We start from the raw sequence: 249409 nt of genomic DNA on the forward strand, positions 1-249409 counted from the left end.
TTTGAAAATGCAGTTCAAGAGTGGAGCTCTGATTTGGAACAAAGTGTAAGATGTTGCAGGAGTCATATTAGATATGGTTCACAAACTATACGAAAATTCAAATCAATACATTCTTATTTTAAAATGTAACTAGTTATGGTTTAAAAGAAACAAACACAAACACACATCCCCACACATGATGTCCCTTCTCTCTTTCCAGGTCCAGTCCAAACCAGACAAGAAACCCGGCACACCTCCACCAGCCCCTGCTCCTACCCTGGCCACAACCACCCCCACGCCACGTTCACCCAGCCCTCCTCCAGCTCCGGTGATAGTCACCCCGCCTCCCCCTGCCATCAACATTCCCAGGTTCTACTATCCCCGTGGGCTCCCTGCCCCAGGCCCGCCTGCCAACCACGACACGGCCATCACTGCCATTGAGACGGCCTTCACCGAGTTTGAAGAGGAGAAGGCCGACATATATGAAATGGGCAAGATTGCAAAGGTCAGCAAAAGGTTTAAAAACAGACATTATAATGTTTAGCATTCTAGAAACACCAATAATGTTAATAATGAACCTGCTTTTAAGTTTAATTAAAGCTAAAAAAATTTAAAAAATCAGCATCAACATCTACTTACATTACCATGTGAGATTAACATCAATCTTTTCATGTTTCATCCTGTAGCCCCCCCTGCTTTCCTCCATAAATGTTTACACAAAGGTTTTCTTTGCTCCAGAAATCCACACACACACAGTGGCCTGGGTGATGCAACGCTGTTTTCATGCCGCCGTTCCTTTCTAAACAGTGTAAACAACGATTCTAGGAAACAAACACTGTGGTGGAATACAGTACACAATTGTTCTTCAGGGTCTGTTAATGGTGCTGTTTCTTGTGTTTCTGTGCAGGCATGCGGATGTCCACTTTACTGGAAGGCCCCCATGTTCTATGCAGCAGGTGGCGAGAGGACAGGCTTTGTCTCTGTTCACTCCTTCATTGCAACCTGGAGGAAGTAAGACAGACATCATGTACATCTGACTCCTGGTTTATTATTGCGTTATCTGTCATCAGGTTGTGATATGAGCTCTATCCTCTACTCTCCTCTCCTCTCCTCTCCTGCAGGTTGTTGCACAGTTGCCATGACGATGCATCAAGGTTCATTTACCTGCTTGCTAAACCTGGCTGCAACTACCTGGAGCAGGAGGACTTCATTCCTCTTCTGCAGGTAAATGTCTTATCGACATCGATCAATCCAGATACAGTCAACAAGCTCTGTGTGGTCCTCTGCAGATTTCCCTCAGACTTGTCTAAATTATGTTTGTTTTGTTTTTTTTCTCGTCTTCCTGTTTGTGCTTGTCTGATTAGGACATAGTGGATACACACCCTGGGCTCACATTTCTGAAGGATGCACCAGAATTCCATTCCCGCTATATCACAACGGTAAATGGCGTGAAAAAATCATCTGTCCTTTTTCATATATATTTTCCTTTATATATATATAAGATCAGCTTCTTTTCTGCAAAGTAGGCTGTAATGGATCCACAGCTGCTTCTCTATTATCCAAGTATAAATAAAAAAAACAAACAGTATTACATAAGAGTGAAGCAAAAAAAGAAAAGGCAAGCTACTAAACATCAGACAGTGTTATACATTATTAATGTTGTCCCAGTAGTCACACTTACAGTGAAGGTCACGGGTACAATAGAGACAAGTATTAATTATACCTCATATTACAACAAAAAGATCAAACATTATATTGAAAAAGTACAAAAAAACTATAGAATATTATATATAGTATTTTAATACAAAATCAGTTTGGATTAGGTTAACAATTAATGATAGAATTTCTTTAAAGGAGCAATTGTAGGTTTTGCTATCGCTACATAGCCAGCATCAGTATTAACAGCCATTTACTCACCAGTTTGGAGGAAATGTTGCAAGCTCAGCATCAAACTTCATTCCTCTACTAGTGGTGGAAAGTAACTAAAGTACTGTAAAGTACTTGATGTACTTTAAGTTTTCTTAAATGTCTCCATTTCATGCCACTTCTATATAGTATTTACTGTGCACTAGACTTTATATTGTATCTTTTACTCCACTACTTATATTTAGAGCTTTAGCAAGGTGTTGCTTTATAAATCATACAATTGATCGGGTTTTAAAATATGATGATGAAGATTAAACCGTCCAACAAGAATAAAACTGTTAATATAAGACCTGGTTACAGAGACAAAACATGTTAATGCATCAACAATAATAGGCTACTAATGAAATATAATGACATACAGTAAGGGATTATTAATAAGTAGTTTTACTTTGATACAGTGAATAGTCAAAACCATCACTATGAGATCAGTATTTAATATCAGTAACCTGTCAGAATTTAGTTCTTCCGTGCACATCTACTAACTTTAGCAGCAGTGTGTGTGTGTGTGTGTGTGTGTGTGTGTGTGTGTGTGTGTGTGTGTGTGTGTGTGTGTGTGTGTGTGTGTGTGTGTGTGTGTGGACCAGTATAGCTGCAACACGTGCTACACAAGTTGAGGATTCGCTGCGTAGAAGTGCATAGATGCGGAGGAGGCCATGCTCTGGCGCGTCACAGTGCAGTGACATCACGGAAACACTGATGCCCCATGCAGCCCGCTGCAGCAGAGGCCTCGGCCCTTCACATGTCCATATTAAGACACTTCCTTCAGTTTAGACCAGCTGACCCGCTACTGTATGAGACATTAGTAGCCCTGGGAGGTCCATGTACCAGGAAATGGGTGCTAATCCGTTCTTTACTAAGCCTAAGTGTTGTGTTTCAGGGACAGGGACTGCGGAACCTCTTGTTTCCATTGTATGCTTAAGACCGGTCTCACTTAGATTATGAATGAGGACAAACGTATCAGTTGTGGATGCATTGTTGGTCGGTCTCCCTCTTGGAAAGACGAGGAACACATTTAATAAATCTGGATGACAGGGCTTGACTGGATTCCATGTGAGATTTATGCTATTTTCATTAGACTGAAAGCAGAGTCCAGCCAGTCTGACGGCTTCAGTTTCAGACGTTGCCTTCTGATTCCCTTTTTAGATTCCCATTAGCTAAAACCAACTGAACCAAACCAACTAAAACACTGACATCTTTCAAATGAACTCTGCCAAGTGCATCAGCACATAGCCGCACCAATTCGGGACCTAAATTCTAAATATTTAAAGATTTTATCTATTATGATCTTTCATGCAATTCTATGATAACTACATGTACATCTATAACTTTTAGCAGCTAAAAACCCTAAGTTTAGTCCAAGAGTGGGTGACATCATTGTTATGCTCTCTTTTGTTGTGTAATTGTGCTGATTCTACTTTGTCATCCCAGGTGATCCAACGGATATACTACGTGGTGAATCGCTCATGGACAGGTCGTATCACCATGATGGAGCTGCGCAGAAGCAACTTCCTGCAGACCCTTGCCCTGCTGGAGGAGGAGGACGACATCAACCAGATCACTGACTACTTCTCGTACGAGCACTTCTACGTCATCTACTGCAAGTTCTGGGAGCTGGACACTGACCATGACCTCTACATTGACCCCAAAGACCTGGGGAGATACAACGACCATGGTAAGAACAACTTGAGCCGAAGACTTATTTCCCCCAGCTGAAATACATTCATTCCAGATGAGTGGGGAGTCTATCCTACAAAAATCTAACTTTTATCAAAAAAAGAAATCAGGCCTTAAGGGGAAAAAATGTATTATCTCAAAATCAAAACTGTAAAATTAATGGTGGATGACATGACCTTTTATGGGTTGGATTTCCAGTAAAGACCCAGAATCAGAAGCAGACAAGCTTTGGAATTGGCACATTCATTTGCCTATTTTCCATTTGTTGGGCCCCCACGAGCTGGTGCAAAAAACAACAGCCGTTTGTCCTCGACTCAGCACTTTTTAATGCCGTCTGATGTGAAATGAATTAAACCGTTAACTGAATTACATGACCGCTCAGCCAAGATGTGATTCCCGGACTCAGTTACTTACGCAAAAGAGCGTGCTGTATGCGAAATGCTTTGCAACACTACCCATTTGTTTCTGTGCTTTTGAACTGAAATCACATTTGCTTATTTTGCTCATTCTCTCCTCTGACAGCATCCTCAAACAGAATCATTGAGAGATTGTTTTCAGGGGCCGTCACTCGGTAAGTGGAAACACACACGTAAACAAACGCAGAGGAGCTGATTATTTTCTACCATAATGGCAGGGCTGCATGTGACTGGCTCTGTCTCTCTTGTTTCCAGGGGTAATGCGGTGCAGAGAGAAGGCAGGATGAGCTATGCTGAGTTTGTCTGGTTCCTCATATCTGAGGAAGACAAGAAAAACCACACAAGGTAACAGTCGCTTGGTTCTGTGTGACCATTTGACCATTTTTATACTTTTTTTTTTTTTTTGCATTTGCATTTATTTGACATCCTAGCCGTACGACCGTTTTCAGCTGCACATCCGCTTCAGTTCATGAGAGATCGTGTCTGTGTTTGTCATTTGTCTCTCTTTAGTATTGAGTACTGGTTCCGGTGCATGGACGTAGATGGCGATGGCGTCCTGTCCATGTTTGAGTTGGAGTTTTTCTATGAGGAACAGTGTGAGAGGATGGAGAGGATGGGCATCGAACCTCTGCCCTTCCAGGATTTGCTCTGCCAGATGCTTGACCTGGTGAAACCTGAGAGCACAGGTTGGTGCCGCCACTCTCTCCCCCTTGGTTTTTCTCCCCTTTATTTCATGCTATCTGTTGTTTCTCGCTCCCTACCATATTCCTTTTTTAAATTTTTTTTAAGCCAGCTACCTGAACTTTTCACATGCATGTGTTTGTGTATGTGCTTGTTTTCTTCAGGTAAGATAACCCTGGGTGATCTCAAGCGCTGCCGGATGGCCCACATATTCTTTGACACCTTCTTCAACCTGGAGAAATACCTGGACCATGAACAGAGAGACCCATTTGCTGTGCAAAAGGTGTGTATCTGCATCTTGTGTGTGTGTGTGTGTGTGTGTGTGTGTGTGTGCGTGCGTGCGTGCGTGCGTGCGTGCGTGCGTGTGTGTGTGTGTGTGTGAGATAATCAGCCATACTGGCAAATCGAAGAGGAATTGTTACATACATGCAACATATATATTATTATATATTTAAATTTAAGTGTTTCCTTGCAGACTATGTTGGAGATATAATAACAATAATACTACAACTAACTGACTGTATACACACTGTGTGTTCATTTTAAAGCCGAAGAGTTGATGCCACTTTTCAGCGTTACGATAATGGATGCCAGTGTTCATGAATAAAATCAGTGTCAGTTTTGAAACTGGAAAACGATTTGGTTTTGATGATGATGAAACAATGACTATTTACTCAACACAAAATTCCTTCATTAGCATTAGAACAATGGGACACTGGTTTTTGGTACCCAGAAGTATGAGAGCCTCCTCCTCACTTCCAGATGTTAGACTTTTACTAGATCTGTTCCTTATTCATTGTGTTTTGTAAAGAAATGGTCTTGCTTTTGCATGTTTTTGTCAGTGCCTCATGTTTGTGCTGTGCTCGTGATACTGCAGGACATTGATAGCGAAGGTCCGGAGCCATCTGACTGGGATAAATATGCCTCAGAGGAGTATGAGATACTGGTGGCAGAAGAGACTGCAAATGAACAGCTACATGAAGGGTAAGACACACACACACACACACACACACACACACACACACGTGCGTATGTGCTTTTCCCGGTATTGAAATATAATTGATCTTAATGAGATGAGAAGATGAGAAAATAAAGGAATAAGGTGTATGCAGCAACAACCAGTTCTACTATGTGTGTTTGTCCCCAGGTCATTTGACGATGACTACGAATCCGAGGAGCTTCAAGTCCCTGGAGAGATTGGGAATAAAATGGAAAAACTGGTCATATCAGACCTGTCGGCATAAAACTCCTTCCCTGGAGTTCCTGGGCCTTTCATCCTGGAAAACAGATGGGAACCAAGTGATAGAGAGTTATTTATCAAAAAAAAAAAATGCATGGATGTAAAGACAGAGGGAGAAAATGATTCTGGCGTCTGTCTTACAATGACTGGAGTCTCCTCAGAACGGACTCATCGGTTTTTGTGTGTGTGACCGTGAACCAGTACTGTTGTGTCTGGTATAAAAAAAGAAAAAATAAGAAAAGAAAATGCATCTGTATTCGTACAGAAAACTTTGTCACTGCCTCCAGCTTTTCACTCCATCGGAGAGAACAAAGCCAGCGATGGAGGGAGAAGTGCTCAATAAGCTCTAAAAGGAATCAAGAAAAAAAACAAAAACTTCACTGTAAAATAATGTATTTGCCATTGTGAATTCTCTACTGACAATCCTGCCACAAGACAATCACCTGCATTTTCAGTTGCCTCTGTGCTAAAGGCGACAGGTAGACTGTCAGTTACACAAGTAGACTCACAGAAATAGATAATGAAAGTGATAGGCATTACCATTGAAAACCCGCAGTCACAATAGTCACAATATCACATACAGATAGACACTGCCGTCAGAAACCCGCTGCCCTGTGCAGCCCGTCACTGTGTTTCTTGTAAAGGAAGTTCTTAAACCTCTAGTCCCTTCAGGGAGGAATCATGCAACAGGTTGGGTGGTTGTAACAGCACCTCTCTGTGGCCACTCTGTGCTACTGCACGGCACTGCTGTCACGCACGGTGCATTAATGGCCGGCCAACTTTTTCCAAGAGGGAGTTCAGCTCACTGCACAGCCTGAGCAGCTCTATTCTTAGAGCGGCATTATCAGCGCTCCACCTCTGGACTCCCTTTGCAATCATTTCTAAACCCCCTGGAAAAAAAAAAAAAAGTTTCTGACTACAAGGACTGTAATGCTCCAGCCAGCGAGGTCACAGTGAGGGATATGCACGTTGACAAACATATCAAACTCTCTGGTAGAGTTGCCCACACATTTCCACCTGTCACATTTGTAATGATATATGCACATAAGAACTGTGAGTTGTTCCTGTCAGTCTCATGCATTTATCCACCGCATCCCACTGTCTGCTTCTCACGTCCTTGTTGATTGTGTACAGGACCTGGTAATTACTTTGATTTGTTCTTGTCATTTATGCCAAAAATCATTGTTATATACCATTTGTTTCTGCAGCTTTCTAATGTCCATTCTCCCTGTAACACACGTACCAAACACACCATTAAGGATGCCTCTTAAAGGGTCAGTACATCCAAATTATGAAGAACCACTAGTGGTGAGTTTTTGTTATGGTTCCCAAGTTGTGATATATCTGTCCCTGAGGGTTCAGCCTCCATCCTGTTACAATGGAAGTGAATGAAATTGGTAGCGGCCGCCACAACGTAGGGAATTACCTTAACATTTAAGAGCAACCTCTCTGAAACGGTTGTCCCTGCTACTCAAAACAAACCACAGGACACACTGTGAGCAGCTTCCATCGGAACTACTTTCTATTGAGGAAATAGTCCTGATATTAAGGTTCGTGGAGAGTAACAGGACATTGTGTCTGGCAAGACACGATGCTGTTATTTCTGCAATCTCTTTTTTTTCATGCTTTGAGCACCACAGATGAAATTCCATTCACTCCTATTGCACTGAGGTGGAGGCAGGAATCTCAGACATGAATATCTTCAAACCTGGGGAAATATAACCCAAACTATTTACACAGGTCGATAACACAAAGTTTGATTTTGTCTGTCAATTTGTGTGAACTGATCCTTTAACTCCATTATTTACTGTGCTGCACTCATAGGGACAGGTGCATGTGTGTGTACACTGCCCTTACTGTAATAGCTAGGAGCATGTGTTTGCTTATACATCACTGATTGAGGAGTGTGTTTTAGGAGCGTGTGATATGTAGCTCTCAGTTTAGGGCTGTTTATATGTCGTAGTCGTTGCCATGGGGATGGTGTTCCTGTGGTCTGTTTGTATGTGTACACAGACACACTTATACACACACCACACTATAGTTGCTGTTGAAAGGGAGAGAGAGAGAGAGCCAGTGGATGCTGTAAGGCCTTCAGGACCTTGAGTTTCCCCGTTCTGCTCTACAGCCATTGTAAATGTGCCTGACTGTGTATTAAACTATATTATTATTATAATAGTAGTAATAATAAGCCATTATAGATATAACGGCTGTGATTTTTGATGTATTTTGATGGTTTGTATTGCTGTGCCACTGTGTGGCTCGGGACAGGGGGGTAAATTATGTTAGATGTGTGTATGTTTGTGTGTTTAGATGCACAGTCAATTTGAATGGAGGAGGTGGAATCCTCTGGAGGACTGATCTGAAGCTCCGACCATCTGACAATCACAAAACCATGAGACACACGTCGTACCGAAAGTGGAAACCTCTGAGACTGATGTTTCACTTCTGTGGTCACACACACACACACTCACTCACACACTCACCCAGACAGTATTTAAAATGAACTGTAAAGGCGATGGGACGTCTCCGGTTGATAACTTTTTCTGGCTCTATGCAAAGTGTCCTGGTGCTCACACACGCAGCATCAGGCAAGGAAAGAAGCCATGTGGGACTTCTACTTTGAAATTATATCTCTACCATGAGAGGTAGAGAAAAGACTTTTATTTTGATGTACTTCCTCTGTGCAGAGGACACTCGAGTAGGCTGAGATGAGATGCAAATCAAATGATTATTGTATTGGCATGGTTTTCTTTTTGTCTGTCCATCACTTTTCTTTCTTTCTTTCTTTCTTTCTTCCTTTCTTTATTTCTTTCTTTCTTTCTTCCTTTCTTTCTTTCTTTCTTTCTCTTTGTCCCGTCCCTGTCATTTGTTGCTTTTGTCTGAAGTTTAAATAAAGATGTTTCAAGAATATTAATCCTCCTTGAAGATTCTTTACGGTTACCTGCACACACCCTCCTCTTGCCCCTCAGACGCACACATCTCTCTCTCACACACATATGTGCGTCATCATTCCCTCCTTGTGTACACACTGTATAGTGTAAGTGTGTTTGTCCGCACTGGTGCTTACTACAGTAGACTTTATTGTCTTTGAACCAGCTGAGTGTCCTGTCTGGGGTTATGACCTTTTTACCTGGCAGCTGCTTTTGTGACAATTCTGCTGTTTTGGTACATGTAATGAAAATATTTGTTGTATTTTTTTTTTCGTACCATGCTTTATCTGCTTTTTTTTAAACAGCTGAGGTTTGTTTTCTCTTCAAGTGCAGGAAATGAGTTGATGCAAGTTTAGCTGATTGAGGGTTCTCACACCAGCATGGCTTGGGCTGTGACTGGCTTACATGACGTAAGCAGCTCTGTACTGAATCACTGTGACTGGCGTCACTGTTGTCATGACAAACATGGGCCAGAACAGGAAGTCTCTGGTGAGTGTGGCACACTGTTGTTTGTTCTTTTGGCAGAAAACCCATTCAGGAGATTCCCAAGCTAACCACAACCAATGATCCCGAGGTGACTGAGAATCTCTCAGTCACGGGATTTTACCTTGTTTTGTAGATGTCATAGTCTATTGCATGTTCATGTACACAATTCAACTCTGTGACTTTCCAGACTCTCTGCTGTCCCAGCTGGGGAACGTACCAATACTGGTTGCAACACCGGTCCGCTAATGTGCTACTATACAGTATGAACACTCTCATCTCTGTCGGCCTACACCTTCTCCATCCTGCTTACACTGACATCAATGCTACACTATGTTGGCCTGGGTCTCTTTACTACTACTTCTACCTTGGAGCTGTTGCCACTGGATACTTCTCCCGTGCTGCTTCCTACCAGTAATCTTACTGGGCAGGCACCATCTGGCATTACTAACCTTTTCACTAGTGCCATGTTCTTCATCCTCTCCCTTTTCTTCCTCACTGCCCTCACCACACAGCTACCAAACACATGGCACGGTGACCACAGAGCACCTAGAGTAAGAGTTGTGTTTTTAAATCACTAATATTATTTCAAATGAGGAGCTGAAACCTTTTCAAACATTTGTCTGAAATAACTAATACCTGATCCAAAAATAAAGGCTTTTCGATCCTCAGTCCTCATGTGTCAAAATTCAACTTATATGTAAAAGTACATAAGGTTGTGATCATCTATGTTTTTGAAGCTCGGACTGATAAATATCAGGTACGAGTTTGTATTGGGATGAAACCATCACATGTCCTGGTTCCCATGCTTATACTTAACATCAATGTGTTTATGTGGCAGTTAAAAAAACAAAAAACAAAAATACCTCGTACATCCTTCGTAAGGATGTAATTCACGGCAAATCAAAGGTGAAGTTTGGCAGCAGTTTCTGTTGGGGTTTATTGTTCTGAAAGCAATGATTGTCCTGAGAATGGTGTAATAGTTGGCATGCCACCTTGTTGTGATTTGTACATGAGCAATTTGCCTCCCATCGAAGGTCAGAGTTGACTGGTCATTGTTTGAAATGGCACTCCGCTTGTTTTCCACAAATGTCAAGGACAAAGCGATTAGCCAACCAGATCCCTGTCCCACCGCCTTGAGTCACCGACATTCCACTGTCCCGATTGACAACACCCACCACCCAATGGTGGTGTGACCCGGCCAGCGCGTGATGTCACACGATGTGATGTCATGACTGGAAGGTGTTTTGTAAGTAGGAACACATGACACGATCGCCAGCGTTAGAACAAACACAGATCCCCCCCCCCCCCCGAACACGGAGCTTTAGATAAAAACGCTGACTGGAAACCCCCCCCGGAAAATAGTGAGGAAAACAACTGGAACCAATTTATCTTATCAAAGAGAGAAAAGCAGCGACAGCACAGAGCGATGTGCTTGGGCACTGAAGGGTCTTGAATTAGGTGGAGTTTCTTATTTGTTCCAGACATACCAGTGATACCAGAAACATGAGCTTCGGATAAAGCTGCGTGGAAAAAGTCCTGAAAAGCAAGAGGAAGCAACTGGAAGCAATTCATCTTATCAAAGCGAGACAGAGAGATGTGCTTGGGCACAGAGGGATTTAGAATCAGGTGTCCTGCTTGTTCCAGACATACCACAGATACCAGATATATGCCAAATAAAATACCAAATATTTAAAGTGACTATGTGCAGACTGTTTAGCCATGCCAGAGGTGTGGCTGTAGAGACGCCAGTGTTGGTCAGCTGGTCGGTCAGTTCGCGGCTTCGGTCCAGACCGAAATAACTAGTGGATGGATTGCCATGAAATTTTGTACAGACATGCATGGTACTCAGAGGATGAATTCTACTTACTTTTGGTTATCCCCTGACTTTGCTTCTATTGCTACCATGGGGTTCAAATTTTGTGTTTGGAGTGAAACATCTCAACAACCATTAAATGGATTGTCATGGAATTTAATACAGATATCCAAGTTCCCAAGATGATGAATCCCATGACACTGCTGACCTTTGCTCCACCGCCACATCAAAGATTTCACTTATTTATATAATGTACAGACATTCATTGTCCCCAGAGGATAAATCTCTGAAGTGACTTAGGTGGTCTTTTTCAGCAGCAACATGAGGTTAACATTTTTTAAGTATTGGTTGAATAAACTTTGATGCAGAAATTAATGTTCACTTGAATTGCGAGACCTTCCATATCCCCCTCTGTTTTCATCTAGCACCATCATCAGGTTAAAAAAAATTCAATTTTGCTTCCCCAAAGAAAAACACCTCTAAACGTCAGCCTGTTAGCATCATAACCTTAGTATTTAACTCTCAGCGTCACTGTGCATGTGCGGCCTCACAAAGCTGCTAGCATGGCTGTAGCCTCCTAGTCTTGTTAGGTGATCACAGCATCTTTTTCAAATTATTCTGTGACGGCAACACGAGGAAATGAAACGATCGTGGTGAAAACATCCAATACATTTATCCCACTCTTCTCAGTCTCCTCTCAGGTCTGCATGTGGTCCAGCGCTGCCTATATATTTTCTTCCTTCTTACTACCACTGGAGGGCACCAGAGTCAGACAATTTCAACTCTTACATATGTAGCTTTAATCAATAATAACATTATACAAATACAACATTAATATACTATAACAATATTATGACCTTTTCATTTACAGCACATTACAAAACACGCCAAACAAGGTTTTGATGCCAAAGAAGAGTTCCACCCGGAGAATTTTGTTACATTTCATGTTTATTTGTTTTCATTTTTATTCTAACATTGCAGTTTGTCTTGTGTACTATGTCAGCACATAAGCACGCCGCGAAAAAAAGTATATGTTCCGCATAATTTTCAACTTGTTTGTGATTTAAATTGGAATAGAATGTGTGTAATGTAATGTAACAAAATGTAAAGCAGATTACTAATGTAATATAATTAAACTGTAAACTGTTTTTATTGTAATAAGTGATAGAATCACAGCAGATTATTACATCCCAGATCCCTTCCATCTTATATTCCTGTCTTTTTCCACACACACAGGCTCCTATCTATTCCAATGAAATGCACAATTCAGACCATGCACATACGAACACACACACACACACACATACACACACACACAAACACACACACACACACACACACAAACATTACAGAAAATAGGTGAAGTGTTTGATGGTCCCACCAGCTGTCTTGCAGAACCTAAGGAAAAAAGAGAAAAAGAGGGTTGGGGAGGGGGTAGAGAGAGGTTGACAAACAGACAGAGACAAGGAGAGAGAGAGAAAGAGAAAAGGGAGGCATGTCTGCTCTTGTAGGTGTGCACAGAGCTTTGGGTTGACTCCTTTGAACTCATGATGAGCCAAATTCCATCCCCACATCTATGGGCGGAAGTACCTCACATGCACAAACACACATACACACATACACACATACACACACACACACACACACACACACACACACACACAACACACACACACACACAACCACACACACACACACACACACACAACCACACACACACACAACCACACATGCACGCACCATCATGTTCCATCAACCTTTTCTCCACTGCCAGACGCCCGTTATCATCCGTCACCTGGTGCCCCAGAGCAGCGTTTCATTCCACTTTCTAGTGAACATATGCACGCACACGCCCTCTGTAGACACAACATACACACACGTAACTGCATGCACAAATACACACATTCATGTAAGAGTGGAGCGGGGGAGGGAGGGAAAGGGGGGGGACATAATTAACATCTAGAAAACCACACTTTTCCCGCTTTCTCTTCTCTGCCTTCTCTCTGCTATAAGAATATAGAGTACATGCTATCATATGGCTGGACGTATTCCACTTACTTCAAAGACCTCTGGTGAACTGAGTGTGCATGATTACAGGGAGGGCTTGCTTTAAAGAGCCTGAGAGAGAGAGCGAGAGAGAGAAATCTGAGCATGAGAGACACAGAGACATAGGGAGAGAGAAAGCAGCTGGGTTGGTGGTAAACATCTGGTGGTTGTGGAGGCCTGGCCCTGACATACAGGGGGAAATAGCTGCATCGCTGTTCCAAGATCTGCTCCCTCCAGTCTTTCCTCATCCACCCTCCCCTCCACAGATCTAATCTAATGTGACTGGCTGTCTGTAAAGGTCTAATATGTCACTCAAGGTTGCCCCACTTTGGCTTTGTTCACAGGTTTGTCCAACTCTGCAGGGTTATTTAAAATTCACACTCTGACGGTCCACCACTCCCACATGCACACTTTCCACTGGACAAAATCGAGCTAACATCTTCGTGATATTCAGTTACAGCCCCTTTGTTGCACAATTCACTTTTCACTTGGTTAAAAGTTTCTTAGCCCTTCCCTAACCCATCTGCTTCTCTTTATCTACATCTACACAATACATAATTAACACATATCACACAGTGGAGATCAATATGGGACAAAGTCATAAATATAGATGAATCTTGTTAGTGTTCACAAGAAATGGCTTTATAAATCAGAGTTTAAAGCGAGTATAAACAAGGCATCTTTAAACTGGTGGGAAAAACTGCAACTTTGAATTGGATATTCACATTTGATCCAAAGCTACTGATGAGTTTTGTCAACTATAAATATCGTGTTGAGCGGATTCTCTGTTGTTGTTTATATCCACTTGATGGCCCATACACACACACACAGCTGTATTTTGGCTATAATGTGGAAGAAAATTTCATTTTCAAGAACATTCCTACAAACATGAACATGAACTCCCAGCGTATGTTGTCCATTTAGGGTATATACATTTTTTTTTTTATAATGGGTGAAATTTAGTAGGATTAAAAAGATTGTTAAAGGGTTTAAAACACAAGAGTAATGTAAAACCTGGTTAAATACAATGGGGGTTTGCATGCTCAGCGTCTGTGATTGGTGTAATAACAATCTTTATGGTAATTTCGGTATTTCTTATGTTCATCAAATGTGCAGGTCCAGTTTTTGGCAAAACAAGGGTTAGCATATTATTGCAAGATTTCACAAGATTTAACTGTGATATTTCACAATTAAGAACGCTATGATTACTTCACATGCTTTAACTGTACTATTTCACAATATAATACTGTATCCATTTGCAGCTATATGGTGAAACAATTGAACAGCTAATAACTTCATAAATAGTAGAATAGTGGGAATATTCAGTGGAAGTGAAGCTAACATCTCATTAGCGATAAGAGATGCTGAGGCCAGCAGATCCGTACATTTGGTCCAGTGACAAAGCCAAGCTTCACTTTGCATCTATCACACACAATAGACTACAGGGTAAACTGGCACCGATTTTGCTATATAATACCGCAGTAACTGTTCCTTTAATGTCTCCAGTTGTGCTATAGGCCAGTGAGGGCAGTGTTGCAAATCAATAAGCAGGACTGCTTTATGGCACTATTGGATTTTTTGGATCAATGTGATGAAGTAGCTTAACTTGTTAGGGATTTAATTAACTGGATTAGCCAAAAATCAGCCATTAACATTTGGTAAAAAAAAAAAAAAAGTTTCTCAACTGGAATTCCATCTGTAATGATGAATTAATGGAGACTGTTGTTGGTGACAGGTTAAAAAAAGACTCAGTTCTGATGTTAAACTGAAAACGGCATAAATATCTGTGTAGTTTTCCCCTCTGTGCTGAACATGGTATTGGAAAAGAAAAATGAATTCAAAGATAATTCAAAGAGCAAGAAAATGTAATATGTCACAGTAAAAATCTTTATCATAAAATGAAAGCACATATATTATAGGAGAAGATCCTCTCCCCAGAGTATATATGGCACCGACTGCGAGGTAGCTTCCAGATGCAACCACGTGTATGTGGAAGACAATGATAAACAAAGAAGAAAGTGGATTAAATAATAATTGATTAGACAATTAAACCTTATTGAATACATATCATAAATGAGAAGTGGAGTGAACCCAGTTTTCTCCTGTGGTATTATGCACTGTTTCTGCAGTTAGGGGGCTCCACAGTCTGTGTGTGCCCTCTGCATACTGTACCAGAGTTGTATTCTTGGTGTGAGAGCATGATTTTTTCTGCCTGCCATATCAGCCGCCCCTTGAGGATGATTAGTGTTTATTGAATTGAATGGAATTGAATTTAATTCCTTACAGGCACACTGTCCTGGTCCAGGGCCATTCTTTTACTGGCTTAGAATTACACCAGTGGCTGTTTTCTTAGCGCACTTGCAGGAATGTGTATGTGTGTGTGTGTGTGTGTGTGTGTGTGTGTGTGTGTGTGTATGCCAGCAGAGAAAAATCTAGAACTCAGGGGCAATGAGTGTATTTGGCTGAGTCTACTTGCTTGAAACTACAGCAAAGAAAGAGGTCGATTACTTGTTGGAGACAAACAAGTACATAACGGACGGAAGCCCTGTTGTTCATTTAACTGCTTGTTCTTGTACTGTCTGCACATGTTCCTTATGCAGCTTGCAGTTATGTCGATGTAATATAAAACTAAAAAGTAAGCAACAACTAAATGGACTAAATGCTTTGTCATGTCTACTGAAGGATTCCTCACATTTTTCTGTCTGGGAGCTTAAATTTGAGAAATTCAGTTCTGGCACTGGCTCTCACTGACTTTAATGAGGAACTTACCGTGCAGTGAATGATTCACTTTTATATATAGGCTATTTTCTGTTGACTGGAATTCAACTCTTAGTAGTCATCAGTCCCAGACCGTGAATGCATCCAATCTCTTATGAAGTGGCAAAAAAGAATTCTCTGCATGTTGAATATTTCTAAATTATATGGCATCTGATCTGTAATTTTACTCCTATTTCAAATTTAGAATGCACTTGAAATCATCTTAGGAAAAGTATAGTTGGTCCTTCCAACAAATGTTGGCTATGTGGGTTTTTAATGCAGCTATTCAAATTATGTGTTTGGCAGCGTCTGCATTAATGTCTCAACACGCCCAAATAATCTCCCCCACAGATAAAACTACTCTGTATATACATGTAGCTGTGCTGTCATGCACCCAGAGGAGGGAAGCTGAATGGATATACAGCTACATGGCCAGATGCAATCTAGTATTTGTATTATCTCTTGTCCTGAAGAGTAAACATGAGGTTGTGTGGTTCTTTTCAACACATATGTGCACCAAATTCACCACTGATTTCACTGATTATTTTTTATCTTGATTACATACATAAGGTCATGCTGTTATTTTTTTTTATTTTTTAAGCACCAGTGTTGGACTTGTAACCCTTGGACCCGTCAGCTGAGGGATGCCAGGTTTCAGTGCAGCCAATAGAGGGACTTTGATCTGTTGTCTAAGTTGTTTTTGAGGTGCTTTGACTTGCTATAGACAGAAATTTAGCATTTGTTATGTCTGTAGGAAACAATTTTATTGATGATTGGTGGTGATTATTCACAATTATTATTATTTATTTGTTTTGATTATTATTATTATTATAAAGTTCTTTTTCTATATAATATTGACATTTATTTTTTTGGTTTTTGAGAATGGATACGAAGGGGCCAGTGCAGCCTAGGTGACACAGGACACTGCTGCAGGATGAAGATATCCTGTGTCATCATGAAAGATAAAATAAACCAGCCTCAACTGGATTCAGCTTTGCTTTTATTTGCAGAAGAGTTCCCCTTCAGGAGAGATATTCCAAGGACACAACAACTGCTATGTAATACCTGAAGCTACATTTATCATTTTTCTAAATAAACAAACAAACATATTCTATATGTATAATTTTTGGTGATGGTTGGGACTCTTTTTCTGTGCACCTTAGTTTTTACCTTATCGTCAGTGGCCTGCACCCAGACAATAAAATGTTAACATAGCGTGTTATGTAATAGACCTACTCATTGTTGTGTCGTGTTGTAAGCACGCGAAGTCGTTCTGAAATCACTGTCAACAACTGTGTTAATTGCCTCTGTCACAAAGGTGAGGGCGCAGCTGCTCTCTCACTGTTTTGGCTTTTTCAGTGCGCACCGTGGATTACGGTAAAAAAAAAAAAAAAGGAAAAAAAGGAGGCGGGCTCTAACCTCCATGTGCGTCGCGTTTTGATTGACATGGCGGAGTCTCCCAGAACGCGTTGCGCCGCGCCAGCAGACAGGCAAGACCCGACCCTGGGAATAAAAAAACGCGCAGCCCCGTCTGTTTGAAGATTATTTTATTGCAGCGAGGTGAGTTCTTTTACACTTCTTTCACGGTACCAACCAGTCCGCGAAGTAACGGGAGCGGAGACCGAAGGAGTCGATGTTGGAAAAAAGTTTTAGAAGTGCGTGTCTGTCTGTGTGTATGTGTGCTGTGTGTGAGTGTGTGTGAGTGTGTGTGTGTGTGTGAGTTTGGAGAGCTGAGCGCTGACGCCGGCAGTCTGGGCCACTTGGCCAGCGCAAAGGAAAAAGGAAAACTGCTTCACCGCTGCGGAGGGGGGTGAATCGAAACTTTTTGGGCAAATTCTCCCGTTCATTTTGAAACAACAAGGAAAAGGCAAAGCAGCGGGGACTGTCGCCTTATAGTCTTTCACAGCAGTCGAGTCACTGTGTCGGGCTGTGCGTTTTGGAGCCTGCCTCTTTTGTGGTCCCGATTTCTCAGCTTTCACGAAAGAATGTGTTTTTGTCTCCGAGGACTTCAGATGGAGTGAGTGCGCAACAGGAGAAAACCTTCTCTCTTTGGCTTATTTCTGCAACAAATTGCGGCTGTTGCGCTGCGACCTGCATTGTTGAAATAGTCGCTTGTGTTGTAGCTGCTCAAAATCAGGAAATGAGCACTTTTATAGCTGGAAAATAACTTGGAAATGGAAGATGCTGAGGCAGTCAGATTTGACAGAGAGGGTGGTTGCGAAATCATTGAATTGACACTATAGAGGGCTTCTAATGCGTTGAGTAGCTGCTGTGAGGCGTTCAAGGTGCTGTGTTATAGCGACTTTATGTAGAGGTTGTGTGCGGCTGCAGAATGCAGGAAAAGGGCTTTGGAGAAAGAGGAAAAAAAAAATCTCAACTCCAGCATATCCTAGCATTCCTTCCAGCCAGTGTGTCTACCTCTCTCTCTCTCCCTCTCTCTCTCTCTCCCCCTCTCCCTCTCTCCCTCTCTCTCTCTCAGAAACGACTACGTGTCTGTTTGTGCAGGGAAGACAGACAAATCTCTCTCAGCCTCTCTCTGTCTCTCTCTCTCTCTCTCTCTCTCTCTCTCTCAGCCTCTCTCTGATGCAGACGTGGAAATCAAACATTGGTCTCCAGCTTGAAACGATCGATTATCAGCCTTCCACGTACCTCCATTTAAACAAAACAAAACAAAAAATAGACGAAAAAAAGGCAAATACTTGTATTAAACTCTGTCTTTTTGTGAAGTCATCAGGCAGAGGGCAGGAGGGATGTGTGGCAGAAAGAGGTTGGACATTTTAAGATGCAAAAGATGACTTGTGCCTCCTTTTTTTAAACAGTTAATGACAGGACTGAGTGGTTAATTGTCATGCTGTCATGCATAAGTGGTGGAGGGGGAGGGGGGGGGTATAATTGGGGCTATGATTTGGGAATCGAACCCCCCCTCCTCTTCATGCTGTGGGCTCTGGATCCAGTGGGCACGTTGGAGAATATAGGCTAGGGGAAAAAATAACCTAACACACATACACACACACACACACACACACACACACACGCACACATGCGCGCGCGCACACGCATACACACAGCTTTACTTTTTCAAGGGGAGAGAGAAGGAGAAATCCGATCCCAAATAGATGACGTCAGATGACATTCCTTTGGTGAAAGGCTGATGTGGCCATGCAATTTTTTTTCTGTGAAAAACTGATATCCGGCTTTTTTTGGGGGGGGGGGTCTAGTGGGTTGGGGGTTGAAGGGATCGGCTACCAGCTGAAAAGGTGTGTTTATGGTTGTAAAGGAATTCTCCCTGTGGTGCATGAATGGGCAATTTATTTTGTTGCCACAAGTCAGGGGCATCAAAAAGTCTTAGCATCAAGCTTCTTTTTTTTTTTTTTTTGAAGGCCGTGAACAGTCCTGTGACACTTATGCATTTTAACATAACTTCTTGGGTTGAAAGGAGGCGATTTGCTCCTCTGAAATTTCACATTTCTAAATCTGACCCTTCAGTCATCAGTTACTTAACAGGTAAGATAGGATTTCAGATTCGGGGAAGCCCTGCTCTGCAGCCCCCAGGACGTTTTTTCTTTCTTTGGTTTCAGCCAAGGATATTAATCAAGGCCTGCAGCTCATATCAAGCTATAACTGTTACATGTGAAACAAATGCTGAAGCTACTGTAGGATTTTGCACAAAGTTATGGCAAAATGAAGGATCAGGATAAAATGAGAGAGGTAAGCTGCAGGTCGAACCACCTGAGTCGTCGGAAGGTCCAGGTGCTGAGCTGAAGCCATATTTTCAAAGCAAAAAAAAAAAAGGGGGGGGGTTTGCATGGGTTAAGCACTACACCCATATCCTCCTTAACACAAGCGGAATGAGGTTTATATCACTGAGCACTGTTCTCTGTAAGTTAAGCCTCTTTGGCTTTAGCGTTTATACACTATAAGAATGTAAACAAAGCTCACAGGCCTGCGTTTGAAAAGTTACGAAAGCCCCCCTTGTGTTGAGCTTGTATTTAGAGCAGATTCAATTAAAACAAGTTTGGATGAATTATTGTTTCAGCATTTTTAAATGACAGTCTTTGAGTTTTTACATTAAAAAAATAAAAAAATAAATCAAAATGTATATCTGTGTTGTGGCTGTGTGGAGAGCCAAGAATGTGCTAGAGATTATACAACTGCATAATGTAAGCAGGGATTTGCACTCAAACTGATGCAATTGCAAGCAAGTGATTTTTGCCCTCCCCCCTAGTTCTGGGTTGTCATCTATAAAATGTGTGTATGTATTTATTTTTTTTAATTGAATACACTTTATTTTATTATGTAAGGGAAGAAAAAGAACAGTGTTTAGACTGGGGTCAGGTTGAAGGAGGGAAACCATTGTTGCTTTCTCCCTTTCACATGAACAGGCAAAAGGGGTTGAGTAACACTTTATGTAAGTTAACGACCTGTGTTCTGTAACCACCACAGCTTTGTCACACAGGTACAACCCACCCGCTTGTCTCGGTCAGTTCGATGGTGCGTCATCGCCTCTGCTTGGGGGTAACTGTGACTTTCCAGCCGCTTTGTTTGATCCCACTTAATCAGTTTGTCAGTTTGTTTTATTCCAGTGAAGTGCTTGAACGAGGGCAGAATTAATGAGGACCAGGAAGTCAAAATATGTCACTTGAAAGTCAATTTATTGGGCTTTGCTTTTGGCAGACAGAGTTGCCCTGATTTGGCACAATAACACTTGCTGCTGTCGACTCCCCCGGCAGGCAGACACTAAGAATGACACGCGGTTACCAGAGTTCGATGGACTGACTGTGTTTTATTGTTAAGTGTTATATGGTTTGCCTCTAATACTCTGAGAGAAGTTATTCTAAGCGCAATGAGGAAGTTGTTCCCGTGTTTCATGAGGACTCGTGATGCCAAGAGCATCTGTCTCAATGTAACCTCAGGCCCAATCTGGGTTCTCCGCTTCCCACCTGCACCGGCTCCGCTGTTGGTCCAATAAAACCCTCAGGTACGCCCGGTCGAAATGGGGTCAGGGAAGGGTGCGGGATGATGCTAGCCATTGTGTGTGTGTGTGTGTGTGGTGTGTGTGTGTGTGTGTGTTGTGTGTGTGTGTGTGTGTGTGTGTGTGTGTTGTGTGTGTGTGTGTGTGTGTGTGTGTGTGTGTGTGTTGTGTGTGTGTGTGTGTGTGTGTGTGTGTGTGTGGTGTGTGTGTGTGTGTTGTGTGTGTGTGTGTGTGTGTGTGTGTGTGTGTGTGTGTGTGTTGTGTGTGTGTGTGTGGTTGTGTGTGTGTGTGTGTGTGTGTGTGTGTGTGTGTGTGTGTGTGTGGTGTGTGTGTGTGTGTGTGTGTGTGTGGTGTGTGTGTGTGTGTGTGTGTGTGTGTGTGTGTGTGTGTGTGTGTGTGTGTGTGTGTGTGTGTGTGTGTGTGTTGTGTGTGTGTGTGTGTGTGTGTGTGTGTGTGTGTGTGTGTGTGTGTGTGTGTGTGTGTGTGTGTGTGACTGGTAACCTAGAACATGTTATCCGAGGGGTAGTGTTAGTGTTACTGAACACTGCTTGTGTATCACGAAGAGAAGCTGGAGCAACTATAGGGTTACACAGACAAGACAATGCAGACCTGGAAACTGTGTGTGTGTGTGTGTGTGAGCGAGCATGTGAAAGAGGCGAAGAACAACAGGACAGCTTTCAGATGAACCACCTCCAGCCATTTGTGCTCTGTTACGTTGGTTTTCCAGGAGCTGGAGCTCGTTTAACTGTGCTGATCTGATGCCTTAATGCTGGGTAGAGCTACAGCTGCTGTTGCCAAACCCGTGCACATTGATTTTTGGAAGGACATTGATGTGATTGATGGGTCTGAGAGAAGAAAAAAAAAACATATACCGTTAATTGGTTGGTCATTTGCAATCAGGCAAAATTCACTTTTGGGGATAGGCTCAAGACACACACTCTTTTTATGCCAGTATTAGAGCCGAAATGACTATTTGTATTTAGTCGGCAACTATTTTCCAAACTGATTGAGTAATTTTCAAATTCTTTTCTTTATTTTTTCATAGTTTGTTTAGTTGGCATCACCTAAGGCTGCATTTTTGTTGTTGTTTTCTACATTTTATAGATCAAACAAGTGATTGATTAAACCTGAAAATAATCCTCAGATCAGTGGATAATGAAAATAATTGTTGGTTGCAGTGCTAGTCAGTATAGGACAGCGGCGATTTAGCTGTTGAAACAGGTGCATAAGAACTGGAAGCTTTAGAAAATAAAAACATGAAATATCTTTGGCCTGTGCAATTTTTTTTGCTATGCCTGCAAATAATCAGCCATAATTGCTGTTTATGTATACTGATCCTGACTGTTCAAAATGCTGCAGTAGTCCCATATTCGGAATATTTCCCCCGCATTAATTTGGTCAGCCTCTGCTATGTGCAGCGCTGCAGCTATGTCTGCAGTTCATATAAAGTCTGCGATCACTCGCACCATCTGTTTCTCCAAATGCAACAGGTGTGCTTCCCAGAAAGATTGCTGCCTTTGCTGTCACTGTAGCCAAGGTGCGGTTTGGTCAAGTTTTGCCTGTGACGATGGTTTTTTTTTTTTTTTTTTTTTTTTTTTTTTTTCTTCCTTTCCTTTCCTCCTTGGCGGGTTGCTATGCGAGGAGGCGTTCCTCTGCTGTGAGGTCAAGGGGCCGACACCTGGAGTGCAGGAGGGAGAATTTCTGCGGTTTCTCTTCCTCTTGTCTCCCTGGCCTCTCGTGTCCTGATGATGCGCGGTGGACGTGCACGCGGGTTCTCCCTGCGGTGGAGGAGGCTGCTGTGTTTGCCTTGAAAAGGCTCTGTGCTGCGGCTGCTTTGACATATGATGGAGTGCAGGGCAGCTCTAGAGGGTACACCAACCTGAACTCGCATTACCCCACGTTTTATTTACATTAAAAACAGATGGAGGGCCGAGAAAAATCAATGTAATTCACTGTTAGGGCCACAATGGTTGTTTTCATTATTGATTTATTAGTTAGAAAAATGCCCTTTTGTAATTTCCCAGTTATTTGATCTGACCAACAGATAGATATTCGGCTCATTTTCAGATGTGTGAAAAATGACTGAACAGATGAAGCAGTTGTCAAAATAGCTGCTGATTAAGATTCTGTCAATCAACTAATCAATTAAAGAACTAATTGTTTTGGTGCAGTGTTTCCTCCCGTTTGTATTTGTCAGTGCATTTTTACATGTCATGATGACGCTGCTATGCTGACCTGCTGTAAATAAGACTGAGCTTTTTTTTTCACCCCACTTAACATGCACAAAGTGGATTGTGCAGACTTTTCTGGACCTCACTCAGACGGTGACACAGCATATATAAGTTGCAGTAATGGTATGGAGTGGTTGGAGGGCGTTGCAGAGTGATTGTGTGCAGGTTTGGTTGAAGATCTTGGTTTGCTTGGACAGGGATTTAGGCCAGACGGGGTTTAGTCTACATATCGCTGCACTATATGCAAACAAATACATGTAGGTGCAAAATCTGATTACAAAACAAAACAACTTTCTATCCGATCTCGTGACAGCAGCTGATTATCTGCTGCCCGATGCTTTCGCTTTCCGTTTCCCAGCTTTTTCCTGCGTGCTCTCTCTCGCCCTCTCCCTCCCTCCCTCCCTCCCTCCCTCCCTCTCTCTGTCTCTTGCTCTCGCTTCTCTCCAATATGAACGGTGGCTTTTTGTTGAAGTATCCCAGCATCTCATGTTTGCTTGGCACAGAGCTGTAATGTTTACCCTCCTCCTCTCTTTCTTTCTGCCCCCTTCCCTCCCCTTTCCTCCCTCCTTCCATGCCTCTCTCATTCTCCAGAGCCCCGTCTCCCCCGTTTTTTTTTTTTTTGTCTCCCTTGATAATTTCCTGCATTGTTGACAGTTGATTTAGAAGAAGATAAAAGAAGCCTTTCAACCTCTCTGCTCCCTGTCTCCCTCCTCCCTTCTCCTTTCCTCTCCTCTCCTCTCCTCTCCTCTCCTCTCCTCTCCTCTCCTCTCCTCATTTACAGTAGAGTTTTAAAGTAATGTGTGTGTCAAAAACACATCAGTTTTGGATCTGGTTTTACAACTTTCAGTATAAAACAAAGAGATATGACATTTGGAGAAATTAGAAGCCGACTGTCGTTGCTGGAATTCAATCTAAAACATCCCATGGAAGGTCACTGAAGTTCTCAGCTATCTGAAGCTTTTTGCAAAAAAAAAAAAAAAAATTAGTAACTTTAAGGGCATGATTCAATTTCAAGTACCTCTATTGCTTGCTTGTACCTAAAAATGATTTGCAGTAGGGCTGCGGCCGATAATTATTTCTATCACTGATTAATCTGTAAATTCTTTTTTTGATTGGTCAATTAATCAATTAGACAAAATTTCATAAATTTGCGAGAAAATGTGCATCACGAGGCCAAACTTCAAATTCTCTGCTTTGTCTGACTCTGACTCTGATATGGTATTTGCATAGCATCTTGGAATGAAACTCTGCAAAGCAAAGCAAAGCAATATTATTTAGCATGCTTCATATGCAGTGGCCAATCAAGGAGCTGCAGTGGATCAAAATAAGAAGATTAATCATTGAAAATGAATAAATTTCAAATGTAGAAAATAAATTTAAGCTGAAATTATTAGTCTGTTAAGACTAGACAAATTGATATTGAAGCTAATTGTCAGTTGCAACAGATAGTAAAACCGAAATTGGGACAAAATTTCAAGTCTAGATTTAATGGGAAGCCAGAGTTAGAGAGTACCTAAGATCATCCAGTGTAGCTTTGATGCATTTGAATACACAACGATGCAATGTGCAGCTTCACCAAAAAACTGTCACTTCCCCGGCTGGTGATCTGAGTCTTCGCTCATCACTCGGTGTCATTTGGAAAGAGTCCTGACAGCAGCTGCCCGGCTGCAGCAGAGACGACAGCGAGGAGGAAGAGAGCAGATGATGAAGTAAAATGATTATGACAAAGCGATAAGATGCCTGGAATCCAGAAATTAGGCCGTCAACTCCTCATCAGTTGGTGACTTTTTGTGGATGCTCGCGTGCAAGAAAAGATGGAGTGATTCAGATGAGTTGAGGTGCAGCGCTCGGTCACCCTGCAGGGGGGGGGGTGTATCATCCATAGAAATAGCTTGTTGAAGAGCTGCCCACTGGTGTGTGTGCGTGCCCGTGTGTGTGTGTGTTTGCGTGGTCAGCTGGCCAAAGGAGATCAAGCGTGCACCTGTACACACACATAGCTCCAACTTCACACACATGCACGAAACACACACTCACACAGCGTTAACTTTACGTGCCTGCATTAGCATGCCAGGCGTGTTGGTGTTGCTAGTTGGCAGGCCCATGGAAAGTTCCGCCAGTCGTTAATGGCTGTTTTTATGCCTGACTGTGAGCGTTTTGACTGTGTATCTCAAGTGTCTGGAGTCTGCTGTGGGTTGGGGTTTGTGTGTGTGTGTGTTTATGTGTGTGTGTGTGTGTGTGTGTGTGTTGGACTAAGGGAACTGAATCTGTTACTGGTTACATTTCTGATTATTAACATGGCTGGAACTGGTACGCTGACACAATTTCAAGTATGCTTATTTTCTGCGTGTGTGTGAGTGTGAGACCATCTGTATTCATGTGTATGTACAGTGTGTGTGTGTGAGACACACTGTCACAAGTCGGCAGGTATGCAGGGCCAGAGTTGAGGGTTCTGCTCCAGGAGGAAGTAGGTGTTTTTTAATGCAAAGCCACATGTTTTATTGCTTTTCCTAGTTAAACCACCCCCCCCCCCCCACCCACCCCCCTCCACGGCATGCAGACACACTTCGACCCCTCCCTCCCCTCATCTCTCCCCGTCTTCTCCCACCCATCCCGGCTCCACATAGCTGTCATTTCTCGTTCTTGTTCTTTTGTCACTTACTGGAAAGTTCTGGAGCAGTTTGAGGTAGTTTTTGAAAACTTTGTCACCCACATTGAAATTATTATCCTATTCTATAAGGACGAGGACAAACGCAGCCACTAAAACAAACTCTGTTTTGTTGTTGAGTACAAAACTAAATAAAATAGTGATCGATAGCAGCTCATAAATGTTACCTTTCAACCAGATCGAACAGTATTTCACATGCTGCTTGTTCAATGTACGATTTCATGCTTGCACAATCGGCCGACTCTGTAACAGTCATTACAGGTTCATGACAATACCTGTATTGTATGATTGGCTGCACCAGCTTCCATACTTGTCTTTGCAGGCATCATTTATTTTTTGGAAAAGTTTAATTTACTTTGGAAAGACTTTGCAAAAACCTCATTTTACAGATTGAACATGGTGTGGACATGGTCCCATATTTGCCTTCACTTCTTCCCTCCTTGCCCTCAAGCCGGACCCCCCACAAATCACTAAAACATCCCAAACACACATACACATGCACACAAGCAGGCAGGCATGAACACACAAAACCAAACTCACACACCCACATCCCTGAACTAGTGTGTGAAATCCTGAGGCTGATTGAGGAGGAGGAATGTGACCTTGTGACCCCAGGGCTGTGGGGAGGGGTGTTATAAATGTGTGTGTGTGTGTGTGTGTGTGTGTGTGTGTGTGTGTTTGATGTTGGGGAACAAGTGATTGTATATACACTTTCCATTGGCTTGCTATTCCCAGCATTGTCCTCTCTCATTTTTCAGACCACTTCAGTTCCTTCTTCTAGTGGATTAAACTCTGCTGCCCGCTCTCTAGACTCACACTCTCTCTCTCTCTCTCACACACACACACACACACACACACACACACACACACACACACACACACACATTCATAAACACATGTAGGAGTCACTTGTAGAGTTAAGCATGGAAAGAACCATTCATTCATTATTTGCCTGCTCTGTTGTGCATATGAAGGCTGTGCGTGTGTGTGTGAGAGAGAGAGAGAGAGCGAGAAAGAGTGTGTGTGTGTGCACTTCTCAGACTCAGTTGTTGTCTTGTCTGTGAGAGAAGAGACAGGTTTCTCATGTAGGTGTGACTAAATAGTCTTTCTCTCCCAGCACACACACACACACACACACACACACACACACACACACCACCCACTGAGCAAGCTTTTTCATGGCCCATAAAACTGATGATCTGAATGTCTCTTGGTGGTTTGTCTGCGTCCATGTGCTCGTCCATCCGAGAATGTGAGTTTGTGCATCCGTCTGTATCTTAGTGTGTGTGTGTGTGTGTGTGTGTGTGTGTGTGTGTGTGTGTGTGTGAGAGAGAAGGGGGAGTAGAATTCACTTCTTGACTTGGCATAGCTGTCTTAATTAAGACTCATGGCATGCAGCCCTGATGGAGCTCGGCATTAGTGGCAGAGACGTGCTGTGTGTGCAGGCCTGGACGGCAGCAGGTCCACTGGCAGTGAATGTGGGCTTATTGTCTGGACTCTGTGGTTGTCCTCCTTCACTCCTCTTTACTAGCTGCTTGTAATGTAGAGCTGATTATGGCGATTGTAGGTCATTGCATTGAAATGCAGGGTAATGCAGAGGGCTCAGGGCTAGAGAGAGACGGCAGACTTCAACAACAGAGGTAAAACTACAAAAAGGGACTTTGAACATCTGTAAAAAATAAAGACCTGTCACACATTTGTATATGCTGCAAATCCACAATATAAACTGTGATTTGTAAAACATGTTTTTTTCTTAGTTAGTTGCCCAGCAATATGTTAGAACCTTTTCTAACCTTTCTCTGGATTAGTGCCACTGAAAAACTTGTAATGTAACTGTAAAATGAACGAGGAGGGAAATACGTGCATACCGCAGCATTCTCGATGAATCATTGTATCATTTGCTGGGTAAGATATCAGTAAAGAGCACATCATCAGATCCAGCCTCCAAAAATATCCAATTTACTGTAATGTAACACAAAGAAAGAAATTTTTCTCAATCACTGTGTGAAAGTCTTTGTTTTTTATTTTCTCAATCTCTTCTGTGATTTAAGGTCACAAAGGTGCTAAATGTAACAATTCCCCAAATAACTAACTTTGTCAGTTCTATCTGTCTGTCTGAACACACAAACAGAACTGTTCTACACACACACACACACACACACACACACACACACACACACACACACACACACACACACTGGTGCAAGCTTGGGTTTTGGGGTTTGACTCCAGGGACCCATTAGCTGAGATGTTTATTGTGGATTGTACAGTTAAAGCTCAGTGTGACCATAAGCCAAATCACACACTAAATTTGCTGAATATGCATGTGAAATTGTTCTTCACGAGGAACTATACAACGCGTAAACTTCAGTTCTGTGGTGTTTCGGTGTGGAGTCTGGGCTCATCTATAAGTTTACTGGCAGGCATCGCAAGACTGAGTATATTGTCCGCTGCCTGCCAGGGTATACGATGTGTTGTGTGTATGTGTGTTTATGTGTGTGTGTGTGCATGCTTGTTTTTGTGTATTGGAGTTCAAGCATGCCTGTGCACCCAACTGGTGTATGTTTATGTGGGTGTTTTGCGCGCCTGTGTCTGTGTGCCGATGTGCGCACTGAGGAGGAAGTGGCTGTGTTTGTTTAAACTAAGCACGCTCAGCCATGTGGGACAATTTAGCGGGAATGAGACCCCCTACACCCCCTTACACCCCCCCACACCCCCCACCCCTCGAACCCGCACCTCTCTACTCCCCCACCCTACCCCAAAACCTTCTGAATGGGCGGCTGTCTTTTGAAAGCTGAGGGGTTGTTTGGGAAGTATGGCCAATGGTGTGGGGGGGGGGAGGATTGAGGGCAAAGGGAGTGCTGAGACAGGTTAAAGCTGGAAGTTGGGCCGGGGGGGGGGTGAGGGTGTAGAGGAAAAGGAGGAAGGCAGAGAGAGCGCTGGTGCGTAGAAATTAAAGTGTAACTAATGTTCATTGGCCACTAGTCCTTTCTTGTGAAAAGCATGCAACCATGAACATCATACACACACACACACACTCTTACTGCCTTGTCTGAGCCGCCGCTTGATCGGGATCCAGCTCCGCAGGCAAAGTGTCATATTTACGCTAAGGGGCTGTATTACATGGAACCAACTGCATTACACAGCATTAAAGAAAAGACTGCTAGGAGGTGGCGGATGCGACATATGGAAGAGAGATGAATGAGGATGTGGAGCTAAATGCAGAGTTGTAGCCCCTGCATAATGCCATGCTAGTATAATATTGTCATGTCTGGGATGTGAGTAAATGTCTGGTGCATAAAGCCTCCTGGATGTAGCATGTGTGAAAATGAAAAAGACGGAAAAAGAGAGAAGGTTTGAACCTGAGTCTAGTTTGCCCTGTCTTCATATCTCCATGGTGACGAGAAGAAAAAGGACTATGAAATAATAATGGATTTCTGATTCTGAAATATTAGTGTATGAATATATATAAATCAACGAATCAATCGCCCTTTCAATTTCTGTTTCCTGCCTGTCTGTCTGGCTTTGTTATGAATGGCTCGTTTACATGTGTGTCAGGTTAAAGTTCACTAGGGTTGAGTGGTGCTTTGGTTTTAAAACTTGGGCTTGCATATCATTGAATGTTATGAGTAAGAAGCCCTAGAAGTGGATGGTGTAAGTGAACTCAAGTAGCTCTGGTGATTGCTAAGCCAGCACCCAGATGGCCTGTGTGTCCGCAGCCGGCCATGCTACCCCCCCACCAGTCAGCCCAACTTAGCTTTAAGTCTGCTGGCTTGTTGAACCAGCCCCCCACCCCTGTGTGTGGCCACAGACTGAGCCTTAGAGATCCAAGGTGTTAGGGAGGGGCTTGCTGTGAGCTCTCCTCAGGCCCAGTGCTCCTCTGTGGGCTGCAGAGTGCTCAGCCCTCAGCCTCTTTGGATTTGATGGAGAAAAGTCTTAACTGTGTCGGGGCAGGAGGGAGGGAGGGAGGGATGAGAGAGGGAAAGAAGGATGATCAGGGGGTGGGGGTGGGGGGCAGGACAAAAGGAGAAGAAAAATCTGGAAGCGCTGCCGTGAAGAGGAGTGAGTCATGTTCATGTGCATGTGGGAGAATAGCCACTTCCTCTGTATTAAACACACACAAACACCAACAAAATACAGCGTGTTCCGAAGGCAGTCTGGCATACTGATGTTAATAGGGATAATGAAGATGGAGGTATTGGCAGTACCAGCCACAAATATGGCAGTGATGTTGTTGACATTGATGAGGCTGATGGAAGTAATGAAGACAATGACATCAGTTTTAATGATGATAATTAGGGTGGGGTGGGTTTTGCGTTTGCACTGGTCTATAAACTGTTTTGTTGTGCGTGTGGTCACCAGTGTGAGGAACCAGACCTCCAACATCTGTAAATCAAAGGAGCTCTCAGTTGGAGGAAAAGAGCGAGAGTCTGGCGAGTCCTGGCTGATGTAATTGGTGGAAACGTCAGTGTCTGCGAGTGGGATAAACAATATCACAAAGTCACTTCGTCTCTGTGTGTTTGACTGTTTGCGTTGCCTCTGTTTACACTCTGACTCCCACGCAAGGACTCACATTATTTCCCTTTATTATTTTCCCAGTTGTGCTTTTGTCTTTTTCTCATAGACAGGAAACTAGTTGAATTTAGATCTCCTCTCCTTTCCTCTCTTTTCCTCTCCTTTCCTCTCCTCTCCTCTCCTCTCCTTTCCTCTCCTCTCCTCTCCTCTCCTCTCCTCTCCTCTCCTCTGGAGTTACGTCGCTGCTACGTGGCTACGTGGCAAGCATCAGAGCTTCTACTGTGGGTTTACTGGCTGCTGGCCCCTTGCCCAACCATACACACACACACACACACACACACATAGCCAGCCCTCAGCCATACAGCTGCATGAGGGAGGGCTCGCTGGCAGATGCACACATCTGCTGGAGCTAGCAGTGCTTTGCTAACGCGAAGCTAACGGCTAACACAGAACTCCCATTGCAACACTGAGCTGATTGTAAGCGCTCATGCCTTCATGAATGTTTCCAACTTGCTTCGCTTGACTCTTAATTTGCTGGACTCATTCAATTTTCTCTCCCTCTATGTCTCTTTCACCCAGACACACACACACACACACACACACACACACACACACACACACACACACACACACACTGCCTGCTGTCTGTGGTATGACAGGCAGGACTAATGTTTGTTCTGGAGCAATAACACAATTAGGATTCCACACATTTCTCTCTCCACACACATTCAACCTCCGGCCCCATCGTATGCCCCCACCCCATCTCCTCCCTTCTCCTCTTTCGTCTCCCCCGTCCCTCCTGTCTTCTCTCCTTCTCCTCCTACCTTCTCTTTCGTCTTCCTCCCCTCTTTCCATCCCTACCTCCCCTGCCCTTCTCTCAGTTAACAGATTGCTGTCAATTCCACCTTGCGCAGACAGACAACAGATAATATTGATTTAATAACAAGGTTACTTTTGTCTTTCATAAAACCACAGGGCTGTGTCAGTCGTGTGTTTGTGTAGGTGTGTGTGTTTGTGTAGGTGTGTGTAGGTGCGCTTTATTCTTGGCACAGTTCTCTCTATTCGGTCCGCTGCTCTTCCGCTTAGGGTTTGATGCAGGTGATCCTCCACTATACACTAATTAACCTTTCTCTCCCACACACACACACACACACACACACACACACACACACACACACACACACACACACACACACACACACACACACACATACACACTGGCTGGAATATCTCTCCCACTGCCCCTGACCTGAGTGTAAAATAGCCATTTCCTTCTTCATTTTGTTCACAAGGAAAACTGATGCCTCACCTACTCCTCCTTCCCCCTCTTCCTCACCCACCCTTTCTCAACTTCTCTCCTCTCGGTCTCCTTTTCTTTCTCCGCACTCCCTTTACTGTCTTTCCACCTTTTCTTTCTCTCTGACCCTGTTTTTGTGTTCCTCTGTGTGTTGAGGGTGTTGTCTTGATCCTGTGTGTGTGTGTGTGTGTGTGTGTCTGTGTGCACGTTATGTAACTGTAGTCTCTCCCTGGGAATGGGCCGCTGTTTCTTTGAGCTCCGCTTTTACTTCCTCCCGCCCACTGCCCTGACAACAGCCTATGAGGGGAGCCAATGGCTTCCCATCAGCCAGTGGGAGTAGGGGAGCTGTGTTTTGACAGGGCAGTGGAATGCGAGGGAAGGCGGGGTCTTTCCAGGAAGTGGATGGCAATAGAGTCAGATCCTGGACTCTTTGGCTGAGCTACTTATTTGGCACCCTGGAAAAGATTGAAAGTCAATACACTTCTTTTGTGTGTGGAGGCAGGCTGATCAAAGCTGTTAGAGGTTTGTTTTTCAGTGTGCACAAAGGCATTCTGCTGCATTTTCGCTTGAAGTAAATGAAAGAGGGGTTTAAACAAGAAAATTCAGCATTTTGATTCATTTAAAGTCATCTAACGATTTAAAAAATGCTCAGGAGAAAGGGGGAAAGGCAGAGCGAAGGTTGACTCGAAGTCACTGGGTCATCTGTTTCTGGCCTTTGCTCCAAGAAACCAGGCCTGATGAGAGGATTGGTGGGTGGGTAGATGGATGGATGGGAGAATGACAGGGGAGAAAGGCTTTGCCCAGGGTGCTCATTTTGTGTATGCAGAGGGCAAGGGATGGAGGGGGGGTGGGGGTTTGGGGGGGAGTGCTGAGCTGGTCGTTTACCAGGCTGAGTCCTGACTTGTCTCTTCTCAGGCTGAACACAAGGATCTGCAGAATGTCCGGCATGCGGAGGAAACGGGGGAAAAAAAAAAAGAAACGCGACCAAAAAAAAAAAAAATTTAAAGTGAAAGAGGAAATCTATGAACGAAACAATCCAGAAAGAGCATTTTTATGCCGCCTAATCTTGGATTAATTAAATGCAGCATGACGGTTTTTGAGATTTCATCAGATACTGACATTAAGAGTCGGGGTGTTCCTGCATTTCTTAGGATTAACTGCACATTGTTAATAGCTCCACATCTGCCGTGAGTTATGTGCAAGATGCAACAAGGCAACGACCGCAGTACAACCTTGGAGACTCATTTGCATTCTGTAAAAGTGGAGAAATACTCATCTATGCAGGGAATGTGGGACGTGGCGATGACAAAACTTCCAAAACTGCAGCATTGTTGTGATAAAGGATAGCGGGGGCCAGAGGAATAGAAAAAGGAGAAAAAAAAAGCCTGTGGCAGTGAAGTGCAGCTTAGTTTGAGTCCCGGACTGAGCGGGGAAGTTCTCAGTTTGGGTTGTGTGTTTCTACGTGGATGCTCCTGGTTTGGCAGGTTTGCCTAGTGATGCAACAGATCAGTCCCGCACACAGACGACAAGTTCAGAGTGACAATGTGCTCGTCAGAAATTTAAGCAATGTTATCTTGTAGAGAAAGAAAATCTAGTTGTTAAGGAGACTGATGTTTCTTCCATAAATTATAGACTGATTTTGCAAGGGAATACACGGCACTGCCTTTGCAACCTTCTATATATGTGGCATTGAGGGTAAAAATGGCCTGATTTGAGAGTTTTAATAGAGGCTTGTTTAAAGTGAAATAAAAGCCAAAATCAGCATCTGGTTGATGGAGGCCTTCATTCACCATCAGATGTGGTTTCTTGAGGTGCTGGATCTCATCTGTTTGGGGGGGGCGGGAGGTGCCCTACAGGCCTCAGTTCAGGGAGTTTAGAGAGGAGCTTGTTCATACATGGTTTGCAAGTGGAACGTGTGTGTGTGTGTGTGTGTGTGTGTGCGCGCGCGCGCTCTTTATGTGTCCATTGCATTCCACTCCAACCGTTCCAAGTTCTTCTTCGTGGATGACATATCATTACCGCAATTACAGGGCAAGAAGACTGCAACCATACACACACACATACACGCACACGCACACACACAGACAGACACACTTACAGAGGCGTGCACACAGAAAGGCCCTGCACAAATATATGCACACACGTATGCAACGCAAATGCATGCAGGCAAAGAGTAGAGCTAGCTGAAATTTTGCTTCAGACACTCTGCCCCTGTCCCTCTCTTTCAGCCACCCCACCCCACCCCTCTCTCTCAAACACACACACACACACACACACACACACACACACACACACACACACACACAAACACACTGCCTGCATATGTGCAGAAAGCTGCCGACCGACGTGGGAACCCGAAGAGGTTCCATCTTTTATAAATCCCCTCTCTGTCTCTCCCAAGTGTGTGTGTGTGTGTGTGTGTGTGTGTGTGTGTGTGTGTTGTGTGTGTGTGTGTGTGTGTGTGTGTGTGTGTGTGTGTGTGTGTGTATGTATTCATGCTCCCCTCAGAGCACGCACAAGTACAGCATTCCTCTTTGCCTTCCTCTCCACCCTTTTTTCTCCCTTCCCTCCCCCCTCCCTCCTTTTTCTGCATCTCCCCCACCTCCACTCCACCTCTCTCTCTCTCTCCCTCTCTCTTTTTCTGTCCCTCTCTCTCTTTTCCTCTCCCTCTCACCCTCTCCTGGTGAAAAGGTACTCAGTCAATCTGTGTGTGTGTGTGTGTGTGTGTGTGTGTCTGAATACCTTTTGTAAAAGGAGCTGGGGTTGAATGGGAGTGGTGTTGGTGGCAGTTTCCCACCATATTTAGAAGCCACCCCCCCCAACCCCCCCCCTTTTCTCCAAACACACACACACACACACACACACACACACACTCAAATACACGCATCAGTGTGTCTGTGTGTGTATTAAATGCCAGCACAGATTAAAGTTGTCAGCTGATAAGATGGGTTTAAAAGGACTTGGATCAATCCCAGTCGTGTTTGGCATATATTGTGTTTGTGTGCGTGTGTATTTCTCTATGTGTGTGTGTGTGTGTGTGTGCGCGCGCGCATGTGTGTGCACGTGCACGTGTGTGTATGCACCAGAGTGAATAGATAGTCATTCAGTTCTGAGCACTGACACCTGAGAGCATTCCTCACTGCCTCACACACCCAGGATGAGGAAAACGATACCTACACCTCACCTATCTCTCTTTCTCTCTCTCCCTCTCTCTCCTTCTGTGTCACCACATTTACATGTACATTACAAATCACTCACACCAAGGAGATACAGCGTCATCTACGCTCTGCTCATATAGGAAACACATGTATGATGAGTGGCCTACTGAACTTTTGAATGATTGAATTAGAGATCACTGTCTCAGGTTCATGTATAGTTGTCACGGAGATCCGGGCAGTTCCATATTAATGACTTAACCACAGGATTACAGAGAAAAAACATGACTTAAGTACCATTTAAAGTTCAGTTTCACTTTCAATTCTCCTTCATGAGTTGTTTCTCTTTGCATGTTTCCCAGCTCTAATAGAAACACAAAAGTCAGGCTGTAGCAAATACAAAAAAATTTGTATTTTCATATTTGAGTTTGGGCAAAATGAGAGGAACTGATGGTGAAAGTGCAGCGGTTAGGTTCAGCACCCAGACGCAACAGTGACATTATGGATCACAACAGTAGTTTTTATATGTTGCCTGCATCTGCTTGATGTTATGTAAAAATGGCTGTCTTAGAAGCGTGTGCATGCGCAGCCAGGAAAGTTCAGTACACCAAAACTCTGCCCTAGTATTTTTGCAGCCCAATTAAAAGTAGTATGTTGGTTGCTTTTTGTGGAACAACACAAGGAACCAAAATCAGAACCAGCTTTAGGTTCCCTGAGTTCATGAAAGAGTTCTCAAGTTCCTGGAAAAGTCGGTGTGCCGGATGAAAGGGCTTAGATTTACTATCCACTGCTAGTGGATATCAGTACACTGTGTGTCTGGTTATGGTTTCAGTGCTAAACTGTCATCCAGGGCAGGAAACAGTGGTTCCTTTTGGTCTTACCACAGCTGACCAAAAGGCTACAGACTCTTGGCCTTTTGGTGACCGTATACAGTCAAGCTTCTCATGGAGTCATGTTTGTTTTAAATGAGATTTAATTCCCTGACAAGATGTTTCTCTGTTCTGTATATCAGTGTGTCATAGTTCTGCTGCAACAGCTTATTAATCTGCTATTAATGCTAATGGTAAAACAAAACAAGACAAGGGCAATTACAAAACAGTGATACAACTAAGCTGTTACAGTGAATTTACAATCAAATGCACCACATCTGGTTGAAGAATTTTCCTTTTCACACCGCTCCACCAGCAAAGACAGGATCAGGACACATTACAGTGTTTGACATTGATAGAAAAGCACTATCTTGTCAGTCTGTAACTCAGGCAGACACATTCCTCAGACGAGAAATAGCTTTTACCGACTCTTCTTTCAGATTAGGTTTATATGGCTCTCAAAGTTCAACCAGCTTTCAGTCTGAGTTTCTAGACTTTTATAGATTTCCATCATCTCCACTGGCCGTCCACTGATAATGGCACTTGAGGGGACAGCAGGATTACATCTGAAATCAATGCTTTTCTCTTTTTGTGACACATTCACTTCTAAGAAAGGCTTGTCATGGCTGTCATGCGTGAGCCCAGTATCATCCTTTCCAAAGAAGAGTGACATAAAGCTGAACTGTTTTTTGGAATAAAGCAGTTTGTAAGCAGTGGGCTGTAAAGGCTAAAAATGCTAAAGTTATTGATAGGTTTATCAGTCAGATGACTGCTGCCGAATTGTGTTGAAGGCTAAATTAAAGTACACAAACAATAGCCTGCCATATCTAAATGTGCAGAAGGTCAAAAGGCGTTACAATAATGTTAGGAACGACTCTCTTGGCCCTAAAGAGAAACTGCAGGGGAAGGCTTCAAGGCTGCTTTATTCATGGCAATGGAGGTTTTCTATCACTGTGATTGGTCAAAATACTTATTTCTATTATTGGCTCTAAATTAACAATAGACAAAGCTTTCGGAGATTGAATTGTATTCCACATATTTGAGTTCAAATTTAGCTTTTAATTTCTATATATAAACTTTTTTTTTTTTTTTTTTTTATTATGTAGTGCTAACAAAGTTTTTACCACTGCCATTAACTGCAGAGGAAAAATACAAACTAGGAGAGTCAGACATGCTGAAGTATTGATTCAGCATTACACCGCATGACAAATGCCAGGACATGACTAACTTTGATCTCCCCCAGCTGCAGGAGTTACAAAAAGCAGCAGTTAACTTGTGCAACAAAGTAGAAGAAATAAATCTGTGGTCTAATAGGCAATGTTAGCCTTACATCACCTGTGGCTTCTTTCACTGTTTTATTTTTCTTTACATCATCTATGCGATTTGAAGCAGAGGAAGTGGACATGTGATCAGTTTTCACACTGGTCTTTTCAGAGAAGATCATGAATAATTCATTCACTGGCAGAAAGAAATGGGGAAGTACAAGCTGGCAATAGCATGTAAGACCATTTGAATTTTATATGAGTATTGTTTAGTTTATTTCTGTCTGAATATGAAAAATTCAAGACCAGTTTCCAAGACCAGGTTTAGTGAGCAAAAGTGCCAGTCTCAGGAGATTTAGCCTGTTTGCAGGTTGCACAAATGTGTGTTTGTCTGTGTGTGTGTGTGTGTGTATCTGCGAATGATGGTCGGAAGAGAGAGAGAGAGAAAGAGAGAGAGAGAGAGAGGTGTGAAGCAGTCGACTGGAAGTAAGTCAGACAGTCTGTTAGGTGGTTGTGAATATCCATTATGCTTCATCAGGATGGACAAACTGGAGTCTTTGGGCGTGTGTGTGAATGATGAATAACTGTATGAGTAATGACTGTGGTGTTATGAGGTCAGAGCTGCCTCTGAATATCTAGGGCTTCTGTGTGTGTGTGTGTGTGTGTGAGAGAGAGAGTTGCATATAGGTGTGTGTTTTAGTCTATGCATCTTTTATGTTAGAGAGGCAGTTGCCATGCTTACACAGGGCTTTCTGTCTAATGACCAAGACACGCATACATGCACACGCATATATAGACACACACTCATGCTTTTTCACACACGTACACACACAAACATTCATACACCCGGACAAGTGGGTGATTGTTTTCTGGATCCAACATGGAATTTTTCAATTTAACATTTTATCCCTGCTGGGAATTGACACCTTATTCCTCCCACATTCCACTGGGGAACGGAAACCACTGAGTGTGTGTGTGTGTGTGTGTGTGTGTCTGTGTGTGTGTACGTGGTCATGTCTGAAGCTGTCAACGGCAGCATCCATCTGGTAATGATTCCACTGGAAAACAAAGGTCATTATTCATTCATTGATACATTACATTCCCAGATATGTGCATTACATCCTGTAGGAAACTTAGGCAACACACAGACAACAGCTGTACAACGGAAAGCGCATCTACATTTTCCCTACATTTTTATACTTCCGTCATGACTGAGCCTCACAAGGCAAACGGGCACAAAATCAACAAAGTAGTTAGTATGACAGTAGACAAATGGATAATCTTTCTTTTTTTTCTCTTCAAGTTGCTTCTGCACTATGCAATTTCACACATCAGTTGCTCCAAATTGCAGTGGAAGGTTAAGTGTTTAAATTTAGAGGATGCCAATGCCAAGAAATTATATAACAAGACACCAGCAAGCTGAACACAACACATTTGTCTTTATCTACAAGTTGATGTGTGATTGCTTTAAAAGAAATAGTTTGACATTCTGGGATAAAAATGGTTACTGTATTCAGTGTCTTAGATGAGAAGCTTGATAGAAATGTCGCCGCTGTCTGTTAAAATATGAAACTACAGCCAGGATAGGGTTAGCTTAGCTTAGCATTAGCAGGGGGAAACAGCTTGCTCAGCTCCGTATGAATCTGAGAAATAGTCTGACACACAACCCCTTCTAAAACTGAAACTTCTCTTTTTTCCAATTTGACTTTTGTATGCAATAAAACAATGTATTAATTAAAACAATAACAAGTTAAGTATTAATTAGTGCGATTTAACAGAAGCTCTGGGACAGATTTTGTTAGCTTTGTTTAGATGTAGCCAGGCTAGCTGTTTCTGCTAAGTACTGCTAAATTAAGGTAATCCTCAATATTTTCATCTAAATCTCAGCAAGAAACTGAAAAAGTATATTTCCCAAAATGTGTAACTATTCCTCTTTTTTTAAATCTAAAAACATGATATCTGTCTCTGACAGTGCTGACTTCCTTTGGGACCATTTCTTTGGTAGAAAAGTAGTTGCAGAGAAAAAGTGTTGACAGTGAAGTCTGTGGATTATCCAGAGTAGCGGGACACCGATTCTGGAAAGTTGTTGATGTCAATTTTTTTTAAATGTAATTTTTCAGTGCTGTGAGCACCACAAACAAAATTCCATTTACCTTAATCCCTGTTTTGGGGTGAAGGTAGAAATCTCAGTGTCAGATATCTCTGAACCTGGGCAAGCAAAACCAAAATTATCTGCGTGGCTGGATAACACTTGAGGTGGGTGACAATTTGAATTTCTTGAGGGAAGGAGGGATTATCATAAGAACACAGGGTTATTGGAAGACATGTCTAGCACCGTCCTCTTGTTCATTCATTCTCTATTTATCATATAAGCCGAGCCTTCATTTACTTATCCCAACTCTCTTCCTCCCTCCTTTCTTCTCTGTCTCGCCCTTCTCTTTTTCCTGGCAGAGCTGACAGTGGTGTTACCATCTGTCTGTGATGTGTCCTGGACGCAACTGTGTGTGTGTGTGTGTGTGTGTGTGTGTGTGTGTGTGGTGTGTGTGTGTGTGCGTGTGCGTGTGCGTGTGTCTGTGTGTGTGTCTGTGTGTGTGTGTGTGTGTGTGTTCGTCCGTTCGTTCGTTCGTTCAAGACAGGATGGCCAGGCTGAGCTGGGAATGGGGCTCAAATGGAGAAAGAAAGAGAGTTTTAGACAAAGAACAAAAATCAAGAATTAAAAGAGGAGATAGAGTCAGAAAGGCATAAAAAGACACTGAGAGTGTGTGTGTGTGTGTGTTTATGTTGAAACAATATGAGCCACAGCTGTGTGATCTACTAACCCTTTCAAAGACCTTGACAGTGCTAGAAGACGACCAGCTGAAAGAAAAGACACGCAATGACACACAGCTGTTTTCAGAGGAGCGCTTTGTGTGTGTGCACATGTGCATATTATCTGTGGATGTATGTCAGAGATGGATATCAGACAGACTTCTTTCACCAACTTAAATAAAAAAAAAAAAAGCAAATCCCCTATGCATGCTCTATGCTGTATATGTGTTCATGTGTGCACTAATAGCAGCTTTCAGCCATTAGTCAGTAACTCTAATGATTTCATACTTTGTGGCGTTGAGGTCGAAACACCTATGACATTCAGTAATCTACCTCTGGCAATGAATCTGTGTGTGTTTGTATATGTGTGCATATGTATGTGTTTGTGTGTTATCAAGGTCGTCTGAGTGTATTCCCTCAGGAGACCTCATATGTATTGCCACTGACGTAACTGTATGGGAGCTTTAGTGGTTGAATTGTGTGTTGATCTATGCGGTTTTTGCTAGAAGCACATACAGTTTAACTGTCAAAGTTCGGGTTATAAGATCTTGGTTAAAACCCTGATGAGGACCATGTAAGGCACAACACTGACACGTGTTGCTTTGTTTTTTCATATTTCCTTTGATTCTTGCTGTATAGCCAATTAGGTGAAACCATGTTATTTTCCACTTAAGATGAATGGTCTTGGTTGTTGTTTTTATTTTTTTTGTAGTTATTCCTTTTGGTTTTACTGCTATGCAAGCATAGAAACCATCTCCAGATTTAGCTCTCAGTTCCTCTCCAACAAAGAGCGCCAATACAGTTAACCAAAGAAGACCTCAAAAGACTTCCCTTTCTTGCAATGTGTTTGCATGTTTATATGGAATACTAAAGCTAATAACAGGTGCAGGTATCCCTATTCAAACTGAGACCTTATTCATCCAATTTTTCTTTTTCTTTTTTTTTTTTTAATCCTCCAAACAGGATATACACTTTAATCCCTCCTGTATTTTACATGTTCATTGTTGAAGATGAAGAGCTTTGAATTAGTCTCTCACTCTGTGTTCCTCGATCTGCCTCTTTAATGTTTTTTTTCTTTTATATTGACATGATATGACTTGATATGAAAGCTGATATGCCTGTGCAAAGCCAACATACGCAACATATTAGGAAAGCACTAATGTTAATGTGAAGCACTGGAATAAGTCTATCTTTTCTTACCTTTGTTAACTGGACCAATTATTTATATCTTTCACCCCCCCATTCCACTATGTGTTATCTGTTATTTACTATTCACCTCTTTTATTAGAGCTATATCTAGGTTTTGATCCAAGTTCATTTCCCAATTGAGAAGGAAAACCACATGAACACAGTAAACCCAATGGAGACAGACAAATTTAATAAAAACTCCTCAACAATGCAAAGAGGTTTTCACGCTCGCTTGAAGTGGAAAATTGCTTTGCCGATGATGAAACTGCACGATAAACACATGATGGAAACACGTCAGTTGGCTGGCGTAATGCAAACTAGGCATAGGCTAATGGTTCAATATTTATGGAAAATATGCTTATTTGCTTTCTTCCAGAGAGTTAGATGGTCTGTTTAATATGAAGCTACAGCCAGCAGCCAGTTAGCTTAGTATAAAAAGCAGGGGAAGATATCTAGCGTTTTTACATTTCGGGCTTTTGTACACATAAAACAAATGAGATCCAACATGCTTGTTAGTGAGCTTTAGAGGTGTTGTTTCAGACACACCTAAGCTAGCTGTCTCCCCCGGCTTCCAGCCTTTGAGCTAAGCTTACTGGCTACTAGCTCCTGCTTTATATTCACAGTTTATCCATTAAACAAATACATTAGACTTATAACCAAAACATCAAACCATTTCATCAAGGAAATAGGTTCTGAAATAAAAAATCTGTCCATCTTTAGCAAGTGTTGTACCCTTTGTAGCATCTGCATATAAGGCCATAGAAGGCCCATAGTAGCTGATAGTAAAGATCAACAGCAAGTCACTGTTCCCTTTTTACCCGTGTATGTTTTGTTTTTTACTGTACTGGAGTCCTGCTTCGAAACAGAACAGGGAAATGCACCTTATCTGGTTTCTAGTTGATGTCATTTCTTTTTATGACATTTCTGTGACCTTCACTTGAGGAAACAATTGAAATATGTCATTGTCTTTGTGTGTGTTTGTGTTTGTTTGACTGAGCAATACTTAAGTCCCCTGTTTCTTATTCTCTCTGTACTTTCCCAGGTAGGGCAGTTCAGTGAATTTCTCCATGAATGTACGTCACAATGATGATGACAGACCAGATTCCACTGGACTTGGCTCCGCCCCCCCTCCTGAACGGGGAGGTCCCTCTCATGCCTCACATGGTTAACGGTGATGCGGCACAACAGGTAAAACACTTGCTCACTCACACAGACGCGCACGCACGCATGTGTCGTCTGCCTTTCAGTTATCCTTGCAGAATAAACATGCAAATGCATCCACCTTCTTCTTTCATCATTCCTGTGCTGCCATAGACGCAAACAAACATCCAGATGCACATCAAGAATACTCATCAAACAGTCGTGCAGCCACTTGTCTTTGTTGTCATTTCGTAACAAGCCTAATGCGTGGCTGCCACAGGTAATGAACAGCTTCCAAGTGGTTACAGTAAAGCATTTGTCATTTAACAGGGACAAAAATAAACACAGATGTATACAGGGACTTATTCTTTTCTCATTCAGTCCTAGAGACATGTTTTTAAACAGCATATAACTGGCTGACTGGCTCCATTGATGGACCCCAGGCCTTAACTTGAATTGCTTTGGAAAAGGATTCCGCTGCCTCTCTGTGCCTGACTGATCTTATCAGATGCTGCAGAGCCAACTGGATCACCTTCAAAGTACAAAACCCCACCCAAGCTCTGCACAGGCAAAAGGAAGCCATCAGCGTAATTAAAAGCATCACAGTTAATTGACCTGGGTCTAATCCTGTTGTCACAGATACATTTTACACTGTGTGCTTTTGGTAGATGAGGGATGATGATGATGTTTATGTATCATCCCCGGCCTGTTCCCTCACAGCCCAGAGGAAGCATGGTGGGAGTGTTTTGGCTGCGACACATAACAGTTAGGGAGGGTTTTGGCTGTAACACACAGCAGTTAGGGAGCTCTTTTTTTGTAACACCCTGCAGTTTAAACTTGGTTCCCAGTGTCGAATCAGGAATTTAGACTCACGATTATATAGATTTAACTCAGCATATGTGTGTGTCCATGTTTGTGTGTATTGGTTTGTTTCGTGGACTGTCTTACACTGTGTGTGTTTGTTTCTTCTACCATTTCAGTGTTTGTTTGTGTGTGTGGGCACACCTCTGTGTTGAGTCTGAATACATAGTTATGTGTTTGTGTTTGTCTGCTTGCTTGTCTATCAGTTTTCCTGTCTGTCTGTCTGTGTGTGTCTGCCTACACTTGTTTATGTGTGTGTTTTATCTGTGTGTCTGTTCCTCAGATAAATACAGGTGATTGTAAGGATGCAACAGTATCTTTCTAGCATAGTTTGTGTTTAAAAAAAAAAAAAAAAAAATGATATGCGTTATGGAAGAGCCACATCTTAGCTAACTGTGAATATATAATCAATGGAATTTGTCATTGAAGGTTTCTTTCATTTTCCTTTCTGAGGAAGTGAAACTTTTCATACACCAGGACAAATTAGTATCTGAAAAAAATCCCCTATGACATAATAGAACTACTACTAGAACGTAGCCAATAGGAGGTTCTGTATTCTCTTCCATTTAGAGTATGGAATCCTGTATTGGCTACATAATGAAGGGCAACAGTGTAGCCAATAGGAGGTTTCATATTCTGTTCCATTTAGAAACTTTTATTGGCTACATTGTTTCCACTTCATTATGTTATATAGCTCACATGTGCTTTGTTGTTACTCTGTTGCCATTGTTGCAAGCTGATGAAGGTTGTCTGCCTGAAACATCTGTGGGTGATATATTTCATTTAATAAGGCAGCGATACCTCTCATGATTTTTTTTCTTGCTTCTGAGAATCCAGCAACCGTCTTCACATAATGGAGTTGATTTATTATCAACTGTTATTCCTTTATCCATGAAATCCACCCAGACTCTTCATCTAATGTTATTTTCCCAACTTTAAAAAACGTTTTATAGACAATAATTGGGCTTAAAATCCTTTGTGTAGACAAAGTGAATGCATGCCAAAGTGTTGACCTAAGTTGTGTGCACAGGACTGGATTTTAACATTGATTAAAATGTCAGTGTAATTTTGAATTAGCTGAGTTCTTACCTCTGGAACAGAACTTTGATGTCCCGGTTTCAGTTTGGCTGTGCATTAAATGCTAGAGTGCACAATTAGATTACATTAACACTGTGAACAGTAACAGCTCTGAACTGCTGCCTGAAAATGTTGAATAAATAAAAAATAATCCTCATCTAGAAAAAATCTGTTTATCAGAAGATGCTAAAATGAATGTTTGTAGCCAAGCCAAAAAGGGTGTTTGGAGAATGTCGACACAGCTTAAGTCAAATCTTCTCTCTGTTAGAGACTTGACACTTGCTTAAGTGATTTTCTTTCTTTTAATATGCTGTAAGTGTGTTTTATGCCAAATCTAGACATGGAAGATGTTATGGGTACGAAACATTTTTGTTTTTATTCCAGCTTAAGGAACATTTTGTGAGTGTATCAAACCATTGGCTGACTGGATCATAACGGCATCAGTGATCAATCAAATCATATGAAAAACATGCTACATGACTGTTTTACACGTGCCATGATCTTGGCTCATGTAGTGCTAAACGTGACACATACATATATGCAGTCATTCCACACACACCCACCCACATGGTGTGATATGGGGGTTTTCTCAGTCCTTAGGAAACATGGGTCGCCCTGTACTATGCTGGGGTTCCCATAGCAACAGCAGCCGCTGCAGCAGACAGAGCAGGAAGTGTGTGAGTGTGTGTATATGTGTGTGTGTGTGTGTCTGAGGGAGAGGAGCAGGTTAGCTCTGAGATGGGAGAGCATGCAGACACTACAGGAGGAACGCAGGATATGAGGATTTTACGACGGCACACCTGTAGAACATAGACGGGGCTGCTTGTGTGTGCATGCATGTGTGTGTGAGTAGATGCGTGCGTGTGTGTGTGTACAATGGAGGGTCACCTGTTTCATGTCTACAGCCACGTGTACACTCTCAACAATCTGTATGCGGAGAATATGACGGTAAGGTGCATGCATACTCCCCTCAGGCACGTTCAGCAGAAGCACTCAAAACGGTGTCACATGATTTGGCTTCATTTCACCTGTCTGTGTGTGTGTCTGTGTGTGTGTTTTTTTAAATGTGATGTATGCCTCTCTCCAGGTGTGTGATTTTTTTTCTGTACTGGTTTCAGTGGTTTTCTGCCAGTCAGTTTGGTTAAAGCAGAAAGGCTTTTGTTAAATCAGGGTGAGTGAGATAGCAGCACTGTCTCACCATTAGCTTATTTAACACCTCATTCACATGTGTGAACTCTCTGTGTGTCCGCCCTACTCTCATATCTGATGGTTACTGTGTGTTATATCACATCTGCAAACCTTTTGGACGTCCAGCAGAGAGTCTGTCGTGTTTTGTGATTGTTGAAAATGGATGTGTTTATGGTGTTATGCATTTTCTTCCCTTGATGCATTCTTAATTTCTGTTTTTTCTAAGTTAATCTGATCGGTGCTTTCTAATTATGTAATTTCTGTTTGTGTGTGTGTGTGTGTGTGTGTGTGTGTATGCGTGCGTGTGTGTGCGTGTTGGTATAGGTGATCCTGGTGCAGGTGAACCCGGGGGAGACATTCACCATCCGGGCAGAGGACGGCTCACTGCAATGCATCCAGGGTCAGTCCCCTCTTATATTATTATATTATCATATTAAGATGCGGCCTTGTGGCAGCACTGACGCGTATCACTGTGAGACAGAGTATTTCCCATCACTTTAATTATTTGCTGGTTGCACATACTTGACATTAGGGGTACTATCTTTCTGAAGCTTATTATGCTTTTCACTCTCTAGATAGCCAATTGGTTCCTTTTTTTTTTTCATTTCATTATAAAAGTCCAATTATGGAGACTCACTTAAGATAGAGAGCCCACACAGGGAATATTGAGCTACTTTTCTTATTGTGTGCAGATGCAGGTGAAAGCATGGCTCCTTGGAAGTGCATTTCCATTTTTTTTTTACAGAGAACAGTGGCGCATTCATGTGCCATTGTAGAGATTGGAGAAATTATGCTTTTAAATCCTTTTCATAACATCTATCATCATTGTCGATGGCCCTCTGGGTGTAGTTTTTCCAACAACGCAGCCTGGGAATGCAAAGTTCAGCAGCTGGCTTTCAAGCCTATAGGCTATAGGATGTCAGAGCTTCCTGCCAGCATTCTTTCAGCGGCATTAACACACAGCAGCAGTGTGACATCTTAAAATCTGAAATTGTGAATACTGTGTTATATGAAGCAAGTTTGAAGTCTAAAACAATCTGAAACTGTGCAAAAATAACAACACTTAAGAAAAATGCATGTTGGTTCACATTGCTGCAAAAACTCCAGAATAGTCCTTTATTGTAGTCTTTTAGGGACGCGGTCAATAATGCAGCAGTAAGGGTGAGGAAAAGGAAGTGGGGGGGGGGGGGGGGGGGGGGGGGGGGGGGGGGGGTTGCATCTAAGCGTGTTATCTCCAAATTAAGAAAGGCTAGTTGAAAGCATAGTTTGACAGATTGGGACAGAGTGGGCGGCCATGGTCTCACTTTCCGGCTGCATCTGATATCAGTACATAAAATGAGTGGAAATGTAAGCCACTTAGAGGCCCTTAAAGACAGAAAGAGGTGGCAGCGATGTGGGAATTCCCCCGACTCTTGTGGAATCACGTCTCACTTTGATGATGTCAGCAGAGTAAGCTGTTACTCAGAAACTTTGAAAGGGCGCCATTGTTTTTGTCTCAATCTCTCTCTCCCCCCTTTCTGTCTGTCTGTCTCTCTCTTCTCTCACTCTCTCTCTCACTCTTTTCTTTGCCCTCTGACTGAAGGTTTTCTTGGAGAGAGAGAGAGAGAGAGCGAGAGAGCAGTTTTGGCTCAGGCACTGACTCCCCCTTGGAAAAAAAAAAACTCTCCCACCATCCCGTACTTTATGTTATAACTAATTACAGCCCGCCTCCTTTTTTCTCTACCCGCCATGTAATTCAATTTTTCCCTGAAATCAGAGGCAGATCGCCCCTGGCAGACCTGTGGGCACAGATAATGCCAGATAGAAATGGTACATGATAGGACGGATGGATGGATGCAAAGATGTGCTGATACAGTTGACAGAGAAATTTACAGATATGGATCAGTGAGTCGTGGAAAGACGGATTAAAGACAGATGAAAGAATGGTTTCATGTCTACAGTGATTAGATAAATGGGGTACCGGACGCTGATTTGCAATAAGACACAGTGTTGACGTAGTTGGGGTCTAGTTGGCGGTTGTTTATTTGTGTGGCTGCATGCAAAATTTAGCATCGAAGGCACAGTGTGCATCTGTGTGCGCTTTCTTGGTGCCTTTTGCTACAGTTGACGACAGTTAATTGGGCGGGTGGGCTGGGGGCTTGGGGTCATGTTTGAATGCACATATTATAAATGTGGAGGGCCACACACGCGCTAACTCTTGCTCTCTCTCTCCCTCTGTCTCACTCGGGAGGAGGTCACTGGGTTTAATGAGAGGTGGAGTGTGGCAGCGTGTTTTAAAGGCGAGCTGAGTCGCTCTTTAGACAGAGACTCGGTGTGATTATTGAGACCTCAGAACGCCGTGTTTGCGCGTTTGCTTGTGTACTTGTGTGCCTGCGTGTGTGTTTGCATGGCGTACTTGTGCGCGAGTGTATGTGACAGAGAGCGAGATTACAGAGACCTCAGGGCACAACCAAGGAACCAGCTTTTATATAAAGTAACCTCTGTTTAGCTGCTGCACTGCGGTGCATGCATGCAATCACACACACACGCACACGCCAAGGCAGAACCAGCTTGGAGACGTCGATACGGCGGCCAAAAGAGATTCTTTCATATGAACCTTAAGTCTCCCCTTCTCCTCTGCTCACTTCGTTTTCTCCCTCTTTTCCTCCTCACATCTTCTCCTCCTCTTCCTGCCTCCCTCTTCTCTCCCTACCTCCTCATTTGTCTGCCTCTACCTTAAAGCAAACCTAGAGCAGAAAAGAGACTATTGTATTTGTTGGATTGATGTTAAGTGCTGCTCATTAGCCACACCACCGCTAAATGCTACTGGCTGAGTTATGTTCTTTTATTTGGACTGAAAGTTTACATAGAATTCTATTATGCTCGACAAATTCCATAATCTCTGGGCCCAAAAAATCTCTTTTTAAACCAGCAGTGTGCACATTCAAAATTTATGCTCGCTTTCAAATATAGAAAAGTTTTCAGTTATTTTCAATATTCCTCTGTTATGTCAGTGATGTACTTAAACCTGCTCTCTCTTATTTGCTGCTTTCTTCCTTGGTCTGCCGTCGTTATTTTTGCATTGTTTCTTTGCATGTTTATTTGCATTTAGAGTCTGTGTGTGTGTGTGTGTGTGTGTGTGTGTGTGTGTTTGTGTGCGTGTGTGTGTGTGTGTGTGTGTGTGTGTGTGTCTACATGTCTGTGCCCTGTTTAAACAGACTGACCTCTCGGTGCTCCAAGGGTCAGCTTCAACTAACCCCTCACCCTCCTCCCACCACAACACCACCACCACAACAACCCCGCAAACTCCCAGTCTATCCCTCTCACCGTCTCATCGTGTTGCTCTCATGTATACACCCCCCACCCCTGTCTCTCTCTCTCTCTCTCTCCCTCCCCCACCAAGACCATTCCCCTGAGCTTTTCCCACACTCACATCAAAGGACAAGACTCTAGAGGGTGTGTTAGAGCACCCTGCTCTGGAATGCGAGTGTGTTAATGTGTGCATGCCTGTGTGTGTCTATGTGTGTTTTACAGGGCTGTGTTGGTTTACTGTGTTGTTTGCCCTTTGTTGGACTTTTATGAGGGATGCTGAGGCCAGGGGGTGAAGGGCATGAAGCTGTGCCCTGCCAGGGGAGGATGTGACATCATGAGGAAGGCTTGGGTGGCAGCAGCTACACCCCTCCTGCAGTGCGCTCCCTTGTCCTTAGTTGGAGATAAACAGCACTTGATAAGTTGGTTGATAGCGGCCATACTGGAGGTCCTCAGTTCATTTTGCCCCAACATCTGTTTTCAGCTAGTGAAACGAGTCAAGTGTTTCAAATGCTACTTAAGAGGCCAGTGAAGCATCTTGGATAAGTGGCGAAACATCCTCTTAACTTAGACATACTACAAATAGAGCCGTTATGATCTGTTTGAAATGTGTGGTATGGGAGATCATTCGGTCTGGAAAAACCTATTTGAATCCTTTCTATGAGGAGCTTGCAGGTTTTGCCCTTGTTTCCTCCCTCCCAGGAGAAATGCCTGTTGGTTAGAAGATTCATTCTAAAGGCAGAGCTGTAACATATGATTTCATTTTCATTCCTCTTGTTGTTAGCATTGGAGTAGTTGTCTGTCCTCATTAACATACATGTGTTTGCGTGTGTTTATGAGTCATCGTTCCTGTGTAGATTAGAGGGAATCTTGCCTTTTATTGAAATTAAATTGGCTACAAATGTGCAGTAATTAAACCAAATCCTTTAACTGTCTTGTCCAATCAGAATTACAAACAAACAAAAACAAAAATAGTTCCTACTGGCTGATTTCTAAAAAGCTCTTTTGCCTAATTAGAAAAATAACGATATTCAGTTATTGAATTTAATTGACTGCCATGCATGCCTGATATAGTCCGTTCTCCAGGCACGCAGCTGCACATTGATGGTTTTAATCCTGCATTATTGTAGTGATATAATGGGAAATGTAGTTCTAAGTTTTGCTGCAGTCCGGTTAGCCTGGGCCATTTCTTTATTTTATTTTTGTTTTGAGAAAGAATGGTTGTGATGGACACCAGAGTGACCTCAGTGATGTGCTCTCTACACCGGCTGTGTGTACACGTTTCTTTGCTTGTGTGTCATCTGGACGGAGCAGAGTGTGAATCATGACAAGGTCTGTTTTCTGTGTGTTTTTTTTCTTTTTTTTTTCTTCAGCAGATGTGTTCCCACTCTTTGTGTTTCTCTCACTGTTACTCACTATCTCTCTGTGGGTGCATCCTAATTCTGGTATTTCATATCTCCATGCTCCCTCTGAAATCCATCAGGCCAGCTGTCGTGAGAGAGTGGCTACGCCAGAGTGCTTAAGGTGGAAGTCGGGTAGATACTTACCATTGGAAATGCATTAGAAACTAGATGCTGCATTGAAACCGTATCACCACAATACTGCAGCTTTGTCAAATTACTGACGTGGATGGAGAAATATTGTCAAGAACTCAGGTTAAATATTTTTACATTGTATTGTTTTCTTATTGATTGAATAGTTAAAGTTGGATGTGTTCTCCATGGTGCATTCTTGCTGTCGTTTTAGTAATTGTCTATTGACTTAATCTCCATATTGTGACAACCAGTAGCTGTGTATCAGTCAGACACACCAGCTGTAATGCAGGCTATTGTTATTTTCTTTAAAATGTCAAGGGCACTAAATTGTTTCTACACATTATCAAGCACTAAATATATTCAATTCATCAATTCAGAAGCAAATCATGCAAATTTTATGTCTGGTCACTAACTAACTAACGTCAATGCAGCTGATTCATGTTTCATTCCAACCCTGCATCTCTTCCTAGCTTCTTAAGTGGCAGGAACTAAGTGAGTCAGGGGAAACAAGGAGACGTTCAGGGGAATTGGGATCTACTGTGCGTTTTCTCTTTCCTCTCAGCCTCTATCTCTCCATCTCTCTTTCTTTCTCTATCTTCGTCTCACTCTGTTTGTCTCGGTTTCTCCCTGCTTCGGTGTTCGTCTCAGTTAGGTGGGCGATCCTAATATTCCTCTTGCTGGAGTCCCTGCATCACGCTGGGGCTCTCTCTCTGTTACCAGCCTTTACTGCCGGAGTGTGCACCTTTACGCTCCCGGCCCTTTGATATAAATGGAAATAGTTGGTTGAGAGAAATATGGTGGAAAGTCTCGCGGCCACACCGAGCCAGATGTCTCTTCTAAACAAGCTGGGGGAGAAGACACAAATACCCTTCTTTCAGAAAGGCTTAATTTAGAGTAGTGTGTCGGATGGTCCCGTTGCTGCTTGTAACCAGAGGGGTGAGGGGTGGGGGGTGGGGGGTGGGGGTTGTTTAGGAAGTTTCTCAAACGTGCCTTGAAATCTGAATCCCACCTGTGTGACAATCATAGTGAAATGAAAATTGCTGTGCAACGGGTAGAAGGTTGGTTGATGCCTGTATTCCAGCAGACCTGTCAGTACAAAAGATTTACACTGTGTGTGTGTTTGTGCGTGGGTGTGTGTACTGAAATGAACTGTGCAACATACTTAAGGATTATATGTAATTACCCCTCTTTTCGTAAAATTAAATGGAAGTAGATTTCTATCCATCAAATGTGTATAAAAAAAGCACGTGCAAAGTCTTTGTGTGCATGTGTGTCTGTCCCTCTGTTTGTGTATGTGTAAATGGGTGTGAGTAGACAAATTAAGGAGTGTGCTGTTATTGTTACGGCAGTTGTTTTTAGCCCCAGGCATAATGGATCCCATAAGCAATTTAGTGTGCGTTGCATATTTATGCAGTGCTTTAAACATCATCTGTGATTATATGGCCTTTTCAGACATGATTAACTTCACCTTTACGTTGCTTAATGTTGTATTCAGAGCGGCTTATCGCATCACTGTCCAATGAAAACAATGTATGTCCAAAATGACAACTTTCCATGAGCTAGAGAAACACAGGCCTGTGGTCAGCTCTGTGACAATGAATTTTTTTTTTCAAATGATCCAGTGGGCCTTTATACAGTGTTCAGATTTTACCAGGAATACTTCATCAAATTTACCAAATTTGGAAATGCAGTGTTTACACTGTGTCACTGAGAGATTTTCATAAATATGCTGTTTAACCCGAACCCTCACTACATGATTATTGTGGCCAAACAAGTTCACAGTAACAATATTATTGCGATATTCGTAGAATATAAAAAAATAAAAATAATAGTAATAATATTATCAGTCACATTCATATTAACATTTTTAATAGTGTGTTTTATCTCTTTTTTGGCGAATGCAAGTGTAGGGAGGTGGAGAGAGAGAGAGAGTCTGTCACCATAACTGTGCAGAAAGAACAATTATACTCAGCGGATAGTGAAAGGGCAACAGGAGGTGAAGTGATAAACAGGAGATCCCCACAAGGCCTAAACATCTGCCACACAACATCAGTATTTCTTTCTTTTTTTTTTTTTTTTTTTTTTTTTATAAATATCATACATATTCTTTATCTTCAATCCCGGTATGTTGCAACAGCGCTAATGCTGTTGTAGATTTCACCATCTACATCCCCGAGTACATGCTCCTAACAAGCCATCCACAGCGTGTTCAAATCTCCTATAGTACCATCATGTTTTCTGTCAGGCGAGGAAAGTCTATGACAACATACTGCTGCAACAAGTCTGAAGGCCCAGACAGTGAAGTCTCCGTCTTGTGTTCCGGAGAGAGAAGTCGACACCGTAGAACTTTTTCTCCCCTCTGTGTTTAAAATTGCTTCAAGTTGACGACTGCTGAGTCTGTATTTATGGAATATGCTTCATATTGTGCTGGAAAAAGAAAAGGGTAATGGGGTGGGTGGAGAGACACATGTCGGAGAGGGATCATATAATAGAGATGTGTATGTGTGTGTGTGTGTGTGTGTGTGTGGTTTTAGCTTGACAGGCAAGCATTGGAAGAAGGGTTTACATACAAGTTTTTATGCCCTCAAGCCAACTGTAAAACCTGATGTGTGTTGAGTGTGTTAGTCTTAAGTTTGTGTTGTGTCCCACTGGATTTGGGGAAACTGGTCACCATGGGAACGGACTCTCACTCCAGGTGGTGTGTAATGGAATGTGGTCCCTCTGGGCACAGTTTGTGTGTGTGTGTGTGTGTGTGGCATACCTGGCTTTTTCTATTTCCAGTATTTTCCACTCAAATGTTCTTTGTGTGAAACAAAAGGACAGAGAGGATTGGTGTGGTTCATTTGGCACAAAGTAGTTAAAAACTTGACGTGTTTGTGTGTGTGTGTGTGTGTGTGTGTGTGTGTGTGTGTGTGTGTGTGTGTGTGTGTGTGTGTGTGTGTGTGTGTGTGTGTGTGTGTGTGTGTGTGTGTGTGTGTGTGTGTGTGTGTGTGTGTGTGTGTGTGTGAGAGAGAGAGAGAGAGGGAGGCAAAGAGAGAGAGTTGATTGTTGTTGTATGCCCTGCCCAGTGCTCACTTATAAACTCAATGCCCTCACTCAGTAGGGCATGAGCAGGCACAAGGAGGAAGGGAGGGAGGAAGAAATTGACTGGAAATAAAATGATAGAATGAAGGAAGGTAAATAAAGGTAGAGAGGCAGAAAGAGGGATAGAGTGAGAGAATCAGACGCTGCATGTCTGGTCGTGTCTACTGCCATGCATTCCGGGCGAGGCCACTTCCTCCAATGCGATGACCCCAGCCACCCCTGCGTGGCTGACTTGGTCTGGCCTGCCAGCTCCGGGGAAGGCTGCATTCGCCGCTGGGACTGGCCCACTTAGGGCAACGCAGGGGTGGGTGGGTGGGAGGGAGGGAGGGAGAGGTGGGGTGTGGGGTGTGGGGTGAAAAGAGTGGGCAAAAACTCTCACTGGAGAATACTGCGTCTGTATGAACGACTGTGTGAAAGTGGATGTGTGTGTGTGAACAGCAGCTGTGTAGAGGCGAGTGCTTGCAGAATTTTCCAGAGATCGAGACGGCGAGAGAGAGAGAGAAAGAAAGAAAGAAAGAGAGCTTTTCCAGGGATGAAATTCTTGGCTCCCTTGAAGCTCAGGGTACAGCTGGAGCACCTCTCCCTCCCTCCACCCTTGTTCCCTCCTCCTTTCCCTCTCTTTACGACCTCTTTCACTTCCTCCCTTGCTTCCCTCTGTGTTTTTATCTTGTAGTATTTTTTTTTTTTTTGTATTTCAGTCTCACCCCCATAACTCCAACTGAAGTTTTGATGATTTGCTGGCTTTTTTTGTAAAACTAAATTAAACTTCATCATAACACTCGAGGGCCCTTTAAAAAATGTTGAATCCTCTCCACATGTTGTTCATGCTGCTTTTCAGATTCGATTCGGTTAGATTGAATGAAGCTTTATTGATCACATGGGGCTGTTGTAGCTGCAAGTGGTGATGGGATACATCAAAGAAGAGGAGGATTTCAAACAGAATAAAGCACAGGGGTCCCCCTGCACTGCTTCATAGGTTACACATGTGATTGTTTACATCATGTGTGTTTCACAGGGAAGCCCCCTCTTTTTTTTCTTTCTTTTGCTCTGATCTGATTGGATGGGCGAAAGTGTGTGTAGGTCAATGGGGTGGTCCAACCTGGGAGGTCGAGGAATGGTCGGAGGCACTGGTAGAGTTAGTTTGCCTTACAGATACTCCTCCATATTTCTCTCCTTATTGCATATACACACAAACTCCACCATATCTTCACTGTTTAAGGCTTGTCTGATCACTCAACAGCCATCACACACACACACACACACACACACACACACACACACACACACACACACACACACACACACACACACAGACACACACACAAACAGTGGAATTCAGAGTTGAGGAGTAGGGGGAAAGTCCCTGCTAATCTAGGACTTCCAGTCTTGCCTTCTTCATTTCCACTGACATTCACACAACTCTCTTCTCTTCTCTTCTTGTTCTTCTCTTCTCTTCTTTTTTTGTTCTTCTCTTCTTGTTCTTCTCTTCTCTTCTCTTCTCTTCTCGTTCTTGTTCTTCTTCTTCATCTCCCTACGCACACTTTCTCTGCTCTTTGTGGTGGACACAAACTCGGTGCTGTTCAGACTGTGACTCATCTAGCAGGAATGCCCCACATTAACATGTGGAGAGATAGACGGAGGAAAGTGAGGGGAGGATGGGAGAGGAGAAGAGGGGAGAAGAGCACAGCTGGGTACAAACATAGCAAGTTGTGCACAGAGGGGAAAAACTGAGTAAAAATGACTAAAAGCGTTGCTGTTCCTTTAGTGGGTCAAGGTTTGAGAATTAGTTTTGTCCTGAGGATTCAAGGGAGTGAGAGAAAGAGAAGGGAGCAAGGGAGGGAGAGCAGGAAATGATTATTAGACTCTGGGTTTGTTTACACACCAACAGCTGTTGCACTTCATTGCTCTCTCTCTCTTTCTCTCTTTTTTTTCTCACTCTCTCTCTCCTTCTAGACATGTACAGTTGATTAGGGAATGGATACAATGAGTCATCAGTGTCTGGACTGTGTATATGTGTGCGTGTGCATGTGCATGCTTGCACATGTATGTCAGGAGTGCGCATGCATGTTTGAACGTGCGCATGAATTGCAAGCGTGATAAGTGAAGTATGCCGCTCCATGCATTGTGTGTCGCATGGTTACCAATCCCAAAACAATTATATCTGCAAGCCCCGAGAATAGCCTCATGTGATAATACTGGAAAAGAGCTAGCAAGGGTTTGCGTGTGTGTGTGTTTGCATGTTCAGAGTTGTTATGATTTGCAGCTGCATTACTGTGTGTGTGTCCCATTTCGTTGAATGTTGTTTGTGCCAAGGTGACCATGATTTCCGACAGTCTAAACTATTCAAATGTCAGCTTGTTCCACAAGTGTGTGTGTGTGTGTGTGTGTGTGTGTGTGTGTGTGTGTGTGTGTGTGTGTGTGTGTCCAAGTCAGCATGACATCTTAAGAGGTTATGCACATATGCTCAGGTGTTAATCTGGGGTGCTCTGCTGTTTTTGAAATGTTTGTCTTGGTGTATGTGAACCTTGTACATCTGTGTCCATTTGTGTGTGTGTGTGTGTGTGTGTGTGTGTGTGTGTGTGTGTGTGTGTGTGTGTGTGTGTGTGTGTGTGTGTGTGTGTGTGTGTGTGTGTTTGTACATGTCGGGATCCTGAGAACAAAGCACGGCTGGGCTCGGTGTCCCTCCAGACGTTACGTTGCTCTCCTCTGGAGCAAACCCAGCAGCAGAAGTAGGTCGGCCGACAGCACCCCTCCTCTGGGTGGGGGAGAACCAGAGAGAGATCAGGGCTGGGTGGAGGTATAGGCTGGCACCCAGGCTACATGCTGAACACTGAACAGATCTGGGCTTGTATGCTTGAGGGCCGTTTACACTGTGATCATGGCTGGATAAGATGTAGATGTTAACATCATATTCTAAGAAGTTTAACCCTTTGAAATAAGTTGGGAAAATATATTTTTTTCCCCTAAAATGAAATTTAGGGGATTTTGGTCATTTGGAGGAAACTGTTCAAGAAAGATCTTTCTATAATTTTATAACCCGGAATGTGTTATGTTTTTTCCATAAAATGTGTGTATCATATTTGTGTTAAACACTTAAAGCACTACCGCTGTCAGGGCCAGTTGTTCCCTGTACAAAAACATACTTGAGCACATTTGAGACTCACATGGATAAATAAAGGGGTTACATAAGATAACCTGAAATGAATTTCCGAATTCAATTTTCTACTTCTTTTAAAGTTTCAAAGATGCCAAAGGTTCTTTAGGAGCGGCGCAGACCTGGAGAAACCGGCAGCTCCACTTTTGAATAGAAATCAATGAATCAATCTATCAATCAATTACACAAATGCTTCAAATAGCTGAAAACACCGTGTAGATTGTGTTTTCTCCGAAATGAATATCAAAATGACACCTGCTGTTTTGAAATGATTGATTGCACAGGAATATAATAATGTCACTGGAAACATTCAGCTGACAAAGTGTCACTTGTCACTTGTATTGACTGTATGTCAAGACGTAATGTATGCTGAATGACAAGTATATGACGTGAGCTGCAGGTTAGTCCTTTTTTTTTTTTTTTCCTTCAGTGTTAATTTTCTTCAGAGAAGCGCAGGAATCAGAAGAAGATTCTAATGGGATTTAATCCACTCGCTAACCAGGGACAGAGATCGCAACCTACTGCTACTGCCTCTGGGCAAACAACCAGAGATGGAGCTGAAGACTTAAGTGCACAAGTCTGGCAGTTCTGTTTGGCAGCAAACCTTCCCGGCCATCAGACCCCATACAGCATTTGGCTTGGAGCGGCGATTTTGCACAAACGGCGGTTGGAAACCTTTCTCCACTGTTGTTGCAAAAGGCTCATTATGTTAGTTTTTTTTTTTTTTTCCATAATCTATATGGAGGAGCGCGCTCTTAACTCGAAATATGAGCCCGAGCCAGTGGGCTGGTAAAATACAACGCTGGCTTTACAAGCCTCATAGTGTTGTTTCTTCTTCGGCTCTTTAACATACTGATGTAAGAGGGCGGTGACGTCATTATGTCATTGATAGTTTCATCATCAGGCATAACTTTCCCCTTGTTCTCTTATGATGCTGTTATGCAACCTGGAGCTTGGAGGCTAAAGGCTGAGGGCCACACTCGTCCAGAGGAATGTGCTTACACATACCTGCGCACACACACACACGTGCGCATTATGTACATACAGTAAGAATCTAATTTTTAGATATAGCAACTCTCTGTCTTATGAGTTACATTCCTCAGCAAATCAGCAGCCCACTCACATTACGGATTATAGCACAGAACACAGAGTCAGGATCGGACGTGTGTTTCTTTACGCATATGTGTGCTAGATAAACATCCACATCATCAGCTGTGTGTGTGTGTGTGTGTGTGTGTGTGTGTGTGTGTGTGTGTGTGTGTGTGTGTGTGTGTGTGTGTGTGTGTGTGTGTGTGTGTGTGTGTGTGCGCGCGCCAGTGTCTGCGTGACTCTGCAGAGTGTCAGTGAGGTTGCTGAGGGCAGGGCAACGCAGGAAGTCCTGACTTCCTCCTCCATCACTGAACCTCACCCTGCCCACGGGAAAAATGTCCGCCGGGCTTGACTCACCGGAGATGGACCAGAGGGCTCTCTAGTTTGTGTGTGTGTGTTTTTGTGCGCGTCTGTGCATGTAGCATCACATGTTTCACACCGCTCCGGGATGAGTATATACAGCACACTGTGCTATTTTAAAGTTGTCTCCCACATTTCCTGCTATGGCAGACTCTCTCTCTCTTCCCCCTCCATCTCTCTCTTTTTTTTTTAATCCTCTCTCCCTTTTTCACTACACTTCCCATCATGCTCTACATTTCGTCCCTCTCTTTCTGTGTCTCCTTTTCTCTCCCACAGCTTCTAGTAGCTATATCAGTAGACTGAAAGATCTATGGGGATTTGTTTCATTTTTATATCTTAGATATGACAATAGGCCATGCTCTCTACTGTGTTTGTGTGTGTGTGTGTGTGTGTGTGTGTGTGTGTGTGTCTGTGTGTGTCTGTGTCTGTGTCTGTGTGTGTGTGTCTGTGTGTGTGTGTGTGTGTGTGTGTGTGTGTGTGTGTGTGTGTGTGTGTATTGGCCAGGCAGTAGAGGAAGCTGTCGTGGGAGTGTCTTGCTCTTGGATCTCCGAGGACAGATAACATTACCCTGCTGATGCTTACATAACTTCCAGGCAACGCCACGTCACAACTGACCCAGACACACATAACATGCACAGATGCGTGCACAGACACACACACACACACGTTCTGGAATACAAATTCCCATCTAGATCAGACAGCTGCCTCCGTGGGGCTCTGATATAGGATATACAAAAATTGTGTGTGTCAGTTCGTGTGTGTGTGTTGTACTTTTTAAGTTTTTTTCTTCTGTCTGTTTAGTAACGCTATGTGTTTTTTGTTTTTTTTTGTCTGTGTGTTTTTGGGAAATCCATCTCAATCTAGTTGTTTTGTATGTAGGTCAGCTCACAAACAGGCTCCTTTGGTCTGACACCAACACCACACACACACATGCACACATGCTTTCCCAAGAGGGTCTGTGTTTCCTTTCAATGTGGTGACCACATGTGCAGGGCTGAAATGAGGGGAAAGAGAGAAAGTGTTTGCTTCAGTCTGATAGACTGAACACAAACTGATATACACACACACACACACACACACACACACAATAGACCTTCAATGCACACTCTCGCTGTCAGCACAGTTGATTAATAGCTGCGTGATCGACAAGTGTGCGTTTATGCTGTGTGCACAGGTTGTGTGTGCATTATTACGGATGTAAGTAATTGGGCGTGTGTGAGGCCAAGACTCTTTGTGTGTCTGAGTGTGTGTCTTGTGCTTTGGGGGCCCAGTCGCAGCTGTCTTTGACAGCTGTATCATGGGAAACATCTGATGAAACGTTGCGTCATCTCCTCTGTTTGTGAATGTGTGTGAACGTATGTATGTATGTACGCGCAGCTGTACACTTCAGCATAGTAGATTTTCATGCTCATCTTAAATTTCGCCTATATGTGTGTGTGTGGTAAAGTGTAAGGCAGGATGTTTACCATGAACCATAACATCTGTGTATAATTCAACAAAAAGTAAACTTTCTGAGGTGAGACTGTGTGTGTGTCTGTGTGTATATGTGCGTGGAGACCTTGCTATCTTCTCCGTTGCCAATAAGCTTGGGTTCATTGTGGCCCTGCATTTCCTCTTTTAACCAAATTTACTCATGTGTTTTTCTGTTTTTCACATTTCATGGGAATTTATTTTCTGATTTCAAGTTGTGACACTTTATGCTCATGACCCCCCCCCCCCGTAATTTGTCATCATTCCTAAGGTTGGCTTGGGTGCTTCAGCTGTGGCTCGCAAATAAATATGTGCACACGTCACTGACCCCCAGATGAATGCATATCTGACCACAGACCTCAGATTTATTCCGGTGACCTTTTGCAGCAGGATTGTTTTGTAGCAGACGTGGTTCTGAATAACTCTCGTGTGCTGTGCTTAAACAGATAACAGAAGTGAGTGCGAACCCTATCATTACAATAAGGCACTGAAATTTCAAGGCGATACATGCATTAACTGAACACTGGTAATCTATCGCCCCACAAACACTGATCACTACTTGTCTCAACACAAGCTGAGCCATGTGTTAGGAATTCGCTGGAAATCCTGTGGACTGAACGTGTTGTGGCTTCACATGTGAGACAGTCCAAATCAAAATACTACTTTTTCATTTGTTTTTTTAACAAGCAAAAACATATTTCAACATCGCAGAGTCTAACATCAGGCCAAAGACTCCACCAATGCCCCGTTCTGCACACACTCACCACATACCTGCTCAAGTTAACTCTGCCTACTCTTCCTCAGTATGGTGAAAATGAACTATTTATCTGGATAACCCCCTGGATGCCTCTGAAAAGGGTCAAACTACACACGCCGATGCCCCTCAGTGGCTCAGTATTAGTGCAGTGATGTCACCCCACCTGCAGGGGGTCAAAATTGATCTCTGACCCCGACCTCTCCGGCGGTCGGAAGCGGAAGAAGCAACAGGCGGAGGATGAGAAGCGGTGGAGGAGAGAGGAGGGCAGTGCAGTGGGTTAGCTCTGTTGTCTGGGATTCCAGCAGGATTAGGCAGAGGAAGTCGTGACTCTATTTGCGGTACTTAAAGGGCAAAGCGGGAGGAAAGACCAGGAGAGTGACGTTACCACAGTGTGGATGGGGGACCACACTGACTTATATGTGCACGTGCACACACGGACACAATTACAACCACTCGAACACACATGTACAACCGCCTGATTATCCTGAGCTTTTCTAAATGGCAGTCAGTCTAATACTATATGACTTTCAGCAGTGTGTGTGTGTGTGTGTGTGTGTGTGTGTGTGTGTGTGTGTGTGTGAGAGAGAGAGAGAGAAGGGTTTCAGGACAAAGAGTGTCTTGTATTTTGGGGAGGGGTTGGGGGGTAGTTGGGCCTGTTGGGTCCAGTCCTGGGGGCCAGGGATGGGAATGTTCACTGCGTGCGTGTGTGTGTGTGTGTGTGTGTGTGTTTATGTGTGTGTGTGAGCAGAGGAATGCTGCTGTTTGCTGAGTGAAGAGCACAGAGGCAGCAGAGACTGTCCAAACACACGTCTGTTTGCCAAGAGTGTGTGTGTGTGTGTGTGAGGGAGGGCAACTGAGATACTGAGAGAGAGCGTCTATTTGAGACTCTGTGAGCAAGAGGGAAAGTGTGCTATGAGCAGTGATGGAAAGAGGTTTAGAGGAGCTCTGTGTGTGTGTGTGTGTGTGTGTGTGTGTGTGTGTGTGTGTAGGGGGGTGAGTGTGTTCTCCCCATGCTGTGACCTTCTACTCAATGAGGACTTTCATATCCCTCCTAGTCTCCATGGTAGGGGAGCAGACAGGACTGAAAGAGGTCTGTCTCTTCATACCTGTGACTTACTCAGTACACACACACACACAAGCCTACACTGTGCAGACTTTGCTCAGGTTGTGTTTATGTGTGCGTGGTTGCGTGTATTTACTGTACTCTCACCTATTTGTCTGGCTGATGAGAGGTCAGGAAAGTGGGACGGATGGAAGGAAAGAGGCGATGGTTTATTGAAAGGGCGATGGAGAGAGGGAGGGAATGATTTGGGAAATAGGGAAAGGATGAACCGAGGAAGGAAGGAAGGAAGGAAGGGAGGGAGGGAGGGAGGGATTAGGTGAGTAATACGTGAAATGAAAGGAGGGAGTGAAGGATGTGAGTAATAGGTGAAGTGACAGAAAGATGGAGGCTCCTGCAGGAGGAATTCCTGAAAATGGGGACGGAAGGAAAGAGAAAGCAGGATGAAGGAGAGAAACTGGAAGGGATGAAAATAGGAGTTAAAGGGTCAGTTCACTTCAATTACAGAAGAAAAAAAAAAGAAAACCTCTTCTCAGCTATACCACTGGATGTTTTATAATTTGGGTGAAATGACCCTTTAAAGGAGGAGACCAGGTTTAAGAATTTGACTGGTTTCTACACGGACAGAAATTATTAGTGTTCCTTCATGCTTGCATGTGTTCTGAGGCAGTGAGGGCCTCTCTGTGTGTGTGTGTGTGTGTGTGTGTGTCTTGCTGTCTGTCTGTCTGTGTCTGTGTGTGTGTGCTGCGCAGCATGATTTATTCTGAGGCCAGGTCTGCCTCCAGCTGTCCCAACGGGGTCCCAATGACTTTACCAGCCGCAGACCTCCATCACAGAGAGACGGAAGAAGGGGGGGGGGGGTTTGGTTTGGGGTGGGTGGGTGCTGGGGTGGGGGGTGGGGGGTGGGGGGTGGGGTAGTTGTGGACAGCGGAAAAGTCAACATCATTATCAATCTGCTAATTCTGTTAGATTCCCTTGCTTCTCCTTCAGGGCAGAGGTTTTTCTCTCTCGGTGAGCAGGCATGTGCCTTCGTGTGTGTCGTTCATGTGTCTGTCGTGCCTGCCAGATATAAGAGGGGCTTACATTTGGATTTGCTTCTTGAGGTCGTGCAGGTGGGTTCTGATGGGAACAAAGTCTCCCTTTTTAAAGCAACTGAGGGTTATTTCATTAGTGCATCCATACAGCAGAACAACTTGTGAACAAAATATCCGAGGATAAAAGGAACTCAGATAATATTTCCGTGATATAATAAACACAGTCTTCAACCTTACTCTATTAATTAACCTTTCATTGACCCTTTGGTGTTGACATACATGTTAATTCACAGGAATAAGGGCCACTGTGTCGCCCTTCCCTTCCCTTCAGCGTGTGTGTGTGGCTGTGTTTGTATCCCTGTGTGTGTCCTGTTGATTGACATAATGTAAATGAGGATTTGCCTGGTTAAGTAAATAAATAAATCTTCCCTCCTCCCTTTTTAGGTCCTGCTGAGGTTCCCATGATGTCCCCAAATGGGTCAATCCCCCCCATCCACGTCCCCCCGGGATACATCTCACAGGTTAGTTTGTGTGTTTTCCTCGGCCTGATACTCTCAGACAGTTCTTATGCTTTTCATGTGTTAGTGTTGTGCTGGGAGTCAGACACGGAGGGAGACCAACACGAGTGTGCGACTGCATTCAATTAGCCAGTGAATGAGTCAGTTTTCTAGGGGGAAAAAAAAGGTCTCTGAAGCTGTCATGTGATCTAGTATTGACTCTTAAAATCAGATTTTTCTCATTAAAAAGTCTAAAAAACGTGTCATGATTTACCACATTGTCACAGGACAAAACTAGTTAGTATTTATTTAATTGGCTGCATACTGATGCTTGTTTCTGGAAAATTCCTGAAATTGCATCAAGGAAATGAAATCAAAATGATGTATTTACAGCCAAAAAAGGAAAAAAAAAAATTGCAAAGATGAAGCAAATTCAAGGAAGATGACTGATGGACCCTGAGCTGTTAGACTCGTACAGTGTTTATGTTAGATGAGCCACTATCACAAGTAGGTCAAGTGGGTTATTATTAAAGAATGGCGAGCATTAATGTGATGGAAGTCAGGCCATTTGTGGGGCGCTTGTCCCCATCAGACTACACAGAGAGCATGCATCAGGCATTACACTGGTCTTAGCCATTGTAGTCTAGAAAGAGAATTGTCCAAGGAAGCCTCCTCCGCCAACAGAGCGCCGAGCAGGAATGTGCTGAATTGTGGGAGTTAGGGGGTATTTGTTTCTCTCACTTTTTTTTCATATATGTGTGTGTGTGTGTTTTCTCTCACGGATGTCCTCGCAAGGGTAGAAACATGAGGATGTGAGGACTTGAACTTTGTCTTTTTAAATTTTGAATTGGCTAAACGTTATGGATTGGTTAAAGGTTAGTGGTGTGGGAGTGGGAGGTCAGTGAATCAACACAAGTCAATGGATTGTCCTCACTAGCGTAGGGTTACAAATACATCTGTGGTGTGCGTTTGGTGGTGGGATTGTGCTCCTGTGCCAATGGTAGTCAGGTCATTGGCTCAACGTAGGTGTGTGTTTGTGTTTGCGTGTGTGTCTGTGTGTATGTGTGTGTGTTAGTAGGAACTGGGCCAAGTGTGAGCGGGAAACACTGTCATTCTTACATAAACAAGCCTGATAGGGGAGACAGGCACTGGGTGGGTAGTTTTTTTTTTTTTGGGGGGGGGGGGGGGGGGCTCAGAGAAGGGATGGATGGAGAAAGAGCACTACCATGATGGAAGGTGCTGCATTGATAGATGGATTTTGCACATGTATGTGTGTGTCTGTGGTTTTAGTTTCCTCAGTGGTTTGTGCTGATGGCTGCATTGTGATCACGGCTGTTTTTGTGTGTGTGTGTGTGTGTGTGTGTGTTTGTGTTTGTAGGTCCCCTCCAGTTTGTATTATTTGGTGTGTGGGTGTGTGTGTGTAAGCTTGCCAGTAAATGTTGTGTGGGTTTGTAGGTCGGGTCCACATGTACTCATGCAGCGGGGACTTTGCCCCTGTTTTCCTGTAAACACTCTGTTTTTCCCCCGCTGCAGCAGATGAGGGGTAGATAGGGGGCCTCCCCTTCCTCTTCCTCCTCCTCCTCCTCCTCTTCTCCCCCTCTCTTGGTTTTTCTCACTCGGATTAGTTCTGTAACCCTCTTCCTCCCCTCCTGACCCTCTTTAATACTCTCGCTTCTTTCTCCCTGTCTGTCGTATTCTGGCACCGAGTCTGTCGCCTCTCAGGGTGTGTGGGGGTTTTGGGGTAGTGTTATTTAGTGTGTGTGTGTGTGTGTGTGTGTGTGTGTGTGTGTGTGTGTGTGTGTCTGTCTGTGTGTCTGTTTTGTTGTTGTTGTTAGGGACCAGCAGATGACTTCCCCTCTCTGCAGGGAGTGTGTGTTTGCTCTCTGCTTGGAATGCAGGCCTGTGAAAGTGTCTGAATAGTTGGGATGTGTGTCTCTCTGTGTGTGTGTGTGTGTGTGTGTGTGTGTGTGTGTGTGTGTGTGTGTGTGTGTGTGTGTGTCCCAGTTCTGGAATGTGAAAGTGAATACATGTATGGGATCTATGTTAATTTGAGGCAGGTCTTTGAAACTTGTTGTTATTGAAATCTGCAGACCATCTGATAACAACATTGCAACGCTTGTTTTCACAGCTTTAAGGGACAAAGCATCCTGTCAGCACAATGTCTCACTTGTTCATTAAATTGCCTGATGAATTTCTTTATTAAATATCCACCATTTGACAGACAGGGCACCTGCTCTTACAAAAAAAAAAGAAGAAAACTGGACAGCAAAATACTCTTCAGATGATTCTATTCAACTAAGATGTTTAAAATATCCGTTAAACAAAGTACACTGTAGGAATTTTAAAGGAAGAGTCTGACAATTTTGTATTAATTTTATTTATTATTATTTTTTTATTATTATTATTTATTATTTATTATATTTATTCACTTTCTTACTTAAAGTTAGATAAGAAGATTTATGCCTTGAGCAAGAAAGTGAATAAATGTATTTCAAAATGTCAAACTATTATTTTAAGGCATTGAATGCACATAAAACCCTCCATATGAGGCCTCACATGAATTGTGGGTACTTCGGTTCATTCCATTTGGAACTGTTAACTGTGATTTATTTTTTATTTTTTTATTCCTCTCACCCATTGCCTTTGTTCTCTCTCCTCTCCCACAGGTGCTGGAGGATACCACAGGGGTCCGCCGGGTGGTGGTGACCCCCCAGTCTCCAGAGTGTTACCCTCCCTCCTACTCTCCAGCCCTGTCCCCCACACACCACCTGCCCCCCTACCTGGCTCACCCTCACTTCATCCCCAACTCTCACTCTTTCTACCCCCCTGTCAGCCCAGGAGAGCTGCCCCCCCACCAGTACTACCAGCACCACCTTCCCCCGATGTATGGCGATCCAGGTACTGACATGCTGACTGGGCTTTGTGGCAACTACCAAAGAATGACAGGGTTTTTTTTTTATATGGAATTAAGAATTCAATTATAGTCCAACTTAAAAAATATGCTTTGCACAGATTTTTTTTTTTGTCTGACATTAATCTTCTCCTCTCCTCTCCTCTCCTCTCCTCTCCTCTCCTCTCCTGCAGAAATCATCCCAGTTTATGGGATGTCTAACTACATAGGCAGAGAGGAGACGTACAGTAAGCCACAGCCCAAAAAGATAAAAGAACAGAGACAATTAGAGCGACAGAATCGACTCAACTCCCCTCCCTCCACTCTCTATAAGGGCAGCCTGGGGCCAGCACACAACGGATACAGGTGACCATTGTGACGACACTCAAGAACGGGTTGCCGTCTTGATTTTTTTAAACTTATATTTTATATCTTGATAAATCCAACATTTTTTTTTTTTTTTTTTTTGATGTTGACAATGTGATCATATCATTATGTTTTGAGAGCACCATCCAAATCTGCCCACCGGGCTGTGTGTTACACGTTTACATGCTAACTTTTGAGCTGCCTGTGTAACTCTAACAGTAGCAAGAAAAACAATTGGAAAGCCTCAGTTCTGTATTTAAAAGTATGAAATATTCATAAAAAATCAACTGTTTTGGTTACTGGGGTACAAAAAAAACATGAAACAAGGTTTTTTTACAGTGTTATTTGAATTTGAAAATGAGTTATTCACGTTCACAAATGTTGATTTTACATGTTTGGATTGGAAATACCGAAAAGAAATTTAAGAGTAGTCAGTAGTAACAAGTTCTTCCCAGGACACAGATGTTTCCAACGTCAAAAAAATTGCATGAATTATTATTTTTCTTCTTCGTGAATTGACAGCAAATTCTGTTGAAATTTCATTTGTGATTCAGCAACAAATCACACGCCCCACTGCTCGGGTCAGTGGGGTCAGGGGGAGGAGTCGGCAGCCCGGGAGGGAAGAAGCCAGAGAGACGACTCCGCAGCAGTCCACGAAACAGCGAACCGGAGACACACACACAAGGTGGGACGCACAACAAACGCAGGAAAGTTGGACAGAGAGACTGGCACACACTCACGACTGCTCACAGCGGGCTTTTATGTTTTGCTTTCTAGAGAGCAGACTTTGATTTGGTTGCTTTTGACTTTTAGCATGAAACACCTCCGGTCAATAAGTCAGAACTCAGAACCCTCGCAGTTAGACACAAACCTGCGCCTCAGACACACCAACACAGAGATAAATGCGTAAGGGAAAAATCAAAGGAGCAGACTGCCATTTGCGTTCTTCTATTTTCGCTTTTAAAATCGCACTCCAAAGCCGACAGCAGACCTCCATTACTGCCGGGGCCTTTTTATTTCCCAAATAGAGGATATCTCAACGTACGACACAACCAGCTCATATCTCTTTGTGGAAGAATAACTTCTACCCTCTCTGACCTCCCTCTCTCTGTCTCTGTGTGACTGGCTTTGTCCTCTTCGATCTCAGTGCGCTCCCCCACCCCCTCCTCCCGCATTCATGCAGGTCAGGTACAGCACACCTTTCGTTCCTCTTTTTTTTTCTTTTTCTCACAGAAAGTCACTCAAAATAAAAATGAATGGATGAATGCAGCCTCACTGAGATGAAGGGATCCGTGGTGGGTGGGGGGGTGGGTGGGGGGGGTAGAGGTGGGAAGGTGGTTGGGGGGGGGTAAGAAGGGTTGTCTGGGTAACCACATAGCTGAACCTGTCCCTGAGCGCTATCGTTTTACCCTCGCTACAATACTGGCCTTGTTGGTGAAGGCTGAGCCAATGAGGGGGGGCGGGCGGGTAGGTGGGTGTTTGAGAGGGGGGGGGGGGGGGGGTTCACATACCTGTAGAGTCCTGCTTGAGATGAAGGAAACCTTTGAGCTCCGAGATATAGACACCACAGCTCAGCCTTATCGCAAAAAAAAGTGCACACGTGCAAAGACGTTAGGGCACACACACACACAAACACACACACACACACACACACACACACACACACACGCTCACTCGTGGTACTGTTCCTCTCTAATGACATGTCTCTTGACACATCAGATGTGTGTCTGAGTTATTAAAATAGAGCAGAGTATCTCATTCATGCACACACTCACATAACACACAGAGTTATCTGTAGAGGTGATGACAGAAAAAACATAGAGGGAAACATAAATTCATGTAATCCATCAATGTAACTGTCAAACTCTTTTTTTTAATTTACTGTCCTCGTAAAACTTTGCTTTAGTCCCTCACAGCATGGTGTCACATCAGAGGAATATTTCATCTGGGCCAGGTGTGTGTGTGTGTGTGTGTGTGTGTTTTTGTGTGTGGGCGCGTGTGTGTGTGTGTGTCCCAAATCCATGAAACTGGTGTGAAATTTGAGCTGAACTCAAAAGAAAGTTTGAACATTTTGGAACATTGCCATGTAGTTATGTAATTCCACTTTTGTGTTGAAAGAATTGTGTTCTATATTGAATATTGTTTGGATTTGGCCTAGATTTTTTGGGATTGTAAAGCTGTTGAAAGTCCCTAAACATAATGGGGGTGGGGTGTAGTTTAGTTTCGCTGGGTGAAAAACATTATGAGAGGTTTGTTTAATCAGTTGCTTCACCCAAATTTTCACACCTGCCTCTGGTGGTCTCTGGCCGTGCAAAGAGTTTTAGATTTATTCCCTCATATTTTGAGAGGCCTGTCTCTGAGACGTCCACTTCCATGTCGGTACATTCGAGGTGAGTGGAATTGTGTTTGTGCTGCTCACGGCATTGAAACGGACATTTCAAAAAATTCAAGTAGCAACAACTCTTTCCAGACAAAAATGTCTCAGTTACTCTGCATAATCCACATCCCGCACTGTCAGAATTTCATATCATTATAATTCAATATCTTTGGCTTTTTGACAAAATAAGAAGTCTGATGATGTTATTGAGATTAATAGGGATGTTGCTGTTGCTGCAGAAGGCCATTCATATCATTGTAGCATTCATTGCTTTGGTGTTAAAGCAGATGCATTTGCACAGTTTTTGAGAAGGATATCTAATAACCCGCAAATAAAACAGAAATATGTTTTGTTTTGGGTGAACTGGCCCTTTAAAAAGATCTCGTTGATTATATTTTATTGATTTTGGTATCATGCACAAAATGCATTTAAAACTGCACACATATACTCATAATCAGTGTGCTTGCAAGTCTGTGTATCTGCAAATGCAAAAATCACACATACAGAAGAGGCAGTGTTTGACTGCACTGCACTGGGGAGGGGGGCTGCACACCTTTTTACAGTATACACACACACACACACACACACACACACACACACACACACACACACTGCCACATGACAGAGAATCATCTTAGAGGAGTGCCAAAGGAGGATAAGTAAAGCAAGGTCGACAGCTCAGCTTATGAGTTTCACAGTTTCATGTTGCACACAGTGTCGTACTCGAACACCAATGACACACATGACGGAAAGGAACATGTCAGCATGTTGTCGGTTGTCTGTTCTGGTCTGCTAGGGTCTCAGTACTGGGGTGGAGATCAGGCCTAGTCAGCTAGATGTACCACACACACACACACACATACACACACACACACACACACACACACACACACACACACGTACAGAAACACACTCATGCACAAACACCCCGTGACTGGGCTTCCTGTAAAACAATCAGAGCATGAGGGTCCAGAGGATTGGCGGGAGGCAGGGGGAGGGGGGCAAGCAGAGAGAGGAGAGAGGAATGCAGGATTTGAAGGACAGATGAGAGAGGAGGGAGACGGATGGAAGGTTTGTAACGAAGAAAAAGAAAAAAGGGAAAAAAAAGAACCAGAACTCCTACATCACAGGGAACGGAGAGATGGAAAGACGGAGAGTTTAAGAGCAGAGTACAAACATTCCGACAAAGTTGCTGCTTGGCCCGGCGCATCCAAGTATGGTCCAACCCAGAATACCACACACACACACACACACACACACACACAGCACAGCACCGCCTACGCTTTGCCCTTGATGCCCTTGGTCTTGTTTGCGCGTGTGTGTGTGTGGCTACTGCCCTGGTGCCAGTAAGGCAGCAGGCTGACTTGGCGAGCGCAGTGACCATTCCCTAGTAAAGCCAGCTCTACAGGCCTTTTTTCCTCAGAACTGAGCTGTTTGCTGAGCAGAAACAGATGTGGGCCCCGTCCCCTCTGTTCCTCCATCTTGGCTCTGCATCATCACCACCGCAGATCCTGTCTCTCACTCAGAGAAACCGGGATTTCAGCAGAAACAGATGGACCAGCACCCTCAGCTCCTCCATCTTTGGTTCTACGTCACTGCCAAGTGCTGTGAATTCAGGAGAAACCAGATGTGTGCAGTTGCTGCTGTGTCCACCATTTTGGCTCTGTGAATGAGATATGAAGAGAATAACAGGGGTTTTAGATATTACAGTGGTCTGGTGTTGTGGTATGAGAACTGTGGAGACGTTATCTATTATGTAGAAATGAAAATTGTGTCCGACTAGCTTTCCTTTCTTCATCCTGAGAAGCATTTTAAGTCTTTCAGGAATTTCTTAAAGTTCATTTTCAGTTGCACTATCGCCTTGCCAACGAAATTAAAGGAAAACATTTCAGGTATCTTCAGTGTTGACACAGTGAATCTAAACCAAAGAAGTTACTAAAGATTTTGCCTCATTGCCAAACATAATGAAAATGTGCCAGGAGAAATGTTGTAAAACAAGGAAATCCCTTCTGGAATTTCATGTCTTAGTTCTTGGCACTTTTTTTTTTTTTTGCTTCAGAGTTGATCATATTTATTAGAAATGACTTTTCTGGCTTATTCATCCAAGAATACAAATTTATCCTCCTCAGTCCACTTTGTCATCCTTTTTCTGATCTTTGCCAGACAGTTTAAAAAACTGTGATATAAAAGTGCCAACAACAATCCCATCATCAGGATTTTAATAAGCTCAAGAACAGCATTAGCATAGAGACTTTGAGAACTTAATCAGTAATTTACCTTAACATATTTCCTGCAGAACCCTGAAAGTAAACAGCAACTGCTGTAGCCACAAATGGGGGATTACAGGATCATTTGATATGCTAAACCAATGGTGTAACTAACAGAATACCAGAATTGCCCTTTCATGCTCAGGTAACTAAAATGATGCAATCCTGCTTTGCCCAACTGAGATGGCTAACCTAGATCATGACTTTATCTCTCCCAGACTCAATTATTACAATACACTCTATTCTGGTATCAGCAGGCGTCATATCTAAAGACCGCAGCTGATTCAAAACATTGCTGCTGTGAAGCAACCACATTACACCAATCCTCACTTCCCTTCACTGGCTTCCTGTGAGTTTTGGAATTGATTTTAAGATTTACTGCTTGTTTTTAAAGCGGAGTGAGTGGTCCGGCTGCTTGAGATCCTCTGGCAGGGCCCTATTAATGGTTCCTAATTCCCAACTTGTCACCAAAGGTGACCCAGCCCTTGCTGTCTGGGCCCCTGACCTGTGAAGGTCTTAGGCAGGCAAGCTCTGTGTCCTCCTTTAAATCTCTTCTAAAATCTCACTTGTATCATATGGTTTTTTGTTAACTGATAACTATTTATTGCAATCTTTTAATGATTTTATCAATATCTTAAAATCCTGGTTCATTGTTTTGTTTTTTTTCCTTCCCTCTTTTGTTTATGCTATTTCCAGCAGCAATATTTTTGCTTTTGATAGGTGCTATAAGAATAACGTTTATACTATTATTATTATTATTATTATTATTATTATTATTCTTTTAAAGTAAATGTCAGTTTAAAACTTGGTGCCCATTCAAATTTCAGATCTCTTTTTTGCCTAATTACTGCATAATACGTATTAGTATTTTAGCCAGTGCTTGTTTTTAAAAGGTACTGAAAATGAAAGCAACACAAAAGTAATTGGCACCATTGTTTAACAAGGGACCTATAATAGATGGTTTAAGTTGTAACTAATGGTTATATTAGTGGTTAATAAATAATTTACCAGTGCCTTAAAAATCACACAAGCAAATTATGAGAACATTTTTTATGTCACTAGGTTAATAGTCCATTCGGTCATTGATAAAAGATTGATTGCCTCACTTTATAATAATTCATTAATGATCAGCCAGGTAAATGTTTAATCATTAATAAAGGGTAGCGGGTTTATCTCTATCACTTTCATTTCTAAAAATGACTTATAATAGCCCATTAAATCTGTACCTCTAAATGTTAATAAGTTGCTACAAAACAGATTGTGGTCAGGCTTTTCTCAAGAAGGTCAGAGGTCAAATGGAGGGTCTTCCTAATGAACTAAAGAGCTTTCTGACATCACCAATATTGCAGGTAAAAAGTACAAGGGCATCGAAAAACATTAGCTAAACAACAGATTCTAGGAAGACAGAGCCATCACCACTATTGGCTCTTGTATCAGTGACATGTTTTTTTCTTCACTATGACAGAGTTTCCTACTAATTAAATTGAAGTACCAATGAAGTAACAGTTTTAGAACAATGGCGGTAGTAAAAGGAGGCCTTTAAAAGCCCAGTGTCCTGTAATGTTTCAGTGATGTCATCCTCATTAGCTCGAGCGGCCTTTGACCGAGTCATGACTCAGCCCTTATATTAACATCAAACTTGTCTTCCTGCTCTTCCTGCTGTAAACGTAGTAACAGGCCTGGAAATGTGTGAGCACACACCCACCCTTCCCCAACTGTACTGTTTTGGTGTGGATCACCATGGCGATAATCTCAGGCCCCACTCCCAACAAACTCCAACTCCCTTCCCTCAAACCCAAATACGGCCATGTTTGTAGGGCAAGATGGAGGGCAGTGGGGTGGAAGAGAGAGACGAGAAGAGGGAATGTCGGCAGAAGAAAGAGATGACAGAGATAAGATGAGGGGAAAGGAGAGGAGAGAAATGAAGGACAGAAATTGGGGAATGAAAGAGCCAAAATAGGGGGATGTACAGAAAACAGAGAGAGAACAAGGGATGGCTTTACCAGCAGAGGAATGTCTTTCCCGCTGATATCATGTAACAGGACTAGCGGGATTAGAAGGGGAGGTTGTTCTCGCCAATCACAATGAGTACACCAGACGTTTCCCCATTCAGCTGAGTGAACCTTGTGATACAAGCGATAAACTCGCCACATTATCAAACTACAGCACCCGACCGCTCTGAATTAACCAGAACCGGGTTACATAATATTAAGTCTTTTTTAACTGCTTCATCATGTTAAAATTGAGTTTGTCCTAATCAAATTAAGTAATTCAATAGACGAAATGCATAAACCCTCAGACATCTGCGGCTTACTGCTCAAGTGATTTGTGCACACTTTGAAACATTTCGAGCGGATTTAAAGCTCTTACATGGAGCATTCTCAGACCCGTATTTCATTCATTTTGAGACATCATAATGCAAACAAACAAGATAAAGGTAGAAGAGAAGCTGCTACCACCTTTTTAGTTTCTTCACATTATGTCTCTGGATTTTTTGTTGGTTTATGGCACAGACCAGCTGAAGTGTTTGTTGTCCTTTTCCAAAGGCAAATGCTGGAAGCAGGAGCCCCCTTTAAGTGTAATGGTAATTTAACATCTCTCTCGTGTCTAAATAAACACCTGAGTCATTTCTGCAGAAGCAGGAATTAAATTAGAGTCCAAGCAGAATGTCTTGATATTCACTGCTTGTGTACCATAGGACGTGAGAAAATAAGCGCTATAATTCCTATAACAGTAAATGATGAAACTTGAAAATTGATTAAAGGGAAGTGGGGGCGGTCATGCCTGTGTCCACAAAGGTCTTTAATAAAAGCTTCAACTGCAAAATAAGTTTTAAAATCTAACATTGATGCTGCTGGTGGGGGAACAGAAAAGGAATATTTGCTTAAAAACATATATGTCTGAAAGAAAAATGGCAGTTTGTGCAGCAGTGTGAATGTGACCTTGGTCCGTCTTTATCTCTGTCCCTATAACTCCATCAGTCTGCTGCTGTGTCTCTCCGTTCGCCTCTTTCTTTGCCTTCCTCCATTTCTCTGCCACTGTCACTCTCCCTCTCTGCCTCTGCTGTCTGTCAGGCCTTGGATTTGTCTTCTTACTCTGCCTTCCAGTCTGCAGTCACACTCTTGAGACTTTTTGGGCTGAGCAGGGTCGGATGGGGTCAGGGTTCTGAGAAACTCATCCCCCATAATCCCTCGCTGCCTGGCCCAGGTCGCAGCGCTGTTCGCTGCACGTACACACTTACATAAACACACGTGCATCCATGCGCACACTCTTCATACTCTTCTTGGAAAAGTGGAGAGAGTTTTTGTGTCGCTTGGCAGTTGAGACTCTCGTCTCTCTCCTTAGTGAGAGGTCTGCAGTGGACAAGGTCTCTCTGTCTCTCTGTCTATGTTTACATGCACACATGAAACCAGGTTATTGAGAGAAATCAGGTTAAGGCAGGGAATTGGTTATATTGGTTATATGTGTTTATACTGCGAGTTATTTGTTTTGGTTTCACTAAAAGTTGGATTTGATTATTTTAGACACTAGGGCACAGGAATAATGTGTTACTGCCATAGACATAATTTCTGCAGTCTTTGTCATTCACACTTGGTTATACACGGCCAAGAAATCAGGTTTCTCTGCAGAAATCTAGCTGTATCTCTCAATCCCCCACCATGATTAAAGAAACTTGGTTTCTCATTTCCATAAAGTCCAATAAATCATGTTACTGGAGAGTAACCAGGTTGCTTATTTGCATGTCTGCCTCTGTCTCTATCTCCTATGTCTTATCCACTCTGTTTTGGGTTTGACTTTTGAATTTTAATTTCAATTTTTTTTTTCTTTCCTCTGCCCATTTGCTCTCCTTCTTACTCTACTCCTCCATCTCTCTGTGCCAGTCTCTCTCTCTCTTTCTCTGCCTCTCCCTCTCTAATCCCCTTTATAAACGATCAGGACTCTGGCCATGAGAACCAAACCTTCACCATGACAACCACAATTTCAGGCATGTCCCAACGACTTCTCTACTGTGTGTGTGTGTGTGTGTGTGTGTGTGTGTGTGTGTGTGTGTGTGTGTGTGTGTGTGTGTGTAGCCCAGCTGTTGAACAGATGGAATGCTCACTATGCAGCAGATGATAATAGTGTGGAATCCAAGGTCTGTGCCCCTCAATACCTCCATTTTCCTCTTTCCTCTCCTCCCTCTCTCTCTCTCTCTCTCACTCTGTCCCCACTCCTTCCTCTCATCTCCACATCTCTCTCTCTCTCTGTCCTTTTCCAGCTGAGTGTTCGTCACTTTGCTTTGTACTCCCTGATTAGAGGCTTCTAAAGATGGGTATCATATCTCACTTTGTTCCTTTAGGACGACACGCACACACCCTCTGTGCCTTTGGCCTCGTTTGTGTGTGTAGTGGGGGCTGATTGAGCGACCGCTGCCACATTTTTCACATTTTTTTTCTAGGCCTTAAAGGTCTTTTTCTGTCCCAGTGCAGACAGACTGTGTCTAAGAACCACAGGCTGTCATGCAGGAGGAATGCAACCTCCTCAATGTCAAAGTGACTCAATTTTACTGTAGCTCATTTTGCAAGTGACGCCATTAATTCTAAAGTGTGTAGGTGTGCGACATCACAAAAAGATTCTTGTAAACATGAACTTGAGGAAGACTGGGGGAGCAAGGGCGGTCGAATTAGACAGCAGAGGAAGGAATGAATCGGATAGCGTCAGAATGAGGCTCACATTGGGTATTTATATGAATGTGTGCTTCCAAGTAATCCAATGTGTTTCCCTACTTGCTTCCGTGGAAAAGAGTTGCAGTGGTGAGTTATTTCAGGTGTCCAGGGTTTTGGAAATAAAAGTCCCATTCATTTTCTATGTAGATTATACTGTAAATTGGAGTACCTCAGAGTCAGAGTCTGAGATAGCCATTAAACTCTCCCGGCTGAGTCATCGGGGTAAAAGATGAGCAGCTATGTTAGAAAATGTCTGGTACTTTGATCAATATATCATAGAGTTGAACATAGTGTTCTGTGTGTGCCTCAAACAGTGAGCTCAAGCTACAACTGATACTTTACAGAAACCTGATAAAACATTTAGCAGTTGAAGGACTAGTTTGACATTTTAATAAGTAAATTTATTTGCATTGTTAGATTATATGATTGATGCCACTCTCCTGTATGTATGCTATAAAGCTAGAGACGCCAAGCAGTTAGCTTAGCTTCGCATAAAGACCAGAAACTGGGGTCAAACAGCTGAAGCCTTTGTTGTCACTGCGAGGTTTCCCAGCTTTCAATGGACAGTCCAGGAAGTTAATGAATGAAGCATGGCGAAGAAACATAGTAGTAACGGCATGTTTCAATTGGAATTTTTTTTAACCTTGGGAGAGAGGCAGGCTAGCTGTTTCCTCCTGTCTTTATGCTTAGCTAAGGTAATCGGCTGCTTGCTGTAGCTTAATATTTAGTGTGCAGATGTGACATGGGTATTCTTCTTCTTATCTAGCTCTCAGTAACAAATGTTCAACTGTTCCTTTAAGATTCCAGATAATCCTTAATTTGCACCGCTCTGATATGTGCCTGTGAGTATCTTAATTCTTCTCCACAAACAACAGCGCTGATGCTAATGGCTAGTGTAGCATATAGGCCCACCATACCAAAGCAGCCCAAAAAACCCCCCCATGATTTCTCAAGTTGAAATAATTAAAGAAGGCCATGAAATAAACATGTAGTCTTGTTAAATTACCCAGGAGACACCTGCGACCCTATCTTGAGGGACATTGAAGGCTTAAAGAAAACTTCAGAAAATACGTTTTTGGTGGCTTGTAGTTGTACTATAACTACTACTACACTTCGATCAGTGGTGCGCACCTGCTCTACGCCCTCTGATGATGTCACATAAGGTTGTGTAATCCTTGTCTCACATCCTCCTAAGACCTCTCCTTTCTCTCTTCTTTCATCCTGCCATTTCTCCTCCTCTTTGTTGATCCCTGGCTCGCTCTTTGTCTCTCAATTTCCTTGTGTTTTTGTACCTAATCTCTTACCCAGACTCCTCTTGCCTGTCCTCTCTCTCTCTCTCTCTGCAGTCTGTCCTTCAGTGTCTCTCTTTCATCCTCTAAATCCCCTTCTTGCCTAGTTTTGGCTCGGCCTGCTGCTGCTGCTGCTCCCCCCCTCCCCAATTCCTCATTCCTCTTCTTTTCCTGCTGTCCGCTGTGCTCCCTCGCTCCGTCTGGCTGTCCTCGGTAATCAAACACAGGCGGTCAGACACAGACAGGATGTGAGGTCAGACGAGGAGAGGAAGTGAGGGTGCGTGGGCAGCACATAAACAGAAGAGAGGAGGTGAGGGACAGTGAGGACAGAAGAGAGTGTGTGTGTGTGTGTGTGTGTGTGTGTGTGTGTGTGTGCGGGCATTTGTGTGTGTGTGTGTGTGTGCGTGCGGGGGTGTGTGTGTGCGTGCGGGGGTGGGGGTGTGTGTGTGGAGTTGCACTGGGAAGAGATTACGTTTCTGTTTCAGCCGTCAGCGTCGACTCTTTGTGGTTGTTCTCTGTATTAAACACTTAAACAGCTGGACCCAACAACCACAGCGAGTCATAACACTCAGCGGTGAGGTAAAGCAGTAGTGTTTTTCAAACTTTATTATTGGTCTCCTGAAATATTAAATAAATCTCTGTCTCTGTCACAAACTGAGTTTCTGGGTTAGCCAATTTTTTTTCATAGTGTTTAAATAAGTCTCATTCGGGCTGTAGCCACTGGATTCAGTCTTGGAGGCCCCCGATTTGAGCCTAAATTAACACTAGAAAGTAAAGTGAATTGAATACCATCTACTGGATGGAATAAAATGTAATACATAAACTGTTATATGAATAACTACAATTAGTTATATGTGGTTGTGTGATTTCGAGAAGCTAGCACTGATTTGTATACAATGTAATGGCAATCTTTCACCGACCTACATTTACTCTTTCCAATAAATAAATGAATGAAAAAAGCTACAAAAACAATGATATCTTATCAGGTGTTGCCACCTCAGCAGTCAGCCCAAAAGCCAACCTGGAACTCCAGAATTTTTAACTAGTTATACTGTAATTAACATATAATAAGTAAGCAGAAGGAAAGGGGTTGAATGGAGTGCGTTGAAGATGTTACTGTATGTGTGAAATTTGCGAACTTTAATTTTTTTTAACAGTCTTGAAGTGAAGGTACATGGCTCTCTTTAATGTTTAAACATCTTTATTCCTAATTCTGTCTTTATATAAGCTACTAAATTTAAAATTTTTTTAGTTGAAGACATCCTCAAAAATCAATATTCAAACCTTAGTGCTTCTTCAGAAAAAAACAGCCCCTGTTTCTGTCAAAACAAAGAAATAACAGAATCTGATTTCTTTTCTTTTTTTTTTTTAAATTTCATAGCTCGATCGAAAAAAAACAAAACGAATTTCTCACGTTACCGATTAAAACCACAAACTTCCAGTGAAGCCGTACATCAGCCCTGGCTGTTGTTTGATTTTGAACATCTGTTGTTTGCTGAACGTGACAGCTGAAATGATGCTGTAATGGAATTCCACCTCTTCTTTTCTTAGCGGTGTAAGCTGCAGTTGACAAGTAGCTACAGGACCACAGCACTGAACGGGCCATATTCTCCTTTTTCAATCAGCTGTGATGAATGGGTGGAATAAGCTGGGTCAGCCTGTTCATGTCTGGAGCTGTGAGTCTAATTGTGCCTTTATTCCATAAAAGAGAAAAGTTCACTTTTGTCCAAATGGATGAAAGGGGGACACGTGCGGTAATGACAAGAGAGTGCACTAATGAGCCAATGTGTCTAGCAGTAATGCAGAATGTGTACTTCACCTGTTGAACTTTCCCAACACTGCCTGACCCAACACACGCACACACACACACACACACACACACACACACACACGCACTCATACACACACACACTCATACACACACACGCATACACAGTAGCTCAACTACCCTCCTCATATCACCCATCACCATTCTCCTGTAACCTAATACTGGGACTTTGGAGACACACACACACACACAAACACACACACCCACGCACACTCTCTCTCTCTTGCTCTTGCTTTTTTATTCTGTCTCTCTCTCTCTCTCTCACACACACACACACACACACACACACACACACACACACACACACACACACACACACACAGAGGTCAAGTTGAGGTTGTGCTTCCATGACATCACTGTTGCCATGACTCATAAGCGTACCCCCAGGCACAGTAAGGCCCTCTCCTCCACAGAATCTGTCAAAGGGACTTAGCCACTCACACACGCACGCACACAATCTCTCATTCATCACTTGCTCTAAGTAATACAGTGACCAAAACACATACTTTGTACACAAGTATACTGTGAGCATTGGTGTGTATATGCATGTGTTTTGTTTTTTGTGTCTTTACCACAGTAACACACTCATCAAACAGACCTCGTTTCATACATAATTTGTATTGCTGACCCTTACCCCCACGGAGACTCATGCACACACACACACACACACACCCACACACACACACACACCCACGCACGTGCACATCCTGTGTGATTTACAGTGGTCAGACTCAGATGGAGAAAGCAGGCCTCCTCTGGTCGGAAAAACCTCAACTGCGGGGATCACACAGGGGGGAAATACTTCCATTACCAACACATGTGCGCACACACACACACACACACACACACACACACACACTCACACAGTCGCCCTCATTACAACCCCGAGTGTCCACTAAATCACCTTTAGCCATGTCACATCGCTGGACCGGACCTGTGCATGGGTGTGTGCTTGTGTTTATGCCATAAGTGTATTTGTGTACATGCCCTTGCAATGGAGTAGCCCTGATCTCACACTGTCCAGAGGCTGCCCAGCAACACGTAACACAGGTAGAGCTCACATTACATGACAGCAGTTTATACTGAATGAGTGACCTTTATGACCTGCAACACACAACTATTTACACTATCGAGTGATGCTTTCATTATTTTTTAATTAATTGATTAATAATTCATTATATGAAATGTCCAAAGAAAGTGAAAAATGCCACACAGACAAATGTGACATCTTTAGATTGCTTGTTTTGTCTTTGCCCAAATTTGCAGCAGCAAAACGAGAAAAACACAAAATTACACATTTGAGAAGCTAGAACTGCAAAGGTTTTTTTTTTTGCTTGATTATATGATATATAAATATATATATGATAAAAAACGATTATCGTTGATTCATTTTCTTCTAGCGAACCCACTCATTGTTTCCACAGTGATGAACTTTTTGACTTTCATATCCAAGATATAAAATCATTTTAACAGAACAAATGTTTTTTTTTTTCTACTCCGTCATTTCATACAGTACATATACAAATGGCTTTGTATTGTGTCATGCAGAACAAGCTGCACTGTGGGTCTGCAACAGCGCTGCTAATGTCACATCATTCTGTGGATAATTGCAGGGACAATTGATTGAAAATGATACATAATAATGATTAAGATAATGTTTTCTGTGAAGTAATGACTCCAAAAAAACAGAAGAGTCACTGTGGAATATGAGTCATTTTTTTCCGGTGATCCCCGTTTTGTTTGCTCTCGGTCAGGAATTCGTGACTAATCCTGTTCTGAGGAGCGCTGGATAATTTAGTGATTTTTTCCAAAGGGGCTGTGACTTGATGAGATGAAATAGGCGCTCGCGGAGGAAAACAAGTGTTGCATCACACACTGTTAGACAACACAAGAATTTAGGTCTGTTTTTACTCTATTTTGGGCTATTACTGTTCCTTTTTTTTCACACATGACTGAATTACTAGTTGGGTTAGATATTTTCACTGACGATATTAGGGTGGATAAGGGAGTCAAAACTCATTGTAGCTGACTTTATTTTTTTCCTTGAATCTACAATTTCCCAATCTGCATTCAAACCTTGGCTGACCTCCGGGGATAATGAGCCAGAGATTTTTAGATATCACAATGACACGGCTTATGGGAATTGAAAAACCTCTCCCTGTCAATCAGCAGCCGCTCTTTCTTTCCCAAAATTGTTAATGTGCATCTGTTCTGAAACTCGGTATGGTGGAATGTTTCTTCTTTCTTTTTCTTTTAAAGAAAAGGTCAAGAGTCAGAATCATATTCAGAAATGTAGGAATTGTGCACAGAGATTGCAATTTTGACCCGGCATGATCTCCATGTGTCACACACACACCCATTGTCACTCTCTCCACAGTACATTAGAAATACCTCCTGTAATTGATTTTTGATCATCACTCTTTTTGTCTTTGCCTCTTGTCTCCTCAGATCATGACTCAGAGGGGAAGCGTGTTCAAGACATGCTGTCTACAATCGACAAACCACAGGTTGGTATGCAACCTTCCTCCCACAGCTGCACACACACACACACACACACACACACACACACACAAATTCAACGCACTTATAACCGCTTTCATCAATCACCTCCTTGTCTGATGCAGTCACAGCTGGCATGAGGTTTGATGTCTTTTCCATATTTCCATCCTGTCTCTGTGATTAACATAAAAATGAGACGCTTCCACTAAAATAGAATAGAAAAGAAAAAGTAGTGATGGGTGTGTGCAGCGTATCTCTGTCATTTCAAGGGCTTTAATGATAGTTACTCTTGAGGGCAACGGATCATTTAAGCCCTGCTCACCCTGGCCACATGAGGGCAGCATCTGCTCATCCACGTCATTCGTTGGCCACTGTGCCTCAGTCAGCTGAAAAACACACTGTAAACACTGAAGCAGCCTCTTTTCCTTCCCTCAAGGGCAATGTGAATGAATGAGCTGCAGACACAGTTTGCGAGAAGGGGAATTGCTCACTCCCCCAGTTAAAGCAGTTTGGTCAGCAGGCTGTGCAATTGGACCATTTGATATCTGTGAGTTTATGTCAGGGGCTGAAATAGACAGCGAGAAAAGCAGCAATGAGAGAAAGGGAAAATGGAGTGGAAAAAGAGAGCTGGGTGTCGTTAGATACATGAAACAGACCAGAAGATGATGTACAGCAGTGATTTGTCTACCTTCGTTACCTCAGACGACCTTTACACTGATATAGCAAGTTTATTATAGCTAATACTGGGAGGAAATAGAAGAAGGAAGGACAGAGGGGATACAGCAATTGTTGAGATTTCTTTCTGTGACTTCATTTTGACACTTCAGTAACCCCTCATTTACTGTAATGCATTTATAGTAGAGGCAGTAGAGTTTGGTATGGGTTACATATGGAAAAATGCCTGTTGATGGATTCAGCTGTGTGCCAGAGAGACATGGTAGCAGGTGTTGCAAGAGACGGGGCTTATATGAGAAAGTTCTTAATTTAGAAATGTTCACAATATTACCTCGCTCCCCTGGTTGTGTCGTATGCCTTTTATATCAGTAAAGCGCGTCTACTTCAGCTGAATTGAATTGTGAGGAGCGGTGAGGGACGTAAACTGGGGGGGGGGGGGGGGTTCTCCCCTGTACCATCTTACTCTACACTTTTAACCTTAAACAACCTGAAAAAAGGTGGTGTTTTTTTTTGTTTGCTTTTTTTTTTTTTGCTCTTTTTCTTTTTGCATAGATATCATGGCCACTCGCACGTTTAACTGTTAACGCCCTGCTATGAGAAGGAAACATCTGGCACCATGGACACTGATAGAATCTTTGCTCATTCAGTTCAGTAGTTAGTATGTAACCAGGGACAATGTGACAGGTTTTTCTTTATTATTATTTCAGTTTGCTGCACAGTCTGTGATTTTAAACCCACTATAAAAAGGTTCTATTGGAAAAGTGAAGGTATGGGTTTATGAGTTAGAGCATGAAAATGTTAAGATTTTACCGAGCGAGAGCTTAAATTGATATGATAATCCATCATCTGGGACCTGTACTTTGGGTAGGAGGTAGTGGCTAATGAAGAGTCAGCACTGGTGCAGAGACTCACTGTGGGTGTCGTCGTTCACTTTCACTCCATATTAACTGGTGTGAGACGGTCCTGTGCAGATGAAAGGCGGAGTGGATAAGACGAAGGTGTAGGGGCTGGACCGGTGTTCCGATTTACACCTGTCCTATCTGTCGTAATGCTAACATGATGTGGGCCCTAAATGCTTTTCTATAATGAGTTCAATGTAAAGTGGAATGTAATATTTCTAAAGTAATAAGAATTGGGTGTCCTGCTGTGTATTGTGATTGGATTAACACAGTCTGAGGCGACCTTCCCATTGTAAACTAGACTCAGACTTACATAGAGTCTGTGCATAAAAGCAGCTATTGTATGGATATATGAGCGAGAAAGATGGAGTGAAACGTCAAAATGGGTGATGAGAACTTATGATGGATATACAATAGATTACACTTCACTATACTGAAAACCCCTTTACTTTCAATGTCCTTTGCTCGACAGTCTGTCAGTCACATCATTTGCAGGTGATGAACAGGGTGTCTCTCAGGGCCAAAGGGCAAGAAGATGACAAAGCTCTAAATGACACCCTTCATGCTTCATTTCTTTTTCTCATCATCTTTATGTTCTGCTCTCTGTCATTTTTTTTTCCTGGTCTCACTGTGTTTCTTTCTCTGTCTGCCCACCGTCTTTGCACATCAGACTGTTATTGCATCGGCAGCATATCAGTCCGTCCACAGTGGACATATAAGCAAAGTGATGGATACAATGGTTGGACTCGGGACTAAAATTCCATCAAAGACACAGATGTTCTCCGACATATGGACGCAGTGACGTGAGCTCATAAAACCTAATCATTATGATCATGGAATGACAGTGAAGCGTCTCTCCATCTCTTCCCTTCCTGTCTGTCTGTTGCTCTTCCTCATAGACAGTCTAGGCATGGCTGTGGTTTGCCATTCCCTTAAGGCACATTCATCGCCTATTCAGTGGATGTGGAGTCTGGAATTGCAGCAGACTGTGCTAAATCACGCTAAATTGGCTCACCCACCATGTGTTGCAGCTACAACTCCCATAAACATGCACGCACTTGCAGGCAGACACACAGTTAAACACACAAACATACAGACCTTCTTTCTTTCTCTGTGTGTGTGTGTGTGTGTGTGTGTGTGTGTGTGTGTGTGTGTGTGTGTGTGCGTGTGTGTGTGTACTTTAATTTTCTTGTGTGTTCCTGGCATGGATGTGCCTGAACCGGAAAGAGGAGCAAAATCTGGGATAGTGGTTTCACTGTGATACACACATACACACACAAACGTATAGACAGACACACAAAAACACACATACACGTTCAAAGTCATAGTAAAAAAAAAAAAAAAAACACACCTTGATAGAACGATTTTACTTATACGTTGGGGTTGAATTACAGTTGCCCAGGATAGAATAGAGCAAAATACAGTAGAATAAAATGAAATGGCGTAGAAAAGAATCAAATAGAAACAAAGTACAAACTGAAAAATGTATTAAATCCACAGCACCTACAAGGAAAAATATTGTGCCAGGGGATCCCTACTTTATTTCATTCTGTATATAACATACATTTTATATGTTTATGTGTGTCTTACAGGTGTCCAATGTGCAGGCGCGCGCTGCACGGCTGTCCTGGGCCCCCCCGGCAGGGCTGGTGAACAGGCATAGTAACGGGATGCCTGTGTCCTGCTCCTATGAGGTCTCTCTCTCAGATAAGGGACGAGATGGAAAGTATCGCCTCATATACAGGTAGGTAACACACACACACACACACACACACACACACACACACACACACAAATACAGTTCATATGAGCTGAGCGAAAGTGCACTGGTGTGACCTTTATGCTGCGCTTGTGTTTTAGTGGCGAAGAATTGGAGTACCATCTGAAAGACCTAAGGCCAGCGACGGATTACCACGTACGGTAAGGACTGGAGTAAACGTGACGCTGTGTCACACACTTCACCTATAAAACATCTGCACGTTGGCTGAAAGAGGAAATCATCTCACGTTTTTTTTTTTTTTTTTTTTTCTATATTTAAACCTCTCTTTTTGTGTGTGTTTTTGCTTCAGGGTCTCAGCAATGTACAACTCTGTTCGAGGCTCGTGTTCAGAGGCCGGCTCGTTCACCACACACTGCAGCGTCCCAGACGTCCCGTTACCCCCGAAACTCTCCCACCGCACCAAGAGCACCCTTACCCTACAGTGGAAGGTACAGGCAGAGACATCTTTATGCTGAGTCACCCCCTGAAAACAGCTGATAAAGTCTTTTTCACCAACCCCAATAATCATTGGAGCGATTTTAAATTCATGGTGTTTCAATTACTTTTGATTACAAATTTGGACTTGGGTTATTATAAATCAATCCGGATTCTTTATGTCTTATTCAGTGTGTCTGTATCTACCACATTGTATTTGAACAGTCATATTCTTAGCAAAAAAAAAAAACAATCAGAAAAACAGCTTATCTCTCTGATGAAGGTCAACAGTGTGTTTATCCTCCTGCTTGACTCGATCAGCCCTGCAGCACCTTGTAGAGAGAGGATGTTGCGTTGTTGCACAGTGCCGTCAGGGTGCATCGCTGCGTCCTCTCTGACCTTTTCCACACGAGCAAATTTTTCTCCAACTATCACTGTCGCTGATAAAGCGTGACATCAGTCACCCAGACAGGATGTGAGGCCAATTATAAAAACACAGGCAGGTATTTTGTCTGTCTCAGTGTCAGCCTTTAATCCTTGGCTAATCTCCATCTCTCCCTCTCTCTTTCTTGCCTCTCGTCTCGTCTTCCTCCCCTCTTCCATTTTCCCTGTCATCCACAGCCCCCGGGTGACAATGGATCCAAAATCACAAACTACCTGCTCGAGTGGGATGAGGTGAGTTCCCCTCATGATGTCTATCATCTGTCTTTTTTTCTCTTTATTTAAAAAAAAAAAAAAAGGCACTTATACCAAATAGACATTAACATTTGGCTCCTCAGATAAAATGTACTGAGTCTGTGAGTTATGCTTTTTCAATCATTGTCTGGCCCCCCCTCTTCTTCTCCCATCCACACTTTTTCACTCTGATGTGCAATTTTTTCCTCATCTGTTTTACTTTTCTCTTAATGCAATTAATCTTACCCCCCTGTTCTCATCTTATCTTACTTTGTTTTCTGTCTCCTCATCCATCTCTCCTCTCCTCTCCTCTTCCTCCTCTGCAGGGAAAGAAGAACAGTGTTTTCAGAGAATGTTACTTTGGGAGCCAGAGACACTGTAAGCTGACACGACTGTTTCCCGCCTGTGGCTACACGTTCAGAGTGGCTGCGCACAACGACATCGGCACAAGGTACCGAAGCGACACAAACACGTACACTGCACACATCGTCGCAAACAACACGGAAGGCAGATGTCATAACTCTTTGCTGCTCCTTGTTCACATACAGCCGGAGCAGGGATTTATTGAAGTACATGATGGCTTTTTAAAAAGAGAAGCTGAAAGTTGGCCTCTTGTGAGATCTCAGACCATATTTCAGTAACCATGGATACTGATACCTATTGGACCAAACTGTATCAGTGTCGGCCACGACATGCACCGTACGCCACACCGACTCTGATAACACGGACTGACACAAACACGCTGCAGCTTGTCTGTAGCATGTGAGATGAGTCCTCTCCCTCTGTCATTTTCCCTCCATTTCCTCCGTCCTCTCCTCCTCTCCCTCTTTGTCATTATGGCGGGGAGTGCAGTCGTTCGGGTGACAGGGTAAGGGTGCTGGGGTGTGGGGTGATGGAGGGGATCAGGAGCGAGGCGAAGGGATATGATGAGCCCTCTGGCTGAACTCAAGGCGGCCTTAAAACATCCTTCAGCTTGAAGCCTCCTTTGAAGCGGCGGAGACACATACTCACACAAACATACTCCGGCACACGCTTTTGGTTACTCACTATTTTTCTTTCTTGATAAAAGTTTTACAACCTCTCAGATTTCTGCTGCTGGATGTATTCTAAGAACCCCCCCCCTTCCCCTCCTCTATATTTTCTGACACACATATATCTTATCTTCCCCCTGTCATGACTCGTCTTTAACTTTCTTTATTATCTCCACTGGGAGCTCCCCACACACACACACACACACACACACACACGCCATCCTCACCTGCAACCGCAAATGCACTCCCTTCAAATGAGCACTCACATCAGTGTTCTGTTCCTATTTCTTCTTCCTCTCCTCTCTCCCTCGCTGCTGAATGTGTAATTCATGATGCACGGCCTCCCTTCTCTCTCACGCTGCTGTCGCTTCTCCCTCAAAAGTAATGACCCAAGAAGTCAGTGATTTGCCTCAGTATTTTAAATAAAAAAAAAAACAAACAAAATGTGAATGGAATGGAAATGTGTTTGTGTTTCGTGCAGTGGCTTCAGCACAGAGGTGGTGTTTTACACCATGGGCACCCTGCCTGCTCTGCCTCTGGCACCGCGGCTGGTCAGGGCAGGGGTGTCCTGGGTGACCCTGGAGTGGGGACGTCCTGAGGGCAGTCCCAGCGAGGAGCAGCTCAAATACACACTCGAGATCCAGGAGGACAACAGCGTGAGTACCCCACACACACACACACACACACACACACACACACACACACACACACACACACACACACACAAAACACCCATACATTTACAAAGCTTATATAACTGGTACAGGTTCATTACATTAACAACAGCCCTCATAGGTTTAAAAGTGGCAGGAACTACATTATCCATAATCCATCATTGTAAACATGAAACCTTAATTTGGTTTTGTGAAACTTTCTCTTATTGTATTATTTGACTGAGCTCTGTTCTGTCAGTCAGTTGAATCCCACAGGAATAGAAGGAGGAGAATAAAAAAAGACCACCAGGAAGTGATGTACTTTCAAAAAACTGATGATGAAGGGGAAAATATATATATGTGTGTGTGTGTATATATATATATATATATATATATATATATATATATATATATATATATATATATATATCTCCATATGCTCAAAAATGTACACTGATCCAAATAAAAGAAGCTGAATGAAGCTCTTATACACACACACTACTGACACTGTATATCCCACAGGGAACAGACTTTCATCCAAAGTACACTGGAGAAAACTTGACCTGTACTGTACAAGGCCTGAAGAGGAGTACACAGTATAAATTCAGGGTAAGTGAAGACGCAACATGAGAGTTTCCCCTGTGTGCATTTTTGTGGATGAGAAAACGATTAGAGTAGAACTATATATTGCTCGGTTCTTCACTTTTAACCCCACATCTGTGTTGATGAAAAATGATTTAGAAGACATTTTGGAGAATCCACTTGAAAAATTTGCTCTCTTGTTAAGAGTTAGCAGAGAAGATTGATGCCGCTATCATTTCACTCCTACGTTACATCCTTACATCCTACCTTATCGGAGCAGAATCAATCTTCTCATCTAACTCTCTTCTTTCTCTTTGTTGTGAACATATCTTTTAGTTTTGTTTGATTTCAGCTGTAGTGTTGAGTAAAGTCATCTCGTCCGCCTCTTCAGTTTTCTTACTTGATCAATTCCCAGTCAGTGATGTTCTCTTGTTAAATAAAAGCGTTTCCAAGGATACCAACCTGTCCAGGTGGCTTTCAGTGGCAATATAACATCCATCAATCTAGGAAGAAATACAGTATTTTACCACCAGAGAATTGGCTGCAATTTAAAGAGTGGTGAAAGAAGGCAATTCAGCAGCTATTTAGCGAGCAGAGAGCACCGTCCGGCTCTACTTAAAAGCTGTGATGGGCTGCTCGTAATTTGAGGACATCGTGAAACAAAATGTTCCGACGGCGAGAGATCTCTAAGTGTGTTTGCATGTGTGTTAATGCCTATTATGGTGCTCTCATCTCGAACAACACCTTGCATGTACTCTGACACACGTGTGTGCGCGTCTCCTCGCTCGCAAACACACACACATGCTCACACACGGAGGAGCAAACTCGGTGTTTCCTTGTAATGTTCATCCGCCGTGAACATTTTGGGAACAAAGCAGATTGTCCATCGGATGAGATAATGGAGGGAGTAAGCTGAAGGGAAATGAAGGCAGATGAGCCAGGAGACGCACAGGTGAAGGAGCAGAGAGTAATGGCTCCTATTAATCAGGACACTTACTTTACTTTACTCCCTGAAAGATTTGTCTGCAGCTTCTGTTCTGTCATCTAACCACGCTCACTGTGAATCTTTTTTGTCTTCCGCTGCATCGTTACTCATTGTCTCTTCTCTTACCCCCTCTTCATTTTTCTTTCCCTCATCTGTATCCCGTCTTTCTGTCACCCTCTTCTTCTCCTTTTTTGTTCACCCCTCGCTCTCCTCTCTTCCTCCCTTCCTCCGCACTGTCCCGTTTTCCCTCCCTCCCTGCAGCTCATAGCGTCGAACATGGAGGGAAAGAGCAGTCCCAGCGAAGTGTTGGTGTGCACCACCAATCCAGACAAACCAGGCCCTCCATCTACACCCTGTGTCACCGCGGCAACGCCCTACGGATTCACCGTCACATGGGGTAAAAAGACGCACATGCACATCGTGCTATACACTGCCACACAAAGAAAGAAGATGGAGAATGTTTATAATACACAAACATTTGCAAGATGCAAGAGGATATGCACGTACAGGATGAAAATCTTAACATACCATTGCATCTAAATGAATCTTTTTTTTCCCAGTGTGGGGCAGTTCAGAAAGACTTGACAAAAAAAAAAAAAAAAAGCAAAAATCTAGCAGAGCATGTCGCAGAATAAAACCATGACAAGCTGCTGCCTCTGGGGTGTTATCATTGAACTGAGCGGCCATAAAAGCCATCATGTCGGCTGTCATCCATCTGTCCTGCGTTAGCACTGCCGGACTCCGGGTCCTCTCTCTAATACTTCTCAAACATTGTAAACACGGCATTCATATCATTGATTTGACTCGGACAGCAGTAATAGTAGTAGTTCCATCATTGTGTGGTTTATTTTTGCTTCAGGCAGTCATTTATTAGAAAAGTGCAACTGTGATTATTGCAACAATGTTGATACAGTAAGTATCAGACGAGGCTCAGCCAAGTGGATTGTTTCCAGTGCTGCTGATGCACTTCATAATCTCAGGATAAATCATCCCCAGAGGTGTATTATTTCATATTTAGCATCATGGTGTCTGAAGAAATGATCGAAACTTGAGTGTTTTCTTATCAGATCTGTTGCTAAGGAAACATTTGGCAGCTGCTTTTGGGGGAATATTAACTTCTTGTCTGGCTGAAACACAAACAATCTGCCCCAACCCCCCGACGGTTTATTTATGAGTTATTGTGTCATGAAAAAGTCTCAACTGACGACTTATGCATGTACCATATGAACATTTTCATAGATTTTGTGCTGGTTGACTCATTGTAGGCGCACCTTTTCCCAAAGCCATAAAGAAACATGTTGTAATTTTTTTTACATGTATGTGTCTGAGTGTATAAGTGATTTCATCCCTAAACTAAAATCAACCAATCGATTGCTCCAACAGATCCTCCACAGGACAACGGGGGCTCAGAGGCTCTTACATACCTGCTAGAGATCTCTGAGGGGTGCTCCGAAGGTACGACCTACATCTATCATTTCCATCCATCTCAGTTTGTCTGTCCATCCATCCATCGGTTAATTTGAGTCCAGAATAAAGCTCAAAATGTTCCATCTGTCCTCTGTCCCCTGTGCTTGTTCTTTCAATATATCCATTTCCTTCACTTACTCCTCTGTGAAGAATAGCTTCCGTAATTCACTCTTTGTTAGCATCAATTTAACGCTCAGCGTCGTTTGGATTTCCTCACATCAGCAACTCCATGACACTAAATGTCCTCCTATTTCTTTCACTCTATAATGGCAGGAAGAGAAAGGAGGTGTGATTGCATTGAATCTGTATTTCATCAGTGAAAGAGGAATGAGTTGTTTATTGGAGACTTGTGTTTAATGTGAAACATGAAAGTAATTTGGATCAGCAGTCATTCAGTCAGTCCAGTGGATCGGGATAAATTGGTTAATTAGGCTTAATTGATGTAATTTAGTAATTCAGCTCTTACTTTGTTTTTCCATCGGTGACAGGATGTGATGTGATTTATGTAATCTACTTCAGCGGTGCATTCATTAGTTAAAACACAAAAAAAGTCAGATATTAATCTTAATTCTGAAACATCAGCGCTAACTCGTTTTCCCTCCCTCTCCATCATCTGTACATTGTCTCTGTCTCTCCTCCTTTTTCCTCTGCTCTTTTCACCTCATCACCTTTCATCATCACTCTGGCTGAGTTGTACCAGTGGGTGCAGTGGTGAACTCTCAGGATGAGTCTGACTCATCACATTGTGTTTTCTGTGATTCATCATATTCATACGTTTTGTGCGTTACTGCTCTGAAACAGATGTTTGGGTGAACTAAGACATTTTCCGTACAACAGTTACCGTCACTTTGATGTGTTGTGCTTGGAAGTTTATGTGAAATCCACTTTATGTTGTTGTCAGTTTATTAGACAGAGTTTTATATATATAAAAAAAAAAACCTCACATAAAATTGCTTTTGGTGTAAACAGGACTTAAATTTGCATAACATGAGAGCTGCTTCACAGGTGGAATAATGAATTGCACAGGCCTACACAATCTAACACTGGCAACACAAAGTGGTGAACAGATATAAATTAGGTCAATGGGATTGTGTTTCTGGGAAAATGATGAAGTCGACTGCAGAAGAACATGCGTAACAGCAGGAGATTATGTATATGCACTTATGCTTGCGTATGTGATGGGTTGTGTTATTGTATTTTTATTTTGTGTGTGTGTATGTGCTTGTTGGTGCAGCGAGCCAGTGGGAGGTAGCGTACAGTGGTCCAGCAACAGAATGCATGTGTGAGCGCCTGACACCTGGCACCTTCTACCGCCTACGTGTGTGCAGCATCACCACCGGAGGACACAGCCCGGTAAGACACACACACACACACACACACAACTTTAACATTGTAAACTGTTAACGTTGAATTTTCACAAACAGTTGTTGAGTTACACAGAAAAATGTGGGAACATCTACAGTGTGCGCACACACACACACACACACACACACACACACACACACACACACACACATAATCAACAATGTATCATAATCAACATTTATGCCAGTTGTTAATAATGTTTTTGTTCCCTCTCTTCTGTTTTGATTTCCTGTGTTTGTCTTTGCTCCTGAAGTGCACTGTCAGTGTTCCGGTTCGTACATTAAGCGTTCCGCCAGGGCCCTGCCAGCCGCCAAGGATTGTGGGTAAAGCCAAACACAAGGAAGTGCAGTTAGAATGGGGTGAGTGCAGCCGTCCACGTACACTGGGTTTAGTTTGATTTACTAGAATATTTTTGAATTTTTTTTTTTTTTATTTTTTTTTTTTACACAAGTCAGCTAAATCAACCCTCTGGCAGTTTAATATGTTTCCTGGCCAGTTCTAATGTAACCTCAGTCAACCATGTTTCAGCTTAATTGAGCCCTAATTTAGCCCATTAAAGGCCTAACCTAGCCTCATATCTGACTTAACTCTCCTAATGTCGGCCCATTATTGCAGATTAGTACTGTTATCTGCTGGCAGGCAAAATCTCCCAGCCTGAATCGCAGAGGAAGTTCCTGCTTTACCAAGTTTAATACAGCTGGCCACAGCCCTAATAAGCTCACATTCAGGCAGCACTGCTGCAATTACTAGCTCGAGCTGAAGGTCAGACATAATGTATTGGAGGGCTTTCCCCACTGTCTCCATCATTTATTACTTTCACCGCACTGCAACCAAAATTAAGCATCTGGTGGAGGAAAGAATCCCTTGGAAATTACTGAAATGTACCTGATGAACTGATCTGTAAACACACGTCATGTCAAACAGCGCGTCTTTCCGTTACACATGATTTTTGTCGTCTGATCACTTCTCTTCCTCTACCTCTGGCTGCTTAGACTCCCCTGTCTCTGAGGGAGTGTGTGAGGAGTGTGTGTTCAGTCTGGAGATGAGCGAGGGGGACGCCAAGCCGACAGAGGTGTACCACGGGTCGGAGTTGCAGTGCACCGTCGGCAGTCTGCTACCTGGTGCCACGTACAGCTTCCGACTGCGGGCTGCCAACGAGGCAGGGGTGAGTTATTCACACAGCGGGAATATCCTCCGTAAAAAAAAAAAAAGAAAGAAAGAAAAGAAAACCCATCAAACAGTAATTCAACAGGCGAGACCATAAAATCCACACAAATTCTTATTTTCCACTTGCCAAGCTTGAAATTCTTTGTGTAACGGTTGTTATGGCCTTGAAGTCTACTGTTATATATACACACACACACACACACACACACACACACACACACACACACACACACACAAACACACACAGTCAGATAAACAGGGCCAGTAGCGATTAGGTCAGAGTGTCCCAGACAGTCTAACAGTGGTCATGTTTGGATGCAGCAGTGTTTCACAGTCTGGAGTTAACATCTTATTGCATTGATTATCCACACTGACGAGACCTCTAGAGCAAGCACTCAGACTGGCTGATCGAACGCAGCCACAAACACAACACACTTAAAAATACGAAGCAGGCAGGGGACGCCAAAGAACCTCATGACTCACGTGTACAAACCCACACACTTACAGGCACATATAGATTCGTGATTTCTCTTGCACTTGTGTTAGGTTAAACATACCTCTAATTGTGTGTGTGTGTCTGTGTGTGTGTGTGTGTGTGTGTGTGTGTGTGTGTGTGTCTCTTGTAGTTGGGAGTGTACTCTGACCCGACAGAGGTGACGACTGCAGCGGGTCCTCCCGGCCAGTGCGGGGCGCCACTCATCACTCTCACCAGCAACACCTGCGTATCGCTCAACTGGGAGGTGAGACAAACACACAGGAAACATTTTTTTTAAAAAGCTGTCTAAAGATGCTCAAACTCTCCTTTTTCTGTTTCTACTGACATAAAAACCTGCCGCTTTAAATTTGTCTGCCTGGGTTGTTGTTGACAAGTGGACCCAGGAGACTGTTGTTCACAGCCTATAAACCTATCTTTAACAGTCTGACACTCAGTTCCCCTTGGCCTGCTTTAACATAGCCCTGTGTCTAACTCTGTTTACTTTCTGTTTGAAAGACAGCTTTTTAGGTTTTATTGCATTTTGAATTCATTTATGGCAGTATTTCTTTTTTTTGATTCCAAGTTCCTATTGATTTCTCTGAGCTGAGTGTGTGTTTGTGTGTGTGTGTGTTTCTGTGTTTTGCAGAGTCCTGAGGGTTCGGGTACAGACATCTCTGAATATCGCTTGGAGTGGGCGAGGGAAGACGAACCCATGGAGCTCATCTACTGTGGATCTGCCACACAGTGTGAGCTGTCAGACCTGACGCCTGCCACAGACTACTGCTGCAGGCTACAGGTAACACAGACAGAAACATGCACTCAAAGCAGCTTATGGACATGAAATACATGTACACACACACACGCACACAATTATAAGAGTGACAAAAACACTCAGTCAGGACATGAACAAATATACAAATATAGCCAAAGGAAGCATCAAAAAGCAAGAAGGACACACGAACAGTCAGAGACCACTGAAGGTCTGACGGTAATTGATTCTATTTGTGCCCTGACTCTTAATCTGATGCATAAATAACTGCTCTCTCTCTCTCTCTCTCTCTCTCTCTCTCTCTCTCTCTCTCTCTCTCTCCCTCGCTTTCTTTCTCTGATGTACCCTCTAAAGCTACCAATCCAATAAAAGTATGTTTTATGGCTCTCTTCTTTTATGGGTTCATTTATAAAGTTTAGAGGACAGGACAAGGTCATCCTAAATGTCCTAATCAATGGTTTCGTGCGTGTGTGTATGTGTTTGTATGTGTTTTATGTGCGTTGATGCAGCTGCGCGTTTATATGTGTAACAATACGACAAATGAACCCGCAAGAACGGATCACGCGAGACACTGGTGCGGTTGACCTCAGTGATGACTCCTGATGTGATGGACCTGGAGAGGAAGCTTTATCGTGTCAGATGTCACAGCTTGACAAGCGCTTGTTTTATTAGAACACTTAAAATATTCAGACACTATCGCATTGAGGTAAATCAAGACTTCCTCAGATCATTTTTTTTTTTTTTTTTTTAATTTATTTGACAGCTGAAGATAAATCAGAAAATGCTACTGAAATATAATTTTTCTTATCTGGGACCCTCGAGGAATGTAGACAGTTCTCTGCCAAGACAAAGGAGTAGGTTGCAGTGTGTACTTACAGAAAAGTCTTACTATTAACTTTGGACCTTGGTGTGGACTCAACTTAATATTTCTGAGCTGTTCTTGGAAAGTGGCTTTTTTTTTTTTAACCAAAAAACTGAAGTGTTTGTCATGTTCTTGGAAGTTTTGCATATTTTTGACAATTACGATAAATCCACTTTTTTGCAAATAGGTTGTTTTGTTTTGTCTTGATGCGTTTAACAGAAAGTGCACATTTTGCCTGCAAATTAAAAGAAATAAGGGGAAACAATTTAAGCATTTGTTTATTTATTTTTTTAAATTTTACTTTCAAAATATAACGGATGTATTCTTAAAAAGCTGGAGTACTCTGTCCTGGCTTCCTCCTCACTGAGCTTGTGTGAGACAAAAAAGTAGATGATTATAAATCAAAAGCGATAGAAGTACGTTTAATAGACGGTGCTTGAGGTGAATGTAAATGTGTTACACAGCACAAGGAAGAGACTAATGTTCTTTCACAGCTAATTTGAATTCATGTCCCTCTTCTCGCCTCTATTTTACTTTCTCTTGCTCTTTGTCTGTGCTACTCCTCTGCCAATTCATTTCGCTTTTGTCTCTTTTCCTTTTCACTCTGAACCTTCATCTGTACAGTTTGGTCTCTGTCTCTATTCATCCTCTTTTTTTCCACCCCTCACTTTCTTCATCTCTCTCACCCTCTCTGTATTTTTGTGTCTCCCACTCAGGCGGTGAATCAGGCGGGTGCCGGTCCTTACAGTGAGCAGGTGAGTTTCAGGACCCCGGCGACAAATCCCGACCAGGTCTCGTCCCTCGCCCTCCTGGACCTCCCGACCTCCTCGGAGTCGGGTCACTCCCCGTCTACCTGCCTCTTCCTGAAATGGGACGAGCCGAACAGCAACGGGGCGGAGATCTCCTCCTACGTCATCACCCTGGACGACCAAACCATCACTGTGGAATCAGGCACAAGTCACCTTGTCACGGACCTGAAGCCAGACACCGAATACAGGTACTGACAGAAATCAGTAGAACACAGAAACTGATGCCGTTGTTGATGATGATCATAAATCATTGGGTTGACATTTTGTAAAAAATAAAAATGCATTACTACAGACATTAACGTGGGCACATGTCCATTAACATCAGGTGTCAGTTCCATTTTAAACCACAGTTAAATATTGGAAAAATAAAAGTGCATTAACAGATATTGACCCATCTGACCACCGACATGTTAGCAAACACTTGTCTATTTACTCATCTAGTAGATAGCATGAAGCCAGCCTGATGAATGTAAGGTTTGATACTGAGTGGCAAGTGTACTGTGGGTGTCTGGAGTTTTTTTTTTAGTTTTTTTTTTTAGTTTTTTATTTATTTAAAGCAGCTGCCTGCTAAAAGCTGAAAGTGGTCTTATCAAAGCTCTGAGAGTGAACAAAAGCAGAAAAGAACCAAGACGACGATGCTCCAAAGAGCCGAAGGGACTGAATCGAGTGATGGAGCTCTATGGGTTTGTCGTCATGATTCACCCCTTTCACATTGTTAAGATTTAGTTTGACCTTACATGAAGTCGGGGGACTCAAAAGCAACAAAAACTTTAAGTCCCTGGTGAGAGTGAAGCTCCAAAAAAGCTGGATCCTACATTTCCCATAATGCATATTTAAAGTACAATGTTGCATGTCTGGTAAATACCTGTCTTTTAGCCATGCTGTGCCTTTTAGGTCTGTGTTTGTAACAGCTGTTTTGTGTGTGTAAATTTGTTGTGTACAAGCTGAGGTAACCTCTGATGATTCATCGGCAGGCCAGTAAGGCTTCATGCTACATTTCCATCCTGTCCTCCCATAGAGATTGTCCTAATACACAACATGAGCAGTGATGTCGCACTTAAGCAACAGTAAACAACCGCTTGTAACCTGAATCAACAGCTACTGTTACGTGTTTGCAAGCAGTTCTTTGATTACATGTGTGTGTGCTTGTGTTTGTGTGCATGCATGTGACTGTGTAGTGAATTCTTTCAACTGGGGGGAAAAAAGGGAGAGAGGGTGTCCAATGTCTGTGTGAGGTAGGGTGGGTCGTGTGTGAAGAGGCAGTGTGATCACACACCATTGTTTTCATTCTGAGGTTGTTTTTGTCCTAATGTCACTTTGCTCTCTTGCGTAATGGCTGCCACTGAGGCAGAACACTGTGTGTGTGTGTGTGTGTGTGTGTGTGTGTGTGTGTGTGTGTGTGTGTGTGTGTGTGTGTGTGTGTGTGCTAGTAACAGTAAAGCTGGTTGTTATTTACAGCAGTGGGGTACTTCAGATAATATTATTCATATTTTGTTTGCATGTACGGCTTTCTTAAGGACCATAGTAAATGTTGTTTGCTCAGTCAGGAGTGCGGCTCCAGTGGAGGTTTAAAATGTCTTCATTCTGAGGTTAGAAATAGTTTTATGTTCAAGAGAAAAATAGTCATTTAGATGTTAAAATTTAAAAAAGGTTTTTAAAAAAAAATGTCATGTTTTCACTAAAAGCTTCATAACCTTCGTGCGTCGTCTTCAGTAAAAATTTGGCTGCAGAGATTTCTTTTCATCAGTGGCTTTTTTTTTAAGATACAAGGTTTCACAACCAGCCTTTGCTTAATGTCACAGTCCATTAATAATGTTAAAGGTATTTGAGTCTATACAGGTACCATAAGCGGATAACTGCCACACAGTCACATATGATGGAACACAGATTCACTAAACCTGCAGTGTTACTGAGTGTACTCTTACACTGACATGAAAATCTATCAACACGTAGTTAGCTGCTCACGTTGGCTTTTGAGAAAAGTCCCAAAATAGAGAAATTTCCAGGAAGGTACATTGTTTTCCACTTCATAAACTGCCATTGTATTTACATTTTAGTCATGCAGTAGGTGAGCACGTAGGGGGTTAAGTGTTTTGCTCAGCATGAAACATGGTTACCCAAAGCCTTGTGGTTGTGCAGTGACCACTTACTTGCCACCTTTTTGTTCAGAGTGTCTTTTCCTTAGTTTTTATTTCACAAAACAAAACTGCATCTATTCTGAACTTTCATATGCAAATCCCCTCATGACTAAATGGAATCCCTCATCATCAAAAGCTAAGCTTCTTTATCTTCCATCCTCTTCCTTTTCAGTCTCTCATCATCTTTTATCTTTATGCTTAATTACCCCAGTGGATGGGTGAACATTGCCCTTTCTTCCCTGTCTTCACTCAGCTGAGTGAATTATAATGAAAGGTTACAGTTACAGAGGATCAGCAATTAAATGTCAAATGACGGCAGACGCTCTCTAGCCGAGGGCCTCTGCTATGGATGCTAATCAGCTGATCAGACATTGACAGAAAAGGGGCAAGGAGGGGGAGGGGGTTCCTAGAAGAAAGGCAGCAGGGATATTTTCAAAAACAGAAATCCATTTCTGCCAGTGTTTTTTTTTTAATTAGCAGCACATATGTGTATGTTTGTGTGCGTGTTGTATAGTATGGGTCAACAATACAAAATACATATACACTCAGACTTCTCTCCTTTTATAGTTACTTAGTTCAGAACCCATTTGAACTTGTGTACTGCTGTTTATTATCTCTATCTCTTTGTGAAGAACAAAAGTTAATCAAGTTATTTTTTTAAAAAAGAAAGAAAGAAATAGTTTTCTGTTGGAAAATAAAAAGTTCTTTCACAACAGTAAATCTTAGAGAACACTGTGTAGCAGTGATAGGATTTTTCCTTGCACACTACTGTACATTGTGGAAAATGGTGAGCTGACTGGTCTGAAACACTGACGTCTGATCCTGGAGAGAACATTGAATTGTAATGAAGAGGAGAATGGTGATGGGAGAAGGGATCCAAGGTCAAAGCTAATACACCAGATCAGCCTCTTCGCTGAAAATTACCCCACCGTTAGACAAATAGGTCTGCAAACAACATGGTACATACATTATCCAGCAGTTTCATGTACATGCACATTTGGGGCATGACCTTAAATCCCTGCACACGTTCAACATGTTGCATTTTCACCACCAACACATTTCTCTAAACATCTGATCAAGAAATGATCAAAGATAAGCAGTGTAACACTCAAATAAACAAATCATAATCTCCTTCTCTTCTCTCGTGGCTCGCAGTGTGCAGATCCAGGCGGTGAATGCCATCGGCTCCAGTCCCACGAGTCCACCCCTGCAGGCGAGGACACGTCCCCTCCCTCCAGCCCCGCCCCCCCTCGAATGCTCGGCGGCCGGCCCTCAGAGCCTGAAGCTGAAGTGGGGCGAAAACGCCAGCCACACGCGCTCCCTGATCGCCGACGACATGGTCTACACACTACAGATGGAGGACAAGAACCACAGGTGGCGTAAACGCAACTCAATACCTTTGTTACATCATTGTTTATCTCATGGTATAGACTGAGGGGGGAGGTCTGGCTTACTGCAGGTCAGACCACGTGTACATGTCAGATAAAATGTCATCCAAACATCTTACACATTTACACATCATAAGAAAAGCTCACAATTAAAGCATCTATAGATTTATACATTCAAGAAAGAAGACAAGAACCTTTTCATTTTCGTTACACTCTACACCTCATTATATATGCTTTGTTGTTTGAGTCATTCACAGCAGCTCCATTATACCCTACACCCTCTGTATTACTTCATAGTACACACTATACTAACAGGGGCAATGGAGTGGCTGTACAGTGGATAAGGAAGTACGTCCTTCATGCTGCTCACCCGACAGTCTGCGACACAGTTCAGAACAAGGATATGGTTGAAATCAATATCATAATATTGATTTCATGCATTGAAAATAGTCAAAATGAATGTTAAAATGTTCTAATTAATGCAGCAAACTGTTCAATCATTTAACTTCTACAATATTCATAGAATAATTTATTCGGACAGCAGGATTTCTAAAAATGCCAAATCAGTACGCTCATATCCTCACGAGACAACGTTGAAATTAAAGGAGCTATTTGTAAGTTTTGCTATCGCTACATAGCTAACGTTAGCATTAACAGCTGCTTTGTTAGGCCTAACAGTCCAGAAGCAACGTTGTGTGGAGTTCAGCATTAAACTTCATCCCTTTGCTCACCAAGAGATGTCTCAAGAGGTGGAAAGAAACACCAATGTTAACTCTTGTTTCTATCACGTCTTTTCTTCTACTGTGTGCTAACCAGCTAGCCCCGGCCCGTCTCGTCACTCTCTGATACTGACTCACTGTAGCCTCCAATCTGCCCCGAAGTTTTGGCGCTGCTCAGAGGTCGTATTACTAGTTCCTTTATTAAAAAGAAAACAATGGCTGAAGCTCTTGTCTGAAGCCACAATCGCCACCACCTGCTTCCGGAAAGAGACCAAGTTCAGCAGCAGAGAAAACTTGCATATAGCCCCAACTTGTGCTGTTGACTATCGACAGAAGTAGCAACAGCCAATGCAGATATATAACTGCTTTGTACATTTATTGCATGAATATTAATTGTTTTAAATGTTCTTTGGTGGCATTATAGACAATTTTGGCCAAAAGAGGTACTCAACACACTTACACACTCTTTTCTATAGACACGATTAACAAGATTAGTGGTATTTCATACACGGAGCCTCAGCTATGAACGTGGACTGAAACTGTGATGTCCCGTGTAGAAGATGTGCTCTCTAAACCTCTTGCAGACCTAGAAGGTCAATATTTTACACACACACACACACACAAGCAGGATAGAACATGAGCAGCTTGAGAGAAGGTGAGGTGTGCACATGAATGCCCTGTTAGAGGTACGTGTGTAGATCTTCAAGCTTGTGGGTTTTTTTTGTCCGTCCGTGTGTGTGTGTGCGCGCGCAGTAACCAGATGTACTAGGGAGTAGTCACGTTGGTGCATCTAGAGCCAGCCCGGATACAGCCTACAACAATCAAGCATCCATTTAACCGACTGGTCAGGGCAGGAGCGACAAAGAGAAACAGTCAGAGATAATTAGCAGACTGAGGAGGTGGGGAATGGGCAGAACATGACCACTGACGGGGAGTTAAGCAATCAGATAGAGCACGAGAAGAGGGCATTTTTAGTAAAGAGCGGAAATGAAAGGGATGAACAAAGAGGTAGGAACCAGACTATAGTGACTAGCCATGTAGAGCCACTTTTATCTGCTCGCCTGTCTGCCCACCTGTCTGATCGTCTCGCTCCCTCCCTGCAGCCTGGCCTCTACCATTATGCTTGGCCGCCTAACAGTGTTTGAATTAAGGCTTGGCTTGCGTCAAGTTGGCACCCAGCTACCTTGGCACCCCTGGAACGGGCCAGAGTGCAGCAGGCAACAGATGGGGCTCTATCCGGCAGGCTGTGATATGTTAACCTCTGCAACACACACACACACACACACACACACACACATAAACACATAGGCATGCACGTAGCCACAAATGCACTCCCTATCAGTCAAATGAACACAGCTTTCACAGTTAAGAGAGCGTTATTTACCCTTTTTTTTTTTTTTTTTAATGGGCACAGTGATTAGCAGGGCAGTATGCTAGTTTTTGTGTGTTTGTGTGTCTGCATTCACCAAATCTGGTTCAGATGGTGTTTTGTGAATCATCCTGGCATTAGTTTCAACCTGCTTACGTAAGCAAGTGCTACGTTTTTCTGTAAACTGATGAAAAAAAGGCACATATTTGATCTTCTCTTTATTACGTATGTTCTTTTTTTTTAGCACATATTATGTTAGTGAAGCTCTGTCCTGCACACGTACAGGTTAAAACGACAAAATGACAGTGTAGTATGTCTTGAGTAAAATGTATGACGCTGAAAAGCGGCTTTTGTCAGAGAATTCAGAGTGGAAGTGGACAGAGAAGCTATTTGTTTGGTCCAGGAATAGCTTCAAATTGGTCATGATTTATCATCAGTCTGGCCAGTTTTTCCTTTATTTCTCTTTTCTAGTCCACACACGTCCCTCCCCGCACTCTGATGGTAAACTCGTAGCGTTGGTTGATTCAAGTGGGAGTGAATGAAGGCTTCACTGTCCTCTCAGTCTGTTCGGCTGCAGGCCTGATGTGCCTCCACATTTCACACTCCTCACCAGCCAGTCCCTCCATAGCGCTGTGTTCATACTCTGACAGAAACACTGAGATCACAGTGAAGGTTTCGTGGAAGTATCAAGGTTGGTTTACACTATTTAGGGCTGTCTTCATTGTAAAAGCATGAATGTGATGTGTTTCATGATAGCAAAGGCAGGGAACAAGAGGAAAAGGAACTTTTTTTTTTTTATCGGTATAACTAATACAGATAAAAATAGCAGCATCTCCACTCAGGCCAAAAACACAAACATTATTTCACTCTATCCTCTTCATCGCCATCATTTCCTCCATGAGGAAGCCACCCACGAGCTATATAATGGATTGAATCGCTCCGTAATGACGATGTGTGATTCCTGACTGATTCGGCCTAGTTGTCTTTGCTTAGGATTCATTACTTGCAGCTACAGGTGGCTCTGGCAGGACGCTTAGACATATTCGCGGCTGCATTAGCGGCCCTTCACCGTTTGTGGAACTAAGTGTGGGTGTGGGTGTGTGTTTGCGGAGGCTTATCACCAAATGAATGGATTGAGCTGGTTTACAGGACCACTTCTGCTGCTGCTGCTGCTCCCCTCCTCTTTCTTCTCATCACACTCTTATTAAAATGAATTAGCAGGAAATTTTTATTAGTGGTGAAATCGCCATGGCAACCAGCTAATAATAAAGTTTCGAGGGGGAACAAGAAGAGCGTGACAGAATCCAATCTTGAAAATGTTTATCTTTGTAAACAAACGTATCATATAGCCAGCTGGAATTTCTGCAAATATGATTTAGGATTTTGCCAATAAATTTAATCAGCATCATTTTTGACCAAATACCATTAGTGTCGGTTTATGTTTTTGACTTTGGCTGTCCCTCTCTCTGTATGTCTGTCTTTGTCTGTTGCTGATCTAATTCATATTCATTCATCTCATTTTATTTATGGAAAGCTGACTTCACCTGCACGCACCCTTTCATAAATTTCCTCCCTCCCACTTCATCTCTTACCCTCTTTGTTTTTCCTCCCGTCCGCCCTGCCACGTCTCCGTTGTGTAGGTGTATTAGATGATAAAGAAAGCCGTTTTTCTCAGGTCCACAATTTTGAATCCCCGTGTTCCACTTTCCTCCCTTCTCCTTCTGCGTCCCTCTTTCTCCAATAGCTTTTTTTTTTTTCATTCTTATCTCCCTTTATGCAGACTTGTTGCTGGTGTTCTCTCCTCCCTCGCTCATGGTGTTTTCATTTTTCACTTGTTTTCCTCACTCGGTTCTTGCCCTTTTAAAAGCTGGCTGAATTTGTTTGATCTTTCTCATTTCACCTTTGCCTCATTCATATCACCCAAACTGCCGTCTGGCACAGATATTTGGAGTGTAAGGGCGCCATGGCAACATGGGCTATGTAGTGCAAAGAAGGCTTCAACCTTCTGACACAATGGATTTTTTTTAACGTTGAATGCAGGTGGAAGAACCTGCACAATGGGGAAAAAGCTTTGGTGTAGTAGCTGTCATTCATAAGAATTCTCCGTCCATCCATACAACCATCGCTACATCTGTCCATGCTTGCATCCATCTTCTATCTAGTTCTCTGTCCTTCAGCTGAAGTTCAATTCTTCCATCTTTTCATCCAAGTTATTTCTTCATCTCTCCATCCATACATCATCTACCCAGCTGCTAGTCAGGCCCCAATTTGTTTATCCCTCCATCCGTGTTCCTCATTTCTTCCTCTTCCATTCTTGTATTAGCTCATTTCATCTTTATGTACACCCATCTGTTTTTCCACACAGTGAGTAATAAAGCTACCGTGAGAACAAGATGTCTCTCCTTCTCCATCTCTAATGCTAGTCTTATCACTGAGTAGCCATGCATGATACACTGATAACAGGCAATAATTGCCTTAAATCGTGTTTACTCTGTAGGAATTAATAACAAAATTATACCTTTTTATATTGCATATTTGATGATGATGATCTCATTATTCAGGACATATAATATACAATTTCTGTGTGTTACCAAGAATACTGAATGGCTGTAGTTAAGAAACAGACAACAGTCTGACAGTCACAATCTTACAGGAACATTTTCAAGGAAAAACAAAAACAAAGATGTTGGATAATGTCACGCCAAAATAAATGTTAGCTTTTCTGTGTGAGCTGAATCATTTTTTAAGCTGAGCCGGTGCAGTCACAGCAATGTCTGCATCTGTATCGCCCATCACCGCAGCAAAAACAGGCAAACCTGACAAGGAAAATTCTTTTTCATGATATCAGTGAGGAAAAATTCCAGTGTTTGCATTGCTATGAGTCAGTACAGAAAAAAACATGGATCTTAATCAGCAGAACAAATAGCATGTGCCTTGTCTGCCTCTAACCTCTCTCTGTCCTCCTCTGCTCCCTGTCGTGGTTAATTGGTTGGCTGTTTGGCTCCAGACCAAGGATGCAGTTCATCTCATCAACTGTGGCCTGGTGATTTCGTGTGTGTGTGTGTGTGTGTGTGTGTGTGTTGTGTGTGTGTGTGTGTGTGTGTGTGTGTGTGTGTGTGTGTGTGTGTGTGTGTGTGTGTGTGTGTGTGTGTGTGTGTGTGTTTATTGTCCGTGCTCTGCTGGTTGTTAATTGTTTTGATATTCTGCCACTCGGCTCTGTCCAAATCAAAAGAGGCCATAACTCATAATGATGGAAAAGCTGATGCGTTCGCTGTGTAAATGTAAAAGTTGCTAATTTTTTCTTTCTTTTTTTTTTTTTGGCCACGGAGTCGTGAGCCGAAAGTAAATAGAGATTAAATAAGACTCGGATTTACATTGCAAACACACTGGATGTTTTTTTGAGTGTTGACTGTGGGACCCGGGAGTGAGGCAAAGAATTAACAACACCATATATCAGCCAGAGGAACGCATAACTTTCTGTAGTGCAGCTACATAAAGAGCTCATCTGGAGTTATAGCCTTCCACTACACCATGACCTCTCTCTTCTCTTCTTTCTCTTTGCTCTCACAGCAGATCCTCCATCATCGTCTCCACTCCTGTAATTACCACTCACCTCTTTTCCTCCTCTTTTATGTCTCCTCGCCTTCATATCCTTCCCTCCATCACTGCCTCCCCTATTCTCACTTGCCCCCTCACCTTTCTCTCCTCTCCCCTTCTTCCGTAACTTTCTTCCTCTCACAGACTTTTTTTTTTCTTTTTTTACCCCATTCTGCCGAAAAAAAGGCCGATAGTGGAGATAAATAACCAATTTTCAGCTCCAATCTCAGTTTCTCCCTCACTCGCTCGTTGGCCTACTTATCATCTCTCCTTCAGTCAATCAATCTATCCATCTTTGCCAGCCAGAAACTTTTTTTTTTGGGCTTCTCGTTTCCATCAGATTTGTGACTCTGGCCTGCCGGTATTCGTCCTGTGTGTTAATAAATCACCACTATCGTTTCTAAGATGCACTCTTCTCCCTTCCTGCCAGCATCAGTTCAAGGTTTCCACTACTCTGTTTTTTCCAAGTCAACCCAACCTCAAGGTAACTTATGCTAAACCTACGTTGAGACAGCAAAAAAAAAAAAAGCCTTGGTAAGACATGAAGAAGCTCCTCAGTTGATAAACACATACAAATATATGAGGTTTTGTGATGGAGAAAAGCTCTGGATATTTATTTGTATATGCTCAGGCTGGCAATATAATGCACCCTGCGAACTATTAATAAACTATTACTGCGATGAGTCACTGTAACCCGAGGCAAAATACATCAGCCCAATAATATAACATGGTCTGAATCAATTCCCAAAACTAGTTTAGTGATTACTACAATCAGTGTCGATGCCTCATTCTTCACTGCTCGTCACCCAAGTCTTTAACTGTGACCTTCTCCAACATCACATCTCCCTCTTCCTCTAATCGAATCACACCACCATCACTCATTCCTCTCACCTCCACCTCACTCCTCCTCACGTTTTCCAGCTCCCTCGGTCCCTCAGTCCTCGGTTTCGGATTTCTCTCAAGGTTTGTGACTCACTGTCTCTCCTAAACCCTCTCCATTATATCCTCTGTCCAGGTTCGTGACGATCTACCGCGGTCCCAGCCACACCTACAAGGTCCAGCGATTGACTGAGTCCAGCAGCTACAGTTTCAGAATACAGGCCATTAGTGATGCTGGGGAGGGCCCGTTCTCTGACACGCACACTTTCTGCACCACCAAGTCTGTACCCCCTGCCCTCAAAGGTAAACTGACCCTGGCAAAGTATGTGGTGTGTTTTCATGAAATGTGGTGGGGGTGGGTGTGTGGGGGTGATGATGTCACTGCTGCACTCCAGGATGTGGTTGCACCAGCTGTTAAACTACAAAATAAAACTTAGGAAATATCCTAGCTAGTTAAGATTTTAGCAATGTGTAAATTGGTTGCTAAGAAACATCCTGTCCAATCAAAAGAGGCAAAACAGGAAGTCACTGAACATCACAAGCCGTAGAATAACTTCCAAAAATGCCATGGTGAAGGGGGACAAACTATGTTGAACTTAATTTTGTTTTGTTTTGTTTATATTGTTCTGTTTGTTTATGCATACATGAAATGCATGTTTTTCAGAGTTGGTATTCATAGTATAGAATAAGAGGCATATAGCACATGCTAATCTATCTTACGTTATGCATATAATGTTTGGGATATGTTGTGTATTTCTTTGTGAAATTCGATATTTTAAGATTTAAGATATTTTCACGTGCCAGATCAGATTTGTAACAACTAAGTGCATATTAAAATAGCGATGCATACATCTCCACTGATGTCATAACTAGGTTTAGTTTGAACTTTTGAAGAGGTGGTGCAACTGGCTCCAGCAAAATGGCCCAAAAGAGGGGATACATTCAGAGGCCAAAGAGGAAAAAAACCAAAAAAAAAACCAATACATTTGTCTCTGTTTGGCTGTTAGAGATGGCAGGTTTACTGGAGCCTTGCTTGATTATTGCCTCCAGTATGTGGCCTTTGCTGTAAACTGAGGTGGCGGCTTGTTGTAGCTACAATAATCACAGTAAAGAGTATCCTCTCGGGTGATATAACAGAGTATTATGGGTATGACTGTGGGGCTGCGAATGTGCAGCACAACACTGATGTATCCATAAACAGGTAAATAACCTCTGAGGGTTCCAAACAACTTCTGTAAAAGTGTTAGTGGTGCATGTGCGTTGTCGGAGAGCTTCGCTACAAATGAGCATTCATTCAGAAAAATAAAGAGTGGAATGAGTTGAGACAAATCAATGAATAGGTCCCTGGTTACCATAAAAGTTTAATAAAATATAAGCTGTATTTAGCACAGCAAGCAGTGCAGTCAGAATTGGATCTCTGTTGTAATATCCGACATTATCCCCCAAGGATATTATTTCTTTGCAAAACAATTATCAACACTGAAAAACAAAATGATTGCACATGATTAATGTATTCTTTGTTTTGGCTTATATCCAGGATGATGTGCAGGACCTAGACAGTCCAAATAGCCTGACACTAATCGCCATTAACATGATTGTATCCATTAGTGCTGATATGAAGCATTAGATTGGAGCAGGGAGATAGATGTCAGCATTCACTAAATAACTGTTATTTGGACTTATGGATGCATTATTATGGGGTGTATTTATTTCAGGTGAGGAAATACACCTCATCTATTTCTATGCTTCTTTATGTTTTATATTGTATACATTTTCTAAATATGAAATCCTCTCGTGTTGATGCCATTTTTTTTTTGCAAACAGCTCCCAGAGTGCACCAGCTGGAGGGCAACATGTGTGAGATCACATGGGAGACTATCCCGCCAATGAGAGGGGATCCTGTGAGCTACGTGCTCCAGGTGCTGGTGGGACGCGAGTCAGAGTACAAACAGGTTCGTCTCACACAGACACACACACTCACACACAGGTGGTATGAGGACAGCGAGGAGCGTGTCTCTCGAGTTTGGAGTCCCAACTTCAATTATTTGATTCATTCATATTTTCCGTGGAAGTGTATGCGACTACTAGGGGGATTTTTCCAATCTCCTCGAGGAGCAGAAAATTTCAGTTAGCATTGATGGGGAGGGTATTACAAAACACTCAAACTGAGACACAAATTTGCAAATAGAATAATAAAACACACATACACACACACACCCAGATTTAATTTTGTACATGGGAAAATGAAACACACACACTATGTCTTGGGAAATACAGCCTTCGTAGGTAATCTGGAGTGCCAGCAGTATTTATTGAAGCAGAATTACAACACAGTAATAACTGAGAAAAGTTTTTGGCTGCACTCGGGTGTATGGAATTGGACCGCTGGCAGTTGGAACAATGAGCAGACAAGTAGACCTGCAGACAAAAAGACATTTGTCTTCAGGGCCATATTACTTTCTGTTATTGAATTACTGTTGAATGGTTGGAAGGAAGAACTGCTGATACCCACCAGTGGTACAAAACCGCAGCTTTATGCGTGTGTATGTATGTGTGTGTAGCTGCTCATGTCATGTGTGTACACACACGTCAGCTGTCAATACAAATCTGTGATGCTGCTTTCAAGTTGTATGTCTGCTTCTCTCTCTGCCTGTTTGTCCTCTTTTCTTAAAATCACAGTGAGGAGAACAGTGCAAGCATACACACTTTTGTTTATGTTCTCTGTCTGCTGTTTAATTAGCAAATTTAATTAATGAAAAAGAGAAAAACAAAAACACCTTTGTGTAAAACACATGCACACTTACAGCCCACATCCTGCCTTGAAATAGAATGACTAATTATGTGTTAGCTGCTCCCACATACAGAAAAACCATATCACAGTTCCTGATCAGCAACAAGCCAATTCCAATCACTTTGGGGAATAGATTTAAAACAGGTATACATGTACCTTCTGTATATATCTGCTTTTTCCCCTAAATGTGATTGGAACCGAAACATCAGTAGGTTTCCCTTATTCAGTTACAGAATGAATGAATGAAGGTGACCTGTCAGAGGTTAGAATTGATGCTGCGTCTTTGATCCGTCATTGCATTTTAAAATGAGTTATGTACAAGAAATGAAAGAATATGGGTTCAGTGTCTTTTCCAAGGACTTTGCAACAGTGAGCTTTGCCTGTTACAAACCTGTGACCTTTTGTCCCTTGTCTGTCTTTGCAACTAATATTCAAAGCAGCAACCCTCCGTCCTTTGTTTTTTATAGTAAAGTGGTTTTCAAGTCAAGTTTATTTGTAAATCCTGAAGCTTGTGATTTACACCTTGATGCAAAAGCAGTGGGTACACTGGGAGATGAATTAACATCGTGGGGTAGCACATTGTAAGATGCAGCTGTACATGTGGCTTTGTCAGATATCATGTTTTTGGTTCAGGAGTGATCCCACTAGTTTCTGCCAGCACTTCTCACACACAAATGTCTTTGCTTGTTCAGCTGCCTGGGTAAAATTAGGGATAGGAATTTATTTCAAATAAAATAAGTAGGTAGGCAAGGAAGAAGTTAAAGGTCCTATATGGTATAAAGTGAGATTTCCATGTCTTTTTTTTTTTTTTATTGTAAAGCAGGTCTGGGTTCTATATAAATAACTGTGAAAGTATTAAAGTGCTCAGTCCACAGAGGAATGAACACATCCTGTATTCAGAAACTGAGCCTCAAAATGAGCCGTCAGGACTTCTGTAACTTTGTGATGTCACAACAAAGCAGTCACTGCCCTCAGCCATACCCCTAACCCAGCCCACCTGGACTCACCACCCAGCCAAGCATGATTTGGTTTCTCTGAATGTTTACCTGAAATATTCTATATTTTTATTCGATTATTATTAGAAAACAGTCAGCAACCTGTTGTTACTAGCGCTCCAAAGAGAAGCATGAGAGAGGAGGAAGTAAAACTATATAGAGATGCTTTTTGGTGCTTAAAACTACGAATATGTCTTCTTATGGATTTCAAAACCTGAAATAAAACACCAGAAAAGTGTGAAATATGGGATCTTTAAAACATACGTTTTTACTTCCTGTAACTACTAGTATTCATGGAGGATGAGTGATGACAATAAAAGTTCATCATCAGAGTTACATGACCAATGAGGTTTTGCAAGAGCATGTTTTATGAGAACAGGACTCACTAAGAAAAGTTTGTTCTTTCTTTCCTCCCGTCACAGGTTTTTAAGGGAGAGGAGGGCGCGTTCCAAATCTCTGGTCTCCAGGGCAACACAGACTATCGTTTCCGTGTGGGCGCCTGCCGCCGTTGCCAGGATACGTGCCAGGAACTGTGCGGACCACTGAGCCCCTCCTCCTTGTTCACGCTGCGTCGCCAGGAAACGGCGTCTTCAGGAGAGGTGTGCGCCGTGGAAACGGGCAAAGGCTCGGGCCTGATCTCAAGCGACGAGCGCTTCGCGGCGCTGATCGTGTGCGTGTTCGCGGGCTTCTCCATCCTCATCGCCTGCTTGCTACAGTACTTCTTCATGAAGTGAGGGAATTTTAACTATCGGATAGAAAGAGAAAGCTAAATCACAGAGAAACTTTAAAAGAAAACGTCTATGAAAGAACCGAATGAAATCAAAACAAACTCTTGAGATGTACTTCTAAGGCTATGTATGTTTTTTCTTTTTTTTTTTTTTCTTTTTTAGTCAAAGTATCGATTCAGGCTTTCCACACCTTGTTCCTGTTGTCTTCTGCCTTCACTCGGTTTTGGTCTCATTTCTCTCTATGTCTCTGTTATTGTATCAGTGTCTGTTTCGTTTGTTAAGGATTTCTGTCGAGGGAAGCCTTGGCTGTACCTCGGTTGGGAAAAAAAACTGATAATCAAGCCTTAAAATAGCTGTGAGCAAAGCAGTTGCTCCTCAGACTGACTTGCATGTTTTTATTTTGTATCTTTTTAAAACATATTCGATTAGAGAACGTGTATATTTCTTGACAGTCATTGCCTTACAATTTTTGTTTTTCAATGTTTAATTTGCATTTTTGTTTTTTGTTTTTGCTGCAGTCTTTATTCGTTCAGCCATATTCCAATGTAGGCCTTCAAAAGCTTTAGCCGTTCATACCTTATTATTCAGTTTGTTACTACTCTACAGGCTGTCAGTCGATTCATGCACCTGCTCTCACATACAGACTGACAGATACACAACGCACACACACCTGTGCAGACCTATGTACATATACATGCACACATGTACAATTACACTCAAGCAATGACAATGAGAAACACACATTTCCTCCTAAGAAGGCAATCGCATATCTGCTCAGCTTTTAACATTCAATCACTCACTCATTCAGCTACCAAAGTGATGCAATCCATGTGTGGTGTAAGATGCTGCTATCCTGTGATTTTATTATATCTAAGAAAGAATGGAAAACCAGTAATCTAATATATATACACACAATATATATATTATAACAAATATCTATGATGCTATAGAAGTGATGTAATATAAGTGATGGCAATGTAAGGTCTGAAGTACAGTGTAAAAGGGGAGGAGTTTACTCTAGGTGCTCACAACAGCAGCTCTGAGGTCAGTTCAGTAGCTTGTGCGAACGTTTGAAGGAGCCCTTAAACGCTGGTCTTGGATCAGAATATGAACCCCTGTAGGTATTCAAATGTTGGGCGTAAACTGGCTTTAGCATTCTAGGAAGCTGGGCTTGGATCGTGATTGGCTGCAACTTTACCAGGAAAGGGCTCGGGGGCTGAGCATCGTGAATGCCCCCCACCCCACCCCTAGGTCAGTCCTTCCATATTCTACCATCTCAAATACCATTTCGCCGACCTATTTATCTGTAGCTTTAGCAGCGATACGCCCGTAGCATCGCAAACCCAGAGGTGCTAACAGCCTGCCAGCTAGCCACCCTTCTCAGAGCTGTGTATGTGCGAGATAACCAGGAAAGCCATTAGGAGTTAGCTTGAGCTTTAGCCCCTTGAATTTTAGCCAGCTGCCGGCCAGAGCAGTGCTGAAGCTGTAGTTTCTCCTTCCAGCTAGTCTGTGAATCGATACATTTGAAGACTCGTCTCCTCTTCTCTCCTGCCGATAATTATCTGTAATTACCATTTTGCTCTGGCTGCTCCTCTGTTGCTTTCGATCCATCCCATCTTTCTGCTCATGCACTACTCTCCCTCCTTCTCTCTCTCTCTCTCTCTCTCTCTCTCTCTCTCTCTCTTTTAAACGGTGCTTTATTGACATGTAATCAGAGCAGTAGCAAGTCTGTGGTCTCTCCTCAGACGGACATGTTCTCTGGGGACATGAACTAATGTTCACTAACCAAACAAGCCTTTGACTGAACACAGCTCAACAGAACAGGGCATTCTGACACACGTAACACCCCTGACCTCCCCTCCCCCCTCCAACATTGACTCCCACCCTCCTTTTTTTTTAAACCCCCAACCTGAAAAACAAAGCCAAGGTACAGCCCAATACAAACCCTGATGATCCAAAGAAGTCACCCTGACCTGCATGATTAACATGCAACATGTCCACTTTTTGTTGGGTGGGTTGTGGGTGTGGGGGCGGGCGGAGGAGGAGGGAGGGATTGGGTGGGAAAAGAGAGGGAGTGGGGGTAATGATTAGCTCTGATTGGCAGCCTGTAACGTACCTCAGGGAAAAGGCCTTACAGAGGGGAGATCTCATCCTGTCATCTCCCATCGCTGTCGTCATCATCGTCGTAATGTTAGCCTCTCTTCCTCTGTTTCTCTCTGTCTTCCTACCAGTCCTCCTTTCATTATTTGATGCTGTATCTTGTCCTCTGTCTATGCTGTGCCTTGCTCCTGTATGTGTCAGTAAGCAAAGTGGTTTACTAGCTCAAAATACCTTTGCCAAAGTTGATGGGAAAGTTAAGGTAGAATTCTTTTCTAGGTTTTATTTATACTATATATTTGCATACAGTACTTTACATGCCAATTACAGTGCAATCTTCATTTATTTATTGTTTAAGATTAAGAGACAAGTGTAGTTATATACTAATTTTTTTCCTTGTAGCATGTTTTTTTTTTCTTTTTAATTTTTTTTTTTAATGGATGTATGTTAGATTGTATGATTAAGGCCAGCATTCCTTATCTCAGTAACCCTTTAAGTATTTCTCTTACAGCTGTTGGGAACCTGTAGCTCATCAGTCCATGCCTTGCAGTTATCATTGCTGTTTCAAACATGTAACCAAATGCCTATGTATTTTTTTTTCATCTCCTGTTTTGGCCGTGCACAGCCGAGCAGTTCTTGTAATGCTTAGACAGACATGTAGCAAAAAGCCAGGCCTTAGAGTCAGTTCAAGTCATTGATATTGGGATAAATGTCGCTGCCTTTGGCTTTTTTTTTTCTGATTAGTGTTATAATGAAGCTTCTGATATCTTTTTACTGTTTTATTGCCAAAGTGCAGGCTTCTCGTGTCCACTAGATGTTGCGTTTGCAGTCGTCTAAAGGGTTTCTGTGATGTTCTTCTGTAACGACACAGCATTACGATTATTATTATTGTTATTATTATTCTCTCAAAAGGAAAAAAAAACATTAACTTGATCTGTGATTATGCTTCTTTTCATATTATCTTTTATTATTTTGTTTTTTTTTGTAAAGCAAAATGTGCCATTTTGAAATGTGTAGCCCCCTTTTGGAGGAGAGTTTTTAACACAACCTGATTTCACACTGAAAGGTATAAAAAAAAAAAAGAAAAAAAAGAAAAAAAAAGGCAAAAACAATCATACGATGATTTCAGGCAAATGACAACAATAATAATATTGATGATTCCTTGTTCAGGCTAGTGCTGGTATAGCAGTAGTGAGTATTTTGTATCCAGTATTTTGCTAAGAGATGATATACAGAGATATCTATAGAGTTATAGAATGAGATGGTAAATACATTATGACTAACAGAGTTGAAGCACTTTTTTTATGCCGAGCATTAGTCTTGATGAGGTTAATATGAGCAGAAGGAGACACGCAGCCCCTCCGCTCTGATCCAAACACTACTGCCAACACCGTCTGTTACATTCATTGGCATTATTCAGTCGTTGGCGTCACTGTGACATTGGCATTACTGGAGCACGGTTCTGTGCTTCTCAAACGGCACCCTGCTCCCTGCAGAATTCAAAACTACGGCAACAAAGGAAGTACAGTTCATAGGGAGCCCGGTGCCTTTTTCTCAGACGTGCTCATGGTGTGTCTACCTAGCCTGTTGCATTTGTAGTCAACAGTTGATGTGTGAGGGTGTCCTTAAACACCCCCCACCCCCACCCCGATGTTATGTTGCCCACCCACAGCCCCCCCCCCTCCCCTTTTTCAAGCCTTAATGCCCCAGTGGGAGAGCAGAGGTTTGCCTTGTGTTTGGCCAAACTCAGGCCAGTTATGTTAGTGTTGTATAGTCTGAGGTTAACGCAGTGTCGACCGACAGGCTGTGTGTTTGTGGGCAGGGTACTCCCTTTATGTGCTTTGTTGTTTTTGTTTTGTTGTTTTTTTGTTTTTTTTTCTTTTTTTAAATGCTGGTGATTTTATAGACACCCTGCCCTCCCCAGCCACCCACCCCAACACACCTTGCAGGTCCTGCACATTTGGCGGGTATATCAAGAATGAGAGACAATTTTTTTCACCCAGCAACCCCACGTCTGTGCCTTCGATCATTTTTTTTTTTTTGCTTTTATTTTTTTTCTCTTTTTTTTATGTTTTGTACGTTTTACAGTAAGTAGAGATTTTGACTGAGAGATTGGCGATTTGACAAACGTACAGAGATTCACAGGTATTTAACTATTTTTTAAGCGAGACAAAAAAAGAAACATATTTTTACCTCACGATTTAAAAACAAACATTCCAATGTTGTCATGGTCTACGAATTGAAAGAAAAAAAGAAATTCATGCATTTCTTCTTGTATTGTAAATGTTAGACAATTTCATATGCATTATATAAAAGAAACTGCCATATCAATTTTAATGTATAGATTTTTGCAAATACTACCCTATGTATGTAAGACGTAACTGTATCGGTAGCGTATATATAATATATTTATGCCCAATAAATGTTTTAATTTTTTTCTGACTTTGATTGAAACTGTATGTTTTATTGTGTGTGTCATCACAGAAAGTACATATACACTGTTCTACATTTAGTTGTAATTGCTGTAACAGTTGTAATGATCACTTTTCTGCACATAAACATATAATATACTGCGTCACATGACAGCTAAATGGCGGAGAGGCTAGCAGTACAGCCACTGCCGGTGTGAATGCAAAACCTGCTCCCCTGACATTTACTGCTGTGTCGCTGTAGTGATTTTTATCTTCAAGATTTAATAAGAGATTGATGATTCCTCCCTCATCAGAGGCACCTTTATGAACTACTGTAAACAAAGCTGAGTAATAATCAATATTCATAATGTTAGGGTTTAAATGATGCCTCAAAATAGTCAATTTTTCAAGGTAGCGACATTTTAAATGTCACAGAGACTCATTTATGTAATTACAGACACGTTTGTCTTCTTTTTTAACGCAAGGTTTCAAGGATGTGAAGGGAGTGCACGTGTCTATTCACGTGTCTGTGTGAAGGTGTTGTTGGCACCAGATTTACTCTCAATGGCCTCGATAATGTTTAGTCAGATAAACGGGAAGAGTAAATCTCACACACTATTATCCCCTGCAGTCCCTGAGGGCAACCAGAGAGAGACTGCTACACTGCACGCTCAATTCCCCTCACCCTGCAACAACCTGGGGACCACAGGGAAGTATTAGTCTTTTGACCTTGTGTGTTCCCCTTGAGCGTTTTTGTGGTGCGTGCACATAGCTTTGTTTAACGTGGTGTAGAAATTGAGCAGTTAAATGGCAAAACAAACCACTTCCACTATCCCACCCTTATCTGTTTTTAATTAAGCTTTTGTACAGCAACGATATATAACAAAAAACCCCCGCTGAAGGGAAGTGCACTGTAAGCAGTGGCCGCGTAAGCACTTGCTTTTCCAGACAGTGAGATGCTGTTTGAATAAAGTTGAAGGATGAAGCACTCTGACAGCTTCGAGTGGTTTTGTAAATTTGTCAATGACTGGACGAAAAGCACAATATTAAGTGACTGATTGTGCTATGATCATTGGTGTGAGACACAACAACTCTCTCACCTCTGAAGCGACCAACTTCCTGTGATTTTCACAAACAATATTAGAGTTTGCCACAGAATCCAATCAGCTGCTGCCTTGAGGGTGAAACCAAAAAGAAATTAAGTTTAATGTACTTTTGTGGCTTTGTAACACAAGTCTGCGAGTTATACAGTAGCTTGATGATGTTCAGGACACTGGGGAGAACAATCTGATTATCAAAATTCAATGACTGAATTGAAGAAAACATACTTTGTCTGCTTGTTTCAAAAGCAGAGTCCATGGATCTGTGTGGCCTGGTGTCAACGGTCTACATTTTCCCAGTGGAGAGTCATTAGAACGCCATGGCACACATACAATAAATATGTATAATCCAGTTCAAATTGGACAACTCCACTTGATTTAGCGTCTTTTTATTATCATATTTTGGGCATTTCTGTCTTTATTCAGATGGCTACAGTGACACAGACAGGAAAGCCTGGGAAAGAGAGAGCAGGGATTACGGTACAAGCAACCTGATTGGTGATGAAACAGCCAATCAGGATTACTTTTTCCCAAGTGATTGGCTGATTTTGTGGCACATTGTAACGCTGCGCAATGTTGAGCAAGCGTACAGCAGAGTTGAATGCGGCCAGAGAGGATATGGTGAGAGCACAAGGGAGACATTCTGTGGGCGAGCACACAGAGCAGAGATCTGGGAGAGAGCAACTGAATAAAACTGAGTGAGGGACATTAATATTGTGCGACTATGTGGATAATAGCAAATGGAGAAATACATTTACTGAGCACAGAATACATTTGTTTGCTCAGCTATTTGCTCAAAAATATTTTTTCTTCAAAATATAATTTGTGTGTTAACAAAATGTATTTGTCTGAGCTCAGAAAGTCCCACTGTGCGCAATATATGTTAAAAGTTCTATTTGTAACTTCAGTGTCACACACTGTGTAGGAACTTTGAGCACCAGGTCTTACGGTTTTCTGCCTTACACTTACACAAAAATTGACAAATGCACTTTTTCCACAATGTCTTTGTGTTACCTCACCACTAATGCCATTTATTCAGATTTTAATCATTCTTTTTTTTTTTTTTTTTTTTTTACAAATACAAATCCCTATTTCTGAAAAAAGGAATAAAGTGTTTTTCTACAATAAATTTCCATTTTCATGTTCTTGGCCCACATTACACATTGATTACTCACACTCAAATTAAAACAAAGACATTGATTGCATAGAAAACATATTTTGATTGCTTTTAGAGTAATTACTATAAATGTATGCTTAGAATATAAAATACAATGATGTATGAGAAGTCATCTAGGCCAAAACTGAATACTTCACTTGCACTTACATATATACTGGTACTAAACACTTGCACATAAATGCATACTATCATGCATATATATATATATATATATAGTTATGCATGTACATGCATATGCTATATATTCATAAATGTGTATGAGTATGAGGGTATGTGTGAGAATGTATGTATGTGCTTGAGTATGGATATATGTGAGCTTGAGTATGTGTGTATGCAGAAGGCACCACACTTTAACCAGAAGTTGCTACCACAAGGTGGCACACCAACCACCAATAAACATAACAGAAGGAGTAAAGACACAGATGGAGGCAAAATGCACTGTGATGGTCAACAATGCAGCTCAGGCTTTGCTGCAGACTGTGCTTGCTAGAAAATACATTAATTTTAACATGTGTTACTTTGGCTCTAATGCAGCCTCTGCTTGTCTGTAGTCACCACTCCCACTGCATCATCTGATTGGCCATTCCTCACGAGTTATATCCTATCAACACTGAAGGCTATTGTGTATATAGAAGGTCACAGACTAAAGCAGCTACGGTTAGCGAGCAGAGTTGTGTGTCTAAAGTAAGATAGCAGACATCACTGAAGTTGTAAACATCACTGAAGTTGTAAACATCACGATCCTCTAAACTGAAGTTACAAAATCGCCTCACTCTGATGAACCAGTTCATCTGTTGTTCCAAGATACACCGAGCAAGAGAGCGAGAGAAAAACTATCGCTAACCTCGAAGCTAAAGTAACTTGCAGATCTGAATAGCATGTGTACATGAAACCAATCAGATGGTGCAGCTGGCGGGAAACTGCTCCAGACCACAGAGTAGTGACTACAGACAACGCTGTCGGATTTACCTCCGGTACCGGACAGTTGATTTTTTTTCTTCTTGCAAACAAGATATAACAGCCTGTTGGATGTTACAGAGTGTTTTGACCGTGGACGGTAGTCAGAGCGTTTTTGTCTTCCGTATTTAAATCCACGTTGGCGCGTTTTCGGCCGAAAGTCCCGTATGTGCGCAGTGAATAAAAACAGACAGCTGTGCGCACCTCTGGTTCTTCCCTGCACGCCCCGTTTCCTGTTCACCTGATTTCCAGAACTGTCACAGGTATGAAATCTTTCTGCGTTCGTTTGTTCCCCAGTTTACTTTTCTTGTGCTGTTATTTAAATTATTCTGGCGAAGACTCCACTGGTTGTGCGCCGGGAGATCCGACTGAAGTGCGGGTTGACTGGTGGGCCGAGTCCAACCACTCACAACCAAGCCTGAAGTACACCCCACGTGCCATTACTGTTTGTGGGCCTGAATAACGTTTGTTGACGTTGAAGTTTGTTATTTTCCTGCTATTTTCCCCATGCGGCCCTTCTCTTAGATGTAAGATGGAATCAGATTACATTACATGCTCTTTTATTAAAAGACACATTTACACAACATGAGAACTCACATTGTCATGGACATAGAATAAACTAGCATGAAGTCCACAAGCAGCAGCAAAAAACAATAAACTGCAGCTGTAAATGAAAGTCAACTGTAAGTATAAGTCCAACAGCAGCTGTGCACGAAGTTCAAGTTACTAATAAATAATAATGACAACGTTCATAAACAGAAGCTCATTCATTTGAAAGCAATTTTGACTGGAAGGTTTAAATGTCATAAATATTATTCCTGTGCCCAAGGACACAGGTCTGTATTATCTTTCCCTAAAGCTAGACATCATAGAGAATCCATAGATTAACACAATGTTAAACAGTTGTGTGTTCCATTAAAATGTCTATTAAATGTCAGAGGTGACAAATGAAAATGTGGAATGCAGGAATTACATCAATCCTTTTAAATGAACCCCCCCCCACATTACTAACTATTGTGTGTAAATCATGAAGTAATACAGCAGAAAAACATACTCTGGAGGTAGAGACTTGCTTGCGAATGTCATTCTAAAATTAAATCAAAGGCTTGCTTTGCAAGGTGTGCATGCATGCCTCTATTTGGACAACAGCTAGTACCAGTTAGCAACCAGCTATAAGTGGTACCAGCTAGTATACCAAATAAAAATGCTGCCGCATGTACATAAAGATGGAGATCCTCAATCCCACCCTCTTCCTTTTTGTCTAAATTTATTCTCTTCTTCAGTCATTTATTCACTCTATACTGCACAGCCCACATCGAAATAAACTGTCAAGATGTCTGACTCACTGATTAAACCTCTCTTCTTTCACCTTTTGTTTTATTGTCTGTTTTCATGAAACTTTTTTTTTAATGGGAACTTCTCGTTCTCATCCCTGTTCTTTCACACCTCTTAATACTTTCATCACCTGTCATCCACCCACTAACTTAAATGAGAAGTTTTTTTTTAATAAGTTTATATTTTTTAAATTTACTGTCTCCTTTATTACCTTGGGATTTTATACTTTCAGTGCTCTCTGCCGATATACTGTAGCTCACATTCACACATTCTTCTCTATCCTTTGTCTTGTTTTCCCACAGACATTGACAACCTTCTGCTCAACATCTTGTACTCAGGGCGTTTCAGACTTACTAGGTGTTTTAATCAAGTACCTGGGGTGACCTTTGAGGGGTCTAAGGTCAGCAAATTATATAAGGCCAGCTGAGGTGACTGTCTCTGTGTATATATTACAGTACACTGACTGGTGTTGTGCAATGCTATGGCTAACATTATCCAGTGAAATGGGGTATAGCAGGGTCACATGGGGAGAAGATTGCAGGCTCTAACCGAGGAGTGCTATGTGTCTCTCAGTTCACTCTGATGTGGGTGGAAGAGTAGTTTTAAGTGGTTTGTTAGTTTTGCAAACTGATTGCTTTGATTGCAGTTTGCATCTCATACCTGTTGGAGACAGCTGAGTCAAGTGTGTGTCAGCTTGCATAAAGAATAGAAATATTGTTTATAAAAGAAAAGCAAAGAGGAGGTGAGTTTTTCCTTTTTTTTTTTTACTTTTACAAGACTTTACAAGATACATAACCCAACAGGAGATATTCACAGACATTTTCAAAAAAGAATAAAGTAAAGAAAAATAATCAATACATATCCTGTAGATTCACAAATATTATGTCATGACATCGGTATGTACAGTCAGAAACATTCATTAACAGAGATACATTCTTCAGAGCCTGGAGGCCACGTTTTGAAATCCAGTGCAGACTGGTGGAGGCTGCTGCGGTGATTAGGACTGCTGAAACCACCTGAGGGCACAGCATTGAGTGTACAGCATTACAAAGCATTACTATTTACAATTTAAAGCAAGCATAACATCATCACTTAAAGACAGTTCACTGATCCTCTTTGTCCAAAAGGGTGCATGATGCACAAATTACAAAATTCAGTCACTTTTATTTTATATTTTTATCTGTTGCATCATCAAACATGGTTGTTTTAAAAATGTTCTTGCAGAACTTTGTTGTAATATTTTGTCAAGGTTGGGACCTTTGGCACATTTCTTTCTATTTCAGCTCACACACCGGCATGCACTGTTTAATCACCCATGAAAATTCTTTCCATTGGGCACCCAAACAGTCTCACCCAGGTAGCAAAATAAATCCGGCCCATACTTGGGCCACATGCTCGTTTTATTCTGGACCATTATACGCCTGGGTCCCACGGCCCAAATCTGGCCCATACACAGCATGATTGTAAGATGCTACTTCCACATCTGGACCAGTTCTGGTGCACTGTCAGGCAATACCAGAGGATAACTGCCAATCTGCCCAAATGTGGAAGTATATGGGCCAGACTCAGGCCGAGGACCTAGGGATATGTTAGGCCAGAAGTTTCACACCGTGTCCTTCATTAGCAAATCAATAAGATACACAAGAGATACATTATACAATTTACATTGTGCGTGTTTGATTTAACCATTGAAGAAGTCACTCTGCCTGTTCATGCTGAACAGTTTTGGGAGTGGAGAACAATACGTGCCAAAGAACACTGTGATCCACGGGGCAGTAACACACTGCGCCCGTACTGTGAAGAAGGTGTGAATGGTGAAAAATGAAAAGTTACTTCCTCACTGTTTTGATGAAATTCAAAGTTAGATATTGATTCAAGCAGCATAACCAATGAGACAGATCTGCTTTATGTTTTGTATGACGGGATCCACAGATTGGCACATTGTCCCCACGCAGCTCCAAAAAGCAGAAAAGGCCCTTTTCTGTGTGTTGCATCAAGCTTACCTACATCGGTACACCTGAGATGGCTGAAACATATAGATACTGATGTTAGAAAATCAACAATGTTTCAGTGGTGCACAGTTCACGAGCCTGAGAAAGCTGAGGTGTTTATGGCCGGTGATGTTGATGTTTACAGTAACAGAAAGCAGCTTTCCTTTCCTTATTTCCTTACTGATTAATTGGCACTGTTGTGCCTTCTCAGAGACTCATTGTGTTTTTTTTTTGTCTTGGATGATTTATTTAGCAGCTGAAACAAGAGACCTGCAACTTGAAAGAATGATAATCACACAAATTAGAGACTTGTGCATCTTGGAAATGTTTGCACTCTGTAAAATGTCTCACAATCACCAAAAAAATCAATCACTGCTGTGAAGTATACATTAATCCTTGTCACTTCAGGGACTGTCCACCAGCTCCACTGACTCTTGCTGGCAGCATCAACACAGCATGGACTTGAATCTCCAAGATACAGGAGGGCGCTGAACATGTCAGAAATGAATAACAGTAACAGTAAGTGTTTTTACATCTTCACACTCTCTCCAACTAATTACATGCATCACATCCAACAGCATGACACCTGGCACACAATACACACATGCAAATACTCTCTCTGATGCACGCACTCACGCACACACACGCACACACGCACTGCACCTCTCTACAGGAGAACAGAGCAGTGCCACAAGTTCTACAGTGCTTTCTTTGTCATCCAGAATATGAATACAATATAAGGCAATTGTAAATGTCTATGATATTTATACATATGTGGGTATAGGGGCCTGTGCTCCCCTGTTGTTTGTTCACATTTGGATCAATATAAGCACTTCAGGCTAGTGTGTATTTTTGCGCTCCACCAGGCATGATTTTTAAATGCTGCTGAGTGAAGTCGTATGAATCGTGGATGCCACTTGCTGAAATAATCCAAGTGTTTGAAAAAGAAAAATCGAAGTTCTATTGATGCATGTTGACAAAAGGAGATGGAAGCTTGCAGCTTCTTGTGGTTCATCCCCTGGTTCTTTTTGTCTCAGTCAGATGTTGCGCTCACGTGCACAGTTTTGCACGTTTTTCCTCAGCCTGATTGACATAATGGCTTTTAGGTCGGTGTTCTCAACCTTTGATAACATAAATAAAATCATATCACACCGTCGTGCAGTGTGTTTAGAAGCTGACTGTGGACTCCGTCCAGCCGTTCGAGCCGTCTCCCTTCATGGTGCTGGCTGTGCGCCCACGTGGTGGCTGGCTGTAGGTGAGGCCGAAGAGGCGCGCCGCTGCGCCCCGGTATTTCCATGACATCGTGTTATAGAGGATGGGGTTGATGGCGGCACTCAGGTAGAAGAGGACCACCGACACCAAGCTGCAGTACTCGGACAACACCGACAGCAGCGGGGATGGAGCGTCCAGCGAGCGGAACTGCAGGTAGCGACCTACATGGAACGGCAGCCAGCAGAGGACAAAGGCCAGCACCACCACCACTGGTGGAGGAGGGGGAGAAAGAAGATGAGCAGGTAAAGATGAGGGGAAGGATGAAAAGGAGATAGTGGGGTGGACAGAGAGGGATAAAGAAGTAAATGGATGCAAACGTTGTTATGAATAAGGCAAAAGCGCTTTTCTATAAGTTTAGATGTAAACATTCTTCCTCTGTTATTTTCATGAATGTACTTTAAGGACTAAAGTTGAAATCCAGACATTGGCTTACTCATTAGTTGATCCATCTTTTCATTTGTTGACAAATAGAGCCTGAACCAAGTTATGCACTGTGCGTAATGTGCGCGTTCTCCAAACTTACCCAGCATCTTGATGGTCTGTCTGTTGCTCTTGTCCCTGTGAGCCACACGGGAGCTGATGTTTGTTTCTCGGTGTCTCTGCCACAGCCGGCGGCCTATGAGGCTGTAGAGCACCGTGAGACAGAACACCGGCATGAAGAAGAAAACGGAGCTCAACCACACCATGGCCCCCATCAGACCTGACTCCACGGCGTAGTGCGTCATCTTACACTCCCGGGTGTCCTCGCCCTCCAGAGAGGAGCCAGTCTCATTCTTTCCCGAACTCATATTTAGTGGTCCCATGCTATCCCGCTCCACCCCCACCATCACAAACACGGGCCCGGCGCTCAAAAGAGACACTGTCCATAGTAGAAGAATGAGGGCGCGCACCCGCCTTTTTGTAACTACAGCCTTGGCGCGCAGCGGGAAACAGATCGCCAGGTAGCGCTCCACTGACAGCGCGGTGATGCTCAGTATAGTGGAGTAGGTGCATGACTCTGACACGAACTGAAAGAGCTTGCAGAGCACGTCTCCAAGGCGCCATGGCCTGTACCTCCACATGCGGTAGAGGTCCAGCGGCATACAGAGGAAGATGAGCAGGTCTGATACAGCCATGCTACACAAGTATAAGTTGGTGGTGGTGCGCATGTCCCGGTACTTACTGACCACCAAGATGGTCATGACATTCCCGGTCATCCCGACCAGAAACAACAGCGTGCAGGCGATGGTGATGCCAGTGAGGAGTGGGATTGAGTAATAATTGAGAGGAGGCAGGACAGGGTCATCATTCCTTGTGGTGTCGTTGATCTCCTCCCAGCTGCAGTTATGGGAGATGCACTCCGAGTGGTTGAGCCAAGAGGGCATGCTGTCGCCTCGCGGTTATTCACGGGGCCGCGCCTGGCCCATAGAGGTAAAGGCACCCCGGGTCTGGGACTCCTCATGCCCCCTGACGCTGCCCTTTCCTCCCATCATCACTGTCTGAGTTGCAGAGGTAATGACAGCCGTGCGTAAAACCCAGATCCTTGCACGCGTTGCGAACAGTCTCGTGTAGCCCCCGTTCACAGTGAAGGTGAAATGAGTCTTAATTAAAATTCTGTGCTCACAGAGGATGTCTGAGATTCTCCAGGGAGCGGATAGTCCTCTCCAGAATCTAGCACAAAATGAGTCTGTTTTAGGTCGATCCAAAATGATCCACTGCAACACGCATTCTGAAGTGTCCCAACAATGTTTGGCACCGAAAAGTACTTACTTGAAGAGTAGGTTACATGCTGGATGTTTGTAAACCAGCCAATTTAGCACGGAGGTGTATTCCAAACGAAATAGATGCAGCAGGAAGAAAAACAAAATCACAGCATAAACATCTATTATCTATGACAACTTAAGCACAAGTTATCTCCCTCATCCTTTCTGTTTGTGATAGTTACCAGCCGCTTTGGGGAAAAATGAAACATGATGATCCTTCATGCGCCAAAGAGTCCCAAAGAGTTCCCATCACCAGCAGCGCGTCCCTGCGTTTGCACGTCAGGCAAAAACAATAACAGTGATGGTGAGTCAGAGGCAGGGTCGTAATGATGCGGCTGCAGCAGTGAACATCTGTCCTGGGAGGGCCACCGGAGCTCAAAACTCAGCCAAACACAAACGGATAAACAACAACCACCGTGAAAACAAATAGGACTGTGTGACGGAACGGAAACAGTTTTGTAAAAGTCACAAGAACCACGAAGGAACGACGCATTGTCAACATAATCATGCAGATAGGACCTCGAAAGATTTAAGTGAAATAAAGTGGTTGAGAATGACAGAGAAATTCACCCCTGCTCTCTAAATCCGCTCCTCTAGTTATGGTGCATATCCAGTGTGTGGATCCTGACTCCCAGTGCGCAAAACATCATATACAGGTGAAGTGGTGCGGCTCAAGGGAGGAGGATGCTGTGGGGGTCTACAGTGAGTCAGTGCTGCAACGCCACCTACAGGTGCTATTAGGACAGTGACTTGAGGTTACCAAGTGTCTCAGAGAGCACAGTGCAGAGGAAGAGGGAGCAGTGACCCCCCCACTCCCAGAAACCTTCCCCAGTGGCTGCGGGTGAGATTCAAAATTGTCATAGCTGCAATCCAGAAGTGCAGTTTTGCAGAAGATCCTGAAAGGAGAGTGAAATTACTGTTTTCCCATAGGGATCAATTTAGTCATGGGCATAAAATTACAAGATCCTATCAGGGTTATGCTTCTCAAAGTTGTCTGCATAATGCATTTTTTTTAAAGAGCCATTTGGGGTTAAGCTTTAGAAAGGTTAGACAGTTTTTGCCCGTTGGGAGATCACATCTTCGATGATATCTCAGAACTGCACTCTGCCCAGACAGAACTGTTTAATTCCACAGTCACAAAGAATTAAATTGCATTATAGCCAGTCTGGAGCGCAGATTTAATTCAAGGCTTCAATTTGGCCCCTGCAGGATGAGGACAGCTGAGGCCATGCTGTGGCTTTTGAAGAGTTCACGCTATTCCTGTTTTAATGAGTGTTTGCAACAATTAGCAATATGTGTAAAATCCCACCTGCTGTAGAGTTTAATTTACAGAGATGAAGTGCGGGTTTACATGTTTAAATTACACAAGGCTAGGGGTGCATGCCAAATTTGAATGGATTCCCTTAAGAGATCCCAAGATATTGCATTCACAAGGTCAAAATCTTGTTTTGTGAGGTCACTGTTACCTTGAGCTTTAACCACCAAAATCTAACCAGTTCGTCCTTGAGTCCAAGTGAATGTTTGTACCAAATTTGAAGATATTCCCTCAAGGTGTTACTGAGAATGAGGACTTGCGTTAGTTTATCTGTCACTCTTTTCCTCCATTTTGAATCAGTTTAACCACTGCCTTATTTCTGTGGGATAAAAAACTCAATTATTTCAATGATTGAGCATCAAAACTGATTCATTCCAGGAAATGAAAAGAGGTTAAATTAGCTTTATTAGCAGCATTGACGGCATTATTCTGTATAAGATTGACAGCTTGCTGGAGGCCTTGCTGGCAAAGCAAGTGGCCAGTTTCAGTATCAATGTGCATCTCCTCACAATTAGAGTTGCAATACATTATTATTTTCATTGCACTGATGTGATCCCAGTGCTTCAAATATTGTTATCTCTCTGCCCTTTGCGCTGTGTTTACCCGCAGATACCACTATGTTTATGACCGTGGAATCATGATGAGAGCGGAACTGAGAGGGAGAGAAGGAGAGAGAGAGAAAGCGAGAGACAGAGTTGGTTGAACGAACACAAACAGGACATTTGTCAGGACAGTTTGCCTTTCACAGCCTCTGTGAGACATTTTCATCACATCTGGTATGTATCTGTACCTGTCTGTGGTCGTACGTGTCTCCAGACTGTATTGCGTGGGTGTGTTTGTGCGTGTTAGTGTGTATTTTGGTGATAGGCCTTTTTTTCTTTTTGCCTAACCTTCTGACATCTGTGCTGTGTAATCATCTGCAGGCCTGTGCTCATAAGAGCTGTGGTAATGACAATAATAGCCAAACAACAAGCTGATATCCGACGCTATTTACAGAAACAAAATGCCAAAATTGGACTGTTTTTCAGGGACATTAGCAAGTAACAGCAGCACTGTGTATCTTCACTGAAATGTCACAGCTAGATTTTAGTGTTGGGAGCAATTTCTCTGTTTGGTCATTGTGAACCGTTTTCACACAAGTTCGTCTCTGTGTTTGATCTGTTCTGTGTGATTTTGTCTGAACTATAGATCCAGGGTGTGGTAGCATGATTAGAGGGTAAAGTCCGTGTCATAGTGGTACACATGGACGCACACACTTTTGACAGCCAAGTGTGTGTGATTGTGTTCGGGCGCAGTACATCCATTCATCCACAAGATGGAGGGAGAGATCATTTCATTTTGTACTTGGCTACATGTTTTGTTTTGTTTTGTTTTTTTGCCTTGGCTGCCAGAGCAATAAATGCCTCAGCGCTACAGGTGTGATAAAACAGAACATTTCATTAGGTAGAGCTCTTTCAGCAGAAACCTGTGTACACACAGCTTTGAGTGAACATACAACTAAATCAATTTCTTGCTGTTATTGTTTTTTTCTTTTTCTCTTTCTCTTTTCTCACAAACCCATGTTTATTGTTTTTTTTTTTTACAAGCATAATCATTTGATTTCATTTTTTGCTAATTGTATTTGCTAATTGTTGTTATTGTTTATTACATGTGCAAATGGATAAAGACTGAATGATATAGCTGGAGAAACAATAGTGTAGGTGAACAGAGAATTTAGACAAAACAAGAGAAAGTATGAAATGATGAGATGAAAGGCGGACCGGTGTCCGTGTTTTCACCCCAGGGTGACTCCTCCCACTTCACCAAAAGTCCGGCACTTTTTTTTCCTTTTTTGTCCAATGAGAAAAGTCTGTGGGAGGAGCCGCTTTCTGTGGTTGGTCTAGAGTTTCAGAGACACCCACCTCCTCCTTTCCTGAGGAGTTTGAGAGAGTTCACTGTTAGTTTTTTCTCAGCCACACTTAAGAGACTTACAGACCAGAAGAGGCACAGAGCGAGCTGTCTGCTGCTGCTGCGTCTTTGTGTGTGTGTTAGTGTTGCTCTCCATTTAAGTGAAGCCAAGTGGATTGATCAGACAACATGTGGGCTGCACGTCCACAGAAAGAGCAGGTTGGTAATGTCTTCCTCTCCCCCTCTGCTTGTCTCTCTGTGTCTGCTCTGTACTATTTGCGTCCATGGGCTGGGGGAGAGATATGTGCCTCTGTGACCCCCCCCCCCCTTGGTTTTGGGTTGTTAGTGGGATTATGGAGAAGAATGTACAGTCTATGTTTGAGTTTGTCTTTATACTTAGCCTGCTGTAATTATGTGTTTGCATTATGTAGGAAGCTGAATGCAGTTGTCTTGCTGCATATAGCAAATATGTATTCAGCATGACAACAAGGTGTAGCTGTCCCTGTTTATCCTTGTCACTGGTTGTCTCTGTGGAGACGAGTCGCTTGATCCTTCACTTGAGGGTGTATAGTTTTTCAAAATGAAATAGTGCAACAAGTGTTGTGTTACCTGTTGTTTAAGAGTGTACAGGTGTGTGTGTGTGTGGGTGTGTGTGTGTGCTGGCCTGTTGCTCCCCTTTCTCCCACCCTGTTGTGAAAGTTAGTTGCTCCAGCTGGAATGTCTTGGGAAGACTGGAGATATTTTGCAGCCCTACTCTCTTCTTCTGTTGTCTTTGAAACTGATACCCATGATACTGACCTCCGGCTTGCAGTGGCAGTAGCACATGTCCCCGACCTCAGTTCTTTTCTGTTGTGGTGCCAACATACACGTGTACTGTACAGCAACCTTTATTTCCGTTATTCCTGCCTCAGGCTTCAAGTGTGTGTTAAATGTACCGACCAGTTTCATTCAATAATTAAGCTGGATGATGGAGAAAAGCAAAGTCGAGGAATTTTAGTCCACAGTCACGTACTGTTATATAGAAGTTAAAGACATAAAGTTACATAACAAGAGTTTAACTTTATTGCAGTGTTCTCAGGAAGGATTGGAAGGATTTGAAATATTTCTAGCCTGGCAGACACATTTAGTGCTGTGAATCTATTCCAGATGCAGACTAGAGTCTCAGTTTTTGACCCTATGAGGTTTGTGGGTAATTCAAAGTATATGCTTAGGATTGTACAACAGCACGCTGTTCATTGTCAGTCTGCCTCATAACACTGCTCATGGCTAATATTTAAAGGATGCACGGTTCATACGCCAAATCCGTGACAGGAACAGACTTTCTCGATGCTTTCTCAACAATAACTCTATGGAAAAGTTTAGAGGCTTACGTCTAATTAAAGTTAGATGGTACTGTTCTGCTGCTGTCGTCAACGGAAAAACCTCTCCACCGACTGTAGAATAGAGAAGAGGTCCTTCAGATTCAAAAATAGAACTGATTTATTTACATGGAGAAAAATTCCTTTGTGCCATTTGGCACTCATTGGCCTGCGTGTCTAATCCTGATGCTAAGCCATCTTATTGCCTGGCTTTTTTCAATTCATGTCCTGTGTTATGAATTCCCAGGTGTTGAAGTCCAGGACAAGCAGGTGACAGTACCTTCTTGCAACCTTGAAAGGGTTGCTTCACCCAAAATGGCTTGTGTTGGATTTGTCCAGATTGTAAAAATATCTGTCAAATCAATCGAGATCAATGGAATTTTGTTTGTGGTGCTCACATGATTGAAAAATTATATTAAAAAATTTCAACAGCTCAACTCAACTATGAACAATAACCTGGTGACTTTGGCTAATCCACAATACACACTGTCAAAAGTATTCATGTAGTTCTAGTTGAACCTCTTCACAGCCTGGTCTGTGGGTGAAATGGTACATTGTTTGTGGACAGACATGCAGCTGTTGAATTTTATTGCCATCACAAACAAAATTCCATTCCACTTCATTGTACTGGGGCGGCAGTAGACAGGTATCTCAACACCTGGTTAAAAATCAAACAAAAACTACCTTCATGGCTTTGTGCTGTAGCCCTGGAGGTGGTCACTTAGATGAACGGACTGTTCTCCGTACTCCCTGTCCTGCTACTGTCCTCGTGGTGAGTCAGAGTCATTTAGTGGTCTGGACACAAGTTATAGTTTGGTCATTTCCAGGCTCAAACTTGGCTGCCCTGGAAGGGCCGAGTCAGGCTTGGCTGAAATAGGGAGAGAGAGCAGTTCCCTCACTCCTTCAGTACAATGATGCCTTGTGTTACCGCCAGCAGAACGCCACTCTGGTGATGATGACGATTGCGCTCTCTCTTTTTCTGGCATCTCCTGTATGTCTTGCTTTCTCTGCCTCTCTGACCATCCCTGCCCCCCACCCCCACCCCACCCCATCCATGGTGTGAAGGATTAGATAATAGGCAGCTTTAGTGTGGGCAGAGAAAGAGAGGTGTCACAGACCTCTCTCATTGCTTCTCTCTCCCGTCCTCCCTCTATCTTCTCTCTCTCTCTCTCTCTCTCTCTCTCTCTCTTTTGTCATGCCATCGGCGCCATAAGGAGCTTGGCACCACTCGATCTGCAAATGTTAAGCTATGTTTATGTTGTCTTTATTGTACTGCATGTATGTGTGCGAATGTGTATTCATCGGCGGGTGTGAGTGGCAGTCTATTCTGCAAAGTTGATGTTTACACGTGTGTATGGCGTTGTTAAAATGATGAACCATCCACTGTGTTTGCGGCAGCGCTTTGTAAATGTCAAGCTTTGTCATCACACATCCAGAAATAGACGATGCATCTCACAAGTTATCTATTTTTCCTTACACTCAATGGGTAATCAGTGACAGCACCTCTGCTGATGTTGACATAGATGTTTGGTTCGCCTCCAATGTTCTCTTCAATAATCTGGCACTTTTCAAACACGTGTTGGAAGCAAATCCAGATGGAGATAGATTTAGACGCCATTTAAGAAAGCTAGAGATAACCGTACATCCATTTTTAGATTACACTTTTTGGATAAAAGAAGCGGCTATGACAAATTCCATGCAGATGATCACTGATGAAGGGCAGTTATGTGTTTAGGACGTGTTTAGGACTGTATGATGTAGTGTATATTGATTTATAACACAATGTACTTTGCAAATGAATGCAAATTCACTCATAAAATAATCAGTGATGTATAAAATAATAAATTTTGTCCAGTAAGAACAGACAAAATTTGATTAATTTTTAGACTTTGTCTTGCACAGAACACAAGTTTTGTCAATAATAAAATTATATCATCATCTAAATTCATTCCTTTGCATATTGTGGCTCCTTAACATTCTATTCTGTTTAGAGTCAGGTGAGGAAATGCAGAGGTTGCTTCCTGTGTGATTACTGAATGTCCATGTGAAATGCTTGATTAAAATAAGCAGTTGAGAGTGGTACGTGTGAATTGCAGAGAAATAAGAATGACATACTAAGACTGAGAGTGAAAGTTAATGTGCTGTATGAGTTACCCTAATATGAAAAACGAATATGTAGTGTGTGTGTCCACCTTAAGACCCCTCTACCACCAGGATGCAGAGGTCACAAATGTTTGGCAGTAAATCAAACTTTTGGCTGCAAGACATAAACCTCTGAGCTAAATTTAATTCAGGACGGCAGCATCAACACAACTGATAAGGGATGCAGATTTTTCTTTTCTAGTAGCAGATAACACATGGTCACTGTGACCCTGTCTTCCTTCCCGTGTGTCCTTCAGGGTCCTTGCAGTGCTGCAGAAACAAGACTACAAGAGGCTCTGCCGGAAAAAACATGGACAAACTATTTTCTCATCTTCTCTTATTTTAAAACCACATAGGGAAGTGTTTGATGTCATAATAAATCTCAGGAGGGTTAATGGAACCAAAGTAGGGACAGTAAATGCAACATAGCCTCATGATGGTATTTCACTGAACAAAAACCAACATTCCTTCTTCTGATGGGTGTGAAAGATGAATGAATCAACTGTATGTTGTATTGATTGTGGATTAACCACAATGATGATTAACCACAATCAATACTGTGTAACCTAGAGTAATTTTTAACCTTTAATCTTAAATTATGATACTGATATTGATCTTTCTAATAAGCCCACATTTATGAATTGCAACAAATGACTTGTTCATAAATCATTAACTACTGCTTTAAAGATTAATTATAAAATGTGTAATAACTAAGCTATTAATTTAAAACTTTCAACAAATCATCAAGTCTGAAGTTATAATATGTTGATGTAATTTCTAATAGGCCAACAGCAAAAGTGAGTATATCATCTGTAATCGGAAACATTAACAAGTTAATATAATTTTTTTCCCCTAAATAAAAATTCTTTAAAAAATAAAAGTCTTTAGTTGTAAATGTAAATTAAAGGTAGTTAATCATTTTGGGAAATACAGTATGTTTATTTGCTTGATAGCTGAAAGTTTGAACTGTCCGTTAAATGTGAAGCTACCACACGCAGCTGATTAGCTTAGTACCAGTGGTTATCAAATCCATCTACCTGTGCCTGTAAAGTTCACTAATCAACACATCCTGTATGTTTACTTTGTTCAAAAACCAAAGTGTAAAAATCACACGACTGAAGGCAGCCTCCACCTGTTGCCTGGAAACTGCTTTGAACCAAGAAATAATCTGGCATATAACCCCCTGTAAAACAAAGAATTGTTGTTTTACACTTCAGTGTAACAAAATATAAGGTGTTAATTAGTGATATTTAGACTTACCAGTTGGCAGAAGTATTGTACAAAGCCGACTTAGCCTTTATGCTAAGCTAAGGGAACTGCCTCCTGGCTCTATCTTAATATCTAGTCTGCCTAAGCAAACAGGCAAATTTCCACTATTTCCAGAGGCTTGTTTGAAGTCTTTGTGCTACGTTACACTAAGCTAACAAGCTGCTGGCAGTAGCTCCATTTTTAACAAAGAGACATGAGAGTGGTTTCAGACTTCTTGTATTTCAACATTAAACTTCGTTCCTTTACTTGGCAAGAGCTGTCTACAGCTGTGGAAAGCAACGGCAATGTTAACTCTTGTCTCTATCACGTCTCTAGCATGCTAACCAGCTAGCCTCAGACTGTCTTATCACTTTTCACTTTTAATGACTCACTGTAGCCTCTCATCTGCCCTGAAGAACAGCGCTCCTTGGAGGGCATATTATAACTTCTTCTCTTGTAAACACAACAATGGCCGAAGCTCTTGTTTAAGCGACAATTACAACCACCCTTTCCCAGCAAGAAACCATGTTCGGCGGCAGAGAAAATTTACAAATAGCCCCTTTAATTGTTGGAAATAAATGGATTTTGTTCCAGATGCTCTGCAGTGCTTCCCAGAAGGTCAGAGTTCAAATAGTCCATTGGCGCAGTGTATCTTAATGAACTGAAGGATTCTGCTGGGGGAGAACACCAGTCAGAGAGATTTCTCACAACCAGGAAACTGAAAGTTAGTCCCTGTTATTGGCATGTAATTGATCTTTGAAGCATTATTAAATGATGTATAAACCATGAATAATACCATTAATCAAATCTTATTAACCTTTAGAAAGGGAGCTTTGTTAGAAGTTGGGAGCAAACTTTCTCTGTCCTCCAGTAGGACACACGCCAATCTCAAAAACTTTTAATTTGAGTTAAATTCATATCCCCAGTTATGAATTCTCTCATATTCGAATTAATGATGGTTGGCCCCTGGATGACAACTGTGGCAATATGTACTGTATTTAATGGATCTGTGGCGAGAGACTAAATTTCCCACATGTCACATGTTGACAAGAAAAGTTCCCACTTTACTTTTATTATGCCATCATTTTTTTCTCTGTCTGCCAAACTCTCCCAAACCTCCGCGTCTCTTCTCCCACTCAACATTCCTTCATTTCTTCATCTATGATCTCACAGCACATTGATTCCAACTAATTGACATTTAAGAGGGATGCTAGCACATCAAAGGAGAGGCGGACACTCATAGCTGCTGCTGTTGATATTTGTATAAAGGCAGCTTGCTGGCTTTTAAAACTATCGCCATGACAACAGGACAGGAAGCAGGAAGCAGGCAGTGTTCCATTTGAATGGAGTAGAGAGATAACTCCTGCAAACCCCTTGTTCCATTGCGTCCGGGGCTTCTCTGTGCTCTCCCCTATCGGGTTATATGGATACAGCTTGTGCATGTGTACGTGTGCATATGTCTGACATGTGAGTCCACACACGCAGAAATTCAAACCACATTCAGGAACCCAGTTCCTCTGCAGTTAACCTCTGTGTGGGTCAAGCCTGTCGTGGGTCATGAGTATTCTTAGACCAGGGAAATAACCGCACTGTCATAAATACTTGTGCTGGAATCTAAGATCACACGCACTCTGCACAAAAGTTCAACCAATGTGCATTCTTCAATTTAATGAAAGTGATGCATCTGGTGCAATTTTTTATGACCCGAAGCAAAAATGTACCTTTTGTTTTCAACATTTTAATTTACATTTTGCTTTGATTGGCTGCTTTCTCTTCTTCTAGGAATTAATAAATTAATGTGCATCAATGTTTACATCCTATAACTGTAATATAAGATGTAAACATTGATGCACAGATTGCTGCAAAGCTCCATGGTCTTGATTTTTTAGATACTAACTAGCAAACAGTTCTTGATAGCATCATGTAACTTGCACGCTTTAACATTTAAATATCCCTAGAGTTGTTTGACTCTAAAGGCCAATAGGGAAAAAAATGTACACTATATATACTTTGAGCACGGACAAATTCCGACATCGCACCACTTTAGCTGTGTGAAACAGCTTTTCCTAAACTGTTGTCCTCCTGCACAAATGTTACAGCAAAATGAGCTCTTTAGAGCCAGTGCTGACTCAGCACTGGAAAAAAAAACATGCTCTGTTTGGGAATGTGAAAATAATGATTTCATAAGTGGTTTCAAGGAATTTCCTGAAATATGGGCGGCACAATACTGTTTGCACAGTAACTACAAAATAACTGAATTCTGAAAACATAAAAGAGCCAGTTAAATTATATTTGATTATATGTGTGTATTATAATTATTATACTGTTCCTTAAATGATTAACACTAATGGCCATGACTTGGAATCAGCTATCAAACTTTTATATGAGCATCCTTATCCAGGAAAAAAAAGAACAGAATGAGAAAATGAATGAATGAAAAGACCAAATAGTTTCACATGGACGAGTGGAAACAGACAGACAGACACTCAGTCACTTCAGGCAGCTGGTGACGCTGGTGACTCCTCTGACTGTGTGAGCGTGTTGGATCTTGTTCAGCAGAGTGGGAATGTTTACTGTCAAGCTGTTATCTGTGGCTGTGCTGTTACTTGTCATAAACATTTTTAGCAGCAAACAGAGGAATTTAGCACTTTTGCAGGGAAAGAAGGTAATTTCTTCTTTCTCACTTGAGCAGTGTTTTTTTTAATTTTTTTTAAGATGGGGTCACACACAAAAGGTTTCAGATTGAAGTTAAACTGAAATAGATTAAATATATAGTTCACCTTGCACCTTAAATGAATGTTGTCAGTGGAAGGTAGTCAGCTGTAAACCCGTGTGAGTCTTGGTGTGTGTCATTTGTTTTGCTTTCACAGACTGTACAGAAACAATTGTCTTGTGTTCATGTGTTGCTCCTGCCCCAACTTGCCTCATAGAAAAACAGTGTACGAATCTGATGACTCACCAAAAACTCATCCTTTCCTGCCTCTCCTCCCTGCTAACTTTAAACCAAGAGAAAAAGAAACTGCCCTCTTTTTTTTCTTTGTGGATTTTCTTTAATCCATCTCTGACTCTTTAGGTCACGTATCCTGTAAATCCTTTTGTGTTCTGTCCCGTTTGTGTGTTTATTTAATGAATGACAGCTTTCTGTCTGTCTGTGTTTTGTCAGGATGCTGTCTGATGTTTACATATCTGACCAAGCTCTGCTCATCTTTTCATGCTAATGAAGACACTTTGGAATGCATGGGATTAATAGCAGGGGGGCATCTGCACTGCTTGTAAACACACACATCACTTTGAATGTTTTCCTCTCCAAAATATATATATATATATATTTTTTTTTACACACCCTCTGGAGTAATGTTAATCACAACCCAGTCAAGCCAATTTTTAAAACAATATGAGAGACTAGCATTTCGTCCTGGACTGATTACTATTTTAAAATACAGCAGAGGGAGAGTTTTTTTCCACAAGGATTAAGGAAAAGTAGGGGAGTCACATGACAGAGGGAAGGAAAACAATCCACAGTGATGCACAGCAATGAGGGAGTGCATGAAATGTAGAAAATTCCAGTCATAGCAAAACTGCTGTTTGATGAAATCTTCTGTCAGAGTCTGTCAGCTGATGCAACTGCTGTCTTTCTCTCCTTTCCTCCCAAGTCTTTAGTTCTTTTCTACTTTCTCTTGACTCACAGGGAGGTTTGTTAATGGTCCACATGAGAGTGGGTGTTCTTCTATGAGTAAAGGGCGTACTGCTTGTTGTATGGGATTTTTCCTTTTTTACTGGAAGGCATCCTGCACTTGAAAGAGTGGAAATGTAAAATGCATAATACTGTGTGTTACTGCTATTTTCCACACCCTGCCTGTGCCCGTCTTAGTAATGCAGGATATTACGGACGGCTGCTGCTGGGGCTAAAATAAAGTTGGAGCAAACACATGAGAAGTGTCATTTTTCAGGTTTAACAGGTTCTTGATGTCTTGTTTATAAAACTGAGCTGATGTTCCCAGCCGTGTTTTAAGTAAAAGAGAAACTAAAACAGAGAACTGAGTATTTTGACTGTATGTGCTGTGTACTGCGTGTATCGTGTTTAGTCTTTGTGTCATGCACGAGCACTATAACTAGTGCGACGTTAGTGTAGCATGACACAGGTGTAGGTGCATGTGTTTTTTTTTTTATTTAATTCGTACATGCAAATTACATCGACAACACCAACCAGCTTCATCAACAACTTGCATTGCCATGGATGCCGTCAGTCAGCTGACCTCCTCACACAGCGATTACAAAATACCACAAACTTTGAAGTTACGATTGACCGAGGTGTCATAACCATAACGTTTTTTTTTCAAACCTCAGTCAAAGAGCAGAGAGTTTACAGATGAATGAATGTATAAGCCTGTGATCTGGATGAGTGGATTAGATATGACTTCTCGTCCATAATCAGCTGCTCTGGTGGAGCGCACAATAAACTGAGAGATTCCAGAAGTGAGTTTATGTGTGTGTTTGTGAGACATGTTCTCATGTGTTTTTAAAAAATTATTTTGTAACACTGAGGTTTAGAGTGTCACTGTCACAGTTACACAAAAACTGCTTGTCAGTCAGTCACTGTTTGTCTAATGACCTCAAAGTCAAAAATGAAGTGGACAGTGTTGAGCAGCAGCAATGGACTGAATATTTTCTCAGTGTCTTTTATAAAGAAGAAGATAGTGTGTGAGTCCATCATAAGTCATTAGACTCATGATCTGAATTCCTGCATGTATCAGTAATGAACATGTGAATTCTAGTCAGACAGTTACTTTGTCATTATCTGACTCTGCAGGCCACGAACTACAACAGTGACTGACACATGGTTAATTAGGAAATCAATTTCCCATGTCATTCATTGGTGCTGCGTTGGGAGGGTGGATGTGGGTTTGGTTGTGCAAGACCTCTGTAATGTTTAGGAGGCACAGAATCATTCACTGAATCACTGAACGGCAGAAGAACTTGATTCAGTTGCTATCTGTCACTATCAAACTAACAGACCTCAACGTCTGTCTCAAGGAGGGAGTAGTCACATCACAGTTTAAGGTGCTACTTATGTTAGAGTATGAGTGAGAATAATTTATTCACAGTCTCTCCAACCCTCTAACTGTCTGACATACGACCTTCCTCAGACTATAGAACAAACACACAGGTGAAGTGCTGCACCAAGGCCAGATATGGTTGAAGAAAACAAAACATGAGGGCATGAGACGGTGTTCCTTTTGTTGCTGATGTGGAGACATGTCTCATACCTGCCACTGTTATATGAGAAGAATCTGATTTTTTTTTTTTTTCAAAAATTTATTTCTTAAAATATCAAAATTAACAGCTTTGTAAAATATTACTGACAGAATACTGAATGGACTATTATTCAAAACAGTTTATGGCTTATGGGAATAATAAACACGACTATCGTTTTGAGTGTTAGATCAAAGTGACAGGTGGAGAGACGTAACAAATGTAGATGCCTCCCAACAGGGTATATTGTTTTATCAGCACAAAAGTGATATGAATCATCATGCTGTGTGGTCTGTGCAGTCACTACATCTCAAGCAGGTTGTACACCTGTGGGAGATTCTGGACCACTGTGTGAGGCAATGTTCTCCACCAGCATCAGCAAAGCTGTTATGGAAGAATGATGTTCTTCCCTCTAATATAGCAAAAGAGCCTGGAGCATGAAACCTGTTCTGAAAACTTTGCTGGTCCCAGAACAGGTCCCTGAGTCAGACTTTATGTTGTTTTTTTTACTGTAACTTGTCACTCATCCTTATGTGCTGTATGTTGTTCTTTGTTGGTACGTACATGTACATGGGAATAGTGATCCATAGCTATTTACTATCTTTCTCATGAACCTTTAAGTTAGATATAGGCTATGATTATAGAATAGGCAACAACATCTCCTTTCTGTCACCTGTTGGATGTTTCCATACTAGTGCTGCTGTGTCTTGAATGCTGGACACACGTGATCATGAAAAGTCTGTGGCTATATTAATGTGTGAGTGAGATAAGAATAATAATATAAGAATATACAAGTGCAGTCCATTTACCATTCCGTGTCTCTCTGTCTGCCCTAACTTTCCTATCTCTTTCAAATTTCAATATCATAAGGCAAAAAAAACAAAAAACTTACAAAAGAGAGCCTGCATACTTGAGATCCTTAAGGGACTCTTATGAAAGAATGTCCGGGACTTTTGTAATCAGTCATGATGAAATGACCATGCCAGTATAGCATCACTTGGAGGTCAGTATAGGATCAACGGAAAGGTCAATTGACAGTCCCTCTGTCTGTGGGAGTGTTTGTACACTCACCAAACAGTCACATATTTTTCAGCATAGACAAAGACACACGCAAACCCACACACTCTCAGGTTGACATTTACAGCAGCACATGTCCGAAATCTGTTTTTAATTTAGAAGATTTTCATCATCTGTCCTCTCCTCTATCTAGGTGCCCCCTGCTCTGGGGGCTGACTGCTAATCATGCTGGGTACGGCTCAGCCAACTACCAGTAGCCTCAACCTGGTGAACTCTGAAGTTTGTGACACCATAGCGACCCCGGACGTCCACGACGGTATCAAGATGGCCGACCTCGTGGAAAGCTTGGACACCAGAGAGCTGGATATAGGGGAGGGAGAGGAGCCCGACTATGATGGAAACTACATAGGTGTGTTTGATTGCATATTTTCTGTCCGACTCAAATAGTAGGCTGTGATCTCACAATAATTTCACCCAACAATAAGATAATAGCTTAAACAAAATGTAACAATAAACAAACCAAACACATGCTGACCTTGTGATCATTTTTGAGAACGATAAATCCGAAAAACACCTGGCAAACCATTCAAAAACAGTGAAACCAAACAAAGGAGCCAGTTCTTCCAATGGAAAAGAGTTTATTTGGTGAGATCATGCAAACTCTAAACTTACAGGAAACCTAATTTGTCAGACTATGATCCAGATTCATCCTTCATTCACAAGGTTTATATGGCGATATAAGCCCAAACCAGTATTTTTGAGTCTGTCCTCTTAGGGTTGTTCCCAGGGTCTCTGGGAAATGTAGGAAATAAAGAGGTAGTAGCCAAGGCAAACACAGAGGGTTCACATTGTATGATCATATAGAAATCGGGCGAACAAGAAAATATTTCAACTGAGCTCCCAAACTGGAATCTAACAGTGAACAGAGTTTGAGTGTGGATTTTTCCTTTACATAATTTAGATCTCACAAACTTTACCAAAGAATAAACAAGAAACATTTGACCCAACACTGCGAACTAGAAAAGCATGAAAGTCTCGAACAAAAGGCCGACTTTTCAGCGATGCAGCCAACTCGCTCCCAAGCATCCCGCACAACTCCTACATGCACAAACAGAAAAAACAACACTGACCCCTCGCCTCTCCTCTTCTTCTTCTTCTTCTTCTTCTTCTTCTTCTTCTTCTTCTTCTTCTTCTTCTTCTTCTTCTTCTTCTTCTTCTTCTTCTTCTCTCTCCTAGGGGACTGTCGTATCCCATTTTCAGCAGTGTACGCCACAGTGGGCTTTAAGGAGGCCAGTGCAAAGGTTTACCTCCCCACTGTGCCCATTACTGCGCGGATCCTGGAGGTGGAGAGATTCACCACAGCTCAGGACCGCTTCAACCTGTCGCACCACAGGAGTGTCAACAAGGTGCTGCACACACACACACACACACACACACACACACACACACACACACACGCACCTATACAATCAGAAAAACACATTCTACATTGCTCTGCTTCTGCTGCTCACAGTGTTGAAAAATACATTGTGATTATCTCAAACACACACACTATTTCCCCATCTCCCTATGTGTATGTGTGTTTCTTTAGTCTCTGCCAGCGGTGTTTAAGATTGAGCTGAAGCACGGGGAGTTTACCTGGATGGTAAAGAGGAAGGAGAAACATTTCATGGAGCTGCACAGAGAGCTGAGGACGTACAAGACCTTCATGAGGATACCTCTGCCCTCGCGCAGGTTGGCGCCTACACGCATACATAGATTTTTATTCCCACATGGACAAACGCCAAACAAAACTCAGGTTTAGATGTACACACAAATGCACATGCCACATTGCATTGACTTAGCTTAAAGCTTACACTAAACATCTGCTAAAACCATGTGTTAATAGTAGAATTTAATAGTTCACCCAAAGCTTTTTCAGTCTCTACAAAGTGACTTTGTAAAAGGATTGATTAATACAAGTTCACGCAAAAAGACACAATGTGATTGACTAACATTAAAAACAGTGTTATATTTACAGAATTTAGACGAGAAGATCAATACTGCTCTCATGTCTGAACGCTAAATATGAAGCTAGAGCTACCAGGCCATTAGCTTAGCTTAGCATAAATAGCGCAAACAGGGAGAAACTAGAGACCATCTTGAGATGGGATCACACCACAATGCCTGTCAACATGTTGCTGTTTCAACCCCCAAGTACTCACTATAGTACTACATTATTACATGAGTACTCAGTGGTTATAACATGAGTACTCAGTAGTTATTACTATTACATGAGTACTCAATAGTTATTACTACATTTTAACATTAGTACTCAATAGTTATTACCACATTATTAAATGATTATGGGTTGCACCACACCCATCTTAAAACTCTGCCTTCATTTTGGTCGAAACTATACACCTGTAAGGGTGTCTGCAGGACCACATTTTGCCAATAACACACCTGGGTTAGACTGGAGGACTAGAGTATGGAAACACGGTGATTTGACAAGAGCTCTCCGGAAAAGCATATTCCTATTTAAATTCCCCTCTGTTCTCTGTGTCAGCCACACAGTGAGGAGAAGGACGATGAGGAAGAGTGAGGTGAGGGAGATGCCCTCCCTGCCGAGGGGAGGAGGAGACGAGCTGGTGCGAGACGAGCAGGTCTCCAGCAGGAGGGTACGTCGCAGCAACAGAGTCTGCAGCCTCTTTGCCTGTCTCTCCCGTTTGGAAAATCCACTCTTGTTATGTCTTAACTTTATGGCAAGGAGTATCTCCTGGCACTCGCTTGTTGCCATGGTACTGAACTACTTGCCAGTACATGTGTCCTTTATAAACACTCTGAATGTGTGTGTCTCTATGTGTGCATGTTAGTGTGTTTATATGCATGGTTTCTGCCATTAAAACACTCACAGTGGCCAAAACATAGTGTATGTGTTTCTACAGAGGCAATTAGAAGACTATTTGAACAAGCTGCTGAGGATGGCCATGTACCGCAAATATCACCATACTGTGAGTAATCATACTAAGCTCTGCTTAAGCTGTGACTCTTTAACATAACCTCAGAATGAAGTTCAGGTTTATACTAATTGTGTGTGTATTATAAGCTCCTCTAGTTATGACCCAATGTATCATTTCATCGACTGTAAATACCTGAGAGACACTGTAAACAAAATGAATGGTGTTTCTACATTCCACTGGGCTCTACCCTCATGATGGGACATAGGATGTTGACACAGATTAGTCATGTGTTTATCCATAGCACTGTGTCTGCTTTAGGTTGACACACTCAAGGAATTTAATCATATTGTCATTGGTTGGTTTTGCTGCTATTAAATGTGTGTCAGAGAGATAATTTTTTTTTTTTTAGATTTCCACTGGAATTTGGGTATTTTTTCTAATTTAAATGTGACAAAACATTTACAGGATGTTAAAGATGTTTCTCAATTTCAAAACAACTGGTGTTTCAAAATACGGTGACTTATTATCAGGGCCATCTTTGTACCAAAAATTGTATACTGAACTTTATCCTTACTCTTACTTACTTCACCCTTATGGTGGAATGAACCTTAAAGCAGACAAATACTAGCTTTAGCCATAGCATTGTGCCTGTTGTGTGCTGACATATTAATACTGTGCATCATTTCTGACTCGTTCATATCTGATGTGACAACACATGTAGAGTTAATTTGAGATGAGTCACGCCGCCTCCAGGTGGATGGTACGTGTGAACGGAACATGTTGATGAACACCATGTATCACTTACATCTCTGCAAGACCCACTGTGTGAAGCCCGCTGTTGTCGTCTCTTCCTGTCTATTCTCAGATGGAGTTCATTGACGTCAGCCAGCTGTCGTTCATTCATGACTTGGGACCCAAAGGACTGTGAGCATTTTGTATTCTTTCAATCCCTTCGATTCCCCCTAAAAGCAGTTCTCTCTGCCTTCTGTCAGGAGGATAAACTCAAGAGTGAAGCACTTGAGCGGAAATCTATCGAATTAGGATGAAAACCCCATGAGCTACTTTCTTGAAATGTGCTCATGTACGAACTTCATAGTTTCCTGTTATGTTTCTGATCCCACGTTGCAATTCTTTTAGAATATATTTAACAATTTTTCTGTGTCTTCCTCCAGGGAAGGGATGATCTATAAGCGCTCAGGCGGACACCGTATCCCCGGCATGAACTGCTGTGGTCACAGCCAAGCCTGCTACCGCTGGTCCAAACGGTGTGTAGTTACCTCTGTCCTCCTCTTTCACTCTTTCCCTCTATCTGTCTCTGTCCTTCATCTGTTTGTGCCTCTTTTATTCTCCCTCCTATTGTTTTAGTTTCCATGTTAACATATAATACATACACCATACTCACATTGCTCCTTGAGAGACAAATAATGTATGTTTTGATTCAATACCGAATATTACTGTTGTGACATTTTTACTATGTGTAATTATGCAAATTGATTAAGTACATTTGGCTGTGACTTGATGGGTATTTCTAGTGGAACTCCTCACTATTTACTACTGAAATTTCTTAATATCTTTGTGGCTCTAAAACACAAGAATTTTCATTTTTTCAATTTTGAAAAACAGACTTCTTTTAACTGGCAAACTTGTTAAAAATGTAGGTGTGATGGACGTTATGTTGCACAAGAAATGAAGCATTCCCGACTGGGTTCTGGCAGGAAGCTGTCAGGGTGTGGGTGTTGAAATGGTTGGAAGAACAAGAAAAAGAGAAACGTTTTAAAACAGTGACCATTCATTGCATATATAAAAAATATAATAATAATAATAATAATAATAATAATAATAACCTCTTAATAAGTGTTATTTTTGGCTGTCATCAGAATTTTGATAGATTTTTTTCTGTGGTCTCAGCAGCATCTTTAATAACCCAGCTGTATAGGCCACGCGCTCGCCTCTCTCTTCATCTGTTTTCTGTTTCTCTCTCTTTCTGTTTGTCACAGCCAAATTATTATGTGAACAGTTTTTGTTGTTATTTTCTAAAGACAACACAAAAAAATCCCACACGTTTGAAACGCACGGCCCATCCACCTACTGCACATCCCCATGATGATTTTCTTCCTACACCCGTTCCTTGAAACAAGAAATGCAAGACACGAGTCGAGTCGAGATCCGGAGAACTTTACACAGACGAACGGATCAGAAATCCTCATGGTGATGATGAAGATCATAAAAATGACTACTATGTGTATGTGTGTGTGTTGTGTAGCTGGCTGGTGGTGAAGGACTCATGCTTGCTGTACATGAAGCCAGACTCGGGGGCCATCTCCTTCGTCCTGCTGGTAGATAAAGAGTTCAGCATCAAGATGGACTCCAAAGAAACAGAGACCAAACACGGAGTCCGGATCGATACCCTCTCCAGGTTATATTTCTTTGTGTGTGTGTGTGTGTGTGTGTGTGTGTGTGTGTGTGTGTGTGTGTGTGTGTGTGTGTGTGTGTGTGTGTGTGTGTGTGTGTGTGTGTGTGTGTGTGTGTGTATGTACGTGTGTGTGTGCGTGTCTTCCCTTGACACACATGGTCACATTTCCACACCCACTTCCTATACAGCTCCATTCTCACATCTCCTCACTCGCCCCCTCACACAGTCACAGTAAATCATACACACCATTGCAGGTTAGTCGGTTAGGGGCTGAACCAGCTGTTACTAGGAAGGTAGCTGTGGGTGGAATCTGTTCGTACAGTAAGAATCATATCCCACCCGTCTCCTGGAAATTACGTTGACAAACGACTAAACTTTTTCTCAATTTTGTCGTGGTGGAAACATAATCACTGGCTGGATGTTGGTCAGAGGCAGAGATCTTTTTTTATGACTGATTGCACGCGGTGCTATTTATGGCAGCAGGGTGGTTGGGGTGGATGTCGGCCTTACAACTGTCACACCAGACACTGCCGTACACATCCGCAGTCTTGTCTGTGATAAGCAATTTAGTTAAGGTTCAGGAAAGATTATGGTCTTTGTTAAATGTAAAACAAACACGTTTTCTGTATTAACATTTTCTGTATTAAACCAAATCACAACCTTTCCCTAACCGTAACCAAATTTAATTCAGAGGCCTTTTTCTGTTAGAACATCCTTCTAAAAGTAAGATTTCATTTTTCTTCTTCACCTCCAGACCACCTGGGTTCTTTTGTAATGAGGTAGCACATTTTTCTTCCGCCTGTCTCATTCAATTCTTGCTCAGTGATTTCCTGCATTGAAAGAAAAAGACTTTCAAGAAACTTGTAGGAGAGCATTATATCAATAGCAGGGATGGAGAAAAACTTGGCTGAAAATGAAATGAAGCTCAGATTTGTTGATTCTGTTCTTCTAGTGAAGAAGTTGCCTCGACTTCTCCCTGTGTGATTTTTGAATCTTAACTTCTGGTCTTTAAATTTTAAGCACTTGCAGCAAGACCGGATACATTTCAACCAATGCTCCAAGAAAATAATCAGTGGACTATAATATTACAGCTAACATTGCTTAAAGCTGTTGTTGCCAGTCTGCTGTCACAGGATGGGTTGTTTTCTTTAACTCCTTTCCTTTCCAACTCTCCTAACCCAGGGCTTATTTCATTTTAGGAATGATTGCCAAGCTCTATTGTCTCACTAGAGGAAAACACAAATTAAACTGATGAGCAGTGTGTTCAGTTAAGGATATTAGGGCCAATAAATTACCTTTTTTTCTTTTTTTTTTGGCATAAATGTGGTTCAGTCCAATAACATCACTGTGTCTGTGTTTGTATGTGTCCCTGCAGGACCCTGGTGTTTAAGTGCAGCAGCTACAGACACGCCCGCTGGTGGGGTCAGAGCATCGAGAGCTTCGTGAGGAATCATGGGAAGGCTTTCCTGCGAGATCACCGCTTCGGATCGTTTGCACAGGAGGAGGAAAACATCCCTGCCAAATGGTAACCACACTGTGTTAGAGCACAACTGGTGCAGCTGTTCCTGATGTTGGCGCGCGATCGGAAAAACTTGAAACAAAGAAAAAGAAAGCTGAACATTGGAGAGAAAAATAAATGAACTGATGTTCTGTATATATTATTTTTATCTGCCTTCCTCTGTTAGTCTTTCACTGGTAACTATGGAAATGTATAGAGAGGACCGAGTAGTCAACTCTCTCCTTTTGCTGCTTCACCACGTTTCATGCCTTTTTTCCCCCTTTTTTGCATTCTCTCCCCCTCAGCTGGCACTTTTCCGTGACATGGAATCATCTGTGTGATACTGTCATTGCAGCACCTTTGTAGTCAGCACAGAGCCTGAGGGGGAAACATGCCAAGGCCCTGTGAGCTGATGGAAAAAGAGAGAGTCTTTAAAGACCAGTTATGTCATGATGACACAGCTATGGGCGTAGCCTGAAGCTTATAAGGGTGTTACTGAGTTAAGGACATCAGGAAAGTGAACAGACAAATGTACTCTCACTACTCTCTCCCCTCACACTTCTTTTCTTCAGTGTGCTGTGGTTGTGTGGTAGTTTCGAGGCAAGACAGTAGAGCTGTATGTTGTTCTGAGTGAAACATTATATATGCTTGTTTACCTTTGTGTGTGTGTGTGTGTGTGCCTGTGTCAACACAAGCACATGTGACGACGTCTGTTTTCACCGGTTACTCAGCGATAACAGCCATGTTCTGTTGCAGGTATGTGAATGGAAAGACTTACATGGAGGATGTGGCCGACGCTTTGGAGGAGGCTAAAGAGGAAATCTTTATCACTGACTGGTGGTGAGTCTCTAGTGTGTGGTTTGGGTGCACATGCAAGTGTGTGCCTGCTTGTCAGCACTGAAGTGTGAGAACACAGAAAAGAGATAAACAGCTCAGTGAGCTATATCTGCCTTGTTTTAACACTTCAACGATTCAGCGCGGCCGCAACTTCTAACACGAGAGAATGAAAACCCATCGCCTTTGTTACACAGCTACTTTATCTGGCTTCATCGCTCTTTATTTCTTGTCTCTTTATTATCAAGTGCAGTGATGGACTGATTGGTCACAAGTCAGATTTGTTTGTTGAGCACTTTTCTTTTTTTAAAGTATATTTTTTTGGGCTTTTGTGCCTTTATTGGACAGGATAGTAGAGAGACAGGAAATGGGGAGGTACAGAGAGGGGGAATGACATGCAGCATAGGCTGTCCGATGCGGGACTCAAACCGGGGCCAACTGCAGCGAGGACTGTAGCCTCTACACATGGGGCGCCTGTTTAGACCACTACGCCACATGACGCCCCTTGTGGAGCACTTTTCAATTAAAAAAAACAAAGTGCTTTACAGAGTAAAAGAAATAAAAACAATACCCCCCATCCACATCCATGCACAGAGCAATAAATGACTAAGTCATGAATAAAAACAATAAAAATGACATAATGGTAACTGAGGAACTGAGGAAACGCAATTGTGAATCTCATAAATATGCATTGAGGAAATGCCAAAGACAGGAAAAAGAAATGTAAATAGAGACAAAATAGTGAAGATACAATGATAAAATTTGACACTTTCTGATTTGAGCATCTGAACTGAAGCTTAGATGTGCGGCATAGGTTGCCATGGTGATCTAGCCAGCTTAAAAGTGAGCCGGCTTCATGAGGAGGTAAAAGTGCCACATGGAGTTTCCATGTAAACAAACAAAAGTTATGTTTACCTTCAGTGTTTACTCACCGAAATCCATCATGTGTGTCCTTGAGATCTAACGAACATGTTGAGCACATCTCCTTCCTCAAAAAAAACATTTGCGAAGACGGTTTTTCTTAAAAGTTTGAGCCCTGCATTGTTTACGTCCACATTTACTAGCTAGCTCTTCTCAAGTCCAAAGATTGTTGGCACAACTTGCCACACGATACAGGCCCCAGTGGGAAACTGTACAGTACAGACTGTAAGTTTAAATGCCTGGAACACAGTGGCCTATTTTGGAAAAGATAAGTCAAAGGCGCATACCATGTAATCACATCATTCACAAGAGCACGTTAAGGTAGAGGCTGTGAGATACGTGATACGTTGTAAAGCAGAAATGATGTGTACATGCACATATTCCGCACTATTTACTGCATGAGAATCGTCTTGGACTTGGACTAATAGTCTGTAATTCTTGGATTGTTTTAACACAAAAGCTCTAATGATAGAAGAGCTGTGCAGCGGTATTACACTGTGCGTGTAGATGAGGCTGTAAAAATAGTATCATACACCAGATGAACATAATACAGCATAGTTGTAATGGCTTATTTCAGTAGTTTGGTAAACACCCAGGCCATCATCAGACTGTTGCCAATGAATGAGCTGACAGCTTGACACTGATACCCAGTTAGTGTAGTACATGCTGTCACACATTACATTATGTATTACCCACAAGTCCTGGCTCTCCGCTGGACACCGCAATGGCACTGGTCTCTGATTACGGCCTCATTCACACACCGAGAATAGAAATACACTGATAGAAAGATACAGGCTCCGTATCTGTTTACGCTTCCGCTACATCCCCTTTGTCCCTCCCTGTCGCTCCTGAATTTAGTTTTTTTTTTAACCTGTCAGGACTCATGTTCACCACCTGAGAAATTATGATGTGACCTGTCAGATGACCTGAAAGTATATCGTTGTGTCACTATGCACTTTGTATGTGTGCTTGCTTGCATATGTAGCTTTCCATTTGTGCAAGTACATAATGATGCTGAACGTCAGGAAAGTGAAATGAAGATATGCAAAAATTTCCTTTCAAAATAAGGAAAAATATAATGTCTCTGTCATGTACAATCTTGCTAGATGGCAGTCACACTTGTAAACAATACTCAATTATTCCCAGGGGGTAGAATAACCTGGGAAATTGTGTTGTGACACACTAAAATGCAAATCTAATGTTTCATCAATAACCAGCTCAACCAGTTTACATAAAAAGAGTTTTCTCTACTGTCAGATTTTTAATAGTTTCTTGTGTGGAGTTTTCTAATGGGAAATAAACACTGCATTTGTCTCCACTGACACTGTTATAATGTTCCAGCCATTGTAATTTGTAATGTAATAGTTTATGGTCCCTCGGAGCCAAATGTGTGACTGTTTGACGTGGCTGAAATCCCTCTGTCGCAAGGCAGTAATCACTGGGCTTATGGTCTTAACCAATGAGGTGTCTGCCAGTGCAATATGAGCCAATGGCACTGTAGACATGTAAGCTCAGGATGCCAATGTGAGTGGCTCATGAGACCACAATAAATCATTATGTCACGTCTTTCATGTGTAAAATGTGTTGGCAGCTTTAAAGGATGTATGCAAGCAACTCCTTTTTGTCCTTTTCCTTTACTGAGTTTTATTTTTTCACTTTGTTGCCTGACAGAAAGCTGTTTCTCTGTGTCTCTAATTATATGTTTCTGTTTCTGTGTCTCACTCTTGGTCAGGCTCAGTCCAGAGATCTTCCTCAAGAGACCTGTGGTAGAGGGCAACAGATGGAGACTGGACTGTATCCTCAAACGCAAAGCTGTAAGTTGGCTTTAGACTGCCAACATTATTGGGAGAAAATTACCCCTTGTATGGTTTAAGGGACTTCACAGAAACAGATTCCTTCAAAATAAGAGATCCGATTGCCTTTTTAGGCAGTGGAGATAAATCTATCCTCCATTAATCTTCACTTAGTTTAGGTTGTAAGTTCCTTACAGCGTACTAAACATGTGCGCACGTGCTCACAGGGAAAGGAATCCTTGCATAGATTAGATGAAACTAGTGGGATCATTTGCAAACAATGTAGGTCCTCACTATTTGAGTATGCTCAGTTCATAACCTGGGGTGTAAAGGATAAATGGACTGTTATTAACAGACCTGTTATTGATAAAGGAGCATAGCAATTGTGTCTTGTAATGATAAAAACATTAATATTTACTACTTAAGCCAATTTTTCATTCACTTTTATGGGTGGCGTACTTTGACCTAAATTTTATTTGTTAACTTTAAGTACCATCTTTGTTTTTACCTCTTTTGCAGTGATTCATAGTGCATTGAAACCAAAATATATGGTCAAGTGCAGTAGTGAAAAATAACTAAGTACATTTACTCAAGCATCATACAGCGTTTAAATACAATTTTAAGGTACTTGTACATGAATATTTATATTTATTAAAATTTATGCTACCTTATAATTCCACTGCATTGCCCTACTACATTTTTCTTACAGCTAAGTGTAAGATTTTACACTGAAGGCCTTTTAGTTTTTATAATTATTCATTGTTAATGGAGCTATCTGCAAGTTTTGCTATTGCTCAGTTTACTCAGTTGTGCCGCCTAATGAGTACTTTTACTTCTGATACTTATTTTGTCGCTAATATTTCACTACTTACTTATTTTTGAATAGAACCAAGGATTTTCTACAGTGTGGTGTCGCTACTTTTACTTAAGAAAAAGATCTGAATTCTTTTTCCACCAATGGTCAAGTGTTAATAAGTGAATATTGAATATGAATATTCTGCCAACAGCAACAGGGAGTGCGCATCTTTGTGATGTTGTATAAGGAGGTGGAGCTTGCCCTGGGCATCAACTCAGGCTACAGCAAGAGGACCCTCATGCACATGCACCCCAACATTAAGGTAAGTGAATGGATTGTGTGTATGGCAAGAAGGTGTAGTGCTGTGGTTGTAAAAATGTGTTTTTGCAAAGCCCATGAGTTTATTTTATCCTAATATATAAGTGAGCATGAGCTGTGTTTCACATGTTTGTGGTCCAGGTGATGCGTCATCCAGACCACGTCTCCTCCTCCGTCTATCTGTGGGCACATCATGAGAAGATCATTGTCATCGACCAATCGGTGGCTTTCGTGGGCGGGATCGACCTGGCGTACGGTCGCTGGGACGACAGAGAGCACCGGCTGACGGATGTCGGCAGTGTGACGCGCTCTGTGGCCCTGGAGCAGGTGAGACGCACAAAATACGCACGAGCACACAGAACTGATTAAAAACTGCCTTTCCGCACTTTTGGAGTTATAGGCAATAAATGTGGTTCTAACCTCCTGGCAAATGGTTCAAATATGAGTAGATGGAGCAGAGGAGAGGGAATGGAGATTCATTCAGACTCACAAAGTGGCAGAAGGGGGGGGGGGCAGAGTGGCACTGCATGTACTGCCTGTGGTGACTGTGTATGTGCTTGAATACAGAACTGAAAGAACAAACACTTCTGCAGTGCCAGCTATTGAACAGGCCTCTTCATACACAAGTGCACAAACATCATTGACCTTACAGTCAGTATATTTAATTAACCTTAATCCATCGAGTGATTTACCACTCTTCTAGATTGGCAGGGGTTTGTCTGTCCTGCCTATTCTTTGGTCCTGAGCAAAAGATCTACACAAATACTGGACAGCAACATCAGCATGCTATGAAAATTGCCATGATTTTATTGAGGACATTAATGTCCTACAAAGGATGAACCATTTGAACAAGCTTTGCTTAAGTACAGCCTTTCAACAAAAAGTAAAAATTATTTCCATTCAATTATTTGTCAACATTCGTAGTTTCCAGATGATAAATCCTGATGTTTTCCACACATCACATGTTGCCAGGTTTAACTTGTCCTTAATCACCTGCCCTATGTAATTTACATTACTGTTGTTTTCATGGCATCAGGCTGGCTCCACCAATACTCCGTCCAGTAAAGGCGTGTCCGCTGTCGATGGCGTCTCCCAGAGCAACGGACGAGGGACGCCGGCCAGCGATCCGGTGGACTTGCCCAAGCTGAAGGGGACTGGTCGCAACAGGAAGGCTCGCTTCAGTCTGTACAGGCACCTGCATAAACACACTCTGCAGCATGCGGACAGTGTCAGCAGTGTGGACAGCGCAGGTATGTTTACATCAGTGTGTCGGTGTGGGCGAGAATGGGTGAATCAGAGGCAAAGCTCTTTGGTATGAAAGTACTATGTGTTGTGAATGCAGTCCATTTACCATATTATTTTCATTCTGTGCGTGTGTGTAGGGAGTGGTTCTGTGCAAAGCCTAAAGACAGGTGTGGGAGAGTTACAGGGAAACACTCGCTTCTGGCATGGAAAAGACTACTGCAACTTTGTCTACAAGGACTGGATCCAGCTGGAGAAACCGTTCGACGGTCTGTTACACACACTCACACACTTTCTTATTGAGCTCTTACTCTGAAAAGCCGCCTTTATTGCAAGGTTTGAAGTTCTTTTCAGTATATACAATCCCTTCTGAATATCGCTCTTTGTCCCATCAATTTTATGTCACACCAATTTGATGGAAACAAATAGTCAGCTGGAAAACTAATATAGACTAGAGCTGAGTGCCAGAAAACACTTGCAACATTTGTTCCATCTTTCTCTCCCTATTCCTCTGCAACAAACCCTCTGACCTCTCTGTTCCTCTTTCTCCCATCTTCCTTTTCACACTGCCCCACTGCATCTTTCTATCCTCTCTCCATCCCTTTGCTGCCATCTCCCTTCTCCCATTTCCACTCCTTTTCCAAATTTTTTCCCTCTGTGCAGACTTTATCGACAGATACACCACTCCCAGAATGCCTTGGCATGACATCGCCTCGGTGGTTCATGGCAGAGCCGCCCGTGACGTGGCCAGACACTTCATCCAGCGCTGGAACTTCACAAAGGCACTTGAACACACATACACACACACACACACACTATATATACATTATCAAATATGGCCAGGCATGTAGGGATTAAAACTTAAAGCTTAAGTTGTTTAAACAGGATCTTTATAAGATGAAGTTTCCTTGTTGACAAACTCTTTTTGATGGCACTGTTTTGCAGAAAAGCAAATTCAGGGTTTTGATTATAGCAAGCAGCAAGCTGATGTGATATTTAGACGGGTAAACACTAACCTGGCTAAATCACAGGACATGCTTGGCTGGAACAGTGGAAAAATACCTTAATCCTCACACTCATGCTTTCCAAGGCACCAGCTTTTCCACACTTTTCTGTTTCTCTGCTATTTCTGATTCTAAATTTACCCTCTCTCTCGCTGAAACGATGTCTCCCACAGATCATGAAACCAAAGTATCGCTCTCTGTCTTATCCATTCCTGCTGCCCAAGTCTCACTCCAGCGCCACTGACCTCAGATACCAAGTCCCAGACTGCGTCAATGCCAAAGTGCAGGTAAGAGAATATGCAGTAGCTTTTGTCTGAGTGAACTCACAAAAGAAAAAAAAACATGGTGAAAGTCGTTGATTTTTATCTATAAAAGTTACAGAAACGAGAAATGAGAAAAAAAACAACCATGGACCAAACAACAAAAAGCACCACTTGCAGAAAATTACAGAAAAAAGAAAAGAACACACACAGTACAAACTCCCACTTTTCCCACACTGTCTTCTACATCACAGTCTGCAAACACTGGAAAGAGATAAAAGAGATTGAGCATTGAAAAAAAAAAAGAAAAAAAAGAAAATCTCTCTAGGGGCCAAAAAGTTACATAACTGCGAAGGTTTGCACCTGCCATTGACTGTTCAGGGTTTTTAGCCGAAAGGAACCGACCTTCGAGTGACATGCTTGACTAAAAAAAGAAGGGCATGAATATCCTGCCACAGGTCCATCATGTTTCTGCTTTAGGAAACAGTGTTATGTTTTTCCCTCAGTGTCACTTGTTAAATGTTTATGCGTCTGATTTTGAACTGTGTCCAACTTTTCCATTTGTATCTTGTAAAACCACCTCTGATGATACTCAATACTTTGGAAAGTATGTGTTATAACGCTACTGTGTCTAATTTTGTATCTACTGAATAAATTAGTATAGTATATGATTTATAACCTTCTATATAATAGAAGCCAGGACTATCCAAGAAAAAACAGCCTATTTTTTTGCAGTAAATACAACAACGCCGACGAGCTCCGCGCTGCACAGAAAACAACGCTTGGCTCGATATGAAGTAACAAACACAGGCGCTTTGTTGGCAGTACTTCTCATTTCGTCTTACCTTATTTATGTTCTCACACTCGCGGTGGTGATGAAATAGGTGCAACATGAAGCCCTTTTGTAGAATTACTGCTATAATAATGCCTTTGTCTGTGTGTGTGTATAAATATATATATTCAGGTGTTGCGCTCAGCAGCAGACTGGTCGGCGGGTATAAAGTACCATGAAGAGTCCATCCATAACGCCTACATCCAGGTCATCGCCAAGAGCAAACACTACATCTACATCGAGGTAAAGCAGCACTGATGTGACAAATGGTCTTTTTTCATATTACTCAGCTGTGGGGAAAAAAAGCTGAAGCCTTCGGAGGATTTACAAATAATATCAGTAATGAAATAGCTCCATTGGGAATCACTTTGATGGGCTTTTATTACTTCATTCATTACTCGGTTACAGAAAACTGTTTTTGTAATTTCAAAGCCTGAAAGCCATAACCACGTCTCTCTCTTTTCAGAACCAGTTCTTCATCAGCTGTGCCGACAACAGGACGGTCTACAACAAGATCGGAGACGCTATCATTGAAAGGATAATCAGAGCACACAAGTACTTCCCTTTACATTAAACCTCTCTTTGTTTAAGTAACACTTGTAATTATAGGAAGGAAGTTTTATGCACTGCATAGTAATTCGAGATTAGCTTCTCTCTGCTTCTGCTTCCCTACACCAGCGCTGAGAGTCCGTGTGACTTAATGTAACTGATGTGTGTTTGCTCACAGGGAGGGTAAGAAGTACCGGGTCTACGTGGTCACCCCTCTGCTCCCTGGCTTTGAGGGAGACATCACCACGGGAGGAGGGAACGCCATTCAGGCTGTCATGCACTTCAACTACAGGTGAACCACATGCACTTTAAGACGTCTGTTTATATAGAAAGAGGAAGAGTGAAGGGAAATGAGGAAGCGCAATGAGGTGGCATTATCTTCTCTAGCTGATTTCTTTTTTTATTTCAAGTTTATTCAAGTCTTGGATGTACTCATGAGTTTAAATCTCTTCAGAACCATGATCAGAGGCGAGTACTCCATCATCTCCCAGCTGAAAAGAGAGAGTAAGTACAAGAATAAAGAGTAATATTAACTGTTTTTATACATGATATTAAGTTATGAGTTTGAAAAGGGATTTCATCCTTAACTCTTCTGTCTTTTGTGTTCTTCCTCTCCTCTGTTTCCCAGTGGACGACCAGTGGATGAACTACATCTCCTTCGCTGGTCTGCGGACTCACGCTGAGCTGGAGGGACGCCTGGTCACGGAGCTCATCTACGTCCACAGCAAGATGCTCATTGCCGATGACAACACAGTCATCATTGGTCAGTCTGTCTCTCTTCTGCTCTTTCACCTTCTTCTTCTGTTTTTTTTGTTTCTTGTGCTGTTTTCACCAGCTGCTCTTTGAGACCGCTCTGCCTTGACACCACCGAAGTGTGATAACGACAAAAATCTGGCTCTACATCTTCTTCATTCACCATGTGTGCAGCTCACAAATGTGCATGAGAATACTGTTGAGATACGAGTTGATTGTTTCGCAGCTCTGTTGTGCCACCTGCTGGCTGAAAAGGTGCATCTCACTCTCATAGTAACAAAAGGCAAAAGGCTACCTCTGTCTACATATGCCACAGTATTAATAAGTTCAGTTAAACAAAAGCAGAAGCTCTTATGAGATAAATGCAGAGATTCAGTTCCATCTCTAATTTTTGTTGTGTGTGTTTGTTTCAGGTTCGGCTAACATCAACGACAGAAGCATGCTGGGTAAACGCGACAGTGAGGTGGCAGTGATCGTTGAGGACTCTGAAAAGGTGTCTTCAGTGATGGATGGACAGGAGTATGAAGCCGGACCCTACGCACTCCAGATACGCCTGGAATGCTTCAGGTTACAAACTTGTGACTTTATAAAAAAAAGCTGCGGATTTTATTTGAATTTAATTGTTTTATCTTGTCGTTTTTATGTATAAAGTTCAAAAAAGGTTCAGGGTAAATCTGAAAACTAAAAAGATTCTCCAATGAAAAATTCAAATTAAAACTTAAATCACATTTTACACATAAAAAAAAGTAGAATTTGTTTTCCCACCTTTTTTAAAGTTACTATATTCTCTCCCCCCCCCCCTTCTCCTTGTTTCCTAACAGGACCATCCTCGGAGGTCACACTGACACCAGCATTGACCTGTCTGACCCAATCAGCGATCGCTTCTATAAGGAGGTGTGGATGACCACAGCTGGCCGCAACGCCACCATTTATGAGAAGGTAGGTTGGACATGATAGTTTAGGGGGGAAATTGTATGATTTGGTTCAAGTTTTATCAATTGAAGTTGTGCTTTGTCAACCTCGGCTCTATATTAGGTTCACAGTCTTTCAGCAAAAGTCAACCTAATCTACTTTCCTTAGTCAGAAATACAAACCCAAATTCAGCTGATGCTAATGTACAGTCTGAGTTTATGAAATCAAGTAGGTATCTTCCAAATCATAGGAAATACAAAGAGAGAATGAGCTGTTTGGACTTTGACCCCCATCACTTCCGTTGGATGCTTTTTACAAAGGGACCTTTGTCTTGTATGCACCAAAGCAAAGAGTAAAGTGTTTCAGTGTACATTCAGGCATATGAGTATTGTTTTAAGACAGACGTATAAAAAAACAACATCATGTCAGTCCATCCAGTAGTTGATGAGACATTTCAGTCTGAACCCAAGTAATGGACAGGCTGAGCCACACCATTATAAAGTGGGCTTCAGTTAAAGACAGCAGCATGTTTGCAGTACACACGTGTATGTGTGTGTGTGTGTTTCGCGGCAGGTATTTCGCTGCCTTCCTTCGTCTCTGGTGAGGAACATGTCTGAGCTGGAGCACTTCCAGTCGATACCAGGCTTGGCCCAGACGGACCTGACCCGCGCTCACGAGGAGCTGCGCAGAATCCGAGGCTTCCTGGTCCAGTTTCCTCTGGACTTCCTGTCGGAGCATAACCTCATGCCCTCTGTTGGAACAAAGGAGTCCATGGTCCCAACTGAGATCTGGACATAAAGGACGTGAAAACCGCCTACTACAACCTACTTACACATCTGAACTGAACTGGTTCATGAGCGAAGCCTCTGGATCGTGCTCATCATCGAATGTGTAATATTGGATTTGCAAGAAGAGAGGCAGGTTTACAGCTCTCTTCAGGGCTGATGTGACTGCTGGGAATTGACAAATCTCTCAAATCTGTTTCTACTGAAAAACACTAAACAGTAGTTACAGCTTAAAAGGGGTAAGCACTATGTTTTTGGGATGTATGAAGAACAGAATTATGTCACACTTGAGGACAACAGTAACTGTAACTGCATTGGGACTGCATCCAAGTTGGCACATGAACTTGGGGTTTTTTGGGAATCAAACTCAACTCTGGATTTAACTTACATCTTTGGACTGTTGGAAAATCTCACGAGACAGTGAGGATTTCTAAGGGACCAGGCTGGGGCTTTAGACAACAGTGCTGATAAATACTCAGCTCTTGGATCAAGATAGAACAAAATACACAGATGACGATGCATGTGATTTACCGAGTTTGTGACGTAAGGTGCATTAGTGCTAAACACGCTGTATATGAGCTCACGGGAGAGTTGTTAAGCTCGCATATGTGCTGCTTTAGACGGATTGTTGTCTCAGTTGTATCTTGTAGATCTTTTCTAATCCAAAGACATGCGCTTGCTCTTCACCGTGGTCACACATGCACGCAGACAATTTTACCGGTCCAACAGTGGTGCATGATTTCCTAACCACGCTCGGATCTTGTTGACACAGTTTCCATGATGCATGTACCAATCACATCCCATCAGAGGCGTTATATTTACTGTCAGAGGTGTTTTGTACGAGATAATTATTGACAAATGAGACAAGCTTTTTCCACTGTTCAAATCAATGTGAATCAAAGTGAAGTTTGTACAAAAGCTAATTTGAACATTATCGTGGCTAAGGAAGTAAGATCAAAGAGGGAATGGTCGTGTCGGAGGCTGGATGAGACAATCTGCCCACTAATTCAAAGAAGCAGTTTCTTCTTTGCTCAACAGATGGTGCTGGCTTCTTAAAAATACCGTCTACAGTCATGTAGCAGTTTGAGGCGAGACTTTCAGATCTCCTGCCTGCTTTCCTCTTAGTCTTATGGCGAAGGCTTTCTGTTAAGTAGTTTGTAAACAATGAACATAAAAACCAATATTTCCTGTATAGCATGCAGCTGATGCCAGAGGCAGATTTTTCATATGAAGATACAGTTTGAAATTGCTTGTTACGTTTCCAGGTTTCTGGCAGTTTCTAGTTGCGTTTTTTATTTTTTACTTTTATGTGACCTATGAGGCAATAGATTTTTCTTTTTCTTTTTTTTTGTATATGTGAATGGTTGGACTCTGTGTTGACTAATTAGTTTAATTAGTTTTTATTTTTAACATCTGCAAAGAGTGTCTTGTTTTGATCGCCAACCCTCTCGAATGTGAAGTTAAATAACCAGTCCTGTGGAATCCAGCTATGTTCAGTTATTGTGACGAACACGTAAAATATTAGGGCATATAATTGGTTAAAGATGTTCTCTGAGGTTATCAAACAACAAAAGGCTGACGTTGGAGCTGCTTTGAAAGAGGAGTCCCGTGAATCAGCAACATGAATCGCTTCATTTGACTTTTCTGATAAAAGGGAAAACACCTACATTTATTTAACAGAAGCAATAAATGCAAAGCACAGGCTCTGATAATGAATTGTTTTTATATGGGACCAGGAAGTTAATAAATGTTAAGTGAAGAGTTAATGTTTGGAAACATTATGCTGTTTGTTTCTTCAAAGACAAACCAGCTTTTCTTTATTTCTTTATTGATTTCGACAATATTGCCAGCTTTGTTGAACCTTGCCATCTTTGTCAGTGCATTATTTATGGAATATGAATCATTTAACATTCTTTAAACATTTATTGTTTAAATGTATAGCATGGTTGTATGGATGGTTGTGGATTTGTAATTAAGCCTCTTTCTTTATCATAAGCATCATCATCATCATCTGAATCCCTTTACCTCAACGTCTTGCTTCCACTCTCTTTTTTTTTGTACAGTTGAAGGTATTTCTAATTTCTATATCTGTTCATTTAACACAGTGTAACTCATAATTTAAATGGCTAACAAATAAAAAATTATCTTTTGATTTTTTTTGTTTGTTTCATCGCATGAAAATAATTGAAATAAGTACATCTGCATCATACTGACGGGTGACTGGAGCAGGTGAAACTGCATGGCTGTTCTGGCCTGAGTCCATCACATAAGTGCTTTTATAGATGAGATTTTCCACTTCCGAGAGCACCAAGATTTCTTGTGAAAATAAATAAAGCAAACAAAGACTTCTTTGTCCAACTGTTCACAAGAATTACTTGTCTGTTACACAACAACACGTTTGACCTGTTTCCCATGTTGTAACTTTTGTTTGGTATCCAACTATGACTCTTATCCCAGGATTCATCCTGTACGACACATCAGCAAAATTTGCTATATTTATATTTATAATGATACATTCAAATGTGGCAAATTAATGTAAAAGCTTCTTTATTCTTAATTGAATATTTTCTTTTTCTTTTTTTTTGTTGATGGAAATGCTAACCTTTGCAGCTGTAATGTAATCAATACAAAAGTCTCAAATACAAAAGCGGTGATTAAAAGGCACAAACAAACTATTGAGTTTCACTGCAAGAACAATGTGGCTTTAAGCTTTCCACTGCCTCAGCAGTTTAAGTGGTAAACTGTACTGGTGCTGAAATGTGTGATAACATAATAGAGTATCTTTATAAACCAAGCGTGGAAATACAAAAGCAATGGAGAATTCATCGTTACTGTATTTTGCTGTTTAAGTTGCAGAGCACACAGTGGTCTATTTCAAACAAACACGAAGCTGCTGATTCTCATGGGATCTACCTTCAGTGCCACGTCTCATATTACATGTCGGTGCCAGTTTTTATATAAAACATCTAAGGTTATCAAAGGTGATCTTCGTCAGATTTTCCTCGTGTTGTAGATCGATGTGTTGACACTGATGTTTTAATGTGGAACTGAACTTTTGTACCGTGCAACTAATCCTCATTATTACAATCGACTCTGAAATACATGTAAGCGAGTCACGACAGACACTACAAGGGGAATTCTTGGGAAACACAAGGAAGAGAGCAGAGTTTTATGACGACCCAGAAATTTAGGAGAAATTCTGTGGAAAATTGCCCACACCCTAAGATTGCAGCAGCTCGGCATTAAGATCTTAATTGGGTTTGATTGGCAGGGAAAGTTACTCTCACCTTGGAGGCAGGTAATATTCTTTTTAGCCTTTTCAACACTTTTGTATTCTTTGGAAAAGCGGTTCTTGTGTGAACATGTGGCTACGGGCTGATTGTGAACAGTTTCTTCACTGATGTGTCATTTTAGTGTTTCTGCATATGAACTTATGTATCACAGGAAAATTAAATCAATTTCACTTATGAAGTTCAGTTGTATAATGCATTTTGTGGCTTTCCAAAGTCTGAAAAAAATTACTTTTTGACTATTTAACAAGAGTCCTACTTTACACAATGTGTGTGGGGGGGTTGGAGTTTTATTGAAGTGAGATCTACAGAAAGAACCTGAGTTTGATCGTATGAAATGCAGCATCTTCCCACCTGTCAGACTAGAAAGTGACAGTGAGCAGCATTCCTGTCCTCTCTGATGATAAGGAAACGACAGATGACAAGAATGAAAGCAATGATCGTAAATATTCTGTTGCACAATTAATATCGGCAGCAGTGTTGTATAACTGATAAGGAGTGAGTTAATCTTAACTATTATTTATGGCAACAGTTCAGTTTGTAATGACATCAATCTCTATGACACCTGATCAAATAAAGTCTATAATACTGGTGGGAGGTTTCATCTATAACAATGTATCAAATTAACCCCTGTATGCTGTATTAGATCTGAATCTGTAACTACAGCTTTCAAAAAAAAGTAGGAATATTTCCCTACAAATAGTTGAAGAGTAGAAGAATAAAAAATGTAGAGAAGGTACTCATGTAAAGTACAAGTACCTTAAAATGTACTTAATTGTGGTACTTAAGTAACTGTTGCCTACTTGGTAAACTCCACCACTTTTGCTGCTTCACTGTTGTCCATTCATTTTTTTGAACTGTCTCTTGTGAGTCTCCAAACTTTATGAAAGTTCAGTTGTAAATTGCTGGAGAACAAACAACAAGAGCATGTGGCAAATTCAAAAGCCCCGTCCTACAGTTCATGAAGTTTAAACTGTAACTTTTCTATTTTCACAGTTTCAGTGAGATACTGGTTTATCTCAAGAATAATTTTTGATCTCATAATTTGTGTTGTTGTGCTGGATTGCCTGATATTGGAAGATGTTCCCTTGATTTAACAAAAACCGTTCGGAACTGCTGTTAATTGTGAGAGGAAAGATTTTAGTATCTTTTTTAAAATTTCTTTTTTGATTTTTTTTATCCATAAATAACATTAAAAAAAGAAACCCACTATAAAGATGGATCATTTCTGTTTTCTCAGAATAAATCAGTGAAATAAGTAAATATATTTCTCAAACGACATATTCTCATATCATAGAATAACTGAACTGACAGACATCAGTTAAACATCATTTGATTGGGTGCTGCTCTATTTAAAAAAAACCGAAAGTGTGAGCGTCGTTGGAAAGCAAAAAAAAAAAAAAAAAAAGTTTGGGAGTCCCTACTGCCTCAACAAACCCCGCCCAGTACCAGGCGGGGTTTGTTGAGGCAGTGCGCTGCCCCCTCCCTCCCTCCCTCCCTCCCTCCCTCTGTATGTTCACTGGCTGTCACAGCAGCGGCTGCAAGACAAGCACTTAGCACTTGCAGCAACCCAGTCACCACAGCCCTCCACCTTTCTCTGCACCGTCTAAATCCCGCAGACATGGACCCGGAGGGGCTGGTGTACACGGCGCTCTTGCTTCCCATCCTCCGCGCGTTTGCGCTCTAGCTGTGCGCTCCCGGCCCGAGGCACGTCCCGCTGCTGACCGGAGAGGGGGCTGTTATTATTTTGTCGCTTAGCTGAGACATCACTGTGTAGGAGAGAGAGAGAGAGAGCGAGGGAGAGAGAGAGAGAAAGAGAGAGGGAGAGAGGAGCTGGGGGACAGTACAGACTGAGCAGCAGAGAGGACCACACAGTCGTGACAGCAAAGGCCGTTTCAGGATATAGGGCAACCGAGAGCGGCTTCTTTTTGTGTCCTCCATCATGGCGAGTGACTCTCCAGCTCGGAGTCTGGACGAAATCGACCTGTCCGCTTTGAGGGTAAGACAATGTGACATTTCAACATTTAGTTTTTTCTTGCAATACAGAGACAAACTGGTGTGTGCGTGGCGTGCGTGGCTCTCTCTTTCTCCCTCTCCCTCTCCCCCTCCCTCTCTCTCCTTCTCCTTGCACCTGACAGCGCTCCCTGAATAGCAACCGGCAGGAGAGCAGCAGAGGAGGCTGCAAGAGGCGGATGTGTGGGAGACGGGCAGCCAGGCCGCCACAATGTGTCAAATTATAGATCAAATTATATATAGACATTAACTAACGTGACAGCTGGCTCCCGCATCTGAAGCCTCATCTTCATTCTAGTCAGTCACAGGAAGGTTGATGGTGTGTGTGTGTGCGCGGTGCTGGATTCAGGTTGAAGCTTTGATTCTGCTGACCTGGATAAGGGGGTGGGGGGTGGTTGTGTATCTTTTTTTCCACTGTGGACCAGCCTATTATAGGCCCATCAGCCTTGATTCAGACAGCAGTGGAATTTAACCTATTTCTCCCCCCCCACACACACACACACACACACACCGCTGATTCTCCAGGCTTGTGTTTTAGAGAGCGAGAAAGACACTAAGCTACTTGATTCCAGATTTGAAATTGTTATTTATGCACATTTGTCCCCTCTTAAACTAGTTCCCCTCTTTCTGTTTTTGGTGCTGTTTGGTGTGTGTGTGTGTGTGTGTGTGTGTGTGTGTGTGTGTGTGTGTGTGTGTGTGTGTGTGTGTGAGAGAGAGAGAGAGGGAGAGAGAGTGAGAGTGCCAACCTACCTGTAGTCACTGGAGCCTACTCTCTCCATCAAAGCTGAAAGCCTTGCATGCTGCAATAGCCAGTTCTTTTGTTCATCCAATGTGTGCTGCAAACATGCACGCACACACACACACACACACACACACACACACACACATACAGACATACACACAAACAGCCTCCTGCGCTTGTGTTTATGCGTGGATACCCATGTTTTCGCTTCGCTGGGCATGGTGTGTGTTATTTTGTGTGTGTGTGTGTGTGTGTGTGTGTGTGTGTGTTTCTAATGTGTGGGTGTCTGCCAGGCTGATAGTCAGCTGCACACAAGTAAGGGATGCTGCACATGAGAAAAAGGGGGCTTCAGCTAAAGACCTGTTTGCTGCTTCTGAGAAAGCGAGCCACATCACACACACACACACAATGCAGTTGTTGTCGGCCTGCCTGTGTTTACCTGTCTGCTTGATTGTGCACTGCTTGTCTGTTTTTTTTATACCCTCTGTCTTCACCCGTCTCTTTCTCGCTCATCATGGCTGTTTGCTCCCTGTCTTTCCGCATCATTCACAACTGCTCATCCATCTACCTGCATGTCGTTCCTGCTTTTTTTATCGCCTGTGTTTTTTAAAACATTTTTTATATCTTCTCTGTCTGACTGACTGTACGCACCTCCACGTCTATCTGCCAGCTGCTCTGTCTTTTTAGCATCATCTCTCTGTCTCTCTCTCTCTCTCTCTCTCCCTGCCCACCTCCCTGCCCCGACCGCATGAAGAGTAATGTTCACATGGGGAGGTGAATGATGTGTCGACACCGAACGCTACTTTAGAGGTTTGCACCTATAGTGTGTGTTCTCACCGGTGTGGAGAGCAGAACTGGTGGCGGAATGGAAAAGGAGAACGTGAAAGACAGGAGGAGGAGGAGATGGAGAATGAGGCAGACAGAGGAGATGAAGAGGGATGAGGAAGAGGAAGGAAGTGTCTGTGTGTTGGGGAGTCAGCCCATGCATGTCCCGTTCTTTCAGAGGCGTGTCAAGCGCCTGTCGTTCACTGTGACTCAGAGGCAGCCACAAGGACACACACACACGTTTGTTTTGACACGGCATGTTCATGTATCTGAAGCAAGATGGGTTCATGTGAGTGATCCCAGCAGTAGTGATTATTTGACACCTCTTTTTATTTATGTGATTTTGCGTGTTTGCATCTGCACCCTCATAGTTAAAATGGTTCTTTGGCGAGGGTGATATTTGAAACATGACACCTCTAAGAACATAATGGTTTCTTAGAAAATGATTTGCTAGACCCCTTTGACCTGCTGATGTCACTGAGGTCACTTGTTGTGCAACCAAGCTTTGTTTGAATTTTAGTGGCGAGCCCAAAGAAATTTCCATCTGATGATGTGGTAAAACCACAGAAAGTCAGCTGAATGCAAGCTGTTCCAGACATGTCGTTTGGTTCTCTCTCCTCCACAAATATGCATCCAGACTTCTAAGGAAACGTTTAACGTGATTTTGTGTCATTCATCAGGTGAACAACAATCAAGCTGTCAAAGAAACGCAAGACGAACACGTCCGGACAGGCCCTAACGATTTATCTGCACTGCCTCTATTCCGCTTCTCACATTTTTTCCATCTTTACACCGCGCATTTTGACTCATCATGATACCCCACCCCCCACCCCACACAAACACACACACACAGGCACGCACGCACACACACACACCCACACACTCTCATATGACATAGTGTACAGTCAACCACTGGACTGGCTAGACAGGAAGTAGGTCAGCTGGCTCTGGTGAGATGGGGAGGGGGTGGCTGATTATAATACTGGCATTGGTGGTGATGATGGGGGATTGTGTTTGAGCGCATGTGTTTGTGTGTGTGTGTGTGTGTGTGTGTGTGTGTGTGTGTGAGAATGAGGGGGGTTCAGAGGGCAGTGCTCTTGCACTCGGCTGTGTTTGGGCAAACTGACCATCACGCACGCACACACACACTCACGTGGGCACACACACACACACACACACATAGTGATACAAAGAGACAGACAGAGCTGAGTGGGAAGTAGAGTGTAGAGAGAAGTGGCTTTTCATGTTTGCTGTCTCTGTGCTTCTTCCCTTCTTGCTTTTTTTTTTTACTTCTCGCTCGCTTTTCTTATGCCTTGTCTGGTCTCTGCCACATTTGCTGGTGTCAACCCCAGCAGCACCTGTATAGATGCCTTCACTCGCGCAGGTAAAAAGCCAAAGTTAGAGGCAGTCACAGACACCTCGCCGCTCTTTCCTGTCTTTGCAACTGACATCGACAGCCAAAAGATCAGAGGAGGTCGAAACGCTGTGGTTTTTTAATACAAACAGTGGTTTTTATGTAAAGTGATGATGCGCACACGTGCACACAAACACACACACACGGGTCAGAGGCGTCACAAGCACGGGTTCATCCAGTCAGCTGACGAGAGCAACAGATGGTAAACCAGCAGGAAGTATAGCCACGCTCACAGGCATGCACGCACACGCTGGCAGTAGAGACGAGTGAGCTGTGCAGGGACTCAGGTGTGAGATCTGTGATGAAAGAGAGGGAAGGTGAGGATGAAGGGATGGTGACACGGTCAGAGAAAGAGAGGACAGAAGAAGAAAAAGAAACAGAGGGAGAGAGCAGTATCGATGGATTCAGAGAGAGAAACGGGACGTGTGGGGATGAATGCAGCTCAGAGAGACTTAGAGGAACAATGAGAGACGCAGAGAGCAGAGAGAGAGAAGAAGAAAGCGACAGAGGCTCCGCTCGGGCTAAAGGTGGAGATGTGACCAGTGACCAAAGTAGTCCGAGGCATAGGCCCCTCTCCAGATCTCCTCCCTCCCTCCCTCCCTCCCTCCCTCCCTCCCTCTCCATCCCTCGTTGCCCAGTAAGACCACATTCCTCGGCCGTTCACCATGGACGCCATAGTAACGGGGCCACAGCAGTGCCCAGGGCTTACACAGAGCTTATTCATGAATAGTCTATATACTGTATGGCAGTCTGTCGCTGAGAAATGCCCCTCTCCCTCCCACCCTCCTTTCTACTTTGCCTGCCTGCTTCTAGTTGACCTATTTCCCCCCCCCCCAAGTCACTGATGGAGCGGCGTCAAGTCTTTAATTCTCTGCTGCACTTATAAAAGCACCACGATGTACAAGCTGTACGCACTAAATAGGAAGTTCCTAATTTGAATCTGCCAAATTCCATTAGTAATCGCTGACATTTTACTAGAAATGTTCCTTTTTGATACTTGCAAGCTGATTTCAGGAATAATTACTCAGCCTATACCAAGTAAAGGAAGGATTTGTTGTCCAAAGAATTTTTTGGGGGAAATTCTCTCATGTTCAAGAAGGGAAGTAGTTTATGTTTCCTGCAAAAAAAACCCAAAACACCAGTGGTTTGTGTTTAGTGTAAGCACAGTTTCAGAGCAGGTAAAGTAAATATCATTCAAGAAAAAAGACATCACAGTCAGAGAGCCAAACTCTTTGATTTCCAAATGGCTTCCAATGGCAGAGCAAACTACTCACACAATCAGCAAAAATGTTGCCAGGACATGAAAGATAATAAACAGAAGCTGTGATCGTCTAGATTATAACTTTATATCATAACATTATGGTTCAGTATGCTTTGAAGACATTTTAGGATACATTAAAACATGAGTATACACGAGCGCACACACACTCTAACCCGCTTTTTTTCCTTCCTCCTGCGCTCTAACATACAAAGTATACTCTCTAACTTGATCTGAAGTGCTTGAAGGGATCATGTGCATGTAAACAAGTCCATAGTTGGAGCTGAATCCCTCCGTTGTGTCTGACTCACATGGTGCGGGGCAGGAAGGCAAGAAAGATGGATTGGATCAACAGAGGGAGAGAGCGGCAGGCGAAAAATTGAGAAGAAAAGATGAATGATGAGGGGGACGGAGGGATGGACGGAGAGATGACAGGGAAAGGTGTGAGATGACAAACTGGCAGAGACTGATGGAAGGCGAGGAGGGGATGGGCTCATTAGCATCGCAGAACAAACTCTGTGGCGCGGCTCATCTTCGGCGCGCTGTAAATCTGTGATTAAGAGTTGACTCCTGTTAATGTACTGTACATGTCTGGGTGAGATGTACTGGGAATTAGGCTACCACAGCATCTCCTTGTAAAAGCAAGCAGTGGTGAGCTATGTTGTTAAGTGTAAGTGGTTTTATAAGAGGCAGACCCGGCCCCAGCATGACTCCTATCATCCTCTTAGGGTCTCTAATTCAATCCACCTCACTTCTCTGTAATTCACTTTCAATGGACGCTAACAGCACTCACCTGGCTGCTGTCTGCTGCAAGACACATATACTAAACATACACAGTGGCCCTACATGGACTATTGAAGAAACAATCAAGGTGAATAAAGAATTAATCGCTTTCTGATTTTTTTTTTTTCCAATTTCTGTTTGATCCCTGACCTCTCACATAGTTAGGCATTTTACCCTACACACACTAAAAAGTATGCAGACTCAACTTATTTGAACTTGAGCTGGTAGATTTATTTGGCTTCTTGGGGGGGCGTGAACAAACTGTTAGCTTATACAGCTGATGTGGCTAACATTTTGGCAAATAGTTGCCTGCTTACACATCCAACGAACACAGTAACACTGATGTGGAGTTGTGTTTTGATTGCAATTCAAATATTCACTCTCCTTTTAGCCCTGTTTTGAATTTTTTTTGGCTCTTTAGCTGCTAATTGTACCCGCTACGTTTGCTAGCTAGCCGCTATCTCTGTCTGTTTGCCGCTCGGTCCTCGAGCGGTAGCACAAAGTGGATGTATTGGTGCTTTTTGCTGAAATAAATCTACCTGCTGGAAAGCATGGGTTAATGAGAGAGGGGACACTGAATCAGAACAGGAAAGTTGTCGGCTCTAAAGCCAAAACTGGAAGCATAAACATATCTAAGCTGCTTAGTGTGACTTAGTTACACAGGTGTTGAAACAATTAGTTGATTAATCGCTTTATTGATTGACAGAAAATTAATGAATGACTAATTAATGAACTAATTTTCTTAGTCTATTAATTGTTTAAGTAATTTATCAAGCCAAATGCTTAATGTTTGCTGGTTGCAGCTCCTCAAGTGTGAGGATTTTGTGGTATTCTCTTTTTTATGTCATTAGAAATCGACTGTCTGGTGGATGCATGGCTGTTGTTGAGAGAAAAATCAGTAAACAACAATGAATCAGAAGCAGAATCATCCAATAATGAAAATAATCCTGCTACTGTGCACATAGAGGCAGACAGTGGAGAGTATGTATATGAAGTGGGCCTAAAATATTCTTTTCATGAACACAAAGAACAAACTGATTTGTGTTTTGGGTCTGTAATGAGTGTACTGTTTTGATATTGCAGTTTACCCCTTCAGTAATTTGTGCCACTGTGTGAACACAACCTCACAGATTACATTTCACACATCTGCACCGATTTATTTCTGTTGTAGTGGAAGTCTAATATTCACTTACTGCACTGTCAGTGTTTTTACCCTGAGAGTCACACACCATCTCTATATCTGTCTTACATTATATTTTCTTCTAGTCCACACTGTCACATGTCGATACTGTGTAAAGAATGTTTGATCTTAAACTGAAACCATAACAGATAAATATCTCATGGTCAGGCCTCTGACTGTGGCGAATACACGTTACGTTCCTGGTTATAAAACTCATATCTGGAATTTACAGCCAGTTCTCTAGTGTCCCTCTAGTTTTCTTATGACTTTCAGGAACATGTTTGTTGTTATTTTAATTGAATGTGACACACTTGACATGATATGTACAAAAACTGAAAGTAGTTTTGCTAAAAATCGAGTAATTGTTCAACAGGTGTGTTTTGTTTGTTTTTTATATTTGGAAAAATGAAAGATGGTAGACTACAGATATTTGTCTGTTACATGTTTGTTGTTCTTGGTTTGGATTCAAGTGCTCACAATGAATCAGAAAGTTGAGTGTCAGCCAGAGACAAGCAAGCAAACAAAAACTGAGAGCTGCACTGGTTCTTGAGAAGTGCCTGAGAGCTCTTCAGGATTTGGCAAGTGACAATAGCTTAATAATTAACATTAATTGCTCAGCTTCCTCAATCAGCAAGTCGTTTCTTTGGTTGTCAGTTCAGAGAACTTCAAGGCACTCTGATGTAAATGAAAGGCCTCTAATTAAAGCACAAGGAATATACTGTATATGTGTTTCAGCTGAGGAATCTGCCAGGCTTTATGATGTTACATGAGCCTTAATGAGGAAAAGTCATTTAATTTCATGAAATAAAACAGTTATAATTAAAATCAAATTGACCCACGACATTATAGGAAGATTACAGAAAAAACTATTCGCCCTGAGAACTATTGCTGTAAGTGATCACATTACTAACCCACAAATGTTTACTTATAACTTGTCAGGAGTTGCGGTAAGGTAATGTATTATGGTCAGAGCTGCGTCACGTATCACCTTCGAATGTGGTTTTGCAGATCAGATTAAATGTACCCATAGCTATTTTTTTTTTCGCAGTGATCAGATTACCTGATTTTAAAGGAAGTTGTTTGTTCTTGTTTTAGACTTAAGCTTAGAGCTAGGTTTAGCTTTTGGTTAGGTAAGAGTTAAGGTTAGGAATGCAGTGGAGAGGATTAAGGTTAGGTTGAGGAATGAAAGAATGAATGCAGTCAGTGAAAGTCCTCACACATGTTATAAAGTGGCTTTCTTAAGAACTCCAGCCCTGCACTCTAAAACCCATTATTTCTAATGGCCTGTGCTGCACATGGACCGATATCCCCTGTTTGGAGAAAATAGTGGATTCAGTGCTGCATCTATCTCAGTGTCCTTGTGCCCAAAGTGGGTCCTACTCCATCCTACCTTTGCTCAAACGATGTTTTGAATATGGCACTGGATTCTGGCACGATAATATTGTTCCGTCTTCAGACTTCTAGATAAATGGTGAGTGAGGTTAGGCAAACTGTGTCCTATCTCAAAGACACTTGTGATACACATGCTATTGCTGTTGTTGTGTGAAAGGCCTTGCAAATGGAACTGTCCTCATAGAAATTGTGGGAAGTCATGTTACCTTGTGGTTTTGGAAAATTCTCAGACGTCTGGTCTGCTATGAATCAATTTCGAAAGATGGTGGATGATGTAAAAAAAAAAAAAAAAATCTGCACCGTCATTGGGGTTAAAGTAAATCTTTTGTCAAAAGTTGACATTTTGGAGAAATGATGTGTGTCTGTGTGTTTATCATGTGTCAGTCGGCATATCCTCATTCTTCCCTCTCAGCACTTTAATGGTGTTTTTTGAGCTATATTAATAACTTACTGCCATTCAGCAGCGTCAACGCGCCCGCACCCTGTGATTCATTCACCATCAGTGAGGTCATGTGGCAGTCATGTGACTCTGGCAAAAGCTCAGCACAAAACACAAATGGAGAAAAAGGGGAAGGGGACAAAAATTGCTCCAGTCATAGGGAACTCTAAACCACAGACACACAGACGTGCACACACACACACACACACACACGCACACACACGCACACACACACACACACACACACACAAACATGCAGACGCACTGACAAAGCCTGGTGCTCGCAGAGAGCTCATTCTGCAAGTGGCCTATAAAATATGAATGATATCGTGCTATATTTTTATCAGCGAGCCTGAGGACATGTATGAACTGGAGCAGCAAAAACGCTCTGTTTCTCTAGCCACAGCACTCATTCTGTATGCTGTGCGTGGAGGAAAGGAAAGCTCCACATGCATCCCTACATCAGGTGCTTGCGGTTTCTATATGCATATGCATTTATAGCATGCATCCGTGTGTGTGTGTGTGTGTGTGTGTGGCGATCATGAATTCTTTTTCATTATCTGAATGTTTTTGTTGTGTAAAAGCCGGAAGATGAAGAAGGCGCATTCTTAGATGTGTCCTGGGAGTTGCTGTCAGAACTTTGTATGCTGCTCTGAGAGTTAATTCACACAGCTGCCAAACACACACACACACACACACACACACACACACACACACACACACACACACACACACACACACACTTGGAGAGAGAAAAAGGAAGTGTGGGGAGGAAAACTCTACCTGCATCAGCTGAAGGCCTGATAGCAAGGCGAGCAGCTGCACTGCTTGCAGAACGCTGCTGTCTGCACTCTTGAAAGAGGCTTGCAGTCTCTCTCTCCGAATCCCTCTTTCGCACGTACACACGCGTTTAGTTAGACACACACTTTTCATTTTGTGCCCACTCACACTCGTTAGAACATTTGAACACTAGCCCTTGTGTAGGAGTGTGCTTTTGGCACAGTATGTGTGTGTGTGTGGTTATGAGAGTGTGAGAGAGCGAGACAGCGGGAGGATGTACTTGAGACAAAGTGTTAGAGAATGAGTTTGTTGCCGTTTGTGTGTGCGCGTGTGTGTGTTTGTATGTGAGGGAAAGTGCGTGTGTGTGTGTGTCTGCCGTACACAACAAAGAAAGAGGGGTGAAAAAAACGACAGGAAAAGGAAGGAGAGTGCAAGAAAAGCACAAGGCCCTATCTTCAGAAACAGCTGACAGGTTGACAGGTCTGCTGAGACCCGCAGAAACAAACATATATAGACAGAGCGAGGGGGGACGAAGAGAAGGAGAAGAGAGGGATGAAGAGCGAAAGTGGTGAAAGACAGGGAGGCATAAAGAAAGAGACAAAAAAACAGAAGTAAAAGATAGTGTTAAAATATAAGCACGCAAACATCTTGAGCATGTGTGTTGTATTATACTCCAGCATCCAAAATGTAAAGTCATTTCCTTCTCTGTGTACTGTGGCAACACACAGATCTGCATGTTGTGCGCGCGAAGATTATAGCTGAAAGTTCCACTGAAAAAATCAATGAAAGAAAAGCGCAGAAAGAGAGGTAGAGAAAGCAACAAAGAGACTGATAAACAAAAGAAGTGATGAGGTTATAGAGGAGAGAGACGGGGATGGAAATAGGGTGCGTGTGTGGCTCCTCAGAGTGGAAATAAAATGTTGCTTTATTGAGAGGGGAATAGTCTGTGAAAAGTGGATATCGTGTAATATCATCTGTCCTCCAGCTTTGCATGAGTCCCAGTTCAGAACTACACAATAGTGCAGTTTATTTTGGTGAATCAGCAACGAAATAAAGCCTCTAGCTTTGCCCACTGAAGAAGATCTCATTGTTAAACATCTTCTATGGCTCGTCCCGAGATGATAGTGTAGAACTATTTTCAAAAAGGAAAAAGGGGGGAAAAAAAGGATGAAAATGACTGTGGATATTGGTATATTTTGAACTGATGCAGTAGAATTTGCTGTAATCCACATTACAAGCAGTGTATTGTGAGAATTTAAAGCATAAGAGCCACATCACTCTCCAAGCCCACACTGCCTTTGTGTTATAAGGTCATTTACAATGTTGGACTGCTGATAATATACATTTACAGACACTGTGGACTTGAGTTCCTTGAGGTGACGAGGGCCCAAGACTAGCTACTGCCACCTCTGGTAGAGAGAATGAGGTATAAAGTTTATATAAAGTTTATACTGAAGCAAAATGAATGATGGTATGTAACATTTAGAAAACTTTATAATGGCATGGGTGCACAGGGAGAGAAGAGACACAAGAGAAGGGTAAAAGCCCTCAGTGTTTCTGGGACTCTGTTGGAATGAGAGGACTGTTAGCAAAAAGTACTTGTCCTGGACTCCGTCAGGAATGAAGGAGAGGAAGAGAGAACGCAGAGATAAAAGAGTGAGAGAGACATAGTTGGACTTGGTCTGGTTGGTGGAGCAGAGAGAGTGTGAAAGAGAGGGAGAGAGAGAGAGAGAAGAGGAAAGAGAGGGTGAATACCAGCTATTGTTGCAGCAACACGCAGCAGAGAGGAAGGGGGAGGTGTGTGTGTGTGTGTGTTTGTGTGTGTGTGTGTGTGTGTGTGTGTGTGTGTGTGTCTGTGTGTCTGTGTGTCTGTTTGTGTGTGCACAGAGGTCAGTGGGTTTTAAGCTCTGTTCGAGCTGCTCCTTGTCAGAGATGCGTTGAGTTCTGTGTTGGCAACCTAGCGACTGTGGGCTTAAATTATTAGCTGGTCTGGACACAAGCCTAAAACAATCCAGGACTGCATTTCAGACCAGTGTATCAACACCCAGAGAGCTCGGTTGGTAGAGCAAGACACACCAGCATGGCCTCGGTTAGAAGCGGTCACTGCTGTAATATGGAAATTAAGACAAAGAGTCTACAGCTAAGCTAGCGAGTCTGTGAGGCTGCTAATGCTAATTTCAGAAAGCTAGCTTGCTCATAAGGACAATGTTACATTGCTGATACTTAGCAGGTAACGTTTATCAACTTATTTTAGTGTGTTAGCATACTTTGCTTTGTTGCACTAATCACAAGGTTAAACTAGACGCAGTATTTAAATTATAATTTTGACTTGATAATGGCACTGGATGAAAAGCCAGTCAACCGTTATAACATTCTTTATATCAACCTCAGAGGAAAAGTCAGGGGATGACCAAAATTATTACAGTTAATCCCGAGGGGAATGTGAATGTCTGCAAAAAATTTCATGGCAATCCATCCAATAGTTATTGCAGTCATGACCCAAACTGGACTTTCCGACATTACCTCTGGACAGCCATGCTGCTAGTGTGGCTAAAAAATGCCATGCTTTGTTGTACATTTATTACTGTCTAAATCTGACTGAACACTGGATAACTTGATAACTGGATTACTTTGATGAATACTAGTCGTATTAATCTTAATAATCTTGCTATGTTTCCTTTGTCTTTCCAGGATCCTGCTGGCATCTTTGAGCTGGTTGAGCTGGTGGGAAATGGCACCTACGGGCAGGTGTACAAGGTAAGAATATGTACACTTGCATTAACAGACTTTGATACTCCTATCATTCTGATAACATGCTCCCTCATCTTATCAACTCTTGTTTACCTATATGGAATAAAAAGTACAAATGTGCAGTGTGACTGAAGGAAACAGAGAGGACAGGAAATAAAAGCAGTGCACAAGCTTGAGAGAAATGGAGTGAATGTAAAAGAGACTTAAATGCAGAGAGGAGAAGAAGAATCTGGGGCACATTAAAGTGCTTTTAGGAGAATTTCCTGTACTCTGTTTTCTTCTTTCTCTACTGTATTTACATTTCTTCCTATACCTCTGCAGGGGTTATTTGGTTTCCTGAGATGAGATATTTTAAGGGGAAGTGTCTTTGCCATTGACAGGAAGTGCTTGTGCTTGATCTGGCTTTGTGACATCGCTGTGGTTGGAGGTTTTTGCTGTCAGCTGGATTCAGCTGCTCACCGCTGTCATTTAAACATTATCTCCGCATCCATGTCACTGTCTGAACTTCCTCTTCCCTCCACGATGGCCCGCTGTTTCGGTGGTCCTCACTTCCTTTTCCTGTTTCTGCTCCTTCCTATCCTGCCACTCTGCAGGATGTTGCACCAGCAGTATGGCACTTTGTGTTTAACAACCTCTTTCTGGAATAAACATATGTTTGTTTCAATAAGTGACAGTATGGACATGTGAAGGCCCTTGTGAGTGCATTTATATTGTGTGTGTGTGTGTGTGTGTGAAAGTGTGTCTAATGGAGCAGAGAGTCAAGGTCAGCTGATAATGGAGACGGGTACTTTTTACAGCTGATTGGACCAGATTAAAGGTCAGGCAGAGGTTGGACATGCTTCTCCACACTTCTAGAAATAATCTGACATCCACGTGTGTTTGTATCTGCATGCGTGCGTGTGTGCGTATGTGTGGGTTAGCGACAGAAGGCAGGAAAAAAAACACAAAAGGAACGGAGAACAGGAGAGTTATGTGTATCCATTTATTGCTGACTCTGCTGTCTTGGTGAAAGTCACGGCTCATTTACTGGCTGACATTCAGCCAGTCTGTTCCTATACATTACTGAGCCACAGAATGCCTATGGCAACAGCACCGGCCTGTTGGCTCAGGAGCCCATTAAGCTCATCCACAGTGGTTTGTGATTGGGTGTTTCACAGCGTATAATTCCCAGCAGAGTCCACACTGAAGTTTATGCTATTGCTGCTGTTGGTTGACAGCTTCAGAAATGACATTCCCACTGTTCTATTTTCTATTATGTGACTATTTGTTCTTAAAATGTCCTTTTAGTGCAAAATATAATGAACTTTAGGTCACATTCAAAAAAAATAAAACGATAGATAGATTAAATTGCAACTATTTTGATTTTAGGATAATTAAGAAAGAATGCTAAACATTTCCTAGTACCAGCCTTTCAAGAATTTGCTGATTTGCTTTGTCATATGTGATAGGAAACTAAATATCTTCCCCTTTTGCTCTGTTGTTTGTACAAAACAAACAATTTGAAGATGTAACCTTGAGCTATAGGAAGTTGAGATAAGTATTTTTCACTATTTTCTGACATTTATAGACCAAGAGTTTAATAAAGAAGATAATCACAATATTAATTGATAATGAAAAGAATAGTCTGTTGCGGCCTTAAGATAAAATATGCATTTTTAATTCAAAATAATGGTATGAATGCGTTCTAGTGTGTAGTTTCAAATATTGCCCTTGAGTGCTGTAGAAGTAGGTACAGATGTAAACAGGGAAAGATTGGTCTCATACATACAGATAAGGAGCAGAGTCACTTGAGCAAAAATGCCATCTATTTTAAATTCCTCAGGCGATTGAGCTCCGTCGTCGAGGCAAGCCGCCTGAAGAGGATCAACTTCTCGTGAGCAGGTGAATCTCTGAGTCACTGAGATGATAAATTGACCTTCAGCCCGGTGGGTATAAGTGAACTGGAATTGCTCCGACTTTCTCCAAACCGTATTTTCGACGCCTGTAAAAGTAACACATAAAAATAGTGTATGTAGTTTTGGACTGTAGTATCCCTCCAGTCTGGATCGAGGAATCCTTGTCAGTGTGATGTGGAGTGAGCACAGGTGGAGTCTGAATGTGTGCTGAGATGTAAAGGTTAGAGTCAGACGGGCTGTTAACATGACTTTACTCCTCCTTTTGACTCCAAAAATAAATTCAATTTGCTCGGTGGCCAGGGTTCAGTTTTGCTCTGCAGTTTAAAAAAACACTGAGAATCACCAGAAAGCTCCTCTAGAACATACACAACCTACGCAAACTGCCTTTTATTTTGATCCTTGTTGAATGTAATTGCGAGATTTATGCAGATTAATAGCACATATCAACGTTATTTGATAAAAATCTAAATGCAAATTTACTTGTTTTTCATTTCAGTGAAATGAAAAAGTAATGATTTCTGTGGATAGACAAATTTAGGCTACATTTGGGATTATTAAAACTTTTATAACCTTGTCGGATGAAGTGAAAAATGCATCAGCAGCTGACATTTTGCAGATTTAAATTTTTATTGAACAGAAATCTGATATGAAAACATCACAAGACAAGGAACAGTAATGGAAAAAAGTTATTTCCACGTCTTCTTACATCAGGTACTTTGGTACTTCTTCTTCTCCCACAGCAAAAGCAAAAGCAAAAGCATGACTCTTGTCCCAGTCCACTGCATTCTGCTGCAATAGTTTTTACTCAGTGCACTGTGTAATAAAGCTAGAGATATGTAGGTTTATGTGTATGCATGCATCCTTTTGTGTGTGTGTGTGTGTGTGTGTGCGTGTGTGTGTGTGTGTGTGTGTGTGTGTGTGTGTGTGGTCAGCACAGTGCTTTATGGCGATAGAGGGCCAGTAATGTGCCACGTAGCTGCAGCTCTGTGATTCTGGGAGCAAGAGATAACAGGTTTATCAACAATCCCACTACACCATCTAGTTAAATGATACAGATCTGCCCCTCAGTGCTCCCCCCCCCCTCTCTCCATCTCTCTCTCTCTCTCTTTTTTTCCATCACATGTGCACCTATCATCTCCTCTCAATTAAAAAAGAAAAGTTGTCCCAGGTTGTTGTTTTTTCGTTGCAGTTTCCCTGTCAGCAAAAAGTAGTCCGGCCAAGAACAGTGATAGACGAGTAGCCGCAGTGGAAAGATAATTTTAGCTTGACTCCTGCCTCTGTCTCCCTTTCTCATCTTACATCTCTATGGTGGTTCTCTTTCCTTGTTTTTCCTCCTCTGTCTAATCACCCCCCCCACACCCCCCCACCCACCCCCCCTCGCTTCTTCATCCCTTCCTTCTGCACATTTCTCTTATCAATATGTAATCACGTTTTTCTTCTTCTTTTCTCTGTGTTTTTTGGGTTGAAACTTCCCCGGTGAGCTGTACTTAAGGGAGCAGCCTGTGCCTACAGTATGTGTATATATAGCTTCTACTGGCTGCTCTAAAAGGGCCATAAATAGAGAACACGGGTAATGCTGAATAATTAAACACATTCTCTCTCCACCCTCCCGTCCCTCCATCTTCTACACTCTCTCTCTGTTTCCTCCTTTAGCTCTCTCTCTTCCCCTCTCTCTCTCTCCAACTGTTGTCATTCTCATCATCTGCCTCTCCATCGCTCCGTCATTGGTATTTCCTCCTTTTATTTTGCCGTGTCTCTTTCCTGCACTCTCATCTCTCCAGCCATGCCCACTCCCTTATATATATATATATATATATATATATATATATATTATCATGCTTCTGTTTCTCTGCTGTCTCCCCCTTCTCTCTTTCTTTCTGATGCCTGTGAATATTTGATGGGGGTTATGGGAATTGCAGTTCTCCAAATTGAGGAAGCACTCATTGCTTCATATGGTACCACGGTGGGAGGCGGGAACGGGGAGCATCATTATTGACTAACAGACGTATTGATAATTGATTAATCACATCTCTTCGTCATTCGTGCAGGAGAAGTCATTTTTCTCCTTGATGGATGCAAGGACAAGTTGAGAGGGCAACCAATCATATCTCGGTCCCCCAAAAACACAAAAACAGCACCGACACACACGTTCAACACACACATGCACAAACAAGTGAACGATGACACAGTCAGCCCATTGTCTCATCGACTGTCTCCTCGGCTTTGGCAGCAATAAAACATTTCCTGTGTTTGTGTGGGTTTCTGTACGTGATTCATGAATGTGTGTGCGTGTGCATGTGCTGTTTTCACATACCTTCTCTCCATGACTCTGCTGTCTCCATGCAGCGAAGGAGCATGAGAACGAGGAGGCGACCAATCTTTTTCTCTCTGATGACAGAACACATCCACTCTGCTCCTCCTGAGGCAAAGTGCTCCATACACTCTTTAAATATTCACCAGTCACTCTGACACACACGCGCATGCACACATGTGCACACACAGTACAGCAAAAGTGACGGTTGGGGACCTGGGCCGCATGGGCTTTTATATGATCACCCACTGTGACAGCAAGTCTGTACAAAGAGCAGCTGCGTGGTTTCCATTTACTGCACTGGTGTGTGTCTGTGTATAAACCTGTGTGTGTGAACAAGGGTTTGAAGTGAGCATGTATGTGGACTGTGTTTGTTTCATGTTGTCAGCAGTCAAGGGGTTTATGTATGTGTGTGTGTGTGCGTGCGTGTGTGTGTGTGTGTGTGTGGGAAAGTCTTTTCATCATGATTTTCTGTTATCTTTAAAACTGATGAACAGTTACGACCACACACACCACAAGGCGTGTGCAGTTATGACTACAAGTCTTCGCCAATAATCTTGTTACCGTGGCAATCTGGGGTTTGAGAATGTAAACAGATGGATGGGATGTAGATTAGGATTGCAAAGAAAATGCTTCATCTCATTATCCAATCACACTTGTATCTTCCCCTCTCTCTCTTCCTCTCTCTCTATATGTCTCTTTATCATTTCTACCTGCAGCGTCCCTGTCTGTTTTCCACTCTGACCCACCTCCCCTCCCCCTCCTGCTCATCCACCTCCTCCTCCCTCCTCTGCTCTCTTAAGAACCAAATAAAACTTCAAAGATGTTTTTTTTTTCTATCTTACTTATCTGCTGGAAGTCACGCTGCAAAGGACTTTGGGAGATTTTTCTCTCTGCATGCTTGCCACAACCGCCCCTCCACCACACGTACACACGTGCACACACACACACACACACACACACACACACACACGAACACACACACACACACACACATACACAAACACACACACACACACACACACACACACACACACACACACACACACACACACACACACACACACACACACACACTTCAGAGGAGCAGCATGAAGTGAGGAAGCCTGGCATAAGAGTCTGAAAGGGGATGGAAGATAGAGTGACTTCATTTATTCCTCTTTGTTTGATGTTCTAAACTCCTCCTGCTAGTGTTTGACAGCAGGAAGGAAGATCAAGCAAGTGAGCATACACAGTGTGTGTCTCTTTGAAAGTAGTCATTGATAGACTATACTAAAATGGCAATCTGACAAATCAGTGGTCAGCTCTACTGTTTGTACTGAATATGTTATTTCTTCTTCCGTACATTATATTTATTTGATTTCAACTTCACGTCATTTTTTAACCAAAAAGATTGATGTAAAACAAGTCTTCCATAACTCACTCAGTAAGTGACATTCATTTACTGTTAGCAGTTAGTGCTGTGACTACTGATTATTTTCAGTTCTTCTTACAGGTCTGTCAATTCCTGTTTTGATTAATCAATTAATTGTTAAGACTATGAACTACTATAAACTAACTACTGATGTAGAAAGGAGTGAGTAATGACCTTAACAAGTTCCCAGAGCTCAAGGCGGGGCCTTGAAATTGCTTGTTTTGTCCGACCAGCAATCCAACTCTCAAAAATGTTTCATGTATTATCATAAAGACAAAGAAAAGCACAAATCTCACATTGGACATGCTTGAAGCAGCCTTGTTGCCACATTTCTCTGACACATTAAATTTCGATTATTTTTGGCAGATATTGCGGTGAGTCATGATTTCAGCTGGATTGGTCATTTTTGAGAATGTGATATTTAGGCCTGGGAGTGTCTGTAGCAGCACAATGCTCCATTTATGGTATGGTATGACATATTTATAGCTTTTACCAAAAAAATTGCAGCTCTTGGATTTTATTTGGGTTATTTTGATGAGAATAGCATGAGTGCATGATAGCATGAATTCTTTTCGACCCATAAATGAATGAATGAATCGTTCAATTTGTCAAAAAAAAATGTACAATCACCAAATTTGGACATGCATGTTTTTCATTGGACCGGAAAAAAATGCCAGTTTTACCTCTCCAATGACTTAAATAATGAATTACTTTTGTTCAACTGTTGTCGATCAATTTGCTGATTCAATTACTTCGTTTAATTTCAGGCATTCAAGTATTAGCTTGTAGGTGGTCAGCAGATAGTAAAATTATGTTGCACCATCAGCAAATTATAATTATAGCTCAATTCTTAAATAAGGTGATGAAATAATGTGGTTGCCATAAGGCTGCAATTTAGAATTTCATTGTTAGCAACAACACCCCAGTGGTACTCGGAGCGTAAATCATTAATCATCCTCCCCCTAGAAAATGTATAGGCTAGTCATGCTTACTGTGTCAGTAAATTGCAGTTAGCATGATAAGGAACTGACACTGGTAAATGAAGAAAGAATGTAGTACTGTACGGAAGCATTAGCGCTAATGGGAATGCTGTCAGAAGGTCTGAGCTGGGAGTGTCTGCGGGCTATAGGGCTCGGTTTGTGTTTGTGTGTGCACAGTGAGTGGATGTGTGTTTGTGTGTTTGCCTGTGTGCAGCACATGTCCCCGGTGTAGGGGCACTGCTGCAGATGTTTACACTTTGACTCTGTGCCATCGCCCCTCTCTATTGCTGTATTTTTGTTGTTTGGTTACACACGATGCTCTGACACTTACACACACACACACACTGCCATCTCTGGAGTCCTTATGAATGAACCGTGAACTGTGACTGAGGTGGATGTTGCTCGTTACCGTGGGAACAGTAGATGTGCTCTTTTTGTCGCATGCGGCGACACAAACACTCTCTCACACACACATACACACACACACACACACACACACACACACACACACACACACACATACACACACACACACGCTCACATCTGGCAGTGTGTTCATTAGCCTACATACATCCTCTCTCTGTCTTCCCCAAGGCCACACGCTCCACTTACCCACAATTCACTCCTGCCACCCAGACCAGGGTCAATTACCCATGCCTGATGTCAATAGCAATCTCTGTCTGTCTGTCTTTCTCATTCTCTCTCTCTTACTATTTGTTTTCCAGTGAGATCCTCTTTAATTGATAGTGCGCACTGTAAAGAGCTATTTAGCCGAGGCTTTTTTCCCACACTGCTCATCAATAGCTAAATCAATAACCTATAACCAGCTCTGACTCTCTCCATTATTCTTTGTTCTCTCTGGCCACTCCTTTTTCTGACTAATCTTCCTTTAGCTCCTCATTTGTGTTTTTTTTCCCTGCTCTCCTTCATCTGTTCATCTTTTCCATCCTTCTCTGCCCCCCCCCCCCCCCACCCCTCTGCCTTTTCCCACTCTCACCTCCAGTCTGTACAGTAAATCAGCTCGGCTGTTCGTTTGACCTCCAGAGCCGCTGGAGCGTGAGGCCCGATGTGCTGAACCTGCCGCTTTGCCTCTTCGCCGCAACCCTTCTCCTCCTCTTCCTCCGCCTCCGCCTCCTCCTCTGTAGTGTTCCCCCCGCTCCTGCACACTCTCTGACTCTCTGCCTGTGCTTGCTCTGCAGATGTTGTGGTGTCAAGTGAGTGAGTGGGTGCAGGCTACGCGGCTAACTGAGTGAATTAGTCATTGCGTGCATTAGTGAGTTAACCTGTAAATGACTGAATGAAGTATTACATTAACTATTTTAGAGGGGCATCTTACAGCTGTTTAGATGCATTTCAACAACATCAAGCTCAAAGAAAACAACATTAGTGCACAGTACATGTGTTTTTATATGAGCGGTGAGTTGGATCAGCCTCAAACGCCTTTGGGAACTCACATGTTCATCTTGGTAGGGCTGATTTATGTCAAAAGGACAAACCTTTACTGTTTTCTTGACCCTATACACATATCCACAAACACAAACTTGTGTACAGAGGCCCACAGATCCTTTTCACGTATGTAACTTTAAATCATATCTCTTATAATATGACTTTGTTTTCTGCCCATGTCTCTTCATCTTCAAGCAGCTTTACACCACGGCAGGGAGAGACAGATGTGCTTGTGTGTTTTTCCCTGTATTCGCTTCAGTTTAATGTGCCTGCATTTGTGATTATTTAGCACCGCGCCAAATCCCCTCCGTGACCCCCAGATTAGCCCATTTCTCGTCCGTTTGTGTGTCCAATGGCTTGTTAATTAGCTTGTAGTACTGAGAGTGGGCAGGTTAATGAGCAGCTATATTTCAGACTGCTGATAGATTATTGTTTCAGTAGGCTTTAGCCGATAACACCGGTTCACTCAGAGTGGAATCAACACGCGCTTGGCTGTCGGTCCGCAACGGTCAGCTCCGGTTTTTCCTGCAAACTCCCCTCGCCCGTCAATAAAAGCCCTCCGGACTGTTCTAAAGATCATTGCTCTCATCTTTCATCCCCTCATCGTTCTTCTTTCTTTCCTTCCTTCCTTCCTTCACCGCCGCTTTCATTTCCTTACAATCTCCTTCTCCCACAAACTCTCTCTACTTGTATATGTTTCCCTCATCTTCGCTCCTTTTAAATCTCTTCCAGTCTCAATCTTTCTCTCCCCTCTCTTCCTTTCTCATGTCTGAGTGTGAGAGCAGCCTCGGGGTGCTTCTATATTTCCTGGGCAGTGCAGTAGTAGATTGGAATGGAGGCCTTTGTCACTTTTATTTACTGCCTCACTGATTCCACAACAGCGTGCACGCGTGCGAGTGTGTGCGCTGGTCTGTGTGTGTTGGTGTGTGTGTGTGAGCACGTGTGAATGCAGAATGATTGCAGGTGTTTGAACTGCAATGAGGTGTGTCTGGGAGCATTGCCCCCTTATTTCTCTCGGCTCCTTCAAGCAGAACCGTTGTTTGTAGCGTTTGTTAGCCGAAAGTAGCTTTAATTCTGCATCACGGCTTCAACACCTGCCGCTGAGCATGCTGGGATTTTAAGCCCTACAGACTATAACCAGTGGGTGTTGATACCAGGGTACAGACTGAAACACTGGTTGTCTGAAATCCTTCAACCCTAAGACAGCTGAACCACAGTTTGGTGTGTATGAGTGTGTGTGTGTGTGTGTGTGTGTGTGTGACAGCAGTGGGCAACCTCCCTCCAGGACCTGCCTGTCAGAGACAAACAGAAAGAAAATGTATAGGGTGAAAGCCCAGGGGCCACATCCCATAGCCCGTCTCTCCCTTGTGATACCGTTACCATGCCAACAGGCTTGATGCCAGGAGAGCATGCTTAGATGACATCCAGTCAAATCTTGCCTGATGTCTGTGTGTTGGTGTGGATTATCATGACAGCACAGATTAGGATTATGGTGTGACCCATTTCCTTTTTACAAAGAGCTGGCGACACAATCTGCCAATTCATTCCCAGTTTAGTGAGTGTGTATGCATTCATGTTTTTTTAGCACTTGTTTTCCTGTTGTTCTTTGCAAAGAAGAGACTGATGCAGGTTATAGAACCATGTTTGCCCGACATCGCTGAGTCTTTTAAAATCTTGCAAAATGTCTGACAAATGAAATAATCGTGTCAACGCTCTAGTTCATTAACTACAAATCAAGTGGACTGTAGTGCACATTATTGCTAAAAAGCATTACAATTAATTAAGTTGTCAGACAATTAAAGCTAGATGACGAATGATAACCAAACACAGTGCTGCATGTGTACAAACGGATCATTTGAAACTGGTTGTTGCTAAAAAGGTTCCTCTTTTGGCAGTCAGCTCTGAAATGTCAGATGTCACAGAAACAACAAGTACAATAGGGTTTTCCCCAGGAACCTTTGGCAGGTGTGTTAGACTGGCACATTTTATGATCAGTTAGCACATAAAAGTCTAATCCTAGTCCTTTTAAAATACCGTAGGAAACCCTGTAGTTTTCTTTGAAAAAAAAAAATACCGTACTTGCAACTGCAATTGAACAGTCCACCAAAATGAACATCTTAGGTTTCAATTCTCTGCAAGGTGATTTTTAATGTTCTTGAAATTAGTAAAAACCAATGGCTTCCTGGAAAGTATAGGAAATCAATCTTAATTATGATAAGATTTTGGACATGGTCCCCAGTAATGAGAATTGTAGTTAATGGGCTAAAACATGCAGAACCCCCAGTGTAGGTGTTTGAATATCTGTAAATGTTAATATTAGAAATTCAAAGAAAATAAAATCAAGTCAGGATCCATTTTTAAATCAGGCAGCTCATGTGTTTCAATGTAAAACTTGGATGGTTTCTTCTTGACCTTGCAGCTTGGCCACACAGTGAGCACACACACCGAGGACAGATGCACTGTGAAATTCAGCTCTCTCAGTGAACTAGTCTTCTGCTCATGCACTCATCACTTCTTGCTACCTACTTCTACCCCCCCCCCCTTCCTTTCCTCACCCAGTCTCTTCTTCTAAATAACAACTCTCCCATATCAGGACAATAGTCTCTTATTCCCCCGTCCTCTCTCTCTTTCTATGAGTGTGTCTGTGTGAGTGTGTATGTGTATGTTTAAGTCTTGTGCCCACTGTACTCTGGCCAGCCAAGACTGTTGCTAGGCTACGACAGGAAGTGTCCTGCATAGTAAATGTGTCCGAGAGGGGGTGGGGGGTTCTGTGTAATTGACTTGGCAAGGGCATGGACGCGCACACAAACAAATAAAATACACACACACACACACACACACACACTGTAGAAGGATTTTCTCTCTCTCACACACACACACACACACACACACACACACACACACACACACACACACACACACACACACACACACACACACACACAGAATTTCTGTGTATCATGACATCCACCAGCAGGTTGTATTAAGGTAGTGGTTAGGCTACATGAGAATGATGAAGAGATGCTTCCCTCTGTAGCCTGCAGTACTTGTGTGTGTGTTTGTGTGTGTGTGTGTGTGTGTCTGTGTCTGTTCCCCTTAACATTCAGCTCCATATAGCAGCAGAAAAATCGTAAAAGCGAATCATTACACACACTCACACACACTCATGCACAACCTCCTCGTCTTCATCCCAAGCCACACACATCCTCACACATCATACCAAGCAGTCTGCCTACCTTCCTCCATAGGCTGCAAGTGCTTTACTGGCGTTTTACTGTCACTTGGCAGGTGCAATTAATCACAATTATGTGTTGATGATAATTGCTGCTAGAGGTGCAGCTACTCTGTGTCGGTCTGACAGCTCCCTCATGCTGCACATGGAAGGGAACAAATGAGATGAGATAGCACTGTGCTATCAGAGCTACAGTTACAGTATGAACTTATATGGACAACATGATGAGTGGTTCTGACTTTGAGCAGGATACTCAGCAACAGACAGTAACATTGGTAATTATACTTGTGCTGAACCAATTGGTCGATTGAGAGAAGATGAATCGCAATCAGTTCATTAACCTCTGGGAACTTTGGAGAAACATTTACAACATTTTCTAAAAAACTAAATGATTAATAAGTTTGTCAAAATAGTAATGATCGTATTTAGAGCTGAAACAATTAGTAAATCAATCAAAAGTTTTCAATTAAAAAAAAGCCAAATTTTTCCAAGTTCATGCTTCTAAGTTGCAGTGATATGCTGCTTTTTTGTATTATGTGATAAAACATTGAATATCCTTTGGTTTGGGAATGAATACAATCTGTATTTTCAGCCTAAGTCAGATGAATAAGAATTGTTGGTAGTTGCAGCCCTTACCTGCTCAGTCTTAGAAAAGTTTTAGACTTTATAAACATGTTAGTTATTCCAAGGCTTTTTTGTTTAACTGCATTAAATAAGATCTGTTTGAGATGTTTGATTTGTAAACAGAGTAAACCCCTGATTTATTTACAATCTAATCAGCAGTCTCAGAAACATCAAACACAATAAATGGACAAATAAACAACCAAAGCGGAGGGAGAGGAGTTGATAATCTATTATCTTTTAGTTTATTAATGAGACAATAACCATTAACACAATAACCACGCATCCTATTCTCCTGACCTTGGTTTATGAAAGCATACTCTTATTTTATTTTGGTGGAACCTCTAGTCCATTTTGAATTCCCGACTCGTCCAGCAGTTTAAGAAAACACTGACCTGCAGGGAGGACGCCGAGTAATGACTCCTCCGTGATATGGCTGCCTGAAGGCTGATTGGAGATCAGTTTGGTATCAGTTTTGCTGCCTCCATCACAGCATGGCCATTCAAGCGTAGCAAACATAGTCAATTTGGTCTGTTATCGCTCAAACACACCTGGTCAGGCAGCAACGCGGCTCTTTGTGGGTGTGTGTGTGAGTGACAGATGTTTTGCTATCATATTTGGTCAAAAATACCTCTACAGGATTAAGGAGGGGAAAAAATATGGTGGATTGGACACATGATTTCCTAGACCTCATTTGAAATGTCACTGTGATGATTGAAGTTAATGCACAGCATACTCAGTATAATCACAGCTGGGAGGTATTAGATGAAAGCTTTTGTGTGCAGAAGAATATATATATGTGTTTGCTTTGCTTTGTGGAGGCACTCAGGCCCGCATCAGTGCATTGTGGTTCACAGAAGGCGCGAGATGCATTAGTAGAGGCAAAGTGAATGGGTTGCAAGAAGTCCATGGTTTGTGTCATATTTGCTTGTCAAGCTCAAAGCTGAACACTGTTTCACTGGCATTAGTGTTCAGCTCAGTCATGTTCATGTAGGACCCGTTTTTCACAGGCCACTGGTCTGAGCTGCGAGGCATGAGAGAGACGGAGAAAGAGAATACAAGGGACAGGGAGAGGGGAAAGTGAGCGACACATTTAGAGGGAGGAAGGGAGAAAATAATGAAAGGCATACAGAGTAGATTGTGTGAAGTTAAGAGGGTTAGATAGTGAGAGAGAATCAGAGGGATAAGAGAGAAAGAGAGAGAGCGAGAAAGAGAGAGAGAGAGAGAGGCAGAGGGAGAGAGTGAGAAACTGCAGATCTAGGTCAGAGAGGCAAAGCAGTCAACAAACGAGTGGAGGAAGGGATGAACAGGCCTGTGAGGCTCAAACATGCTCGTTCTGAATGGGACAGATCAGGGAGAGAGTGGGCCATCCCTACGAGAAAGACAGAGATGGAAGGACAACACTGTGAAATCTTCTTTTTCCATTATTTATCATTTTTAGGGCTGCAGCTAATAATTGTTTTCATTTTTAATTAAGAGAATAGTTAAACATGAGAAAATAAACACCATTCTTAAGAAAGGAGCTGGAATTAGCATCTATTTAGCTTAGCTTAGCCTAAACTAAAGACTGGTCGCTAGCAGAAACGGCTAGCTAACTAAGCTGGGTTTGTCCAATGGCTACCAGCATGTATAACGCTCACTAATTAAATATTAAATATTATATCTCTTGTATAATCTGTGAACAAACAGAATTATAAAAAGCAATAACTTATGGTTTTGTTTGGTGCTACATGCTACTATTGTGGACAGATAATCTGTTGTTTGTCAGGAAATTAATTTAAAACCATACTATATCTTATTGTTGTTTTTACATTTGGAATAGTTTTGAACCATGGAGAGAGCAAAGGCTAGCTGCTTACCCCAGCTTATGCTAAAATAAACTAAGCTAAAATAAGCTAAGCTAAGCTAAGTTTAGCTAAGCTAAACTAAACTAAGCTAACAGCATGTTGGTTCTAGCTCCATACTTAATGCACGAGCATGAGAGTAGTATCAATCTTCTCAACAACTTCTCAGCAGAGAGCAAGTAGCCTAAGTGTTTTGTCTTTTTTTTTTAACCATTTGCTAAAAGCAGTTGCTTGTTTTGTGTGACCAACAGTCCAAATCCCAAATTAATTCAACTTACAATGACAAGAAAGCCAGGAAAGTAATTTTAGCTTGATAAATATTTGTTGTTGATGAAACACTTAATTGATGGATTCATTGTTTTGATATCATTGTTAAACACATTATCCTGTTCACTGCTTTGGAAATACTATTTTAGTTGACATTCATATAACCGATGCCCACCTCTTTCCATTGTCTATGAATTTGAAAACAAATGAACAGGGAGAGGACAAAGAAAGCGCGAAAGATGAAGAGACAGTGCTAATTCCTTTCTGTTGCTCCTTTCACACTTGGTCATTTAATAAGGCTGGATGATATTACTGCTCCAGCAGGGAGGGAGATATGGAGGGAGGGAGGTTGTCAGGTGGCTCAGAGTAATGAATCCTTATCCAGCTCTGATGATATCCATGTCCAATATCTATTTGACACATTCTCTCTCTCGATCTCTTAGTCACTCTCGAACTCCCTCAATCATTCTCTCTCCCTCCCTCTCCATGTCTCTGTGTGCACATGTGTGGGTGTTTGTAAGAGTTTTTCTGTCCGTGCGAGTAGTGGAAAAAAAGGGGATATCTTTTTGTATTTTGTGTGTGTGTCTGTCAGTGTGTGTGTGTGTGTGTGTGTGTGTGTGTGTATGTGTCTGAGTTTCTGGTTGGTAAGTGGCTGTAATTCCTTTGTTGGTCTCCAACAAAGCCAGTCCTTGTGCTCGTGGAATTGGGGCAGTCTGATCCTAATGAGAAATCCCTGTTCAATCTTTCCAGCTCTTTTACTCTCACAGAATCTGGACTCTTGTGTTTGAGTGTGTGTGTGTGTGTGTGTGTGTGTGTGTGTGTGTGTGTGTGTGAGAGAGAAAAAGAGAATGATCATAGTCTTCAACCATCCAGTGGTGCTTAGTTTGCATTGTGTGGTGCTGGATTGTGACACAGTGAATTATCATATTAAAAAGCCTAACTTTCTTTTTAGCAATAAATCAGCAAGTTTAAAAGGTTTAAAAAGTTTTTTAATCCCGGAGGAGGTGTTTAATGAGAAGTTGAACTCATGACTATACATTCCCCTCATTCTGGGACCTCCGCTGATGTTAATGTATTGCCAGTCATCTTATGGGAACCCACCAATTGGCAGGCCTATTGTGAACTAGAGTTTTATTCCTACTCACAACTCAACAACATGATTTCTTCCTTCAATTAAAAAAAAAACTGTGGTGACTTTTAATGCATGTTAAACAAGTGGAGCAGTTTATTTACTTGTAATATTGTTTTTTTCTTTATTTAATCAGTCTGTAATTTTTGACCCCAGTCTAAACACCAGGGGACCTAATGAGTAAAAACATCACTTTTTGTCCTCAGTGGAGAGTGTGAAGGAGCAAGTAAACTATTGAGTTGCCTACATTATTTCACAGTTAATAACATAACCCCCAACTACTCACAAGCTATTCATCAAGTGAAGCGGGTTTTGGCGAGCCTGTGGGTACAATTGATCTGTTAAAACGGCATAAAAATAGAATGTGAAGCGGTGAGAATGACTAATGACCAGTGGCAGGGTGCAGAGACTATCCTGTTACTGTAAATTCACTCCTGCAAATGAATTGCAAAGCAATGAAAGCACAGAGTTTCAGCCATAACATGGCTCTGTTCTGATTCCTCGCTTCTGCTTTGGCTGAACGCTCTTTATCAGGACGGCCCTTCGATTAAAGCCCTCAGGAGGTGCTTTAGAGCCAGACCCTTAATGCCATCTGGTTCACAACAATTCCACCACGAAAACAGTCCGGCCCCTTGTTTGGTGTGTTTGTGTATGTGTGCGCTTGCCTGTGTATGTGTGTATGTGTTTGTTTGTTTGCTTGTTTGTGCCACTGCTGCTAAGCTGCTCTGCTCAGACTGTAACATGCTAATCAGTTGAGTCCAGACAGGTGGAAGTAATAGCCGTCAGTGGTTTTAGCGTCTCCGGCCCAGTTAGCTTCATTAGCTAATCACAGCCACAGATGCTCTGTTGCAAACAAACCACTTGGGCCTTCCATTTGCCCCTCAGCTTCCAGTCTCCTGGTTCCTCGCCTCCTAGCTCCCCCAGGCATCTGCCTAGCCTCAATATTACACAACACAGGCGGGTCTGTGGATCGGTATCTGTGTGTCCCCTCTATCTCTTGTCTGTTATCTCAAACCCAAGTCAAATACGTTTTTACCGAAGTGCAAGCCGCCGTTTTTCAGATTTATACTGACTGGACAACGAGTCAGATCGCAGTGACAGACTGGGGTGTCCTTTTCACCTAGCAGTCTGGTGCGAATACTGTCATTTCCTCGACTTGAATATTGTCAGGGACACTATAATTCCTGTTGCTCTCAGCTGTGAACTACCACAACCCTGCAAGCCATCACTTCTGACCACATGAAAGTGACATTTGTCCACATACGGCGCATAACTGGAAAGTTTGACTTTAACCTGCGATAGCTGATTTTTTTAGTCACTTGGGAGCAGCAGAAACAAGATGATTATATCTGCTTCCAGAAGGATTCCTGCTCTTAAAAATGTTAATGGTGTAAACAAACCTTGATGACTTGAACCCTGATGGCCTACAGGTTTAAGACACTGACCATGAACTGCCCTCATTTTCTGTCACTGTCAAGCATCTAATAAGTCTAACAAAAAGTCATGTGACATATTATATTTGCCACTGACTAGTCTGTTTATCATATGTTTTTGAATGGAGCGTAAAGTTTGACTAAAAGAGAACGATTCACAGTTGTTTAGTTGTGCTACATTTTCTTGAGAGAACTGTAAACTTCGGACACTGACATGTTTCCTCCTGTTTCTCTGTCTGTCCCTCTCTTTTCCGCCTTCCACCAGGGTCGCCATGTTAAGACGGGGCAGCTGGCAGCCATCAAGGTCATGGATGTCACCGGGGTAAGGAACACACATACGCGCACTCTGTGGCACTCACTCTCACACACACACACACACATACCCACGCACAGTAAATCATCTCAAGTGATTATACCATCACCGACCATGTCATCTAATTATAAGCGATGAGTCAGTGTTGGAGTGTGTGTGTGTGTGTGTGTGTGTGTGTGTGTGTGAGTGTGTGTGTGTGTGCGTGTGTGTGTGTGTGTGTGTGTGTGTGTGATGTGGCAGAGAGGAAATGAGGACAGGCCCATTGCCTTGGTAATATTAGTTGGAGGTATTAGGACAGCAGTGTGGTCTCAGGTGTGTCTGTAAAGCAGGAGGGAATCTCAGCTATATTTAGACATCCTCTCACCATACGCCTCTCTGTCAGCACTCAGCTGCCAGCAACACAATGAAGGTCTGCAGGAATGAAGCAACAAAGGAACTCATGAATGGCTGAATGAATGAATAGGAGCACGAATGAATGAATGAGTGAGCAAATTAACATATGCAGAGATGTGTATTGAAATGAACTTCCGAGCAAATGGAGTAAATCAAACTGTGTATAAATTACTTAAGTGTGAATAAATCTGCCTAAATACAATAAAAATGAATGGCGGTGTTAATTAATGATCGAAAATGAAATAAAGGCCAAACACATAATTGCTAACGAAATGAGCTGCTACTGTACAAAATCAGCTTTTTTTTAAAACAAGTGTCTTTGTTTTCCTCACCAATGAGCATTAAATTGGAGTAATCGAGGCATAATTTCCTGACGTTCTGCATAATGAATAAGAAATTACATTTTTAAGTAAACCAACTGCCACCATAACAACTTGTTTCAGGCTACTGCTTTTGGCTTTGTGGCGCTAACCCTTTAAAATGAAAGTAATTAAAAAGTCATGCTGTTATTGTGGATAATTTAGAGCCCAGTTGTGTGCTTTGCCGAAAAAAATAAAATAAATAAAGACACATATTTCAGGATTTAAATGGATTCAACATGCTAATTCATCAAATCGACCTCTTTCACCCTACCACCATGCTATTACAGATGTCTGAGGGGTCACCAATAGAGGTCATGCTTTAACATCTGTTGTCTCTTCTCGTGTCCATCAGGATGAGGAAGAGGAGATTAAAGCGGAAATTAACATGCTGAAGAAGTACAGTCACCATCGGAACATCGCCACCTACTATGGAGCGTTCATCAAGAAAAACCCTCCTGGCATAGATGACCAGCTATGGGTAGGCATCATTATTGTGTGTATGTGTGTGTGTGTTTTTTTTTTGTGTGTATGACAGGAAGAGAAAATGGATGTAGTCTGTTGGAAAAACTCAGCAAAACAGAAAGAAGTGACTTTCAATTTTTCACTGTTACATTTATGTGAAAGAAGCGAGTGTGTAGTTTGCTCATGCACGCAGTGACTCTACATTTGTGTGCACTGGAATATCTATATATACTTAACGTGTGTGCGTGTGTGTGTGTGTGTGTGTGTGTGTGTGTGTGTATGTATAAGTGTAAAAGATATAGAGGATATGGATGAGCGTGTGGCTTGCTGGTTGCTGCAATAAATCACGCGTTAACGTGATCTAAGGGAGCTCTCTCTTCTCTGATCCTGTTGCATTCATCACACGACAATGGGAGGACGGACACACACACACACACACACACACACATGCACACAAACATATGCATATACACACAGTAGCCAGATCTACTGCCTGCATAATTCCACCTGACTCACCAGTTGCCTGTTAGCGTGTTCGTTAGCAAGAGCTTTATTTAGGGTGCTTTTACATTTGTCCTCCCTGTGTTTATGCATACTGAATGTGAGTGTGCCTCTTTTGTCTTCGCGTGTCTGAATACTCGTGCGGCAGCCCGACAGAGAGGGGTTTGGCTGTTACCCGCCAACTTCCTTCTCTCTCTGTAATCCAGAGTGATGATGAGGGGACCTTGAAGCTGAGCCAGAGCTGACCAGCTGAACTTTTGGCCGCAAACCTCCATGGATGTAATGCTGGGAGAGGATGAAAGAGGAGAGGGGAGGAGAGGAGAGGGACAGCAAGGACATATTGTGTTTGCGTCAAGGAACCGACTTGATTCATTCATGAGATCTCGTGACCCTGTTGAGTCAGTTCGTGCCAGCAGTTTTGTGGTCTCTGTGGACAGTGTGTTTGGAAAGATTGTCTGTAACTATTACAGTTAATGTGATTATGGATTCTGTGTATTTTCTTTATGATGTGAATTATGTTTTAAGAGAGAACTTTTTATTCTGTAGCCTATAGCTCAATAAAAATGAACACATCCAAAAGATGGCACTATGTAGAGCCCGATCGATACCAGATTTTTGGGGCCAATAACAATATCAGTACTTTGGGAATAATATAAATGTAAAAACTATATATCAGCCAATACTTTTTGTACTTGATAAAGATATGCCTCAGCAAGGATATTTTACAGTTTAAAATCAAGTTGTAACCATCAATCAATGAATTGATTAGTCAATCAACGGAACATTCTCAAGTCAAACATTTCACAGCACCAGCTTCTCGAATTGGAGAAGTGGCTGGTTTTGCTTGTCTTACTGGTATTCACAGGTTATTCGTCACTATTTTCTGATGTTTTACAGACCAAAACAATTAATCAGTTACTCAAGAAACAAAATTGTATCCCTAATGAAAATGATGTTTTGCTGCCGCTCAACTTTCAAAGATGAGAGTAGTGGTACCTGTAAGAACCAGTGAATAAAATCACACAAAAAATATGATTTCCAAATTTTCTCTAGTGCTGCTGACGTATCATTTGGGCTCTAGCACATGTACGTGGATGCTAGACCAGAATGCTTCTTGTTTCAGAGTAGCCAATAATCAGCCTTCTGTGTGTGCAGCTTGTCATGGAGTTCTGTGGAGCCGGCTCAGTGACGGACTTGATCAAGAACACAAAGGGCAATTCTCTGAAAGAGGAATGGACCGCTTACATCTGCAGAGAGATTCTCAGGGTAAGTTTCCATGTTGGCAAGTCCAACCTTGAACTTTCTGAGACTGTTGTGAACACGTTATGATGATTCACGACTGCTGTTTTCACGAAAACACATCATTAGATGCTCAAGAATATACAGGCCTGATGTGGGACAAATAATTGACAAATACTTCTGAAATGTTCCTGAAAGAAGTGAGAACTTCAATTCATTTTAAGTCTGTATCAGAGAATCTCCACTGGAGAAGCTTAGATAGTTAAAACTGATAAACACTCTCTGTCGTTTCATGTTGTGGTTCCCCAAACTACTTCCTTGTTCTAGCGCAGGTGCACGATACTTCAACCTGACTGACTAATGCAGAAGTTCCACAAAAAACAGCACCAACCACAAAATCTCAATCATTTTATTTTAATTCACTGCATTGACAGCCAACAAGGATTAAACAGGTTTAATAATCAACGTTGCAAGCCAGAGGCAGTTTCATTGCTAGACGCGGTTCACTTTATGAGGAATAGAAAAACCTCCAGGGCTTTTTGTTTGTCAGATATATCTTTGAAAGCATTGTAATAGTAACACCCTTAAATCCTTGGTGACAAACCTTTACTCTTCTCTGCATTATTTTTTAAAAACTGATTTAACTTGATGCTTCATTTTATTCTCGTTTAATGTAGTAACCCTACAGTGTCTGTACGCAGTCTTCTCAGCTCATCTCAGGGTTTCAGAAGTGACACAGACCTGCTCCTTGATAGCAATCGCCACTTGTTTGCGCTCCATGCCTCCTGTGTTTTGGCCTGATGTACGGACATGAATTGGCTCTTCCTGGGAATTCTCCCTCATCTTATCTCCACTATCTCTTATTGTGCGTTTTGTGTGCTGAAGGCTATATCCTCAAACAGAGCGCAGCAGTATCACTGCATCTTGTCAGTTATACGCAGTGCTGCTCCGAGCTGTGGCAACAATGATTTCCTTTCATATACTTTTATTTCTTTTTTTTTTTCACCGCTCATCTCTCGTCTTATTTCCTGCTCTCTGCTTTCTCTCTCCCCCTGCTCTGATTGAGTCTTCTCCTCTTTTCTCTCTGTCTATCTGCCTCTGTCCCTTTACATTATGTGTCTCTTTGTCCCATTTGTCTTTCTTTTACTCTGTTTTTAATGTCTTTACTGCCATTTGCTTCCTCTTTTATCTCCTCCCCTCCTCCCTTCCTGTCTCCGGACTGTCTCATGTGTCTGTGTTTTACTTGTTATTTAAACTGCTTTACAGTCAATACAAGAGGCTTCACTAAAAAATTTTTTATTAAACTGTCAGAGCTTCAAAACCTGAAAACTTTGCTTTGTTTTGCAGGGCTACAAACCAAAAAGCTTTCACATGTGCACAAATTTAATTACGCTAGCAAGAAGGAAAATCTCATGCAATTAATTTCCAAATTGTATTTGAAAGATAAAGACAACACAATTTTAAATGTTTATTCTTTCTCTATTTTAAATAATTAGTTAGTTGAGTGACCTGAAAAAATTATAAAGCGGTTTCGGACAGGCAACACCTACTTGTACAGAAGGTAAAACTGCTGCTAAGACCTACAGTATGATAGTACTTCCTCCTTTTTATTACTCCTTTTGCTAACCAGGCCTGCAGAGGGAGGTCAGAGGTCAAGGTCAGCTACCCCTCGAGCTGCCGGTCCTACACAAGGACGCTTACTTTAGGAAATGAGCTCTTTATGTAATAGTAGTAATAATAATAATGATCATGACTTGGCTCATTGCTGCAGTGGTGTTCCTTCACGATGCGTCTCTGTCGCTGTCTGCAGGGTCTGACTCATCTCCATCAGCACAAGGTCATCCACCGAGACATCAAGGGACAGAATGTCCTGCTGACTGAGAACGCAGAGGTCAAACTAGGTCAGTCTGTCATCCAACCCCGCTTGATAAAAACGGCTTTAGGATTGGGAGAGCAGTAGGAGGTATAAAGTTTCAGATGGCTCCAAGCTGTGTGCATTGGTGTGTTTGTGTGAGTGTGTTTCCGTGTGAGTGTGTGTTTGTGTGTGTGAGGTTGCTCTTTTTTCTTTTATGCTGAATACCAGCCTACTCATCTCTCTGTAGCTCTGCCACTGTTCATGGTGCAGACTGCTGAAGAAGGGACTCTGTCTCTCTCTCTCTCTCTCTCTCTCTCTCTCGCTCTCTATGTCTCGCTCTACCCCTGAAGCCCAGTGGGGAGGGGATTATAAAGTGTGTGTGTGTGTGTGTTTGTAAATCGGGCAAGCTATTGCAGGTTGGGTAATTTGTTCCTGTGTAGAGTCCATTATGGTATTCACTTGTGCATCAGCACACACACAAACGAACACACACAGTGAAGACAGGACCATGCATTAAAGTAAGCTGCGCATTATAACCCAAACTTTTGTGTGTGTGTGTGTGTGTGTGTGTGTGTGTGTTTGTGTGTTTTCCCTGCAGTGGACTTTGGTGTTTCAGCCCAGTTGGACAGGACAGTAGGAAGGAGAAACACGTTTATTGGGACACCATATTGGATGGCACCAGAGGTCATCGCTTGTGATGAGAACCCCGACGCCACATACGACTTCAAGGTGCTTCAACAGCCTCCTTTCCTCTGAAGATGTCTGTCTCTCTCTCTTTTTATTTTTTATCATCTTGAGTATTTATCCGCTGTCTCTTTTTCATTGCAGAGTGATTTATGGTCACTGGGAATCACAGCAATAGAGATGGCTGAGGGAGCACCACGTACGTACCCAGTCAATAAGCCACACCCCCGCTACACATCATTTCTTAGTGTTCGCACAGTAGATCACTGTGATCACGAGTCAGATAATGTTTCAATCGAGGTCAATGCAACTCATCTGAGGACATAATTTTAATGAAGGCCAAGGAGGGGGTGTAAAATTGGTTGTTAGGTTCGCTGGGCTGCTGCCCAAAATCCTTAGACGATAACAACAGTGTTTCCTCTTTCCTCTATTCATAATCTTATTCCTCAAGGTGCTCGCACGCAGTCTGCATGATTAGTTGTTGTTTCTTCCCTCCAAGTAAAGTTAAAAACAATTTCCTGGTGAAAGTCTGCCCAAGCTACAGCGGGTAATCGTTAATCACAAAGGACATTAGTTTGTTCGGTCAAGGTTGTTCACTTCTAGTTCTAGTCTAGGAAGGTACAGTGCTGCATTTTCTACCTGTAACTGGAGGACAATCTGCCAGTGTGCGGATGTAGACTCAGGAAACACTTTATACTGGTAAAAACCAAAAGTCGGGAAAGGATCCATTCAAAACATTTATTTCTTTTCGTTTTCATTTTTATCCGAACACCAGTTAACCTCTGGCTCGGTTTGACATCGTGAAGTTTGAATATTAAATACCCCAAATGACCAAATGGCACTGCAGCACGTGCACCATTTGCGAGATGGCTAACCATCTTATGCGTCGTAGAAGAAGACCAGACCCAAGTGTGTGTGTATGTGTGTGTGTGTGTGTAAAACCAATGGATTGTTATCGGTATCGACAGCATGTATTGATCAAGCGAGCGCTAACTCCAGCTGGCTTTGACTATATGCCACGATAATGTTTAGTACAATTAAGCCAGAAACATTCACAACCCTAACGCACCCGTTTGTTTGGTAACTGTGATATCTGACTCTTTAGCGCTGTGTGACATGCACCCGATGAGAGCCCTCTTCCTCATCCCACGCAACCCTGCCCCCCGACTCAAGTCGAAGAAGTGGTGAGTGTGCATCTTGATAACTGTGTTGCATGTTTGACACTTTAGAGCAACGTTATCAAAAGCAGGGAAATTAGTCCATATATACAGTATATTGGAAGTAATGCTACTGATCCTTTGAGTGTAGTTTATGGTAAGTGTCCATACAAGAAAAAGTATCATCACATGAAGTTACAAAAAAACGCTCTTCTATTTGTCATCCATAACATGGCACAATTACAGAGGGTTTTTCATCTGCGTGTCTGCTGTGTCGTTTGCGTGGCTGCAGGTCGAAGAAGTTCCAGTCGTTCATAGAGAGCTGTCTGGTGAAGAGCCACAGCCAGAGACCCAGCACAGAGCAGCTGCTCAAACACCCGTTCATCAGAGACCTGCCCAACGAGAGGCAGGTCCGCATCCAGCTGAAGGACCACATCGACCGCACCAAGAAGAAGAGGGGAGAGAGGGGTGAGTGGGGGAGAACACGTGGACACAAAGATTTACAAACATGGCAGGTGGAGCAATAGTTTTCCTAAAGTAGTTACACTTCACAAGATGGCAGCTTGCAGGAGATTTGTGTGACATTAAAAGGAGTTTGATCTCTGTATACAGTGATTGCAGTGATCATTTTTTACATCACAAAATTGTATCATATTTTCCTTTAGATTATGTGACACTACAGCTCACTTCGATAACTAAGCAACAGGCGCCAAATTATCTTCAGTAAAAGTTATAATCCATGAACCTGTTTTTATTTGGCAACACCCATGCTTACTGCTAATAACCATGGTTCGTGAATACAATGAACACTTCAGTGACTACTTTGGCATGAACACAATAGAAAGTTACTCAATAACTGACTGTTTGAATTATGTCATTTGCAACTGCGATTTGAGTTCATGCCATGAGTGGCGAGTATTTTTCCACCTGCAATTTTTCATCTTAACAACTCACTGTGGCGGCTCCGTCTTGTTTCATTACACCTGGCAATATTTCAAACTCATCTAAATGCCAAAAATGAACCATTGTCTTGTTTTGTACGTTGCATGTTTGACGAAGGATCAATGTGTGACTGTTTTACCTGTTTTACACCATCCCACCAGTTGTGTGAACAGTGTTCAGACAACTGCCAGCGGCAGTAAAAAAAAAAGTTTTGTTTGCAGTAACAATAATTTAACACACATCTGATATGGCTGTAAGTGAGTAAACCGTGAGGGTGATATGATTGAGATGGAATTAAAAACCATTATGTTTAATTACATACACGTTTTGTTTCCTGTAAATCCATCATGCATGTGAAGGCAATTTGAATCCCACACAGGAACAGCAGACTGCCACTAACAATGAGAACTGATACATAAAGAAAGGTAATTACAGAATCTAAATACATTGCATAACTTCTGCTTAACGACTGCAGGTCATAAATGGCATCAAAAACCTGATTTCACGAAAATATATGCATTACACTCAGTGTGCGGCTGAGGTGCTCTTTCACAGATACACACATAAACACTAAGCTCATCGCACAAGCGAATGCAGCTGCAAGGCGAGGAGGTGTAGTTCACTTCCAGATACACACACAGATGCAAATTCTCACAAACATGTTCCGTCGCATTAATGGTTTTCAGCGAGGCGCGAAATAAAAGTGACAGACTTCCATTCCACTCCACCACGTCACACAGAGGCGCACTCTGAGCGTCTGAGTGATAGACTGACGCTCGCACGCGGGACTGTGCCAGCGAGAACCACATTAACCGCTTCAAGAGACAACATACTGCAGGGCTGAGCGTCGCGATGATGTATAGAAATGTCTTGTCATGGCGGGGAGACTGTGCCTTGCTCCAGCTGTCACTTTGTCACATTCTGAGGACAAGTCCGTGCAGATGTGTCTTAGGCTGTTTTCTGCAGCCGTTATGCTTTAAAGCCCCAGTTTTGAATGAAAAAGCTCCGAGCTAATGTTCTCCACCTCGCTACACACAGTAAAATTACAATTTATACTCTTATTCAAAGCGGCTAAAAGAAAGTGCCTTGGAGGAGTGAGGATCCGGGAATGCCAAAATCGTGAGCAGTTTAGTAATGAACAAAGGTAGTTCAAGTGAGAAATGCTAATCGTAAAGTGGAATGGGCGCGCTCTTTCTTTTGGTTATTACCATACTCACTTTTGCTTTATCCTTTTAATTCTTTCCTTCTCTCCCTCCGTGTCCCTCCTCCCTCTCTCTCCCTCCATCAGATGAGACAGAGTACGAGTACAGCGGCAGTGAAGAGGAGGACGAAGAAAGAGACATGGGTGAACCGAGGTCAGTATCCTCACAACGCATTTCACATCTCTCCACTAACTCAAACTCATCCCGCCTTCTCACTGGCTCTCTCTCTCTCTCTCTCTCTCTCTCTCTCCCCAGCTCCATCATCAACATCCCCGGGGAGTCGACCCTGAGGCGGGACTTCCTGCGCCTCCAGCTGGCCAATAAGGAGCGCTCGGAGGCGCAGCGGCGGCAGCAGCTGGAGCAGCAGCAGAACGAGGAGCACAAGCGCTTGCTGTTGGCTGAGAGACAGAAACGCATCGAGGAGCAGAAGGAGCAGAGGAGGCGGCTGGAGGAGGTAAACGGGATGAAGTTACTGGGCAGACATGAACCATGACCTCTGACCTTGGTGAAAGCATGTATCTACAGCAGCTTACATAGGAAAACTTACATAAGTATATTCACTACACAAATTTGCCTATTGGTATTACACCAGATAGGATCATTCAGTAGTCAAAGAAAATCATCAGTGATCAATTTGAAAATAGCTATAATCTAATTCAAATGCTCTCAGTATCTTCACTCGCCAAATGCCAATGGAAGCTTTCTGTCTCCACGCTGTCGTCGGTGAGACACTTTAAGACCCATTTGCAAACATTATCTGTCCCAGTTCTGGCTGTTCAAACTTAAAAAACACTGCATTCACCATTTGGTAGAGGGTGTACAAGAGAGAGAGGGAGAGGGAGAGCGGTACAGGGACACACAAACACACACACACACGCACACACACACACACACACACACACACGCACACACACACACACACACACACACACGTTCAGCCTCTCCCCAGCGTCCCTCTCTTAGTTCCAGAGAGCAGGCTTACAGAAGGAAATCCTTAGCCCATAATCTGTGCGCTCTCTCTGGGTTCCCACCAGGGTTTGCCTCCCAACGCACGGCTAAGCACCATGACTCAACTCAACTAACATGACCCCTCCACTCAGGGCTGAGTGTGTGTGCCTTTAAGTGTTTATGGAGCAAATGCGTGTGTTTTTGCATGAATGTATATGTTTGTATATGTATATCTTGTGTGGCATGTTGTATTACAATTCCTTCCATTATTGATAGAAAAATCAAAGGCAAGACCCGTTGTGGAAGGTAAAAACATAATCAGAGGATTGTATATCAAAGTTACAGCATCTATATGAGGATCTGCTGAGACTTGATTTGGCTTGATTTCTTAATTTGTGTTGAAACAGACAGCTCAGCGTGCGCAGCGGTCCTGAATCCTCTTGTGCTTCTGTTCTTCTGACAGCAGCAGCAGCGAGAACGTGAGCTGAGGAAGCAGCACGAGAGAGAGCAGAGGAGGCGCTACGAGGAAATGGAGCAGCTCCGCAGAGAGGAGGAGAGGAGGCATGCAGAGAGAGAACAGGTTTGTGCATTTGTGATTATTAAAACACACATAATGTGGTCCGGCAGTGTGACGCTACAGAAATCTGCAACCGCGATGATGACTCATGTCCAAAATCCCTCATTTGCCCTTAAACTACTTTGGTTTCTGTCTCTTCCTCTGGCTTCCTGAGTCACTCTGTTTTTAACTTGTCTCCTTAAATTACCTCAGGGATGCGCTTTTCTCATGTTTTTTTTTTTCTTTGGGATTTCAGTTTCAGACGCACAGAACTTGGACATTTTTAATCTGATGATACAGTTACGCAACAGTATGCTTTATTTATCTCGGCACACGGTCCCATCCCCATGAGTTGTTAGATCACTTTTTTCTTTTCGGCTCTTGAAACACTGCTTCCCCATTTGGTTTAAAGTAAACAAACTCACACCCTGAATTACAAAAAAAATTAAAAATGCTGAGCCAAATGTGAAATAGATGAATATTTCAAGGATTGTTATTGTTCTTTTAGTGTCAGTTTGCCATGTTTCATGATCCCTGAGGACACTCAGGAGATGCACTTGGTAATATTAGCTATGTATTGGGGCAAAATTAGATTGGCAGGACTGAGTGCCAAATTCCTTTCCAGATTATCTTACTGGATACCTTTGCACAGAAAAAAGATAAGGAACCAGCTGAGCCTCTCTCAGCTGACAAACAATATGAAAACATTCCTTCCTCTTTGTCTGCTCTCAGCAGGTCTTTACTTTCTCTTTAAGTATTTCCTTCTCTCAAATGATCCTGGTTCTTTCTTACACTATTTCTCTGTGTCAGCTCCTTTTCTTATTATTTATCATCAGTTAACATTATGTATTGGATGTCGAGGCTAGAGGCTCCCCCTACTTAGCTTTATCTTGGGTCTTTCTAGAAAGTAAAGATAATCACATCAGTGTCCCATTATAATATGGACAGACCAGAAATATTATGTTATAGAAATGTTAGAATATGTAAATATCATCATGGATCTATATGTTTCTCAAGCTGAGGCCAGTTACTATTTCTAGGATCCTTTTTGTACTTTTGGTTTTCCTCTTGTGTGTAGTTTGATTGTTCTGTATCTTTCCTGCTTTCTTCTAACAATTCTTTCCTTTTTTCCTCTCCATGAACTTATTGCTGTTCTGCTGTATGTGTGGGTTTTTTTGTCTGTCCTGCTCCTTCTTTATCACCTTGCTGTTCTCTCATGCTTTACAAGTGTTTTAGAAATATATCCTCGAACCTCTTTTTTTCCACTCTGTCTCTTTGTCATTTTTCCTTTGTAACACATTACAATTGTTGGAGAATACGAATCTTCTTCGCCTCATCTGGCTCCTGACTCTCATCTTCTCTCCTCATTCACAGCCACCTCAGGAGATTATCGTCTCTATTTCTCTTTCTATTGCTGTCTCTCCCTCTCTGTGTATGGATGCTCAGATTTCCTGATTTTTTCTCTCTCAATCTATTTCTGTGTCCTTGTGCCGACATGCTGCTCAGGAGTATATCCGTAGACAGCTGGAGGAGGAACAGAGGCAGTTAGAGATTCTCCAGCAGCAGCTACTACAGGAGCAGGCATTACTGCTGGTAACCACAGCCCTCCCATGTGCTACTACCACTCTCCATCTGTGCTGTGTGGCCCCCTATCTCCACTGCATGCACCCGAGTGGCAGCTGTGCAGAGGACCTCACTGTGAGGGAATTCACAGTCTTGAGTCACTCAGCCTGCTAGCTACAGATTTGAGGGGAGAAAAAAAAACCACAAAAAAAACGTGAAACTGAAACACTGATTTGCTTATCTCTAATGCTTGTGTTAAATTTATTCAGATCACTGATTGCATGTACAGAACCGTTAAGTTGGCTGGATCTCAAAAGATTCCCCAGAGGGAGCGGAAAAACTGTTTTGTCAGCCCCAATCATGCGAGCCCACACAAAGTGAGAACATCCAAGGGAAAATAGGACATTGTTGTTTTCCAGAGAGAGTTTTTCTCAAGTGCCTTATTCTCGTCTAGAGCAACAGCTTTGTGCTTTATTAGTGCAAGGAATTCAGCGGCAAGTGAAGTCTTGTTGCATCTTTTTAAGTGAAATGTATTCAGTCTGCAAGAATCCCTTTTGAGATCCAACCCATACCAAAACTCCACAGGCCACAGGAATGACTCTAAACACACCAAAGTCCAGGGATGCGTTGTGGCCCAACAAGTGTCTTCCCCTTCCCTTCATACTGCCAACCTTCCTAGTTCCATCCCTCAAGAGGTTCCTCCCCCTCCTCCCTCTCCTCAAGCCTTATGTCTGGTTTCATCTTATCAGGCTTTCAGTTGTGATTGTAATTGTGAAAAGTGTGTGTTCATTTTCCATATCTGCTATCCCAGTTGTCAGTATTTGTCAGTCTGTTTTGTGTGATCCGTGAAAGAGTGAAGATACAGTATTTGCAAATACACACAAAACTGAACAATTGATAGATAATGTCAGTTTATTTTATTAAGTTTCCGGATTGCAAATGACTAATAAACTAGTTAGTTATTTACTATATAATTACTTATAATAAATAAAAATGATTTGCAACTACTAATTTTCTCACCACTGATCATTAAAGGTCCCATATTTGACACTTTATTAAAGTGTTGATATCCATAATATTTGGTTTTAAGCACCAAAATCCATCTCAGTGTAGTTTTCCATCTCCTCTCTCGGGCTTCTCTCTGTAGCGCTAGTAACAAAAAGTCAGTGAGCCAATCAGAAGAGAAGAACAGGGTCTGTCTTCTGATTGGCTGATTGTTTTCTGAGTGATTGAATAAAAATCTAGCAGAATTCAGAGAAGTCAAATCCTTCAAATCCGGACAGTGGGTCCAGGTGGGCTGGGCTTGGGCCGTGGCTGAGGGTGGTGACTGAGGGTGTTTTGTTGTGACATCACAAAGTCACAGAAGTAGTGATGGCTCGTTTTAATGCTCAGTTTCTGAATACAGGCTGTGTGCATTTCCCTGTGAACTGAGTGCGTTGATACTTTCACAGAATTAATATAGAACCTGCTTGGTTATCAAAAGAGACAGATATCTCACTTTATTCAATATGGGACCTTTAATGGGTTGAAAATGACCTGCTTACTTGTTTTGGTTGTGATGCGACTCCCTATGTTTTACTCATTACCTTCACTTACTCATCCTTTTTCCCTCTCCTCATAATCTTTCTCCCTCCTCTTTCCTCTTGTACAATCCCTCATTTTCTCTCTGTTCTCCATACCTGTCTCTCATCTCTCTCCAGGAGTACAAGCGTAAGCAGATCGAGGAGCAGCGGCAGGCGGAGCGGCTACAGAGGCAGCTCCAGCAGGAGAGAGCCTACCTGGTGTCTCTACAACAGCAGCAGCAGCAGCAACAGCAGCAGCAGCAGCAGGAGGGAAGGCAAGCAGAGAAGAAACAGCTTTACCACTACAAAGATGTCATCAATCCTAATGACAAGCCTGCCTGGGCTAAAGAGGTAAGTCCCAATGTGCATGACATACAAAAACATGCATGCGAATCTGAAAATGTGGGCAAGCAAACTCCTCATGTACATTGTGCATACCCAGCGGCCTTTTTGTCTTGTTAATATCTTACTCGACAGGTCTCGCGAGAAGCAGTCGTCCTGTAAGGAAAAGTGGGGGAGAATGGTGGCCGATCCCACTTCAAGAGTTCATTTTTAGAGTCTGCATATACTTAAGGATTAACGCTGCTGCTCTGATACTGTGATGTCGGCTTCGTGTGTGTCCTTGTTGTGTGTGTTTGTTATGTTGCTTACCCTCCTCTGACTCTGACTCCTAGGTCCTGAAGCAGCAGCATGCTCACGGTAACCCGCCCCACTCCCACCTACGACATCACCAGTCATTCAACCAACCGGCTTCATCCTCTGGCTCTCACGGCCAACCCAGAGCTCAGGCCCCTAGGCGAACCCCGTCCCATGGTGCCCAGCTCCTCTCTACCCACCTCCCCCATATCCGTATTTCCCTAGACCCTGGGGAACCCCTAGATCCGGGGCTGAAGAAGGAAATAAGTCAGCAGGTCAGAGAGTTCAGGGCTCAGAAGCTCAGTCAGAGGGGCCGCAGCCCAGGGCCCATCAAGGAACAGAACCAGGCTGCTGGCCAAGGACCCAGTAAGGGCCCTGGTAAGAATCCTATAGAGCATTGTAGCCAAAGGCCAGTCAGCCCGTCTAAAGCAGTACCCAACCCTTATCCTCTGGGGCCCAGTAATCAAAAAGAGAAGCCTAGAGACAGGCCTCTCTCTGTCCCCAGTCAGGGAGCCATCCAGGGGCTAATGTCTCCAGATCTACCGCTTAAGGCCCTTCAACCTCATCCTCAGTCCCCAGGACAGGTCCAGAAACCCCAGTCTGGATCAAACCATGTTTCCAACCCTGCGGTCAAACTGGTTAGTGGCCATCCTTGTGGCAGGTCGTACTCACCCCGCTGTAGAATAGATGTAGATATAGAACCTGATAATCAGGAAGGGTGGGGGAAAGAGATGAGGGCAGCTGTCAGCCACGAGAGCCTTTTTGTGCCCTCGGACTGGGAAGCCGCATCTTTTGACCCAACTGACCCCCTCTCTCAGTCCTTGCCTGAAAGCACTCTCCGCTTCGCCCGGCCTAGACAAAGGAGCTCCTACTCACCTGCCTCCAACACTGGCAATCTTCTTCAAGTCCCTCAGATGAATCAAATCCTCTTACCTCTCTCTCATACAGATAGAAGAGGTGAGAGTTACAGGCAGAATGTTATTCGAGTTAGCTCCTCTTATTGTGACCTTAGTGCTTCTGCCACAGCAGATAGATTCAGACAGAGACTGGCTGAGACTGGCCATCTAATGAGTAGTCGCTCCTCTGACTACTTAGCATTCAGCTGCTCTCCAGAATCTCCAGTTCCTTGGTTGAACATCTCTCCTCGCACCTCTCCGAAAACCTCCCTCTCATGCTCCCCCACCTCCCCAGGCTTGTGGTCCATGAGTACTTTGTCACCTCCATTTTCCCCTGACCCTGAGCCTAAGATGGCATATCATGGATCCCCTCCATCTCCTCACACCCACCTCCTCTTGCCCAACTATTCCCCTATTCCCCTCCACATCTCACCTGCCTCTACTCCCTACTGCTCCCCCTATGGCTCTCCCTTTGGATCCCAGACCCAGATCTGCATCACATCTACAGGAGAATAGTGCTAGACCCACTCCAAAGCACATGTAAATAATAACACACAAACATACGCAAATAATAATGCATTCCCTGAGACCTAACCCAAATCATCACAACTACAAGTTAAATTCCAACCCTGTTAAATTGTTTTCAGTTCACACTTTTCAGAAATACCCCCACCCTATTCAAATTAGTTCTCACAAAGTACAACAGCATATTGTACATACATACACATCTACACACATTGTATATTAAAGGTTTGTAAATATATCTACATGTATCTCTGTAAAGCTGGAATTGTTGCTTTTTATACTTAATCTACTGGGACTGAAATCCAGAGGGGAAGTGCCAATATCCAGGGACCGTCTAATATCACCCTGATTCATAGGTAGCTTAGATAGCCACAGCCCTGCCTCACCCCCACACCCTGCCAGCCCCCTTGGGACCCTTACCACCCCTGTAACCCACTATGCACCATGGCGAGCCAGCCTTTAGACACATTGGTGTCTATGTCATCGGGGAAACCCTCCCATACCAACTTCCCTTTTAGGTTAGTCCACTAGTCAATCATATCCCGGCTTGGTGATGGGTGCTGGCCAAGTGGTGGTGGTGGTGGGATCCTTCTAACAAACCTGGATCCTCAGTGGATGCCCTTTGTCCTCCATGCTCCTCTCTGTCTTCATCTTCTTCTGTGCCATTTCTTTGCGTAGATGGAGCTGTGGTCATACTTATTAACCTCCTCCTTACTAACTTTTGTCTTTTAGAATCTCTACGATAGCAGAAAGAGCTTTTGTGTGGTGGACTTAAGATGGAAGATTTAAGCAGCACTACCCAAAAGTTTTTTCTTCTGTAAAGGGATCCTCTAATAGTCATTTCTCTATCTCTTGTAGGTCAGTTGACGTTTATGCTAACCTATGATTTCATACTGCCTCCGCAGATCAAACTCTACTTCAGTCACAGCAGTACCTTTCCTGAATAACCAAATGTTTGTTTTCCATCGGTTCTTTCTACTTTGTTCTTCCCATGGGAACCATTAACAAAGTATTTGGGAACTTCTATGCCGCCATAGATGTTATAGTTGTCTCATTGTAGTTGACTCCCTAGCAGGTAACTAACAAAGATCTGAGGAATGACACAGTATGGCATAGTTGTCCTGACCCAAGTCATAATCTTGAATAATCCCACTAGGTTATGAGCTAATGCGGAATTACAGAAAGCCTCCAAAGGGAGGATAGCTCTCATTGCCCATGCATGTTTACCTGGGGGCTATTGACACTATGCCCTGCTGAGCCATGACTCAACCCTCCATGGACCGTTGAGTGGATTGTCTAGAGTGGAAAGTGTGATTCGGGGCAGCTAGGAGCATTCCTCGGAGCCTTGTCTCCCCGCACAGCAGATAATCTGATAATCTGATTACACTGGCAAAAGGAGCTTTCTGCCTTCCTCACACACAGATATTCAGCACGCGTTGGTGTTGATGCACATGCGCGCGGCCAAAAGTCGGTGGAAACGGTCGCTCAAGCATTTAATGCGCACAAACAAGTCAAACATGGTTTCGTATGTGCGCACACATTACCTTCGCAGGATTGCATGATTTTGGTTTGAATGCGGTGTCTGCTAAAGGAGATTAGAGATAATTCTTGACCTTTCCCCACAGCCATCAGACATTCTTACTCCTCGACTGTATGTGGGACATGGGAACACACCATACATAAACAGATGGGGGTGGGGAACAAAGATGAGAATCGAATGACAGATGGTGGGAGACAGAGTCGGATCTGCAACCAAAACATTGCGGTCAACCTTGGAACCCTCAACCTGACAGTTTAGTTTTTGAGATATTGTTTTTTTGGCAACTGTTTCTGTGAAACTCGGGGGTTGCTTCTATTGTGCAATACTTCAGAAAAAGGCCGTTACAGGTTACAATAACAAAATGTCTTCCACTGAATTTCATGAACGTTATATGGCTTTGTATACCTCTTGCACCTGCAAGCCTTGTGGCACGTGTTGACAAACGTGGTGAAGGAAAACTGCAACGTGCACCCTGATAAATCAATCATACAGTCAACAACATTCAATCACAGTTAGTTACATTCCACATTGTGCTTGTTGTCCCACATAGCTGAGCGATGTTAAGATTGTCTGGTGGCTTGTAGCGATGCATGGGGTGGGGGGGTGGGGGGGTGATAGCCGCAGTGTTTGGTTGTGTGTGTCGAGTGCTGGGCTGTGAGTGACAGTGGTATGTGACCTGTACCCAGGTGGAGGAGCGATCTAAGCTGAACAGACAGAGCTCCCCAGCGCTGCAGCACAAAGTGTCCAACCGCATCTCCGACCCCTCCCTCCCTCCCCGCTCCGAGTCCTTCAGCAGCGGGGGCATGCAGCCCGCCCGCACCCCACCCATCCACCGCTCCATCGAACCACAGGTGTGTGTGCGCGTGTGTGTGTCTGAAAAAGGAAGTGTATAAACGTTCCTAGTGACCGATGTTTTCAAACAAACAATCACAAGGCTCCTCACTGCCAGTGCCTTTACTTTGAAAGTCCATGCCTATCAGTCAATCTCATATTTTGTCACTTTTGTCTCTCCTCCTTTTTATCTTTTTCTCTCTCTATCTGTTTTCTGCCATTGTCCTTTCTTCCTTACAAATCTCCATTTTCATCTTTTATTTCATCTCCTAAAACTTCTATTGTCTCTTTCTATTCTGCTGTCTATACCCCCCCCTTCTTCATCTATTTCTGCCTCCATCTTTACCTTCTTTCTCCAACCAACTCTCTCTCTACTTCTCTGTTTCCCCTCCATGCTCCATTCCATCTTCTTATTTCCTTTCTCCAAACCATACATCATCAACTCTATTCCATCTTTCTCTTCCTCCTTTAATCCTTCTTTCCCCCACACCCCCTTATCTCCCCGCCATGCTCAACCTTCTCCAACCTCGTTTCCTTCATGGCGTCCTCTTCCTCTGCCTCTCGGCCCCCTCAGATGGCTCACCTTGTCCCAGTGAAGACCCACTCCAGCTCCATGTCCGGCTCTCAGTCTCTGCAGGACCAAACGGGCTCAGCGCTCAGTGAGGCCGTAAGCGTTGGCTCCCCCAGGCCCGAGATGCCCCGGCAGAACTCAGACCCCACATCTGACACCCCCGGACCTCCGCTGCGCATCGCCGGCAGGGAGGAACGGGATCGGGAACGGGACAGAGACAGGGATCGGGACAGGACGGCCTGGCTGAGAGAGGAAGACATTCCACCGAAGGTCAGAGAGTCACATTCAGAAAGGAGGAAATTGATTCACCAAATATGTTGTTTATTCATTATATTTTAGTGTGCATTTACATCCTTTTATGTCTTTAAGTCAGTTATGGTTACATGCTACAAACAGCAAAAAGTCATTATGCAAATTCTGCTAACCATATTCCACGTCTCATTAGTTTGGGTAGAATCGGCTGAAGCTGTGATGTATAACTTCACACACAATGTTATCCTCTCTATTCCGGTGAGGTAACTGAAATAATGTTGAAATTACAGCGAAAAGGCTCAGCTTTGCAAGGATTTAATCAGCTTGTGCAGAATCGCAAAAAAAAAAAAAGTGCTGGCGGGCTTAAGCTGTTGACTACAAGCTGGAAATACAAACATGTCTTGAAATGCTTCACTTTCCTCAACATGGCTTCATTTTGATCAGACTCAGGTGTATCAACAACAACAACCAGCCAATAAACATTGTTTAATAGCAGAGTAGTTATTAGAGCGTCACCACCCATAATTAAATGCGTCAGTTTTTGCGTTTTGCCAGACCACCACATGGATATATTACTGATGTAACAATTAAATAACACCATGGATACAAGCTCTGAACTCCTTGCTTAGGGAATTAAACAGCCAAGCTGTTCCAGCAATGGTGAACCTTCTGTCTGTGTGTGTTCGTGCGTGTCCAGGTCCCACAGAGGACCACTTCCATCTCCCCAGCCCTGGTCAGGAAGAATTCGCCTAATGGAGGAGTGGGTCTGGGCCCTCGCACAGGTTCTCAGCTCATACGAGCCAGGTAAAAATCACTGTGCACCTCTCAGGTCAAACACCTGAAGTCACTTTTATTGTTTCAATTATCCTTTAAGACACTTTCTTTGCAGTTTTATTGCATTAAAACACTATATAATGCCATTGCAAAAAGTGCTACTTTTACAAAGACTAACTAACCCTTTCTTTGCAACTGAAGAATCTGCAGATTATCTACAGCATATATCTCTTTTACATAATTTAATTTTAAACAACTGCAAAATTAATGGAAATATTTTCCCCCTGTTGCAGTAACCCAGACCTGCGGCGCTCAGAGCTCTCTCTGGACGCCATGCTGCAAAGAACCTCCTCCAACTCCTCATCTTCCTCCTCCCCTTCATCTCAGGGAGGCTCAGCCGAGAGGAGAGGTACAAACACACACTCTCACAAACCCACGGACACATCCACATGCCGAGACTAGGCGAATACACCTTTACCCTTGCGTTCAAACAATTAAAAAAACCAGCATGTTTGTGTACATGCTTTTTTTGTGTGTGCAAGTTACAGACAGAGAAACACACGAATAATCCACATACGCTGACACGGATCCAGCGTGTTTCAGGGGCTATCAGCGGGACATTGTCAGTCGCAGTTCTGCTCTGATCAACCTTTCTGATGTGCCCTGTTGCTCTCAGCCTCCAGAGAGACAGAAGAGAGGAAATGAGAGAGGGCGATAGAGAGAGAGGCGTATAGGGATGTGTCAAACACCAGGCCAGAGGGATATCTAAGCTATGCATGGATCTCCCTCTGACAAACACATGGCATAAACAGACGTAGCAGTATGGTGGGATCGGTATTCCTTCATGTTTGTCAGGTGTTGACTGTAAATATGCAGAAAAATGTAAAAGCTGAGACTATAAGAGAGTATAAAAATAGGATGAGAAAAGAGAATGGATAGATTCAATGTGATTTCAACCCAGAAGCACAAATTCTTCACAATATGATCAAATAGGACACATCAAAATTGAAATCACCATTTTTTTTGTGATTATGATGAAGTTCGTTTATCTGCTGTTTGTGGGTCAATTGTGTAATTATCGTCTTGTTCTGATAGGTCAAACCAAGCAGGAAGGATCCCCTCCAGGAGCCAATCAGGAGGCCAAGTCCAAACAGGAGGAGGGCCGTGAATCAGCCAGACCCAGCAGACCTGCAGTGAGTTGCACAACGCAGACACACACTTTCTATCGCAGCAATCTCCTCTCTGGGTATCTACTAGATCTCCTCTGCTCATTCATCCGGTTCTGTCTTGCTCTCTCTTTCTTTCTACCTTTCTTTTTCTCTGCCTCTCTCTCTCTTTCTCCTTTCATTCTTCAGAGCTATAGAAAGGCCATAGATGAGGTTAGTGACACTCGAGTCCCCCTTCTTTTATCCCGGTTTTCCTTATTTTGCCTCGATCTTCAGAGCCCCCGCTTTTTACCCTGGCATGGTGGAGTTAGTCTGGATTCACGAGACGACGACGTTTGTTTCTTTCAGCTTGGAAATATCAGGGTGTGATGGCGATTGGCAGTGCATGTGTGCTTCTACACACATTCCCCAGAGAGTGTATGTGGACGCGTGCTTGTGCCAGTTTGCACATATGAATGCATGTGTTGTGGGCGTGTGTGTGCGCGTGCGTGTGTGTGTGTGTGTGTGTGTGTGTGTGTGAACCTGAGACCTGAACTACCAAGCACATGAAACAGTCTCTAAATCTCCTTTCCTGTTTCTCTGTTGTCACGGTTACTGGTCAGGAGGAGCTGGTAAGCCCACCGTGTATGACGGTCCTCCTCCCACCCCAACCCCCACCCCCTCCGTCTGCATGAATTTGGTCTGAGCCATGGGCTGGGTTGAATGGGGAGGGAGGGGAAGGGAGGAAACCACGGGCCGGTTGGCATGGGAATGATTGGTAGTGGGGGTGCAGGCTGATGCTGCACTCCAGTAGTACACCGATTACCTGCCTCTCTCTTTTTCTTCTCATGACCTGTGTTCATAGAATTTATATTTGATTGTGAATGAATAAGAGAGCTCATCTGTGATCACTACAAAATATTTAGGGGATCTCAGGTGAGCACTCTTGTTCCAAGAAGCCTATGTTTACAGGCCCAGATGTTTGTGCGACAACAAATCAGTTGTCCTCTTGTCATGATGCTGATGGTTTGTCCCTCTTTTTGCCCCTCTCTGCTCCCCTTCTCCTTGTATGTGATTTGGCATCTTGGTTTCTGATGATACAGATCTGAATGACTTTGCTTGTTTCTCCTCTCCTGTCCCTCTTTATAGGACCTAAGTGCATTGGCTAAGGAACTCAGAGAACTGAGGGTAGAGGAAGGCAGCAGACCTCCAGTCAAGGTAAGATGACATTTCTAATAATGATAAGTGTTAGCAGATACTGTCGGTGTATTTACTTGACAATAATAGACTGCAGTCATCCAGTCCTGGCCTCCAAATAGAACTGCTGAGAATAACAACACAATAATAATCCATCATCGTCGTCATTATCGTTTTATTTTTGACACATGTTCGTGTCAAAAATAAAACAAGCAAAACACAAACACAATTTCAAAGCTACTCTCAGTTGACTTTTTCTTTTGAAAACTGCTCCAGTGTACTGCCGAAGCATTTAAGAATATATTGAACTCTTTTTGCAAACTGATCTCTGATAAAACTCAAATCCAGTACTCGGTCGAGTGAGTCTGTACAACCTACGGAGCGAGATCTAACGTGCCCTGTGGAGTTGTATTTCTTTTCTAACAACAGTTGTGTTTACATTCATTGTTGCTCGCCACAGCACATTGGTGCGTGTATCCTTGAGCTCTAACGAACGCGTCGAATGCATTTCCTTCTTCATAAAACGAGTATTTCAAATCGGGCATTGTTAACATTCATTGTTGCTAGCTTGATGCCTTCTTCTTGCCTTTGTTGGTGCATTATGACGCACTTTTTTGCATTACTGCCGCCAACTGTAGATCAGTGGAATGGCGTGAAACCAGCAACAGAAATGTGTATCACTTTTCCCATTACCCAGTGGTGAAAACACTGGGTAATATAACACTGGGTAACCGACAAACCGTTGAGATTTGTGAAAATTGTGAGTACATTTGGGAGGTCATTTGAATACAACCCTAATAAATACATTGTCTTATGACACTGTTGTTTCTCAGACGGTTGTATTTCTTTTCTTCTGATAAAGGTGACAGACTACTCGTCCTCCAGTGATGAATCAGAGAGCAGCGATGAGGATGGGGAGACAGTGGGCCATGATGGGACTGTCGCCGTTAGTGACATCCCCCGTATCATGTAAGTTGTCCTCCCTGTTTTTATTTTTCTCTCTTGTTCTGTTTTTTTTTTTTTTTTTTTTTTTTTTGTTCAGGCTGGACCTGTCAGTTTTCATTTGTGCTGAGATATGCATGTCTTTGGAATATGCACCATGCCAGTAGCTTGTCACTACAGTTTTGGCAGAATTGTGTTGTAAATAATCGGGACTGTGTGTGTTTTCTTTCTGTGTGTGTGTGTGTGTGTTGCAGGCCACCGGTGCAGAGCAGTGGCGAGTCGTATGGAGGGCTGACAGAGGACTCTCTGGGAGATGCCTATAATAGCTCCAAGGACGGCACTCTAGTGATGAGAGAGGTGACAAATGAACACACACACGCACTCTCTCTCTCTCGCACACATACACACACACACACACACACACACACACACACATGCACACACACACTAGTCACAGGGATTTCTACTCCTCTCACTTTGCTGAAAACTCCTCTCTCAGTATCATTCTTTTCTCTCTCTTCCTGTCTCTCAGGCAGAGGAGAGGAGGAGAGGCGGTCACACTGAGAGTAACGGGTTTGGGAATCACAGTAACCATGGTAACCTCCCTGACCTGGTACAGCAGAGCAACTCTCCCTCAGCCACACCCACCTCAGCCCTGCAGGAACTGGGCGACATGGCTGAGGTCAGAGACACACACGTAACATACACACACACACATTAATACCCTTTCCATGGATATAGACCTGTGAATGAAACATGAGTTTAATTCATACATATCATACATAAAGTAGGAATTTTAAAACATACTGATGTGATGATGCGGACTACTATCAGCTCTTACAGTGCCTATAAAAGCTATTCACACACAGCACATCATTTAGTCATCGTTTTGTGTCTTTCAGTTTGGTGTGGGGGGCTCCAAAGCGTCCTTTACCCCGTTTGTTGATCCACGCGTCTATCAGACATCGCCAAGTGAAGATGACAATGAGAACTCAGCAGCAGGTAAGAAAAACCTATTGAAGCTTTGGCCACACATTTTACTAGCACCTGTTTTGCTAAAAAAAAAAACAAAAAAAAACCCCATAAAATCACATATTTCTTTCACCTCCTCCGTGGTATCGTAGCCATGTTTGCAAATGAGCTGCTGAGGCAGGAGCAGGCCAGACTAAACGAAGCCAGAAAGATCTCCGTGGTCAACGTCAACCCTACCAACATCAGACCCCACAGTGACACACCTGAGATCCGAAAATACAAGAAGCGCTTCAACTCTGAGATCCTGTGTGCTGCACTCTGGGGTAAGAAGGAAGCATCCTTTATCCCCATCTCTGTTTTTTTTTTTTGTTTGTTTTTTTTTGTGTATCTTTCCGTGCCTCCGACTCATATATATATATGTGTGTGTTTGTGTGTCTGTGTGTGTTTAGGTGTGAACCTGCTGGTTGGGACAGAAAATGGTCTGATGCTGCTTGACCGAAGCGGACAGGGAAAAGTCTATAACCTGATCACCAGACGGCGCTTCCTGCAGATGGATGTGCTGGAGGGGCTCAATGTGCTGGTCACCATATCTGGTAGGTCTTAAACACATGGTCACGCATGCACGCTCACATGCAGGTGCATACTTACATACACAGACCCCGCACGTCCAGCATATCTGAATTGTGTGTAGATACGATTTCGCATGCCAGCATACACATCAAAATGCAGATTGTGCTTTACAACACGAAACACAGACTGCAGCACATATCATTACCTTTACTTATAATCATATTCCCAGGAAAATCAACATACAAATCTAGGTAATCTAGGTCAGTCACAATGGCCAGGTAATTTGCCATTGTGTGTTGTTTACTGCCAAAAAAGAAAAGTAATTTATCTGGGTTTTTTTTTTTTTTTTTTTCACTTCATTCGAGTAAATTTGATCTCATCACTCTTTCTACCTCTGTTCCTCCTCTCGCAGGGAAAAAGAATAAGTTGCGTGTCTACTACTTGTCCTGGCTGAGGAACAGAATATTACACAACGACCCAGAAGTAGAAAAGAAGCAGGGTTGGATTACAGTCGGGGAGCTGGAGGGCTGTGTGCATTATAAAGTTGGTAAGGATTTGTGTGTGTGTGTATATGTGTATATACTAAGAAATGGGGGGTTTTATATGTAGGTTTCTGGCTGTGTTGTTAAATCCCTGTGAAAGAGTAATATTCGACATTCAGGTGATATGCATTTATGCAGTGATGGTATAACACAGACAAAGAAAATATTATACCATACACTCTGAATTTTCAAAATAAAGTGCCTTTGAAAACTGTTTTTTAATTGTTTGATGAGCAAAAATGATCTTCCAGTCTTTAAACTGCATTTTACCTTTGCTACCAGTTACTGCTGCCTCTTAGATTGCTTTGTGCTGTAAAGGGAAGTATATATATTTTTTTTCATTAAACTGAAATTATATTCTGGTAACTCTAGCAGAAGTAACTCTAGCAGAAGGTAACAAGGAGGCATGTGCCAGGAGGCAACAGGGTTTACAAACATGGTCCTAATTTTAAAAAACAGAAAATGTCTCATGTACCTACTTTTAAAATTGAATGTACATTAGAGTATATACACCGGAGCAGGTTAAGTTCTTTTCATGTTTGAATGGAGCATTAAAATGAACTCAGTCTGAAACTCATGTATGTGTCTTTATGTTTCCAGTAAAATATGAGAGGATTAAGTTCCTGGTGATTGCTCTGAAGAACTCTGTGGAAATCTATGCCTGGGCGCCCAAACCCTACCACAAGTTCATGGCCTTCAAGGTGTGGAAGTGAAAACTATATGTACAGGCTCAGAATGATGTATCATTTTATTGTTGATTTCCTTTTTGACTTTGTCTTTTCTCACTCCATCATCATCCTCTTACCCCTAAGCATCTGGTGTCTCTCGCTGTCTCTTGCCTTTCAGTCGTTCACTGACTTGCAGCACCGTCCCCAGCTGGTTGACCTGACGGTGGAGGAAGGTCAGAGGTTAAAGGTCATCTACGGCTCCAGCGTGGGCTTCCATGTCATCGACGTGGACTCAGGCAACCCTTACGACATCTACATCCCCTCACATGTAAGTGCGGCGCCGCGTGTTTCCATATGTCTGCGTGTGTGTATCTTCTGTAAGTTACCCTCAATCAGGCTGCTGCAGCTCTAATGACTTTCAATCAAAGCCTACACATGAGGTATTTTTTCATTCTCTCATGCTAGAATCCTATTCTATCCACGAGCTGATCTCCCACGCCAAGAACAGTAATGACTCCTACGCTGGATTGGCCTTTAGGAATACAATGACTTTATCTTGACAGATCACCTCTTTGCTTGATTTACAATTAGAAGATTGAACTGAAATTAAGACATTGATGGCAGTTTTACCTCTTTTACCAGATTTTTTTTTTGTTTCCTAGATATGGTGCATTGAGCTTTGATTATCTATGGTTCGTAGCTCAAAAATACGGTATTGCTCTTACTACAGAGCACAGGGAAGTAGAAGCTGTTTCAAAATTTCCTGTTGCAGCAAAGGTCATTAAAAGAGCATCGAGAGAGTCACTCAATCATTGATGAGAGCTAGGTAGGCCATCAGTACTTGTCCTGTTGTTTGCTTGAATGCAAATCAGTTATGGGACATGCATGCAGATTAGTTTGTTCCGTGGTGGTGTCACTAATCGTACGCTTTTCCTGAAATAAGTTCAAATGCAGTTCAGCCAAAGTCTTGATTGTTATTCTGGTAAATATAAATCACTGAATACAAATGTAAGGACACACGACTGCACCATGCATTTATCTTTATAGCCCATACTGCACATGTTCATGAACTGTGACGTGATTGTCTTCCTGCTTCCACCTTTCATCCATGCTTCCTCTCTCTCTCCTTTCCTGCCAACTTCTCTTCCAGTGTGCCAAAAAGATGAAGGTGACATCCTGCCATCCACCCCTTTAGACTAGATCAATAGATCTTTAGTTAAAAAAAAAAAAACCCATAGTGGATACGCATTAACGGATAACTTTAGCTAGAAATCGGTTTGTGTGAAGAAATTCATCTTACCCACAGCAGACATCACGTGACTCTGAGAGGAGAAAAGATGTGTTTACCAACTGAAGGCGTTTGATCGCGCCGAAACCACAACACAAAATTGCAGAAGTAAAGCATATTAAACATAAGCAATGCCGATTGTTAGTGTTCCTTTCAGTAAACTGCAGTCCAAAGACCGTGCTAGACCCTTGCCTTACCTCAGTGTGGTCAGAGTGAGCAGAAGTGTGGCAGTGAGTGCCCAGCTCCTGTGTGAACGCTGCTTCTCGTGGGCTAAGATGAGTTTCTTCACCACCTTATCACCCATTTGTTGTGCTGATACTTTCCCTTGTTGTGCTCCCCAAGTGTCTAGTCTTAAGTCATACCTGGTGGCAGAAAATGCGGCTGGTCTCTGTCCACAGAATCAAGTTACATGTGTACATGTGAAACTGTTCCCTCCCCCTCTGATGTTATTTCTGTTAATTATGGTTGGGAGAAAAAGTGCTGTAGGTTTGTCTGTTTGCTTATTATGTGGAACGAGGCCTCTCAGGTAACAATCCAAAGTTTGAACCTCTTGATGCACTGATGCTCCTGATATTTGCCGGGCTTGTCAGTGTTCACAAACTTGCCCTTTAGAGGATTACAGAAAGCAGGCCGGCCCAAAAAAAAAAAAAAAAAAAAATGCCAGAGGCCGCCAAATTCTGTTGAATTAAATGCCTATGTTGAAACCTCTGTAATATTTTTAATCTAATGTAGATCGTGATTAAATTTGACAGATTAAATTAAAGCTTGCGAAATGTTTGCGTGTGTGTGTCTGTATTAGATCCAGAGCCAGGTGACACCCCATGCCATCGTGGTGCTGCCTAAAACTGATGGAATGGAGATGCTGCTGTGCTACGAGGACGAGGGCGTCTACGTCAACACCTACGGTCGAATCACCAAGGATGTGGTGCTCCAGTGGGGAGAGATGCCTACCTCTGTTGGTATGTCCTATGTGTATATTTGAAGTGTATGTGTGTTGATTGATTTAAATAGATTTGTATAACATAGGGGACATTAAAACAGTGATATACCAGCACCGATTTCAGCGCCTGTGTATGTGTGTGTTGTGATGCAAATCCAAAGTGTTTGGTGAGGTGAGGAATCTGAGAAATGAGCTTATCGAGGGGGTTCATTTAAGGTTTAATTACATTCAAAAATCACATTATAACATCAGCCTCCACAGGAAGGCCTCCAGAGCTGCTTAGCAGGCAGCAGAAAAAAGAGGAAGAGGGGGGAGTGAGGGTAAAAGTTGGGGAAAGGATAAACGGATATTACATGAACGTGAGTAAATATAAAAGGAAAAGCGAGGGAGTAAGACACAGGGGAAGAGGGGGGAGCAAGCAAGAGTGAGCGAGGCCAACAAAGAAATGAGGATGAGGTCTGTTTGAACAGGAAATGCCACTTAATTTGTTTGTATTTTACTGCCCTCGTGTGGCCACCAGGGGTATTACCACTTTTAAAGTTGCCTCTATCTAGACTAGTGCTGGTGTCTCCAGATTCTCATGTGCATGTTGACGCTCGAGGGTGTGGAAATCGTTTTTTTATTGCGTAAAGATTGCCATCACTGAGAGCAGAGACATGCCCCATGAATCATGTCAGCAAGCATCTTCTCTGCAGAAATATCACCAGGTTTCAGTGGCACTGCTTTGTATTCAACCTGGACCTCTGATTTCTGAGTAATGGAGGGGGGAAGCAAAGAGAAGTACTCAACAGTAAAATAGATCATTGCATCATTAAATGACGTGACATTGCTAAAGCCTCCAAATGAAGCAAAGCGTCGGTAATTAACCGAAAGAGTAATGGCTTGTGTCTGTTGTGTATCTACATGCTTGGAAAAGAACCAAATGATATGTAGCGTAAATATGTTTATGTTTTTTTGTTTTTTTTTCCACTATCACTTATGTCTCACTTGGGTTCTCTCCTTTCCAGCCTATATCCATTCTAATCAGATTATGGGATGGGGTGAGAAAGCCATAGAGATCCGCTCTGTGGAGACAGGTCATCTGGATGGAGTCTTTATGCACAAGAGAGCCCAGAGACTGAAGTTCCTCTGTGAGCGAAACGACAAGGTAAAACACAGCTGTACTGCATGTCTTCTTTGATGGTCTGTGATTCATTGCTTGGACAGTATTAGAGAAGAATCACAAATATTGATAAAGGCTTGACCTGCTCTTATCTTGATTTGCACCCTGTCTCAAGTGGCGTCGATTTCATCACTGCCTCTGTGCACGTGCATACATTTTTAGCATGAAGTTTGGTATACAGCACATTGCACAGAGATTTGAGATTTTAGTCGAAAATATGTACAAAAGCTGACGTCAAAACTGCGCTTTAATTTAATTCAGATGCATGAAAATAATAATACCCTTAATTGCCTGCTATTAGTGATATTTACTCCCAAAAGTAACGTTTCAGAAAAAGATTGAGAAATGATAATAATAAGAAATGAGAGCTGATTTGTTTGTAATATTCTCTTTCTCTCTCTCTCTCTCTCTCTCTCTCTTTCTCTCTCTCTCTCTCTCTAGGTATTCTTTGCATCAGTGCGTTCGGGAGGTAGCAGCCAAGTTTTCTTCATGACCCTCAACAGAAACTCTATGATGAACTGGTGATGGCTCCTCCCACAGTCCACTCTGCCTCACTCTCCCATTGGCCAGCCCACGGCACATCTCACAAACGAACCCGACCGCCCGAGAGGCCACAAAGTGAACTCTTTTAACACTGGAGAGACTAAAATGGTGTAGAGGAAAAAAACTAAACAAAAAACAAAACAACAAAGTTATCGTAGAGAAAAAAACAACAAACGAAGAGACGTGTCACCCTAGATTATGTCGGGTCATGCAGAAGCCATCGTTACTCAACTGACTGGCAAACTGGTGCCACTGACTTTCCAAATATTCTCTTCTGACCCTCTTTCTCTGTCTGTCTGTCTGTAACTCTTCCCCCTTTTTGTCCGTCTCGTCTCTCCAAACGGACCAGTGCATTCAAGTGTGCGTGCAACTGTAGTAAATACACTTTACACCTGCCCACCTTCTGTCGCTCTACTTCTTCTTTTTGTCCTCGCTTCCTAAGCCTCTGCTCCTTCCCCTTCCTTCTGCTGGATCTAGTCATCACTGACGCCTATGCCCTCCATTTTCCCTCCCTCCCTGTCTGCCATGTGTGGGCTCGTTCCTTTGAAAACTGCACCTCAAGGGACGGAGGAAGAATAGATGAATGAGATTTAATATAAATTTAAATGTACGCTTCTGAATATGACAGTGCAGGGAGGGCAGCTGAGAGATGACAAATCTACTCGGGACGTCGGCGGTGAATGCAGACAGCCTGATTGATTTTCTTTCTCCTCTGTCAGTCCTCCTCCTCCTCCTCCTCCACTTCCTCCTCTCGCCATCTTTTTTTCGGGTTCTGAGTCAAACTGAATTGTGATTTTTAGTGTTCGATCGCATTTCGCTGATAGAGATGCGATGAGACTCTGCTGTCATAGGCGAGTCGGAATAGTATGCAAAGATGATGTCTGTGTCCCTTTAAAATGAAATCACTGGTCCATTCCGTCTTTTCTCTCCTTTTCTTCCTCTTTCCCCTCCTCCCAGTCATCATCATCATCATCACTCTCCTCTCCCTGTTTTCACTCTTTAAACTCTGAAGGTGCTGCATCAGATATACTGTAATATTAAATGAACAATGAGAGCGTCATTCGGTTCATTGTTTATTTTTCGTTCTTTTCTTTTCTTTTCTTTTTTTCTTCTGTGTAACAGTTTGGAGTCAGTCAGTCTTTGAAGCTTGAGGAAATGTACAGCACATGTGTCTCTGAAATCAGGAGTGTGTGTCAAACGTGTGTATGAATGCGTGCATAATTGTGTGTGTGTGTGTGTGTTTGACTTGATAAAAGTGAAGTGGGGCGTTGAACTTAATGTCCACGAAAAGTGGACTCGAGTAATTCTGTCTTTGTGCGTCAACTTCTACCTTAATGCGATCAAAGCAACACTGAGTGTGTTTACAAGCAGATTTACAATATTATCTTCTTAGTATGAAGTTTATGAGTTGGTGAACACCATGCATTAAAAAAAATAGGCAATATTAGTGGTTGATTTTTATTTTTCATCTTTGTGTGTGTGTCTCCTTTTAACACAGTAATGTTCTGGCTATTCATGACTACAGCCACGTCGCTGTAGGAGATAATGAAGATGCATATAAAGAGCTTATGAGTACGACCTCCACAGGATATGAGCCGCTGTCCCGAATACTGTGTGCGCGTCAAAGCGCTCGTCGTCGAAAGCTGCGGTGTCCTTTTGAATCATGCTCCTCTCCTGATTGGCTCTTCTGATTCCGATTTTTGGCTCCTAACTGTTTGTACAGTGCCTAGCATGATGTAAGCAAAACTAAAATGAGGCCAAGAGATTATCACTTGTTATAATTAATCATTTTGTTGCCTATACGGTTACTTTACACTGTTTTTTTTCTTTCCTTTTTTCGGTGTGTGTCTGTGTGTTATTATCTAACTTTAACACATTGCTGATGTTATTTGTCTCTTCTAATAGAGATGTACATTAACAATGAGATTGATTTATTCTTTGAAAGGAGTAACTGAATATGGGATGACATGAATTTGCCATTTCTAAATATTTAGAACAGCTCAATCATTAATACATATTGTATTAAATCTATAACACTATTGAGGGCGGACGAGTTCATGTACACTCATCGATGTCGGAGAACAATGTAATGCAGATTGGTCTTTTTTTTTTTTTTCTGCAGATGTGGCAGTATGTTGGCCTATGGTGAACAAACTTAAAGTGGCACAAAAAAATAGACTCATTCCCAAATTATGTAACAATCATTTGCAATGAAGTTTTGTTTCTGTTAAATTATTACTTTTTTTTTTTTTTTTACACATCCATGCAGTAGCTGTTCCTGCGGAGCTGCAAGTTAGGTTCACTGATCTCTGTTAGGGGGAGCAGGCTAACATTTAGCAATAAAGAGCCAAGCTGAAGAAAACCAGCGTCTTCCCTGTGTGTGTGTGTGTGTGTGTGTATATGTGTGTTTGTGTGTATGTGTGTGTGCATGTGTGTGTGTGTGTGCATGTGTGTGTGTGTGTGTGTGCGCACGCACGCATGCATCTGTGTGTATGATTAATGAACAAGTGTGAATGGGGGCATTATTACTCTGTTTGTCCATTGTGGAATTCACTCTTCCAGTTGGAAAAAATGATGATGGTCATTACACTGAGAACTCTCCTTTCAAAGACGAAACCACTGTATTCTTTATTCTGTTTCTTTCTTGTTTTCTTTATTTTGAAAGAGCATTACTAATGTCCTGTTTTGGGATTTATTTGTTTTGTAAAAGAGATGCTGTAAGAGAGAAATAAATGAAACTAGAGCATTATGCTTCTGAAAATGTGTTTTTCTATTTTGTGGATGTGTTCATGAGAGAGCCTTTTTGCAAGTGTTGCACATTTGTAGCCTCGACCCTCAGACTTTGTCCACCCCATAAGTATATCATTAACAGCAAGTGTGTGTTTGTGTGTGTGTGTGTGTGTGTGTGTATGAGAGTGTGAGAGAGAGAGAGAAAAAGGGAGAGAAAGAATAATGTCAGAATACCATTGATACTGTCCAAGAACACAACAGAACACTAATTTTGCATTGCTTTATTAATTGCAATATACCGTTTATCATTGTCAATATATAGTCCCAGCATGCAACACCACACAACCTAAACCCTAACCCTGAAACCAGACAGCGTTTCCATAAATAGATTCCAGACGTTTAACTGAATATCATTTTATTTATAAGTTTGTGTTTGTGTGTAGAGAATGAATGAGACTTTTGTGATTTATGTGTTAGAGTTCTGTCAACATCGTGTGTGTGTGTGTGTGTGTGTGTGTGTGTGTGTGTGTGTGTGTGACATGCATGTGTTGTGTGTCGATTAGAGAGTGGACACGGCGTGATCGAGCATGCAGCTCCATTGATCATTACCAGCCTCCTGGCTGACACTGTGGACCCATCATGGACTCTGGAAAGGTAAGATAATCCTCAACAAATTTGCTCTTTACATTTACTATATAAAATGTTTACACATGGAACATCTTCATTCTGAATCATGTAAGGAATATTTGCAAAGGCACTTCTTTTCTGTGGTCACTACATGGCAGCACTAAATTGCTGAGATATGAAGTGTTAAGCACTTTGAGTTCCTCACAGGTTTTTGTTCATCTGTGTGTTCTGCGTTTGCATCAATGTTTTGCTCAGGACACTGTCATGATGTAGTTCTTATGTATCTGGCACAACAAGATCTCAGTTGAAACATTTTAATTCATTAAGCAGTCTTATGTAACTTCTGTGTGTGAGCACTCTTACGTTAGTCCACATAGCAGTGATAAAAAGTTTTTTTTCTGTGTTTCTAAATGGACTTTAATTTGTGACTGCACTATGCAACTGGAGCTGAGCGACTGTTTACACACTCATGTCTTTGCTTTTGTGCATATGCATGTTAAATTGTGATTTTGTTCATGCATTCACATCTCGGTGTGTGTGTGTGTGTGTGTGTGTGTGTGTGTGTGTGTGTGTGTGTGTCGTCTTATCAAATTGATTACCTTTCACCCCTGCAGCAGCTAACAGGTACGCTGGCTGTGGCTGTGTTCACAGCAGCTCTGGGGTCCCTGCAGTATGGCTACAGTCTTGGAGTCATCAACGCACCACAGAAGGTAGGCTCTCCTTTCACACAGGCTTCGCTCCCTTACTGGCTCATCTAATTGCCTCACAATACTGATATTTGCATGGAACTCCACCAGCCCAAATAAACTTACTCCACCCTATGGACATACTCACTCCTCTGCAGCAGCAGAGAGAATCTAACGTTCTGACAGACCAATGAACAGACTTACCTGAAAGTCTCTGTAATGAGTAGCATTTTGAGTGGCCAACAAATCAGAATGTGCCAAGTGCTGATGTCTCTTTGCTGCAAGCTGCTGGCACAGTTGGCACAATTTTAGTCCCTGTTGAAAGACCACACTGTGCTCACCATGGATAACTCTAACGAAGACGTCCTCCTCTCCAGCTCTGGTCAGATGGCATGGTTCTCTTTTACTTTATGTATGTTCGCCATACTGTACAGAACAAGGGGCCATAGATGAAAGAAGGTTACTCATGATTGGTGAAGTACGTGCATGTAAATTTCAGTTCGCTAAAGCAACTGGATGATTGGTTCAGCAAATACAGGTTGTGTAATGGCAGGAAATTTCCCCAAAACATGATGTAAACATATATGGTATGCTGGAATTAGAAATAACTAAGTTGAAGAAATGACAAATACACAGCCAATGAATCAAACGTGCCACTAGTTTATGAACATGTGGCACACTTCAAATGTGATGTAAGTACACTACCATCCTTAAAGTGCCACAAAGCTGGAGTTACGGTTTATAAGTGGCATCTTTCCAACTGGCCTCTGCTACAGCATTTCTTTGATTTTAATTGACAAAGTGATTTTCAATTCAAGTAAATATAAATGCTGCAAAGATATTTCTGTTGTTCTCTTGTTTAACTGAAATAAAAATCTAATCTAATGTTGCATAAGGAATGCCATAACTACAATGCATATTTGTAAATTAGATTTTAGCAGAATGGATCCATATACGTGTGTTTGTATATATTTGTGTCTACCTTCTTGTCTTGCCTCGCTCTGTCTCTCAGTACAGTGCAGCTCTGAGTGATGATCAGTAAACATGCCTGTGTCATAGGTCATTGAAAAGCATTATGGGCTTGCCCTGGGGGTCTGGTCGGAGAGGACCGCTGTCCTTCCAGAAAACAGCACAGAAGAAGAGAACCTAGAGGTGGGACACCACCCTGATGTGATCATGTACTGGTCGTTATCAGTGTCAATCTTCTCCGTTGGTGGCATGTTATCCTCCTTCCTGGTGGGATTTGTGGGAGACCTGAGAGGGAGGTGAGAAAGGAAGGAAAAAACAATAAGGGTGCAACAGTGAATGAATGAAAGTTTAGTGGAAAAAGTTAAGTCACGATCAATATAGAATAATGCCACAGTACACACATGCACAATTCCTTCATTCCTCGTTCGCTGTACCTGCCTCTGCCACCTTTCTATCTGTGTCTGTCTTACAGGGTAAAAGGCATGTTAATGGTCAATGTTCTGGCTATAGCAGCTGGACTGCTGATGGGTCTTTGCAAGATGTGGAAACCTCACATTATGGTCATCGCAGGCCGTGCTGTTATGGGCTTTTACTGTGGTACAGCAAAGCGCATGTTATAACCTTCAATGAATACTCACAATTTAATTGGAAATACCAATGTTTATGGCTTAAATATTATAGAAAAGGCAAGTTGGCCTCCTTAACTTTAGGAATATTGCCCTTAATGATTGAACTTCATTTCTAAGAGAAAATAAACATATATGAACATATTTAATATAATACAGCTCTTGGATAGATCACATGTAACTTCATGTATCTAACAGTGAATGTTGGTTAGTTCACAATGTGTTTGTTTCAGGATTAACATCTGGATTAGTGCCTATGTACATTGGAGAGATTGCACCCAAGGCTTACAGAGGGGCTCTGGGAACTTTACACCAGCTGGCTATTGTCATTGGCATCCTAATCAGCCAGGTGAGTTGCTCTCACACAAACACACACAAGCACAACAGCATATTTGCTCGGCGACACACCAAACATATAACTTAAATTGTACGTGTGTGTTTGTGTGTGTGTGGATGTGGATGTAGGTAATTGGCTTGGACTTTGTACTTGGTAGCGATGACATGTGGCCAGTGTTACTTGGTCTGTCTGGAGCTCCAGCTGTATTACAAACCCTGCTGCTGCCTCTATGCCCTGAGAGCCCGCGTTACCTTTATATTGTATTGGGCAAGGAGCAAGAGGCGAAAAAAAGTAAGAATTACATACAGCAACTCTCCGTGTCATCCTTTTTTCTTCTCTCCAGTGCTCTCTTGTTCAAACACTACACACTCAATCATTCAGAAAATTAAAGTATAGCCGAGAGGCTACACAGGATACTTCAAAGCCATAGTTCAACATTTTGGAAAATAGGCTTGCTTGCTTTCTACTCAGAGTTACATGAGGACTTCGATACCACTGTCATGTTTGTATGGTAAATATAAGGCTACAGCCAGTTAGCTTATCTTAGAACACAACACAACATATTACATTTCATTTGTTTAATCTTTGCACAAAACAAAATATAAAAATGTCAATTTGCTGTTTATGTGGCAAACTATTTCTCACTTGTACTAAACAACAAGATATAATGTGTTAATTAGTAAGCTTAAAGGTGCTAGCAGGTAGATTTGTCACTTGGGGACAGAGCCAGGTTGGGTGTTTCCCCTTGTTTACAGTCTTTACGCTAAATTAAACTAATCTAACCGGCTGCTGACTGTGGCTTCATATTTACCATAAAGACATGGAAATGGTATCAAGCTATTTCTCTAACTCCCAGCAACTAATCAAAGAAGTGTATTTCCCAGAATACAGAACTATTACTCAATTACATTTTGCAATACACAATACCTGCATACTTTTACCTAAGTTAAATATTTGAAAGCAATACTAAATAGGGCAATATTAAAAAGGGTCTGAAAACCACTGCAAATAAATCACTCTCTGTTTTGTTGCAGGTCTGTATCGTCTGAAGGGGGCGTATGATGCAACTTCTGATCTGGAGGAGATGTGGAAAGAGAAAGAGGAGGCTGACAAGGAGCCCAGGATCTCTATCCTTTCTTTGGTAGGTCTCATATACAAGAAGTGGACATATATTTTCACAACTATGTAAATCTTTTCTCTTGTAGATTTTTTCTTTAAACTTTGCAACATTGCAGATGTTTTATTTTACAGTTAAATAGTTAACTGTGTGTTTGAAATTCCCTGAGGCAGCAGAACACTCTCATTACACTATAACAGTCCTGAGGAGTCACGATAACTGCGGCATTACATTCCTCCTCAGGGCGCATACTGACACCTTCTGAACTGTCCAAATTAATCAGCAACCAAAATACACTGACTGTCTGATATAATGCCTCGGTGACAGTTAATGTTAAATCATTAGTAAGATAAGCGATATAATAACTTAGTTTAGTTTTAAAGGTCATTGAATTTATGAGAAATGTACTTTCTTTCACGGCAAATGCAACAAATGCATATTTCAAGTATAACAGCAGACAATGAAACAAACATGATGTTGTTAGATATTGCATGCATTTATGAGTGACTACACTCTAATTAGCATACACTAATTAGTTTAAAATAAAGCCAAACGACAGGAAAGAAATACACTCAACACCTGGTTATAAGTTAAACAATAATTTATGTGTATTCGAGACGTGAGCTTTCGAAAACCAGTGCAGTGACAATACTTTTGCTGTTTTGTACTCTCTTGAAGATCCGCTCCTCTGTGTACAGACAGCAGCTGTTTGTTGCCCTGATGATGCACCTCTCCCAACAGTTGTCTGGCATCAACGCAGTGAGTGGAAAATGAATTTCAACTCGCCCTTTCCCTGTCTCTCATTCTTATTCTCAATGATGGTTTCATTGTCAGAACATACTGTTTGTGCCCTATCAGCAGGACCAAGGGCGGAAGTGGCTAAAAGTTTTGCTTCTTCATTTAAAAGAACAGAAGTGTACAGTTCATGGGATGTGCCCTAAGCAAAGCAAACACAAAAACTGTTCTTTTATATTTGAGTTCATGGAAAATTCATACTTGTTTTGTCTTCAAGATCTTTTATTACTCCACGTCTATCTTCGCTGGGGCTGGTGTCGCTCAGCCAGTCTACGCCACTATAGGAGTCGGGGTTATCAACACAGTCTTCACTATGGTGTCTGTAAGTAGCTACACAGATGCAAAACTCACAGACGCATGCAGACACACATGTGGACGTTATACATTTACATGTGCTGGTATTTCTTCTACACACATACCCTGAAACACACACAGAGATAAACAGTGCACGTGTTCTAGGTTGCACTGGTGGACAAGGCTGGCAGGCGTACTCTGACTCTCGCTGGTCTGGGAGGGATGTGCTTCTGCGCAGTTGCCATGACAGTGGGCCTCCGATTCCAGGTTTGTTCAATCGACTGTCAGAGCTTTAGACTGTCACCAACTTGAGCTGAACTCCCATCCAATTAGAACAGGGCAGCCCAATTTCAATTGGTTTAGCAGCTCCTCTATTTCTGAATGTTTTCCCCAAAAATGTTGTGTTGCTCTCACTGTAACATCTGTGAGGCTTGTTTGAGAATATTCCTATTCGTCACATATTCAATATAAGTTTTCAATATGAGCATCAAAGTCAGTTCTTGAGATCTGGAAAGCTAGATTATGAATATGAGCAAAAGTGTTAATATCCTTTTAAAAACCTGCAACCATTTCACTTCATCTTTGTTACACAAGATATTTCTCAACCAGCATTTAATCATTTTGTCTTGACTGATGTACTCCTCCTGGCAGAATGACTACACCTGGATGAGCTACATCAGCATGTCAGCTATCTTCCTCTTTGTGAGTTTCTTTGAAATTGGTCCTGGTCCTATTCCGTGGTTCATAGTAGCTGAACTGTTCAGCCAGGGACCTCGGCCTGCGGCCATCGCTCTCGCTGGCTGCTGCAACTGGACCAGCAATTTCATCATAGGCATGACCTTTCCATATATACAGGTAGGCAGAAAGGACACACTGTAAACTTGTGCAACATGTCTTTCCTTCATTCACACAAAATCAGACTTCTGTCTTTTCATTTTTTTAAATTTTCTTTTCTATTTTCAGGATTGGCTGGGTTGTTATGTGTTCATCCTGTTTGCTGTGCTGCTTCTTGGTTTCACTGTGTTTACTTACCTTCGGGTGCCTGAGACCAAGGGCAAAAGTTTTAAGGAGATTGCTGCTGCCTTCCAGAAGGGACGGAAACAGCTGGCACAGATCCCCAAAGACAATACCGAACTGCAGCAGCTCAAAACGTCCACAGATGCGTAAACAAACAGCTGTGTGTTTGTGAAGTCTTATTTGTATATGGGGTGCCAAATGGTCAGTATTTCAAATGCATTTATAAATACAGTGTTACAATAACTAGTCATGTTAATATTAACAAACAGGACTACCTATGAGCTTTACTGTTTTGGTTCACTTGCACTACTCTCATGGCAGGCAGCTGTTTTCAGTAAATACTCTCTAAAAACATGATGTGTGCTACCTACCCAGTATCAAACGAGAGTAAGACAAACTTAAGAGCCAGATATTTTCAGTTTGTTGTTGCCCTCAAGTGGCCAAATTAAGATATTACAGGTTTACCACTAAAATGCAATGAAAAAATAGAGTGCAATTAATTGAGCCAGGAAATTAAGCTGTTTATACTTAAATAATAACAACAAGACAATAAAGTATTACTCTTTAGTGATTTTTGGTTACCACATACAGATATTATTTATCCATGGAATTACTCCACCATTATCTCTCTTGAAATAATAACATAATTCCCACATCCACTTAAAAATGTATTTTGCTTATTGTAACTTCACTTAGAACCTCTAAGTGATCCTGACTGTGCAAATCGGTGTATGTGTATCTGAGTTTATAAGGCGTGTATGTATGAGTATGACTTTGTGACATCAGACCTAGTTCGGAAGCCAGTCCTGACCCAATTTGCAACTTACAGGAGTGTGGAAACTCCAAACTTGCAGTGCACATATACTGACAATGGACTTTTACCTGAAGTAGTTAGAGTGCAATAGTATTAGGGCATCCACATTCCTTGGTAGTGGCTTTTAGAAAACCCAAGCAGAAAACAAATAGAGTGAGCAGATGAGTGATGAACTGATACTAGAGGAAGTTTACTGTTTTCAGACAGGTCTATTTACCCAAAGACATATTCCCTGCTACACAGCTCCCAGCAACGCTCCAGGACAAATTCAAGGCTAATTACAAGTTGGCAGAGTCAGCCTTTCCCAGGAAACATTGCATTTTCCTGAGCTAAACAGTCACAAGAAAACACCAGTAGAAACAACAATTTATAAAAAAAAAACTTACAGTATTTTGTGTCATCATGGTTGTCTTATACATGTTTTCATTACAAATAGGCTATTAAACAGATAAAATAGTACTGTATCTGCTGGTTTGTGTTCTGATGGTATAAAGAGAAACAACGAAAATGAACTGTCTTCTTCCCATGTCTAATAAAAAAAAATTGTTTGCCTCCGTGTAAAATAGAATTCATATGAGTTAATGCAACTGTATTATATAACATTTAAAAAGATGGGCAAATGGATAGTCTAGACAACATGAAAAATATGAAATTTGTGTCCGTACAAATTCATTTTTTGTCACATTAGTAAGCTATTCTGATTCTCTACTTGAATAAAATAGCAATAAATACTATAGGCTTAATAAAAGGGAAGCTATATAAATGTATTTAAACATTTACTTGAGTTAACATAGTTAAGTATCAAAAGTATAGATATACTTGTTTTGTGGATGCACCCCTATCACAGTGGCGCAGCGGTGCGGAAGTCCCGTCAACAGCCGCTGCACCGTCGACACGCACGCACGCTCACACCGACTGCCCACCCCCCTTCCGCACATCGCTCTGTACCTGCCCTCTCTCTGCCCCTCCTGTGGTACAATATCGCTACGCATGCGACGTGACTTTTCCTTTTTGCAGTAAAAAAGATGCAAGATAAGCTAAATGTTGGGACTTTCAAGTAACATTTTGACAGTTTAGCTAACGTTAAGAAAGTTGTGGTCTTTGCAGTGTGGTAACGCCTTACCTAATATGTTCATACTGGGACTGATTCGTCGTCTCGGTAGTAAATAATTAACCTCCAAGTAGAGACAAGATGTTTTGGTGAGCGTCTGAAAGAAGTTAGCACACTACTTTAGCTAACAGTAGCAACAATATCGTCAGTCAGTGTCAATGGACGTGGGACGTGTTAGCGGGCTGACTTTAGCTAACGATGACAGAAAATACACGAGGTGGAACCTGAAGCTAGGTGACTGTTTTTGGAAGATGCACATCTGGCCCAGCTGCCATGCAACATAGCTGTTGTTGTTCGCTAGCTTTGTAACTTGAGCTGCTTATCCACTGTGACGCTAACTTCAGCCATTGTTCAGAGGGTAATGAACTAGGAAGGTAGCTGACGTCCCTGTAGGATCGTTGACATGTCTACCTCTTAAGACTGGCAGGCAGGGGTACGCCAAGGTAAAAGCGTCTCGTGCACTTTTTGGAATGCAGAGCTTGAGGCACCTTTTTGATTTAGTTCGCCGAGGTTCCACGTGAACTGAGGCAATACCAAAAGGTGAAATGAAAATACTACAGACTACTGATTGGTCAGAGAGAATCGTGAGTCGTGCATCATTATTGTGCCAGACAGTACATTCAAAATAAACACCCTATTTGTAAATAGCCAAGTGACTGTACACTGCTCATTGTAGCCTGTTATATTTCTGTTAGTTATTGGAACTCTATGTTCTCAGGTTGAAAAAAATGTCTCCTAATTATTTTTCTTCAACTCACTTTTTTGGCACTCAACTAGTCCTGCACTGTTCATCGCAGAAGGTGGGCGACGTCCATTAAGCTAAACTCGAGGCTTCAAAACGGCAGTTGGTCGATACACACACACACAAACGTCAAAATGTGCGGGTCGATCAGGAGATAGGCTTCATTATTGTTCTCAGCGATATGTCTCATGATTTCTGAAATATCCAACATTTTGTCTGAATTTTTTCCCCATAGAAATGAATGGACAGGATACTCAGAGGCAAGACATGGGTGACATCACACACAGTGGGAGAAGGTGATAAGCTGCTTTGAAAAATTTCTGTTCAACTCATCCTCATGGCGACTACCAAAGCAGTGACTTACAGAATTTGGACTATGAGATCCGAAGTGGCAGAAGCACCATCCAACTGCTGCAGTGACTGACCAGAAAAGCAGAAGGAAAACAGGAAGTGGGGCATTTTTGACACCACAAAGTAATGCTGTATATCACTGTGTTCAGCAGAGCCTCCTCTCTCATAAAATATGACACTTACGCGATAGGAATTAGGGTCTTTTACTGGTAAGCCAGAGTTCGAGGTGTCTCTCAGCTGAATCCATGTCTCACTCAGTAGAAACTTAGCACTTAGAATTAGTTGTTTTTTACAATGACGATCTTAATGGTTTAGACAGGTGATCGGTATCTGTGATGGTTTCCTGGTCCTAACGGATGGCAAAGGAGAAACTAAAGAGGAGCTGAGGTTGCCAGATGGTGACCTAGGCAAAGACATTGAGAAGAAGCTTGCCAGTGGGGAAGAGTTTCTGGTGAGTTTCTGTGGCCTGATTTGAGTTAATTAGTTTTGTAATCATGTGTTGCATTTCCATGTAGTCATACAGTTTTAATATGTTCACCTAAATTTTGACCGATGCCCTTTACAGTGCGCAAGCATCAAACAGTTGGCTTATTCTAAGGTCATCAGTTCTTCATTCATGGTTTTGTGCTTATTGTGGTGGACTATTGTATGCTCACAGTACTGTTAGATTGATTTACCATGCTTTTCATACTCCTTTAAGGAAGAAAGTACATGTTTTTTCCCTAATTTTATTTTTGAGGTAAAACTAGAAATTTAAAAGCTGTTAATTACTTGCTCAGTTTATGTATTGGCATTACTGAAAACATTATATTACTATGAAAATCTGATATAATACCTTTTCACTCCAGTCTCACTGACTCTGACAGCCCTGGGCACCTGGAAACTTTTGTAGAATAGAACTAGTCAGCTGAAAAAATGTTAGTATGAATTTAAAATAAGTCCTTTCTTTTAATAATGCTTTACAGATGGAAACCTCTTAGCAAGTTAATTTAGAAAGCTAGTAATGTGGAACACCTGGTCTCAGATATTATATTTCTCTTCCCTTTTCAGGTCACTGTCATAAAAGCTATAGATGAAGAGCATATAACTCTCATCAAGAGCGCGTCTTTTCAATGAGCGCAGGACAATCCTGGAGACCTCACATTCTTATCCTCCATCATGGTTTTCAACCCTTGCCAAAGCTACTGGCCCTCACCCCACATCTCCACCAGTTTCCAGGCCATTTTCTCTCTATGCTGTGAAACTTTTTTTCCTTTCACTTGAGGCCTTTATGAGCTGACTAATATATTGAAATTTATTTTGAAATAACAAAACACTGAAAAGCTTTACTATTATAGTCTTAAAATAGTTGTAATTTAATGCAAACTTTCCCCCCTCAGTATTTACAAGTGGCATTGGTGTTGGTGCTGCTGTTGCGAAGACGAATATAGTTCATTACACCACTGTTCATTTTAGAATGGCCACTGCCAGGAAACGTGTTATTTGTTTGGATTATCAAACGGACAATGAATCGATTGTTGGCTGCTAGCGGTAGCATTAGCGACATCACTACTGCTATCAACCTGGCTACTGTCCAAAGCAAGAAACAACCATAAGAATGCTAATTTAAACCTGATCTTGGTGCTATGATAAAGGCATCTGCTTGCATTAATGAAAAGGCAGATTTTGTTACTTACTGATTTGGTAGAAATAAAGCCAACTGAATGTCCGTTCTAAACCCTCTTTTGAGTTCTCTCCATAGTCAGACTGGCCATAGGGACAAAAGGGACAAATCCCGATGGGCTGCCACATCAGTGTGCTCGTGGACAGAGAGTTTTTTGTCACTCTCCCTCTTCACCTTCTTTACCCCCTCAAACAGCAGGGCTCTTTGTCTTTTGCCAGGTAGAGTTTCAACAGTTTCTCCATTTGTTCCACCAACTGCTGAAAGCTACCAGGGAAAACCAAAACACTATCCTCTCTCTGTTTTGTTTGTGTAGTTGCAAGCGCATGCAAGGCTTATAGGGAACCGAATCGGGGTAAGGTAGTTGTCAAAAGTAAAACTGGGGTTCATCGGTCTGTTTGCTGCTTAATGGGATTTTTAGGGGTTTCATGCGGAGTTGGATTTTTGCAAAATCACACTTAAATAGTTTTTGTTCTCTAGGATTACATCCACAAATAAAACACTGCTATTGGGAGACAGAATAATAACAGTAAATCAGAATTTGTTTACATGCACTGCATTAACATGATTGCTGTGGAACCTGCAATTAAATGCAGCTAGTCAGTTTCCCCCTGCCTCCTACCATAAGATTAAAACTCAGTGGCATATTTTAGGTGTATAGGAATGTATTTGAAGCACTGCAGCCTGACTGTGCATGTGTTAAGCGATTTACAAATAACCTGCTGTTCCACTGTGGAAACAACTTAATCAGACCTGTTCGTCTTTGTGTAAGTTTTAGTCTGATTTAGGATTTAGCTGATTTCAGCTGCAAAAATGGGGGTGGGCAGTCGGTGTGTGCCCTATGAGTTATATGATCTTTTCAACTTCTGCACTTCTGTCACAGCAATACTTTTCCTATTTCAAGTTTTGGTTATGAGCCTGTGCTCTTGTAAAAAACCCTGTTAGAAACTCAGTTTAATGTATGATGTGAAATCTGATTTCTCAAGTCCCTCAACCCTTAATACCTGGAAGTGTTTACATGATGTTTATGGCATCAGGTTACTTCTAAAGTTAACAATAATCAGATTACTTAAATTCTTGTAAAGAACACTGATTGTAATGTTGACATTGGAAGGTAATCTGTTTCGCTATCAAGTTGTCCTTTGTGCAATGGCAGCCGTTTTAGTATAGAGTATTTTTATACTTCTCTCAAGACACTAAAGTAATCCACTGGGTGTTGTATTGTGTATTAATTTCTACATGAATTTTTTTCATCATCATTCTGTTATTGTTCAGTGTGTGGTGTTTTCCTTGAATAATAGGAGCTCTCTCACATGGAGACAGGTAACAGCACTGACCTCTGATTCAGTTTGAGAAAATGTTTACACTCGACCCTGTCCTTGTTGGCTTCATGTGCTGATCCAGGATCTGGGTCTGCAAGGCATAAGAGTGCAAAATGACTGATGTCAGTATCGTGAGGGCAGATTTTCTCAGGATGTTAGGAGATGTGTTACTTAAACTTTGTGTCAATAGTGAGGATAATGAATGAGATCATTAACATGGTTTTTATTTTGATTTATTTGTCTCGCAAGCAAATATTGTTAAGGCAAAATAAAGTTACTCGCTACAAGAAATACGTCAACTGTTTTCTTTTATTAAATCGACATTGTCTCAATGTAATGTTTTAAAACAAAATAGTGTCAAGCACAAGAGTCAGTTACAGTAACTCGCTCAAAGAATAGTCACTGAAAGACGGAACTGTAGCAAGTCCTTTTATATTCTATCCTTTTATAACATAACATAACAGACTAGTCACTTTTTATGTTTAGAAGGAAGCCATTGAGAACACAATATTAATATTGTACTCAAGATATGTGAAGTTCCATTAGTTCACTAGAAGACTTATTATTCCTGTTACTCACTCAAAAATCTCTAAAAACCTTGGCTCGTCTCACTCGCTGTCTTGCAGCTTCCTCTTTTTTTCGTGACCTTGAGCTGTTGTGACATGCTGCACCTTCACCTTTCACCTCCGTCCTTTGCTCTTCATTAGCCGGACCACAGTGTGACACAGCTTCACGGTCCAGTTGAACAAATTCCTCAGGAAATTCTAAACATTTCCAAGATGAAATAACACAAGCCAGAATGACAAGAAGCAGAGGCTACAATGCACTTGGGTATCGCAGCCTCAAAGAAAAAGAAAATCAGTTTTACATACTGTATAAAAGTGAATAGTTCAAACATCAGGGTATCAGTGACACCTTATGGCTGCTGCTCTGAAAGTGTTTGAAGGTTCATGATTGTCTGTTGTATAGAGATAATTATGGGACCTTGCCTTCTCTTCATATTATAATTCTAAGTAGTGTTTCAGTTTGTGTGAAGCGGAGATGATGTGTAAGGTCTACAAATGTATGTGCTGGAAACTGTTTTCCTTTTTTTGTTAAAGATGTGTTGTGCTCTTCAGAATGGAGACTATTCAGTTACCTGTGTTGAGATGCAACAGATTCAGACACCAGCTCTTCTGTTTCGTGGGATCACAAGTGTTTTGGACCAGGCTCAAGGCAATGTGGTTATTTCCCTAAAGCCAAATTTCACCACTCATGTGATAATTCAGATAAAAATTGATCAATCAATCAATCAATCAATCAATCAACTTCCTAGTGTTTAAGGAATCTTCTTTTCCCCGATGTTGGCTTCTCAAAGATGCTTTGATGTTAAAGGAGGCTTTACCTCAACTGCTCTGTAGGTGGCAGCGAAACATCACTTTTGACAGTTGAGATTTTCCTACCTACATCATTCGGTGATTTCAAAATTAAAGACTCTCGGATTGCTTATGAAGCACTCCATATGATTTGCTAGAGGGGTGCCCGCTTTGACACAGCCACTGTCACTGACTCTCAGCCCTGTCTCGTAAAAAGTATGCAAATATTTTGTAATGGAAAATAAGTTTTGGAGGAAACTGCAGGATTCCTGCAGTTTGCAGTCCCTGCAGACTCCAAAACCCACTCAGGCCTCTTCATATACGTTACAGAAAAACATCAAGAGCTTCTTTCCTCCATGAGTGTTAGACTGGGATCTGCTGAACTCTTTCAGGGCTCGGTGGGGAGAGCGAAGCAGGGATTGTGGAGGGTTTTATGGGCCATTCCATCAAAGCTCCAAACCTGTTTATCCAGACGATGAAGCTGCTGGATTTCTGGCTGATGTTTGGAGAAGATGAACCGGTTTGGAATGATTTGAGATTTGATAGTGCCTCATGGTAGAGGGCTTCACTTGTAAGTCAGGGAAAACACTGCTCCAAACACACAGGCTACATACATCAACACTGGGTCAGAGCCAAGTGTAGAGGAGGGCCATTATGTAACTGCAGGACCCATGTCTCGAAACAGCGTGAGATGGAGAGAGACAGGAGATCAAAGCGTTACCGTGAACTGTGTGTTTTTTATTGAAACTGTATGGGATTAACTCTGTGTGTTTGTGTGAGTGCGTGTGTGGGTGCGTGTGCTAAAGAGTTCAGAAACAGCTACTTTCAGTTTCTTTCAACTCTTTTGTTATCAGTCCCTCATGTAATTGCATTATTACTAGATCCGCATAAGATGACTGAAAAGTAAAAATAACCGCATAGCAATATGATACAGGGCAGGTACGACACAACACATCATAAGCTTACATTTCTCATAACAATAATCTACAAACTGTCACAACTGTCAAAGCACAGGCATAAATCCCTGTTAATGGAAACCATAAAGCTTTTAACGTGAAAATCACATGCAGTACATGCACCACTACACCTTCCCCTCCAAAGGACAGACGAAAAACAAATATCACTATTTTCAGTATCACACTATAATATAGGTTCTTTAAATAGTTTACATCTGTATGTTGTGATAAAAGAGAATAAAGTGAAGAAAACATTTTTAGTAATCTATATTCTACAATATCCTTTATCATCAACTTCTCATTAGTGAAACACATTGTAACATCAAATCCCATTTTTTTCCAATTCAGGTTTGCATTGCTTTTTAATTTCTTAGTGTGTGTATATGGATGTTTTCATGTCCGCGTGAGGCCATCTATATGAGGGATGATTGCATCTGTAGGTGACGGTGTGGCATTCAGAGTTGTGCGTCTGTTTGAATATCAATGCGTGAAGCATGTGTGTGCCTGTGCATGGGGTGCTTGGAGTGCTTTTGAAGATCAGCGGAGTTATTGAATCCAGATTTTGAAGTAAAAAAAAATAAAAATAGAGAGAAAAGGCACTTCATCTCAGCCTCTGACAGGATTTGGAGGACAGAAGGAGGTGTTTTGTCCTCCTTTCATGTGTTCAGTCCCACTGGGAGAGGAGCAGTAGGGAAGGTTTCTGTGTGTGTGTGGTGTGGGGGTACAAGGGTGAAGACTGAAAACAACAAATATTCGATAGATTGTGGTGCACAGAAGTGGTCATGTGTCTCTCAGTCAAAAAACTTAGTTGGGATGGCAAAATGCCATAAGCAAACAACTATTGAATGGATTGCCAAGAAAATTTCTTTGCTCCCCGGATGATGTGTCCTAGTTACTTTGGTGATCCCCTAACTTTACTATTGGAGCACTGTTGGATGGATTTTTATATCATTTGGCACAGGCACCAATGCTGCCCTCAGGATGAATTGTTAAAACTCTAGTAAGTCACTGACTTTACGTTAGCCGCCGTTATCAGAATCAAAATTTGTCCAGTACTTTGGTTTGTGACAAAATACTTGTAAAACTAATGTCAGTCCCATCAGCCTCAGCTCTACTTTACTCCTACTTTACTGCTAATTTGCAAATGGTAGCATGCATGCTAAACTAAGATGGTATGCTTTATACCTACTAAACAAAGTGAGGCTGCACAAAGTTGCTAATGTGCTAATACGTCTATAGATTTTTAGTCTTGATTTCAGTTTTCTTTTTTATTTAAACAATTGTTACATATACAAGCTATAATGAAATACAGCAGGCAAATGTCAGCCATCAGAGTTATTAAGAACTGTAAAACAAAAAAGAAAATTTGGCGGCAGCATGTACTTTCAAACTGGTGTCACAAAATCTAGGTTTCACAGCCGTATTACTTAATCACAAATATATTATACTATGTAAGTTCAAGGTTGATTCATATGATCACAACATTTTTGAGATAAATTAACTAAATGCACATATTTAAAAAGAGTCAGACGCTTGTTTGAACTAATTTATGAAAGATATTAAAGTCAGAAAATGATGTTGGTAGCAACTTGTTCTACTGACACCATCTCAAGTTTCATCTTGGGATTTCATGTTAAGGGCAGGCTGTGGTTATGATCTATTCAATGTCTGTTGGCTGGGAAAAACTGAGACGTTGATCAAGTCTGTTTGAGTCTTTGTGTGTGTGTGTGTGTGTGTGTGTGTGTGCGTGTGTGTGTGTGTGTGTGTGTGCGTGTGTGTGCGTGCGTGTGCGCGTGCGTGTGTGTGTGTGCGTGTGTGCGTGTGTGTGCGTGTGCGCGCGCACATATGAATGAGAATGTGATTAAGACCAGAAGGGGCAGGGGAGTGGTCTGTCCTTAGAAGCAGTTATGCTAACAGATGTGTTCATTTGAGAACGCAGCTCGCAGCATGTACTTTCTATTTTAGCTGACAAACTCCTTTACACTTACACTGCTGGGAAACCTCTCCTGTCCTTGAATGAGTTCACCGGCAAACTATGTGGACTAGAGTAGTTATTTGCTATTTTAGAATTTGGCAGACCACAGATTGCGTCTTTGCGTTCCTCCTTTTTGATAGACTTTAAATGTCATAGGTCCTACTCTTCCAGTGCTTGTGAGGAAATGTGTTTATTTTTATTATTATACTGTTAATATAATAGAATTATCATGTTTACAGCATATAGAGATGCAACATGCACCCAACAATTGCAGGACATTAATTAATTAATTAGAATTATGGAAAATAGTGTTACTTAACACTCATTACATACAGATGTTTACATTAAGAACTGGTTAATTAAATGTAGATTAATGAGAACGAGACATGAGTTTCTGGCCAACATAGAAGAAAACAGGCAATATTAAAACAGTTTAAACCAATATACAAGACGTGCACGTGTACCACAATACTTTGATACAGAATGCCTACGGAGCTTCTGTTTTCCTGGCTGACCTATGTGGATGAATGGCGTTTGAACAGCCAGGCAGTAGCCTCTGATAGACCTCTGGTCAAATGCAGTGTGTTGTTTCTGGCCACCTGCTCCCCTCTGGCGCAGCTTTGAACTTCCTTGTATATGTACGACCTACAAAGTATGTGTTTGTAAGGTTGCGTCCAACATCTGGAGGTTGACTCCAGCAGGAGGTGGGGAGATGGCTGTAAAGAAGAGCCGATGGGAGGTGGTTTGGGCCGGGTCGTTATTCAAACCAGATGAGGGTAACTTCTTATAGCTGAGGAATAAAAACACTATTGTTCATACTTCATATTATTGCTCATACAAGTTTTTAGATGATTATGGCACAAAACAACAACAGAGATGCAAAATGACAACAAAGAGACACAAAGCGAGACAATAGGATGATGTTTTGTGTCACTTTCATTCTGGGTGTCTTGCTCATATGTAGGACTACACATCCCAAAGAAGTGCTATTATTATATGCAGCATGCTACATGTTTTACTACAAAGATTGGGCCTTGTTTCCCACCATGGTGAAAAAACCTGAATGTTTAGTAGGTTACATAAATTAGATGACATTCAGTTTCTATGGCATCTGATGGGAGTCGCTGCCAATGCAGTTAACACCGACTGAATGTCATAAATTGAATATTATTTTTTCCCTAAAGGTCCTGTTCTCAAGTTACACATATCAGATAGTTATAGGGGATACAAAACACAGGACATGACGAATAGAAGCCGTATAATATTGACAGCAGTGAGATTCCCATAAAGATAAGATGTTAAAAGTCAGCAGGCAGTGTCTGGATTTTTTCCCTGTTTGTCTTATTACTAATGCTGATGTGTTGGGGCAGATGGGGCTGCAGGGAGGTTTTGGGAGCGGTGGAGGAATGCTCAGGCTATGCTATCATACTAATGAACAGGTGCCTGTTCACTCGCCTCCCACTCTTATCAATTTCCAGGACATAGCTGGACCCACAAGACAGCTGAGCACTGGGCGTGTTATATAATAGGAAACCACTAGAAACAAACAATGCTTGTGTGTGATTGTTTCCAGTGCTGCTGCTGCTGCTGGGGTGGATGTGGGGTTGTCAAGTGGATTGAGAAATTGCCTATTATTCTTAGAGTTAATCCAGGAAGTGTTGCTGCCTGTTTATGGTGATGATGTGTTTGGATTAGTGTCTACAGAAAGAAAGAGAAAGAAAAACACTCAATAAAAGTAACAAAGTAACAAAAATAGTCACTACTGAAACTGTGTTGAGAGGTATGAGAATTCAGTGGCTCCTGACCTCTAGCACCGATGTGGAGAAAGCTTGAGATGCGTTTGATATTTGTATGATCCAAAAGTAAAATAAATCCTGTTTTCTTAAAATAACTTCAGTTCCAGCACGTGTGTGAATGTGTGGATGTGAATGCCTCAGGAAAGATCCCGAGGATGCCTTTTGCTGGTGTGTTGTATTTTTGTGATGACGCCCCCATTTTCTGCAGGCTGTTTTTGCAACAGCTCGCTCATGTTTTGTCTCGCCTCCGAAGAGAAAGCCATGAGAAAATGGGCATTGCTCCTGACGCAGAGGTCTTATCTCTTTTTGTGGATGTGAAACAACAGTGACTAACAGTGCACAGTCACCCCCTTTAAATGAGCTGCAGCCTCAGATTGCACTTTTGTTGAACTGACTTCAACTGTGAAGAATGATGATGTTCAAATTACCCCAAAATAACTTATAATAATAACTTATTTCATACAGAAACATACATCAGTCTATTATATAATGTACCACTATTGGTCTTGGTATTGTTCATTTCTGGATAAAATTAGAAGCTTTTGAGGAAGTGTGTTAACTGCACTAACACAGCAAAACAGCCACTTTAAGTTTCAGTTACACTCGTGTATGTGTGTGCTTGAGTGACTGAATGAGTGTGTAATGTGGTACATATGTTCTGTGGTTCTTTTGTGTTTGTGGACCGAGGACTGGGAGCGGTTATGAAAACAGCGTTACCCAGAGTACAGTTCTCCTGGATCACAGGTTACAGCCCCGGGGGGTTGTGGGATAGGCTGTAGGGAGTGGATAAACCTGACAGTGACTCCAAGATAGTCGGTGTGTGTGTATGTGTGTGTGTATGTGTGCTTTATTGACCTCAAAAGAGCAGGAAGAGGAGACTGACGTAAGTGACATCATAGAAAAGCAGAACAAGCTGTTTTCAACCTGATGCTTTAATCACCTCTGACGTTCCTATTTGTAAGCGTATGTGTGTGTGTGTGTGTGTGTGTGTGTGTGTGTGTGTCGACAACCAAGAACACATGTAGTAAAAGGGATTGCATTGTCTAAGCAATACTGCAGTTGAAAATGTTTGAATTGGAATAACTAGTTGTTTTTTTTTTTATCTCAATTATCCGGATACTTGCCTTATGAAAAATAGAAATACTTGCTAACACTGCAAGTCTAGAAAATGTGTGTCTATGTGATGGTCATCTTTTGTGACAAAGTTGCTGGTTTAAAATTGATATGATTTATTATGGAATCATGAGATGTTGTGCAGTCTTGTTTCCATACACCAGATGGTGCCACAATGTCTAAAAAAAAAAAAAAACAGGCAAAGATCACCATGTGCAACACACCAACAAACATAAGGAACGCCCTTCTGCCATTATTTCAAAGCAGAGTAGGTGGAACTCTGGGGAAAAATGTATCCTCTTTAGATCATATCATGTATTTATCCCGAACACATTTTACTATAAAAAGCTTGTGTTCCTTTTTTAAAGCAGATCTGTGGAATTTACTTCAATCAGTCCTCACTGCCGGGTTTTCCCAAATGTCCCCCTATTCTAACCTCTGTGCCTCATGTTTTCTGTTCCACCTTTGCTTTCAGCCCTCCCTTTCATCGCCGTACATGAGACTCTTAATCCCTTCCTTCTTTTTGTCATTATCTTGCTAAATCCCTCATACTTTGCCACATTGTCTTTCCTAATGCCCCCTCTGTCTTTTGATGTTGTCTTTTCCCTCCAAACCTTCTAGTCACATTCCAGCTCTTCACATCTGGGATGCACCTGTCATGGTCAGTTTTCCTATAAGACCCCCTCCCACCCGACATCCCTGTGAAGTTTTAAAGATCCCACTACCCGTTTAATAAGTATAAATATTGACCTGCATGAGTTATAATGTACAGGTTCAGGAGCTACTCTTTGAGCTACGGTTTTACTTCAGTCAAACACTTTATTATTCCAAATGGGAAAATTGGAACACATAATATATTGATAACAGAGGCTATAAAGAGCAAAAATAAACACCTTAAGACAAATGAACCATTTCATAATTAAAAAGTGAGTCTGGGAGTATAAGGGGAAGAGTCATGACAACCTGCAATATCAACAGCTTTTCCAAATTACACAACAAAGGACATTTCTGATCCGACGCTCCCTATTGGCGAGGAGACAAATCACTCACAGAAATGAAACAATTTCTGATCTGACAACACTAAAGTTATGGTTTGATTACCATCCTGGATAAAGTTAGAGAATGATCATGGTCGTGGTTTAAAGAAATCAATGCTGATCATCAGCAGGAAATGGGAAGCATGCAGCTTTGACACAGCGTCCACCCTGAGCTCGTCCCTCCGCCGTCTTTGTGTCAGCAGACAAGAGTCACAATTCTTACACCCACTGGCAGGCTTTGCCACTTGAATATAAGCCATGTATCTCAGACAGTCTCTGGAAGACACCTTTGTAACTCCTGAATCTGGTGAATTTAATGTTTTAATTTGGCTTTTATGCGTCGAAAAAAAATCATACAGCAGCTGTACAAAACCTATTCGACTGGCATGGTGCAACTTCTTCCTCATTTTCCTGTCCGTGGAAAAAGAAAAAAAAAGTGTATGTTTTTGTTTGTGTGGATAAATACAATGATGACTGCGCATCTTGGCTGTCATCTAAGTGATAGCCTGGATCATCCTTAAAGCCTCTCTGAATCATTGTTTCCAAAACCTGTTGCCGTGGCAGCGAGACGACTAGATCTCACCGAAATACAACCACATAAATCTGCACTTAAAAGGGAACTGCCCCATGCTTCATCTTTGTGTGTTTGTGTGTGTATGTGTGCGCGTGTTTGCACTTTGCAAACCAACCTTAAAATGTGGCGTCTGTCCTTTATGACTATGAGTTACAGATTACAGATCCATTATTAATGAAGTGGAGACGGTTTTTACTGTAAGCATTATGAGCTGTTTGAGGATTACATCAAGAGACTGCATACAAGGGAAGGCCTGTTAATTGATCCGTATTGAAAATCAATGAAAACAATATCCTTTGCCTTTCCTCTCCTCTCCTCTAAAATCATTTTCTCATGTCTCCACCAGAGAACATAAACCTGACAAGTATAAAAACAGAGAGGCAGAGAGGGAGGGGTGGGTACAGCAACTTGTTTCTTTTAAACCAGGGCCAGGGCATTGTTCTCCCAACGGAAAGATCCAACACAAGACGCCTTATTGATGACCAAGACCTGTTGCCTCTTTGGCTCCATGTGTATGTGCGTGTGTGTGTGTGTGTGTGTGTGTGTGCGTGTGCGTGTGTTTGCGCAGAACCACTAGCATGCTAATGTACCAAATGTCATAGCTCTGCACTCGCGATGGGAAAGGTGGAAATTACACATTGATTGGAAAGCTGCTCTCTGCCCCCTCTATTGTTGAGCTGCCAATCTGTCTGCAACCAATAATAAACATCAGTCGGAGTGTGTGTCTCTGTGTGAACCAGAGGTCACTAAGCAGCCTCTCCTTCTCTGTGCTCAATAATAAACACTAAGGAAAGTGTGGTAAAGGTCTAAGACACTCACATATTCGCAGGTCAGTCTTCGGATGGTGTCCCTGCCACAGTGCTGGAAAACTACAGACATGGGGACTGGGTTAACCCTATTAAACTTTTTTGTTTTTTCATACCTTTGTGTTTTTAAAATTGTAATTTTTACAAACACATTCAGAATCAGCATAGCCTCAGCTAATAATATATGTCACTAAATTAAGACTTCTGTACAGTATAAGATCGGCTAATAGCCCATAAAACAAAACAAATAACAAAAATCTGACCTTGAATTTTTCCTTATTTTATAGATAAAGCACTGTAAATCATAAGAAAGAAGGAAAGTTTCATCACAGAAAATTGTACATATTTGTTTGAGTTGTTCTAGAGGTGATTTGAAATTTCTATCTTTATTCTCTTCATGAATTATGCTCATTCTTTGGAGCAGTATTTATGGGTGTTTTTTTGTCTGCTCTGTGAAAAATCGCTCCAAATCCTCTGCTGCACTAAATATCTGACTGGTCACATCCTTCTGTCTTCATCCTGTCACTACAATAAACTCATAAACAGCTTCTCCTCACTCTCAGCTCAGTAAAACAGTTCTGCTCCCATTAAGTCTGGATCTTATATACAGTCTACGGTCTGGATATACAGCCAAGGCAGGCCAAGCCTCTGAATCACACACTCTGATTGGCTGCGACAGCACCCACCGAGGCCAATAGGAATGTCGAATTGAGTGACGTGACTCTAGACGTCTCTAGCAAAGAATGCGGATGAGAATCGATCAATTAACAAACTGACAGAAAGCAGCAATGCCCCAGACCAACGGTAAGACTACTCCAAATATTTCCTAACTTTTAATGCTAATGTATCGATCGAAATCGGACTCACGTACGAACGAGGACTTATTGGAAAGAGCCGATCGTCCACTTTAAGGAGAAGAAAACGACACGTCTCTATCGCAAACGGTCGCGGAGTAATGACGCTCTAAAGACAACTTGGAAATTTGGAAGTGGACACTGCTCCCACGGGCCTGAGCTGTTGATACACAAATGCTCACACAAAAACTCGCATATATGATATATATTTTATATTTTTTTTATTACAATTACAATTGATACTGAATTGTGTCCTCCAGTTGTTGACTGGGATCAAATGTACAGTATACACTGGTGACTCCTGTAGACTGTTTGCTGAATTTCTCGTAGCCTGTGTAACAAGCTGAAGGACTGAAACACTTTTTTTCATTCTGAATTCAGAAAAAAACCTTCTTCAGCAATAATCATAGTAATCCATCAATCCAAATGTCAAGTGTTAATCACCATCACCCGCTGCCCGCAAGAAACCACACTTGGCGGCAGACGTACAAATAGCTCCTCTAAGTGTGACCCCAGTAATAAAGCGATAAAGTCTAATTTTCACATTTCAGACAATGTCAACAGATACGGTAGAGCTGTTGTGTTTAATTTCATTTAGATTTTAGGTGTACCCAATAAAACGGCTGCTGGGAACATTTGTTTGTATAGACATTGTTTCTATAAAAAAAAAAAGATGTTCAAGTTATGAATCAACTGACTGGAACCATCCAGTATCAGGAACTACCCTCAGTAATGATCAGTTATCAGCTGCTGGCTCTGTGTTTGCATTACAGCACATTGCATCTGTTCCACACGTTTAAAGTCAGACTCAGTGAGATTCAGTTCCCACATGGTTCACCCTTATGTGATGCATTGAAATAATGAGGGAGTAACTTTGATGTTTGATTGTGACGGATGTTGCATACAATACAAATAAAAGTTAACTTTCCCTTAGATGTCTTCCTTTGGCAGATCCAGATGAGGTCATATGGTTCACGCCGTGGTTCAGAATCTAGTTAGAATGCAGCAGACCGAGTGTGGCCATTAGAGAAACAATGAGCGTCCGCTTTCAAATGAAGCACATTTTGTTAACACCCTCTGAGGAGGCATATTTCGCAGCCATTTTGTTCCATTTGGCAAAGCATCTTTTTGCAAATTAGCTGAAATGGAATGAGATATTTTCTGATATAAACAGCCATCCAGTGAAAACACTTAAGCAGTGCGTTTCTAGAGCTCAGGCTCTTCTCTTGGGGAGTCAGTGGTATAACTTTGCCTCACATTTTTGATATGTGACATATCTGAGGTCTGTTAACTCAATTAGGTCTCTCACACACCAGAAGTCAAAGCCCTTGACATTCATCCATCTTTCTCAACCCCACTCTCACATCTCAGTGCTCCCTTTCATCCTTATACTCATGCTATCTGGGTCTCGCTAAATCCCTTACATTGTCTGTAACATGGTCTTCTCTCACGCTCAGTCGCTCAGTTCAGTTCACTGGGTGCTTTGTTGGATCGACATGAGAACTCAATAAAATGCTGTTGGAGTAGAAGATAACAAAATTAAGTGCAGCTATAGGGGAATCACGATCAAATAAGCACTGCTGTTCTGAATTTCATTTGAGAAATGTTGCGGCTTAAATTATACCCTGACTCATCTCGCCACATGAACAGAAAACTTACTTTGTTACTTCCATTTTTTTAGGAACTTTCTTACTCTTTTTCACTGCCTAACCACTTTCCCATATTCCGGTTCATTATAAAAAAGAAAGCGCTGACCTTTTGTACTTGTCTTGACTTGTGGTGTCTATACTTCTATACTTGACAATCACACATTAACTACAGGCTTAACTCAGCATGATGAAAAATGTAAACAAAAGCCAAGATGCACAATTCTCTGTATATAAAAAAGTTTGGATGATAGTGTCTTTTTTTTTTTTTTTTTTTGCAGCTATGTGAAAAAAATACAAGAAATAAAATAAAATACAAGAGTAAAAATATAGGAAAAATATAAATGATGGGTTAAACATAGCTCAAACAAAAGCATCTAGCTTATTACTTACAATCATAGCCAAACACACCGGTTAGTCCTCAGTTAAAAGTGAAACATACCACATGAAAAATACATGTCATTAATTAAACCTCTGTCTTGATTCTATGAGTATATAAGCTAAGCAGCTAAACAGGGTAATGTTAGAAAGAAGTAGGAGCCCTGTCTTACATTTTAATATTTTTTTTTTATATATATCACCTGTAGCTTTATTCTACATGCTTCATGTTTGAAGCAAGTCATCAAGAAACATTTATAAGTCAGAAGGAAACTACGTTTTCAAACACCTCATGACTCTGCATTTTGACTGTTGTTTGTTTTGTTTTTTTATGTTTCTCTTGTGAGTCCACCAGTGCAACACTAAATTGCTTGAGTACCCATTAAAATGCACTTGCTGTTACCCCCTGCAACCATAGCTACTGCCAAATCTACCAGGACTAACATCTTAATGGACTGCATTACATTAGAGATGTTTCTCATTTTTTATCCTCCTCTTACAAACGTGAGGGGGGCAGAATATTAGAAACACATCTGAATATAATGTAGTCCTATACAAAACCATCACTAACTATGACCTCAATGCTAAAACATATAATCTAATTAACACCTCTTTGACAGTGTCAGCACAAATCTCCATATTACAGGCATCATAAAAGTAAACTTTATGGCAGGGCTGTTGAATTGGATTGCATTAGACAGTTGAACAGATCATTTAAAAAAAACACATCCTGTTTCCTGCAAAAAAAGGAATTTGGAGATGCTGCCGGGCAACCAATAAACCTTTCCCTCCACCTCTCTGTTATTGTAGGTCTGTTTGGATCGCAACAGCAGTGAAATTCCCACATTGTCGATCCAACGTGTTTGATTATTCTCTCTGGGTTTGTCACTGCCAGCAACATCTTCATATTCCATCATTTGATCCATTTAATAGTGAATACAGATACAATAATGAAGAAAGAAAATCTAAAAAGACCTCACGTTTGTTGAGTGGAAACTGACAGGAAAAGCAGAAAAACTTTAAAAAAAGTGCACAGAACTGAACAATTTGGTTATAGACCGTCACTAATATGGAAAAGAGATCTCTTCTGAAAAACATTATGTTGCACTGAGTCAGGACTTGGAGCCCAGAGATCACTCCATGCAGAGTGTCCGTTGTAGGGATTTTATTTGTGGAGCAGAACTGTGTCTGTGTGTGTTTGTGGAACAGGGTGTGCGCGCATGTGTTCGTGTGTTTTGTGTGTGTGTGTGTGTGTGTGCATGTGTGTGTACTTATCTCACCATGCTCACCATGAACATAACACTCAAATCCAAAACATGTTTTTCACTACTGTGTACTGGGCACACATGAGAGACAGTGGGACAGAGAGCACCGTCACACACACACACACACACACACACATACGCTGACACACAGAGTGGTTACCGGTTAGATCATAGAATCTGCCAGTTGGCCTTGCTTACTTTGGCCCCTCTGTCTCTTTCTTTGTTATCCCTCCCTCCATCCATTTACTTTGTTATCCATCTCTCGGTCCATCCTCTCTCCTTACCCAACGTCTGACTGTCTTTTATACACGATCAAAGGCTGAACCCCTCCCTGCGAACACTCATTTTCATCATACCGCACAACAACAGAAGTACGTGCAGAACTCCCACAGCACGCCGACTCTGTCTGTCATGCACACACATACACACAAGTAAAAGCACTTGTTCTTTAGGCTGATTTGCTGCGTTAGTCACGTCTTCACACACCAAACATCTGCAATAAAATGCAGCGTGTGGGTTTGGTTCCAGATCTATATCTCATTTTTAATCAGCAGACAGAGTGATGACTCCCAGGAGACCGCGAAGACTGTCCACCATCATCCTCTTCAAATTCTTTCTTTATTTCATTCTTACGTTCTCCTCTCAGTATAGTTATGCCTGCGCTTAAACCAACTTCTGGCTTGCTCCATAAAAACAAAACCTTTTGGCTAATCAAATCCTCACCATCTGTTCCACAATCTCTTCAAACTTTCCAAACTTGCCATCTCTTACAATCCCCTGCTGCTCTCACTCGTGTTCATTTTGAAATGTGTGTATACCCCACAAGCCCACAAGCAGCTGTATCCAGGATGCACAATATCTTGCTGTAGTTTAAATGCTAATATATGTGCTTGCTGCACTGCAGGCTCATATAAAGCAAATATAAAGCTGGAATAGTGACTCACATTACTGGTGCAGCAGTATTATTTATAATGAAAAAGATGCCAGACCCTGGAACACCAAGAGTGAAATTAAAGCATAAAAGAAAATAACAGCAAGGTTAAAAGCAGAAAATATGAGGAATTTCCTTCACGCTGACACCTATTATGCAAATGTACTGTGCAGTTTTTTCTGATGTAGTGTTTACAGAAGACTGCACACATACATCATACAGAGGCATGTTTTATATCCTTATATCATCCATAATCAATCA

The 249409-nt window shown here is 42.2% G+C and overlaps 6 protein-coding genes across 19 annotated transcripts in view; 5 read left to right on the forward strand and 1 right to left on the reverse strand.

Moving 5' to 3' along the window:
* ppp2r3a (protein phosphatase 2, regulatory subunit B'', alpha) overlaps positions 1-8826 on the forward strand; it is a 63268-nt gene extending 54442 nt beyond the window's left edge. For all 5 annotated transcript variants that reach the window (XM_056392921.1, XM_056392922.1, XM_056392923.1 and 2 more), the window contains 11 exons: positions 200-484; positions 887-990; positions 1101-1203; positions 1344-1418; positions 3334-3577; positions 4102-4150; positions 4251-4340; positions 4506-4681; positions 4841-4959; positions 5554-5660; positions 5824-8826. In XM_056392921.1, coding sequence (XP_056248896.1) covers positions 200-484; positions 887-990; positions 1101-1203; positions 1344-1418; positions 3334-3577; positions 4102-4150; positions 4251-4340; positions 4506-4681; positions 4841-4959; positions 5554-5660; positions 5824-5920 — 1449 coding nt within the window. In that variant the 3' untranslated portion in view covers positions 5921-8826. The remainder of the gene's footprint in view (positions 1-199; positions 485-886; positions 991-1100; positions 1204-1343; positions 1419-3333; positions 3578-4101; positions 4151-4250; positions 4341-4505; positions 4682-4840; positions 4960-5553; positions 5661-5823) is intronic.
* Positions 8827-17404: 8578 nt separating this feature from the next.
* fndc3ba (fibronectin type III domain containing 3Ba) lies at positions 17405-111967 on the forward strand. Of its 2 annotated transcripts, none has more exons than XM_056392944.1 (27): positions 17405-17508; positions 41953-42098; positions 45501-45576; positions 62452-62528; positions 65171-65402; positions 65589-65760; positions 66315-66445; positions 80676-80734; positions 83893-84044; positions 84161-84220; positions 84370-84508; positions 85116-85169; positions 85496-85620; positions 86682-86856; positions 87376-87462; positions 88682-88817; positions 89804-89875; positions 91122-91240; positions 91506-91611; positions 92245-92417; positions 93046-93159; positions 93541-93690; positions 95242-95522; positions 98628-98846; positions 105561-105727; positions 107249-107376; positions 109633-111967. In XM_056392944.1, exons 2-27 carry the CDS (start codon positions 41982-41984, stop codon positions 109942-109944), a joined length of 3633 nt encoding a protein of 1210 aa, XP_056248919.1. In that variant the 5' UTR covers positions 17405-17508; positions 41953-41981; the 3' UTR covers positions 109945-111967. The 2 variants fall into 2 exon arrangements, with proteins under 2 accessions (XP_056248919.1, XP_056248918.1); XM_056392943.1 differs by lacking the exon at positions 17405-17508 and adding an exon at positions 17561-17965.
* A 9704-nt stretch (positions 111968-121671) lies between these two features.
* Positions 121672-124610, reverse strand: ghsra (growth hormone secretagogue receptor a). Its single transcript, XM_056392757.1, has 2 exons — positions 122802-124610; positions 121672-122487 (listed from the first exon to the last, which is right to left on the reverse strand). The coding sequence occupies exons 1-2, from the start codon at positions 123640-123642 to the stop codon at positions 122174-122176; spliced, it is 1155 nt and encodes a 384-aa protein (XP_056248732.1). The 5' UTR covers positions 123643-124610; the 3' UTR covers positions 121672-122173.
* A 2676-nt stretch (positions 124611-127286) lies between these two features.
* Positions 127287-158463, forward strand: pld1a (phospholipase D1a). Its single transcript, XM_056393379.1, has 26 exons — positions 127287-127441; positions 138434-138649; positions 139477-139646; positions 139832-139974; positions 140789-140900; positions 141168-141233; positions 142048-142106; positions 142355-142447; positions 143446-143598; positions 144971-145120; positions 145850-145933; positions 148581-148662; positions 149649-149759; positions 149897-150082; positions 150792-151005; positions 151138-151266; positions 151661-151779; positions 152175-152288; positions 153226-153336; positions 153560-153648; positions 153821-153934; positions 154097-154146; positions 154271-154405; positions 154809-154962; positions 155217-155334; positions 155881-158463. Exons 2-26 carry the CDS (start codon positions 138466-138468, stop codon positions 156103-156105), a joined length of 3165 nt encoding a protein of 1054 aa, XP_056249354.1. The 5' UTR covers positions 127287-127441; positions 138434-138465; the 3' UTR covers positions 156106-158463.
* Positions 158464-160900: 2437 nt separating this feature from the next.
* Positions 160901-222013, forward strand: tnika (TRAF2 and NCK interacting kinase a). Of its 9 annotated transcripts, XM_056393369.1 has the most exons (35): positions 160901-161381; positions 172900-172965; positions 189797-189853; positions 190952-191077; positions 192718-192828; positions 194612-194702; positions 195255-195385; positions 195485-195539; positions 196446-196524; positions 196790-196965; positions 198728-198794; positions 198897-199095; positions 200053-200169; positions 201652-201738; positions 203409-203621; positions 203945-204544; positions 207554-207718; positions 208273-208539; positions 209219-209325; positions 209589-209704; positions 210391-210488; positions 210651-210674; positions 211590-211658; positions 212500-212606; positions 212834-212936; positions 213112-213261; positions 213482-213581; positions 213704-213874; positions 214001-214144; positions 214534-214668; positions 215264-215364; positions 215510-215659; positions 217419-217578; positions 218567-218706; positions 219163-222013. In XM_056393369.1, exons 1-35 carry the CDS (start codon positions 161325-161327, stop codon positions 219244-219246), a joined length of 4623 nt encoding a protein of 1540 aa, XP_056249344.1. In that variant the 5' UTR covers positions 160901-161324; the 3' UTR covers positions 219247-222013. The 9 variants fall into 9 exon arrangements, with proteins under 9 accessions (XP_056249344.1, XP_056249347.1, XP_056249349.1 ...); XM_056393372.1 differs by lacking the exon at positions 213112-213261; XM_056393370.1 differs by lacking the exon at positions 210651-210674 and having other exon boundaries at positions 160902-161381.
* Positions 222014-222609: 596 nt separating this feature from the next.
* On the forward strand, positions 222610-229844 carry slc2a2 (solute carrier family 2 member 2). The gene is made up of 12 exons (XM_056393380.1): positions 222610-222648; positions 223236-223331; positions 224367-224572; positions 224749-224873; positions 225136-225251; positions 225368-225530; positions 226274-226380; positions 227035-227115; positions 227369-227473; positions 227611-227712; positions 228097-228300; positions 228409-229844. The coding sequence occupies exons 1-12, from the start codon at positions 222634-222636 to the stop codon at positions 228610-228612; spliced, it is 1524 nt and encodes a 507-aa protein (XP_056249355.1). The 5' UTR covers positions 222610-222633; the 3' UTR covers positions 228613-229844.
* Positions 229845-249409: the final 19565 nt, after the last annotated feature.

This window comes from Seriola aureovittata, chromosome 13 (assembly GCF_021018895.1).
Source record: "Seriola aureovittata isolate HTS-2021-v1 ecotype China chromosome 13, ASM2101889v1, whole genome shotgun sequence".
Taxonomy (NCBI): Eukaryota; Metazoa; Chordata; class Actinopteri; order Carangiformes; family Carangidae; genus Seriola; species Seriola aureovittata.

What these genes read in the sequence shown, in the direction of transcription:
- fndc3ba (XM_056392944.1), top strand. Translation starts at nt 41,982, where the DNA reads ATGTACGTCACAATGATGATGACAGACCAGATTCCACTGGACTTGGCT. An exon ending in CCCGATGTATGGCGATCCAG is followed by an intron (nt 65,403 to 65,588) that starts GTACTGACATGC and finishes CCTCTCCTGCAG; the next exon opens with AAATCATCCCAGTTTATGGG. An exon ending in GCGTATCGCTCAACTGGGAG is followed by an intron (nt 93,160 to 93,540) that starts GTGAGACAAACA and finishes TGTGTTTTGCAG; the next exon opens with AGTCCTGAGGGTTCGGGTAC.
- ghsra (XM_056392757.1), bottom strand. Translation starts at nt 123,642, where the DNA reads ATGCCCTCTTGGCTCAACCACTCGGAGTGCATCTCCCATAACTGCAGC. An exon ending in ACAGACCATCAAGATGCTGG is followed by an intron (nt 122,488 to 122,801) that starts GTAAGTTTGGAG and finishes CTCCTCCACCAG; the next exon opens with TGGTGGTGGTGCTGGCCTTT.
- pld1a (XM_056393379.1), top strand. Translation starts at nt 138,466, where the DNA reads ATGCTGGGTACGGCTCAGCCAACTACCAGTAGCCTCAACCTGGTGAAC. An exon ending in CGGATCGATACCCTCTCCAG is followed by an intron (nt 143,599 to 144,970) that starts GTTATATTTCTT and finishes GTGTCCCTGCAG; the next exon opens with GACCCTGGTGTTTAAGTGCA. An exon ending in GAAAACATCCCTGCCAAATG is followed by an intron (nt 145,121 to 145,849) that starts GTAACCACACTG and finishes GTTCTGTTGCAG; the next exon opens with GTATGTGAATGGAAAGACTT.
- tnika (XM_056393369.1), top strand. Translation starts at nt 161,325, where the DNA reads ATGGCGAGTGACTCTCCAGCTCGGAGTCTGGACGAAATCGACCTGTCC. An exon ending in GGCATGCAGAGAGAGAACAG is followed by an intron (nt 200,170 to 201,651) that starts GTTTGTGCATTT and finishes CATGCTGCTCAG; the next exon opens with GAGTATATCCGTAGACAGCT. An exon ending in ATAGAAAGGCCATAGATGAG is followed by an intron (nt 210,675 to 211,589) that starts GTTAGTGACACT and finishes CCCTCTTTATAG; the next exon opens with GACCTAAGTGCATTGGCTAA.
- slc2a2 (XM_056393380.1), top strand. An exon ending in GGAGCAAGAGGCGAAAAAAA is followed by an intron (nt 225,531 to 226,273) that starts GTAAGAATTACA and finishes GTTTTGTTGCAG; the next exon opens with GTCTGTATCGTCTGAAGGGG. An exon ending in AGTTGTCTGGCATCAACGCA is followed by an intron (nt 227,116 to 227,368) that starts GTGAGTGGAAAA and finishes TTTGTCTTCAAG; the next exon opens with ATCTTTTATTACTCCACGTC.